The following is a 237232-nucleotide window of genomic DNA, read 5'->3' on the forward strand; positions in this document are numbered from 1 at the left end:
CATGAGAGACTATGTAACATCCAGCTTCTCTGCCAATGGACTTAAGGGCCAACCCTCTTCCTTTACCTTTGGGGGAAGATGTACTTACCAAGAGTAATCCCACCAGAGTGACTTCCAACATATGGAGGACTCAGAACCTGACTGCCCAAGTCTCTAGGACACACTGGTATCTGCCTGGTATAAATCAGTTTGTTTTCCAACTTCAGCAAAAGTTTTCCTGAAATAAAGTAACTCCACTGAGACACTGGAGGCTTGTGCCACTTTTGGTTGATACCCTAATTCAGAAAGAAGAAAAGGCTAATGTCAACAGCTCTTCAGGCTGATGAATAGTGTTTTGGGTTTTCTTCTCCCTTTTCTACATGTACTAAAGACATTTATTGTGTTTCCAGTAAGATACCCTTGTATGAAAAGGTACCCTTTTTCATACCCTTGTATGAAACACACTTTTTGTAGGTAATTCACCCAAATTCCCCAGGGGAAATATGCAAGTCAGGTAGAAGTATGAAACCAGTAAGGGTACTGAAATAAGCATCTCAAACAAGAACCTGTGGAAGGGGGGATAAAGTACCACTGCCCATACACTTAGCTCACTGATGGGTTAATAACTTCATGCTTAGAGATTCTTCACTGAGAACAATGGGCAACAGCTGCTAATGGGGTCTGACACCAGTGCCCTAGGGATGAAGAGGAAGGTTAATTGAATTCTAGTGAGGCTCCCTTTGTGTTTCAGAGCAATTGAACAAACCAGGGCAGCCAACTTCTCAGCAACAGCCTATGCATTGTAGCAAGTTCATCTGTGGTGTGACTAAGTTGCCTTCAATAGCAGGAATGAATTCAGCCTCTGAAAGCTAGATCCAGGGAGACTGAGATAATCCTATTGGAAATTTTGATTGACAACTCAGGCCAGTGTTTGTTTTTGCTTGTGGAAATATTGCAGAAGGGAATGGACATTTCGGATGGGGGGTTGATTACTGGGCCTCTAAATCTGCTCTTACAACAGTGCAAAGTCTTCTACTTCAGTTATTCATAGACACTCTAATCTGCATGGCCATGTTGTGAATAAAAGAAGAGAATAAAATAGACTACTCTCACAAAGTTATTCACTTGCTCTTGGCATTTAATCTACTTTGGCTTCTCAGAAGCTGTGATACTGGTCTTTGAATGCAGAGAATAGTGAATGTAATGTTATTTTGAAGATGTTTAAGCCTGATTGCTCCAAATTAGTTAAAATAAAGATAGTATTTTCAGGTTGCAAAAGCACACTTTATGTTTTCAGTTTTTAACTCAGTTGGATGTCTTCCAAAAGTAAGTGGTTTCAGGTTATTAGTTTCTTCATTAAAAAAGTGATTGTCTGAAATCTGACATGACTTTGGAATGATATTTGGGAGTATATTGACATATATCTTTACTGTGTGTTCTCAGACTTCCCACAAGCAGGTTTTTATTTGAGCACTGACAATATGAACTACACTTTTTGTTCAACAAAGCCATGAACACTTTTACAACTTGCTTCCTATGAAACAGATCTTTCTTAGTGGATGAAAAGAAGCCTAAACAACTTCCTTTTTCATTTTTATAGGATAACCCTGCAGGTAGTAATATTCTCCTAGCAATTTTTTGTTTACCTTTGCTTAGGATCTATTCCTGTTTCAACTTTTCTCTAAGGCTGTCTGGACTGACTCTGACTTCTTGACACACTGTTTCCTCTTTGTGTCTCTCCATTGTTGGTGCAAGCTCTTTGAACTCCAGTCATTGTTCAATTCTCTTCTCTGCTTCCTCACCTTCATGTGCAAATGTGCATTGGTTTCTCTGCTGCAGAGTAGGACCTTCTTTAGTTAAGTTGGCAGTGCTGTGCTAGGGAGATTTTTACCTTAAACTGGCTGCCTGTGTGCCTGTGTATATATTATTTTCATATCTTTGTAACTTCATTCCGCTTCCTATATCTGCAAAAGTAAAATTGCACACCCCCCCCCCCCCCCCCCCCCCTCCAGGCTCCGATGCAAATAAAGAAAAAACAAATAATGAACAGTCCTATTTAGTACCATCTTTTGACTGAGACCCCTTGTGGCAGTACTGATGAGGTCAGTTGCTGGAGTAAAAAAACCAAAGACCCCAATTGCAAGAGTTTGAAAGGACCTCTACATTATCCTATACAAACCACAGAGACTGTCACTATGCAGCATTATCATGGATGAGTCTCATATAGCCAATGTAGTTACAATGAAAACCAGAGGGAAGAATATTGCTTAAAGCAACTCACTTTTATTGACAGTGTACTGTAAGGCAAGGAAAAAATGTTTGCCAATTTTTTTAAAAAGAAGGCTTGCAGCAAGAGTGATCTGCAGTTCAATGTATTATTGAACTGTCAAAGATACTCTCTTTTATAAACCCAATATTTATCTTCTTGTTATATATACAAAAGCTCAACTTAAACAAGCACAAAACAGAACAAAGTAATGGATTTGCATATGAAGTTTTGTTGATGGTTCCTGATCTAGTAAACAAGAGAATGCACATATTCCTATACTATAGAGTTACAGTTGACTAGATTTAAACTTAAATATACCCCCCACAAAATACAGATATGTTCAATATGATTCTTTTAGAAAAAAAATCTAAACCATGTTCAACCATACACTGGGAAAAAACTGACAGATGCCAAGAAAGCTGTATTTCATGGCCAAAACTAATTTTGCAATTTTGGTGAAGGCATCTGTGTGTTTTCACTGTTGTATTCTGACCACTTGGCCAGAAAAAACTGCAAAACACTGGCTTTTGTCTGCTTTTGAAAGGATATCTTTTTGAAGTGGTGATGTAAATAAACTGTGAGCCTCTTACAAGATCTCACATCAGGCCATGTTAGAGTGAACTATCATTTCCATAGGAAACAATGGTAACAGAAAGGTCCCAGCTATGCTATAAAACCTAGTCAGGGGCCAAGCAACAAAATCTGCAACCGCTTAGTTCTTCCCTGAGGGAAGGGCACAATTTTACCCCACGTTTTTTGACAGCCTTAGATTCTGAAACTAGCAAACACAGTTGTGTTTTGTAGCTTTCCTCCTCCATATCCGTATACCATTGGCCTTTCACTGGAAAAGCTTTTATGAAAGGAATAGCTGCTTTTTCACCAGTGATAATGTAGCGCTCATGAAACAAGTGAAGGCTAACATGTCAAATATGATGTGTTGGGATAAAAGGGACAAAGGTATTTAGCCACAGCACAGTGCCATGCCTTACCTTTGCAGGCCTGTAGCATGAGCAGCAACAAGGGTAAGTAAAATTCTACCTATATAGGCAAAACTGAATGCATTTTTAAAGACATACAATATTATTTTGTAATTAGACTCCTCAACATGCTAATTGTTATCACAGACAAGAAGAAAATCTTATGACTACACAAGAAAAATGGGACCCAATAAAAAGAAGAATGACACCACACATATATGTAACCAGTATATGCTGAAAATGAAGCATAAATCCATGTTTTTCATGTGAAAATCTTCTGCTGAATGCTTAAATGCACAGTTTTTAATGCATTTTTTCTCCCCACCCCTCATTTTCTCTATGAAAATCAAGTTCTTTGCATAATTAACAAAACCTCAAAGATATTTACATTTTGAAAGCCAATCCTTCACCTTCTGATTTTAAAATTAGTAATCCTGTATCTTGCATATTTTAAAAAAAGGTCCAGAGAAAGCTTAGAATTGTAATTCAGTATCTGTACTTAGTAAAAATACTTCCATTGAACATGAAGTCAGTGCTGACCTCTTCAGGTCATTTGTGAATAATAAAATTTTTCTAAAGAAATGTTATTAAGTACAAACTAAAGGAAAACACAACAAGAAGAAATACCTTACTCCTGTATTGCAAAGTGTTGTTAAAGTATAGTAAAAGTTGAAAGAAAACACAGAGGTGTGTATATCAAATTTTCACTATGATTCTACAGAACACATGAAATCTTTCAATGCTCTGTCTGCTAAAGGCAATATAGTCTTTCTGGCTTTTTTAGTACTGCTATAGTATACAGGTTTCTTAGAGTACAGTTAGTACCTACAGAAGTCAATTCTAACACAGAAGTGAGTGCTACACTTCATATGGCAGGAATGGATAAGCATAAGATAAAATTTATGACATTGATTTTAAAGAAATCATACAGCATCCTTAATTCTAAATATAGAAAATTAGATTGTGGTATGACTTAAGTGTCTCTCAGATATCAAGAAGGTCCTCTCCACTCTCATCACTCTCCACAGTTAATTGTCTTGTCCACCATTTCTTGACTTCTGATCCACAGGAAGCAACATCGGACATAGGATTCATTTTGCATGCAACAGATTTCACAGTTGAACGTCCACCAAAACGGAGGTTGACTGAAGACACTGAATGGCTTATTGGTTTGGGGGCTAGGAAATTAAACAGAAAGTTCTGTATTAGATTAGATCTGCTTCTTGGACATTTTTTGCTTAGAATTCAGGTATAGAGAACTAGCTAGACTAGAGCACCTTTAAACTGATTTAGTTCAGAAAGAGTAAGGCTCTATTCTAATTTGTTGGTTTGTTTGTTTTTTCCAGATGTTCACACTGCTCCCACTAATCTGCTGGTAGAGCAGTTTAACTGAGCAGTGCCTCACTTCCTTCTGCTGTGATAACTGATGCAACAGATCTTTATTTTATCCAGCTAACTGCAACCTAAATGATTTAGTCCATACTTACATGAGCTAACCGGCTGGCACAAAGGTGAAAGTACTAAACGTGAGGAATGAGGGTGGGGATGAGGAGGTGCTTTTAGGAGTGGCATCTTCATCTAGAAAGTGATACTTTACAATGGCCTAGGGGTTGACGATAGTACAAGTTGCTGGTATGGCACTAAACCACATGTCTAAGTATATAATCCCCACCATTGATCTTAATTATGATATTCATGATCTCAAATACCTGTCTTTGCAGGACTGGTGGCAGACTACTTACCTGTCAGCTGTATTGTGCATGGAAATGACCCTCCTTTTTACGACCATCCACTGAGGAATGTTCAAAACTGACATGGACCAGATCGGTCTGTGATCTTTCAGGTAAGAAAGGAAACCTTGGGCTATTCATTCTTTCAAGATTTCTCACTTGAAAAATGTATGCAGTTGACTACAGTAGTATGACTTCTCCTTAGCATGCTTCCTTTTTCACTCTTTCTCTCTTTTCCAACAAAATGTTGATCTTTGCTGCTCAGTGATACTTAAATGGAAATCATTGATTGAAAGCTTTCTATTAAACTATCCTGGTTCTTGGACAAGTACACTGGCAACAAAAGTAGGGTCAATGGTGGTCAACGGAACAGCATGACTGTCTCTTCTGCTTCCACTTAGATATGATTAGGGTCAGAACAATGGCAGCCTTTGGGGGCAGCACTCTGATTCAGAATAGGACTGACTGATGTAAATGAGTAAATGCATGAAAAAGTAAAAAATATAACCACTTGCACAGGACAATGCTTGAGCCCATCTTCCAAACTTTCTGAATTGTGAAGAAAGGTAGAAACTGCTTTATTCCAACAGGCATGAGGACAGGAAAGCCCTGCTGTAGGTGTAAGCAGCAGGCAGGAGGAAGAATTGTGAATCATGAAGACTCTCTTGGCCTTGTTATTGCACAATGGCAATTTTGCATGTGGGGACTTTACTGATAAACTTTTTCACTTACCTGATGGCAAGCGCCATTGTCCAATTTTCCGCTGAGGACAGTGTCTCCCAACATCTCCAGTGTCTTGTCTATAGCCACCTCTGTCAGAAAGTGTCGGGCTAAGGAGCTGCTGTTGACTACTTGTCTGAACAGAGGAAAAAGAATCTCAGTCATAGCTCTAGGTAACCCTATGTATCCCTAGGAAGGTACACCTTTCTATTCTGTTTCAAGCTTTATCCATGAATACAAACATAACATAATTGCCATTGGTTAGGGCAGTCTGCTTTCTGCTCTTTAATACCCCAGAAAACTACTACTAACAGACAAAAGCAAAAAGGTCATGTTGGCTCTCAATACCATTCATCCCACTGAAGGTTATTAAATTATTCTCAGCCTACTACAACCATTGTAGAAAGTAGCCCTTACATTGTACCTTCTATATTCCTTATCTTGGAAGAGCCCAGGACTCCTGCTCAGAGGTCCCAGCATGCCCAGTGTTCTCACTCTCAGTGGAAACACCACTTCAGAATGCCTGAACTGGAAAGCTCCACATCCCCAAGCCTGCACACAGCTCATGCAAGAGCTGAGAGCTGGGGCTGCCACAGCCATACAGCGGAGTTTGCCCTTTATGGTGATAGCAAGACAGCTAAATATGTTGGGGAATTTCTGCCTCAGAACATCTTGCCTTTACATCTGATGGCAAAGACTGAAGCAAAATAAGGTATTATTTTTAATGTTTGGGTTTTTTTTCCCAGTTAAAATTATATTTTTAAAAGAACAAATAAGAAACATGGAAGTTTTCTGAATTTGTTATGAGTAGGTAATAGTTTTCTGATAACATACCTCTGGCTGTGCACTGTTATCTTGATTAATAGCATTCATATCTTCACTTGGCTGTGTTGTCTCAATGCTGGGAGGATTCAGAAATCGGCTCAACTCCTGCTGTTGGCTCTCTCGTAGGCTGTGGATAATGCTGCATGACTGCTGCTGTTTCTATCAAGGTACAATATGTGATAAAAAATGTTCTCATTGCTGTGTCACACCAATGTGTTTGATTTGTTTTTTAAAGCATTCCAAATATTTAACTGAACAGTGAGCACCAGCTGTGGATCCCAGGTGCATTGTAAAGATCCATGTATTAGATGTTGCTACTTAAATAAAGCAAATTCCATATTTCTAACCTTTAGGGAACAGACAATGAAATTTATGAACTACGTTAAGTGGAAGGCACGTTGCTCAATTATTGGTTTAAATCTAAACACACGTTAAAACTTTTAACAAAGTTTTGAATTTATCAGTTAAAAGTTCTTGCAAAGAAAAATAAAGCAGGAAATTGGCAGAGATTCACAGGGAATTACAAGAAGGCAATGAAAAAATTCAGATTTCTTTCATGGAATTTGGAGCGGGTTGTTAATAAGACTGAATAAAATAGTAGTGAAAACCTTGAAACTAAGTTTAGATTTACAGTATAAATAGAAAAACAAACCTACTACCATTATGATTTTACAATCTAATTTGCTTCTAAATAAAAATAAACAGCCCTTAGGAAGGGTTTCATTTTCCTGGGTAGTTTTTACATGATCCCTCTAGGGAGATTTAGAGAATAACAAGAGAATTTGAATATATATCTTAACTTCCATAATTGCATTCAGTTTATAAAAGGTTCATAGAATGTGAAATGATCTGAACCATATTAGAGTGAAATGAATGGCATATTTACTTTAACACAGTGTAGTTCGATATCATAATTAAATGAACAACAAGAGTTGAACAAACCTAGAACTGAGAGCTGAGATTAAATTTACTGCCATTATTATTACAGAGATGAAATCAAAATGAAACTATGTATCATTGAACACGGATGTTTCAGCTGGAATGTACATTATATTCAAAATGTCCAGCTAAGTATTTTTATAAATTTAAAAAGAGAAGACAGACGCCAAGATCACAGATCACTATGGAAAATCTCCTATCACAAGAAGTAATTTTTTATTAAAAAAAAAATACATGTCAAAACCTGGAGTCTTATAGTAACTGAAAGAGTGGTCATCAATGTAACCAGGTTGTGGCTTGGTCCACACACCTGCTTTCCATGTAGACACTGCTCATTTGCACACATTTGCACAGTAATTGTAATGGCTCACTCAAATGATTTATCTTAATACAGCCTCCATCTGGAGAGTCATCTACAGGTTTCTCATCTGCCAGCAGAAGCAAGGAAATTACACAATTACATTCTGAGAGGAAGGATTAGGCTAAGAAGTTCCATCGAATTACATTATTTTTTTCTTTATTCCTTTGACTTTGCATATGCATCTTCCTGCTGTATTGAAAAGACAGATAAAGTTTGGGCAGGAAGACAGTTTTTGCTTTCAAAATATGCTCAATTTTGTAGCACTGTAGAGCTGTAACAAACAGCTCCATTTTTGTAGAGCTGTAACAAACTTTTTGTTCAGTTAACAACTGCTACATGCTTCAAATAAGTACTACTATGACTCCAATGTAAATGAAGCATAGGGACAGCAGATTCCAGCATTGTTGAGCAGTTCAATTTATGCAACCATTTAGATACTGCTTTAGCCTGACTTACTGCTCTGATCCGTTTTAAGCACTTTTTCAGCCACATTCGTATGGTCTGTTTGGCCACCTCCTCTTCTATGGTATATTCCAGTTGTTCCCTAGCAAGCAGCTCTTCCAGTTGAAGACTTTTTCTGATATCAACAGACCTATATGAAAGCATGCTGGAAGAAACATAATTTATTTATTTTTAAATGTTGGTGTCTTTGCATTTTTTAGAGAATCAATGCTTGTACTTAAGACCTTAGTGTGAGAATACATAATTCAGGTGTGCACAGTAAATTCACATTTGAAGCTAAAAAATTGCTGAGATGATTCTAGGAGAGACTTATTGTGCTCAGAACAAAGACCTTATCACCTACATCCAGCTATCCAACACAGGTGAACTGCTGAACTGTAAGCAATTAGGGCATTTGTGGTGGTTTGGCTTTTTTCCCCCAAAGTGTTTACACTTGGATAATGTTCCCATTTCTATTTTATTTCTAGTCAGGCTAACGGACATATTGCTACACTTGAAGACACATTTCATTAGTTGGGTTACAAGAAGAACATGTGACTGTAGTTTGGGACAAACCTCCTGCAACTAAAATGTTAAAATTACTTACAGATGATGCCCTAGGACCTGTGTTTGCCATCACTAATATTTTTGCGTGAAAAGAAATGGAAATCTAAGTTTTGTAAAACATTTAAAATTGCAGTGCCTCTGTAACTACCAGGCTTGCCTTCTCGTGAGCCTAATGGCTACCTGTTAGCCTGGAAAGAAACAAAGGCTTTTATACCTGCTCTAAAAATGTGGAGAAAATCTCAGGGTACCTGAGCACGTCATGAAAAGTGACATCACCACCATTGTGGAGTCGCTCCATTTCATAGCACATGTGCTTAAACAGCAGCTTGTCCTTGTCAAGATCCACCTCCAGCCTGCCTCGCAGAAGCCTCAGCAGGAATTTCACCCGGAAGGTAGGGATTACACCCTGTGTTAAATTGCATAATTGATGGTAAATTATCATGGAGATCTAACAACCAACTCAGACATTCAACCTGATCACTGAGAGAAAAACCATTACTCCTAGCATATTTAAGTCACTGTAAACACACTGCTGAAGAATGTGCACATTCAGCCAGTTCTTCAGCAAATTCACAGAAGTCTTTGTGGTTATTTGACTCATATACAATGAGAATCTATTAACCTATTGTTAATTTTGCCAGAATTTTTCAAAATTGTTTGGGGATTTAGTTTCCCCATTTGTATTCATCTGTAATTAGAATCATATTCCCAAAGAGCTGCCTTTGTATAATGGAAATTAAACTATAGTTTAAACACTCATAGCCATGTCTATAATTTGTTGTAAATCTATGCCCTTCTCTGTGCACCTCTCAATGAATAGGAGAATGTTGAGAGTTTATTGGCTTTTTAAAGGTCATCTGCTCTAAGAGGCAGCACATCCTGCACTTTTGATGACAAAAATTTCTATCTGTTAGTACAAAATTAAGACTGAAACTACTTACTTCCCATCTGAAACTGTGGTATTCACAATCTTCAAATATTTTTTGTTCCGCTAAACAAGCCTCATCAGAATTATTTTTGCTGTAAGGTGCTCCACATCAGAGAGATTCTGTCAGTGCTGGGCACTATGGATTCAGAGCTCTCTACCCCCATGAGAACAGACTGCAGCTTCCCACTCCAACATAGACAACCAACTACTTTCATCACAATGTTGTTCGCATCAAAACCTCAGTGATGTCATTAATCATTCAGATGATGATTTAATTTGTGTGGGGATCTGAGCAGCTCAGTCTCCCAGATGTTATTCTCATTTCAGAATCACAAAATGGTTGAAGTTAGAAGGAAACTCTAAAGCTCACTTTGTCACACCCCTCTGATTAAGCAGGGTCTCCTAAAGCCAGTTTTCCAGGATCAGGATCAGATGGCTTTTGAATATCTCCAAGCATGACCTGTGCCAGTGCTCAATCATCATCGCAGTGACAAACAGTACCCTGATGTTCAGAAGGATCCTCCTGTGGTTCAGGTTGTACCTGCTGCCTACAGCCCTGTCACTGGGCATCACTGAGCAGAGCCTGGCTTTGTCTTCTTTGCACTCTTCCTGCAGGTATTTACATACAATGATGGGAGCCCCTTGAGCCTCCTCCAGGCTGAACAGTGCCAGTTTTCTCAGCCTTTCCCTCTCAGGAGACACGCTCCAGTCTCTTTATCATCTTTGTGTCCCTTTGCTGAACTCTCTCCAGTATGTCCATATCTCTGTGTACAGAAGAGCCCAGAACCAAACCAGGATTCCAGCTATGGTCTCATCAGTGCTAAGCAGAGGAGAAGGACCCTCTCTGCCTTGGCCTGCTGGCAATACTTAGTCTAATGCAGCCCAGGATACCATCAGCCTTTTCTACAAGGGCAATGGTGGCTCATGCTCAACTTGGTGTCCACTGGGGCCCCCAGGTCTTTTACTGCCAAGCTACTTTCCAGCTGGGTGGCCTCAGTATGTACTGTGCCTTTGTTTATTCTTCTCCAGGTGCAAGACTTTGCAGCTCTCCTTGCTGAACTTCATGAAACTTCTTCTATGAGCCCATTTCTCCAGCCTGTGAGGACCTCTCTGGATGGCAGCATAACTGTGTGGCATATCAGCCACTTTGCCCAGCTTGGTGTCACCAGCAAATGTCCCGAGGTGCCCTCTGCCACTCTATTGTGTCATTAATGAGGATGTTGAACAGGACTGGATCCATTACTGACCCCATACAATGAGCCATACAATGGGCTATACAGTGAGTTACTGGCTTCCAGCTAGAACCTGTCCTGCCAATCATCACCCCCTGGGCCTGCCTATGCAGACAGTTTTCAGTTTGTTTCAGTGCACTTACTGGCTTCTCACCCAGCCCATACTTGATTAGTCATTCTATAAGAATTTTATAGGAGACAGTGCTGAAGTTTCAGCAAAGATCTTCTGAAGATCAGACACAAAAAATGGATATGAATCTGTAGACTTCCAAGGGAACAACTCTTAGGGAGCCAAGAGGAAAGATGTTATTATATTGATCCTATAAGTAGGTACATATGTTTGTAAATCTGCTATTATAAGCACTTCATAGAATACAGATTAGTATTTGAAGGGCCATGAACAACATTAGATCATGCTCACTTCTCAAATTTGGACAGTAACTGCTCAGAGAATTTTGTCAACATGCTTTTTTGTCCCCATATTCCTTTTCCAGAACTGAAAATTTACTGTATCTCTGGGCTTATTATCAAGAAATTATTATTTCTTACCTCTCTTTTGTCATCAACCATGTTCCATATAATTTGAAAATGTCTTAGGTCATTATAACTTAAAAGCTGATCTTCTTCAGTTGAGTAAAACAATGAGAAATTCTCCACAATGATAGCTGAAAAGCACAAAAACAAAATGCACCCTAAAGAAAGCCTGTAGTTACATTGTAACATCTAATTCTGTTGTGCAAACTCCACACTAAAAATGCCTGTATGCTCAGACAAGGATTTTGAATGCATAATATACTGTCCTGCCACATCAATATTCACCATGCTTTTTAAGAGCTGTATCTTAAACACTGGTGAGATGTCTAATCTAACATCTAAGATTAATTAAGTGAATTCCAATGATGTTTGAACAAAGGTTAACTGAAGAAATAAAAGCTTAGCAAACAGTGTTCTGTAGGGCAACTCTACTCTACTAATAGAAAATCTCTCTTCACTCCAAGAGCTTTAATTCCCAAACTTCCTGAGATGTAGCATTCTTGTGCCAAAGAAGTATCAAAATCATTATATGCATGCAATGTAACACTGAAGGTACAAGTAGCCTCATGCCTGAACAGCACAACAGACTCACATCTAGCACAGTACATGCCAAGATGTACCTTGTGGTTATTAATGTCTATTTTCACTTACCTACAAGCAAATTTAGCATGATGTATGCAATGATGACATAGAAAGAACAGAAATACATAAGAGCACCAGCATAATTTCCACAGTCTGTTTTCCAGTAGGTGCTGTTATCTGGTGTACAAAATGGGGGCTGAACCTTCAAAACAAAAGAAAACAAAGTAAAATAATGATAATAAAAAGAGATTATTAATTTATCTGGAATCAATATAATATTTAAAACTATTTTTTATTTAAGGCTTCCCAATTAGGGAATAATACTGTGGGCATTACTATGGGCAGGCTGTTTAAATTCCTTCAGTAGACATAAACCAGGAAAGAGAGAGAGGGGTATGACAAAAAAAGCTGAGGCATAGATCTTACTACCACACAGAGGGCACATTGTGCATTATGCCCCTGTACAGGAACAACCTGGTGCTTTGAAGCATAGTGGTTTTCAAAACATTTCTTCCCTGCTCATTAATTTCAAAAAGGAGAGGCACATGATCTTCCTTGCAATGGAAAACACATATAAACATTTACTTAGGCAAAATATAATGATTCAAGGAGGAGTTTTGAGGTCATCAAGACTACCATTCACATGGAATGAGCCAAAGTGCAGGAATCAAAGACAAGGTTAATCTGAAAAGGCTCCTTGCCCCAGTCAAAGCAGAGATAATAGTAAAAAGTGAGTTACTGCATCTGATTTTCAAACCATCTGAAACCGTATTTTTGTTTTTAAATCATCTAGCCTAGCTTCATGAAATACTATACTGTGAGTATGTGACTGGAACTGCAATTTATGCATCATATTCTTTGAGGTTTAGTGAACATCATTTTCTTGAAGAGATAAAGGCAAGCCCAAGATTCTTTGTACAAAGCTAAGATACTGAAAACAGTTTGAGATGGAAGGGTATCACTCATTTCTTGTCTACTTATCTCTATCAGCATTGTAATTACCATGCAGTCATGCATAATTTTGTTCCAGTCTTCTCCAGTAACTATTCTGAAGAGTACAGTAATAGCCTTGCCAGCTGATGAAAAATTTGCATGTCTGTTTTAAAGAAAGAGAGAGAGAGATTGAGATAGTTTCACTTCCCTGTATTAAAACACCGGCAGAAGAAAAGTTTGCATTTTCTACTGTTCCACTATTTTAAACTAAAAATAGTTACATTATTATTTGAATTATTCCATTTAATTATTTAATGACTTAAGATACAATAACTGAACTCTAGCTCAGAGACAGATCTGAGTATTTTAGTTCATTTTATTAGAGAGCTAAAGAAAACTCAAGGTCAGATCTCATTTTCTGTCTCCATTTTCTTTTGTAAGCATGATGATGACTGGGAAATCTCCAGCTAACAGCCAGTCTCCTTTCTGTATCAGCCTGGAATATGGATCCTGCTCCCGGGTGATGCCAGTAAGATGCAGTAGGTACACTGTGTTTCAACATCTTGTGGTCTAGCACAGTACTGCTTTGAAGCATATTTCAGCTGCCATAATGAAGAACAGCTCTCAGTCTCCTCTGGGTTGGATCAGGTGTCATTTGGTCCAGTGTACAAGGACTGGAAATATGGCTCAGTGTATCCTACCAGGAATCCTGTTTAGAGTCTTCAGCTAGACCTGCAGTTTTGTCTGTTTTTTACCACAGATAAATGTCTCTAGCAGAATGTGATTTCTTTAGGATATTTAAAGAACATCCCTGTGAGGTGGGAACTCTATACTGTACCTGTTAATGTTCTCTCCATATTTCACTGTACCAAATAATACCACTCCAGCAAAAGCATAACAAAGAAGCAGTAAGAACATGCCCACTATGATGAAGAAACTCTTGTACATGCTGACAACCACAGTCAGGAGAAGCATTTTTAGTGTTACCTGGAAAGACAGGGAAAAAGCAATCCATGACAGCATTTAGCAAAGCAAAGATAAAAGAAAGAGTTCTTGCACTTGCCATTTTGACAACAAATTCTTTAGACACACTCAATAGTAGATGAGCTCAGTAAAATGGTACATTATGAACGTGATTTGAACTGTGTGTGCTTTTTACTTGTTATAGACATCAGCGTATCTTCCTCATTTACAAGGTCAAGATTTTGCTCCCCAAAAAGTTAGAATAGGACAATACAGTGTAGGATATCACAGTGATGGTACAGCATAAGTTTATTTCTAGGATCAGTATTCTCCTGAAGTATCAGCATTGGCATTGTATGAACAGTGGTGCAGTAAACTACTTTGGGCTTATCTGAAAGTGATCCTCACTGTTAGAAACCACAGATACTGCAGCCCACCTAAAGGAATACTTTCATCAATAGAGGAGGAGATTTCCTTAAGATCAGTACAGCTTCTTTAAGCCAGTAATTTCTCATGGAAGTTTGTGAAAGACCAGGGACCCCTTCCAGAAGCCTTCCAGTACCTAAGTGGGGGTGACAAGAGCTGGAGAGGGAATTTACAAGAGCATGATAAGGGCAAATGACTTTAAGCTGAAAGATGTTAGGCTTAGATTTGATACTGGGAAGAAATTCTTGACTGTGAGGGTGGTGAGGCACTGGACAAGTTGCCCAGACAAGCTGTGAATGCCCCATCCCTGGAAGTGTTCAAGGACAGCTTGAATGGGGCTTTGAGTAACTTGGTGTAGTAGCAGGCATCTCTGCCCATGACAGAGGGTTTGGAATGAGATGGTCTTTAGGGTCCTTCCAACTCAACCATCTTGTGAGTCTAGGATTCTGCAAAGTTGGCCAAAGAACACAAAATGAGAGCATAATTTTGAAAATTTAATAGGTTGTGAGCCTTGGTAATAGATATTACTTTCCAGTGCATGTATATTTTACATTTTACTCTTGATAAATTCTTTGCCATAGATTGTCCTAACACTCTTAAATACTTTGAATATGATAAAAAAATTCTCTTTAATGGGACCGAGGGTGTAATTTTTCTTAATAATCATGCCAAATTCCTGCTGACCTTTAGTCACCACATTGCATCAGGATGGGTAAATTAGTGAAACTGATACAGCTGGTAACATGAAAGTACAAATGACTAGATTAAAACTTTGAAAAAAACTTCAGAATCAATCAGAAGGCTTTGAAGGCAATCACTTGGTCTGGCTACATGGGAGAAGCAAGGATTTTTCATTTGACTTCCAAGGCTCTACAGGCACCGTGTAGTCTGATTAAAAGAAAACTATTTCTTTAATAAAAAAACCCTTTAACTTACTGTTCTTAACCCTAGCAAGCTATTACAGCAGTTTTTTCAACACAGTTACTTTAATATGTCAGACTTCACAGAAAATATTTGGATAGTCTCAAAAGTTCTACAGTAAGGGAATGCAGTGTCACCACTTGTTAAATAAATGTGTTTGTTCTCTGCTTATGCTTATTCTGCCAGTCTATTCTCAATTATATCAGAGGAAATCCAAACACAAAAGAAATGCAAACTCAAGAAGTGACTTGCTTTGTCACCATTCCTGTGTTTCCAGAAGAACATCTTGGCCCAAAATTGTTTTTAAATTGAATAAAAATCCTTAACTATGACAAGGCATACACTGTAGAGACAAAAGACACAGACTGCATTTTGGGAAAAGAAACTTTATAAAGAGAGCACTATCACACCAAGATGAGTGCATTAACCACAAATAAAGAGCATGCCCACCACACCTCACTGAAATGGAAAGGGCTGAAAGTATATATTAAGAAAGTATAAGAAAGTATATGTTAAGTGTAAGTATATGCATAGTATATGTTAAGAGTTGTAGAAACTATTTTTAAAAGCTGTGTTATTGCAGCTACACTTTGTTTTCTGAAAAAGTTCAGCTTTTCTAGTAACCATAACACTATTATACAATCTACTTAAAATCCTGACATTTTAAAGACAACATGTAAAGTTGCAGACTGCTGTTCTGCTGTTTGGTTGTTTGAAATATTTATTATTATTATTATTATTATTATTATTATTTATTTATTTATTTATTTATTTTTTATTTTTTTTACCAGAAAACAGAGCCTTACAGAATTTGCATGAAAGATGCACAGCACCTAGTCCTTTAATCTGTACATGAGCACTGCAATAATTGTAGTTCCTAATTTATACTTACATGCTTCCCACAAATGGAAAAAAACCTGAAGACAATCACACATGCCCCCATCATGTATGTGTATGCATTCTGGAACAGAAATACAAAAGACTTAATACATGGTTCTCCAGGAATCTCTTGAACAGATCACGATAATTGATTTTTTTAGGTCAGTCCCCATTTGAGATAAGAGATATCATAAACTATTAGTTACAATATAAAGAACACAAACCCAATCTCCCCACACATCAAACCAAAAACCCTTCAGTCCTCTATTAATTATGTCCATCAGGCCCAGTGTACTTGTTTAGGAAGCTGCTGGATTACAGAAACTCCTCAGGCCTTCCAAGCTACTTAGTAGCAAGAAGAAACTGTGAATGTCAGGGCAAAATGACTAGTCACACAAAACAGGTTTTCCTTCAAATAGAACTTGGGGCAGACAAGAGAGAATCCTGCAGACATAGGGTTGTGACTTTGACAACTTGTGACTGATGACAAGTCATCCCTTCTCCTTCCCCTGTAAATAAAGAAACCAGGAGTGTAGTTAAATTTTAAAAATTGTCGTGAAATGAAGGGAGAGCTGATTTCCTCCCCTCTCTCTTTCATGTCTCCTTGAATTAAACACTGCCCCTTAACCAAAACCAATGCTGCAGAATCACTGTTGGGTTTGGGAGGGTTTGTATTTTTCAGCAGTTTTGAACCTGTGCCTTCTTCCTGTTCTCTCCTCCTGTTTACATTCTGTGCCTTGTCTCTTTCTTCCTTCATGCTCTTAAGACCTTTGTTGGCAGGAGCTCTCACTAATCAGTCTCCTTACTTTTCTCACTTATATCCCTCCTAAAGACTTGTTTCCTACCTCTAACTTGCATCAGGAAGACAATTTTTGCACTACGTGATTGTCCAAGACAATGATTCACTCTTTGTAGCATCAAGCTTAGTTTATTTCAGACATATTTGAGCCTTATTAAACTCTCAAAGATTTATCTGGATATATAGCAGCAATCCTTCTGCTGGTGCTTAAAGATAAAATAATTTTAATCACTGGAATTGCATTTTGTATATCTTACCAGTAAGGCAAAGTGAAGTATGACCCATATAACTCCAAGAGAAGTCACCAAGAGGTCATAGCGATTTCTTCTGCTTTGCCAGAAGCCAGAAGGTGACATGGCAATAATCTTCATGGTGACCTAAGGACAAAAGTATTTCTCACTTGTAATGAAGAAATGATCATTCCTTGCCATGACATCCCCTTCTATTCTCCAAAATGTTTGGTTGGGTTCATTTTATGAATTAATTTCAAACAACAAGGGGCAGATTTCACCTCAGCTAAATATTCCCATGTGGACTAACTGGATAGGATTAGCTTCCCTTAGGTGGAGGAAAACTGATACTTGTGTAATACCACAGATGATCACGACTAAGGGATGAACAGCATTCTGAATTGTCTCTCTGTCTCCATCAAGTATCAAAGACAGGACTACAGCTAAACACCTCAGACTGAATGCTTAATGTATAGATTGCTGAGGTGAATGTGGGCCTAAAACAGTCATGTCAATAACATGTAGCTAAAAAAAGGTAACAGTATCCTAGCTGTCTGTCTGTCTGTAAGCAAGCTAAAATCACATAAGCACATCTGAACTCAGGAAGATAATTGTGTTCTGTAGCACCTACAGTTCAAATTTATTAAAATAGCTTTCTTATATTGCAAATATTTATTACTTTAAGGAATACTCTGTACTCAGTGTCATCTGTAGTCAGCCGTACGTAAGAGACAAAAGCTAAGAACAGTAATGTTCTTGACAATGCATCTGGTAAAAGACAGCTTCTAAAGTGATGGATATTTCCAATTAACAGGAATGCAGATGGGAAGCTCAAGAATAGATACTAATAGCTACAGAAATAGTCACATCAGGTAACAGATACCAAAGTAGAGCAATGCATGTAGAGGTAATGCCTAAGAGTTTCTCATACACAAGTCATATTAAATCTCAGAGCAGGTTAGGAGTTACTACATAAAGGCTATAAATATCAGGCATTCACTACATTATTTTTTCTATCCCACCTTGCAACCCTGCCATTTAACATTTCTGAAAATAAAAACAGATATAGGAGGACACTAGCTTGAGGTAAAAGGCTGATTTTCCAGTTAATTTTTTGCCTTATAATGTTTTCTAAAGCCTAACTACAAAGTGAACAACATGCTCTCTGAATCTCTAATTAACATTTGAGTTACCTAAGGTTATCTTGCCTTCAGTTACCTGGGATGCCCTAGAGAATTGAAGATGAATGGATGGAACTGGCAGGGATGACATAAGACCTGTAAACATCCCTGGCCTTCTGGAGTGGCTAGTGGAGATAACTGAATCCCATCCTTCATCTCCCTTGATCACAGTAACAGCTTAAACACCTACCTCACATGTAGAATATAAACACCTAGCTTCAGATGTCCATAATCTTGAACTGAATACTATACCATACAAATAAAAAAAAATCACATCTCCCTTTCCTCTGTCATCATCTGTGTGGCAGCAAAAGGGAGATCTTCAAATTCTTCCTATTTTCTATACCACACATATATGATGTGAGCAGTAGAGGTTTAAGGCTGACTCAGGAGTTAAGACTGGCTACAGCCATCAGCTATGCAGAAAGCAGACTCTGTGACCGGACTGTGCTGCGTTAAAGGAAGATCCTGAGCAGGAAGCTGCTCTCTCTCTCCATAAATTGTGTGCATTCACAGTTGAGACAGTCAACAAATTTTTCTTGGCTCTGACGAAGTTCCTTTGAAATTCTAGAGTTGTATTTGTCTCCCCTGGCAGTATAAGAGAGAAAAGTATTTCCAAAGACATAGCTACTAGGTAAATTAAAACCTGCCCATGTATGACACAAATAAAACTTCTCTGTGTTTGCTCAGTCTCTCCAGAGATACTGATTTCTCCTGGGTAGGGAAAAAAGAAGCAACAACATGGACATACTCTAGCTACAGCGGCTACAGGGTTTTCACTTCATTGTTTATTCATCACTACTGGCAAAACCTATCAATGGAACGTAGGAACTGTCAGATTGGATTAGAGCAGTGGGAAACATAGTCTACTATCCTGTTTCTAATAGTGGTCAGTATCAGCTATTCAGAGGGGACCGACAAGAAAAGTAGTCAACCAAAAACTTATAAAGAATTATGTACTACCCTAACCACAGAGGAAGCATCTTCTTTAATGTTAAATGGATATCCTTATACAATAAAAAAAATATGTTTTTCAAAATGTGTTTAAATTAGATTCCAGTCTTATGGAAACAGGCTAAATACACCTTGCAGAGTTTGTAATAACAATATTCTCATAGATAGAGAACAGCTACCACACCGGAGCAAGACCTGTGCAGTAAAAGATAGAGAATACTGGAGCTGGGGCTTAGCTTATTAAAAGATATTAAAATGAGGTTTGATATTTAAAACAAAACAAAATGAAGCTGAGAAAGGTTTGATTTTGTCACAGGTACAAAACAGTGGGGATTAACACACCAGGCAAAACATAAATGGATGAAGCAGAACTTCTGTGAGACGACACAGACCTTTTGTTGTACAGAGGGAATGTGAGATGTGCAAGAAAAGAGTTCACTGGGTTCACCAAAGCACACTTTTAAAAGTTTCTTAGAATATATGTTTAAAGGCAAGAGACTTGGAGAATGTTCACATTGAGAAATAAATACCCTAGTGAAGAACGAGAAACATTACTAAAGACGAAATATATACATACAAGTCTTAATCTCAAGAAGTCATAAAATACATTACCTCAAGGACAAAAATGAAGGTGAAAACAACAGACATTGTTGCTAAAGGCACAGTCACTGGATCTGCAGCATCCCACTGAAAAGCAAGCATAATCCATTTACAGAATAGCTGTTAAACAGAATAAATGCCTCTTCATTGCCTTAACTTTTCTTGAGGGTTTTGTTAATGAATAAATTTCACTTTAAAATATACTGAGACAGGAATGGCATCTTGGCGTACTCTCAGATTTACACCTTAACTAGAAATTAGAAATAGAGGACCGAAGTATAGAAAGGCAGAAATTGACTGAGCTCCACAAGTTACAATTAATCTACAGTGATCTGTGCCAACTGAGAATGCTGTATCTAGAAGTCACATTTCCTTGCATTCATCACACTAATGGCTCAATTGATCATTAACTGGTGTTAGGAAATGTACAAACACATGCTGTACTACTGTAATGAAGCACTTAAATGAAACACAATTACCTTAACTGATAACAACACGGACTGGGCCAGAACAAGTACAGCAATAGTTCTCTTAAAAAATGGATGCTGAGTTATATCATACATCTTCGCTCTAAAACCATCATTATCTGAAAGAGTTTGAGGAGGAGAGTTAAAATACACAATAACATTTTCCCCCTATTTCTTGACACATTTTCTATGTTCATTAGAGGCAAAATAATCCTTCCCAATTTCAATATACATTTCTAATTTTCTGCTACAATTTTCCATATCAAATAGGGTTTCTGAACATATAATTTCAAATACTGAACACCACTGTTGCATGAAAGCTTTGGTACTTTTAGGGCAAGTGCATCATTCAACTGCTGTCAGGTTAATGCATTCCATTCATATCATTACAGCCAACTGAAAATATTTTTCACTTAGAAATTAATTTTTTCATTAAGGCTTATCCTAAAACCATCAAACCTTTTTTGGGTTGATTTTAATAGCCTTTTGGAAAGATCTGTAGTTGGAGCCTGTTTCCACATTAACTTATGCACAACCTCCTAGTGGCCTCACAATTACAGTTTTAATTTGAATCGCTGACTCCTGGGGAATTACGAACACTAGGGCTCAACATGAATAAAATCAAAATATCTTTGATACCCGGACGAGGTGGGAGATGAAGAGGTTGTGCTATCTTCAGTCTGCTTTTCAGATCTTCCCATCGTCTCTGATCTACAGTCAGTAAAGCTGTCCCCTTAATAAACAAAGAGAAGCATATAAAGCTTTTGTCATTTAAGAGCACTACAACATGAAAACAACATTCTCTTTGGTGCCTGAAATAAAGTTGCGTACACAACTTCCCTTAAATAATACACTGCTTGGGGAAAGGAGTCTGAAGTATCAGCTGTTAGTCAAGAGGATTTCTGGACACATTTGCTGTGAGTTTCTGGGACTCAACTCAGCAGGCACAGTTACTGCTCTTTGTAGCAGCAGCCCAGTGTGGGCAATGAAACACTGCAGGAGGTCTTCCATTTGACTGAATATAATTTTCCAGGAAGCAGAGTGGTGGATGTTGTGTAGACTTTGCAGCAGAAAATCCTGTGGCTTGCTAGTGCCACTAGTTTATTCAAGGAAGGAGCCCTCCAGGAGACCACTGCTGCTCTCTACAGCTCTTTTGCTTGGGGTGTAATTGAAATAAAATAATAATATGCTATGAATCTACAAGAGCTCTCCACAGAGGAAGCACAAAGAGAGATGAAGACACACCTTTAGGGTAGATGGTGGTAGCTAGTAATGTGTATAAATGTTCATATAACATAGCAAACTTCAAACAGAATTCAATGTTATCTAAAATGACCTTGAAAACAAAATGAGTTCCCTGTCGTGTTAGAGAACTGTAAAATCTCACAGAAGGATTCTAGAGTTACAAAAGCAAAGGAGACCTTTTCAAGGTAAATGTCAAAAGGCTGTCTCACAGACACTTGGCTCCTGTCCCTGTCAGAAAGGAGCCGCACTGAGCTGGGTGAGGGCTGGCATGATCTTTGCCCTTACCTGGGCATTGTCCGCTGTAGATGCTGGAACCGTGGCTGGCTGTGCTACTGATAAGGTCAGGATTTCTCCCTCTTAGTGAACATAATCTTTTTAAGGAGCCATGTCCCTAGATGGTGCCCTGGGAAGAGGTGCTTTCCAACACAATGCAGACAAAGTGACAGATGTAAAGATGCTGACTACTCCTGTTAGGCCCAAAAGGCACCATTTAGAAACACTTAGATTAAAAGGCAACATTCACCCTCTGAAGGAGAGTGTCTGGTTTATATTCTTGGAGAGCCTTCACTGCAAACAAAAGTCAGAAGACACAAGGTAGCAAAAAAGTGGACTTTTGTAAAATCCATTGGTGCCAAATTGCCTTGTTGCTCAGAAACTGCCAGCTCCATAAGCAGGATCATCATAAGGGAACCACTGAGCAGAGCACTGCGAGCAGGTCTAGGGCAGGAGGAGTGATGCTTGCATTTGGACTTCAGCTCAAAGTGCCAGCTAATATTTGAGTCATTCACATCTTCACTGCTGACTGAACTCCTGGCACCTGGGAGCTGTGACAAGTGATAGCTGCTATTGCCTTGTCACTGGGACAACCAAGGACAGAGCCCAGAGCTTGATGTGGTATTTCCCAGTCCAATGATTCCACATTTGCAGTTACAACAACTCGTATGAAAAACTATAGCATATCTGAAATGTTCATACTCTTTTTATTTTTTAGAATATTGTTCTCATGTAAAATAGTTGGTCCAGTAATTTTCCTACTCTGATCCTCATCAACAACTCCTGTAACTGTTCAAACCATATATCAGCCATGAATTTTCTAAAGAAAATATTTACTTTAAGCACTAACACATTGGTCAAGTAACTAGTGTTAAGAAAATGTGACTGAACCTTACACTGTGCATTGTTTTGCCCTCTACTTTCTGGCTAATTGCCAGCCATCTCTACCTATTTTCTTTTAGTTTCTGGACATTTCTTCACTCTCCTTGAATATTAATTGGGCTGAAACTCTTGCTCACTTAAATAACATTAATCTTTTCAACTCAAATCTAAAAAAAATTTGTTTTCTCTGTAGTAAACACATAAAAAGTAACAAATAACTCAAGAAAAAAGAAAGAAAGAAAAACAAATATTATATGCCACTGCAGGTTACTAAGAAACAACTAAAGAAGCTGAACCAGAAGTTATAAAAGATTTATACTTTAAGTATCATGTGAATTCTATAGAAATATTCGCTGATGTACCTGTTCAGGGTAGTTTACAGGGAACTGTTACTAGTGAGCAATGACAAAAAGCATAAAGCTCTTTGCATTCATCCATGTATTGAAAAATTTGAAGGAAAAGTTATATTGGACAGCTAAAGAAAAAGTGACAAAAGCATCTATAAAAGTCCAGTGGAGTTCTCATACTGTAGAAATTTCAGCTTTTTTAATTCACAGTCAAAATTTAGTGAATAAGAAAAGAAATTATTAGCACATTGCTCCTTGTTCTCTAGAACAGATATAGTTTAACAGGAATGACTGCACTTCATCTTGCCAAAATTACACCAATGTTATGCAAACATAAAAATACCTTCAGAAAGTAGAGGTTTAGGCTATTTATTTGGCTCACAGTCTGCTTGACCCCACTTCATGATGCCTTGCTTGCCCACATTAATGCAGAGTAGCGTGCTGCTTGGCTCCCTTCCAGAAGGAGTCAAGGGGTTTCCCTGATGGTCAAACGCAGTGGTTGTGTTTGCTACTGGGCTTGGGTCAGGGCCATAGCCAGCATCCAGCTCCAGCACAAGCACACTGGGCTGTGACACATCTCCACGCTCCACAGCCTGTAATCATCCTTTCCCTTCAGAGCCACGAGAGGTGAAAAATGTCTTATCTCATTATTCTTGTGACTTTTAACTGAAAGATGAAAAAAAATAATAATGATTTTGTCTTGATGCCTCAGAGGCACCACAAGAGGCTCAGAAAAAACCCTCAGATTAAATGCTGTGCAGTGTGGGTGCAGCAGTCCCATCCAGAGGATTCTACCTTTTAATAAGTGTGGACATGAGCTGTTCTGAAACAATTCTCCTGAGGGCAGGTTTTTCTACTTTTCAGGGTAATCCAAAAAGCCCATGTGAACTAGCCTAGAAAACTAGCTACCCTTTTAGTTGAGTGGTGGACAGTTATTTTTACAATGTACTCTGTGGTTTGTAAGGGGAAAACCACACAGCTTTACTTTGGATCTCAAATACTGCAATGGCAGGGTTCTAAAGAGACCCCTTAGTTGCAACACAGGCAAGCATAACACATCTTTTTATCTGCCACCACATGTATACCTACATGAAACTGAGCAGCATCTGTAAATACATAGTCCTTTATGTTCAATCTGCATCCAGCAGCACACACACCTACACTAGAAATAAACTCTAAGAGCTCTGATAGAGTGAGTGATGGACTGCTGCCAGCACAGGCTTCACTTTTCTAGCAAGTATGGATCAGGTGTACCTGAAGCTGTATTTGCAGTTTTGCAAAATATAAGATTTTTAAGCCAGTACTAAAGGCAGCCTTACCAGGTAACATAGGCAGCGTAATATCAGCTTCACTTTCAGGTTTCTCACAGAGCCAGTTCTACACTCATTAAACCCTCTCATGCAGAATAAATCACCTTACTTAGTACCTTGTTTTCATTAAAGTTAGCGATGACAACTCCAACAAAAAGGGTCAGTCCAATCATGCAGCCAAGGAATACAAAAACATGGATGTAGATTCCATGGATCTGAATAGACAAAAATAAGATCAATAGTTAAAACCCCCCCACATAGTTACTTGTTGTAGAATTCAAAGAATCTGATGTGTTTCCTTACCGGCCCAACACGATGAATGATAACATCTCTGACTTCCACCCAGCCTTTTAATGACAGAACTTCAAACAGTGCCAGCATTGCATTGCCCACATTGTCAAAATTAAAATTCCGAGGATTTGCCCTGAAATGCAGTTCACATATAGGTGTAACCAGCAGTAAAGTTGTTCTACTTGTTACCTTGATTCTTCATAGTCTAACATTTATATAATTTGCAAAGTTGGGGGGAAAGCCTCTTAAACATATCAAAGTTCCATATCAGGAATAAGAAAACAGCAGCAACAGCAATAAATATGTAAACATAATTTTTTAGATCCCTATGTATGCTTTATTTTCTTACTCAGAATCTGACTCACAGCACTAAAGCTTATAACATGTTCAAGGCCAGGCTGGATGGGGCTTTGAGCAACCTGGTGTAGTGCAAGATGTCTCTGCTCATGGCAGGGGGAGGGTGTTGAAACTAGAGACTCTTTAAAAGATTCCTTCCAACCCAGACCATTCTATGACTCTATGTTGCTGCATTTTAAAGCTTTTGCCAATGAAATAAGAAAAATACATGATTTTTGGAAAAAATTGATCTGATGGCATTGGCCAGATTCTGAAATAAATTTACCTGCAGGAAATAATTCTCTAACCCACATAAAAGATTTGGACTCCATGGTCAGTGAGATTGTTTAGAAAATACTGTTCCCTACTCCATTATCATGAAGAACTGATAGCATAAAGCAAAAGTTACTAAGAGTTGCTTTCCAATACCATTTGCTCTGACCTTTTTTATCAGCTGAGATTCAAGAGAAAGCTTCCATCTGAACACTGAAAGTGCTCTCTTTGGGCTAGGTTAGCACCTTGCTTGGTCTCTACAATCCAAGCCAGATAATCCAAGAAGCCCAATGACTTTTCAACAGTTTATAAGGTAAATAGTTGTGTACCAGAAGAGTTATTAAGTGTTTGGTGCTTCTTGAATCCAACCATTCAGTGGAAAGAGAGCTTTCAGATGTAGATAGTTCTTATTAATGCAGTCCTTATACTGACATCTGGCTCTTGAAAATCTGGCCTGACAGCCAACAGTGGTATAAATGTCTTTGAGGTAAAACATTTTTCTGCAAAAACAAAACATTCCCCAAAGTTTACAGTTATGCTGATGAAGACAGTTTTTGCTTATTTCTGGATCAAGCTGAACAGGATTGAATTTGCTTACTCGATGAAGAATTTCTCTGAAGCATACAGAAACAAAGAGTTCTGCAGATGTCAGAGTTTCACTGACTATTCAAATCACAGCATACTATTTCATTAGTGTAGGGTGGCTCTGAATCTACCACTGCTGGTACATTCTTTATCCACACACATGGCCAATTAAAATAATTGTGGCTGTTAAGCTGATTTTGCAAAATGCCAACCAAGTGAAAAATCTAAACAATTAAAAAGAGTGAGTTTTGCCTGTTCAGGTATTGGGAAACATTAAATGGACTTTATTAGAACACTAATAAAAAACATATATTAGCTTTTAAATAAGTTTTATTGCACTTCTGCACCAGATAGACCACAAGGATTCCCTGCACTGGAAAAAGAAAGAACATGGTAGCTGGCATGGCTGATGGCCATAAAAGAGAAAGTCTGTTTTTAGACACCATATGATTGTTTTTATGGGTAGCTGTAGGCAGGTTGATTTCCATTTCTTTTCCTTTGCATCTTTTCCTATTTATTCTTAGGTTCTATTATTACTTTATAGCTCTCAGGTTACCTTCATAATAGTACTAAAGAATAACTAAGTGACGGCACTTTTCAAGAAAATAACTCCCACCGTAATAATACCCAAATCAAATCTAATTCCTATACAGGTTCAGTACCTAGAGGATTTTTTCCTTCCTTTCTGGTTTATGAAGTGGAGGTTAAGTCTGGAAAAATTCATGTATCTGGCTTTTTGCTAAGTATGCCAGAATTTTTACTCGTAGTATCATTTGAATTACAATCACATTTGAGCCATTTTTTTTCTACACCAACAGTTGCATTTTTGAAGAAATATGGGCCAAAGTATAGCAACTCACCAGACTCGTGGCACCCAAAATCCAGGCTTTTTCTCTCCAGGTCTTAACTTTAAATTGAGATTTTTGGAAACACTTACATTTATTCTGAAGATGCCATGACAATCTTCCTATAGTGAAATAAACCACAGCCTGAGATTAAACAGAAGTCTGAGAGAGATGCCAACATGCCATCATAAACAGTACATATGTTATGATGGGAAAGCAATATACACAGAAATGAAAGGTTATTTATAAGTCTATGATTAATAGTAATGGACCTTTACCCAAATGAAAAATGCATCTTAGTAAGTGTTCCACATACCCTTTTCCTTTAGTAAAACAGTACTTTTCAATTTGCAAGACTATGTAGCCTTTCACCTCTTTCCTAAAAATAAGTGCTCTCTTCAGGTCTCGATGATATTTCTCCAAATGGAGTAAGAAACACAGATAACATTCTTCATGTAACCCTCATGGTATCCCCAGTATTTGGACCTCTAGCAGTCTAACCTGTTTTTCAATTGTGGATGTAGGAATGCAAAAGTTTTATTTTCCATGGTTAATTCCATGTGCCATCCAGTCCTTTGCAGAGAGCATGGCTTTCATTTGACCACCTTTTTTTTATAACAGTCCCTAATATTTGGACGTATTTTACTTTTTATATGGAAACCCATCCTTGCCCTCATTTGCTGACCTCTTAATCACCTTTCCCTCCATCATCCTGCTTCTGAACAAGAAAGTGCACAAGATCTCTGTTTCTCATACAACAGCTCTGATTGCCCCTCTTGCTTTCCCCAGCAGGCAAAAATGGCACAACATATCATTATTTTGAAGAAGAAAAGCAGTTCTTACCCTAGAGATGATGTGAGGGTCATTGCATTTAGCCAGTTTTCCAGCAAACAGCTGCACTCCAAAGCTTGCGAAAACAAGCATTAATGTCAGCAAAAGAATGGAAACCTGTAAAGATGAAGTTGGGCTTGTCAAACTCTTCTTCTGCAGACTTGAAAAAGAGGGTCATTGCCCTTGGTGAACTGCTGGGAGGATCATTTTGTGTATAAACCCGGAAATATGGCTTTTGTGACAGACATGTTTCTTCAGGTTCTGGTCCAGTTACCAGGTGCTGTGTTACATCAGTCTGATTTTTAACATAGGATCTAAGAACTGCAGATAAGGATAAAAGCTTTCTCGCACTTAGTGTACCACCTTGCTAAATTCTGTATGCATAGGAATTGCCACTGACTTTAAAGAAATTGCTTGAGTACTTGCATATATGCTGCTTCTGTTTTGCTGATTCAGGCTAATTAATCTGATTAAGCCATTGCTAGGTATTTAATTTCAGGATATCTCCAATAAAGATAAGCATGAGAAATTTAATATGTAAATATCTCTAATATAATATAGTATTTATGAAATGCCAACATGATTTGTACTTTTTGTCCTTGCTGTATTACTGTGTGCAAATATTTTGTAGCTTAGCATTTTATAACAACCTGACCTAATAAAGCCTTCTGTTAAGGAATAAGATGGCTGTTGCTTGGGCTGACCAGTATAACATGGGGTCCCAAGACAACAGATTATGTCTGATCAAGCAATCTGAGACTCCATTGTTGTTCTTACTACTGTAAGCATGTCTATGATCATAATAGTAACAACAATGACATAAGAATGAGATCCAGATCTGTGATGAACAGCTGCATTGCTTTTGGCTGCCTCTCAAAAAGCTTGAAGGTAGAGACCTGCAGCTCAGAAACCTGGTTTACTTTTGTTCTTGCAGAGCTGCCATACACTACTTCTCATCTTCCTTGACCAACCAGAACTGTGAAAAAGGGGTAGATTTTTTTCAGTAGTCCTCCTATGTAATTGTGACAAAAAGTATGCTAAACAAGTAATATAATTTCTAAAAGAATTATTATAACATCTTTACTCAGTATGAGTTAGTTGTATTCTAATTTTTAGCCTGTTGTGAGGTGATACCACACCTGCAGTGATACCATAATGAAAAGTAAATAGACAATGATGGTGAGAAGAATAGAAAACATGAATTATATATCAAAAGGTTATCTTATTACTCCTTCATACATTTTCACATATAATAATTGGCACATACCAAAAAAATTTCCTTAAAGCCACTAAACAGCTCTCGCACCACTTTCCTCATCTGAGGGACCAGTTTGAAAATTCGAAGGGGTCGGAGGCAGCGGAGCACCATCAAGAGCTGAGCTCCGGATTTGGCAGGGACGTTCTGAGGCATCCAGCACAGGAATATCAAACTCACCTGGAGGTGACAGGACAGGAAGAGGCAAAGAAAGGTCAGGCTTACAATGCCTTACTTGGCATAGACACAGCACAGAAGGTCAATGAACACTTCTCTACCTTAATATTAAAAGAACAGATTAAGGCAAAAGAGCAACTAATTTAGAAAAAGGGCTTAGATCTCTTATGTCCTGGCTTATTGTCCTAAATAATGGGCATCAGCTTGTCTTTGTCTCCCTCTTTGACTCAAAATCTACTTTCTATGCTTAATTAGATGAAATAGGTTCAAAAGGAGAAATCAATTTGGCTGATTCAAAACTGAGACAAAAACTATATTCTTGGAGTAGGCAGCATTATTTCTCTCCCTCCTTCTCATTTCAGAGATTCTACTCTGAAACTGAGAAATCCTCACCTGGAAAGTCTTTTAACGGTTTTCCTGACAGTTTTTCCTACCATTTTGTTACAGGCAAAAGTTGTTTCATCACCATGCAGTTTCATTACACAAATGTTATGTTTTTGGAAGTGTTTTTAAACAGCATAGTTGTGTTGTGTAGACTGAACAATCTTTGACAAATGATTATTGATTTAATGTCTCTTAAGTGCTCCTTACTTTTTAAAAGCCGATGTTATCATAGGGGGACAGAGGTGAGAATACTACAAAGAAGCAAGTGCACAAGTAATGGAGGAGCAAGATGATATCAACCAATTATTTAAAACTTGATATAATTTGTTGCAAAAAAAAAGCAGTGATAAAAAGCAGCCACCCCACCAAAATAAACAGATTCGACAGTCCTTCTGATTTTCTTCCAGTCTTTTAAGATCACCACAGTCACATTTGGAATATTCAAACTACAACACCAAAATTTTTCCTTCAGACAAGCAGAGGGATTCAGAGAGATTTCAGTAAACTAAAGCACATAGGAATTATGCATACTACAGTAGCAGTTTTGTACAAGTATGCATATTTTTATTTATGCTAACAGTAAAATCTTTGATACAAATTGATCATGACAAATTTTATGCAGCACATCTGCCTGGTGGATTAATCTCTGAAAGATTTAATCTAAATCCATCAAAGCCATTTTTCTCACTAATTTCTTCAGTTAGAAAATATTTTGTACTCTATTATACTGAGCACTGGTTTTGACACATTCTGTGGTGCTTACTGTCATATGTGAAGGGGAAATGGACACTCTCCTCTTGTATTTTAATGGAATGCAAGAAATTTCCCAGAAACTGTTGAGAACTGTTAAGAAACATTTTTTCTTGAGAGCCACTACTGATAGATATGGGATATAGGTTTCTTTGTTTTCTTTTATAGCAACATCAGCAACAAAGATGTGCCCTCTGTCAAATGGTAAAGGCCTTTGAAACTCCTTCAACAAAGCAGGAATATGGTTGAGAGAAGAAGAAGCAATTAATATCGATGGAACAGGTAAAATTAAGATTCTCTTGCTTAAAAATGCTGAAACAAGGTCAGAATTATCGAGTTTACTCTGAAGGAAAATCAGATCTGATGCTTAAAAATGTAACAACAAATGAAGAATTAAAAGGGGCCATAAAATGACCCCACAGTAAATTGCCAGGTGTTCATCACATTCATTCATCATTACCACATTTACATCAGGGTACAGGGCCAAACTTTTTCACACTACTAAACATTTATATAACCAAATATATGAGAATTAAGAATGCCACAAAAAACCTTCCATAAATATAAAAACTTACAAGATATATAAATATGTCCATAACTCCTCCAAAGTCCCTAATGACAGCTGTTGGTGTAAAGAACAAGCCATCTGCCATAATCTTCAGATTAAGCTCAATGCTCATGAATATTACAAAAACATATTCAGCAATCTGAAAACAAAAGCAGAGTACAACCATAATTTAGGAATAGGAAGTGGGGAAAAGCAAGGTGACTATGATTCAATAATTGTAAAGTGATTCAGTGGCAGTACCTGGAGTGTTGGAGCATGCATAACTCTTCTGAAAGGGGATTCAAACATCATGGAAATGCAGGAGCATATTGTAACGATGATCATGACCCAGTCCAGGTAAGTAACCAAACCCAGCAAGTCACTGTGGAGGATACATAAGGAAATGCCATTACAGAAATGCCCTTAGCTCTGTGTACTTGCTTTGTGCCTACACTACAATTAAGTGCTTTCCTATGAAAAATAAATTGAGCCAAGAAGTGCCAAAGATTTCAGTATTTCAGAAATGTGTAGTAAAACTAGAGAAGTTGCATGCAGATGAAGAAGGAAAGTCTAATTAAAAAACTCTCTTCCTGTTCATCCTTCTCAACAAATAACTCCATGGTAAGAAAAACACTTCAAAAAAAAAAAAAAGAAAAAAGAAAAAAAAAAAAAAGACATACACATGTGCATGCACATTTACACACATCCATGCACGAGTGTGCATACACACTTATACTCCAGGCTTATGAGACCAAGCAAAGTTACTTTTGCAGCGCTTACTAAAGCTGATGGTATTTGGTATTTTTCACAGCTCCAGTAACAGGATCTGTTTTAGAACTATAAAAAGAAGAAAAGATACAGTAATTTACATTTTATTTTAGTCAGCATTGTAATTATACCATGCATCCATCAACTCAAAGTAATTTCTATCCAAAATCAAGGCTCCATTTTATCCTGTCTTTATTTTAAATGTCTGTATAAGTTCCATTTATATGGAGTTCTATGTAATTTCAGTCATATTATCAACACAGCTAGGATCACTTTAACTCTTCATACCTATAATTCCTCTAAGATTCTTTGAACTGACAGGTTTTTGGGCCTTGATTTTGTAAACAAGGACTTAATCTTGTAATTTTCTTGGGAATAAGGGGGATAACCTGCTACTGAATTTTAGGTATCAAAATGCTCTTTACAATTCAAAACTTCTTGGATCATGACTGGATGAGGCTCTGAGCAACCAGGCCTAGTGAAAGGTGTCCCTGTCTAAGGCAGATGGGTTGGAACTAGATGATTCTTAAGGCTCCTTGCAACTCAAACCACTATAATTCTATGATCATATGATATCCTCAGTTAACATAAACACACACACACACACAAACACACGCGCGCACACACACACACACACACACACCCTTCCGCAAGCTCTATGTCTTTTATTAGTTGTATTAGTACTTTAATATTTTCCTGAATAATATTTTTAGATTCTCTGTATCTGAATTTTCCCATGTAATTGCTGTGCTCCACCTGCCATATCCAAACACCCACTAGGCAGTCAAAGAGTGAGAACCACTGTGTAAGTAATATGCACATATCTAGGTGACATGAGTTAAGTTCCTGCTGCAGAAATTATTTATCAATTTCGTACAAAGCAGAATGACTGCTGTGGGAGAGGCTACAAGAACACTTTCCAAGAAGCCTCCCTGACCCACTGGTTATAGGCACTTTTACTTATCTTCCGACTCCCGCAGGAAATCATGCCAAGACAGGATCTGCACTGATATATCCTATATTTCATTGGAGGGCTCTAGGCATTGGGATGTGAAATTGCCATTACTTCCTTGCTGAGCTTAAAGTGAAAAATGGACTGAACAGATTTGAGGAATTGCCACCAGATACATTTCATGGTTATGAATTACAGGAATGCACAAGACACAAGAAGAACCAGAAACATCTTCCACAGGCCAGGTTCATCCACTCACACAAGTAAGCACACAGAACATACTGGATTAGGTTACTTCTCACTGAATCCACTGACTTTTGCTTCTTAAACTCATGCCTCTCCCTACCTTGCACATACCAGCATTCCTCAGCTTTTTTTATTAGAAAAATATTTTTTTATTAGGAAAAAAATTGTATCCTATCAGTTTGAAAAAGATATCAAGAATATCTTACTTGGTAAGCTAGATGGGACAACAAATAAAGCAGGGAGGATTTAAGTAAATAAATATAAAAAAAGATGACCATTTAAGAAAATCAGTGTATTATTATTATAATTGCAAACATTTTATTTAAACTGTTTTAGTATAAATATCCTGTTACCACTGGGCACTTAGAAATGCTAAGAGGCACAGACAAATACATGCTAAGTGGATTTGACTGACTGTGTGTTTCGTTTTTCTGTTTTAATTTGCAACTGCTTCATGGACCAATGCACCACAATCAAGTTAGTAGTTGCATAGAAAAGTAGGGACACAGCTCAAGGACATGTCTCTACAAATGTGGCAGAAGCTTAAATGTAGGTATTGTTAAAACTGAGTATCTGACCATCCTGTCATGTTAATTAGAAGTAATTTGTTGAAGGGCACAGAAAAAAATCAATGGTAAAACAGCTGCTGAAACCAGTTGTTCTAAGTGCCAAGCCTATGGTCTTGACCTACCTTCTGTCTTACACTGCTCTGTGCAAGGTGACACGTATTAACCTTTTAAAATCAGGGTGCCAGCAAGAGACAGAGGTTTAAAAGAAGAGTTGTGAGATGTTTTTACAGAAAGCTGCTTGTACATGCATCTCTGTCTGCCACACTCACGTATACCTACAGCTTAGTTGCTGAGTCTTTCTGGTTTTCATTCAGTTTCAGCTTTTCTCCTTTTATCTCCCACAGCTGAACACCTTCCACGCCCATCCTGGGTGCCTTGTTATAGGCTACAGAGTATTTGGGTGAGCATAGGTGCAATTTATTTCTCTTCCCCTTTTTCTGTTCTACAAGTAAGTGCTGGTGTATAAAACCTTCCTGACTTATGATGAGAACTAAGAGGGGAATAGCAAGCTGATTCCCAAGCATCTAGAAGTGGGAAACATTAGCTTTTCCTGTGAGCTCATGCCTGCAGTTTCCCCAAGGTCTTGTCCATCTCAGCATCACAGACTGCTCGAACATGTCTGCCCTAACACAGCATTTTGTTGCTTCCTTTCCTCCAGCAGCAAGACTGCACCACAGACACCTGCCTGCCAGCTAGTGTGGTGACCGCACTATATGCAGTTTTCCTTGTAAAAGGGAAGTTAGAGCTTGATTTCTGAGGACATGGAGGTAAGCACCCTTTGGAACCAATGCTGATATGAAATAAACTTACGCATTAAAGCGAGCCCGTACCACCACTCGGCAGAAGTTCCTGAATCTGTGCTCACGACCAACTATGAAAAGGGGTTTATCGAAATACGGGTGATTCTCTCTCAGCTCCTCCTCCTGAACTTTCCTTTTGAAAAAAACGTAAATTATTAAGTGTTACACATTATCCCTGGCAAAAATATCCCTTACACTTTGTTCTTTTTTTCATGTTGACTCTTAATACTTCATACAGAGAATATTTAATACAGAAAATGTGCACTCAGACTTTTGATTTTTAAATACCTTTTCATTTCAGCTTGTTCCTTTTTTTCTTGGATCATCTTTATCTCACTGTCTTCTCTCTGTGCATTTCTGTATCTCACTGTGTTGGAGTGCTAGAAGCAAAATGATTCCTTTTAATCGAGGTCTAAGGGTTGTTATTTTTTAATCTTTCAAGATGAAAGCAAGATATGGTATTTTATATAGAAATATTCAAATGAAAGATCTTTATTTCTAAATGTACTGCACATCAACTCAGTCAAGCATATTGCACAGTATTTTCTATCTACAGTATAAGGCTCCTTATTTTCATCAAGGTTAATTTCAGTTCTAATTTCATGCTTGAGGCTCCATCCAATCTAACTTTTAACTTTAAAAACAGAGATCCTGTAAGACTAGCTAACCTCTTTGAACTGGAATGAATACAATCAAACTTACTAAGGGCAAAGACTGGGAAAGAAAAGGCTTTAGACACCATTTCAGCTTCTCAAGCCTGCTGCATGGTTGCCATACTGTGGGGTATGCAGATCATATAGGTAGTGACTGCTGAGTGCCGGGATGAGGGAGAGGGAGGAAGGGAAGGATGGAGGCAGGATGCTGTCTGAGCTCATGCAGTGGAGGGAACAATCAGCATTATTATTCTGAGTTATGTGAGTCTTTGAAGTACTCCTGGTGGGGTAATGCCAACACTAAGGTAATGTTATCCTTACTGTTAGACACTAGCAAAGCCACATCTGCCTTAGTTGCCTTTAATGGCTGAAATAGTTTGGAAATGGGGTGACTAATACTGCATCTTGAAATTTCATTGCCACAGAGATCCACAAAATATCATATGAATTTGCAGAAATGAAAATGCACTTAACTGCATGAAATTACATGACAGTGAAATCCATGATTACTATCCTCCCTTTTAGTCTTTGTCCCTTTGTCTGACAGTTCTGCTGCTTGGAAAATATTACTAAACTTCCATCAGAAATTTTGAAGTTATGTTTTGCCAGCCTGAGTGATTTGTATAATTCCAGAGTAAAGCTTTTTAAGGTGCCCTGGGTAGCAACTGTTGTGGTCCTCATGCAGTGTCTACAGATTCAGTGAAAGTATCTCAGCAAGTGTTCCAGGACCAGTTAGTCTATCAGTGAAATAACCATGTCAATTATTTTGAGGATAATTCCAATGCAGTTACAGCATTTGTCTTATGAATTCCTTTCAAGATTACAAAAGACAAATTGCAAGCAAGTTCATAAATAGAATAAGTCTTACACAAGCATTTATTTAATACTACATATTCTAATTTCTTATATTCTCAAACCAAAACCAGCATTTCTATGAGGACTTACATCTTGAGTCAATGTTTCAAGAGATTTTCCTCTGCTGATTCGTTGGCTGTTGGAACCATGTCTCAGTGACCTGAAACAAATCATAATCAATTTAACAATACATCTCAAGATGAAATTTTGACCTTTATAAGATGACCATTATAAAGCATTTCTCTCCAGACACCCAATACCTCAAATTCTTATCATTTTTCTCTTGCTAACATCAGAAGCTTATGTGCTTTTCAATTGTTTTCAATCTGGTCTAACATAAGCCAATTTCTGTCCTTCTGATCTTTAAATTGATAGCTTTATAGTCGGCAAAGGAAATGACATTTGAAATAAAAAGGCATTTTTTCCATTTATAAAGTACAATGAATTTCATTATGGTTACAATGAAGAATGTAGAATTCAGTTCTTTGTACAAGTAAGTAGTTTTGTCTTTTCGCATGTTAGGGATTGCTCAAATTTAATTTCTTTTGTCACCTTTATTTTCCAAATATTTTAAAACCATCCCTTCTGTCCATTTTTACCTGCGTTCTTGTCGTATATGATGCTGGACACTAAGTATTGACCGTTCCTTGGCTGGCTGCCCCTCAAATGATCCACTCAGCATGCGCTGTCTAGTGCAGGCCCTATGAAGAAATGTAAAGATGACACAGAGTTTTCAGTATGAATGATCATTCCAGAGGTAGCACATTCAGAGAAATCAGCTTGGCTTTGTGGGGAACAAGTACTTCAAGAACAATAGTGAATAACAATAGTGAATAACAATACCAGAGCAATGGACTTGCCATGAAAATATTTCCAAAGCAATGGAGCCCCACTCTGCAACACAACGGGCCATCCAATGATCCTCCTCCATGCCTTAGCAAGGACCATTTGTGACTTTTTTTCAGCTTGCTGTAGAATATTTGGTCCCTCAAGACTTCACTAAGTGTGAAAGGGGTCAAGCAACACACTAAACATCAGTAAAACCAGTTTCTCAGCTATAAAGAAGGGAGTAGAACAAGTACAACAGCAATTGTAGTGCCTTTCAGGTCTATACATACACACTTAGGACCTAGAACATAACTTGGAGTTTTCAAAACAACTGGAATCCTATCCAGTATGAAATGAAAAGCTGCGCATTGCTGACATGCTGTAATATGAAATGTCTTCTCTCTGGGAATGCAGTCAACTTGCAGCATTTGATTGTGTGGGTTTTCTCACTTGTTTGCTCATGGTTCATGTTGTTTTTTGCTTAATAATGGCAAAAAAATTGCACATTTTGGCAGAAATGAGTATTTGGCCAGTAAGTGTGCCACAGGCAAACCAAGCATGGGTATCTTCATCTTGATAGCTACAATGAAATTGATTTGCTTAAGAAAAAGAGAGGTTTCTACTAAAAGAGCTCACACAGATCCCTCTGATGGCTGAGAAATGGAATTTCAACATTGGAAACTTTTAACTTTTCAGAATGGTTTATTTTAAAACTTACACTGTGCACTCCTTATTCCTCATTTTGTGTTATGAGACCGTTTACAGAAACACAAGACTCAGCTGGTAATATTCCACACTTTTTATTGAACTGAATCTTCATTTTTTTCCCCAGAAAAGCTGAAAAAAATCTATACACCCTTTGTGTAACCACTCTATTTGCCAGTCTGTAAGACTTAGACAAATGCCTTGACAACATGGGATGATCATGCTTGATGGCAAAAGGTGTCCATGGCATGCTCTTTCCCCACTGTGTCATTATTTTTCACTCTTCTTCACTTTTTATCCTTCTTCTGGATTTAAACATATAAATGATACAAGTAGGAATCCAAAGTGATATCTGGAACAAAAATGAGAAGCTTAGAATGCTTGTCAGTGCCACCACTGCCAATCAGATTAGCATGCTAGAAAAATACATTGTGCTACACTTGTTATAGAAAACATTAGGTTACACTATACTGAACTAAAGCATCAGGACATATGAGAAAATTACTGCATACCTTATAAAACACAGACACTTAGACAAATCATTAACATTTTAATACCAAAGGATTTTAAGGATTATGTTGTGGAGGATGATACCACATAACACTGTCAGAAAACAACGAAAATATTTGAATACCTTCGCAATTTTTGATTGAATAAGAGGAAAAAAAAGAAAATAATAATTTCCTAAAAATAGATCCTATCTCATTCCATTAAAATGACAATTCACTTTTTCCCAGCAGAGAGAATGAAAAGTTCTGGGGTCTGACTTCTCCATAGAGGTTTCTTGGTGTGACAAAAAGGGTACCTTATCTCTTTTTTCCCTTGTAGATATAAATTATAATGCTCTGCTTCTAATAAGTAAAAGTTATTTTGACGTCAAAATGTAACTTGCACATAAATTTTTCGTGCTCTTGTACACAGCAACTTGAATGCCAAGTTACATAAACACTTAAGTCTTCATAATAAAAGACAGCTTTAAAGCTTAAGCAATAAATTCCTTACCTGAATAATGAACAAGGTGGAATATTTAATTGTTAATAATATTGTGAAATAGCCATATATTATGGGCATACTATGGCAGAAGGGACACGCAGAAAGACTTAGAACTGTTTATGATCTCTAATTTAGATTGCTAAAACTGTATTTAGCATTTACATCCATTGCCTCATTTTCAATACCACTGGAAGCCTGGCAGCTCTTGTGAAGTCAACAGAGAAATAACATAATAACAGTTGTTTAGCACAGAGATCAGAAATTTTATCAAGTAATTGCAAATAAACATTTTTGTATATCCGGAGAAAAAGAAGTGCTGAAAGGGCCTTGTCTGCTTTTGACAGCCTCTCTCCTGGCATTCTCCACTTAACAGGAACTAGTACCTTGGGAATTAATCTTCCTTGTATGAACTCTTAGTAAAAGCCATACTTAGTTATCTTTTTGACTCAGAATCTGTACATTTTTCAGCTGCTTAGACACCTAGAGCTCTTTGGAGACATTTTTAAAAGGTGGGAGGTGCCATTAATTTTTCAGAATTGCAGAGTTGCCAGTTTTAAAGTCTGCAGTAGGGTTTGTGTTCTCATTGTAGACACACACATGTTTCCTCTCAGTGTCTGCCTGTGAGCCACATGTCCAGCCTTTTAGTCAGCTCATGGCCAATGGAGGTGTAGGACCCAATTAAATTGGCTGAACATAGGTGGCCAGCAGCACTTGCCATGCCTTGGAGTATTTTGCTTTGCTTCCAGCTGCTGCTCCAGCAGGGTACAATACCCCTAGAAATCGGTATATTACCTGCCATCTTTCAGGGGATGTTTTGGACATCCTCTGACATCTCACACATTACTGTATGTCCATATGTGAACAACTGCATTGAATGTTTGATCCATTAATTTAATTAATGATGTTTGGAAGGTATTAAAGTAACCATAAAGTGGTCATCTAAAGACAAAGCAGTCAGCTAAAGATCTCTCAGGGTTCTATTATCCTTATTGATTAGACCTCTGTCAACTAGATGGTAGAGTTCATCCCTTAGCTCACAGGCAGATTTGGCTACCTGGAGAGGAATTCCACACCAGGCACAATCAACATCCCACAGTGTTAAAAATTCAGTCCTATGTGGTTTGAAAACTGGAGTTTTAAAAAAACACGTTTCTTGCCTTCATACATTTTTATGTAACTGTAGCTGGTCAGAATCTTTTTACCTTTCCTTAAAAAACAGAGGCAAAATCACCCTTTTTAGCTAAAATTGCCCTTTTCATCTTCCCATACCTCCTTTCTGAAATATTAGGTTTATTTCCACTTGTGCAGGAATAATGAAGGTATGAAACAAAGGAGAAGAGACAAGAAATATGTCAAGCTTCTGGACTTTGTACTCACTTTGCAGAACTCTGAACACAGTTCAGCAGCTGCAAACCACATGCTCCAAATTTACCTTGAAAAGTGCAAATGTAACAAAATATCCTGAAAGTGAAAATTAAATTTCTTAGGTAACCAGAAAGTCATATGAAGATCACACAGAACAAGACAATACTAGGATATAATTTAGTTTGTACCACCTAGTTTGCATTACCTGCAACCAATTAGGAGGTCCACATTTTTGAAGTCCTTCAAACTATTTCATGCTTTGGAATTCCTGAAAAATAAGTCGTGAACAGAGTGTTCAAGTAACGTTCTTCGGCCAAATATAAAATGTTAAAGGTTTTGATGAATAATTCAAAATACTATACCTTTCATGAATATTCTGAGGTCTCTTGCAGAGGGTAAGCATGTGGCTCATGTTTGGATTTTTTAGTCAGGCATCCTTTCCACAACAAGTGTTCACCCATCTTGCATTCCAGTATAACATCGCTTTGGGTTTTTTTCTGTATTTTAATGAGTATTTTTGTAGTATTTGTAGCAACTGCAAATATTGCTATGTACTTTTGTTGTTCTCCTTGAAATGTGCTCGCACTTAAGCCTTAGTAGTGTGGTGCACTTCAGTGCAGTTATCAGCATCATTCACCACTCTTTCCACTCTCTAGGACTCTCTATCCTTACTAAATCTTTCTATGCTCTCATTATAACTCCCTGTAACTTGGAATATATGGTAAAACGTGACAGCCTAAGATTCATGGGGAATCCATCTGAGAGGTGTTGTAGCGATTCTTTCTTTCGTTTGTAAATTTAATTTAGTAAGGGACTTTTTGAGTATCAAGCAAAATGCACATTTTCACCACATCTACACTACCTTTTTTTTTTTGGTGGGAAAAATATATTCCTTTTTTAAAGACATCTGAATCTCTCTGGTGAAATAAAATGGATTATTAATGCAACTTGGATAAGTCAGGTTGTTTTCTTTTTCATGTGTTTTCTTGTTTCCTTCCTTATGTCTCTAAAGCAAAAAACCATAGTCACTTATTTTCTTTAGTGGCTGCTCAGGCAGTTGAGCTGTGGTAGGAGACCTTCTTTCCTTTAGCAATTTTTATTGTGATTATCATTCTTGCCTTGCTGTTTTAGCTTCTCTTCTCACAGATGTTTATATAATACCAATTTTTATTGGACTGAAGAAGAATCAATAAAAGCAATGCAGGAGAAGAAACCTCAAGTGTCTACCCAGTCTACCACCTCTCTCAAAATGGGATCAATTCCATACCTGCAGTGTTGGAGATTCCATAGCCCAAAACCTCTGCTTCACAGCTGCGCTTTGCAGTAATCCATAACATGGTGTTCATTTGGCACAAACCCCATGAAACAGATTAACTTCTTTCCAATGGATATGTGCGTTTCATTATTTATTTTTGTTTGTGTTTGCATCAGGCAGGTGAAGTCCAGATGCTGTACACTTGTAGAGATTTAGGAAAGTGGTGACTAAGTCTGGATTTTGCACAGGATGACAACAATCATCAACAGAACTTACCTTGAACATTTGTTCTGAGAAATGCATGGGGTCAAACCCTCAAAATTATGAAGAAAGAAATCATACTCTTAAGAGAGAAAAAATAAAATATATGCCAATAAATTTGTTGCAAGTCAGAACCAAAAAGTCAGTTATTTAACAAAGGCAAATTTCTAATACAGGATACCAAAGGTATATCTTCTAGGATCACAGAATCATAGAATCCTTTAGGTTGGGAAAGATGTCTAGTCATTCCTTGTACTAGTGTACAGGGAGATTTTATTTAGAGATAAACTTTACAGCTTTCCTAGAAATCACTGTATTTTTCAGAAATACTTGTATGAACAAAGTCTGAATTATCTTCTAGCATATTAACAAACTAAAATAGGATACTTAATTCAAGCAATTATTTCCCCCTCTTTCCCTTCCCCCACAGCGTTCTCAGTTTCAAACAAAAGATAAATGCAGTTAGTTGTTTATGAAACTGAGTGCTCCACTTAAGCATGAGTTATGTTACTCCCTCAGGACCAGGAAACATATGAGACAAATCTTATCTAGAACAGTGAAAATCCTATTGCACACCCCTAGCATCAGTTTATGATTTGACTACAGCATCAGCTCTAATGAAAAGTAAATAAAAAGCCGCCCATTTGAAAAAAACAAAAGTTTCCCAAAATGTCACAATATATATTTTATATATATATTGTAGAGTCTCTTTCCCTGGAGATATTCAAAAGGTGGCTGGATGTGGCTCTGGGCAACTTGTTCTGGGTGGTCCTGCTTGAGCAGGAAGGTTGGACCAGATGACCTCCAGAGGCCCCTTCCAATCTCAACCATTCTCTGATCCTGTGATGCACAGTTTAATGCACACCAGAATCAGGTTTTGCACTACTGACACTTTTGATTATATTTTGGGCTATATGAGATTACTTTTAATTTGCTCATTTCCCCCACCATTCGGTGCTGTTTACAACTCATCCTCAGCACTGGAGATAATTGATTTATACACAACCATTTTGGCTGGACCTGCTCTACTTTCTCTACTTCAGAAAGCCAGTGGGACTAATAAAGGACTAGACCTAATTTTTAGGTAATGACCGAGCTAGGAATGAGGGTCAGAACCACAGGCACAAAACTTGCCTTTAAGAGGAAAAGCGGTGCTTGCAGCAACACAGAGTGAGAGAAAAGTGTGAAGCACTGAAGATATGCAGGAGAAAGTAAATTTGCTAGAAGCGGTTATTGCTGCTGAGGGAAATGCATTCTAATTTTAGAAAGGAATGGAGATGTTTTCAATTCAGAGGCACTATTAAGATGGATCTTATTTTGAAAAAGTTGTTCTAAATGTCTCTAACTCACTTGTACCTCATTTCATTTTTCAAGGTTGAAGTCCCCACCTCAAAATGGATTTATGTGAAGAGTTAAGGCCTTTGTACTCTGCCACTGGCAATGGTGATGCAAAGCACTGATCAAAGTACCAGGACCGTAGTTGCTAGCTACATCCTTGACTTGGTTCCCATGTCTAATTGCACAAAGACTTCACGGAGGCAAGGTGAAGGTTGGCTTCTAAACAAGGATGCTCAGAAATGAGACATTTCCCTAGGGGTGGAGCAAGAAAGCTGCAGGAAAACAAAGATACCCAAGACATGAGTTTTTCTGCATAATGTAACAGCAAATGAGCAGGTGAGACACCTAGGACTGAGTGCATGAACCATCTTTCTTAGTGGTCGAGGGCTATTAATGTCCTTCTTCCTCATCTTGGGGAAGAATATGTCAAGCTGTTCAGCATATAAAAGGGAAAAATGAAGTTTGGATAGAGAAGGATGCACAAGAGAGACATGATGGCACCCTATGTGTAATGCATGGTCCTTCTATATGGTTGGTTATATTGAACCATTCACAATTTGGTTAAAAATAATTTAGCAAGGTTTAAAAAGTGGGAGCGGGGGTGGCGGGAGAGAAGATCAGAGGTGGACTCAGGCTGGAACAGACTTAAAATTCCCTTTCAGCACACCAATTTCATCAAGTTGAATTTGCCCATGGGCAGCTTTGCTACACAGAGGTCTTGCTTTAGAAAAATGCTTCTTCATTCAGGTAGAAAAAAATTAAAATTATGCTAGAAGCAATCTTTTCAGAAGAGATATTCTGAGTTACCTCTTATTTTTCTTGGCATAAATGCCATTTCTTCTTTTGTCAGATACTCTGAATAGCTGAGAGTCACCTAATTTTATGAAGAGGTTTACAGCATTTACATCTAAAGTAAAAGTAAGAACTAGAATCTCTCATGTGTTCAGAGTTTGAATTTTCCTGTGTTATTATTTAAACTGAATCTAAAGTTTTAGCTGTAAATCTTATCACTTCTTTTTCTGTTTGTAAAATTCCCCTGCATGGGGAACAGGGGACAGCTTCACTGTCATTAACATGGAAACACTGTCAGGGCTCAGGACCAGTCAGCTCATCACTGGCAATCTCCATCAGTTTGCCCACCAGATATGCCATGAACATAATCTTCTTATGCTGGAGCAGATGCATTGCAAGTGTCATTAGATCAGAGCTTATTTAAAATTTTTGAGTCAATAACAAGGAAAAATAAACAGTGTTTGTTCTTTTTCTCAGGAGAGAGAAGACTCTTAGCCAGACTCTTTGTAAATGACTTAAAAGCAGCCCAAGAAAGCATTAGAGGACATGTGATCCATGTTTTTCTTATTTGATGAACGTTCTCTCCTGTTCTCTGTTCCTCAAAGTTTATTGCTGATGACCCAGGAAATAGACTGAAAAACTCAGTAAATGTAGATTAAATTAGCAGAGTAAATAGATAATTAAAAATAAAATAGCGTATTAGTAAATGAAAACTTTATTCTTCTGCCTCACAAACTTCAGAGGAATTCAGGTGATTTGATAAGAAGTCCTTTTACATACAAGACTTTGGCAGAAGCCATGATCTGAAGGACCAAGTGGAATTCAGCAGGATTGAAACTGGGCGGGCTGATTTCTGGTTCTGTCCTTGTATTTCTGAGAACTTCGTGAAGTCCAAATAATGGTTTGTTCAGATTCTTCTCCCACTATTTCAGATTTCTCCTGAAAGGCTGAAAGTTCTGTGCTGATGGGAGAATTCTGAATTTTAATTTCCAGAATTTAATTTTTTCCCCTATCTAAGAAAGAATGGAGCTTCTATTATAGAAGAGTTTTTGTTTTTGTTTTTTTTTTTAATATTTGAATACATAAAAGTGGGGTTTTTCTTTTATTTACATTTTTCCTCTGCAGTATAGTGTTTGAAATACACCAAACAAACTGACATCTGTGGAACCCTGGAGGTGTCAATAACATTTCACAGCTCTCATATAACACAGAATTTAATTACAAATGCTGTACTGAAATACTGCCAGGATGCCTGTATCTAAACCTGCCTTTTTAGAAGTATTTTGCTTAATCTATCTGTAACAGTAATTCCCGTAAAATCAAGGCACAGAACTGAAAGAAATGCTTACAAATCACGCACTAAACTTTGTTAAGATTGAATACTTATGGTATTGCACTTAAATTTATCAATAATATTTTTATAATTAGTATTCCTTTGAATTAATAATTGTTTATGTTGTCATTAGATGGGTTTAAAGACATAAAGTTTGACATTAATTTCCACAGTTCTCCCTGTGCTGCATTCTTATAGAGCATTGAAAAGAACGAGAACTCAAACGGTATTCAAGACACTTCATAATCCAGAAATCACACAGAACCCCTAGTTCACTGCTCCTCAAAAAATATTCCCTTACTTAATTTGTACTTTTCAGAACAGTATTCCTATTAATACTGTGTATTTACCTGGGACTTCTCACTGACAAATCGCAAACATAAATATAAAACCAGTGACCTATACATTGTTTGCATTATTAACACTCCTTATACTGAGAACAGTCATTCTAATGTAAAACCAACAGTGGCATGAAAATCTGCAGCACAGAGTTACCTAAATGATAACTTCAGAAATGGGTCTTGGAGACTTAGGCTTGCTGAGTAGTTACGGAATACCAAAAGGAGTGATCATTATTATAATATTCAGGAAATCTTTCTACAGAAGTCATGGTTCTGAAATCTTCTTCACTGACCATTTGGTACGTGGAATATGACTAACTGTAGTCTATGCTTCCTAGCACACAATCCCTGTAGACACTTAGGTACAGATATTTGCAAGAACCAGGCTAGAATTTTTTAGGAAAAATAATACCCCTTATGAACAGACACATTTTGGTTAATTTAGAAGGAAGAAATGAAAAGAGCTGAAACATGATCTTACTGCACGATAAAACTGAAATATATACTGAAGTACAGTCCCTCTCTTTTTGCTGTTTAAGCACATAAAATAGCCAAAGAGCAATTTATCTTTGATAATGAAGGCAACAGATGTATTACAAAGGGATAAACTATTATGAATATTATACATCCAGTAACATTTGTGATAAACAAAGTTGTAAGAAATCAGATGACAGTCAAAACTATATCAAATCACATCTGACTCTTACCTTAGAATTTTATTGATTGCTGTCTCTTTTTCCAGAAGGTTTCTTGCTCTGATGCTGAAAACAGATTTACGGAGCTAGAAAATTAAGAAGACAGGATACTTTTTAATTGTCTTAAAATATAATGTGTATGTGACAGACCAATTAATGCTGAGCGCATAAAAAGGATGGTGGAAAACAACTTATGAACATCTTTTGGCCATCCAATCTCAACCCTTAGGTAGTTCTGTGCAGAACGAAGCAGATAGTTTTGCTGGCTAGCACAAATTTGCTTTATGACACATTTATTACACATTTCTTCTCCAATTGGCCAAATCACACTGTTTTGCTAGTCCTTCTCCACTTTGGATTTTGACTAGGCTGGATCATACTCTGGAGATGACTTGATTTGTACTAAAGAGCCAGCAAACAAAGCTCAGATGTATCATTTCAGTGCCTTTCCCCCCCACAAATGCAGAGAAAAAAATGTGTTGAGCTTAATATGCTTTTGCTTGCTTCTGGTCATGAACAGTGTTTCAGGAATCTTCTTGTGAACAGGACTTCCTGAATGTGAAATGAAAGGACTGAGATACATGAAAAAACAAGCAAGTGATTAACAAACATGGCAAATCAAGGAGCAAACCACAGCTGAAGAATTTAGCTCAGGAATTGCACCTGTGATGAACAGAAAGCCTCTGGCACATTTTAAGACTTAAATCTGTCAACTGTTTGGAGATCATTACCTTGAAGAAAATGGTTGAGAGAGATTTGGAAACTCTTAGCAATCTGTGTCCTGGTTTTGATCAATCTGAAATGGAATCTTTAAGCACATTTCTTTATATGTTCTTTAAAATTTCTAAAACACTAGCTCAAATCCAGAGTAATTTGACAAATAATTTTGCCAGAACTTCTCTGAAGGCTCATATTGTCTCTGAGTCACAATAAGATCTTATTTGTAGAGAAACAGAAGCCTAGAAAATACCTTAAAAAACTTGTTAATTATACTGGCTGTACTTAATAAAATAGATGCTGCTTTTTAAACCACAACTTTAACAGCAAGCTGCAATCTCTTTCCTACCCCTTCCCTTTACAAGTGAGGACCCTTTAACCTCTCTCATGTCCTAGCTCTTCTCTCTACAGCCTGTAGATGTAGTAAGTCAGATGATTTGAAAACACCCCTCATTTGAGAATCTGTGGGTTCCTTAACTAACTGGCAACTTGAAAACAGAAATGAGGTATGAAACACTTCAGAATGTAGTTTGGAAAATAAGGTATTAGAATTTCAGTTAAGATCACAGAAAGAGTAATAAACTTCTTGAATATTTGAACATAAACAAGAAAAAATTCCATTGCTTGGATATGGTTAACACAAAAATAAACTGAAAGTCCTAGTATGAGATTATACTTGTTGAGGAATACATCCAGTGCAGGCATCTGGGTGTGCAGCTGCAGTGTGAGCTGCAGGTTCAGTTCTGGGGATGCAAGAGGCTGTGAATTGATGACTTTTTGCCTAAGAAAGACCACGGGGAACTGTGGCACTCAAAGATACAGCAGGAGCTGATGAACCCAGACTTTTGCTTGCTTAGACTGTGAGGGTATAAATGCTCAGGGTGCCTTTGCCTGGGGTCTCTCCTTGTAGGCACCCAGCTCAAGCTGCTATTCTGTTATTCAGCTATTGTACTGATATGAAATAATTTTAACGATCTGGATGTCTGGGACCCTACTTTGGGAAACATGGGGTCGAGCTGGTGAAGAAACCTGGTGGGACTGTGTGAGTGTGGGGTGTGTAGCTGGGGGGGGAACTTGGCACCAGCTTAGGTGATGCAAGAGTGACTGCCAAAGGGGATCCTGGATGGTCAGACAGGGAAGAAATATACCATTATAATAAATATTCTGTAGGCATAGATATGTCATATATTGAAAGACGTTTGTATAGGTTTTAACTAATTTGCAGTATCTTGACACAGGTTTAGTGAATTTATCAGCAATATACTTTATTATGGATTTAGATATATCAGATATAATGCTGAAAGCATTGGCAACTCTTTCACATATTTAGTTTTTCTAATGTCAGTGAAATTAATGTCAGTGGAGTCCCGCGTAACCTTTTTTTCCCTTATCAGAATTGCAGAAAAAGCCTCTAAATCACAGGAGCACCTATTTCACAAGATGTTAGTTAACAAATTTTTAGGGCTCAAACTTATGGGAATAATGAGGTAGAAAACCAGAAGTTTTGCCACAGTTCTTTTTTTTCCCTGTTTTAAATAAATGTTTTAGAATAATTGCAACTACATGAAACATCAAAGAAAAAAAATGTGCTACCTAGTAATGTGTTATATTTATTTCTAATAACAATTCCTGTTAACATTTTAGAAACTGAAAAGATTTCAAAACATAGGAAGCATTAATTTTCTACCAATATTCCAGTTTTTGCCCATCCGATTTCAATAAAAAAAGCTGAGCCATATAAATTTTTCTTGAAATTTTCAACAGCTCCTTATCTGTCATAGACCACTACTTACCATTGTTTAAATTAGGTGATGGAACACCTTGGCCTTAAAGGTTGCGGCCCAAACAAAGAAATTCACCCAGGTCATCAACAAGGAAACATGCCCTGGGAAAGCAGGAATGAAGAGTCTATGTATTTCGAAAGACTCCACAAGGATATTGAGTGGTCACTTAGTGCTTCCACAAACCAAATGTTAAACTGCTCAGTGCCAGCAAGAATAAGAACATGTAAAGAAAAGGTGCTGGCAGGTTTAGGACAAGGGCTACTTGCATACTACCAAGGACTGCTGAAGCCTTGCTCCAGGCAGCAAGACTAGTGTATGTTTTGCATAAAAACACTTCTAAATCTCTGCCACCCCAGCTGGAAATGGTTTGACACCCTATGCTTGCTGCCTTCAATGAACACCGTAGTTGTCTGCTGGGGATGTGCAAGAGCAGTGCTGTACTATGATATTTGGCTGTCACACAGCCAAAGGTGCATCAGCCAGAGGGGTGAAGGGAAGCTGTAGGAAGGAGAGCATGTCTAGAGCCACTGAGATGGGAGATCAAAGACTGGGTTCTGTTTGCATTTTCAAACCTGTTCTTGAATTTTATTTAGTGATGCTTGAACAAATAACAGAATTATAGAATCGCTGAATATACTGGATTGGAAGGGACCCAGACAATCATGCAGTCCAAATCCTGCCCCTGCACAGGACACCTGAAGAGTCACACCATATACCTGAGAGAATTGTCCTAACACTTGAACTCAGGCTGGTGCTGTGGCCTTCCCTGGGGAGCCTGTTCCAGAGCCTAACCACCCTGTGGGAGAAGAACCTTTTTTCTAATATCCAACCTAAACCTCTCCTGACACAACTTAAGGCCATTCTCTTGGATCCTGTCACTGGTCACCACAGAGAAGAGATCAGCACCTGCCCCTCCTTTTCCCCTCATGAGAAGATGTAGATTGTGATGAGACTTCCCCCCACTCTCCTCTTCTCCAGGCAGAAGAGACCAAGTGACCCTTGCTCCTCCTCATATGGCTTTTCTTCCATGCCCAAGTAGTTATAGGAATGGAAAAAGGTATGAGAACAGGGTGTTGCATCACATTATTTGTGCAGAGTGCATTTACTTTTCCTTCACTTTTTTTCAGGACTAGCTATGAAACTTCCAGCTGGGGGAGGACATTCTTGGGCACTGACCTTGGCCTAAGCACAACTAATGGACTGCAGTTTAGGTGAAGTTTTGAAGGTTTTGTTACAATCCTGTCTGTGTTGGTCTGATGGCTTAGACTAGAGTCAGGTATCCATTTTTTCATCCAGGAATACATAGGCATATACAAGATTCTAGAGTTTGGTGCCTAGAGATCTCAGTGGTCCAATATGGAATTCACAAAACAACCTAGGCACTTCCAAGGATTATGAAGACAATGATTTTGAAGACAACAGTCTTCATTTCTCTTTAGGAATCAGAAGCCCTTCCTTCAGCAGAACACTGGTGAATTTATCTTGAGTTAAAAATACTCAGAAGAAGCAATACAAGAAAATATTTTTAGATAAGCACAACTGATCTATTTCTCATATTTAAAGGAGTCAGTAGTCAGTCAAATAGCAACACACAAATGTCAATATGCATGCTGAAGAAAATCAAACATTACTATAGATTTTTAAAATATGCATCCTTATTTCTATATTAGATAAATGACCTAAACTACTTCCCATTTAATTTTCCAAATTTGCACAGCACACCAGGCAAATGCAATGGGACTGTACAAACAGAAAATGGGGTGATGATCAGTATTTCGTTTAATAATGTCTAGATGCCTCATGCTGGTGTAGAATGAGGCTGGCAATTAAAACTTGTGACACCTGCAGAGTTCTGGAATGTTGTAGAGGAAATACATACAGTGTTAACACACAAAAGACATTACTCAGTCAGACAATGTGAAATTAAATAAGTACAGTACACTCCACTGAGGTTATTTTAGGGTATATCTGTTTAGCCTGCTGGGTTTTTTTATTACAGATTGTGCTGTACTGTGAGGACACCCTCAGTGTATCGTTATTAGCCTTTATTTATTTATTAACTTCTTTATACCGCCTATAAGTACACTTCATGCAGAAACCACAGTGTCATATAGCTTTCTGCTAAAGGATATTATTTTTTAGCATATGACACTGTTTTGAAATCACCTAACAGCATCCAATTACTCTAAAATATGTTTTCAGCAACACGCTTTAAAGAACTCTTGCACGTTACTTTAAACTTCAAGACCCTGCTGTGGCAGGTCAGCAAATTCCCAATAGTATTTCCTGGATGAAAAGGTTTTAGATGGATATAGTGTGCTGCTACTAAACCATGAATAAAGCTTGTGTCTTGTTCTCACATTTATTTGAATTTATTTACACAGACATGACCACAGAATTAGGAAATCTGCAGGTACTGCTTCTCTTCCATAAATGTTGACACCCTTCTGTGCTGCTGTTGGCAGGACAGACTTTAGGCAGATAAAATAATTCAGTTCAGTCAGTGTGAACTTGGTCTAAATGCTACAACCCATGAAATCCCATTTGTCGACAAGGACAAAGCAATCATTGTAAAACAAGAGAAATCACAGAACACTGTTGCTCTGCAAGTGCCACCCGCTGCTTTGAAAAGGTACTGCAGGCATTATCAATAATAATGTTTATTTTAGGTATTTCAAAAATCTTTCTACCTTGGAAGAAGAAAATCTTTGGCATAAGATCAAAAGCAAAGCAACATAGGAAAATACCTTTGTACAGTGTCGGGAAACAACTGTGGACCAGTCCTACATATGAGATGTACTGGCACAGCCCTGCTGACTTCAGGAAGATCTATGCCAATTTATACCAGCCAAGACACGGCTGAATGGTTTTATGGTTTGAGAAATGCTGTATACTTTTGTTTACTAAGGTTTGATATATTTCTCTAGCAACATATTTGCAGTGCCCCTTCCTCAGCAAATGCTACATAATGCAATTATTTTCAACTTGAATTTGATAAAGAATTGTATGCTATCAACAGGTAAAATCTGTGGTGTTGTAGTGTATGATCTTTTGTATCAGACTGCTTCAAAGCTGGCAGGAGAGACAAGGGTTGGTGGGTGTTTGGGAACACAAGGTGAGACAAGTTCATAAATAATTAATGAAATATGAATATCTAAAATGTTTTCTTGACAGTAGAACAACAACAACAAAAAAAACAGGGCATGCAGTACATTTTTCTAAGGTAATTCCTTAAGTGTTATATGAAAATAAGGAATTTTGGCCTAGTGTTGTTTATAATTTTCTTACAGGCAACTGCATGACCATATGGGAATAGTCTGCTGTGCTGTGCCAGAAATTCCAAGGAAGGAAATAAAATCATCCAAAGCTTCTGTTTCAGTTTGGAATTTGTTGTATGCCAATGGATGGTTTATGTAGACTTGCAGAACGAACAGATTGTTCGGTATTATATTGTTATTTAAACATGTACATCTTCTAAGGAAAATATGAAGAGTCAATACAATAAGCAATGCATCAGAATTTTTATGAAAGAGCAAGGAAATATTTGGGAGGAATCTGTTCAAAGCTTGAGCTATCCATACAACATAGGATATTCCTGGCCCACAGGAGTTTGCTGTGTAGCCTCTCAAATGCAAATATTTGTTCAATAACACTCTTTGGTTTGAAGAGACTGGACTTTTCCAAATTGGGTGTGACAAAAGTCACATGAAGAGTGATGGAAGCCAAACTGCAAGTTTTTGGTAGATACCTAACAAAATGTTCACAAAAATTTAAGGAAGTGACTAAGTCCCATAGGTAGCAGGGAATTTCTTAAGCTCTTTTGAAAATTTTGCATAAAGCCTGCAACTCTGAGGGAGCTCTAGAGATCACTAATCCATTTCCCTCTTCAAAGTAGAACCAAGTATTTTCATCTGGACTTTGAAAATCTGGCCCTTTGTGAGGTTGTCCTATGTAAGAAACAGGCTCACTACACAGTCAAGAAAGTGGTCTAGCATTAGGTAAGTGCCACAAGGACTCAAAGGCTGTGCCTTTGGATCAGATGTCTAGAATGAGAAGTGGACATAATCTCCTTAACTTTTGGGAGTCATTGACCTGAAATAACCTTGATTCATTTTGCAGCCCTTGATTGCTGCCTCTCTCTTAAGGAAGGTAAGGTTCTTATAATTAGCTGACTACTGATCTGGAAAATCTACATGTCTTTTTATAACCAAGAACCTTTTTCAATTAAGTCTGACAATGTGGACAAGGCTAATATTAGCACTCATAAAATCTCCAAAGACCTAAAGGGAGGATAACCCATCTCAGGCACATGGAGGAGCAGCTCCAGGGAAGAATAAGAACCCCTCTCTTTTATGCCTTATAATAACATGGTTTTCTTCCCCTTTGGTATACCTAAGTTTTAAACTTCCATAGGTTTAATGGGTAGATGTTTTGTAAAAATATAGAATGGTGTGGGTTGGAAGGGATCTTGAAAGACCATCTAGTCCAGTCCCCCTGCAATGTGCACGAACATCTTCAACTAGATCAGGATGCTTAAAGCCCCATCCAATCTGAAAGTGAATGTTTTCAGGAATAGGGGACTCACTCTCTTGCTGGGCAACTTGTTTCACTGTTTTACCACTGTCATAATAATTTTTTTTCCCTTCTATCTAGCCTGACTCTACCCTCATTTAGTTTAAAACCATTACCCCTTGTCCTAATGCTACAGGCCCTTGTAAAATAAGTCTGTCCCCATACTATAAGCCCCCTTCAACTACTGAAAGGCTGCTATAAGGTTTCCCCAGAAGTTTCTTCAGGCTGAAAAACCCTCTTTCAGCTTGTTCTCATAGGAAAGGCAATTCATGACTCTGATCATTTTGTCAAATATAGCCTTGGATAGGTTTGCTTCCTTTTGCTTTCTACCTACTCAGTGCAGGAGTCAGGGAGACCCTGTGAAAAGTTGATAGAGCACAGGGTAGGTTACTCATTGCAGCCAACAGCAGGTGGAACTGAAGACTCCTGGCCAAACTGAAGTGGGGATTTTATACATTCAGATGGATTTACAGCATTGGAGGAGAAGGTTCCCTTCCACACTTTGAGCTGGGGATCTTGAAGCTCTAGGGAAGAAGGGACTGTCAGGCTGGGCTGGACTGGGAATGGAAGATATGGACAGGGCATTTCAAGGGAGAGGTAAGGAAAACTTTTACTTCTGGTTGTACAAGCACATGCACTTGCCTTCACTAGAAAGCAGTGATCATTACTATTGTTAATCAGCTCTTATGAATTAGTCCTGTGAGTGGATGGAGGACACTGAAGGGCCTGGAGGCAGAGATAGATTCTTTGGTCGAAGCAGGAAAAGTAATGTAGAAGGTTCAAAGAGAAGGGTTTTCCTGTAATTCAATCCTTCATTGCCTTTCCTCCAAACCAAACTAATGTGTGCTCTTTGTTAAAGTACAATTGCAGTAAAACTTTTGTCATGTTTGTATTTTGTCTGATTGAAGAAAAAAGAGTATGATTGCATCCTTGTATTTTAATACATCTTCACAGTCTTTGTGTCAAATACTCGAAATATTTTAGTGTAAAACTGATGAAGTAGAAAGCAAATGCCAGAAGTAAGTCCTGAATTATGGCTCTTTTTGAAAATGGCAAAGCATCCAGCTCCTCACCTCCTTTTAACTCAAAATGTAATTGAAATCTGGCATTTTTTTTCAGGCAGACTTTTGGAAATACTATAAAGAGCCAAAAGTGACAAAGCAATTAAAAATCATCAGAAGTCAGAGACAGACCACAACAGAACAGACTTGCTACTATTGCAGTTGTATCTTCTCCAACCTGAAGGCAAATACGGTCAGAGAAGTAAAACTTTACCAGCTCAAATGTGTATTTTGTAAAATGCTTATCAAGAAAGAAACCTATAAATTGGTTATTTAGACACAGGGAAATTTTTAAATATCCATTTTATATGAAAACAAGAACATCTTTAAAATGCAAAAAAGACAAAGAGATCAGCTGATTTTCAGTAAACCTGAAATACATCACTGTATTTACATATATTAACTTCATTAGAAAGAACTGATGAGAACAGACATGGGAAAAAAACATTTTCGAAAATCATGACTAATGAGCAAGAAAATTCTGGATCCATAAGCCATTATCATTCCATCAGGTACACTGTTCTAATGACTTTTCTGAATGTCATAAAAAGATAAATTTTGGCATTATCCTGTGAATGACATAAATAGGTAAGACTGAAGCACTTGGCTGTGTTTAATTAACAAGTGGTATATGAAAACCAAAATTGTAGGAACAAATTAAATTCAGACAAATGTAGAAAATGAAGAAAAAGTTAGAATTATTTTTGTTGATATGCCCGAAATTCTGCAATAATTACTTCAGAAAACAATCTAGTATTTAGTAGTATTTAAAAATAAACAATTTTTTCTACTTGTAATATATGTGCCATTGCACTATTAGTTTCTGCTGTATACAAAATTAATGTAATAAAATTATTCTTTCAAATTACTTGCAGGAAAGAATAATCAGGAACACAACACTATTGTGTATCTTTTGTGCCAAAATTCTGTTTTGCACAATTAAATGCCCAAAATAAAGTTCAGAGAGGTTGATTAACTTGGGATTTAAGTTTATTACAATAAGAAAAAGAAATTCTGGAAACTGTAATTTATGAATAAATATTCTATCCTTAGTTTTAAGTAAAAAAGTGCAAATAAAATATATGGGCATGTCTTCATGCCTGATGGTTTTCTGAAAGATATCTTGGGATACTCTGTCTTCCATACTAAAACATATGCCTTGGGAAACCTGAGAGACTATTTCAGCTTTTGCAATTACAAATACTTTCTGCAAGGAAAAGTCCTTTTGGAATGCTTTCAGATGATTGGGATTTATTTTTTTTTTTCTCAAGAAACAGAATAGTTAAAGAAGCTGAGAACAAATGAGAAAAAAACCCAAACCCAAAACACCCAACATAGAACATATACCCAGATTAAACAAAAACTTTGTATCAAGATTATGTGGCATGTCTCAGCAGCTCATTGAAGCAGTATCTATGATATTAACAAAATATGTTAAACACAGATTCCAGCATAAGGTCTGCTGCTGAATATTCACAGTCCTCCATGATAATGGCTCTGGCTACTTCTGAGATTGGCTTTCACTTCCTGACCACAACCTCCCTTCACAAAGGTACATTCTGCTGTAAGCAGGAAATCAATGGAGAGCCATATGGTGTGGGAGGTCAAGCCTTCCCAGGAGCTAGACCTTAATGCTGCATCTGGCTCCCACTGGACAAAGGAATGGCTACTAACTGCACTGCTTGCAGAACCTAAAAAACCAAAAGTGATTCATATGAAAGGAATCAGAAAAGAAACACCATGACAGAAAGGAGAAAAAAAGGAGAAAATACATTTTTTACTATCCATTTAATCTTACAAATGGAGAAATAAGGGAGCTGACTTGATTATATTCCTTCAATTAAGTGGGTTATGCTCCAAGTCTGAACTATAAAATAAATATATTAAATGCTCTTGTGCCTTCTTTTGTAATTCACTCCTGCTTACCACTGCTGTAAACATGCACATGGGTTATCTGTATTATCTGTACATATTGGACCATAAGCATTTTCAAAGTTCATCTCATGAGTCTGTCAGTTTTGACCTTTAATCTAACAGCCATATGCTATGTTGTAGGGCCAAGGATAAGCAACCAGTTCAGAAGTGTCCATCTCACAATAATTTTCTGCATGATTTGCTAAAAGTTGAATGTCTCTTAGCAAAGCACTTTGAAGTGTTTCTGTGCCCTTCTGATTCCAGTCTTGAAGTTAAGAAGGCAAAGTCAATGCTCTACAACCAACTCAGATGTATTTCACTGTACACATGATTTGTTGTAAATCTCACGTTAATTTAATTTAATTCTTTGTCCCCCTGAAACTTGCTGCAACTATACCTTGGGCTATGTGAAAGCCACTGAAATGTCCTTATTTTCTGCCAACTTCCTTTCTTCTCACCCACCCACTCGCACTAAGATTATGTTTCTATACTTCATCCAGTTCTTCTGGCTAAGAATTTACTGAAACATTGGTTATCTAAGGAAATTCCCAGCATACTGTATAATTTTTATCCAAGTGTAGAAGTACAAAAGAATACTTCCCTTTCTGTCCCTAAAACTCCCCTTTTCCCTCATCAACAATGTACATTTAGTACCCTAAATCCTTCTTATAATCTCGTGCTTTTCCCAAGAAGTCTTGCTTGTTTCACCAGAAAATACCTTCACAGTGGTTTCTACTACAGAAGGGGAATGCTCACCAACCTGAACAGCTCTGGTTTCTCTCATTTGACCTGATGGTCTTCAACTGATGGCCTGCAGACCACATCAGGACAGACTAGAACTGCACACAGGGTGGTACATGGCAAGATCACTAAGTTTGAGCAAATTTGGTCTGCAAGACCTCAAGCATTTCCAGCAGTGTAAAGTTCAGAGAACCCCAGAGAACCCCAGTTTTACACACAAAATGTTACAGATGATAATAAACAACTCAAACAAAGCACAGTGCTTATCAAGCATCTGCATGTGGGAGAGCCCAGGTGCTGCTGGCATTGGATGTAGAAGGAAGGACATGGTACAATTTGTATCCATATACCTACTCAGACTCCACACACTGACAGAGAACTCTTAGGGGATGTATAAAACGTAAAGGGCATTTAGGTATCTAAAAGTGTTTTTTTTTATAGTAGTGTTTGGTTAGTTTGTAACTTCCATAAAAGTTTAAAAATTTTGAATAGTTAGAAGAAAGAATGGAACTCACAGGCTTGACTAGAAGAAAGGAGAATATAGCAGAGAAAACTGTTTTCCAAAGCTGTTATTTTGATTTGGCATAGTTGAAAATAATATCAAATGGATTGTAGTCATGGTTATGGTGATTTACACCAAAAATAATTCTTTCTAATTTTTTCAAGAAGGTAGAATACCTTAAAAAATTCCCCCCAAAAACAAAAGGAAGAATGCGCTGAAAATTTACTCCCCCTTTACACCTTAAAAAATTTTTAAAGGAAGTGGGTAATTATAATAATTACAATACTGAAAACACTAACTAAATTCATTCTGTATGAGAACATATATAAAATCTGCTTTATTGATCATCACAAATTATGGCGCAGATTGATTCTGAACACAAAACCATATAGTGCAGATTTTTAGAGAAAGAAAAAAAGAATACTGTAGAAGTGGAAATAAGGGAACAAGAGGGGAATGTGAAGGCTTCCTATCAATTCAGCAGGTGTGGAACACAGAGATACTGACTTAAGTCCAGGAGTAACTTGAGGGACTAGCAACAGTTCAGCTACCACAAAGGAAGGACAGAGTCAGATCTGCCAGCAGGACCTCACCTTTTGATTCTACCTTTTAATTCCACTTTTTTTTTTTTCATCAACTACAATGCAAAAGCATGTGCAAAGGTTTTGAAGCCATCCCACTGCTTACAGTGGAGCAGTGAGAAGGCACCCTGCCAGGCACTGAGATCAGTAAAATGTTTTGTCATGTTTCTTTTTTACAAAGAAATGTAAAATATGGATGTAAGGTTAATACTTAAGCACAACCAGTCATTCCAAACTTGTTTTAAGGATATTTTTAAGAAGATTTGTTCATACAAAAGTGAGGTTGCCTTGGCAACTGTAACTATAGAAAGCTATAGTAATTACTTTCAAGAATCCTTCTTAGTACTTTCTCCTCTTAATAGGAATGTGAAAATGCCTTGTTTTAAGCTGCATTTATCAGAAATATTACTCATCAGTGTTTCTACCCTTGAGGCATTGGGATCCTAAAGTATGTGCTTAAAGCAGGTTGAATAGCACAAAACCAATTTGCAAATGCTTATTTAAATTAAAAAACTGAAGTCAGATAATGGATATTTGCTTTTGAAGGGAAGCAAAATTTTGAAAAGAGTGCAGCATTCTCTTTAATTATTACAAGATCTCATTGAAGAAACTGTGCCATGTATTCATCTGTCTTCAAACACAGTAACAATTCACTTTTGTAAACAGCAAGCAAAAGGACTTAAGATGGAATTTAATATACCTAAATTATAATAATGTAAACAGATCTACTGAGCCACTGCACAGCTCTGCATTGCATACTGTGGACTTACCTGTGTGGCTGAGACAGCTTTAAGGTCTTTGTTCATCTCTTCATTACATGGTAGAAATGTACTCTGATTACCCTGGCACAGTGTTTGAGATCCATTATTAGTGATATTTGGCATAGTTCTGCTAGCCCCTAGGCTCTTCATTTAATAACTTAACTAGTTTCCCTGCTGTGCTTGTTAAAGCAGATGATGTCCATTTAGGCTTGACTCCTTCCTACAGCCTTCTTGGCCTGATATGCCATGTTTTGCCACAGTCCTCCCTCCCAGGTCTTCCTGCTCAGCTTTGGCTTACTGATGCCATATAATACATCAGCCACAATAATGGGTTGTTGCACATAACTAGGGATGGCAACTAACACCAGTTTACAAATTGTCTATTTTCATTCATTCATTATCAGAAGAGTAATGTTCTTCCCAACTCTCCTTTCCCAGTTCTGCCTCCCAGCTCTGCAACTCTGCCTGTACGAATGCTGCCCTGGATTATGGTTGCAAACGCACGCTAGGAAAGCCAGTTATACTACATAACAGAAATGCAGAGATTCTTTTTGATTCTTGCCTGTGATTCTGTAACTTAAAATGTACTTTAAAAATGCAGATGTCAATATTCAAAGAGGATTCAACAAGGAACAATACTGAAACAATATGGAAACAATACTGGAACAGAAAAATACTGAAATTACTTTACTTTTGTCTATAAAAATCTAACTAAACTATGCAATATTGCAAGTGATCAAGGACTGATATCGATGTAGATGCCACTAGAAATCTGGGAAACCACTACCTTCCATGATGCACATGAACATTCTTTTCTGCCCCTTTAGTTTTAGAAGGTGTCAGAAGTCACAAACATTTACTTATGCTGCTGCATCATCATCATGGTTGTCATTTCAAGCAGAACCAGTATTTTTCAAATCCAACCATCCATGGGAGACTAGCAGCTTTTAGCACAATGGGTATTAAATATATCGGTTCAGGGTCTGTTTTCTAGTGATTCACAAGCTTACAGATAGGGTAATATCCCCTAAATAATTAGAACAATTTTTAAATTTTTACTTCAGTTATTTCATGGAGATCTTAATAACTCATCCAATTTTTCTGTTCTTCTTGTTAAAGAAGATGACATACATTTAGGCTCAATTCCTTCCTTCACACTTCCTTCACATGCCCTTCAGTGAAGTATGTTTTCAAGGTTGCAGTAGTACCACGGCACTCAAAACTCCAGTGTGATATTCAGAAACTTTGATTTTCCACTAGCTTCTCAGTTATTAACAGCAAAACTAGTTTTAAAAAATGGCTTCAATAAAAAAGATTATGCATGCATTAAACAAATAATGTATCTAATCTTGAATTTTGAATCCAAAGGAGATGGGAAAATTTAAACCAGAGAGGATCTCCTATGATGGCTGTTTTAGGCTGAATTAAACATAGCCTTTTAGCCTATGTTCAATCATCCTAGCTTTATTCACTTTTTATGTAGTTTGTGAAATTGAATAATCTGATGCCTTTTCTCACAATACTCTAGGCAAGATATGCACTACCCTATACTCTTGATTTACCTTTTGATCAATATATCTGTTTTCTTCAATTGCTGATCTTTTAGAGTGGTCACAGGAGGAAGAAGATGCTGAAGGAAGCCTTCGCAGCAAACAGCTGGTATCTTGTTGCTGGCGATCAATAAACTGTTTCATAAAACTTTCCCTTGTGAACAAATAGAGGATATTGACACATTAAAACCCCAAAGAGTTAATATTTGGTTTTCCTTACGACATATCATAATCCATTAATGCTGAGATGGATAAACTCCTGAGAAGAAGTTGTACTGGGTGCCAGAACAACTGATAACACTTGAACTCTTTTATTAAAAAGATCCATAACTACATAGAGAGTTGGATCTCTTGCATGTAGATAAAAAAAATGCCTTTATTTATTTATTTATTTATTTATTTGCCAATTAAAGTGCTAAATATTGCAAGCGCCTTTTGCAGTTTTCAGCTCTTCTGAGCTCATTAAACAGCAAGTTGTTATTTCAACGTAAATCAATTGCTGATATAATCCAAAGGAAACATACTCTCTGCATGAAATTCTTCCTTGAAGATTTCAAACAACATCTGTTCATATAACTGCTTTGAATGTCAGTATTAAGGCGCTTCAGCAATTCTGTGCCTCACATATGCCCTGTTTAAAAAGCAGAAGCATTTCTGTTTACAACAACTATACATTCGTCTTGCCATGTTTTAAGTTTAGTAGAGTTGCCTCTTTCCAGTGTAAACTATGTCAAAACTAAGTTTCTCTGGAGAGATATTTCTACATGGTACAATAGCTTCAGATTTAAAGACATAATTTGCTAGTGCTAGTCTGAAGTCTGTTTCAGTAGTTAATAGAATCACAAGTGAGTACAGAATATGCTACAAAAAACAGAACTAGAAAGAAATACCAAAAAATACTAAGAACGCCTCCATATATAACCAATCAGTACTTTGATACTAGAAGTAAAACATCTGTGATTGTTTCCTTGAGATTTGGAAGGCTGCTTTTCCTGACCCTTCTGACCAGCATTATTCCTTTCATTCAGCTAAGGCACTGCAAACAGGTCAAACCAGTTGACTTAGCTTCCTCGTGAATTTAATCAAAAGAAATGTAACCTCAGGAGACTCAGAACAATGGCAGCAATCTTTCACATCATCCTCTCTTCTGGCATGTGCTTTCTGAGGATATTGAAATGGAGATGGAGAGGATCTGTTCAGCCAGCTTGTGCTGTTTCAGCAGTGTTTGCAGCCTGTATATACTAGAACAGCCCTTGGATTTCTGTCAGATTTTTTTGACACCAAAGAAAAATAATTGTACTCTAACTGATGATCATGGATTCATAGAATGGCTTGGGTTGGAAGGAACCTCAGAGATCATCTTGTTCTACTCTGACTGCCATGAGCAGGGACCACCTTTCACTAGACCAGGTTGTTCAGAGCTCCAACCAGTCTTGAACATTTCCAGGGATGGAGCATCTATAACTTCACTGGGCAACCTGTCTCAGTGCTTCACCACCTTCACAGTAAGGAATGATGAGTGAGCATCTGATCTTTAGTTAAGGTGAGTTTCACAGGTAGTAACTATGAAAATACAAATATGGGACGAGATCATCACAGGCTAACTGGTATTAAATGGTCTGTTTTAGCCTCTCTAATGGTTTGCTGCCAGTGCACCCTAGCTTTAAAAACCTATGTGAGGATCCATTAGACTGCTAGTTGTCTTTGTGAGCAAAGAAACTAAAATCCAAATAAAAGAGAAGAATCAACACACTTTTCAATTCTATTGTACTTGTGTCAGTTCTGATCAATCTAGCTGCTTTCATGAATAAAATATAAGGAATACTAGGATTGCTCTTCCCCAAAGGAGAGAAATGAGGTATACCCAAAATGCCACATCTTTTCAATGCTTACGTTAATTCTGTTTAATTTCTTATTCTGAACTATCTGCCTAACACAGAAGAAAAAAGTAAGTTAAATATTTCGGGTGTTACATGGCCCCAGAAAAGTTCACAGCATGCTAGCAAAGGAAATATTTCAATACCTTATTTTTGGAACTGTGAAATCTGAAGGAAGCTTTGAGATTTTCACCATTTGTGGCCTGTTTGGAAATTTTTCAAAAATGCGTAGACGCAAGGGAAGCTTCTCCTTTGTATCTGCATTAGCTTCACTTTGCTTTAGCTGAAAAGAAAGAAATAAAAAAATAACAGAAAAGGAAATTCTGCTCTGAAATACCCCACTCATTTATCAGAATTCAAATAACAACAGTGGCAATCATCTAAAGAAACAGAAGATGGCAGCAAAGACCTACAGAAGGTAAATTTGTTACGCATTAATGGCTTGTGCTAGAAGATTACAAATGCCTAACAATACCATGCCTTTAACTGAAAGACATAAAATGAGAGGATTGCTAATAATTTTTTATTTTGAAATACAAAGCATATTTGTGTCCTATTCAATATGCTTATTTCTATGTATTCTTCATGGACTCTAACAATTTCATCAAATAAACACCCATGGTCTTTTCTTATTAGGCACATCTTCCTATATATGCTTCCAGCTCTTTGATTTTCAAAGACAACACAGATGTTAAAAGGCAGGAATTTTAAGAGAATCCATCTCCTAGAACACAAAATAACTGGACAATTACATTTAGATGACTATTTTAAGTAATGACAAAGGACTCAAAAGAATCCATCTACATCAGCAATACTTAGCTATACATTTATAATAATCCACAAATAGTTATTAAAAGGAATACCACCCATCCAAATACAGAAAAGGCAGATACATCTATCTATGTGTACAGGTGATGGCTAAACAAATGATATAAGATAAATAGATATGATATAGAGATATGATTCCTGAATACTGGTTACCTTATGTAGCAATCCAGGCATGTTATTGCAACAAAATTCCAAGTCAAAAAGAAACAGTGAAATAAATTTTCACATTTATTTTAAACTGTATGTGTATTGTATACTATTTCAGCAAGCATCCAACTGAAATTTCAATTCTTCTTCTCACCCCTGCTTGTAGGCAGAGGATTAGAAGCTTAATTTTTAAAAGACATTTTCACCATTTGCACCTGAAGGGAATACTGCTGATATACATCAGCTACAGATTTTTAGCAGGGTCAATTAGCCAGGAATTCAAACAGAGCTTTAACTCTTATTTGCCCTGCCTAGTGAAAGACATGCTTCCACAGCATGCTATAGAAGAAAAACTACTCTGCTGCAATGTCATGCTATCAGCAACATCACCACTTCCAGCCACAGGAGAGCTTAAAGTGAAAATCAATTCATATTTGGCTGGATCGAAGTTGTCATGTGCACAAAACTGAAGAAAACTGAACAGCTACAAACAAAAACTCATGATTAATGGTAAAGCTGATTCAGAATAAAGGGAAATGTTGCACAAATCTGTATTGTGCCCAGTCCTGTTTCATTGCTTTATTAATGATCCTTATAAGGAAGAAGTTATTAGTGCACATGATATTAAAATGTAAGGAGTTGCAAATACCACATTGGACAAGGAAAAGGACACATTTAGAAACAGTGGCAGGGAATAGGAGACTGAAAAAATACTAGATAAAGAACAGGAACTAAGCAAGAACTTGAGCCTCAATATAGCAATTGGCAAAAGGCCAATTTGGGCACCAATTGCATTACCAGCCAAAGCTTATGTGCACAACCAAGCTCTGTTGGTTAGATATTGCAGAAGTATGAAAAATGATACAGAAGTTCCCAGCTCCTCTCTGTGCTGCTTTAAAGAGAAAATATCTGGGTATGCATTGATTTCTAAATGCCATTTTACCATTTTCTCACTGACAAGACAAAATAGTGCTGAAGAGAGCCATGAAACCAGGGGAGGGCTTTGTAAACCAACTGGGACAAGGGATAAAAAACAAGAGAAAGACTAAAGGGTCCAAATATTTATTCCCCATTTACCATAACTGATAATAAAGTAAGAACAGGGGTGATGAAGTAAATTTATGTAAGAAATATTTGAAAACAAATTGCTTCAAGGATACAATAGTGTACACCAAATAAAGGAGTGAGAGAACAAAACTCAGAAAATTCTGTGATGAAAATAAAGATTACTAGCTTTATGGAGAAATCTCTGAGTGTTCAGAGAGCTCTCCAGAGGGAAGTGCCTCATCATTTCAAAATCAGACTAGTCAGAACCCCTGAAATGTCAGTATTGCCAAAAGAAATCATTCACAGAAAAGGAAATTAATTGGATAATCTAATGGCTTTTCTTCAACATTGTACTGTTGAAAGCTTTGGGAAGGGATTATTTTTAGAGGAAAAAAAAGATTTCCGGTTTCTGACACTTGTTTTTCAATAAGAAAACATTGCACAAATATGCATATTTTTGGCACAAACAATGTCACTTACAGCTATGAACTTCTGTTTTCATAAGTCAGTGTATAACAATAGAGAGCACTGCAATGCTGTCTGAAGTCTTAGTGCAGAACAGAGCAGGGAGAACTTGAAAGCAGAACACTGTATAGTTCAAAAGGTAAAGAAGGGGGTAGGAGAATGATTTAAGATAGGCTTTAAAACAACCTGAAGTCAAGGCAGTTCTATAGAATATCTCCAGTTAATCACACTGTGATAATATTACATATTGGGGAGTGTGAGGCATTTAGCTTCCTTGAGTTCTTCTCTGTGCACTTAGGGTGTAATTGTTGCTCCACATGACACATATCCTGTTTGTATTGCTGCTTAGAACCTTTATATTTCAGCTTTCTCTAACACTTGACAAACATATATTTTTAAAGGTACAGGATTATTTGAAATGGGGATATGATGGTGCAGAATGTTTCTAGCAACAGCCAGACCCAAATAAACTCAAATAAAATATCTGGATGTTTTTCTCTATGATTTTAAGGTTTTATTTATTACTCATATTATTGACAGAGAAATGCATACTGGCCCGGCCCAAGAGCTTACTGGGAAAGTTCAACAATATTTTGTCAGCCTGGCCTGGCTATATTCTCTTGTGGATGGTAAAACCATTAAAATCTGCAAAGACTTTGAAGAAATTTTTATCTATCTCACCACTTATATGCTGCTTGAGTTTACAGGAGCAGATTTAATGGTGCAACACATACAGTACAACTGCCTACTCTGAACATCTATCTGATGCACTTTTCCAAACAGCACCTAAATGGTGAGGAATGTCAGAGAGGATATTTTAATTTGGGATTCCTGTGGTTGTTTGAATAATAGTTACAGGTCCCTGAACACCAAGCTCTCCCTGATCTGTTCTCCTAATTGTCTTAGATCAATCCAAAAGGCAGCTGCAAGAAAGGCAGACTTAAAGGTGAAGAGAATGTTTGTGTGATCCTTTTCTCACAGAAAGGCATTATGGCCAAGTCTCCATTTTGTTTGGAGCAGTTGGAAGTCTGAATCATCAGCACTTGTCTTCTGGTTCAGTTTAAGTGCTGTGTTGGTAAGCAAACCAGATTCTTCTTGGAGGAAACAAAACCGCAGACTCCACCTTGGTTACACAAAAATAAAGTCCAGGCTTAAGGATCACAAGCAATGGCTGGTCCTCAGTGTAGCTTTGAATTCCATGTGTGATGGGATGGGTAGGCCAGTGAGAGACTGAATCTGTTCTGAAGAAAACTCTTCTGACCTGCACACTCTGTGAATGGGGTGGCAGCAGACACTGTTTTATTGTACCAATTGTCTCCAATGGCACAGGTGTTACATGGTATAGTCTCACCCATACTACTTAGAGCTTCAGCTGTAAACTTATTTTTGAATTCAAGACTTCCTCACAAAAATATGATTGCCAAAATCTAGTATAATTAAGATCTGGGCCCTTAGAAATGATGAAAACCTGTAAGTGGTTGTCCTAAATACTCACAGTAGCATGAATGGTGGAAAGTGGAAGACTGGGAAAGGCAAGGCACAATAAAGAAGACAGCAGGTAATGACTGTGCATGAGAAAAAGGGTCACCAAAATAGTAATCACTGCAAATGAGGTCAGACTGAAAGTAGTGAATTATTTTAAAGTGCATACCGTGGGTGCTTTAATAGCAGAGTTGCTGAAAAATCACTAGAGAATTGGAATGAGACAATCATCAGGAGCTGATTAGGAGAGCTGCATTTCCATAATCTCTCCCTGTGTTTGGCAGAAGAGACATGCCACAGTGCATTTCAGATATTCGGGTGAATGCAAGGCAGTGCCACACCTGCCCTCCAGCTGACATCCTCTCCTGCGGAAGCAGGATTTGAGAAGTGTCTGCACACAAAGAACTCTTACGATTTTCTCAGGTGGAAGCTGACAGGCTGAAAGGTGGAAGTGCTCCAGGGTCTGGTAATATGACCAAGATCACTTTAACTGTTCAAAGGGCAAACTAACATGAGTATTTCTTAATATCACCAATTTGCATCTGGGGAGAGAAATAACCTCAAAAGTACTGATCTTGCCAAAACAAACCAAAAGCTCAAATTTAACCAGTCGATGAGTTTCTAAGACATTGACACTTTGGTGGAACACGCTAAAGGAGATACAGAATTAACCATACCCTAACCATCATGGGTAGGGTAAGACCTACCCATTTTAACTTTTTGTTTTGTTCTCTATTCATTTAGTTCTGATCATGGAAGAGGAGCCAGTAATGTGCAAAACTGAAAGAGTGAAAGATGCAGTTTTCATATGGTGTATGAGGCAAGTGTATGTGGAATTCACTTAAACACTCTGTAAGCATTTAAATGAAATCAAATGATTAAAAAAATATACAGCAATACTCTAACTCTTTCAATTTAGTTGACAGGCTGAAATGAATCATTCCAAATTAAAAGCTTTGCCACTGATGTCCACACAACCTATTTAGGAACTGGCCAGCTGCCCAGAATAATTTCATGGTGACTGAAAAGTTCAAGCCTTTTGCCAAAGTTCAGGAGGTCTCACTAGAGGATAATTTTAAATTAATATTGTTTGCTACACTGTAGTGCACCACTAAATATCAACATTTTTCACCGCAAATCTTCAGGAGTTCTATTTGAAGAATAAAATGACAATGCAGTATCTGCATTGTATGCTTAACAGGGTATCATGTGCTCCAAAACCAAATACTTTGAGTAAAATAGTGCACATGGATGAAAGACATTACAAACTGATACTAGCAACCAACCAACAGTTTTGCAGAATTTTTTATTTATCCAAGTTGTCAGATTTACTATCACCTTTGTCTTGCCAAAAGGAGCTTTGAATAAAACACAAGTAATTAGCATTAAAAGACATTTATTAAAAAACTGAAAAGCAGAAAAGCAGATGAAATGAGCTTCTTTTTTCCTTTCTGTTATTCTGAAATCCTATGGACCTGGCAGATTTTTTGCACATGAATGAGCTATATTATATAAAGGAAGATATGCATATGGGTAAGCTGTCACACCACACACTCAGATTTAGCATCAAATTGTAACACAGTTTTTGTACCCGCATTTGATATAAAATTCAACACTAATCAGATGTTCAGTTACTACTATTTACACCTGAAATTTCATTTACAATGAAGAAAAATGTTGATTTAGTTTGAGCACCCTACGCCATGAAATAAAAGGAAGGTAAAACCAACCTGGAAATTAGTGTAAAAAACTGGATAAATAGAATTTGGGTAAAACTAACACTTGCAGTCTTAAAAAGAAGTATTTATGAAGTGTAGATCTTAGTATTTTTACAGTGCTATATAAAAGACTAAACGAAGTCTAACCCCTTGCCTAAAGTCACATGGCACATGGTGACTTCAAGCCATAATATTTCCCTCTTGGTTCTTCTAGGCCCTATGTGGTGGCTGTGAGACATAATTACTCCAGCTATTTTTCTCCAGGTTCTTCCAGTTCTTCAAGGCATATGAAACAACATGTGAGCTTTTGTTCACAATTCTCCTTCACAAAGCTTTTGTAGGATGACATTTGGGCTGTGCATTGTCGAATTTAGAGGCAGTTTGGTGGCAGGTGGGAGAGCAATACGGAACTGTGTGTCTTAGAGTCTAACCTGGTGGAGCCTTGTCTCTTCTTTCTTTGAAAGCAGTCTCTCAAAATACTGCTTGAACTATGTCAAAAGATTATTTGGAATAAAGTACCAGGAGCTCATGGAGAGAGCCAGCAGTGAGGGAAGAGTTTTGCAGCGTGCACAGACAAGGGTTCAATGTTTAAGCTTGCTCTCTTGTCCTCTTTTACAGCTTAGATGCACCAGTAGTGAATTTTGCTCTTTGGGTTCACCTAAACAAAGGGGATGTTGCAAGCAATAAAAAATTCTCTCATGTAGGTAGGGTTAAACAGAACCTAAATTGATTTTAACCATGTTCAGCCATGAGGAATTTCCAGTGAAATATACCAGAAGCCTTGATCACAGTGGTGCTGACATTCAGAGTAGAGACTGCACTGTTGATAATGTAAGAGTAAAATAAACTGAAGAAGTTCCTGACAGATGGAGGAACCAGACTACATGCATTTCTTATAGGCACAAGATCTGGTTTTTTTTTAATAAACAACTTCTCTCTGTAACAGGGTTTATATGCTGTGTATATACTGTTTATACGGTTTGATAATGTGACTGCTATGCCCTAGTTGTTCATTTAGATAAGTTTTTCTTCAGTTTTGCATTAAGTCTTCCAAGTTTAACAGATATTGAGTAAGATTTCACAAATGTGGGATTTTTAATTAACTTCCTTCCAATAATTGTAGTTCCTATCAATTCTTCAGGACCAAATGCTGCTGACAAGATATGATTCCAATTCAAAGAGTGGAAAACTTATCTAGCAAAATTGTCTAAGATACAGTCTGTTTATCTAAAAGAAGATAGGACTCCAAAGTTTCATAGTTTTTCTGTGATGAACTGAGATAAATATGAATTTTTCAGAGCTATTACTTCATACCAACTACAGACTGGCAAACATTGCTACGTGGTTTACACTTCAGCCTTATTTCCAAATATTTTTGCCTCTGTGGGGGCAAGTATTATACAATTAAGAGAAAATGGGCAATCCAAGATTCTGTGCAGTCAGAGTTTGTAATCAGGCCCCAGGAATGTGCTTACCAGAAGAGATTCAACCTTCTTGCCTTTAGAATGGAGTAGCCACCTAAATTATTTTAGTTACGTCTTTTTATAGCCAAAAGTGATGAAGAGACACTTGTAGAGGTCAGTTCAGATGTTGGGCTGGTATTTATTCCACACGTTTACTTCTTTTTCCATTGACTAAATAGGGAACTTGAATCCAGTATGTTCTTTAAATCAGATGCCTGACTCCCAGTGGTAGGTAGGATGAATCCAGGTCACAGCATCTATGACAGCATTCATCTCAGCTAAAGACAGTCCTCCAGATGGGAAGTAAACTGTACAATCATTTAGGAACTTCTTATATTCAACTAGAAAAGGTATCTCCAGATATTGGCTCATCCTGTGCTAACACATAAGCCAGGCAAGCAAGATGGACTGTCACCTCAGGGTAACTCCTCCACTGATACAGGGGCAGTGTGAGGCTACACCTGTACCAGTATGGGGTATGGACCTGAGAACTGGCATAAGATTGCCCATTGTGCTATACTGTTAGCAAGACCGACTGCACACTTTTTGCCTTGTCCAGCTAGCACTCTCCCTGATCATGCCTGAGCACAGTTTGGCACTTATCCCAACTGGATGTGTTGCCTGTAGGCAGTATGGGCACTTCCTTTTAAATGGTAGGTAGCTTTGGGAGAGGAAGATCACTTTGCTGTATGTACAAGCCAGGCTGTGCCAGCCGGCCAGCTTTAAGGACAGAGAGAATGTCCTGGACAACTTTCTCTCTTGACACAGATTGGCTCAATTACTATCTTTGAGAAGATGCTCCAGTGTAAGGAAGATAAAATAGTTTATAGATTCCTAGAATCATTTAGGTTGGAAAAGGCCTCTAAGAGCATAGACTCAAACCCTAGACCTAACACTGTCAATATTTATCCTAGATAAGATAAACCAAACCTTTATTTTAAAATAGTTCAGGGGTAGGTACATATTGTGATGGATAGTTTAAAATAGATAATGAAAATTAAACACAAATTTAATGCTAACATGCCTAACTCTTCTTTTAATAGCCATTTCACATACAAATGCCATAATTAATATGAAAAATACCATTTTCATATTCATTATTTTTCTTTTGGGATAAGTAGCAGATATATTTTTGTTTCCATACAAAGGTTAGTGAGTTACAAAAAAAATATCCATCATAATAGAAAATGCATTTCATGCTCCATTTCACTAGGGGAAACTTCTTGAGACTTCATGTAAATTAGGTATTATTATTTGTTATGAACTATATACATGATGAACAACAAGCAACTAAAATATTTTCAAGTGAACAAAAGCACAAGATGTATGAATTCTGCTCTTGCACAAATGTAACCATTCAATATTGGCTAGTTACAATGTGTTAAGCTTCAAGATTCAGGGCAAAATTCATTACAACTGAAAGGGTGCTTCTGCATGGGAAGCAAACAAATTGCAAGGCAATACAGTGACTCAATATTTGCTTTCCTATTCTAGTTTCTACACAAAGGAAGATTCCTGGAGGTAGCTTTGCAAATAGTCCTTATCTAAATGTAGCTGAGATACACATCTTCATCTGCCCCGCCAGGTTCACATGAAAACAGAGACAATCTGGGAAATTGTAATTGTGGGCAGACTTTCAAAGGTTCTCACCACAGGCAGCTCCCATTTATGTAAAAAAGAGCTGAAGACAGTGAACCAGGTCATGATTGACTGAGGAAGTCATAATCTTGACTTTCTATCAGGATACAGATAGCAAGAAGTATTTAAAATACTGAAGAGCAGAGAGGTCATAGGGATAAATGACTCAATCTGCAGAGAATGTGTACGTCCATAGTTTAACAAAGGAAGATAACTTTAACCTAGGTCCTCTTAGTACCTAAATACAGAAAGCCTTAAATGTTTCCCATACATGCAAAACTGATTCCGTGTGATTTGTATAGGCTGTTCTATGCACTGTATAGGGTATTACATAAGATAAATCACCACTAAACTGGAAGGGACAGAAGGCATATCCAACTTGACTCACTTAATTTCATCCGCGTGGTAGGAAAGGCACTGGTTTTGTGCTGGTTTTGGCTGGGGTAGAGATAATTTCCTTCACAGTGGCTGACATGGGGCTGTTTTGCATTCTTGCTGGAAGCAGTGCTCCCAACATTGGTATGTTTTCTTTATTGTTCTACAGCACTTCAACAGATTCAAGGCCTCTTCTGCCTCTCACCCCACTCCACCAGTGAGGAGGCTGTGGATGCACAAGAAGTTGGGGGCTGACCCCAGCTGCCCAAAGAGATATTGCAGACCATATGGCTCAGTATATAAAGCTGGGTAAAGAGAAGGATGGGGGGATGTTTGGAATGATGGTATCTCTCTTCCCAAGTCACCATTATACATGATGGAAGATGGCTTCCCTAAGGAAAACAGTACACCTGCCTGCCCATGGGAAATAGTGAATGAATCCTTATTTTGCTTTGCTTGCATGTATGGGTTTTGCTTTATCTATTAAACTGCCTGTATCTCAGTCCATGAGTTTTCTCACTTTTAGTCCTCTAATACTTAGAGTGAGAGAGCAATGGTGTGGCTGGGGTTAAACTTTGACGCACACCTTTGCTACATGAACCTAATTCCAAATTTCAATCCAACCTATATGATCCATATGAATTTGTGAGTACTGCTTGAGGTGGAAGCAGTTTTGTGTAGATGCTGAAAAATACTTGTCACAGATTGTGATGTAGGTGCTAGTGCAGCAGATGGCATTTTGTTTCTGTTGGCTTGAAAATGCAAACCTGTGCTCCCTTCTTTTTAGGTGTGCTATAGCTTGTCTGGACACTTACAAATGTTCACTTTGCTGGCACAGGCCAATATTACACTATCTTCTAACATACAAATGATCTCTACAAAGACCAAAATATGACTTACTGTAGTTAGGACAAGAATGTTTAATTTGAAACATGGAACACAATTCCGATGAGACACCAGATAAATATTCCTAAAGATCAATTTACATAAGTACCAAATGTGATAATGAATTAATTATTCTTGCTCTTATTCAGAGGAGTATGCAAGCATCAACCACCATGCACAGTACTTTTTCTGTACTTTTTTTTCCAAGTGCTTTTGCTATAAACACTATTATCATGTGCATTTGTTTCCTTAAATGTATTTGGCTAAATACACATGTGGCTGTACACTTGATCTGATCTCCATGTAATTGAATTTGTTTGGGATTGCCACACTGGAGAGGGTCCGTGGAGGGGCCACAGAATTTTTTTTGTAATGTAGTTCTAGAGAATAGAAAGGAACATTCTTCACAAAGAGACTTGGAAGACAAGAAGCAAAGAATAAGCCATTTGCTTAATGATAAAGAGTCTCTCTAGATAGAACAAAGCAATTCTTCATTATGAAGACAACCACTGGAATAAGTTGACTAGACAAGCCAAGGAAATTTTATCACTGGAGATGTCCAGGAGCTGACCTGACAGGACTCAGGGTAACCTCATCTAATGGCCAGCTTTCAGTACAGGTTGGACCAGGTGTTCTTCAGAAGTCCCTTCCAGCATAGACTCTTCTATGATTCTATGATTTGCTCATAGCTATAAAGTGTAGGACAACAGATAATTATGCTCTTCAGTTTTACTTTTGTGCCTAGGCATACATCATCTCTTAATAACTTTTTTTTTTCACATCATTACTGGGGTCTATCAGATTCTCTGAGAAGGTAATTAATACAACTTAGATTTGAGTATTTGCCATCCATATAGTGAAGTAAATTTTACAATCAAATATCTTTACTTAGAAAATATAACTGGAGAAAAAATTCACAGATGCAGCTGAGGCCAGAATCCAGGACATTTCTTTCAACAGGAGAGACTTTGTCTTTGCACAAATTAGATGACCCTTGCCTTTTTGTGGATGGTTGTTCATTTTGTTCATTTTGAACTAGAGGCAGAACATTTAATTTTACATAAGTGGCCTGAGTTTTAGATTCATTACAGTTTACTCAGTATTTTTACAGAAATTTTTTACAGTACAGAAATTCAGATAGAAGATTTATTTTACTAAAGGACACTCAGAGACAAACCTATACAAGTGGTAATTGGGAGGTCACAAAGTCTATTCCAAATTATTTCTGAAGCCTTCTTGGTTGGGCTAGATGAAAACAAAAATAATTTGATGCTCCTGGCTGGTCTTTCTCCCACAATGGTTTGCTGATTAAATTTTAGCCAGGGCTAGATTCCTGAGTGCTGTTATTCCCTTTCAAAAGAGATGGAGATTGTTTTCTTTGTGTCCTTGCAGTTATGGACTGTTTCTTTAAAGAGAAAGTTATGTGTAAGAATTCTCCATTCTGAAATAGTGCTCCCACTCATTGGATACTATGCAGGAAAACCCTGCAGGCTTCCTCTTCTGTCACATTTTTAAAAGAGTGCCCAGATCATTCTTGAGAAACTATAAAAGGAGAAATCCTCTGAATTCTAAGTGGAAAAGAAGTGACTGTCTTAGGTTCCAAAAAATTGCAGCAAAAATAAAATTAATCAGTTCTTCAAAGCTGCTAGCTCTTTTTAATGAAGCAGAAATTAAATTTCATGCAAAGGCCAGGCCTCTACTTTTTCTCAAGAATGCAGAAGTTAATTACAATGTGTACACAAGTGCATAGATTCAAAGGCTCCTATGGGTCTAAAACTCAGTTCAGAAGAGGCAATACAGGCCTCTGTGGCACTGAAGGGCACAAAGGCAAAGTCAGCATGGATTTTCAAGAGTCCAACTGCTATCAAAATAACTAGCAATGCTACATAAGCCCATCATTCCAAACTACTGCAGTACTGTCCCTTAATTTGGAGGACACAGCATCTAGAATCACTTATGTGCCCTGACAAGCACTTGCATTTTCCTTTGCTATCAACTAAATAAAACAAAAAATAAAGATTAAATGAGCTTCTGGGGATATAAAACCTAGGTAAGCTTTTTGGTGATGTACAAGAAGCAGCAGAAACTTAAATTTACATTTTTGTTACTGCTATTCCCACATTCATAGCAAATGCAACTCCTATCCCTCCTCCTTGAAAAATGTGTGCTTTGAATATGATCCTTGGCTAGAATATTTAAAGGTCTCCATTTTATACCATAAAACCTTCCTCCAGGAGAAACCCTCTTGAATTTTTTGAGGTTTTTTGGCAGATTCCATATACCAGAAATTGGCAACTTCTGAATTAATACTTAGGTGTTTATTTCACCATTATGAATAAAACGTATCACCCAGAATTTGTGATCCATTGATGCTGTTTTTTAAAAAGGGGACAGATGAGGTAAGAGGTAGGAAAAAATTTCAAACAACACTGGTGGCTCGAAGTTACAGCCATCAAGGGACTTTCAAAACTTTCTCAGTTATTAAAAAAGTCTAGCATGAGTAGTTTTCCAGACCTTATTTTGCAGTCTTGAAAGGTTGCTTTATCTTCTAGAAATTGACACAGTCTCTGTAAAGCTTACTACTTTGGAAATAGTGCCTACTTAAATGTTCTGCATATGTCCCAGGAATGGGGTGACCAACTTGAATTTTGTGAATTTTATATTCCCTCTACGATGAAAAGAAGGATTTTATGCATTTTATGTAGTACGTAAATTTCAGTGTAGAACCATTACTGTACTTTTCATTGGTTAATGAAATGTGCTTGACACTTATCTTCCCTGCTGCTTGTTAAAAATCCATTCACATGGAATCAGATATAATGAAAAGGCAATTGTTCATTTTTATTCTATTTTATAGTTATTTCCCATTTAGAATTACCTCAAGCACTGTTCTCAGAATAAAAATACTCTGGAGGCAAGTAACTCTAACTAGGCTTAAAAAAGCTCCTTGGTTTTCCACACACAAATTCACATATATAAAATTTTATGCCAAATGTGTTTAAAGTAGATATACCAATTATAACACCTTGTTCACACAATATGTTCATGAAAAATCCCTATGCTGAAAATCCCACTTTAATACTGAAGCCTCAGCACACAAAATTTGGAAGTGATGCAACGGCTGAAATTGCCATTTGAGTCTTCCTGGATCTTCTGAATGCCTGGAGGTGCTGGGTGAAAGTCACAGGGCTCCAGCAATGTATTCTGACCAAACGTGTTCAGCATCCCAAATCCTGTCTTTTACTCCTCTACTGACAGACAAAATGTCACTTCTGAGGTATCACTCAACACAGCTTTTGAAGCCATGTACTTGAAAAGCCACTTAACAGTGTTTGACCTGTCATTGTTCATGGTATCAATTAAAAGCAGTACTGAAGTATGTGCTCTGGTTCTATTTAGTAAGAACTGGGGGAGAAAGGAGCAGAGGGGAAGAAAAGCTCCTTCACACTGAAAAGCAAAACTGAGTCATAAAGTGTGAGTACAGTTTTACTCCTCACTGAATAAAGGAGTTGTTAATAGGTTTGTCAAAATGATATTTGCATTACGAGGATAGTGAGACTCATTGGTATTAACACGAATAACATCAGAACTGTCCTCTGAATGAACAAGGGCTGTATCTGCATGGTCTGGACTTCCCCTGTAAACACCTTGCTTTCAAATACTAAGCTGCTTCACCAGAAAAAGAGATCTGAGGAGACCAAGTGAAGACAAAGGGAAAGCAAATAATTAAATCCACTAAAAACAGGACCAGTAAAACATCAACAAGCTAGCTGCAGGGAGACAAGACTTCCTAGTACTTTTTCTGTTATGGACTAGCTATATTGAATTCTTGTTAAAAACAAAACAAAAAAAATTTCAAGAAAGGATGTTACAGAAATTCTATCCTAGTAATTTCACATGCTAACTTATTTACTTTGAAAGAAACAACAATAAAATAAGGAGTTTGTAAAAAATATTAAACACGACTTTTTTTTCTAATATGTGTTAGTTTAACTGCCAAATTTTCTTGCAAAAGGAGATCACTTAAATTAGAGTTATCCAGTGAAAAGAAACTTTGGTCTAATTCTAAAGCTAAATGTACAGGTGCACAAAGACAGAAAACACAGGAAGCAATAACAGGCAATGTAGGAAAGACAGAGCAGTGAGAAAACATTTGACTGGAATGACATCACAGGCTAGAGGGCACCAAAGGAAAAAAAAACAAGTGGAAGGCTCATTAGTTGAAAAATAAATATCTTTTCACAAGGTGCATTTTTAAATTTATCTTTGCTACTGAAGGCAGTAAATGCTAGAATATATACAGATTTGAAAATAGATTTAACAGACAAGCAAGAAAAAAAATCCATCAAGAACTAATAGATAAAATACACCATGTTGGACACCAGAAGTTCCTGTGTCCCTGGAAAGTGACTATCACTCAAGTATGAAATATCACCAGAGGAAGAAATACTTTTTTTCCCTTTTCTTGTGTTAGTTCCTAAACATATTTTTCTGGCCACTGTCAGGAGCTAGACATTGATCTAGGAAGATCTTTACATTCATCCAGCAGACCTGTTGGTTTATCCCAAGCTTTCAAGTAAGCTTCATAAAAAAAATTTTTGTATTGGTATTTGTCAATTTATTTACTTTTTTTTTTTTAAACCAGAAACGTATATGGTGAAATTCTACCAATCATTGGTCAGAAGGAACTGCCAAGCAATTGTAAATGCCTTGGTTCTACTTTCAGGTGACACTGATTGTGATAGAATATAGTGCCAGTAATGCCAAGGTTCCAGGTTCAATCCCAGTATGGGCTATTTGCTGAAAGAGTTGGACTCCAGGATCCTAGTGAGTCCCTTCCAGCTCAGAATAGCCTATGATTTAGTGAAAAAATTAGAGCTATTAGAGAGGTGTGATGCTATGGGTTACTAGGATGTGAGAGGCTTTCCTCTGATGTGAGTGACCATCACGTTTAATACCAAGCAACACCATACACTTAAGGAGACCTAATTTTAGGGTAGAGGTCTGAAAGGATTTACATTTAAATGCAACACAGCTGGGTTACCAAAATAAAAGTATTTAGTAGGACAATCCACTGCCATTACAAACAAGATATGTAGTTGCTCCATATAATTTCATTACTAAAATTGATAAAATAATATTGTGGAATTAAGACATACTCAATGGGGGGGAAAAGTGCTAAACAGAAGGAAGCTCATTAAAGCCACTATTGGAGATGTTAAGGATTTAAGGATTTTGTTTTAAAGAAGAATATAAAGCACACACATACATTTTCAAGATTTGGGAATATATTCAGCACTTTCATAAAATTGGCATGATTTTAAAAGGGATCTGTTGTTCAGCAAACTGTAAAAATTGGTCACTTTGAAAAAATGTCTATTTGACAAGTCTGTTGTGTGTGGGCGTGTGTGTGCACACCTGCATTGACATATGTATGTGTACCAAAGGTATTTGCAGGACCTGAAATGGAGAAAAACTTTAATGATTATGTGTACGTCTGTGTAGTTCCAAAATCACAGGCTTCTTGTATTAGAGACCAAAAATATACACTATGTTTTCATTGTAAACAGATCCAAAACATACATTTAGGATATGACTATCAGATGCATAGAACAGAAAAACAAGAATCTGCAAGTACACTCAGGAGGTCTAAAATTTATTAGACTATTTTCAAAGAACATGGAAACAACTGAAGAAAGAAGAGTTGTGCTTTTTTTGCCCTGAACATAATTGCTTATACTACTGCCTAGAGGGTACCTCATCATCCCTGAATTCAGGTTATTTTTAGTGCTGAATGGAATGTAGCACATTGCAAGCTTTTTAACTACCCCAAAGCACTGACTATATAACCAAAATATATTGGATTCAGGGGTTTTTTTGCATGTTTTAGAAAACAAATATTAAGACTCTCTATTTTTTTACCCTGGCCAGGGGGTTGGACTAGATAATCTTCCAACCCTAATGATTCCCTAATCTCATTGTGAATGATCATATGACTTTCTCCTGCCCCTGCTCACGCTTAGTCCAAATTGTCACATTACTGTGAACCTAGGGAGACCCAGGGAAATTCTCACACATATGCACAAAAATATGCATTCTCAGTGACACCTAAAAAATAAAAAGGTATTTGTACTGCTTCTAGCATCCTGTGATGCCAGAATTATCAATTCAACTAGCCTCTATACCACACAAGCTTTCTTCTCCTACCAGAACCAAGGTTAAGTAGAACTTGGCCCCACTCATGGCATTGGAGAACATGGACTTCAGTTTGCCTGACAGTCAGATTTTAACTCATCTTCTTTCTACGACCAGTTCTGCTGAATACACATTTCTGTTAGCCCTCACCATTGCAAGGCTCTTACAGGGGCTTAATTATGAAGTCTTCTTGACAAAAACTAATGGATGAATGCAGAAATATTTATTCTTAGAAGCTCACAGTTAAAAGTTAAAGAAAAATAAGCAGTGTACTTAGCTCAGGTTGCCCCCTTTATTTGTTCTACAGACAATAATATAAAAAGGCAGCAGCAGGAGCACCTAGCTGATGCTATAAAAAGAGCATGTATTTTTACTAGAGAAGTGAGCTGTTTCAGTTGTTAGAAGTGCTTTACATGAAGATGTAAGGATATATATGAAGGGCACGAATGTATAGAAACCAAATTTCACAGCTTCGTATCCAGAAATAGTGAAAAAAGCAAATAAAAAATGACAATGCATAAGCATACAGATTGATTGCTTCACCAGTCATCATGAATGTATACTCAAGAGTAGTAAAAACCTTAGCCTTTTCTTCCTAGTATCTGATTCCAACAGAATAACAACGAAAAAATCCCAAACCTAAAAATCAGTTAAAATCTGCAACCATCCTAAGCACTGAAAGCAGAAAGATACTATGCATGCAAGAGACAAAATAGTTAATAGAAGATTAGGTTGCATACCTGACTTCTGTATTTCATTCTGGAAAACTTTATTAAAACATTTTTATGTCTTATGCAATGTGACTTTTTCTAAGTTGGAAACCTATCTTGTGTAGAAGCTTTCTCTCACATCATGAATTTCAGCAATAGATATATTCCTGGGACACAGAAACAATTATAAAAGATTATTAGAAGGATGTTTTAGTCCAAAAAAGAGAGGAGTGAACATCCTGTGACCAAGAGCTAACTTGTAAAACAAGAGATACCCTTAAAAACGAGAGATTCAAGGAAACCAGTGCTGTATCCATGGATTTATGAAAGCTCTCATAATAAAAATATTATTGTTTTTCAGATTTCCAAAACTGAATGGATGAGTAAACCCCTTTGACAATGATCATGGAGAAGTGATCATGAGCACTAAGAAATGCATGGTCTAACATAAACAAAAGATGGCACTGTTTCTGGAAAAGAAAAAGAGCAGTAGCTGAGAAAACGGGAACCATAATGGTGGTGGTGAGTGGAAAAAGGTGATAAGCACAGTGGCAAGAATAAAACTAGAACAACATAGTAAATACAAAAGGAATTCCAGGATCTTGGTATTGATGCAACAATACTTGTTAACATATCATTGCAAAGAATATAAGTTGGATATCCTCAACATCACTGGCACAGCAGCGAGAGCCTCATTCTCTTGGGAAGCAATTATTTGTATCTTTGTCTTTTAAGACCAAACATAACTACAAAGTCTTAGTAGGATACATTAAAATGTGCGACAGCAACATTTCTGACATATTCAAATGGTGAACATCTTGCTTCACACTGCTTTTGCCTCTCAGCAAACCTTTTGTTCCACAACTGAAACAGGGGCTGTACTGCCTTCTGAACCAGCCCATGTAGAGGTCAGGAACCTCTACAAAGATCCTGTCAAGTTTGTGCCACATACCCTTAAAAAACTAACTGAAGTGCCCGTGCCAAGGGTCTGCTATTTTATGAACCTAAACTCACAAATGCAGGCTTTGCTTTTTGCTGTGAGTGAAGAGAGATGACCAGCTTTGAATGTTAACTTTTATCCTTTGTTGTCATTATCATCTAAGTCCCTAATCTAAATTAGGATCCCAGCCTAGGCACTTCAGTAAGGTGCCTGCTGTTGCACACTATGATTTTTTGGCTTCATTAACGTGAAAGCACCCATATGATTAAATGTCAATGAAATACAGGTTCCTAAATCATTAAACTTAGATATTTATGTCATTTAATGTTATCTACTGAAAATCAGGCATTTTGCCTAATTAACTGCCTAGACTTCCCCTGTAACAGAAAAAGAGAGCACCCTACTTGGATGGGATGAATCATTCCCTGGAGGGTAACTATGACTACAGGCAAGTGCAGATGACTAGCTTAGACTACATGCCTAACTTGTTGCAAAGCTAACAAAGTGACGCGAATCCTGTCCCTTGACACTTTAGAAAATTCCAACCTTTATCTAAACGAATGAGAATTTTTTTCCTTGAATATAAGTGTTCAAAAACTTGAAGACAGTTGTTTTTAAACTCCTGAGAGTTGGATTAAATGCAAGAACATTAAAATTTCTGTTATTCTGCTTTCTGCATAAGCATACAGTATTATAATGGTTTAATTTTTTGTTACTGTATGTAAGAAGATAATCTTACTTCTTTCTAAAAAATAATTTCATTTAATAGCATTAAATTTTTTATTCTTGGGAGGTTTCTTTTACATGGAGAAAAAATGTGAATCCAATTGCTGTGAGTGTGCAACGAAAAGCACAGGCACTGAAATTGAAGTAATAAATGAAAAATCAACAAATGATTGCACATGAATTTAGGATCAAAAGGAAAAATTGTGCTTCTCTCCAGCTTAGAGATAAACAAATCTGAATACTATAATCACAGTAAGAATCACAGCAAGAAAATTCTCTGTTTGCTCTGGAGATGTAAGTTTGGATTGTTAGGCACATAAATACTGCTTTAGTTAGTGAAAATTCCAACTCTATAAGCAACCAAGTATCTGCGAGTTTTCCAAAATCAACAGACACTGTGGTGATCAGTCATGCAACAACAACAAAAAAATTTACTCTACTTAATACAAATATGTGATTTGAAAATTTTATTCAAATGGTCTTTAGAGAAAAATGTAGAAGGACTCAGCACTATCTCTTTAGAGACTGACTTGCTTTGTCTTGAGCAAAATAACCAAAATTCCACTTATGTATTCTTGCATAAAAGGGAGGCAGTGTCAAATTCATATTTAGAATATATGTGCCAGAATCATCTTTATCAATATTCAGAAATCAGATACTCTCCGTTTAGATAATAGGCCACCAAAAGACTTATTATAAATCAGGGATTTTCTAATTTGAGTAGCGAAGAAGGAAAAGTATCTGTGTCATAATAACAAGAAAGGATTAATTGCATGTTTCCTTGACAACAAGAACAGAAAAAATAGAGTAGATTTTGAGATAAGAGGGATTAAAACATAAATATTTATTAGGTTTTAAAAATTGTTGTCAAAGGTGTCTGTCCTCTGCTGCTGTATTCTGGACAATTAGATGACATTAGATTCCAGTATAGACTTCCACATTTCCTCCATCACCACCACCATCACCACCACCAAAAACCCCCAAGCATAACAGATTGAGATTCCATCATAGCTCTGCCATTTTTGATGACACTCATATCCTAATGTACTTTATTCTACTGCAATTTCTCCTTATGAGACAGAATGCCCAATGGACCCTTTTTATTTCTTTTATACTTTTGCTGTAAAAGCTCTGCAAAGACCACTAAAGTTTGCTTAACTGTCTCTTTTTTTCCAAAGCTTCTGAGCATTTCAAAATGAGACCCACTGGCATCAAATTGAAGTGTTCAGACATTAAACATTGTTGAGAACAAGAATCTCAACAGGCAAAACCAGCAAAGAATCTATCATTACCTTCTAGCTTCTTTATGAAAATTTCTGTTTTCAACATCAAAGAGTTAAAAGTGAGATTTAAGAAAGAAAATGAACATGGTTAAAGTCTGTTACTTTCCAAATACAATTTTAAGGGCAGCTCATTTTAAAAAATAGATATGTATGCTATAGGTAGAAATAGATATATACCAGGATATATAGGTATATATATACACACACTTCTGTAGCACTTGCTGCTTTGATATGGATTTAGGAGAAAAAAAATATTATATATATTTCATGGTGTGGAGCAGAACTGGAGGGAAAGCATGCACATCTGACAAGTACCTTCACTGGTGAGTGTGTAAATTTAATCAAATTAGAAGAAAAATGCGCCTATTGCATACTGCTGTTTACTACTCCAAGAATTTCTGTTGCCAGGTATTAAGGCATGGGAAAATATTTTTAGTAATGGATGACATCTGTACTGATGCTGTGAGTGTGCACTAGTGAGCACAGACAGCACATGCGTGATATGACAGAAATTTGATCTTTCTTAAGGGATTTTCTCTTTGAAGCAGAGAACTATACTTATGTGAGATTTCAACAATTTAAAAGAGGATGTATGGTCCTGATTGACTCAAGGGGACTAAGCCTTAAACCAGACTTTTTTGATTCTTCATCATGCTGGGAATTTGTATATGAACCTAGGGATGTCACTTCAACTTTGATTCTTCAGTAGTAAAATAGGGACACAATAATCTTGTCTGATATAAACTCTAAGATAAACCCTCCAAAGTTAGTAAGGTAATCTGGGTTTGTTATCACAAGCATAAGGTAAACAAAGAAAATGTTTTATTTCAATACTGTTGAAATTACACATAGATATAAAAAATATACATTTTATGGTGGAATTCCAGGAAACAGGATTGCAGAGGCAAGACTACAAGGCCAAGGAAATTCGACAATGGCTCATGATCAGGGATGCTTTCCCTTGTGGAATTATAAAACAGTAAAGTGACCATGCACATGGTTTTAGCCAATGGGTTCACACTTATGACATTTTCAAATTGCTTCTGAAATACAGTTCAGATTATGAAACACCAGGGGTGTAAGAATGAGTGCATCAGGTTAGATCAAAACTCCTGACAAGGACCAGCCAAAGGGTTCTGAGATATAAGAACAGATCAAAGACAGAGTAATCTTATTGCCCATCTGCTTTCCCAGGAAAGCTGGGATATGCACTTGAGAAGCAATGCCACAAAGGTTTCAGTGCTGTAAGCCACAGACTAGGCTGCAGATGAAGGAAAGATAGTTCATATAGTGAGGGTGGCTTGGGGATAATCACATGGCAGGCTTCAAATTTTCTTGTAGCTGCCCTATTAAAAAAATGAATGTCTCTGAAAATTGCCCTCCAAAAGTGCCTGCTACTCTTCAGTGACTAGTGAAAGAAATCCACATGAATATTTCAAACTGCATAAACAACTTTAAATATTGGTGAAGTGAGATGAATTCTCCCCAGGTGTTTAAACCTTCACAGAATTTTTAAGGAACTTCACTGGCTGCAAAAGCTGTTAAAGGAGCAGGTACTAAAACAGTAGAGTAAGCCCAGAATGGAGTAGTCAACAAGGCAAACAGGAGTTTCTCTAAATAGAATGAACCTATGGGAATCCTAAAAGTTTATAAAATTCTGATAGGAAACAAAAAACCATAAAAAATAAAGGCATATTAATGAGAGGACATATAACTAGATGAGAATAGTACCTATACAGGCCTTTATATTAATAACAAAACTTTAAAAATCCCCATGGTTGCATTAGAATTTCTGTTATTAAAAATTCCATAATGTTGACACAAAACACGTCTCAGAAACTTGGTGGAAGTAACAGGCAGTAGGATCCTACAGAATCATACTGTGCAGAAAAGACAATGTATTATCCACACGGAGAGTACCTGGCACCACTGAAAGACTGGTGCTGTATGTTACAGAAACTCTTCAATCAATGCACTGAATAAGGTAAATACAGATAAAAACAGCACAGGATCCATGTGCACTGAAAACGTGTCTTGAACTGGAAGAAATATTCCACACATATAAACGAGGATTTTAAAGTAATTTCAAAATGCAAAATAGTATTCAAAGTTGAAAGACAAGCAGTAATAATACTGGGAAGCCTTTGTTTATCCTCATGTATGTTTAGGAAAGGGCAGAAGAAATATATTAATTTTTACTCATAAGTGAATCCTTGCTGTCTTACATAGCCAGAGAACACCTAAGTGAGGAAGTATTTAATGGTTTAGTACTGAGCAAGATCTGTTCCATGGCATAAATATAAGAACGCTCTTCTGTAACAGTGATAAAAATGGTCTTAATTTCAGATTTTACTTTACAAGTAGGAGTTCAAATTTATATAGTACATGGAATTTAAATTTAAAAATAAATTACTTAAAATCATAAAGCTTTTGAAAAAAAAATAAAGAAATAGACAAATGACAGAGACTGGAAAGGGCGGGGGGGGGGTGTATGGAGTAGCTTTAAATATCTTGTTTTATTAGCAGAATACATCTACCAGCTACAGAAAACTCTGAGAAGGTCAACAAGACCAGCAATGTCAAATGGAATGCAAAGACTTAAAAGTAAATGGATATGTTTCAGAAAAGAAAGCCATATGCTAAGTAAAGAATAGAGAAAAAAAAAACCAAAACAACATAAATTTTCGCTTTTTTTTACAAAAATAATGGCAGATCATGAAAGATTTTGAGGCACTAGCTTCTAAAGAAATAAACTCTAGTAAGAAGGCTTTTAAGTACATAAGGAAAGCAGGAAGTCTAAAAGAGCAACAGAGTATTAATTGAGTGTGTTCTGAAAAATAAAACCAAAGAAAGAAATTAAAATAAGCAGTTTTGCCAACAGTGTTGGCCACAGACAGGGACAAAAAAGGCCTTAAACTGTGCCAAAGACTGATCTACAAAAACATCAGGAGAAAAGCTTCTGGAAGACAACTGACACAAGGTCAGTTTGTTACTCCCTAACACCTGGTAACACTCTCTCAAGACTTCTAAAGGATTTCAGATACAGCAAGGCTGACATATAGCAGTGGTAGATAATTTTCAGCTAAATAAACTCTGGAGTGTGACAAAAGGAAAATGGCAAATTTAAAAAGAGGAATTTAAAAGAGGGATCCTGGATAGAGAAATGAGAACCTAATCAGTCTGACTTCATATCTAGGAAAATTGATATAATATGTAACAATTGAATCCGTAAATATGTGAAAAATGTAATGGGAAAAGCAAGAACAGCTGCTACAAGAGAAAGTCATGCTTCAAAATCTGTTAAGGGTGATGAATTTCTAAAAAGAAAGTCAACACTTTATCACAAAAGGCAAAAGACATCGAAGAAATCCTCTCAGTTTCTTTTTAACTTTGGGACAATAGTTTTGGGAGAGTGTGGAGAAGACAAATATAAATGAGAAGGAAGTCAGGATTGTAGTTGATAGATTTCTTGTGCCTAAGTTCAATATCATCTGTATAACTGATGCACTGAATGCCAGAGAAAAGGGTCTCATGAGAAGACAAGCAGGATCAATGTCATATTCAGTATGAGACTCACGAGTACTGAGACTCAGTAGTAGTTAGGGTTAGTCTGGATCACTGGAGAGGGCCAAGTTAATGCACAGATAGATGGTGACTATGAGCTATAATACAAACCCTTTTCACCTGAGCTATGATGGCAGACACAGGCAAGAGGTTGGAGATGCATTGCAAATAAATAGAGCTGTAAGGATACAGAGAGTGGTTCTGTTCTTAAACCAGCTGAATGGTCTCTTGGAAAAGCAGATTCTATTCTGTGTGTACCTTTGCTGCTGTGATTTACTTAATCACTTAAATTAATCTTTCACAAGTTTTATGTTTGTTCTACACACTTGGCAGGGGTACCACAAAAAAAACCCAAAAACCAGAAGGGAGAATAATAGTTTTGTCTTTGTAGCAAAGCCTGAATACTGTGAAATAAATAATGCACAGGATCACACACTGTACAATAAATGGACTAGTGGCTTATTAAAATGAGCTGTATCTACTCTTTGCACTGAGGCCAGACTTTTGGAATTATGTAATGAGGTAATTAAAAACTGGATCATGATGTACATCCTTAACTAAATTTGCACTGGCATATTTAACTCTAAAAGTTTACTTTCTTTTAAATAAATTTTATTATAATCTTACTTAGAATCTCCTCAATCTCATTTAATGCATTTTTGCTTTTATTTATTCATTCATATTTAAATACACTAAATCTATACTTAAATAAACTAAATAACACTTGGTGTTCATGAAACAACATGAATACCAAGTGTTTACATATCATTTTACACTCTAGAGTATGTTGCAAATATTAACTAATTAGTCCTTTCCCAATAATCTGAAAGTTAAGTAATAAAATCTTTCTTATCAAGTTCCAGAGAAGAAATTGAGTCATGATTAAGAAGAACACAGCTCAAATGGATTATTAGGTAGGTGTGATTTCTGGCACAAATAAGTCTTCCATCCTGGAAAATCATTCAGTATTTCATCATCTGAAAATGCCCTGGGACTTCAGCTTTACAGCCTGTAAAGGCAGGGAAAAACATACATCCCCAAGGATGGAGAGCATTACAATTCCATAATTTTCAACCAATCATTGACTTTTACATTGACAGTGTGAATTATTTGACTCCTCTCTTGGAACGTCATTCATCTTTTAATTATAGATGTCAAAAAACTTTTGTATGCAGCAATGCGGATTTTTTTTTTTTAATAGAAATGGTCTAGATTAAAACATGACAATTACCTTGCAATTATTCTTCTTCTTAAAGTCCATTTTTAAATTGAAAATTCAATATATCATTCAATTAACAAAACTCTTTTTGCTTTATCTTCTGAGATAAGACAACCAGTATTTCAGCAAGTAGAGCACGGTCATTGTCAGCACTGAACCTGTGATACCATTGTATTCACTCCTAAGGAAATTTTTTCTGTTCCGGACACTGAAGCAGTTGTACATTCATTCCAGTAATCTCATATCATTGAGCTCCAGGAACTGAACCCTTGTCTCCTTTCACCTTAGGCATTTTTAAAATATGAAACACTTTGTATAACTTTTCTTTGTTGGCTTAAAACACCAGAAGGGAATACATTCAATAGAACTGAGTAATACTCTATGAGAAGACACTACTGTTCAAGAAAACATTTCAAAAACATAAGCACAAATGAACCAGCATCAGTCACCTTGGACATTTTTATGCATCAGGATGGTATACAAAGTGCATTACAATGCATATAGAATCCATATACCATTTTTCCAGTCACCCCAGTTGGTATTTCCAATGGCAAAGTGCTATGCTGTGGTTAAATGCCCTCTTGGGTCATGGAGACAGCCTGACAGTGGCACTGTAGCTAGAAGGTCTAGTGCCTGGGGCAGCAGTTTTGTTCTGGCCCAGCACCATTCTCATGTAGTTATGCTGCTTCAGTCTCAAAACTATGAAGTTGAGATTTTTTTTAAAAAATTATGTCTTTCATTCAAGTATTCTCTACTGCTATCAGAGAGACAGAATTTGAGACAGAATACCAAGCCAATAAAATTTCAGACTGAAATGTGGCAAACATTGCTAGTGGTGGCCTCTGTTGCTTTTTGTTCACCACTTCCAAAGCAGTGGCTAAAGCACAAAGCCATGCTGCTGCCATTTAATAAGCAAAAGTGTGGACTTTTAAAGTGGTTTATGAATCAAAGATGCTACATTTCACACAAAAGCCACTGGATTTCACATCTCAAGCTATTCACTTTGGAAAACTGATTTGTGCTCCTAACTCATGCAGACACTATGAAAAATTTCCTGTAAATTATCAGTATGGTAAGACATTGCTTACCATACATCTGAGCCATTTTCATTTCAGATCATTTTACCTCTTGAGACTGGTAGACAGAAAAATAAATGCCTTTGATTTGGCCTACACAGTTGGCATACTCAGGACTGTCTCGCCATCCCAAAACCATCTGTAAGATCTCTCATTTATGCAAACTGATCAACTCGTATCCAGTATTTGTGTCTCACTGCTGCAGAAAATAGTTGTCCTTTTAACTTTTTTCAAGTTTGCACTACATATGGATATTTAATACTGCAACAGCAAAAGCAGCATTGATTTCTGCATTGAATTCTAGAAAGAAAAATTAAAAGTATATAATATTGTTGTGTAGAACTTCAGTGACAATATCTCATTTGTCTGGGATGATTATTTTTTAAGAATTGAAGGAACACAATTCTATGGCAATTGCTAATGTACATGAAAGATGAACAAAAGCAGCAAATGATGGCTATAAGCAAAATATGACAGAAGTTCCCACGTGTTAGCTCATGCTATTTCACGCATGACACAGGGAAATGTTGGTGACTTTGCTTCTCTTTGTACAGATTAAAGCACAGCTATACATTTATTTAAAAGCTATGGATACCTTCCTCTCTGGTGATTTGTGCACAAGGTCAGAAAGGCCAATGTGAATTCTCTATTTACATTTGTTTTATGTGATTGACATTTGGGGTTTCAGACATGAGAGAATGACTTCTTGGTCCCCAAATGAGAAGAATCAATGAAGTTAATTCTTCCAAGCGTCTTTAGCCCTCCCCTAACACATTGACCAAAGTGTGATCTACTGCTTCCTAACTTTCGACCCTCTCCCATTACCCTCTCCTGCAGTGGATCTGTATTGTGCTCATAAAGCATGGGCAGGGATATCTTTCACTAGTTTCTAAGCAAAAAGATGGCATAGCTGTGATATGATTTTTTTTTTTAATTACAAGAGTATCTAAATTGAATTTGATTGAATACTAAACCAAATTTCCAAATCTCTTTTATGGTATCTTAATTTTTCCTTAAGGTTGTGTGATAGCAAACTATTTAACAAAATACTGCTATTCACTTCTACGTGTACTGTTTTGTTAATTATGATGATGTTTCCCATCTTTTGCCACACAAAATACCAGTAAAGTAAAATGCCTTACTGGAACTACTTTCAAGCACAATAAAAACATGTTCTTACTTGTTTAAGTTTCTTTAAATCTTCATCAAGTTCCAAGTTGTCCAAAATAACAGCAACAAACAAGCTGAGTAGAATCTACAAAACAATTGTGATTTGTTAATGTTATTTTCTTAAGAAGTATAATTAAAAAACATGGAATAATGACACCCAGCTTATAGAAATGGGATTCTTGCCTTTGACATCTATTGAACTATTATCACCTGCTAGTATATATCTGCTAGCCATTTTGCAAGTAGAAAATTATTTTTTATCTTACCATACAATTAATATGAGTTGAAAAATACTGAATTCTAGGTTTTATGACCAATGCATTATATATGTTTAACAATATACTCATTAAAAAGTACTTTGTATGAAGAGAAAATCAAATTAATCAGAAATAATAACACCAAAAACAACCATAATAATAATGATAACAATGATAATAATGATGATTATGATGATGATGATAATAATAATAATAATAATAACAACAATAATAATGAAAGAAATGCAAAGCAAAATCATAAAACATCCTGTAAAGCAAAGGTGGTTTCCAATTAAGGCGTGACTTTTAGACACTTGATATTCATTTACTTTATGGACTTCCTTTGTGCTCAGAGTGCCTCTGTGAAAAGTAGCTAACTCCACTTTGGAAGAAAAGTAAGCTGCTTCATTATTTGCATGCATCACATGTATAGGAAACTTATGTCACAGAAGAGGAAAATCAAGTGCCTCCGTGTACTCTACATTAAATACTGTTTAGGTATGTGTCTAAGAGGCAGAATCCCAGGGAGAAAAAAAGGTGTGTATCAGTATCAGATTATTACATTTCTTTTGTGTAGAGATGCTGACCAGAGGCCAAAGAAGCTGAGAATGTGACTGATATAGCTGAGAAGCAGACAGAAGTAGGAGTATGGTAGGTAAGGGAGAGGAATTAGGAGTGGTAGGTGAACCACTGTTCAGCATATATTATCAGACAACTTCCATCTAAGGCAGTAAGTATGTACATATACATATGTCAACAGCTGCTAGCAACTGCCCAGGTTGGTTTTTGGTCTCTGAGGTTAGATGCAAACATCCTCAAACACACTGAGCTTCTACAGGCAAGCACCAAATTCTGATATAGAAGGTATCCTAACTCTGTTTTTAAAAGGAGATACAGGCCCAGAATTTTTCTGTGGTCTTGGACCACTGAGTGACAACCACAGCAAACATATTCTTCCACCAGTACTTGTAAATGAAGTGTAAGTTTCACACTGGAAATTTATTTACCACATATACAGAAGATGAAATTTAAGTGGCTCAGTATACCAGACAGGGAGTTTGGAACTCAAATGGCATCTGAGTTGAGTGTGTAGACCTTATTCCAAAGCAGGATTTTCTTTCCCTCCATGTTCTATAAAGGTACAGAAGACATAGGAAGGACTCTGGCCCATAAATTTTAAATATATCTGTGTTCAGAAAAAACAATGTTCTTTTAACAAAAAGCTGGCTTTAGAAATATGCAGAATTTCTTACTGCACTTATTTGAAGTGACATGTTGTATGTGCCACATAAACAATACATAATATAATTGTCAGTGATGCAACTACCGTGAACAGTGGAAGTAAAGATGGCATTCAGAACAGCAATGCAAGACAGAATTCTGATAAAATACGTAATACCTAACACAATGTAGAGGCCTGGAGAAGATGACTTTAGTTTCAGGATAGCCTGTGGTGGTGCAACTCCTCATCCCACTCAGGCCACACTATGACCTGAGAAATGCTCATTAGGCCTCAATCTGGGTGAACTGGACTTGGACTAAAGCCCCTCTTGTCAGCTTATCAGAAATACTGCCACTTCCCAGGAATTGACAGATATCTAATGAGCACCTGATTTTAAGTGAAAAGCCTGGAAAACATATTTTTCTTGCCTACAAAACAGCCAAGAGGAAGAATATTTCTGTTGTTGAACCTTCAAAGAAAGTTACTGACTCAAATTGTGGCCAGGATGGAAAATTACTAGGACTAAAGCCCACTCTCTAATGATCCTATTAACAGTGGTCCAAATTGAGATCCATTTGAGTTCTCGTTACCCAGAAGAAGGGGTGAATCTGTATGTATCACACACCTATAACTGAATGGCTGTGGAGCCAGCCAAGGACTATTAGTATGACAGGCAAATATCATTAGTAACAATCAAGAATTATAAGTATTAAAATGCCATTTGAAAGAACAAGGTTTTGATGGAGAATGAGTGTGAGGCAGAGATAAGGCAGCACTTTTCTATCATCTGAAACACAACACAGTACAGTGCAAGTGCAAGAATGACTTGACATGGATGTGGGCATGGCATAGGCACGGACTGTAGGGAGGGACTGACACCACCAAAGACCCCCAAAACCCTCTAACCCATTTCCAGAAAGGCCTGAAAGAACACAATGTGCATGGTAATTAATTAGCATAGAGAGAAAGCTATCCATAAAAAGGGTCCTCCCCAAGCCCAAGGCTGCACCCTCCTATACCCTGAACATCCCACTGGCCATACTGACACAGATGGATCAACACTTACTAGCTGGATAATCACCCGCAGGATCCTGGACATTTCATGATCTAGACTGATGCTGCTGGATTGGAAACCAAGCTCAGCATCCCCCCAGCTGGATGAATGCTGGAAGCAGCACAAGTGATCTCTTTTACTCTCTCTTTTTCTGTCTATCTTTCTTTCTTTAATTCATCTATACCTCTTTAATGCCTCTCTTCCCTTCCACCTTACTCCATTATCCAAAACCCACTGCCATGTTCTTACATAGTAGGTGAGGGACTAACATACTAATTTCCATGCCAAGTGGAACATTCTGATTGCTTGTAGACCCTCTGAATTTTGTGATTCCTTTTGACCAACAAGCATTTATGAAAACTACTTTAGTCCCCAGCTGCTAATGAAGAATTTTTCTATAATTCTGTTACAGAATGGTGGCTTGCTTCTTCAGATATTCTGTTTATTCTGTGATACTCAGTAGGTGCTGCTCAAAGAATATCAGTTAAGGAAGTTCAGTTCCATGTGAAAAAGAAGTACAGTACTCATTAAATATATCACCCCTTACAGTCTTGCTGATTCATGCACTGATATGTATCAAGGTATGACTTTCATTAATTCCCTTTTTTCTTTTTTCCAACAAGAATCAAAGAAAATGTACCACAAAAGAAAACTTAAATGCAAACTTGTTATTTGTTTGACTTCCCCTGCTACCATCTCAACTAACAGTCCTTGTTTCCAAGAGAGTGAGTCTTTTGAGCTTCAGTTTTTCTTTGCCTTCTTACGTGATACCCATTAATTTCTTTCCAAGTCTGTGCAGTTTTCTATGCCAAATGCCTGCAATTATCATTCTCAATTCTAATTGTCTCCCCTTTTCTGGTTGGTGAAAGTAATTTCTTCATTTGACTTTACTCTTGTTATTCACTGATGGCTGTTTATTCTTAGATTACTTCTTATTGGTTTTAAGTAGCAGCCCAACCATTTTCATGTTCCCTTACCAGTTCCATTTATTTTCTTTTAAATTTCTTTTGCCTACAGACATCTCTGTCAACTCTGTCCTACAAAGTTGTCCCTTCCAAGGTCTGACACAGATCTTAGCATTGAAATAAAAATTTCATAAGCTCAGATAATTCCGCAAAGTTTTCTTTGGAGCGTTTCTTCATTCATGTAGAATTTGCATAGGTGAATGAGAAAAGAAGTGTACCCTTATGGAGCAAAGCAAGGACTGTGTATTTAAATGCAAATTCCCTGCAAAAGGACTGAGGATCTGGTGTACTGAAAAGTGACTTCACTCCTAGCAAAATCAGTGCTTTCAGTAAACAAATAGAGAAGTCCCAGATGACTTTTTCAAAACAGGAGACAAAACCGAATACAAATATTGCTCTTACAGCTAAATTATTTCTCAATTAAGATGAGAATTTTTAGCAAAGGTCACTTGACACTATTTTACTTTATGGATTTGCTTAATATTCATCTAAGAAGTAAAAATGGATTCCCAATTAGAAAATGTTCTTGATCAAGAATCAAAAAAACATCAATAAGATTCTCTTACCAGTAACTGCTTTCAAATATATGACCAAAAACTCACTTCCCTTTTTCCTTTATAACCTCAATTCCCAAGGAGTTTAAAAAATCAATCCAGCATGAAAAGTTGTATTTTCTGACCCTTGTGAGCAAATTACATGTCCTAGATATCTTCTGATATATACATTTGTTTGGCTTCTACTTTGGTGTGATTAAGCAGCTCTAAGAGCATGAAATGCACTTTATTGCCATTTATAAAGTAGTCAAGTTTTCAATCCATATGAAGAAATCCACTGCACCCACAACTGTAGGCCAATTCTTCAGTCTTTAGAAGTGAAATAGGATATACTGTGAAGTAAAACAAGTAGATAGAAGTGGGTGGAGATTGTATTAATACATTAAGTACCTTATGTAAGTAGACATCTGAGCAAAGAAAGAAAATGGAATGAAAAAAGTGGAAGAAAGACTGAGTGTATCAAAACCCACAGTGAATGGAAAATACAAAATGAGCAAGGGTAGGAGTGAATTAAGTGTGCTTACAAGGTTATTTTCCTGATTGTGGTATTTTCTCTGTGTTGGTACTCAAGTAAAGTAACGAGCCCTTACAGGATAATCAAAGAAATTTTTTCCTTTTCATTTTCTCTACAAAAGAATGTAATAATCCCATTTGAAATACATACTGAAAAAAGTTTGGTTTTGGTTTTTTTTTAATATAATCCATATTTTTGTTTACATACAGGAACTGCTGTATTAGTTCTCATCATTTATTGTTTGATATACTATATAATTTATTTTCCATGCATTGATTTTGTATCAGGCAATAGGACAGTAGGGATGGCTAGTTAAGGGTTTGTATCTTAAGGTTTTACACTTTTCATTTTAATTGCTATTGCAAAGAGAATGCAATGAAAGCTGAGGAGACTAGTACTACATGATAAATAAAATCACTTAACTCTAAAATCATTAGAGCTGTGAAGGTACAAGCCAGATAACAATTTTATTGTTATTCTGGCAGTGTGTCTTTGATCTAAGAAGAATAACACCTCACACCAGAACAAAGGCCACCACCTCACATGGCAGAAGGGTAAATTTATTCTACCCCATCTCCAAACTAAATGAGCATGACAATTAGTTTTAACTAGCTGAGAATAGTAAGTAATACAAGAGCTATGAGAGCAATTCAAAATTTAATGAAGCACAGAACATATGCAAGTGAAAACTTACCAGAGTAGCAAAAAGATGATATAGTATAAAATAAATAGCAACTACAGGTGCCCACATATGTCCTACAGCATTCAGTGTCTGATCCATGACATCCACCCATCCTTCCTGTGTGAGAATCTGAAACATTGACATGAATGCCTGCAGGAAATAGAATTGCAAACATATTAACAAATTATACTAATATTGATTATATATATTGATATTATATTATACTAATATTGATACATTCCTGAAACTGATTTAATAGAGCTGCACACCTGTTTTGGTTTGCTTTTTAAAATCTTGAATGTGTTGAACTTTTAAAGCCAAGTAAAAGGCTAGTCATGAGCTAAAGGAGAAATAAATAGCTTGATCTTTGACAGAACTATATTTTTGCAATGCAGTCCTAGCTTCATTAGCCCATAAAAAGAGCCTTTTGGTTTCCTTCATGGCTGAAAAAATAGAATAAATATCATGAGCATCAGAGATTACTGTTTTGAATAGTACAGTGTATTGTGATTTTTTGATTATGCTTTTTCTTCCATGTTTTGTCGCTCTAAATATACCTACAATAAAGCATTATAATTGTGACCATAAATTTTGTTATTTTAATATCAAAAATGTTTGACGCTTTCCACAGATGAGACTAACCAGCACATGTTAAGGTTTCTGTACCTGCACTTGATTCAGCCAGTCAGACTTTTCCTCTATATTTTGTAAATAGCATTTTTTTGTGGAACTACTCCTGCAATATTTTCAAATTCCTTAAGACCAGGTATACATTTCAAAAATAGAGGAAATAATGGAAAGGTTTCAAAAAAATTATTTATTTAGTGATAGGAACATGTGAAATTGGATAAGCCTAGAACCCAGACACCTTTGAAACCCCATCTGGAGCCTACAGCACCAACCAGAATTGAACTCAACATGAGCAATGTGTACATCTTATACAGACATTGAGGAATGCATGCTGCCGAGGAAACAGAAGTTTGAGTATGGTATCACCATATATATAAGTGACAGACCTTGACAGTCTCAACTACTTCAGTGAGGCCAAACTATTGCACGAGTTTCTTTTGCTTTTGCCTGACATTGAAAGTATTCTCTTTCCAGTCAGTAAGTATCAAAGCTGGTATCTTACTGAAATTTGTGCGTAACAAAAAAGTGTTAGAAACTGAAAACAACAAAGCAGCTTACAGCTAACAGGATTCCTAGAATTCAAAATGTTAACACAGTTACAAGTATGTAATAGATTTGTGCTCAGTGTGCCCAGCAGCAGCAGATTAACACATTAATGCAATGGTACAAAATAAAAAGGATTCTTCTCATCAAACCTGTGAGAAAATAGTATCCACACAGCCCTTCACCTCAACTTACCCTAAGCCTAAACCTGTGCTGGAAAAGCTGAAAACATGTAGCTATACAAACTTAGGTGCTTGGGAGACAATGAAATTCTAATTAATTTTTCTAATTAATTTTTAAAGCTGCTGGCAAAAATAACTGTGTGGAAAACTTCAAGTTCATATTATCATTATGAAGTACAGGAAAATACTTTGCTTGGGATCTTTATCAAGTCTATAGAGCTTTTCAAACAAAATGATGATTTCTCTAAGACATTTCTTCCAATGCCAACAGAACCATTAAGGTTATATCCCCACCCTAAGGGGACTCCACTCCAGGCTGTGACTTCTCACCTGAAGTAAAAGCAGATTTACTCTAGAGAAGACTGTCCATGTGCATGCACACAGCACTTGGTTTTGGTCCTATGTGAGATCCCTATGGCTAACAATCATTAATATTTGGTGACAAGAAGCCAGTTAAAATTATCTGAAATAACAAGGAGGATGTGGCATGTCTTGCTACATGCTGTTTCTGCATCATGAAATCAAGTGTCCATCAGGGGCTATCTGCTTAAAATTTGAAAGGGGGGCCTGCAATTACAAAGCGTGCTGAGATGGTGTAACAGGGCTGGCTAAGTATCCCGGTTTAGGGCAAATTTGAGAGGAAACCTCTGCATTGGGTCCCTTTAGGAAATAGATTTAAGCAGTCCCTCCCCCAACTGGTTTGGGGAAAAATATTTCCTCAGAGAGAAGTGGAAAAAAACCTGTTTATTTAACAGGTTCAAAAATGAACAATACTAAGCAGCAAAACCTCTCGCCCCTCTGAAGAGATGATAAATCCAGCAGAGTCCCTTCCGTGGGTTGCAGCCCGGCTCACTCAGTCTGTTCTCAGTCCCTCCAGAACTGGGAAATGTCACAGCCCAGGCCAGGCCTGATGGGACACAGGTGTGAGCTCCTGATGCTCCTCTGGGTTTTCAGTCCAGATTAGGTTCAAACAATTTCAAGAAAAAGGAAAAATACCCCAGTCCAGGGAATTTCTTTGCCTCAGCTAGTAAAAAAACTAATCAAAAGCAAAGGAGAGCTCTCTCCTGCTGTCCACTGCAGACAGCACAGTCTGTGTGAAGGATGTGGGGGAGCAAGTGCAGTGTTTGATAACAAACTCTGCACCTCTTCTCTCCCCCTTCACTCCTGGAACCAGCCTTAAAGCTGCAGAACTCAATACTTAACACCAACAGAACAGAAGGCTGGGGATACAATCAGTATAAAGTCACCCCATGACAGTAAGGCAGGGACAATCTAATCCAGTGCATCTTGTTACACAGGCACTGCACAAGACACTGTCTTTCTGGAGTGCCCACCATGAGAGGACAATTTCCATGTCTGTACCCAGGGATTACCTTGGAGGAAGTTTGCTTGGAGAAAAGAAGTTGACAACTAAGCAGTATCAGAAGACCACTGATACTGCTTGTCCACTCTTTCACTGATCCCAAATAAGGACCCTAGCACTAAAGCTTTTTCTCTGTTGATTTAAATAATACATATTTTAAAGTGCAAAACCATGTTGCCTCTAGGTCACATTTGGAGGAAGAACTATGAATTTTTACTCTGCTACAGGGTTCACAAATATTTAGATGCCGAGGGTTTTATAAGTAATTTGCCTGCTGACTCACACAAAAAGCCTCTTGTCAAAGTTCAGCTTGGTTTCCTATTGCTGCTGTGTTCTGTGGCACTCTGAAACAGACAGAAGCACAAACACCCTGCTAGGTTAAGACCAAAAAGTTTGAGAATTATTTTTACAGTTGCTTTTCAGAATTAACTCACACTAATCAAATTTTCAGAGATGCTTAAACCTGCAGATCCAAATTACAAGAAGTGAAGCTGAAATGAACGTGGAGCAGATCAAGGCATCCAAATGAGCAATCACACATGTTCAGAGAGAACTTAAACATCAGACTTTAATTTCTATACCAGAAACATAAAGTCCCACATTTTCTTTCTTTTGAATGAGGAAATCCCACAGAGGACAAAGGCTGGATGAACTAGAAACAACAGAGAAAATTTCTGGCAACTACTTTTCTGCAAGTTCTTTGGGGTTGTTAAAGTCTTTGGTATGTCATGTATTTCAAGAGGCCAAGCACGACAGCTGAAATTTGCACAGTGCCCTCTGCTTTATTTTTCTGCCAGTAATCTTGATCTTAACCAGCACACTGTTAAGATGCAGCCACATCCTCCCTTCAAATGAGTGCCCTCTCCCAGCCATATGCACAGACTCTACACGGTGCAACATTACTCTTATTATTAATTATTTTCCTTATAAAAAATGAATTTGCTTCCCATGCAAGACATGCCGAGAAAGAAACATTTGGGATCTTTATCCCTTTAAAGGCCTTTTGTAGCCAACTGAGCATACATGAAACAAGCAGAAAATTCAGGCCCCTTCAGATCTGCCAGGGTGCTTCAGGGTGAAGAAGACAAGGACCCCGGGGGTGCTCAGCACTGCTTCTTGGGGCTCAGGTTCCCTTTTTAATGGGGAGCTGATTCTAAACCAGGCAGTTGCTGTTTGCCTGCACTCAGAGCCAGGGGCCATCATACCTGGTTAGTGTGGCACTCCTTGCTGAAGCATAATGGGCACTATATTAAGTAATACACCCAACTGCTGGCTTCAAAAACACCTGAGAGACTGGATAACTGAAGTAGTGCAGTATCCTTTCTTCTGAATCACTGAATCAATTAATTATTAGAGTTTACTGCTTTAAAAAAAAATATCAATTCTTCAAGGTATAAAAATGCCTTTAGTACTATGTTGAGGACTCCTCATTAATACAATTAATAATAATGTGGAGAAGATATTCTTTTAATATCAAAAAAATCTAATCTTCCATTCAAACCAGTTGTCCATAAAGCATATAGTTTTAAAAAAATGGCCTTTCAATATAATTTAAGCATTTTATTGTGACATTAAATTCCAGTATAATGCAAAACATTAGTTTTAAGTAAATAAGGCAGTGCACAATGAATATGTGTTTTGCACAAAGCAATCTTCTTTGGAGCAAGTTATTTTTAGCTGAAAGGTGTACCTCCCACTGTTTATTTTAAAACTAATTTGAAATGCAAGTAGCTGACAGAATCAACATCTGTGAAGACGAGACTTAGAAATTTATGCAAATGGTGATTTTCTGAATTAATCTGTGTTATAGAAAAGACTGTCAATTTCTTTGAGTATTTATGCCCTATTACTTAATGAGCTGTTTTGATGATGGAAGTCAAACTACCTTTTTATTTATAGTGTCAGATTGGCAATGGCTTGGTAGAATATGTGAGCCAAATTGCCAGTTCTGACATCTTGTCCAACTGTTACGGGGTGGTGCCACACAAATTACAACTTACAGTTATAATGTGCTCATCCACAAAATTTTAGGGACCAAATTCCTAGAATTCCACTGATTTTCTATATTCCCCAAAATTTAGGGGCCTAATTCATAGAAGCAGTTCTACAATCATAGGAATTGCTTCTGCAAATGAAGTTAACAGGATTTAGGACATTGCTGTAATTGTTCTACAGTTTCTAGCAGAAATGTATGTTTTACTCCTGACACAGTCACAAGGGCTCAGTAACACCCTGAAAGAAGAGTACCATCCTTTAAAAATGTGGCAATCACAGAGATTTTAACTGCATCAGAGAATTAAGACTGCATTGTTCATCCTTTGTTTCATGGGGGTTGCTTAGGTTGAACTAATATTTCACATCATGAACTTTTTCCAAGATCAAGGCTGGGAGCAGAAACTTGGTTTTGTGAAAACTGGGGAATTGCTGTTGCAATCAATTGGGCCTGGCTTTCATCTTGTGCTGACCCATTTAAAAGAAGGGCAGCATTCCCAACTTTGTAAATTGAGACAGAAGTGGTCAGCACATGGCTGCAAACTCCAAAGAAAACCAGAGCATGTAAGTCAGAGACAACTAACAATGTGGGTTTTGCTCCATACGGTGAATTTTCTTAGCAGCCACCTTACACCTATGCCTTCTTCAGGGGGCCCAGCCACTCCTGTCCTTCCTCATGGCTCAATATGTGCAGCCCATGAAGACATGCAAAAATAAGAGGTAGAAGATGGTTAAAAACAGTACAGCAAACATCTATATTTTTGTACTTAGTATTAGAGAGGAAGCCAGTCCATTTGGCAAGTTGTAATGGCCAAAAGAAGGGTGAAATTAGTAGCTATGGCAACAGTGAGCTTGTGCCTATTGATTTTCATCAGGAAACCATGTGAAAACATGCAATTTAGAGGCATTAGCAAAAGGAGGAGGTCTATTTGTTCCAAAACCCATACTGTGCCTTCTTATAAAGCACTTAGTTTCAAAATGATTTTAGGTTTTGTCTGTTTCAGTGTAGAAAGCACTTTAATGTAAAAGCTCAAAATTAAACCTCTACTGTCACCATTTTTGTTATCATGCCTCTCTGTATTTGTAACTGAAAAAACTCACAGCAACAGTCCTGGCTATTTAAAGTTTGCTCTTCTTTGAAGCTCCTAATAATTTATCTTAGTAAATTCTGGCATTGCAGACTTCATATCATCTTTTATGTTATGTAGCTCATCTTCAGTCCTGTTTTGAAAATAATTATAATTGTTTTATTGCAAACTGACTCAGTGATCTTTCTTCAGGGAAGAAAATCTGAGAACACCCACATGTTGCTAGGAAGACACACTCCTTCAGAGGGATGTTGCTATTTCACACCATCAATCACAATTTTGAGTACAACATTTTCACTGATTTTTAGCCTAATAAGAGATGCTTCACTATAAAACTACAAAAATAAACCACTTACTGTAAATTTTTCACTTCTGAAACAAATATAACAAGGTGAATACGAATACATTAAAAAATAATGAGGGATTCATGCTTCTGGCTATCATACAAAAAATATTGAAAACATTTCAGTTCAGTATTGCTGGAACACTCTTCTATTGTTGCTAACAGCTCTTCCTCTTTTCCCAGTACTTAAGTCATAAAATAGAAGACCATTAAGGACATTTTCTGTTTGTAAAAACGCTGTATAAAATTGTTGGAAAAAAATACAATAAATTGTATTTTCTCACTCTTCAGACATATATTTAGTATGTACAAATACCTGTCAAAATTCAATATGCTAGAAGCTCTTATTGAAGCTTAAATGGCAGCAGATTAAAATGTTCAAAATAATAAAGAAACTTACTAATGTATTGATATAAATTTTCATCGTAAGTGGATCTTCCTCAGGTACTTCTGTCAATTTATCTAGTTAAAATGTGAAGATGATTGCAATCCTATCTTATTTTGATCATATTGCAATTATTCTTTCAGGACTTTCATTGACATTTTGGACAAATAATAAAATAATTCTAAAACAAAATTCCATGTTTATTTGAAGCCTGCATGTTTTCCAGAAGTTCTACATAGGAATTGAGAATATAATATGGTGGTAATATCACCTGATTTAGAGACCTGACTTAATTAGGAAAGCTTAAGTTTTATTTATTTATTTTTTCTTCAGCATCTAATGAATGATACTGAATATCTAGTTCTGGTGGCTGCTTTTCTAAAAAAGCATGTTTTCCAAAATAGAAAGCATGGTGTTACACAATTCCCTGTGGGTAGGCATTTTATGTCTCACATCAGATGGCCAGCTTCCCATACATCAAGTTCAGCTTGATAATTACAAATTGTTGTTTGGCCATTTTGTTCGCTAAACACATGACCCTTGAGGCTGCCTTATTCATTGTTATTCAATTGTTCCAACCAATGCACTTTCACTAAAATAGATACATTGGATAACCAAACTGGAATGACAGAAACAAATAAATTGTCACTGGAACCAATCCATGTACACTCAGTCTAATCCTCTATTAAAGAAACTGCACTATTTTCATTCAGAACAGCTGCCTCAATAAATACATTAGTTCCAATTTCCACTGATTTTCCATGTTCTGTTCTGAATTAACGCAATGCCCATAAATATCCATTATTTATACCCAAAAGACAAACACTTATTTTGTCAATGCTGACAGGTTTTATAATCCTATGTAAAACAAGCATTCCTGTACAAATCAAGAACAACCACTTTCATAATATGAAGATATAAATCATGTGCAGACATGTTTCATATAAATTCTTGGGCTAATATTTATTCCTGTGGACATTAATCCTCTTCCTGTAACATGGTAGATAGAGTACTGTTAAGCCATATGCTGTGCTGTCTCATCATCACAGTGAATGGGTAAAATTTCTCTGTGGTCCCTTGACAGCAGAAATAGAAAACCTAACACAAGGAAATATAGTTTTCACTACAGAAGGACTATAGGAAGACTATTACACTGCGTAAAAATGTAAAAAAATACAAATTTTTAAATCTATACATATGGAGATAAACTGCTTCATGTCTCCCAGAAGGAAAGGAAAATTGCTAATGTAATAACAAATATGACAGAATCTGTCCTGGTTTGGGCTGAGGTAGAACTAATTTTCTTCCTAGTAGCAGGCACATTGCTATATTTTGGATTTAAGATGAGAATGATGTTGATAATACCCTGATGTTTTTGTTGGTGCTGAGCAGTGCTTGCAGATTCAGAGCCTTTCCTGTCTCTCATTCCACCAGTGAACAAGCTGAGGGTGCACAAGAGGTTGTGAGGGGAAACAGCCAGGACAAGTGACCCCAAATGATGAAAGGGATATCCCATCCCATATGACATCATGGTCACTACATAAACTAGGGGAAAACTGGTTATGGGCTGCACACTGGAAGCTGGCTGAGCTTCCAGTCAACATATACAGAGCAATGCCATTGTCAGCCACTGATTTTCTATATCCAAATTCTTTTATCGTTATTGTCTCCTGTTCCAATTCTGTCCTACTAAAATTTCTTTGTCTCAGCCCACAAATTTTACTTTTTCTCCCCCCAATTCTCTCCTCTATCCCACTGTAGGGAGAATATTGAACAAGTGTCTGTGTAATGTTTAGCTCTACTGGCCAGGTTAAACCCCAACAGAATCACAGAATCATTAGGATGGAAAGGACCTTTAAGATGACTGAGTTCAATCATTTACCAAACACTGCCAAGTCTGTCATCAATTGTAAGAAAATATACATGATAAGAAAATAGTGACAAGCCATGAGTAATCAGTGCTTTTTATACTTACCCTTGGAAAGGTTGTAAATCTATCCAGTTCTTCCACAAAGCAAAACATCTGTAAACTGATTGCTGACATTACAATCAACAGGCTGGCAGTAAATACTACCAAACTCCCAAGTTTTTTTCCTGGTCCAAATATCTTATACACAAAATCCTCCAAAGCAGGAGAAATCTTTATAAGCCGAACTACTCTAAGAACCTGCAAAGAAAGAGAAAAATGCAACCGTATCAATTATGTGAATTAATACATTAATCAAAAATTTTCAAAATTTTCAAAATCAGACATTCATAGTCAAAAAGGGACCTGCAGCCTTGTAGACCAAAAAATATCAAGTTGCCACCACTTGTAATAGATGACAAGTTTTGTATTAGGTTAAAACCACAAAACCAGGAACATATGCAGCGTTGAGGCATATAGGCATGGGATGATAGTACAGGCATGGGAGGACCCAAGGTCTCCAAGGCTGTAGTCAACTTACTGATCATGAAAAGTCATTGCAGAAATGCAATTGGGTGAAACCAGTTTTGGGGTAACAAAGTGAACAAAGACATAGAAAAAAAATACCACAGAAATTAAATGTGAATGTAATGTGGAATTAGAGACCAAAAAAAGCTTATAGTGTGCTATCAAACATAAGAATGCCTCCAGGCAGAAATCAAGGCACATCAGTCTAGATTTAGCAACTGAGAATCTCTTGAAGCACTAGGTAAATGGCTCCAGTTTGATTATCATCACTGATAAAATTTCATTCTTACACTAAATGGAGAAGATACTGAACAATCTTTGATGAAAGCTCTGCTTTGAGCAGTGGGCTCAATGAGATGGCTTTGAAACACCACTCCCAACTTAGATTTCTCTGATATTATGATGTTTGTTTTATCAAATTACAAATTCACACAAAGAACTGCCAAGTCTTCTTCCACAGATCATCTTTCCATTTCAGTGATCTGAAGCAAAATTGTTTGGCATTATGGACTATGTAACCTAGCAAACTTGGTAATGAACATATTTTGCTATTTCATACTATATGCAACATGGGAAATTTTGGCCATGTTTCTCAGTACTGGCAGCAAAACTTTGATCCTGTGTGGAACTCCTGACCCATTCACTTCTGGGTCTACTTTGAAAGAGCTTCTGAGAGCTCTGATTCTCCTATTTCTGCCAGTGATGTTGACACAGTGACATGAACATCAGTATCAAAAAGAAGCAGTGGCAGCAACAGTGGTTGCTGAAGATAACGGACTGGAGTATATGGGGCAACTGAGATTCTGCAGTTCTTAGGAAGAAAAAGGCTGTCTATTCCAAGGTATCACCTGGATTTCCACAAGAAACATACTGAAACTGAAAGGTAGGAATTACATTGCAATCATTGTCTGACCTTATTTACAAGTCAAATACAATTACTATGCTGTTTTTGGAAAGAAAATAAGTATGGCAGAAGTCATTCATACAAGGAGTTTGCTGTGCCCTGTAGCTTGCTAATAATGTACACCTTTGGATTTCACATGAAGCTCATCACCCTACCCATTTTTAAGGTATGAAGAATATGCTTGTCATATTAGATGACATACTGGATTTAACTATCAAAGAGGGGAGAGAGAGTCAACTCAAGAGAGCAACTTATTCCAAACATGCCAGAGCCCTTATGTGAGATGGGATAAGCATTCACTGTCTTCAGTGGCAAACAAGGGTCCTTGATTCAGAGGTTACACTAGACAGATTAATTTTCACAACATTAGAACAAGGTGAGATAAAAGTCCTTTCTTTCCTGTTGGTATCATAACTACATTACATATAATCTGAGCACATGAAACTGGCTACCAAGATAGACAGTGAGATAAGTGAGATTTCCAAGTACTATTAAAAAGTAAACACAGTGCCTTCTTACAAGATTTACTCATGGTGTAAATGTCAGCTCTGTTCCCATCAATAATAGTTTCAACACAGACCCCAGTGGGGAGAAAATTTCATGCTAGTTGGTATTCCGAGTGGTGTTTTAGATAAACTCAATTATCTGCCTTACTTTTTTCCCCTTTCTTTGGGGAACTTTAATTGACCTTTAAGCAACACACTAATCTTATTGATACTATTTGGTTTCTTCATTTGTTTTCATTAGGTAACAAATTGAATCTAGTAAAAGTACATTCTAATGAATTTATGCATTTTGTGTAATTGGATTGAAAATTGTACTAAATTTAGGAGCTGTAGAAGATGCACTATTTGGATTAAATATAAAAAAATATTAAAAACAAAAATGAATAATACAAAAAAGGAACCACAGCTTTGTTACAAATAATGGGAGCTGCATCTCCTGCAAGGGATTATAGTTACTCAGAAAATGACTCAGAAGCATTTTCCCCAAGCACAAACACAATCCAGTCCAGTATAGGTTAAATTCTGTTTAAATCTCTCCCTTTTATGCTGGTTCATTACAGATCTCTGCAATAATATGCAAAATCTGTCATTTTTCCACTAGTTTTATGTCCTAAATAGATATAGCTGTGTAACAGTCCTTTGCAGAGGCCTTTGCAAGGTGTCTTGAATGAATGCACAGTGAATGCAAGGAAGAGAGGTGGGAGGGTGGACAGTAGCCAATGTAGTAAAGACTGAGTGATATGTTGGCAAAAGGTAATGATATAGACCAATGAATAATGCAAACTGAAACCTATGCAAGGAAGACTAGACAAGCTAAACAGTAATTCTTGCTTGCTATCCTGGAATGTGTCAAGAAGGACTTCTGCTTTCAGTAATCTGTTTTGTTGGCTGACAAGGAACACATTTACCTTGTCTTCATGAATACCTAAACACCTTGAAATCTGCCTAACATTAAGATGTATTCATGTGAAAAAGACTTTTGACCTTGGTTGATTTGAAAACATGTTATCTAGCTTGCCCAGAACTTAACTGTGGAGGAATATGGTGTGTACCTTACATGCTGACATCAAAGGTATTCTGCAATCTTCCAATCATTTGCCTCCTAGGGGTTTTGGATTGCAAAATACAACCCAAATCTTTCAGTGTAGCAGGTGTTTCAGCTTGTATAATGTATTTCTTTCATATATTTTGGGAAAAAAAAATCACATCTTGAAATTTTCTGTCATAAAAGCTAGCATCGTGTAATTAAAAAAACACCACCACCACCACTCCACTAAACTAATTAAATCCATTAAAAAGAAAAGACTTATTATTTTATTATCAGCATCTGCCTACTATTGTTCTACTTTCAATCCTAGGAGTTAGTGATGATGCCATGCATTTAGTCCAACATTCACAATTTATGCTGAAAATTCTTACAAAGAAACCACCATTCATAGGTGGACTATGTCCTAATAAATATGAACCAATTATTTACTAAGTTGCTGACTGCTTTAACTGAGAGCTCCAGCTATGCTCCCTATGTGCTTTTGACACAAGAGTGCAATTGCATACTCCTGACAGATCATTCTTCCTTGCATCTTGGATGTATCATGCTGCATTGAGTAACAACATTCTACCTATTTGGACAGCAAAATCAAAGCTATAATGACTTAGAAGTCTTCAAATGGTATCAGGTGAAAACTAAATAGATTTTTTTCATCCTGAAAGCTTTCTTGAGGAGGTTTGCAGAACCATTTAGAAAAAAATACAGGCTGACATTTGCAGAAATGTGAAAAGGCCATTATATTTCAACCTGGGGAGACTGCTTCCCCCATGCTGTACTCATGTTCACAACATGTGCCACTGTAACTAATCACATTTATTGACAGGACTCTGTCTGATGATTTATTATTTTTCCTTACTGAGTATTTTTTACCATGCCAATCCATTGCTGAATAATGGGCAGATATGAATCCTTTAATATATATATATATATTCTTAAAACAACCCTTTCTTTAGTGCTGGGGAACATAACACATAATGAATCTCAGTGCTTTTTCCCAAAACTGGATCAACCCTAAGCACTTGAAGGAGGATGAATGGGGAATTGGTTGGGCTGGCTGACAAGAAGAATCATAAGTCAGAATTAATCAGTCTTTTTTTGTCTCTCTTTCCTGCTCTTCCCCCAATTGAAAATGCAGGAAGAGCCTCAATAAACACACTTTCCCCTCTAGATAAGGAAGGGCTGCAGAGCTATAAAACCCAAGTCTAGGATGATTCTGGAGAAATTACCTAAGAAGACCCATAGGAACTTAGCTTAGCATATGACAACCACAGAGATGAAGATTTGGAGAAGCAACAGCAAGTGAATTGAGGCCTCAGGGAGAACAGCCAGGAAAGTAGTGGTGGACACTACAGGAAGGTGATGTTGTAAACAGCTATGCAAAAGGTCAAGGCTCAGTGAAGAACAATGAAGAAACAAACCAGAACTTACTGAACAGTGCAGCTCAGATAAGAAATGGGAGTTACTGATAACAGAAAGGATTTCTCAGCAAAATTAGGAAGAATCCTATTTTTGTAAATCGACACAATAAACATAGTTAAAAACAGAGAATTTTTTTTTAATTTTAAAATTATTCTCAAAATGAGTCAATATTGTGAGAAAATTGAAATTTGTGTGAAATGTGGATGGGTAACATTTTAATTTGTATATAGCGTGAAAAGTACAAGTAGCTGATCATACCTGAAAATATGTAAATTGAGAGTGATAGAGGTCTGGATAAATATGGAGAGTGGTTCCAATTACAAGCAGCAACTCAAACTTGTGAAGAGATGAGCTGATGTATCCTGTGAAACCCAAACACCAGATCTTCAGAAGAGCTTCTAAATCAAACAGAACTGTAAAAGCAACCTAGACGGATATATAAAATAAGAAAGATGCATTCAAAACACTGATTTAAATTAGTAGTTTCTCTGTTATGATGCCTATCAGGGCTTTGTATGGCAAAAAGAAATATCTTCATAATATTTAGCAAAATTAATCATATTCTAAACAGAATAAACAATAATAGATTTCACTTCACAAAATTTTTTAGACTCAAAATTTTCTAGACTTTTCTAGGCAGACAGGTAGATTTCATGATTTGGAAATCATGAAGTAATAAATCCATCCAGATATCTTTCACTTTAAATACATATATATAAAAAAAGAATTTGATGACATATGACTTTTTCAAAATATGAAGCAACATGTATGAGATTTCTGAAGAATTTTAAGAGATCTAAGAAAGACACCAAAGTTTGAAAATTGCTACTTCAATTTTCTAAAACATCCAGAGTAATACAACAACCAAAACAGGTAGAAAAGAGGTAATGGTTTTAAACACCTAAAACAAGTTTTAAAAGGAGAGGAAATTCAAAGTCAGTCCAGAATTAGTTAATTTTCACAATGATGTTAAAGAACTTGGCCATGGTGGGAAGTTAACAAGTGGAGAAATCTATTTGTAGGGAATGACTTTGGGATTCTTCCAGAGACCCTTTTTGAAATTTATTTGCACAGTAAAATTCAAAATGTTTAGTTTGAACAAACGCATAGCTGTACATCTTCAGGATTCATTTTCTCTTACTTCTCTCCCTACCAAAAAATTCTTCTGGCTAGGCAAACTTCCTCACGCCTCACGTGCCTTCTTATTTTACCACTGTATACACTCTGAGGTGCTCTCTTCCACACTTTTCAACAACCAGGATATGCAATAGAAATGCTTTTCTGTGACTCAGAAATGTTCCCCTCTGCCCCTTTACACATACTGAGGCTTAAAAGAGACCTTAAAATAACATTAGGTCATATCTAAATACAACTAATACTTTCAAAGTGCAGTACAAATAAAGAAAATGAAGCTTAAATCTCCTTTGAGGGCAACCATTAAGATGGAGAGACTAATTGACTGTGGCCCATGCGGTCTAGTGAATTTGGCAGGGGATAAAATGTTAAGAGACTAGGATTTTAATCCTGACCCTGACAATGAAAATCTCTAGGAAACTGCCTTAAGTATTTACGTTATTTAAAAATTCAACTCTACAGTCCATCAAAAATATATTTATTAACATGAAAGAGAGAGGTTGTGAGACAGCTAAATAAAATTTAACGTATTTTATTTGTACAGGATTGTCACAAGCGGGAGTGAAGATGGAAATTAAACACTGAAGTTTATGCCATTTATTTATTCCTCTAGTCCACACAGCTATTTACAAGCAGTGCTACCAGCTATATTATATGGCTTCCTCAAGGCATGTAAAATAGTTATCAGGCTTCAAATATCCACAGAATGATTAAATCAAGGCTAAATGCTTCATAGCACACCCAAACTCTCTTCGGAAGATTATATTTTTCTTAAGGGAAGACTACTAAGAAACATTTGTGTGCTTTCAGTCACAGACTCTGTAGGGACACATTTAAGCCCTTATCCTCAAATGCATCTGGCCAGTTTCTCAGCCTGTGTTCTGGGATCTCAAATAGTTCTAGAACAGTGAACCAGGTGTGAAGATACTATTCCTTAACATGAAAATCTCTAAAACATAAGGAAAATGTTTTAGCAAAAAAACCTTAAAAGAAAGCTCACTTTTAATGACACAACATCTTATCCGAGTCCTAAAAGAAGAAGGGCAATGAATTAGGCAAAATGGAAGAGTGGTTAGAAAGCAGCTGGGATTCAACTCGGAGCAGGTGGAATAACAATGCCATTTAAATACACACATACACACTTCAGAGCACATAGGCTTCGTATTAGAACAAGACTAACAAATATGTTGTTAAGTGTATTTTAATTTATTCTAAAAATGTGTGGGCAGGATCATTTGCATTTCACATACTTGTCAAATGAATTCAAACCACTGGCACTTAAAAATGTATCAAATGGTTTGCATAACATCTGATTACATTTATACACCTGTCTTCCTGCTGACAGAGCTTGTATTTTTTTCCTTCCTTGTAATTAATTACAGGAGAAGATTCAGAATATATGACTAGAACTTTTTGTCAGGTGTGAAATGCAACACAATTTTATAGTTTTGTGAGGCTTTTTCCTTAAGATGCAATAATTAATTTCATTCCTGTAGAGACAAGGCAAAAGCAAACTCACATAAGAAGCCAGAGCTGAAAAAGCAGGTGTAACACATAAACACTTGCAAAGCAGCCATGCTCCATTATGTTGCCAATTCTGCTTTGGGGAAGCCAAAGAGGACCTAACAGGAATGGGCCATTTTCCTGACAGTCATGTCCCTTTTGGTCTCCTGTGTGGTCTCCTGGGAGCTTTATGGTATTAATCCTACCTTCGTCAATATTACCTTTTGCTAGTAGCTACTCAATTTTTTTTTTTTTTTTTTTGGCAGAGGCAGAGCTCACTATCAGTCAGCACCAACAGTGACAGACTCCTTTTTTTTTTTTTTTTTTTGTAACTGTGTCTTACTTGAGAGATTACCAAGCTGTTAGGAAAGATAAGAATTCCTCCAAGAAGGATCAGTGGGATTGAGGGCATGGACCTCTAGCACTTCCCTCACTACCAGATTTGACACAGTATTCAATCCTTCCTTCATCCAGGACAGGGCAAAGGCTACCCAAAGGCAGCAGTGCAAGGGGACAGGTTACAAAAAGAATCTAGGAGAAACTATTTAGGAAAACTGGTTTTGAACGTTGGTATTCAGATAGTATTTGTAGGAATTGTATGCAACTCAAATAAGACATCTAGTCTGTAACATGTTATAATGGAAGACCCATATAAAAACCAACATCCATCACTACTGTGTCGAGCTATTGAGCACTAGAAGTTGGCATCCTCATTAAAAATTACCAAAGTGCGTTTGAAGCTCTACTGTTTCCAGGATACTCCACTGGGGTTTTGAGTAATCCTGTTAAAATTCTGGCTTTGCTTAATCTGCAGGACTGATGCCTGCTAGTTGAAATGCCTGTCATTACCTCTTATTTACTACTGGGTATACAAAATTACGTGAACAATGGCATCTGGGTATAGATTAATTTTTTTATCTGCTTATTTAACCTTTGCCTTCTTGAGTTTGTCTTTTCAACAATGAAAACATGTTTCTCTTCTTGGTAAGGGGCATCCCAATAAATTCATCTAGATTTGCCCACTGAGTTTAAGCAGATGTATTTCTACAATTCCAGGCCTTTACAATGTGTGACCCACAGAATGGACCAAGTGAGATATTTTATTAGACATGTCTTCTCCTAAAGCCAGCAACTTAAAAGGTAACTTCTGGAAAACATGTCAGAAAGGCAGATATGCTTGCTGTAGTCTCTCTGGCCATTTCCTTTAGCAAAGTGATTCCTCAGCGCTGTTGGCTCCTCAAGTCAGCTCCCTCTGAAAGGAAAGCTTTCTGTACCCTACTCTAATGGAAAAGACAGAGCAACAGCAGTGAATCCTGCTCCAACTAGTCTTCACCAAACAAACAAACATTGTGGAATAACCCGTATTGTTTGAGTATTCCGCTTCTTCAAGGCTCTTAAAAATATTTCCTTTTTACGCCCTTTGTGCTACAAAGAACAAGTTTCACAAGAGCCAAATAAGAAATGACACCAGCTTATCGATTTTTTTTTTCTCTCTCAGGACTTTTTATTCTTCTACTCTTCTATACTTTGTTCCTCCTATAACATACTAGGTTTTTGTTAGTTTGATTTTTATAGCGCCTCTAGTAAAAGCATCACAAGATTAAAAAAAAAAAAGGAAAAGCAAATCCTGGTAATCCAATAAATGGATATATGAAATGCTTTAGAAATAAAAAAATCCCACCTTTCTCTATCCCAGAATACTTTACCTCATGTACTTGGAAATGTAAAAAGGTAAACAAATGAGCTTTTGACAACCTCTCCACTAAGAAATCAATTATCTAAGATATGCAGAAAGAGAAAAATGAATTATTAAAGAAAACTGGACATTTCTTATAGGACAGAATTATAATACACTAGTCTTCATTATATACTCACCTTGAATAAACCCTGGCAAGTATTTCTACCGGAAAAAAAAACAAAACCCTGCAAACTTTGTACTTGAAATAAATGTTGAAGAGATTGTTTTTAGCACTGATTAATAAAAGCATAATTATACTATATATTCAGAGCCAAAATAGAAATAGGACATGCAATGTTCCCTATTTTGAATATAAATAGAATTAATGTTATTTTGTTAAAAATCCAGCCTCCACTTGCTGTATCACAGGCACAAAGCAAAAATGCCTGCTGTGAAGAGTTCATGGCCTCAGGCTTTAATGCCGACTTAATTATTTGTTTCCAGCCAATGATATTGTACTGGATTTGCCTGTGACAGAGTTAATTTTCTCCATCATAGTTTGTATGGTGCTATTTTGGATTTGTGCTGGAAACAGTGTTGGTAGCACAGGGATGTTTCAGCTGTTGCTGAGCAGCACTCTCACAGAGTCAAGGCTTTTTCTGCTCTCAGCCCACCAGTGAGCAGGTTGGGGGTGCACAAGGAGTGGGGAGGGGAAACAGCCAGGACAGATGATCCCAGCTGAACACAAGGATATCCTATGCCACAGGGCATTGTGCCCAGCATATAAAGCTAGAAGAAGAAGAAGGAAGGGGGGGTGGGGGGGGGAAGATATTTAAAGTGATGCTGTTTGTCTTCCCAAGTTGCTGTTATGGCTGATGGAGCCTGGCTTTCCTGGATATGGCTTTCCTGCCCATGGGAAGGAGTGAATGAATCCCTTGCTTTGCTTTGCTTGTATGCATCACTTTTGCTTTACCTATTAAACCATTTTTATCTCAACCCATGAGTTGCCTCACTTTTACTCTGAGAGTGAACAAGGGGATGCATGGGGTTGAGCTGCTGGCTGGGGTTAAACCATGATGGAGATTAAAATGAGTTTCCCTGTCCTCAATTCTACTCTAAGATCTGTGGAGCATTTTATAAGACAGCCAGAAGTTGCTGGTTTTATTCCAATGTCTTATTTTCAGGATAGTAATTTTCATGTTTATGTTGTTTTTTCAAATAGTCTTAGAATTTGAGATAAAGACAACACATTTCACAATTATTTGCGTAATAGTTGTCCACACCAAGATTCCTACAAAATTCAATATTCATACAAATTACAGAAATCCCCAGCAGCATGAGAGACAATGAAGAATGAGGCAGCACTGCTGTTTTTGTAATCTGTGCTTTTTTAAAGGTTTGGACTCCGGTGATTTTTTAACAGGTTTTTTTCTCTCATTTCTGTCCTAGAACTGGTGAACTCTCACCTTCATATGATTTTAAGAGATCAGATAAAAATGCTAAAACTAAGATAAAAAATATGTATCAACTCAACCTTCCTTAAAAAAGGAGATTCATGAAGCATTGTACTGTTATGGAGTAAAGGGTTTAAAGTTGGGCATATGAGTCTGAATATCAAATATATTTAGATATAGAAAACCACACAGCAACCAAAACCAGAGAAACAACCAGGAACATTCTGCTATCACTCACTCTAGTCCAAGAATGACTCCTCTGGCTCCAAAGGACTGTATAACTATTGAAGCCAGGGAAACCACAGTAAGCATAAAGCACATTTGTACTTTATCCAGGCAAGGTTCTAGGATCTCTAGTGCATGCTCTACAGTAATATCTTTGACCAGATAATGACTCAAGCAAGCTCCCTGTCAGAATGTCACTTGTACCTCCACTTAACTGGTTCAGGAGCACAGACTCCTCCTTTACAAAATTCATGACTGCATAAATGTTTGGGTTTTTTTGTGTTGTGCTCTTGCAATTGCTGAAGCCGACTATTATAACACTATTTTGGTTATGCTTAAGGACCTTCTGGCAGCTAAGTGTCTATATCAAATAGAAATTATGTACGAAGAAGTTCTGCAGTATATTTTTAAATACAGTGTTTTGTCATTTTTTGAAGTTAAATTCTTCTGAATGTTACACTCCTGCTAGAGAAAGATAGCAGGACATGACAGCAGAGACAGCAGCCATGCATTGCCTGCAGATGTTATACTTAAGCTTCAGCTCACTACCACTAACATTTTGTTTGAGGAAATTACCTTTCAAAAGATTGTAAGATAGGGCTGTCAGCCATTGTCAGACAGAGGAAGTTGAGCAAATTAGCAAAGTATTCTTGGAATGCTTAAGGGAATAAAAAATTACCCACTACAGTGTTCTTGACAGTCACATCTTTAGCTTATCTTGAAAATTATGGAGATATTAGTTTCAGCATACTCACCTCAGCAAGGTAAAATTCATCATATTGTCTCTTGAAATTTTCTCCTTTATAGTAGTTGCTAGCAGCAACAATCACATCAACAGCAACCATACTTAGTATGAACATATGAAACACAGATGACCTCATCATTTTCTACAAAAGAAAAAGTAAATTTTATCATCAAAAGGAGTCAAACCACATGCAAGATCTATTACATTGTCAAAACATAATCAGCTATAATAAAAGATATAATAAAAGACTTTTCTTGTACTTTTTAGTTTTTATTTGCCAGTTGACTTCTTACTGAAAGTTTATAATTAATGTGATATCCATTACTTTAGTATGTTTTAAAGCATAAAGTGTACATCCAGTGAGTTGGTCTTGTTTAATACTCTTGTATTATGATTTATTCATGCAAATCTCAAAGGCTTATTGTTCAGGAAAAAATTAAATCCATTCTATCTTGTGCACTGCTTATGCTCAACAAACACATGTTTAGGGGATTCACCTGATGTCAAACTATTGCCTAAATGAATAAAACACATCTACATATAGTAGGAATATACATCTAGGCCTAAGAGCTATGAAGTGCTCACAGATAATTCACATATCTGTGTACTTAACACTTTGCGTCCCTGCTGCTGCAGCCACACAGGATAGAAGAGAAACAGAGGCACACAGCAGTATCCAAAGTTTACATCTGTGAGATACCAAAACATTGCTGATAAGATACATAAGATGTATGCAGAAGTTCAAAGAAGCAACTTTTAAGCTCCCACCACAAAGACCATGGACTTATGATTTACCCTGAAAACTTAACCCCTTCCCTCACTGGATCAGCCACAGCAGAAGCTGGAGTCAAATACATAGAACATACTGTTATTTTACATTACAAAACTCTTTGGATAAATGGTCACTTATATTGATATTATTTTACAAATTTCCACAAGTAATACAGTTTTGGTCTTTCATATGAGTAAGTTATGTACCATTATGGTTCCTTGTGTTTTTGTGTAAGTTGCACTTACAGTGGAAAAGGCCATTTTTATTTGTTCCTGAGTTCATACATAAAAGTGCCTAACAAAATTTCAGGAAAAATAGAACTCAAAATTTAGAAGAACTCTACCTTCTTTCATCTTTTCCCTAAATATTCTGTGTACCTGTACTGGTTTATGTTCATATAATCACATAATTATTTATGTTGGAAAGGAGTTCTTGAGATGATCTAGTCTGGTGCTGCCCACCTAAGCAGACTGAGCTAGAGCAGCTATTCCAGAACTTTGTTCGGTCAGAGTTTGAGTATCTTCACAGATGAAGGCTCTGCAACCTGTTCCACTGTTTGAACACCTTCACAGTGCAAGAGTCTTCTGTTTTGTTCAGCTGTTCATCACGGCTCCAGACTTTCTCCCAAAACTCAAGGGCTGGAGATTCCTGAAGGTCAGTCTTACCTATCAAGATGGGTGAAAAAGGCCTCAAACCATTTCTCAGCCATTGCTTTGCCTTGCAAGGTCTCCTAATCCTTTCAAGGGCAGGCCCACATTTTTCTAGTCCTCCTTTTGCTTCTCTTACATACGTAGAGGCCCTTCTTGTTGCCTTCCATGTCATGGCAGATTCAGTCCTATACCTCCACTCTCAGTCAGGGTACTGGTACTCCTCCTGGACCACTTGGCCCTGATTCCATCTCTTGTATGCTTCCTTTTCAATTCCAAGTCTTGTCCAGAGCTACTGGCTCAATTATGTGCCATGTTTGGTTTCCTGCACTTGGAGGGAGACCATTTTTTAATTTGAAGGAGGAAGATGCTTGAAAATCAACCAGTTCTTCTGGAACCTCTAATCTCTAGGACTGTATACTATGGGATTCTTTCAAGCAGACACCTGAACATGAAAAAGTCTGAACACCAAGGCTGTGGTCGTATCTTTTGGCTTTATTCCTTCTTTGAAGGTTCCTGAACTCCACATTCTCATGGTCGTCGCAAAAAAGACTGCTCCTGAATCTCACAACTTGACCAATTTCTCCTTCCTGGCAAGTAAGAGGTCCCTCCAGAACACCTGATCTCATCAATACATGTTTTAGGAAGTTACCACCACTGCAGTGCAAAAACCTGGACTGTTTTCTGCTGTATTGTCCTTCTAGCAGAGTAGTTACACTGTCCCAGGAGAACTGAGGCTTGTGAATGTGAAACTCATACAATCATGGAACGGTTTAGGTTGAAAGGAATCTCAAAGATCACCCACTTCAGAAGTATGCAAAACTTAACACACATTTTTGCATTTTAAGATATATTAACATGTTAGAAAATTCATATATATAGTTGTAAAATACTGTCTGATTCTTTAATGAGCTGAGATTATTATATCCATGAAGAATTGTCAGCATTAACATTTTATGTTTAATCCTGCCTGAAGCTCAGAGTCTTAACCAAGCTACTCCTCATACAGGGTTGTTGCGTGTTTCTTTTTTGATGAAATTAGAATATAATATGGGGACGTATGGGAGGTTGCAATGACTAGCACTTGTTCAGCTTTCAGCAAACCCTTGTGCCTGCCTACTGAAGAATTCATCCCCACTTGAATTCCACTGGAGTTTAAGATAGTTTGCTTAAATTGAATCTGAATGGAGACTAACCACATATTTACAAGCATGCAAGCTGATAGAATTGCCTCTTGTCTCTTAGTATCTGGACTTTTTATGTGAATTACAGGCAGCATTGTAGACAGAAGACCGCTCAAATCCTTTTCATGAAAGCTGGCTTCCTGTTGACCCTAGTGAAATAAAATGGTTGTATATTCTATTCTAGAAAGGGAGGTTCAGGAAATAAGCCTTACATTCAGAAATTTACAGAACAAGTAGGGGTTAGTAAAACCTAAAGCACAGGCAAGTCACCAAAGTAGTGGCTAAATAAGGTCTTGCTTTTATTTTTAATCCACATGGCAAGCTATAAGAATACAATAACTAAAGGTAGGGCTACTGGCATCAGTCATGCATTTTTTTCAGTGGTGTGATTAAAAACAGGTGTCATTCTATCCTTTACATTTCCATTTCACACAAATTCTAACCATATAATTAGTCTCTCTGCATATTTTACACTGTATTTTTAATGGTGTCAAATTTCCCATCATAATAATGAAGTATTTTCAGTATCTCAATTGTGAAAGTACTTGCTAAAAGAAACTACTAAGTGAGGTTCAAAAGGCAATTTTAGCTCCTTTCACAGGGAAATAAAATGGTAATACAGGAAAAATAAAAATGCATAATCTGTCGTGATATACATGTGAATATGTGCACAATTTGTCATCTAGTCTTCACCTTCGGACAGTGGTGATTTAGGAATGCTACTCCTCAATTTATTGCTGCCACTGATACGCTCCAAACCACACTGCCACTTACTCACTCTCCCGTCCCCTTCCCCTGCTGGTGTCTGGAGAATTGGAGGTACAAAAGGTAAAGTTCATGGGCTAAGAACAATTTACTGGAGATGGCAATGACATAAAAAAAATGAACAGTTACAGCAACATCATCAATAACAAGAGTACAAGAGAGATGAGTGAATCACACACAAAATATTCAGAATCAGCACTACCTGAGCACTGCCTCTGCATCTCCCTCCAGAAGGAAAGACTCCTTGTTGCAAGAGCCTCCTTTCCCCCGACCCCAGCAATGACATGAGGTGGTATAGAATAACCTCCAGGTTCTAGCCATGCCCCATTCTGGCCACTGCAAAGACTAATCTTGTCCTGGCCAGAACCAAGCAGTCATAAAAAGATTTTGCAGTGGCATATTTAATCCTGGAAAATAAAGAGCAATAACAGAAATAATATCCCAATTATCCTATAATATCCATAGTTTGGTTCACAGAATCACAGAATGCTTAAAGTTGGGAAAGACTTTCAAAACCACCAAGTCTGACCTAGAACCACTACCATGTTCACCATTAAACCGCGTCCCCAAGTGACATAGCCACATGTTTGTTTTTTTTTTAAATTCTAGAGATGGTGACTCCACCACTTCCCTGGGTAGTCTATTCCAATATTTGACAACCCTTTCCATTAAGAAATTTCTTGTAATATCTAATTTACACCTCCCATGGTGCAACTTGAAGCCATTTCCTCTCATCCTGTCACTTGTAACTGGGAGAAGAGGCTGACCCCCACCTTACTGAAATCTCCTTACATGTAGTTATAGAGAGGAATAAGGTCCTCCCTGAGCTTCCTGTTCTCCAGGCAGAACATCCCCAGCTCCCTCAGTCACTCCCCATAAGACCTATGCTTCAGCCCAGTCACCAGGGTCCTTGCCCTTCTCTGGACTCTCTGCAGTACCTTTTATTTTTCAGTAAGATTCAATAAAGCTTGTTGTCAAGGTAGTCTTCCCAATTAAACTGAAAGGACACTGTTTAGCTAAAAGAAAGTATTACACTGGCATAACATGACTCAACACCAAGATAATAAAGAAAGAGGCTCAGACAGGATACAAGTCAGGCACAGGCAATGTAAAGGCAGGAACAGATGGCTAAGGCAACAAGTGAAGAGATAGCAGTGGTGAGGAACAATAAAAGCACCTAGGTGCTGGCAGAGTGACACAGAGCACACAGGTCCAGCAAGATGGAGGTATCCACAAATATGCAAATACCTCCACCACACACACAGCAAAAAATACTGTGATGAGGAGATAAAAAAAAAAAAAATCATTATTTTTAAATCCCAGGACTGGCCAGTACATGGGGCCAGATTGGTATCTACGTTTCCTGTTTTTTTTCTACATCATGTCAGAATCTAGCTGCTCGCTTGCCATGAATGCTGCGCATGATAAGGAGATTTGCCATTGGCCTCTCAGACAGACTGCTGTGTCTTAAGGAGATCAACCACAGCACTCTAACCCACACACCTACTGTGCTCAGCTTCCCCTCTACTCTAATCTGCCTTAATTTGTTCTTTCTGCATCACAGAACTTTAATTTGTATTTGCACCCTTAAAACAGTTCAGACACACCTCTGCTGCTATGTTTGACCATGAGAATCCACTGTCTACGTACTTCTGTACTTGGAATGAGGTCTAAATGAAAGCTGAATTTAGTCCACAGCTCTTGCCCAAGCTTTGAAAGTAATTTTGGATCATTGGTTCAGCAGTGTATCATTTAGATTACAGCCTTTTTCAGAGCACATAGGCATGGAAAATTCTCCATGAAAACTTGAAAGAGGAGAAATAATGCAAATTTTTGTTCTTGTTTAATTTACTAACCTTTTTTAAACCCTTGGATATGTGTTTCTTAAGCTGTGTAGGAATGAGATGAAAGAAATGTTCTGATGTTGCTGTCAGCCAGATACATGGTAAATTGTATCTAATATTAAACTGGACTTAAGACTAGCTGTGTCGAAGAAGTCTGAAGTGAAATGCCCTGCTGCTGCCATAAATCATCTACAACAGTGATGAATTTCTTACATTTCTTACATTTACTATGAATTACCTATAATGCTGGCATCTGACTTCATGCAAGATGTTAATTCTCAGTGTTCAGGACACCAAAGAACCTGTATGGCACAGTGCATTAGAGATGCAGTGGCCATAAAAAACAGTACATGAAAAACTGTTAATCATCCAGATTCCTTCATTGTTTGGAAATACACAATGGAGCCAAGGATTTGTTTTGTGCTCAGATGGGAATGCAAAAAGACTTCTAAAATACTACTCATTTATTTAATGCTAGAGACATGCTTGTTGCAGCTGAGGAAGTCTGAATGAAAAACTGTATTAAATATCCCAGATTTGCCCAAAAAAATCAAGTAATGACACTGCAACTCGTGACAGGTAGAGACTACCTGGCTCACTTAGTCTTACAGAGCACTACAATGCATGGCCTAAAGCAGTCTTTTGTCACACCACTAGTATCAGAATGGGCTACATTGCTTTAATACTCCTCCCACGTTCCTGCATGGCAGAGGAAGGATGAGTGACATAAATTTGACTTTGCCAGCTCACTGCCCTGGAGAACATCCACAGCAGCTGCCACTTTGCACAGCCAGAGCCACAGACACTGGCTCAGGAAAGCAGTGGTCTATGAGAAATTAAGTCACTAAGCACACTGGAATTACTGAATATGAAAGTATCTTTTCCTAAAGCTAGATTTTTTGGGGGGGGCTTGGGGGGGGGGGGGTGATATGTACATCAGGTCACTCTTTGTATCAGCATCCTTCATATAGGATTTTTATTTCAAGTCCAAAAAAGGTCTTACCTACTGAACAAGATGGTAAATGCTGCAAACTTGCAGGGTCTGACAGACTTAATAATGAAAGAAGCCATAGGCCATGTTATCCTGATATTACTAACTCAAAACTGACCCAGCTGATAATGTTTAATATTATCAATATTATCATGTGAAACCTTGAAAGAGGTGTCCTCAAAGGGCTCAGTGGTTTCAGTTTAGACCTACAGAAATTTAGATAATACTAACAGTCTTGGTGGTAGTCTACGAAAACAACAAAAAAAGAGAACAAATAGTCTTGAAGAATTAAAAAAAAAAACACCTAAAAAGCCATCAAACTTATTAGTACTGAGCAAGACATGGTGAGGATCTGATTGTAGAAAAGCTTTGCTTATTTTGGCTATTTAGTGTGTGAAAAGCTTAGAGTGCATAATTGTAAAACTGGCAGGGTAGATCATGAATAGTACCAAAGCAATTAATGAACTGTGTAAACATCATTTAACTAAAAGACTTTGATAATCAGTATATGGGTAAGCAGCTTTTTTTCAGATTTTGATATTCTTGAATTGTGCATTCATCAATGGTAAAAACACAGTCATATTTGTATTTCTTTATATTTTAGATACACTTTAATTCTTCATAAACCAATAGTATCTCCTCCTCTGTGTTATAATGGAATGGCTCTGGCAAGGTTCTTACTCCCTTTTTGTCTTCATTGCCTTTTGCTATTTGCACAGGGAAGCTAGATCCTGCTAAAAGATTCCAGCCAAGCTTCCAGCTATGCTTGTTTAAAGAACTTACACTGGCTACATGATCATTGTGGTTAAGTTTACACCTATCATTATAATAATGCTGTATGTTATTTGTATTCCTGTCCATACATGTCTACTGGAAGATCACCCTTTCTGACAGTTAGAATAGACTTTGATTTGTTAAAGTTGTTTAGATGTGCACAAAAAGTTGGGTGATATTACTGAACAGCAACTGAAAAGCTTACATTTGTGCTAATCCAGCCTTTTTTACTTATGGGCTTATCGGAGCCTAGATGCTACCACTGCAGTGACATGAAGGCAAATGCAAGTCCCAGCTTATTTCCATGCACAGAATCACCACAATGTGTGGAAATGCATTCTGTAACAGATCTGCAAATCTTATGATACCCATTCACTTCGTAAAGCCCAATTAGCTGGAGTTACGTGGGCACCACAGAATACAGAAAGTTTGTTCAGAAGAGCTAACAAAGCATGACTCAGGTTCATTATAGCAGCTTGGAAAACACTAGGTCAAATAATAATAAAATTAAAGTATTGCAAGTAAATTATCATTCTTTCTGGACATTTCAGAGGTCGGCCCATGACTCTTAAATACATATAAAAGGATTATGGGTTTTATAGAGCAGGGCCAGTTTAAGGTGAATGCGTAGCATTTATACCACTTAGAAAGAATACTGATTGCCAGTCATTCTTGATTCAGTGTTGAAAGCAGGACACATCAAATGCCTCAAATAGTATTATAATATATAAGACTAGAAATAGCAAAATCCCCTTGACTTTAGGATTCTATGACACAAGATTTCTAATAGTCATTAACCAAAGATTCAATCCTGGCCTTAAGAAAAGGGTAAGTTTTTTTTATCCTATACATGTTTAGTATACTTACGGTGTTTATTTAATTTCTTTTTTATTTTTTTTGCAAAGTGCTTGAAGATACCTTGAATATGAAAGAAGCTTTAGAAAATCACATTCTATACACTGCTAATCACAGATAATTCACAGTGTGAATAGGATAAATTTGATTTTCATCTTGTTGGTTAATGGCCATCTGAGCAAGTACAAAACTGTGAAATTGCAGAAAATTTTCCCTTTTGTTTGCAGGACATTGTAGAGCATTTTACAAGCTATGTAACTAATTTTCTATAAACCATTTTCCTTTCAACTTACTTTATGACTGCCTGACAAAGATATGCTTGTGAGGAGAATTTAGCAATTCTTCCCATGCTGTGCAATCTGAACATTTCTGAAAATTATTAAGCATTAACCAGAAATTTTATGGGAACAAGCTTTTTAAAACCTTTTATTGATGCGCTTGTGCATCAGTATGGGACATTAAGAAACATTACAAATCTAAGGTACCATCTACTGTACTTGAGAGGAACTTCAGTGCTAGATGAATTCTATTAATGCAACTTCATCAAGTAAACAAGGTGAAGGATGAGCTTTAAAGATGCTGGGAGAGATGGCTTTTAGATACTGCAAAGGAAATAAATCAGAAGCCACAACTCAGGTATTTGGTGATGTCAAGGGGGCAGTCTTGGCTTTACAGTACAGGCCAATTGTCCCAGTGCAATGAGAGCAGGGTGGTTCTTCAGCAGTTTTGTCTACAGAGACTTGCTTTAACATTTTTATGATGGTAGAAAGGAAGTTCCTAGGGTAGTGATGTAATAGAGATGAATGTAAAGACTCTTGAAGATTCACAGTCCAATGAAAAATCTCCTTAGAAACTCTATGTTATTTTCAGATCACCTTACACAGAGAACCTTTGTAATCAGCTGCAGGAGATAATTTAGGTGGTATGGTGATAGTCAAGGGAGGAAAACAGTCCCCAAAACACAAACATCATAACTCTTGCAAGTTTTAGAATATGCACTTGGAAACTTTTCTATAAATGTCTTCTGGCTGCAGTACAGGTGACACTGGCTAAGCAAAAAATGCACTATAGACAGCAAAGTGTCCTGGCTAATAAAATATTCTACAACTTTCACTTTACTGTGCTTCTCTTTCCACCCTCTACCACATCTGATTAGGATGCAAAACTCAAGGCATCCACTGTATCTGTGTTTTCACAGGATCTCCTACCATGCAGCCCCAAAACAAGCTGGAAATAGGACTATTACTGAATAATGGTAACATTTCAGGACATGCAAATATGTTCTCCAATCAGTAAGCATAGGTTTCTGTGCTACCACAAAATGGTTTTAAGGCAACAAATATGATTTTCAGATGACATGGCATAGCTAAAATCAGAAAGAAATCAGAAGTAGTTAAGATCTTCTAATAGTCTAAATGGCTCTACAATATTTGAAAATACAAACAAGTCATTAATCTGTCGTATTTACACAGTCTCTCCTGCCTTTTAGCATATCTAATTTTGATTTTAAAATTAAAAGCTACATTAAAAAAGCAGAATAAATTCTATCAAACGAACAAAGTAAAGTCAATAACAGCAAGAATGAGAAAATACACACTTTGGAAGTAAACAAATGGAAATAATGATAGAAGGCCTAATGAAGAGAAATGAAAAACTCTTAAGAGTTTTTGAGTAACCAAGCCTTTAAGGGTAAAATTTCTGTCAGAAATTAGATACATTTTTTCCCCTTACATCCTAAATTTTAAAGCTAAATTTCTATTTCTGCTACGGGGCTAAAGAATGTGTTGCATATGCCTCTTTCAGACTAGCTGCATCCTGTTAATTCACATCCTGCAACAACAGAATAAAGCAGTAGCATAGATACACTTCTGTATGCCTCTTACAGCAGCCACTTTTCCCCTCCCACAAACTTCTAACAGAACAGTCAAAAAGAAAATGGTGACTCTTCTGCCCTAAAAATACATGAAATAATGGCTTCTTTGAAACTAAACGAACCTCCTCCCCACCAGCTCCTCCCAATCAGCTAACACAGTATGTCATTTTCTTTGCAACAGAGAGGAAGTAAGCAGCCTTTCAGCAACTTCAATCTGACTTAGAGGAATTGAGAGCAGCTGCTGCAACATAAAAGAAATCTAAAAATACTACTTAAATTGTTCATGGTAACAACAAAAATGCATAGAAATTGTTACCTGTCAGATTTTTAAAGCTGCTAATAAGTATATCATCACCTCAGCAGTAATTTTCTCTAAACCTACATAGCATGAAATGCAAAACAGAACCCAAATAATATAAAGTTTTATTCTTTTTCCTAAATACAGAAATACAGATCAATTCAGAAAATATGAGTAAAAATAATGACTAAAATGTGAAGTTAAATAGGCCAAATTAATTGTTGTTTTATATCCTGTGGCTTCATCAAAGCTATAGGGTGGACATTCACTCTACTTTACTAAGGTGTGATTAATCACCTACCTGTTCTATGGGGATTATTAATATGCTTCCTTGTCCCAGAGTATTTGCAAAGAGCAAGTGTCAAATTTCTTTACCTCTCACAAAGGAAATACCAAACCAGCTTAAAATCACAATGCTAAATGCATTTGAATTTAGTTCATTTTATATATGTTAAAAGGCATTTAACCTTAATGCATTTTGTATGTGTTAACCTTAATGCATTTAACCTATGTGGGTGGCTACACACTGAAACAGATTGCCCAGGGAGGTTGTGGAGTCTCCCTCACTGGAGATAGTCAAGAACCCTCTGGACTCAATCCTGTGCAACATGCACTAGCATGATCTTGCTTAAGCAGGGAGGTTGGACCAGAAGTCTCATTGTGGTGCCTTCCAACCTTAGCCAGTCTGTGAACCTCAGGAACAGGAAGAAGTATAGACACACACCCACCTGCTCACATTATATATAAACACAAAAATACATAATTATATAAACAATATATGTACGCATATATACACATTTATGTAAATAGACACTTACAGGAGAAGCCAAATTTATGGCCAACTGCTGATGCCGTCCTCAGCCAGTTACCTTTTAATGGATGCACTTGACATTTTCAACCTGTATTTTCTAATTTATTCTCTGAAAACTCCAGATGATTCACTATCTGCATTATAGCATTATCTGTGTTTACATATTGTTGCCAAATCCTCTAGATACCATCTTCTATTTTTTGTGTATCAACAGTGTTAAAATTTCCTATGTTTTCATATTTATATTTTGAAAATATGTTGACCACAAAAGTAGAAAAGTAAAAATGTTGGGCTTACTCTGCAGCAAGATAGCTCCATCTATAATACTAAATCTATTTGCTACTATTTAGAAGCAGTGCCATTTATGAGCTCTGATACATAACATATTGCTCACTCCTTCAGATACACACCAAACATAATATTGACAAGTAATTTACTATTACAGGTGCTTCAACTTTTCCCCAGATTTCAGGGAAGGTGAATGACAATGGAAAGAATCTGGACCCTATCTGTGCTCTGTAATTTTTTCCAATGCTTTCAAAATATCTGAAACTTTTACATTTTAGAACTCAAGGAACTTCACTTCCAACAGTTTTCAACTAATGCTTGTTCCTTGAATTATATGCTTTTGAAGATCTTACCTGGAAGATCTCTCTGAAATAGCTTCAATAGACTACTTACTCATCCACTTACATTTTAATTCAAGAATATGAAATGTCATTTATTAACCAGGTGTGAATCAGCCATTTTCACTGCCTCTATTTTCTTTGGCCTTTTATTTCTTAATTGATTAGAATAATTTTTATTTTTATGTTATTGCAATACTGTAGGTTTACTAGATGTTTTATAAATATGAAGGGAAAGGTTGTGGTTATTACAATGATTAACTGATGAGCTGAAAGAGCAGTAGACTGTAATGTTAAGCATTGCACCTCATTCTGCAATTAGTACTTAGGATCATCATGAAATCCTTCAGAATTCTTTATATAATTTTTAGGACATTACCCACGTACCAAGACAGGTGTGGCCATGCTAGAGAGCAGTGAAATGCACTGCCTGCCCTTCCCTTTTTTGCCCCCTCACAGTTTAAAAACATTTGCTCAAGAATTCAGCGCAGGTTCTGTTTCAGCGTGGCCTCGTGGCTGTGTCAACTCCAATGAGTGAGCTGCTCATATCAAAGTTGGTATCTGCTCCCTCTGCAGACACTCTGTAGGGGACAAGGCTCAGTGCTGGCCACGTGTGCTGTAGCCCAGCTCTCCTCACAATAGTGTTCATGTCTCATGAATGACTTACGTGGGTGTTCTGCTGATAGTACAAAGTGACAGGAGGCAGGAGAGAGCTTACAGTACTCAGAATGAGTTGGAGGACTGAAAATGTAAATCATGCTGTTAGAAAGAATTCAGGGCATATATTTTCTTTTTGGCTCATGAAAAAACAACATAAAGAGCAATTCACGATAAGCAGAGATTGAATTTCTATTTGCCTGTAACCTCTTGTTCAATGATGAAACATTATTTTAAATTCCCAGCTACTGAGAAAGCACTAACAATCCAACAGTTTAGCAGAAAAGAAGGACAAGAAAAGAAAAAGAGAGATGGGGAACAATTTTCTTCATTTTGATGAAGTGATGGCAAAACAAAATTAAACCCAAATGCGTCAAGGAAGCTTTTGCTTTTCTGACATGCAAACAGCAAAAAATATGGCCATCTAAATTTCTTTCCTAACATCAAAATATATACGTGGAAGCATCTAGCTCTGTCTTTGGAACCAGCTGTCAGTATTTCCAAACAGCATGAGAACCTGGAAAATGAGATTCGAAAAAAGCAATTATTTATGGAAGGAAACATTGTTTTTAGTGGGTTTTCTTACTATCATTGTATTCCCTGGAAAACTCACTAAGATAAAACCTTCCTTCATGGAAAAGTTTTATATATGGCTAGAGCTCTTTATATTCTCTTGATTATACTTATTGAAGCTTTTTATCTTAGTACAATGATTATCATGATGTGTGCTTTGAAATTCTTTAGATGGCTGAGCTAAATTTCAGTGATTTTCACAGCTTCGGTATTGTTAAGCTGTTTAAAATTTAGAGAAGTACTTGATCAGTATTAGAAAAATTAGAATACTTTAGTTCTTTGATAACTTTCCTTCTGAGCTAAAAACTGCCAAATGTTTTCTTTAGGCAATTAAGACAACTCTACCCAGAATTAATGAAAATATTTTCCTGGGCCAGACTGGCCATTTGTATCTACTACTGGTTTCTGCAATGAAGAAACTAAGACAATTCCAATTAACCTGGAATTAATGAAAACATATTCCTGGGTCATACTGGTTATTTGTATCAATTATTGGTTTCTGATTGAAATGCCTTGCCTCACAGAGTACATTAATCTTTTTAGTTACTGTATGTACTGCATTTGTCTTGGGAACATGGTATACAGTGTAGTTCAGACTGTCAATTGCCACCTCCTTTGGAAGCCTATATAAATAAATATCAACCATTTTAATAGAATTTCCACCTTTTGATTAGAACAATTTTTCCTTGCATTTTCCTTGCATAATTTAATTAGCACACTCTCAAACTCGTGATTTACATATAAAAAGCAGAGATTACTTGGAAATAAATCAAATGCTCCATTAAAGAAGTGATCAGATAAATAATTAGAAGCAAAAAAATATTTTTTGCACTTAGGCTCAAAACCTACTTTGTAGTAAAGTGGCTTCCAATCAAAGAAAATTTAACACACAGAGAACCACAGAAATATTTCTCCCTATCTGAAACAGCACTGGAAACTGCTGACAATTTAGGCTCTATTGCCTTGGGCAGGGAGATAGCAGAGCTAACAGAGATTTTGATTGCCATTAATTCAGAGGGCAAGGGGCAGTGATTGGCTTTCTACTTCTCTTTTTCTTGCAAAGCATCTGGTCTCCAGCTTCAACTGCCAGATTACCTTCACTGCAGCAAAGCTGTGATATCCCTTTTTCCTTCAGTAAGATAAAACCTGTGGTCAGACCTGTCTAACCAAAAGTATATTGAAAGACTACTCAGTTTAATGCGGCTTGGATGAAACACAGTAGCACCCCAGAATGAAAATACATACATTGATTGTTTTTAATTGCTTCCATCTCACAGGAAGTAGCAGAAGAAATTATTTCCCCACTTTCTAAAGAAGTCATGGTGTTAAGGTTGAGTTTGGACTGGACTACACAGGAATCATGTCTCATGAATCTCCTAGAGATGCTGGAGTCATAGGACAAAGGAGACTGCAACCTTCTGGTTATATTCTAGAAACATCCACACAATTTCCAGTGGTTTTTTGGAATGCTTTTCCAAATAAGATTGAGTTCAAAATTTAGATGTCATATAAAAAGAAATAAGCATGATGTGTAGTGTTCATAACTACGGTCATACTTAGAGCATAAAAGCAAGCAGGTCCTACAAAAGACAAACCAATAGATGCACCAGATGCAGGTATTATATCAAGTCTTCTTTCAGAGGCTGGGAGATTGTGTACAGAGGGGAACAAGGCAAGTTTTGGACTCCTTTCACCATTTCAACTTCACAGAGCTGTTTTAACTTCTGCTCATCTATAGCCAGCAAACTAAAAGAACAGCATGTAGAGCTGATTTGTAATACCGACAGCTTTAATGTTATCTAAACAAGAGCTGATTCACTGACTCCTGCTAGAGATGGATGGGAATACACAAAATAAATAGGATTGACCAAGCAGTAAAGACAGCAGAGACACATAATATAATGTGTGATTTTGGATGAAAATTATAAATTCTGGAGCATGTCCTCAATACCGAGAAGAGACATTGATAGAAAGAAGTTGATCAAGTAAGGGACAGTAAAGAAAATACATAATTTTCCTTTCCTATAAATTCATGAACTCTTAAAAAAACCCAAAACAACTTCTCCCTATAACCCATCCTTTCAAAAATTATTCCCATATGTCCTTTTATGAATTTTGCCTTCCGAAATACTTGATGTGAAAGCATATGGGGAGGGATTTAGAAATATTCACACCAGGGAAGGACAGAAAAGCAGAATAAGAGCAAAGGAGGAAAAATGGGTTTAGTACCATGGTGAACTTTGTAAGAGTGTTTGACAGAATTGTGGGGGAATCCTATAGGGAGCATATAGGAATCCAATAGGGATGCTGTTCATGGGCCATGAAACTCATTCTACAAAAAGGATTTATTCACTTCTAGCTCCCGCTCTACAGCTGGTGAGTGCATTGTCTGCCTGAAAACAAAGGACATTAAATCAGGCTGGGAATTCATAAAAAAAGAAAATTAAATAAAAGTAGAAGGCAGGTTAAAAGTTTGCCATCAGCACATACACAGCTGTTTTTAAAAGTTTAATTAATAAAAAATCTATAATTGCTATTTGAATTTGTTATGTGCTAAATCAAAATGAAGCAGCTAATTAGTAAACTAAATCTTGTCTGGTCTGTATGGCAAGAGTTTCTATTGAAGTGAACTTCAAAGGATTTCTTTAAAAATATGAGCATCAAACATTTTTTTGAACAACAAAAGAATATCCTTTGATAGAAAAAATGCTGTTGTCCTATATTTGTAATATATAATTATTATTTGATAATTCTCAATAGAATTCTAAGGTATCTCATAAGACTTTAGAAAAGTAGAAGTATACTAGTATAATGTAATTAAATGATACAACAAAGTAATAACATGTCTGCCAATATTGGTGCAAGTTCTGCAAATTTAGATGTTTTCTTATTTGAAAATCATTAATCTTATTTTATTTTTCCAATGAAGATCTATAGCACTTTTTAATGTGACTTTAAAAAATTGTCACATTAATATATATCACTGGGTAACATTTTCATTTATAGTCATTCCTGAAAAATGGGATAATACAGAAATTCCAGATTTTTTTTTAAAGTGATACATTTATATAATTATTTGTATAATTTTTGACTATATCAAGCATGAAGAAATTTGTCCTTTATGAAAACCATCTCTTTAATTATGGAACTGCAATGCATCCAAAACGGAATGCTTCTCATTATGACCATGATGGCAATTTAGACCTACAGGAAAAGTAAGGCTCACTGAAAATTCATTGCCACAATATGTTATTCAGTATTTCCACTGTGAATTTGGCTGGAATCGTAACATTTAAATGACCAAGGTTTTGAGTTATCATCAAAGACTGTCTCAAAATTACATGAATTGCCTCTTGTTGATGCCTTTTTCTTTTGATTATAAAGTGCCTAAGGTGATCAACTCCTATCAGTACATTTAATTGACTCATAAGACTCATAAGGCTTCCATTCCTTCTATATCTATATCTGTACAACCATACCTATGCATAGCTATCTATTCTTGCCCTCATTCCCACCCCTAAGGCTTTTAAGTATTTTTAAAATTAATTTCTAGTTAATACTGCTATCACACTAGTGCAAAGAATAAAATCATTAAAATTAAAATGGTATCTATCTCTGCCATACATCCTCCTCTAAGATGAAGTTTTATTCCATTACTCACCCTTTGCACACTGTATCTTATTCTTTTAAACAACCAGCAGGATTAACCTTACTGGTTGTATATATAATGATTAATACTGAACTGAAACAGTGTGTACAGGTTAAACTATATATTAATTTACTCTGTGTGTGTGTGTGTGTGTGTGTGGCTTTATCTCAAAAAGGAACTTCAGTGCCAGCACTACTACAAGCAGTTTTCCAAGTGATCCGCAAAAGTAACTACACTGGTTTACCATCCTGTCATTTCAGTGATGATGTAAGTCCAAAATGTTTTTTGTTGGATACACTTGCATAATCACAATCCACAAAAATAAATAAGCTCGTGGCATACAACATGAGTCATCCATACACTTACCTGTCTTAATATATAAACTCCTTACTGGTTTATGAAAACACAGCACACTCACATGCTGAAGAGTTTTCTTAGACGTTGAGTTTCAAAGCAGTCAAGTGGACTCAGGCATGTAAGTTCCACTTAAGTAATGAAATAATCCAAAAGCAATTGTTGGAATTGCTGAAGCATAGTACATCATTAATTCTGAGAACTAGGCTGTATTCTAGAAATGTGTTCAATGTTAGAAACAGGTAGTAGAGTAAATTTAAGGAACTTCCTTTTTTCATTATATTTATAGATGGAATAAATAAACTTATTTATATTTTAAATATAAATATTTTTATTTATAAATAAATTTATTTATAAATAAATAAATAAAGCTAGTTTCTCCCATACATCCCTAAATCTTCATGCTTTTAAGGAGGAACATTTAGCAAGTGCATGACCCTTTCGTATCATGGGGTTTTGGTATTTTTATTTGTTTTGAGAGTGTTTGATATGTAGCTTTCTTTCAATCTGCCATTTTTAAGGACTACAAACCCATTGTTCGATATTTAAAACACCAGAAATTAAATCCTTCTGCAGAGCAGTCAGTGGCAAAACTCTCACTGAGTTTGATGGTGCAAGTGTTCTATTCATTCTCTTCAGCACTTCCCCTAAACAGAAAGGGAAAAAATCTGGAGGAAAAGTAGAAAAAAACCTGTGCTAGTCTCATCTCATGCCCTTCCCTCCTCACCTCTTCTCTGAGGAACAAGTAGAGGAAGATCAAGGATTAATGTTTGACTCTACATAGCTCTGCAGTACACTGAGAATCCCCCATCAATTTCTTCTCAGAAACCCAGTAAATGAGCAGTGAATCATCCTCTTTTGCAGCTCAGTAAGTGAATAACAACCTGTCTCAGTATACTCAGCTCTAAGACTGACAAGCCAAAGCTGGTATTTCTGTATCATACACAGCTCTTTGCCCAAGAATCATTGCAGGCAGATCTTTATTGCAGGTTTGGTTTTAGTTTACTCAATCGCAGTCTCAGCTAAAATAAATTCCACTCAATTTGCTCTATCCTCTAGCAAATATTCCTATCATTATCTTGAAGAATGCTACTCACTAAGTCTCCTGATAGAAACTGGAAAATGCCAATGCTGCAACATAGCTATACCTTGCCTGACTTCATCCACATCCTGTGCATCCACATCCTTTGCAATCTTCATGTGAAGCATGTTCAGTAGTATCCTTGAAAAAGAAACAGTGCCACCTCTTCCTATGGAAATCCTTCTGGACTGGTAGCAGCACAGGAGCCACTGAGGATCCACAAAGCATACAACAGGCATGAATTCAGCAGAAAAGCAGGACCCCCCACCAGAAAAAATGGTTCATATTATCTTCTAGAGACAGAACATGAGATTGTTCACCAATAATAAACTTGCTCAGAGAGCTCTTACAGTTGTTTGAATTGCTTCTGTCCTGTTTCAGTGACTGATATGCATAAAGCTGTACAAATGTGTATGCATCTGAGTGAAGGAGCATGTTTATATGTTCTGATTAAGTGACAGCAACTAAAGGGATGAGGGAGAGGAGTTCTAAGCAGTGGAAGTTATCAGCCTTGGCTCAAGACAGACAGCATAGACCAAAGGTTGCTGAAAAGCCTGGCTAAAGAAGAAAGAAAGAAGAATTTAAGGGTGAATAGATCTATTGGTAGTGGCTTATGTGCTATGAAGCATTAGGAAATCTTACTTTGGGCATGAGGATGAAATGGACTGGCTGAGTGCAAAAAATAGTAAAAATATTCATGGTTCTCTTGCAAACAACCATGAATAGTCAGTGGGAGGGAGTTTCTCAGTAAAAGAGAAATGGCTTACAGGATACTGAAGAAAACCGAGATATTCAGGATGATAGTTCTGAGCCAACAAAATAACATACTGGATGGCAAAGGTTTATGCAGCTAAAGAGAGGATGAGGGAGGGAATTGGATGTACAGTGTGCTTTCACTAATTAGTGTTTCAGTTCCTCCTCTCAGTTATCTAGGATCAGGGAAGCGAAGGCCAGAAATAAAGAAGCACGGCACATGTACTGCCAACTCTGCTATATTAGCAGTGTCTGTAGTAAAACACCTTCTGAAATCAAGCCCACTAGTGCATGTATCTGCTTTCCTCAGCCAAACCATCTGAAAAGTTTATGACATAGTAAAGAAAATTATTTATATACACTCTTGGTAATGGGCAATTAATAAAATGTCACCACATATAATATATGCACCAGGTGGCATTAATGGCAAAATAATATATTGCGCTTAAAGTATGATGTTTCAGGCTACTATTCAAAGGATGAGGTGAAGATTCAATGAAAATGACTGATTATGGAAATCAATTATGAATGTTCCTGAAACACAGCAATTTAAATATGTTGTGGGTCTAGGCCTATAAAAACGGAAAAAATCTCTCACAACTGTTAAGACTGTGTGATCATTAAGAGGTGCCTCTGCCTGAACTAAAGTGCAAGCAAGACCTTATGTCAGAGTCAATAGTACTGGTCTTATTTAACAATAAAATTTGAGGTAGAGATATAGAAAGAAATAAAGGGGAAAGGAGGGTGGGGAGAGGAGAAAGAGAGAGAGAGAGAGAGAGAGAGAGAGAGAGAGAGAGAGAGAGAGAGAAAGATCAAGAAGACAGTTACCACTCATGGATCCAGCAGCATCTCATTGATCCTTTTTCACCCTGGGCTTCTTGGAGATAGGGGGTCCTGAGGTCTTTCAAAACTCATCACTATTTATACATTTTACCACACAAAGGAATTAATGCTTTTGGCTAAATTATTCCTTTGCCTCTAGTGGTAATCAGTCTGCATTCTCAGTGTTTCATGTCTTTTGGGTTGGTGAGTTTCTGGGGTAGATGGCCCATGAATTGGTCATTGTGATCTCCCCATTCTGGAATTACTCTTTACCCAGTCAGAACTGATTTCAGCACACTTGCTCAGTTGGCTTTCCCTGTGGTTTTATGTACATTATCAGAGATGCATTCTTCTCCCCCAGATTTGTTTATATCCCCCAAGGTCTGAGACAGCACTTGAAGAGTAGTATCACCTTTCTCTTATCTCAATCAGCTTGAAGATCTGAATCTACTCTATTGCACTGCAGCCTTCAGCTTGTTAAAATGCATAGGGCAGGTAAAGATGCTGCTCTTTAGCTATTACTTTAAAAATTCGCAAAGGATAAAGGATGTAGTCTTTGACATAATTGCGCAAATACTCTCTGCAAAACAGCTGCATTTATGTGAATGAAATCACTCATAGGAAAACATGATTCTGAAAACTCTAGGTACCTTCTACTGATTTCAGAAGGATTTAATAAATGCAAAATATTTGTGAAAATCCAGTATGCATGTTTGTTGAAGCAGGACTTAATTTTTCTTTGAATCTTCACATCAGAAATATATTAGTAAGGCCTACTGAAGACAAAGGAGGTACAGACTTTGGCTTTAGTGACTCACATGAAAAACACTGGCATGCCTAAAATAGGAAGGTAAACACCTGCAGTCCAATGCAGTCTGTACAGTGATGGACACCACTGGATTCAGATCCTCCACTGCCCTCTGCCAGTGTTCACTGCTTTCTATTGGCTCTGTGCCACTATGGTCCTACCACTGGCATCTGCTTGGGGCTGAAGGACACATGAGGTAAGTCAGGACCACACTAATTCTCAAGAGCCACCTAAGAGACCCCAAGAGTAACAAAAAGATATTACAGAGTGATTTGCTTTAAAAGGTTTCAAAAATCTAATAATTACTGTAAAAAGAACAAACTACTAACCTACAGAGCTATAGTCCAGGATATTCTTTGCAGTCCTAGTGAAAAGAGACTTTTCTTTGTGAAATATTAGAAACATGGAAAATATTGCGGGGTAAAACAACCCACATGAAGCAAACAAACCAAAACCAAAACCCTACTAAGTTTTATTCTAAGAACCTGCGGTCCCCCACTTTGCTCAGATTTTTGTCCAAGTTACAGCTCCAAAAGAAGTCATGCTGCTCCTGCTGCTGCTCCCAACACTTTGATTGCTCTAATTGTGCTAAGCACAGAAAAGCCACATGACAATTTAAATACCTGTTTTCAACTTGATAGGATTTGAAACGCTGGACATATTTAACCCCAGAAGTAGAGTTTTCTAAAGGAAACTCAGCTGAACTTCAATTTTAGTGTCATTACTGAATAGCTCCTATAATACACTGACACTTATGTGCCCCAAAATTTCTAAGTACAAATTATGAGTACAATCTGTACTGAAGTCCATTGCTAACAAGAATGCTGGAAAAAATTGCATACTCGCCTATTATGGTCAAAGCAAAAAGACTGAAGTTAAAAAAAAAAAACAAGGAAAACACTTAACTGAAGTGGTCTTTAAAAATATTAAAACAATTTGTATATTTTTATTGTAGAAGATTTTTGGTTTATTAATTTGACCATGATGTTGTAAGAACTTAAATGTCACTACCTAATGGGTGAACTCTTGTGGTGGATTGACCCTGCCTGGTATGACAGGTTCCTACTTCACTTCCCTCCTCAGCTGGAAGTAGCGGGGAGAGAAAAAGCTTGTTGGTCAAGATAAAGGCAATTTAATAAAGTACAAGCAAAGGCTGCATGTGAAGGCAAAGGAAAAACAAAGGATTTATTCTCTATGTCCCATCTGCAGGTGAAGTCCAGATACTTCCTGGAAAGCAGGGTTTCAGCATGCCTAGCTATTTCTCTAGAAAACACATTTTGTAATAACAAATATGTGTGTGTCCTCCTCTTTCTCTTAGTTTTTATAGCTAGGCAGATATCCTGTGGTATAGAACATCCCTTTGGTCATCTGGGGTCAGATGTCCTGGCTGTGTATCCTCTTCAGATCTTGCCCAGCCCCAGCCTACTGGTGAAGGGGGAAATGTTGGAGACAGCCTTTATGCTGTGCAAGCACAGCTCAGCAACAGAACACCTTTCTAACAAAGAACAGCACTACGAGACCTTCTGTGGGGAAAACTACCTCCATCTCAGCCAGACTCAACATGTCTGTACAGACCTGTACAAAAGAAGGGCAAGATTTATAAAAATTCCGTATGCAAAATTTATTTCTTCTGGAGCAGGTTTTCTGCAGACCCATTTGAAAATCAGGGGCTACACAAAAGCTTCTACTTTAAGCTTGCCAAAACCCAAGAAATTCAGAGACTTTGACTAACTGTGTCAGCCAATCCTTGTGGCTGGATGGCCACACCCAGAAAAGGGGGGTGAAGGAGGCACATCCAGCTGGCAGCTGGTCACCAGTGGCCTTTCCCAGGGCTCAGTGCTGGGGCCAGTCCTGTGTAATATCTTTATCAATTAACTAGACAAGGGGATTGAGCGCACCCACAGTCAGCTCACAGAGGACACCAAGTATGAAAGTGTTGATCTGCTGTAGGGCAGGAAGGCTCTGCAGAGGGATCTGAACAGGATGGATCAGTGGTCCAAGGCCAGGTTCAACAAGGCCAAGTGCTGGGTCCTGCACTTGGGTCACAGCAAACCCGTGTAGCGCTACAGGGCTGGGGGCAAGTGGCTGGAAAACTGTCCAGCAGAAAAGGACACTGGGGTGCTGGTCCAGAGCTGTTGAACATGAGCTGGCAGTGAGCCCAGGTGGCCAAGAAGGCCAGTGGCATCCTGGCCTGTATCAGCAATAGTGTGGCCAGCAGGACCAGGGCAGGGATTGTCCCCCTGTACTCAGCACTGGAGAGGCTACACCTCAAGTCCTGTGCTCAGTTTTGGGCCTCTCACTACAAAAACAACACTAAGGCGCTGGAACATGTCCAGAGAAGGGTGACAGAACTGGGGAAGGTTGTTATAAGGAATGGCTGAGGGAGCTCAGGTTGTTTAATCTACCTGAAACAAGGTTGTAGTGAGGTGGGGACCAGTCTCTTCCCCAAAGTGACAAGCGATAAGATGGGAAGAAATGGCCTCAAGTTTCACCAGGGGAGGTTTAGATTGGATATGAGGGAAAATTTCTTCACATAAAGGGTTCTTGGGCATTGGAACAGGCTGCTCAAGAAAGTGATCGAATCACCATCCCTGAAAGTGTTCAAAAAAACCTGAAGGATTGAGGGAAATGGTTTAGAGGTGAACATGGCAGTGTTGAGTTAATGGTCAGACTCAATGATCTTAGATGTCTTTTCCCACACTAAAAACTCAACAATTATATGATATAACTCTGACATACAAAGGTTTCTGAAAACCTACTGCCTGAGATAAATTCAAAATACTTGATCCTAAATCTCCCTAGAAGATGCCAAGGGCCTGATGTGACCAAGTTTTCTGCTGCAGCAGGCTCTCCTCTAAAAAGAACTATTGCTGAGGAAAACCACTACCCTTTTATAAGCTTAATCTAGTTAAACACCTATCATTTTGTCTTTTTTATGTGATTCCAATCTTTTAGGTCTGCAGGAAAATTCCATGTTCAAACTGAGTAAGTCATGCTTTATTTTTTCGAGTGCAAAACAGTGAGAACAATAGCATGTTTTCTTTCTTTTCTTGTTTAGTTTCAGGAAGTATACTGCTACAAACTGTGGCTAGTAATTTACTTTGGTTGCAATGAACAAGAACAGACAGTTCAGCAAGTAAATGGAAAACTATGGAGAAGAAACTATGAACATAAAAGAACTGTGTCTAACTCTTTGTTAACGTATGTGGTTTGGTATAATAGTTACGAAGAAAAAAGACAGGAAGGCAAGAAAGAGAGGAAGGAGGGAGATTGGGAGGGAGGCTGTACACCTTGCAAACTGGTAATATGCAATATGCAGTTCTATATCCCCTTATTTGCAAAATTTCTTTTCTTTTTGATGCATGTATGCAATAGTAGAGAAATAAAAGCATGGACAAAGTTACAGTATGGATCTAATAACTTATAAAGTTAATTAATATTTATTAATGTCTGAATGTTGCCTATGGGAATATTTAAAAGTTGTCTTAAAATTATAGCTCTGTCACCAAATACACAAATGTCTTTTTGTAACACTCCTTACTGATATTAAAAGTCTATTTCCCTCTCTGATATTTCCTCAGCTTTGGGAGTTTTATCTGTGTACACAGGCACAAACAAAAAGCAACCATATCCCATGGCTGGTATTTATAGTCCTCAGACACTCTTGTCTGCTCTCCTCTTATTAGTGATTGCATGCTACAACAGCCTGTGTTTCTGACTGTCAAGTTTTGTTGTTTCAATTCTTTGTTTTATTGAAACCGAGCATCCAGCTCAAAATTGCAACTAATAATCTTTGCACTGTTTAATTTCTGCATAATTTCAGGAAAAAAATTTCATTAATCTGCAACTGTAATCAATTCAAATGTTGCATTGTTACTTTATGTAACTTCTTCCTAAGAACAAGTTCTGGGGGCCAAAATGATAAATGGGTTAAAAAAAGTCTAGACAAGGAGATAGGTGATAAATCCATCAATAGACACTAAATATAATGGCCTTAATTTAACATCCACTTCAGAAAGTCCCCAAATGACTTACTGCTGGAGTGCAAGACAGTGAATGAGGGCATAAATGAGTATCCAGAAGTTCAGAGAACAATGATCTATATATGCCTATTTCTGTGACTGGCCAAATTTTAAGACATGGCAAATGCATTGTTTATCTGCTAGTTTTATGAGCACTGCAGGATTTCCAGTAATCTATGACATTCCTGGATATCTATCCAAAAAAAGGAATCAAAAGGAAAGCAATGTGTTAAAATATTATTTTTCTGGGATAGCACCCCAAATAGACTTTAATATTATTAAATAGGAATTACTGACCAAAATACTGTGAAAAGAAAGCAAAATCTTAAAATCTGGATAAACTCAAACATCTTTACTAATCTCACCATGCACTGTTGTTTCAGTTCTATCAAACCAAACTAAAATGCATGTAGACTTCCTAAAAAAAATATAATGCATTTAAAGGTTTTGCAATATATTGAAGGCATTATTTATGTATTAAGACTAGTGAAAGATATGCTAGCTATTTTCAAAGGGTATGGGTGAGTTTTGTTGCTCAGGAACATGGTGCATAAATTTGAATCTATGAAAGAGTTAATCAGATTGGAAAATATATATCCTGCCTTTAGGACACATTCAATTAATATGCATTCTTCTGACCTTTCTTAGTTAAGTATATAGTCACTCAATATTCTGTGAAAGATGGAGTTCTTAATAAAAGATAGTCAAGATTCTCTACTACCCTGAATAATTTTAATTAAAATGTTCAGTAAGTTTGGTTTTATTAATTCTTCTCTGGGCTTTGCAAACATTACTGCTCCAAAAATGAAAAGTTGTGTTTCAGTAGTTGCATGAGTCTGGGCCTGTCCTTTAGTGAAACTCTATTTATTTATTGTATTGAGATAGTTAGAATTTAGTTCCTTAACATACTATATTGTGCATTGGGAGAGGAAATATCCTAATGGCTAAGGGAATGGAAAGGGACTCTGGAGAGATGTGTGTTCAATTTATTGTCTAAGCACAAATTTTCTATAGACATTGAGAAAACTACTTAATAGGTTTCTTGCTGTAGTTCACGTTCCTGATTGTGGAAAAATATATCCCTGCAAGAATTGGCTACTGTGGTATTTAAACATACCAACTAACTACTTGAGAGGCACTTCAATAAGATAGGACTGTGTTGAGTTGGGAAATAGATATAACCAGCTCTCTAAAGCAGGGAGTGATGGAGGAAAGAATAACTTGATTTATCTGTGGTGTGTTTACAAAAAAACCCTCCCTAGCACACGCTTTGGAAGACACATAGAATCATAGAATATCCTGAGCTGGAACGGACCTGTAAGGATCATCAAGTCTGACTACTTCCAGCTATAACCACTTCTCATGGACCAGCTAGATCTGTTGGGCTTTACTAGTCTGATCTCTGTATAATGATGCTTACTCCCACAGACCAGGGCAGGGTTTTGCTCTGTCAGGCCTGGCTAGCCGAGGTAGAACCTTGCAATGGTGCTTGGAGCAATGCAGGTTTGGTTTTATGTCTTAGCAAGCAATAATTCAGACAGAGATACCCTACAGGCTCTGTGCAGAGCCTTCGTAATTCACTTTGTCTCACACAGATGAGTGGTGGTGGCACCAAAATGCTCAATCAGGTAAAACAAATGAGGAGGTTAACCATGTCTTTTTGCTTCCATGGTAGCTGATCTACAGAGGTTTTACAAAGGACTTCCAAAATCCCACCTGGTGAGTAGTGAGCCTTGCTATGTCTAACCTGCTGGGAAAGTGAGTGACATTGGGCTTGCTAAGACAACCCTCCTGGGAGCCTGCCTGCCTATCCTCAGGGTGCATGGCATATGGGCAGAGCAGAACTAACATGCAGGGACAGATAAGGGATCTGCAAGGGACTCTTTCATACAGCAGCATAGTAGCTAAAACTAAAAGAGACTAAACTGTGTCTTGAAGAACTTAAACTCAGTTAACTAAGTTTTCCCTAATTTTACAGAAGTGGGTGGAAGTGGCAACATGAAAAAAATTAGTATGGCTTCTGATTATGACACATCCTAATGCAGGCAAAACAGGCTTTTATTTTGGTATAATGGTTTTATATTTATTGCATTTTTTTAAGTGTTCCCAAAGGTGCTTTGTGGTCTTTTGTTACTTGTTCTCACTGTTCCCTATGACTGGCATTGATTTAAAATATTGATTTTGTTTTCTTACTGAAAAAAAAAAAATTGTGTTTTTCATTTCAACATGAACTATTTGGCACGAATGCATGCTGAGGCTCCCATGTTGCCACATTATTTTGCTGTTGTTGATATTACCTTAACATATTGCAGTGTGTTAGAACTTCTTGCCGACCATGAATTACTCCTACAAGCTCAGTAGGAAGCTCTCAGTTCACAAATAAAGAAAAACTGAGGACCAGTTTTCAGAAAAAAAGCCTTTAAATTTTTTTGAGCATGTATTTACCCTTTAAAGGCACATTGCGTCTCTTATTTTTCTTTTCCTATTAATTTTAAAGGCTGATTTTGTCACTCTTTTTTTCTCTTTCTGTCTGCAAAGATTTGTAAAGTACACATGCTCATTTAAAGCTGAACTGGAAAGATTCAACTCGTACCTTCCATGAAACTGTGGTTGGTATTACTAATACCAAGTAAAGACATCTTCAGCTTTCTCAATACATACTTTTGTAATGAACAGAAAAATCATGAACAGTTTCCCACTGTGGCTCCTGTGGGAAACAATGAGCCAGACAGCAATTCCCTGTTCATGTTAACAGTTTGGGCAAAACTGAAATGCACAGCTGAAGATGGAACGATATTTAAAAAAAGCTTGATGACACTGTCTGGTGTGTCAGCATGAATGGAAGTGGTCACTTACAAACTCTATGGTCACTTGCACTCTGACAGTAAAATATTCAACAGATTAAAGATGCTATATTCATTTTTAATCATATGTGCTTCACCTAGGAAAGAAATAGAAGGTCACAAAGCTATCATCTGAGAAAGCAAGTGACATTATTATTATTACAGCACTTTTGAGCATATGATTAGTGTCAGAAATTTAAGCATACCTTTTGCATCAAAAAGGTCAGCCCTTCTTGCTACGTATTATCTCAATTTGTTAAAGAATTTAGTAAAATTACAGAACTCTAGAGAAACTTGAAGGAGACAAAAAGATGAAAAGCAATATCCAAAGGCATAAAAAAACCAAAAACCATAGAGGGTGGAGGAGACATGGCCAGAGAAAAAGGAATTCAGTTTTTTAGCAGTTTTATGATGGATATATTGAATATGAGAGAGAGAAACAAGAAACAAAGCAGTACTTAGGGATTTTCACCACAGGAATGACAGAAAAGAACACAAGTGGGTTTTCTCTTCTTCTCTTTCATGGAAAGTAATTGTTGGTGAACAAGAAGAGTTGGTAGTCTGTTTATATACTAATTTGACCTTTAGTGTAACTCAGTAATCAACAGCAGAACACGTGCCTACCCTGTCCTATTCCCTTATTGCCTACAGTGGCTTTCATTAAATTATATATGTGCATTTCTTCCAATTAACTGGGGTCTTCTCTTGCAGTGGAAGAAAAATCTTCTCTTTTAGTTTGTTAAAATTAAGTTTTGATTTGAATGAGTTTATTATTTGAGATTATGAGTTTATTCAGAAGAATATTAACTGATTCCAAATGCTGAACTTCTGAGGCTGCAATTTATTTTATTTAGAAACTAACTAACTAACTGATATAGAAAGCCTAGAAATTACATCAGATAACAGAAGCTTGGACACTTCCTTCACTTAGCACTGAAACTGTACTGAAAACCAACCACATTAGTTTTACTGAGGAGACTCAGGAGCAGAGTATGCCAAGAATAATGTAAAAGCAAACTGTTCGTTTTGGTGAGGTTAAAAAATGAGGAGGAATGTAAGGCTCTGCAGAGAAACTAAACATGTTGGCAACAGAAAAGCGCGTACACAATATAGTCCAGCCTCAACCCATCTTGCTATCCTCAGCTGTATATGGGAAGGTAGTAAATACTGGGCATTATGAAAAAAAACACCAAAGAGACTTCCATTGTTTTCTGCTTGTACACAGAGTATGGGAAGAAATGGTGAAAGTGTGGTGAATAGTGCAAAGGGATGGATACTCCTGTATCTGGCTAATTCTTAGAAACTGGCTGGGCAATCACAAATGAGCTGCTGTTAAATGTGTGCTCAGTTTTAGCTTTATGCTACTTCAGATGAGGAAGGCAGAGCTGCTGCCATCCTCTGCTGTTTTCTTGCCTCCTTTTTGAAGAGGCCTTAACCATAGTAGCAGCTGCAACTGAAGGGACAACAAGTTTACTCCTGGGACACCTCAGTTCCTTGTCTTGTCTGATAATATAAACTGGCATCCACTTCAGTTTATGTTAATAAAAGAAGTTATGAATTCAGATGGCTGAAATGATTGCAGTTCATTCAACTGGAGGAAGGAGGGGACAGGACAAATAAAATGTAAATGTAAGCGGTAAGAACCACTATCCTCATCTGTTATGAATTAAAAAGATAATCTCTTAACACTAAAGAACTAAACATATTTTGCCCATATTATTTTTTTTTCTGTGTGCTGTAATTCACCATTTTTTATTGAAAGAGACCAGAAAAACAGTAAGCTTCTCAAAAACCTTGGAGCCCCTCTGTTGAATTTGAGTTGGTTTGTCAATACTCATATTGTACTGGGGGCCCAAAATCAGACACAGTATCTGGATTCAGACTTACCCATGCTGAGCAAAAGGAGATCATTCCTTCCACACAATAACCCAGAATCCTGTCGACCTCCTCTGTTGCCAGGGAAGGCTGCTGGCTCCTGTTCAGCATGCTGTCTACTGAGACTCCCAGGGCCTTTTCAGCAGAGCCCAGCCTCAGCTTCTCTTGCCACAGCTGGCTACTCCTGAAGTGCAGCCTGTCCTCAGTGAATTTAAGCTAATGTCCCTGCTAGTCTTTTCCCAAGGCCTGCTTACTTCCCCCTGAATACCAGCTCTGCCCTTAACTGTTTCCTTCCCAATCCTGCATTATTGACAAATATGCCGTGTGTGCTCTAACATACATTAATCTACCATTTAAAGATGTAAATTTGTGAAGGATTTTAAAATTTTGAATAGATTTGAGGCTGTTCATTTAATACATATGAAGTAAAGTGCGACCAGAGGTCAGGCAGTGTTTTTCTATCCCAATTGAAGTAGGTTCATTCTTACAGACAGTGGGGTTTTGCATTACTCCAAGCTGGGAGGAAAGAGAATGAGACTACCAGAACCTGCCCTTCAGTACTTCAGATTCCCTGTCACAAAATAAAAAAAAAAATGTCAACATGAAACATTTGGGATAGACAGGCTGTTGCATGGGAAAGAGTCTGAACACAGTCCTGGACTTACATGAGCACCAGGAAAATAAAGATATGCATTATTTTCCCCACAAAAATTATTATTGAGTATTCACAGATGTCATCTCTAGGAAGGCACTAGCATGTTCTCATAAAATCAGTGAATCACAAAATATTTATAGTTGGAAGGGACCTCTGGAGATCATCCAGTCCAACCCCCCTGTCAAGTCAGGGTCACCTAGAACAGTGACACAGGAATGTGTCCCTTGGGTTTTGAATGTCTCCAGAGATGGAGTCTCCATGACCTTCCTGGCAGCCTGTAAAAAATGCGTTTTGAAAGTTACCTGTTTTGTCTGTGACTTTGGTTCTCAGTCAGGAATGCTACATAACTTATATTAGTGGTCCTGTGGACTTAAATTTCAAACTGGTCTTAATGCCTTTTAGGAGAAAAGAGGATGAGTCTGCTTGGGATGCAACACAGACTTTAAACAATTACTTTAAAAATTTACTGGCAGAATCAGATGTAGGGCAGAACTCTGGGGCCATATCCTGCAGCAGACAAGTGTAGCCATTAAGACTCTGCAATATCAACATGTTTAAGAAAGGCTAAGGTTTTATTAAACAAACAAAAAAATCCATTCTCTGCTGAATTCAGTGTTATGCTTCTTTATCTTCATTTGTTTATGTACTGGACAGTTGCCTACTGAAACAGTACTGCAGTTTTTTTGTAGCTTGTCAGGATATATACCCTGAAACAATTGAAGAATTAGGGACCCAGGGTTTAGCTGAGTTCTTTCACTCCAAAATTTATTAATAATATGTACTTTCTGCCAGAGTTAGGTTTCAAAGCTAATATCCTGCCAAAATAATTGTCACCTTACAAGTCTCATAGCTATCTCTTTTATTTTGCAGATGCTCTTTGCATATGTTGCCTGGAAGAAGGTAAGAAGCCATCTCAAATTTGCTTATAATACAGCAAATTTGACAGCCAAAAATCAAGCACATCAAGCTTTGTCAGCTTTGTTTTTGAATCAGCAACTGTTTGGGTTTTTTTTCCCAAATAAAATCAGGGTCAGTCCCTAAGATCCAAACACACTGAAGTATCTAGTTGTGGGAATTCCTAACTAAGAGAAATGGAACACTCATGGCACAGCTGATCACCTGAAACACACAAGTTAATATTAGCCATGGCATTTGCAAGTTCTCATTTACAATTTCTCTTAGAATTTGTTCTTATTTTCTTTTGCTAAGCAAGAAATGCTTGTTTTCTGATCAGCAATCTCACCATCATAATTTTTTATGTGTAAAGCTTAAAGGCAAGCAGTTACTCACCATAGTTAAGGCAGTGGAGGAGGGAAAGGTGATTGTAGTCAGCCACAGCCTGTACATATGGCTGTAGGAACTGTACTTAAGTAGAAGGCTCCCTACATAACGGCCTTTGTCAACCCACTGGGGATATATTTACACTGCGAGTTTGTCTTGCCCTGTTTTGTTCCCAAATCACAATTCCTCAGTGTGCCACAACACCTCCCTAACTCTCAGCATCTTCTGCTGAGGAGCCCGCAAGAATAGAGGAAGACGGGTTGAACAAACATACTAGGTTAAGTCTTCATCTATTCTGCCCCTCTGAGGTGAAGTGTGGAAGAGTTTTATTCCATGCAATCAATCCTCCCACACTGCCTCCAATAGCCCCATATCTTCCCCATGAAACACACGACCCATGTACACTGGGCTCAAGTCCTCATGCTACCAAAACCACACAAGCAGGGACAATGAAAGCCAGTTTCCCAAGACAGCTACAAAGTATTGCCAAAGACGGAAACTCCACCATTTCCCTGGGAGACCTTGCCAGCACTGAGTCACCCTCAGAGTAAAAAACTGTTTCTTGGTGTTCAGAGAGAACCTCCCATTGTTTCATTGTGCCCATTGCTTCTGGTCCTGTCTGTGAAAGAGGATGTTAATGGTTTTGCAGGGCATCAAAGCAATGGAAGTTAGTTTATGTATTACATCCCAGTGTCTAACTAAATGGGTAGCACAGGACAGCCCCTGCAAAATCTCTGGCCCATGTCAGGGAAATACATGAGTATGAACTGCAGGAACTGCAGAGATGTCCCCAGTGCCATCAGCAACTCATGGTTGCAGTGCTTGACACTAGACAGGTCTTTAATCTCCAGAATGTGAAATACTTCCTCCAGTTAACTTGACAAGCATTTTTCTACCAGAATTTACCCTGCAAATCCACAAATCTCAGAAGTACAAGTAATTGAAATAGGGCAGTACATAGGGCCTGCTGCTTTCATTTACAACTCTGCTGAACTGTTGTTTAAATTGTTGCTACACCTATTTAGTTTCTCTCCACAATATTATCAGCTGGTATTGCTATACCACAACCATCACACACCACCTCTGAATCCCACTAGGTTCCACAGGTAGATGAACCTATCCATGGCCGTGGAGAAATGCATCTCTCCACAACCTATGACCCCTATATTCCACACCTCTGCACCTCACCTTTGTCCTATAAGTAGTTAGAATGAATCTTCAAATGTGTGTATGAGACATGCAGACATATAAAAATATACATAAATAAAGTGTATCTAAGAATAAATCTGAGAGCTGCACAGAGGAACCTGGGTGGTGGGAAGCCACCAGAGCTGAGTATTTTAGGGGTTCCTAGGATCTGGCTGCACAGGCTAGCAGACCAGCTACTTCTCTGATATTGGACCAATACAAAACAAGAAACACAAAAAAATGATGTAACTGATTTTAATAGTCATTTCCATACATCTTTCAAAAGAAACTGAACTGAAATTTACTGTAGTCATGCTTTATCACTCACTGCTGCTGAAGGAAGCAGCTTTTACATTCCTAGACAGCTCCCACTAATGTTCTGGCCTCTTTCTTGTGTCAGGAAAAACATTTATGCAGCTGCAGGGAGTCTGATCAATAACAAATTCACTCCTTTCCCCCCGCCAACTTTGATTCCATTCCCTGAACAAGTGCAGAAATACTGTGGCAGCTCAAGCAAGTAGCAAGGGGGAAGTATAGAAATGAGAATGGGTAAGACTATTTTCTTTCTGTAATTTTCACATTATGATCTGATACAGAACAAAATATCAATTTCTCAAAACATTTTAGAATCATCAGACCACCCTAATATGTAGACCAGCAGTTAAAAAAACCACAAAAAATATTATGTCACACAGAATACTTTTGTTTATTAATGCAGAGGTGTCTAATGCATGGAACTTCCAAATTATACGAAGGAAGTCTTAATGCCCAACTGTTATTTCTGATATTTAAAAGTTAGAGTGTGCATAAGACACATAAAATGTAGAACAGCAATCCTGTTTTACCTCCTCCATGACAACACCACCAACTCAATACAGCTTATTTGTCAACAGAGACAATAATGCCATGAAGTATAAACTTCCTAATGAAAATTGTGAAATGGACTTCATGGACTATTGGACTAATGTACACCTAATGGAGTTCGTGTAGTTTAATGTCTTAAAGGGGCACTAAAGCACTGTTTCAGAGATTCCTCTATTTCACAAAAGAATGAAGAACAAGAAGAAAACTACTAGTTGAGTGGCAAATATAAAATGTTGAATACATGAGGCTTATGTCCACCGGAACACAATTTACTGTGTTCACATAATTCCTAAACAGTAGAGCAGGTTAATTCAGACGGTATCTTAATTTTCATCTGAAGTTGGTTTCACTTTGAGTTCAGCTACATTTTATCCACGTACCTGAGACTGCTACTAGAGAACACCACAAATGATATTCCTGTTGCTGTCAAAATCAAGAATTTTAAATTTGGGAAGACAACTTATCTGTTAAGACATATGCTATAATAAAATATATGGCTGTGGTTTGGCAAAGCAGAGATATTTGAGAATGAACAGTTTGTGGAGGGGATTGAAGGTGCTTTCCAGCTTGGGGTTCAAGAATGTGCATGCTGCCAACAAGAAGGTGTATTTTATCTTATACATTAAACCAAACACAACCAAAATTGCCAGAAAATGCTATAGTAGGTTTGGCTTTCTATTCTGAAGTTAGTTTGTTTGATCCAGAAATGACATTATTTTGCTTGCAAATAATAATTTTATCTGCTTTTCAGTGCTCTGTTCTAAAAATGTATTTATTAAAAAATTACTTATCTTAGTTTGGATTTATTTAAACAATAAGGATAGAGTTTTACATATTAACTTATATCCAAGTAGGAATATAAAATCTGGAAGTTTCAAACATTGCATGGCTTGCTCCCTACATGCTTCTCTCCCTCTTTTTATGAGCCTATTTTCACAAGCGAACAAGAGAAATTAGGTGCTTCTGTGTTTATGATGATTAGTCATGCTTCTTGGCATATGTTATTGTATTTTGCACTTAATAAACAAGCATTTATGTTGCAAATATTCTAGGAATGGAATATATTTATTTATGTATTTGTATATAAATTCTGAGAGAGAACATGATTAACTATTTTATTTTATATTTTATTTAAGATTTATATATAGATTTTAAATCTTTCTCTCATAAGCACACAAAACAACCTTTTCAGGAAAGATTTTTCTAATCTTCTCCCTTTGGGTGTGGTATGCCTTTATTTGTTGATATGTGGTCTGTGATTTTCAAGAACAAGTCTATACTGCAGAAAGCAATGGATTAAAAAAAAACATGACTAAATATGCCTAAAACTATGATAGCTATTTCTCAGCATAATTTCCTTATGGCAACATTTGACTGATGCTGGTTACACACACTGATTTATTAAAAAGCAATGTCATACCTGTAGACATGCAGGAGCTCTGCCTTGGGGTTTATTCACATCAACAGCTACAAGCTGCCAACCTCCAGCAGCATCTTCATGAAACATCTTGAAAGGGAAGACTGTTGTCAGAAATGTTTTATGTGGCAATAAATAAAAGTGAGATCTAATACATTCCCCTTAAGGACCAGCATAAATTTTCATGATAGCTAGTTTAAAATAACAGAGGAAGACACTTTCTGCGACAGAAAAAGAAGAAACATGCTTTTTCCAACATTAATTGTCTGAATTTTACTCAGGTAGCACTGAACACAGTCTCTCTCTATTAGTCCAAATATAGAAAACAATTTAGTTAATCTTTGACCAGCATAATTAGATGGTGGTACCTGTTCAGAATAATTTCTTTACTAAGGCAAGCTTATCCTAAGAAAACACGAACACATTGTGACCACATAAATTTGCTTCACAGTGCTTTTGGCAATAGCAGATGACCTTATCTTTTTTTACTGGCAAAATTATTTTACCGCAAGGACCACTTTATTTTTGTTGCCCTGATGCATATCATGAGTAGCTGGACAGTCCTTATGTATTGTTTCACAGAGCTTATAACTACTGTAAATAGCTGAATATTTCCAGGCTCTAATGATGGCAATGAAAAAGGCTCCCTTGACCACAGTGGTATTCGCATTTTATCAATAGCCTCTGGAAGAGTAGTCATAGGCATTCAGTTTTGTTGGGTTTTGCCACAGAAATTAGGACACAAAATGATGCAGACTGCTGGACATAAGGAACAGTGAGACACCACGCCTGAAAGTGATTAACACTGTCCTTGAAAATGTCCTTGAAAGAAAATGAATGGTTCCAGCATTTTGAGTCGCCACCTGCATACACTATGTAATGAAGTGTGGCAAAGTTCCCACCTCACTCCCACCTTTTCCTTGACACCCAGCATTCAAATGAGTCACCTCAAGAACACAGCCACAGGAGTGTGGTTGAAGCTTAAAAGTCATCCTAAGAGAAGTGCTCATTAGACTAGGGACAGTGTCACCCAAATATGGCTGCAATTCTTCCAAGTCTTTATTTAGCATCTCTGCACTGGGAAGAGTTGCCAGTTAAGATCAGCACAGTTACTCCTTTTTTCACCATGCTTTAAAGTACAGTGCTAAAATGCATTAGAAGAACCTCCTTTTATTCTTTTCTAGAGACCCTTTCCTAGACTTCGAGTCCTGGACACTCATTTACTTTTCTATAGGAATAACTTCGGGGAACAGCTCTGTAATGTAGGAAGTGGGAAAACTAAGGCATATATCTAAAGGCTACTTCATGCACAAAACAAACACGGATTTTAATTTTTGTCTGGTGCTTTAAACAAGAAATCCTGCAAGATATTTTCTGTCCTTCTTAATACAGAAAAAGAGAAATAATTTTTGCAGTTTGGTAACCTGGACTCTCTTGATATCCCATTATGTTACTGACTCAAGGAACGAAGCAGCCATTTAAAGCATTTGCTTGTCTGCAGCTAGCAAGCTATTTTTAATTAGTGTGATGCAGATCATATGCGACACATTCATGTTCTTTGGCATGATGACATTATTTTGGATGTTTAAAATTTCTTAATGTTGGCTGTTTCTTGTGTTTCCCTATATTGAACTCTCTGCTCCATCTTCAAGTTCAGAGTTTGTTGGATAAGCCTATATGGCTCTCAGGATTTGTCCTATGAACATAAAGTTCCACAGACTAAGCGTATGTCATGTAGAAAAGTCCTTTTTTTAGATTTTAAATTGATACCGCAAAGTCTGCTTTGACAAAGACACATACAGAGTAGAAATTATTGCCACAAAGTCTATTTGAGGCAAAAAATGTAGCAGCTGGCAGAAAAGGACTAGATTTATGTATGGATTACAGGAATATCAAAAAGAATATAAAAATATTCTATAATTAATTTTGAAAACTTAAAATCTTTGTCTTAGGAAAATAAATAATCACCAGCTACATGGATAGAAAAAATTCCCTCATGAGTATGTTTCTCATATCTGTCTTTCTAAGAGCTGTTTGCAGGCAGTTGGTACTGGTTCTTCTCAGAGATGGCAAACTGCGCTAGTTTGGAAAAGCCTGCCTATTTAGGACACATAATCTGATTGTTAAAATAATGAGTGAGAGAATTTAAATCTCAACCCAGTAGCTCTTCTTCTTCATACTGGGTTCTTTCCCACTACCCAGCCCACCCTTCCTATACCAGCTTCTGCTTACTTGTTATTTCTATTCAGGGTCTCACTTTGTGTGGCTGCCCCAGCTATGGGCATGGTTCTTTCCCTGCCCCTACAACCTATTCTTCCTTGGTCTCAACATGCCCTTCTCAGTTCCAAGATCACCTACTCCAAACACTTCAGCTACACTAAGACCCCTCTTCTTCCAGCTACAACTTTGGGATTTCAGCTTTTATTTCTTAGCACAGGAAGTGATAGCAACTCTGACTTCAAACCCACCAATGACATGATCAAAAAGCACTATTATATTTTGCTAAAAATAACACAAACACAGCAACAACATATCTAGCCATAGAGATAACTGTATTATGGTCTTCTCTATTATTCGTTTCTAAAAAAGACTAGTTAGATAATATAACCAAGAATTTAATTGTTTATGAAAATTCATATATCAGGTTTAGAATACAGGTAGTAGCATGCAAAGTCAAATATATCATATATGACAGGAATTTTTCGCTTATTATTAATTCATAAACTAGACCAAATCAAATCCCCAAAGAACCTCAGCATCTCAAGTGCTTCACCTGGGTGGTGGCAGTTGAAGTAGTACTGCTCCTGGACCCCCACATCTGCTGGAACTGCACTCTAATTTCTGCAAATGTTTCAATGATGACTGCAATAAAAACATTCTGGAAAAAGAAAAAGAAAGAATGGCTGACACAAAGCTCAGCAAGCAGAAAAGAGAAGAAATTAATTCTAATGTGATCTATGATTCATACCAATTAAAAAAGACATACTTTTCAGTACCTTAACAAGCCAGGCCAGAAAGAAAATTAAGGTGATGAAATAGAAATATGAACGCCATCGGGGAAAACTGTCAATTGCTCGGTACATGAGGAACACCCAGCCTTCCTGAGAAGCAGCTTCGTAAACAGTAAATATGCTTGTGCCTGTCAGAGGAAAAAACCGAAAATGTTTGGCATTAAACCTCCCTGAAAATTTTCAGTATCAGCAAACAAGAAACTTTTATCTATCCTATTTTTGTTTTTTCTACAGGGTGTCAGCTCTCCTCCTTCAAAGAGAAGATTTTTAGGTGCATTTCCACATTTCTTCCTTTTGCAATTGAATATACATTGGTTTTGTATCAGATCAGACTGATTCCCTTCCCTCCCGGGACAGACACATATAATCCCTTAGAAGGGTTCACTGGCAGTATGTAAATGCTTCCAAAGGCAGAATTTCTCCCATCATTCGCATTTAGCAGCATCCCTGAGAAAAGACAGATTTAACAAGGATCAACACTCAGTATGTTAAAGAAATCACTTTTAATATCAGCAACAGTGAGCAAGCAGCAATACACCAAGAAGATGCCTAGCAAGCACAGGTAAGCATCTACAGCATTTACTAGAAATTCAGATAGCAGCTGCATTAACATACATATATTGCCTTAAAAAAGCATTTTTAAGTTGGACTTGCTATATCACTCTGAGGAGGTGAAGAGAAGATGGAAGGAGAGTTGTGAGAGACCTTTTTGTGAAGAAACCAATTTTGAATAAGAGCTATAACACTACTCTAATGTCTGAGTGATAACGTGCTTTAGCCAGTTTGGCCTTCCTCCTTATCTCTGCAATGAAAGCTTCAACATATAGACTGCTTATGGCTTGTAAATCATTCTTGTTTAAAGCAATTTTTTTGTTCCAAGAAGAAACAGAATTAAACTGTGAAATTAAACTGTGAAATCTCACAAACTGCTGTGAAATCACAGAATTGTCCTACAGCCACCCGCTAGCTCTGCTCCACTACTGCAGCATTTCATGGAATGTCTTCAATAAAAGAGAGGGAGCATGAGGAGCACTGCCCTTAGCAAAACACAGCAGCTGCTAGCAACATAAAGATAGAAAGCTATCTGATCATTTTCACAGAGAAGTAAGTGGTTCTGGGCAGAAGTTCCCGAGTCCAGGAGTTTCCAAAAAATTCACACCAGCCTATAAGGAGCTCTGCACTGCTTTTTTTCCCCGTTGAATTTGCAAAAAAAATGCCCTTTTGTCTGCTAACAGGGATGGGATGAACCTGCAACCAGTTTTGTCTCAGGGTGTCCCTTCTGCAAATAAAACTTCACTGATGAGAGGAGATAGGAAAAAATTTCTTTTTTCTCTATATTACCTACTTTTGATAGGTAGGTGTCAAAGGGTTAAGATGGGTATGGTGGGTAGGCAAAACTGTTAGTTTTCTGTTATTGGATTCCTTTCTTTATACTGCATATGGTTCTCAGGACCAAGGGAAATAAATGAAAATAAAAGGAAGGGAAAAGAATTCAAGCATAGAAAGCAAAATCCTTTCTATTTCTTTAGAAGAAAAAGTGGTCTCTATCAATACTGAAATATTCATCAGTGATTACTTCATAGGTATTTTACATTTCAAGATTCAATTGTCTAATAATATACTGTTGCTGAACTGATTAAATTATTGAACAAAACAGTGCTGTTGAGGACAGGCAGAGATTAAGGAAAAAAAAGGAATCTATTAAAAGTTGCTGGCTAGGAAACTGTCATTAGTCATTACCAATGGGAAAATCACAGTGAAGATAAGTAAAATAGAGGGGATGTCATGCAAAGTATTTATAACACATCACTGGGCCATCTGCCACAGTAAAGCAATACTGTGAATGGACAAAAATGCACAGTGACTCTAAAGTAAAAAATGTCTCTATAGTGTATAACTGCTAGAGGTATTCTTAAGGCTATTAGAAAGCAATCCCTCTTAATATTATTATTAATATACATTATTATTATTATTAATATACATTCTTGCTTAATATATGTGACTACAAAGTAATAAAACTTTCATTACTGATGTCAGGAACCATGCTGTTTACTATCTCTGGAAATCCTCTTCTATACAGAATAAGGGATGCAGAATAAGGGATGCAACACCATGAAACATTTTGCCTTCAAAAAGAAAATTCTTAGTTAACATCTACCTTACTGCGTGTGTTTTTGCTCTTCTGTTTTTTTATGATTATTTCTTTAATTTCAGACTACATCTTCCTAAAGCCAATGAGTAAGTTATTAAAAGACTCTCCTCTCACAGCAACATACTCTGTTTTTCTCACCATGTTCAAAGCCATATGGAGGGTGAGAAAGTATCAAAATTTTAAGTGATGGTAGGATAAGTCCCAAAAAAACAGACATGGGAATGCTGCCATAAATGAAACCTAACATATGCCCCTCAGATCAAATGGCAAATCTATTGTTTTTCACAGATGCCTATATTCTATCAGTGATATAGTGTCTTTTCCTACTAGTTCAAAGGGCTTAGGTAATGACAGCTAGTGCTAAGAGTCTCGTGGTTAGGGCATATGAGAACATGGATCCCTTGGCAGCAGGAATGTGGGTGTCACAGGGAACAAGGATTTGAACCTGCAGGGTCTGGCTATTTGATACACAACAGGCCCTTCTACTTCAGAACACAGACACCTCTTGTCAAAGTCCTGAATCATTATTAGGATCATGATTTATGCAATATAACTGCAGGCATCAGAGAGACTTTTCAGGCATGAAAAAGCTCTGAATCATGAAGAGAGTTAAATATGGTTGTTCTGACACTGCTCATCAGCTTAAGCATGTTAGCATGGGTAATTTGCTGAATTTGAGATATAAAAATTTCTAGAAAATATTTATGATAATTTTCCTATTTATGTCAGTAAATGGCTAAACCTTGATGGCATTCAATATCAGTTTGGGAGGAACTTCCTGACAACAAAAGAGGTAAAATAAAGGAACATGCTTTGAAGTTTTTTGTGTTTTGTTTGAACTTGTCTAATAAATTTCATTTTAATGTTATGATAAAATAATTCCTTTAAATACAATAAGTTTAACAAAAAAAAAAAGAAGGAAAACACTTCTCAGTAGATATTAAAACTCAATAAATCAACATCATTACCTGTATCAACCTCAAATGACTAGTTTTATCTAAGCAAAAAACACTTCTACCTTTGGAAATGCTTTACAGCTGTAACATGGTTAATATCAAAAAGAAAATAGAAACAATTCAGAAAATGAAATATTTAGTGAAATAGTGTGAGAGACATTGAATCTTGCTCAATTTATGTGACATTTTCACTTGCTCCACACTGTTTAGAAGAAAAGACAGCAATCAGAGACAAACTGTATCCTTACTGATAGTGTATGTTTAGTATATGGGGATTCAGCACCAAAGTGCAGGGGGCTTATTTCTTCTTCAATACATGTGCCTTTCAGATGTAGAAGATGAGAACAATAGTCTGAAGAGGCTTGGAGGAAATAATAAAATTGCTTTAACACCTAAAGAATTGCAATAAAAGAAAATTCTAATGGTATCCATGCCTAATCAGGAAGCAAGGTAACTTGGCTCTTCCATGCTCTACAGATGAATAGAACATGAATGAATGAATACCAGAGAACCAAAAAGAATTAGAAGAGCCAGGGAAAAAGGTGATTTTTTTTTTTAGGGGAGTAAAATCACCTATCCTGCCAACATATCCTGCCAAAACCCTATTTTTTCAGTCACTAAGGAATATAGAAGGTGTGTATTTTTTTAAAAAAGGGACTCAAAGTTAACAGAAAAATAGCATTACTATGCAGGGATGGTCTTTAATATACTGTATTTTACATTTATGCACATTTTGTAAATACACAGGATTTTCTGCTTGTTCCTGTGACTCTGACACCACCATGCTCTGTGACATCATCTCTTTCTATAACCAGTTCATTCTACAAATGGACATCATGAGAAAGAGAGTGCGTTGAATAACACCGTAATTTTTTAATAGCAGAATTAAAGGAGCAGAGCTAAAAGGTCACACACAAGATTCACTGAGCCTGGAAACAGAACCCTTTCCTCCTAACTCAATAATGCTTTCTTGCTTCTTTTGATTCAAAATCCCGTATTATCTGAGGAAGAGAATGTAAGCTGCTGAGGAGTTGTCTTTCATTAATTAATTTCATTAATCTTTGTGCTATGTGTAGCTATTACAAGTGAGATGCAAAAACTAAACACTAAGTTTAGCTATGCATTAACATCAGCAATTTCTGCATGTGTAATTTATGTTTATTGACAACCTTGGCTTACCATGTTAGGATTTTCTCAATTTTCTTGTGGCTGCTGTGAAGCTGCTAAGAAAGAAAATCTACAGAAGGGCCACTTAATCTAAAACAAACCCAAAAAGTTTGCTTTTTTAATTTCTAGCTTTTCTTTTTAATCAGGAATTATTCAGGCAAGTGGAAAAATCCATGCGTTGTTCTTAAAAGCTTAAAGCACTACCCATTGCGACTCACGAAACGCGCCAGATGCCCGGCAGCGGTCCGCTCCCTTCCCTTGCTTTACAGCAGCCGCTAGATGGGGGTCGCGCTCCTCGGGCACATCTGGAACATCAGGCGGCGGCGGAGCGCCCACCCGGAGAGCACAGACTGTGTCAACCTCCCGGTGCGCCGGCAAAAGGAATGATTCTCCTATTTGGCGGCAAAACTAAGCCGCCTTCCGGCAGGTGCTGCTGTCTAATTTCACTCTGTTGTGCTGCAGCCTTCCTTAACACGGCTCTGTGAGTGATTGTCCATAAAGTAATGACCTCTTTCTTAGCTGTGGAAATGTTATCATGCCTGTTTCCGTCCCTGCTTACCTTCACTCATAAAATCACAAAGCTGCATGTTTCTGCAGGGCATGGGTATTTCAATTGACCAGTCAGCTTTTAATTGATCTTATCTTTCAGTAGTAAGGTATTTGTAAAACACTGCATACAATCAGGGTTTTTCAAGTGTTTTATACTATTGCTTCAGTGAAACTAGAAAGGACTAAAAAATTGTCCAGAAATGCAAGGACAAAGTTGTTAACACCTTGGGGAAGCAGCTGGCAGAAAGGACTGAAATCAACTAAAAGATCAAATCCTGAATGGCTTCATGGGGTTTCTTGCTTGTCCCTGAGTGAACAACCTATTTTACTTTCTCAAACCAACTCTCACCAGCCAGTTTGCCAGCCAGCAGAAATTATGAGGAAAAGGAAAAAAAAACAAAACATGCCAATGCTCTCCTCCTCTGCTGAAACCTCAAACCCCAGTGCCATTTTCCTGTTACTGAGCTGCTGATAAACTGATTTACAACAGAAAAATCCCACACTGCCAGTCTGAACAGTCTTTTCATCCTTGCTAAGCGTAGTGACTTAAAATATACAGTAATGATGTGTCATTGATTCTTCATCTTGAAAATGTTTGCTTATAAGAAGATGAAGCTTTTATGCATGAGAAAATACTATGAAGACACTATACAGACAAAAAAACACCAAAATGAAGATAAAGAAACATTGCAAATGATCAGTGCAATCTGATCTACAGACTTAGTAATGAAAAGACAGAAAGTCAGCCAACTTTGGAAAAAAAAAAATGGACTTGTTTGCACTGTTTGCAAGTATTTTAGAAACACATTCAATACTCAGAAGAGTCAGCTTGCCAACATGAATGTAGCAATGCTGGCCACATGTATTAACTACACAGGGTTAAACAGGAGCATGCTCTGGGTAAAGAAGTCCATGCTTGGTTGTACCATTAATGTCTTACATGTGATAGTACTTAAGCTCCCTGATGTACTATTTTATGCTTTGAAAAGAGAAATCTGCATCACATTTTTAACCAGTCTGAAGGTGTGAAGAAAGATGAACATTCTTCAGAACTACTTTATGTGTGCTTTGTTTATGGACATTTATCCACAACAGCATTTATATCTGCTTTTCTTTAATAATGTTTTTTATTACAATAGCTATAGATTCACAGATAACTTAACAAATAGGAATCCAAAATGTCAACAGAGCTCATAAGATAACTTTATGTGCAGAAATACTGTCTGTTTTTTCCTTTTGGCAATTACACAGCTGTAGGGCTAATATACTGTCTGTCTTATAATCACTTTTTGAGTGTAGGGAGGCAACTTTACAAATTTAATGGCAGCTGATGAGAATCAAGTAAATGTTGAACTGCAGCACACATGTCTAGCTGGAAGCTTGGCAGCACAGTCAAGCCTCCCACCTCTCTTTCACTCTAAAGAGTATTTTTAAGGACACAACTTTTCTCAGATCTCTGGGGTCTCATTCTCAACAGAATGGGCAGAGCTTCAGGCTGAAGCCTAGAAATAGGACACTGCCATAGCTGTGCTTTTCCTTATTAAACCGTAAAAATCCTCTTCAGATCTAGAAACCAAGAATACAGAAATCCCTAGTCCTTGACTTTAAGAGTGATGAATATTGAAGATGGGCCTGTCACCACCTTAGTCTTTACAATGAAACGCCTCTGATTTAAAGTACAGTCATAGTGGAGTCAATGTCTGTTACAGTAAATGTTATGACAAAACTGTATAACATAAAAAAGTTCAATGGTGGAATCTCTATAATTTAATAATTTATGCCTTTGAAAATGAACCATCTTTTTAGAGGACTGTTACTTCTTTTAAAATGCATTACATATGTAGACGCATTTATACAGTCAAAGTGGAAGCCCAGAAATCAATTTTTAGAAAATCCCCAAAATTGTTGTATTTCATATTTAATGAACACTTTAAGGGTTATCATATTAAAGAGAAAAGTTTAAGGCAGAATTCTTAGTACAGATATTATGTATTGGGATTGTCATTCAGTCAAATGCTGGGAATGACTGTTGAAAACAAGGTAGTGATGGATTACTTTGTTAGAAAAAAAACAAAGTATGCAAATCTTCCTTGACATAAAGCATATAAATTCAACACTGAATTTTATACACTGTTAATCAAAACTATTCACTTGTTGCATTAGCTTTCCCAGTAGTGACAGACAGAGCAATCTAATTAATTTTAAGTGCAATCATGAAACAGAAAAGCTGCTTGGTCCTAAAGCTCTTTTTAAGTTTCCTTTGGTTCCTCTGGGCATCACCTGTGAATTGTAGGTGCTTCTCTGAGGATGTACTTACTCTCTTAAAATGAAGAGGTCAGCCCCTTTTTCTGGAATGGATAACATTTTTAAAAGCAGTTGCATGAGATTTTACCATTATCAGTGGTAAAACTGCTGTCATCTTAAATAGATGCTTTTAAAAATCCCCCCCAAAGAATTCTAATTCGATTTGCTTCAGCTATACTTCATGTCTGAACAAGATTTTATTCTTGTATAAAAGTTTCACCAAAGGGCAGCAGCAGAAAATACCAACTATCAAGACCTGCTGAGAATTCAGTGAACAGAAATAAGACAGTAACAGCAGTCAGATCAATGCATTTATCTAAGAAAAAAAAAACAGACAGTAAGCTGGTTAAGTAGACATTATAAAAACCTATACATGTTAGAAATCTCATTAGCCTCCACATATCTGAATAACAGCAGCAAATATGAAGTGTCAAATGCATCTTAAGAGACTAATCCAACTGAAGAGACAGTAACTTCACTTCCTAAATGGAAGGAAGGAGCTCTATGATTGACTGTTTCAAGAAAACTCAAATGACACTCACTCAATGACTTGTTTATCTATTAGTAAGTACTCCCTGGTGCCTTTTACATGCCACTAGAAGGAAAATAATTCACTTTGTTGATGTGAGGGAGTGGTTTGCCCACTATCCTAATATGTGCAGTTAGAGAGAGTGTTGAGACACAGAGAAGTGGTTTAGTGAGTTGATAGTTCACTGAATCCCACAGCACCTTTATGATATAAGCATATTGTCCTGGTTCAGAGATGGCTGTATTAAGTTAGGGACTCTGAGACTCTCATCAAGCAGTGACACAATCAATGGCTAAGAAGAAACTATCTTAAAGATTTCTGATTTCAAAAGAACTCAGTGTCAAAAGAGAAAGAACCTGATTTTTTTTAAAATAAAAAAGCTCACACATGGATGTCAGCAAAAAGCCATCAACTTTTTTTCCTTTCCTTAAGAAAACAAAATACTAAATTGAAAAGAAAATAAATTCTTGTAACATCTCACTTCTTTTATTCTGGACTGTCTTAAAGAAAGTGTTTGCATGACCAGAGATCTACTGATTATCAAAAGAATTCTTGGAAGACTAGCACTAATAGACTAAAGCAGCTGGCAGGTTTATTAGGAGATCAAAAATCAAAACTTTTGGCAAGAAAAGCTGTATAAAACTGCCAAGTACTTATTGGGAAAAAGAACTTCCAAAGTTTTAATACACTCTATTAAAACCTTGTTTTCAGTATTATCTGCTTCTGCAGAACTCCTTCGTGATCTTTATGCACTACTGAAAATAATCCCATGCACCCATAACAGAAAGTCAAATCATTGTGCTTTTTTTTCCTCAGATAGGCCTTTTCTTTTTTTCTCAGTATCAAGTTTACCTGCAAAGATGTTTATTCTTTGAGTAGGTGTGTGTCAACTCTGTGTTTTGATTCAAAGCTGCATTAATTTCCTGTAGACCAATGATATTTAATGTATTTTTTTCTTCAAAGCTTTTTTTCTAAAGTGGAAAATGCAGCATTTTGTACTGAGACACACAAACACGTGATTTGGAAAAAAAAGAACTGTGCATGAAAAAATAAGTTTTGGCATTGCTCAGTGAAGCAGTTTCACAAGAAATACACAGCAGACCTACTCTGGGAAATTTTTTATCAAAGGATGAGCTAAAGAGACCTCATTTTCCATATGAAAATAATTTTCAGTGGGTGAAATAAAATCAGAGCTTTTAGATCTGAACATGCAAACAAGTGCTATGCATAAGTTCAAGGGCTGGTTTTCTGCATGCCATTTACTTCACAGTGACTATCTCTTTTTCTACTCTTAAATTAAAAAAACAAAAACAAAAACAAAAACAACCTTAGAAGGAACCTCTATCCACTTCCTTCACTGAAGTCAAAGGCATCTCTAAAAGCATACATAAGGATATTTACTGCTGGACATTATAAATATGTTATTATTCTCACTCCTGTGTCTGCAAATCCTACCATGGCTTGGGTAGAGATTTTGTGTTGTTACATTAGGGCCCCATATTTTTCAGAACAAGAAACAAGTCCTGATCCTAGTTTGTAAGTTCTGCCAGTACATTTCTGTAATATTTTGGAGAAGAAAATTATGCTCCCAATTCTTAAATCGCACCAGACAAACTCAGGCATGTAAGCTGATGTTCAGATAGCTGCATATAGTCAGATCCTTTGAGACATGGAAGGACACAAATTAAAAATTTTCCACCCTGGCCTAAATGCTAGTGCTTAAAGAGGAATTTATCATTCCTTTAGCAGAAACAGAGTTAAATTTATGGTTCTGAGATTCTACCATTTAAGTCCCCACAAAACATAAAAAATCCTGGGAAAACAGTGTATTTGATCAACACGTGTTTTTCAAAACACTTATTAAATTGCCTGCCATATAAAAAATAAAACCAGAGATTAATACTATGAGATGCTGTCATGAGAAAAAAGCACAGCTGTTTCCAGACCCATTAATTCTACAATCTCTAGGAAATGGGCTTCCTAAATGAAGACAAATGCAACAGGAGAACCTCAAAGAAATATCTCATTCCAAAACTGACCATCAGGCAGATCTCTGGTACCCTGGTACTAAAACCCCTTCAAGTAACTTTGATAAGAAGCTTGTAAAAGTATCAACTAAATGCTGTTAGTAGGATTCATGTGCTCAAGTCAGAGATAACTGTAATAAAGGAGAAACAACTTCTAGCAGACAATAGCCAGCACTGAAATAACCGAGAGTTTGTCTCATTGGAGCTCTTTAAGAACACATCAAATAAGCATCTATAAGGAATGAGATAGGAGCAGGTGACTCAGTCCTGGAGTGGCCTGGCAATGAGCCTGACCTTCAAATATGTATATTTTTTAGATTCATACTATTTTTGTCCAATTTCACAATAAACAATTCTCTAAAGCCAGTGTATCATCTTATCTTTACTAGTTATTAAAACAAAAAAAATATATTAACATGGATAAAGTAATCTGTATTTGTTTATGCTGCACATAGACACTACAAAGGAATGAAGATCAAAGTTCAGAAAGCACCTTGATTAGGAATTTGCCTGGAAAGTGTTGTAGAAGTGGTGGGGGAGAGCCAAGTTCCATTGCTTCTGAACCAGTTAAATCATATTTTTCAGCAAATAAAACATTTTTATTTTTCTTCCATAAGGAAGGCATTCAGTTAGGTTGTGGTTCTAACTTCTGTAAAGTAAGAGATGCAAAAAACATCTGTTAATAAATAAAATGTCACGCAGGACATGATTTGATGATAAATTAACTCTGTAACACTCTGACTACTGTGTTAAAAGCACCACAGCCATGCAACACAAAGGATTGATTTGCTATAAGCTGACTCTGCCCCATAAAATCACCCTTTTTTTGAGGGCTTCATTCTGTAATAAAAAGTTGAACACTTCAACTGGCATTGTCTGCACCTCGTACCAGAGCAGGTCTGCTCTTCTAATTCCAGCATAAAGTTGTCCTAAAGGCATTAAGCTGGTATAATTTCAGCATTCAGTGCCACCCTCAGTGACACTAACACATTCATGTACCCTGCCTCATCCTAAGCAATTCCTACTTGGGTCTCATCACACGTCAAACCAGAGCCTGAGGCTGCTGCAAAGTCGCTTTCCTGCAGGCACTTACAGAGTGAAACACGGTAGCTCCAGCTCCCTGATCTTATCTTTGGATGGATGCGCCTGTGCTAAGTCTGGCTCCTTCCAACCCCAGCACACACCTTCAGTACTATTCCAAACAGGCTCACATCCTCAACATCTTCCACTGGCTGACATTCCCACATGCCATACATTCCTTATATACTAGGTTATGAATTTACATCCCTGGCAGGCTGCAACAGTGGGATGTGACACAATGCTTACTGAAACTTTGGACTGGAAAGTCTCACAATTTTGATTTATGTTTTAGGGTCACGGGGGTGATTCATAGGGTCAGTGGAGATTTAAACCAACTCCAGTACATATGGATATCAACCACTCAGCTCGAGAATGTTCAGGCTTGAATATTGCAAACACCTGTCAGTCCACATCACATTGTTCACAGACCAAAGACCAATGCCAAGTAGATGATTTAATTAATGGAAATCCTGCCCCTGACACAGTTCCACAGTTCATGTTTCCACAGTATAGGCTCAGCAGCACTATGCATCCAAAAGATTCATGGCCAAATATCTAACTGCGAATACAACCAATAGCAGTATGAAGTTCCCAAGTTCAGCCTGCCAAAAAATAGAACATACAGAGGGCAAAACAGCACTAAGTACTTGTCTCTGGCCATAAAGAAGGACAAAGGATAATACAGGCACTGAAACAAGTAGGCATGAAATTGAGGTAGGCTGAATTTAGGTATTTTCTAATCACCAGAGAAATGAAGTCCTGAAAGAGTTTTTAATCCTGTTTTGCCTCTTATTTCTAAGTTGCGACTTCACACTTTCAAGAATGGATATGACACAGTACCTTATGGTCACAAGAAGGAGTAGACAAAAGCATCACCAAGGTTCTTACCAGATGAAAAACAAGGTTTCATCTGTAAATGTGATGATTTATGCCACGAACAAACCAAACCCTTCTAAGTTCAATAGAGCCCAATTGTTCTAAATAACACAGACTGAATCCTCAAGTAGAAAACAGTGCAAAAATAAAATTTCATCTTTCATTGGCTTCCCGACAGAGAAGATTTCTACGAATGTTTCTAATGAAGTTATGCAGGACAGATTAACACTGTAGTCTGTGCAGGAAGAACTCAGCAATGTTGCAGATTTTAAAAGTACTAAACAACAGCTAGGGAGAGTAATTCTTAGGTACAGTGTCTGGTTTTGTTACAAAGTATGTGTTTACTCTGAACTGCACTGAAATTCTTCAGTGAAAACTCAGTTCCTGAGTTGCACCTTTCCCCTTGTGCCTGAGGACATAATGTGGACACAGGTGTATTTGTGCATCTGTCTGTGGAAAATGAATGGTATATGAAACTAACAATATCTCAATACTTTGGTCAAAAATGTTCATCACAAAAGCCCTAACAATCTAAACACTCTAAAAGCTGCTGTCAGCATAGTAGTCAAATCTATAATTCTAATATTTAACTGAAATAAAAGACTACTTAAGGAATGAAAGAACCAAGTATGCATTTAGAAGGAAGGGAGGGGAAAAAAAGAGGTCACAGCTCTTGGAGATTTATTAAGAGTCCATAGGTCCATGAATGCATGTGTGTTATGTATTTCATAGCATTTCTAAGGAAAGAATGAAATCAGAAAGCATCTGGAGCAAGAAATACTGATAGAGACTTGCTTGTCCAGTATAACATAAAGCATCATATCTGACAAATTCAGTAAAGTATTTGAAAAGAGAATAGAAACAGACAGATATGAAGTAACTAAAAGAATTTCCTTCACTTAGGCTTGAGACACCTGTGAAACTGCTGTAGAAAACAGGTTAACCAGTTTGAATAAGCACACAGCAGAAGAAGCATTCTTCAGTGGACAAAATGACCAGGTAAAACCCTGTAAAGACTAATCTGATTTTGAAATAACCATACAGAAATCCATTAAATTAATCCTACAACCTTCCCAGAGCAACTATTCAAAACCAATATTCTCCTGTGACACTCCAGTATCTCTTGAGAGTTTCTCTTAATGCTCAAATGACAGCAGTCAATACTCTCAGCTATTTCCAGGGTCTTTACCGTCTTGCTTTGTAAATGTCAGTGAAATACATATTCATGGCTATGGTATAATAATGGTGGAGTGCTGAATTTTTAAATGTTTTTTGAAATATGCAATTTCCATTCATTGCTACTACCCCTCCATGAGTCCTCATTATTGCTCCATAGTTTTGTATTTGATAACAAGTACAAAAAGAAAACATCCAGGTAATGACTGAATTGTGACTCCATATGAAAAAAAAAATAGAAGAAAGAAAATGCATATGGATTTTGCTCTAGAGAAGAAGATTAAACAGTAATTCGATGGAAGCTTTTTACTTCAAAGAGAGATGGTGGCAGACATTTAATTAACTGTCACTTAACCTCAGAATTCTAGTTAAAATGCCTAAAAGTACTAGATGTAAAACAAATGGAAGAAAAATGTTAACATGTACAATATAGCAATGGCTAATACAGAAGGACATGTAAGCAGTACACATACCATAAAAACCATGCAAGACCTGCCACAGGCAGGTAATTAGAAGAAAATAATACCACAGTTTATCAGAAGAGTCATACAGAAGTCCTGTTGTGACTAATCTGTCTTATTTGAATGTGTCAGCCCCTGGGTAACTTCTGTCAAGATGAATCATCTATGTGTAGAGTCAGCTCCTCGAGATATAAAACAGGTTTCTGAAGTTTTTGTTTTATACATATTACCATAAAGCACCTATGCTCTGTGAACAATTAGATGCCCTTGTCTCAGTGATGACTGACAAAGTCTTCTAACAGTAGTTTTGCTGTTTTTACTTTTTTTAATCTTATGAAAGAAATAGTTTTCATTCTTTCAGTATTATTAATTTAAAATATGTGCAGCATAGCTGGAAATTAGCTCAAAGTCATCCAAGTTCACTGCAGCTGTTTAAATTGTCAAAATTTGGAGCTTAGTTACTGCAATATTTTTCATTTTAAAAAAGAAAAAGAGAAAAAGAAAAGGTAATTCTGCCGTATGGTTCACTCATTTTTGGATGTGAACTGAGATACCTGAGGGTTGATACAACAATGACTGAAACAAAGTAGTGATCATTATGGTACTCTCCACAGCAGAGTGGCAATAGCACAGATTTGTTGGAAAAGTAGAGGATAACCTTCTAAAAGACTTTTTGGATAAGAGTGGAAAAGGCTGACTGTAGTATGGGAGATGTATGTTGACATCTCCCAAGATGGGCAGTCACTCCTTCTCTGGAGATGGAATTGCATATCTTCAAAAAGTCTTAAAATCTGCTCAGTTTTAAGGAGTACCTCCAAAGCAGCTTGAACAATGAAGTAGTCTGTTCACTGAAAACATCTGTAGATATTTTAGGAAAAATAGCAATTATCTGCATATTGAAACAATTCATAGAACAAAAATGCCCCTTTAGCAAAGAGATGATGTATTTCCCAACTTTGTGTCCTAAATATAAAGTAATACAGAAGTGGTAACTACTTGTAAGATATGTTAAAGATGTATTCAAAAGATTTAGTCAGATCATCTGCTAGATACTGCAAGATGTAGTGCTCAGTTTTCTTACAACCAAAACTTATGATCAGATTAAAGAATACGCAAGGTATTTATTTAATGTTCTCAGATAAGATTTTGGTCTTTCAAGTAATTTCTATTCTTTCTCAGTTGCTATGAGAAAGGCAGTAACTGGAAGTAAATGGTCTTGCAATTTTTAAGGAAGCATTTCAGTATTTCACAGCAAATCTAAAATATTACACTGTTCTTTTAGCTTGTACCCTAGATAATTTCCAATACACTCAATGCATACTAGATATTGCGTAAGAATTTCTTCACAGGGCAACACCGTGACACTGACAATGGACTAGAATACAGTAGCTACTGAAAGTCTCTTAAGAGCAATAGAGGAAAGGCACTTGAGAAAATAAACATTCAATGTTTAAATATTTGCGTAACAGAATAATACAGTGAGACTGTGCACTATTTAATGAAGGAGCATGGCATGACACATTTGCCGCAGGGTAGCAGCATGTATGAAGCCAGTTACCAAAGATGAGCCGATGTGCTGGAGAGTCACACCTAAGGTCTGTATGTGCTCCCCCCTCTAGAGTGGCCATCTGTGAATTAGATTTTCTGGAATAGCTTCCCCCTCATTCCTCAGCAGAAGTGGGAAATCCAAGCTGGTAGCTAGCCCTGTGTCATAAAATCAAGGGTCTTAAATAAAAAATTATTTGGTAAACTGCTCTAATTACAGTAATAGAGGGCATGTTGCATGAGTACTGCACATTGTGTTTCTGGTGGGTGGTTTTGCTCATTTTCACTAACTTTATGAAAATGATGTCTAGGATAAAATAATCAAAGCTCAGGAGACAAGGTAAAAACCACGTGTCCCACACATTATGCAAGTGCTGAAGGTCAAAGCCTGTAAACTGGTCACATCCTGCAACTCTTGTCTGAAAGTGGAAATCTTCCACTGTGAAAACAATTACCTCTATTACCCAGTAACTGCAGCGTTCATTATGCAGTGCTATATTGTCTTAATGGCACTGACTGATAATTAAACCAATAGGATCTAATTTTCTTGGTATGGAATGACAGGTTTCTAATGGCTGGAGCTCATTCTCTGTCTATTGATGTCTATTCTGCTCCTTAGCATGGCTGAAAGTAGTCACACTTTGTGTTTCTAGGCAGTTCACACACCTGTCACACCTTTAACTCCTCTTTCTATTTTTTTGCATTTTTTTTCATTCCTTGTGAGATTGTGAGTTGTTGAGTAGCTATCCGCACAAATAGTTATTGTCTTTGACACAAACCTTTCTTCATGCAGAGTGAAAACAGTGGGCTGGGAGGTTTGTTTTGCTTGAAGCAGCTCTTTTATTTGTTTTCTTAGTAAATCCTCATTAAGGAAACAATCTTAGTGTGCATTTATTTCCCTTTGACCATGGTATTCCCAGCACACATGTGTCCCTTGGTTGCTTTGCTTAGCCTCTCAAAGTTATCTGACTCCTTGGTTAGCATTCTGCACTGGGGAAAAAGAAAGTCACTGTAGATAATAGACTTGAGTGGTTTATCTTATGCTTTCCATAGGAATTGCAAATCAAGTGTAGCAGCACTACAAAAGCAAATTCCCCCGTCTGCCTTCACAGAACATGTATCATAAAATTATGCTGGGAGGCCTTGCTGTGCTAGAGAAGGGGCAGTAGAAAGTAAGCATGACCAGGTCACTGTGGAAATAGTATTTACACTGCATGTAACTCATACACAGCAGCAGCGGTCACTGGCAGCCTGAAGGGTTTCCATGGGATGCAGTGCAAAGGCTGTCCCCAGCTAGGGGTGCCCTCTGGGAGCTTGGATCCTGCAGAGCCAGCTGCAATGTCTTCAGCACCACATTTCCCAGTAAGTTCCACTCCAGGCTCCTCAAACCCTTATGCTGTAGCACATATGTCTGTCCTCTCGAGATGCAGCGCAGTAGCAGGAGCAAGGGGTGGGGATATTTAAGTGGTTCACTAAGAACCCAACTGATGTGCTGGTGCCAGTGAGCTCTCTAAGGCTCTACTGCACTGAGTTGTTTTTTTTATGGTGTTCTTGTTTGTTAGTTTTTGGTTTGTTTGTTGTTTTTTTTTTTTTTAATTACACTTTGATCTCCTACCAGTCTCAGAAGAAGACTTGCTTCTATAGAATTTAAGACTATGCTACTTCAGATAAATTAAGAAACAGTACATGAAGTTTTATGTCAACAAGTCATCAATTCATCTGAAGTGATATAGCTTACAGTTCAATAAGACCTAACAAGATGCAAAACTTGCATTTGACCTGCCTCAACTTTCATTTTCTTATACCTTTCTAATAAGTCTGGCTTTCTGCCACATTTTGCTCTTTCACCTTTTCAGCTTATGTTCAGTGACAGTTTATGAAGTATTTTTTAACATTGTCATCTCTGTCATCAATGTAACACAAGTACTTATTAGATGACAGACTAGAAGGTAAACTTCAGAAATAATTACTTTGAAAATGACATCTAACCAAAATATATTGGTTCAGTGTGCAAAAAACTTTCTGCATCCTCAGGAGCAGATGGGAATGAAAGAGAGATACAAGAAAGTGCACAGCATGGACACTGGACAGATGATCATATTCTGTGCAGCATACCATAACAACATGATATATCAGAATATAAATAGTAGCAAAAATGCCTGCCAGGAAAAGTTTACAATTACAAATAAAATAGAGAACAAAAGAAAAAGTAAAATTTTCTTAAAATTTGTTTTATTCCATTATAGATCCACCTATTCAGCTACCAACACTAACACAGAACACACCGAAATGGCAGGGGAGAAGAAGAATCCACTGAAGACTCTCAGCAGCTGTAGTTTTCTGTGACTGTCAGTACAGCTATACTAATCTATTCACATTAGTGCCACTTGATTGCCTGGTTTAATGCAAGACTCAATTATTTTGGGATTAACACGACAATAAATTAAAATTCTGGAGGGCTTCTCAAATTCCTCTAAGCTTCCAAAACTCTAAACTTCCTATATACCATTTGTTAGTGTAAGAGCTCACTCAATACACATTATTTGTGCAATTTTTTTCCTAATTCACTGCTTAAAAATACTTAATTAACTAGGAAACTAGAGTGGGTTAACTGAGAAGATTGAAGCCTCTAGGAACATCAAATACTTTGGTGGAGTTTGTTTATTTGTTTGGGTGTGAATTTTTGTTTGTTTTCTTTGTTTGTTTTGGGTTTTGTTCAGGTTTTTGTTTGGTTTTGTTTCTTTGTGGGTTTTTTTTGTTTTGTTTTTTTAATTCAGGCCACTAATTCAGTTGTCCAAAATCAGGTGCATTTGGGTATCCCTAACACAGAAATATAAAGTGCTCATTGTTACCATGAGTAACATCCAATATTTACATCCCAGTCATGTCTGTGGACCCACACAGTAGAAGCAGTTTAATCAGTCAGTGGGTACTGTAGAGTGGCAAGACAGTGGTACTTCAGCTGCAGGGAAGTGGGACAGTTACTGCCTTCTTGTCCACATTTCATGGTTCTTTCACAAAAATTAAGCAGGAATACTGGTATAGGGTTACAAGAGAAGATGGAAACAGACACAGTATACAGAACCAAGACTTCAGACATGCAAGCTCACCAGCTGAGATATAACCTTTAGTTAAAGCCTATTGGTTTTCCACTGAACAGTCAGGATTTAAAGGCCTGTTCAGTCATATAGCAATAATAATTTTGCCATGGGCCACAGAATTTTTGCTAAGCAGAGCTAATTGCCACTGACTTTAAAATGTCTATTCAGTGTCACATCATTTGGTAACTATCATATCTCATCTTTAGCTGGAAGAAACAGTGAATCAAATGCATTGGGCCTGCTTTTTGTAAACCTTTTCCTTAACTATTAAGTATGAAAAACTGCATTTTGAAAGTATCTGTAGGGATAGTCACTGGCATATATAATTAATAGAGGGTTGTGATCCCTGTCCTGTCAGGCTACAGGAGCAAGTGATTTACAAAAGATAAACACCATATATATATATATATATACACACACACACATATATATACACATATGTATATATATGACCAAATCCCTCAGTGTCTGCTCTGATATCCATACTGAGGATATCAACATTTCTAAAATCAGTCTCCTGCTAGCCAGTCGTCCTGGGAAACACCCTTAGGCTCATTAATGTGATTATAAGGTTAATAAAACCTCAAATAAACTTAAATCTAAATGGAGAATACAGGTCAGGGTCATCACCAAATAAAGAAAAACTTTTGCAGAGTCAACAACCCATTATGAGTGTCTTTGGGCCTTGCCAGGTTTGCAGCACAAATGTTCTCACAGCATTATATCTGAATAAAACACAAACACCTCTATTTGGAGCTGATCTAAAGTTCATAAATAAATGAACCATAAGCATTCATTTAAGGGGGTCAAGGGACAAACATAAGGTGAGACATCCTTGCCACGGAAGCAGTGGACCACCACCATCCCACCCTACAACAGCACAGCTGTGGAAACAGCAGAACCGATGACCCACTTAGAAAATTATGTGGCTAATTATAGAGTTCCTGCTAGTATTTCTAATTCAAAAGGTGCAGAAATAGGATTAAAACATAATGTCTACTTTGCAGAATGTGGGGATAGGCCAAGGGAAAAAAATATTCCTGTCTACTGTCTGCCAGGTGTTGGATTACCAGACTCTGCTTTACCATGCAATACAAGACAGGCATATGCCACAGACACTGCCAGGGCTGGGAATATTTGTGTTTTCTAAGCAGAATTTGATAAATTAGGTTTGCTTAGTCTTCATTTCTGTTTCTGCTCATAAGCATTAGTCCTTTCTTGGTGCACAAATTTGAGAATGAAATCATATTATTTTGCTTAGACAAGCCTGAATATTCTGTAGTAGCAAAATGAGTTTTCTATACACTGCATTGCAAAATCTCTTTGTTCTGTCAGTTCAAGATTGTATCAGTTTTATTTTTTAGTTCAAGGTTATGTAATCAACTAAAATATTTGGCATGTCAGCACTGGGGAAAGGATGGACCAGAATGCCTGAAACTGTTCTAATTATTCAGTTAGTAAGTTAATGGTATTAAATGCATAAGGAGGATAAGGCACTCAAAAAAGAAGGCTTCTAGAGGAAAGGAAAAAGTGGTAACTCAGTAACCTAGGTGACATAAAATCATAAGAGACAGCATACTAATAAGGCATCAAAAATGTCATGACTTGGCAAACAGAAAAAAAATCTTGAATTTCTAAGAAAAAAAAAATCAAGGATAATATACCTTTGTTGCTTTGGTTCGCAACAAGTGTATCCTAAATGTTTCTTCTTGATGTACCAAGAAGATTTCAGTGAGAGGAAAATTTGATCTAAAATATATTATCCTGTAACCTATACAAGATTTAATGCTAATAAAAACACAATCAAGAATAATGTAAGACAGAGCTTCCAGTGCTTTCTGACTCACCTGATGGAAAAAAATACACATTGTACAGAAGAGCATAATAGAAAAGGATGTTTGTGGGTAAAACCCTTATAGAAAGATGGTCATGATTGCTTTCTGAAACTAAGCTTCTACACAAACTAGCATTTGGAGCCTCAGAGGAAAGAATGGCTAAACAGTGTGGAGTCAAAGGTAAGCATCAAGATAAATGAAAATTATGTCCAAAAACACAGCTTTTTATTTTATTTTTTTTATTATGTGAAAACTGGATATAGTGTATATCTGCATTTTTTCACTACAGGGAGGAAGAACGGGTTTAGAATTATTAACTGTTTGGGGAACAGGAAAATATCAAACCCGGAGTAAAGTCAATACCCCCGGTCCTTTTCCGCTGTGTCATCTTGTCATACAAGGAGATGAAGCTGGTCAAGCAGAACCTTCCCTGAATGTTTATCTTTTCCTAAATGGCCATCTACATTCAACTTCCTACCACAGAATTTCATTTGCACCTTTTCTGCTAAATAAAACAAATTCACAAAGGGGAAAAAAAAACCAATAAAAAAAAACCCTCAAAAACCAAAAAAACCCCTCACACAACCTTCTGTTATTACAATTGTTCTGAAGAGAAACTAAACATGGCCTCATAACAAGGTCCTCAAGGAGGAGAAATCAGTGAAAAAGTATAGTACTTTAAGCCCAAACAGGGATTTGTTATTTGACTCACTTTCAATTTGTTCATTATCGCCAAGAAACAAAGTGAACTGATTTACCTTATTTACATAGGCATGTTTCACTCCTCATAGCATTCGCAGCCCTCATAACTAGAATTATTTCCCAAGACGAACAACACAATGAGGACTGCAAACTGTTCTCACCTGCACAGGGCATACAGACTGTTTTCTTTGCTCCTCTGTGCTCACCAAACCCTATATACCCTTCTGAAGGTGCCTACGTAAAGGTGGTTTATTTAGGTGTCTTCAGTGGGCACAAGTGGTAGGCTTTGGTAGTAGGGGAAACTCCAGAGCAGGGACAGCTGTTAAGGAACTGCAGCCCATGTCTAAGTGCATTCTGGAGCAAAAGAAATATTTAATAAGGAAGGAGCAGCAGCTGAAAGGAAAAAAGGATGGGGTTGCAAAAAAAATTAAGTATTATGGATCTACTCCTGATTCCTGCATCATTCCCCACCTCAGTTGCTGCAAGAGCAGAGGAGCGGAGGCTAGGACATTGAGAGGAGACAACTGAAGATGAGACAGGCGAAGGAGGAAAGGCATTTTCCCTAAGTGTCTCTTAAGTGCTTGCCTTCCTTAGTTCTTAATACCTGAATGAATGATTATATTATGTTAATTGGCAGTAAAACAAGTAAGTGAAATTCCCTGAGTGGAGACTTATCCACAACAGTACCTTAGCTGATGTCAGGGCTCTATTGCTCTCTGTCTGCAATGCCTAGGAAGGAACTCCAGTGGAAAAAAAATATCTATCGCCATTTTTGAAATAATGATTTCTAGTGGTTTCTCAATCAGTGGACTAATGGGGCATGCTTTAAGTCATTTTGGCTCACATTTAGAAAATATGTGTTTTAGTACTAGACAGTCTGAATGGCTTCCCTAATTACATTCTGACACCTTCACACATTAACATCACTATCACTTGTCATGTTACCACATGATAACTCCACAGGTCGAAGTCATGGATGAAGGGTTTTTTACTAGACATTGTGCATGAAAGTGCCTGAATCAAAGAGCTGCATTACTGGAATAAATTAGACCCTTTTATCAAAGTATTTAATACCATGATATACTTGCTAAGATAAACAGAGCATGAAGACTGAATACATGTATCAAGCACATGTATCACCCATAGATTAAAAGAGTCTGGCTGAAAGTTTTGATGAAATCATTATTGAACCAATGCTTATTTCATAAGAGCTCAACCTTTCAGCCTTTAATGAGTACAACTAAATGGAGGCTCTGACTAAACAATTACATCTCCTCACTGCTTTCTATTATCCCAGATAATACTGGGACATTACTGAGAGCCCAGGGATTCAGGCTGTAGTGGTGATGCTGATCTGCATTTCTGGCCATCTTTGTGCAAAATGACACCAGCTTTATTCAGGAGACGTGACTGTGTGAAAGGGAAGTGGAGGGAGGAAGGACTCATGTTGGGTGTCTGATAAAAACCCTCACAATCCTTTTCACTATCAGCTGTATCTCCTACTTTAAGCAAATAACCTGCTAGTGTAAATTTATTCTGTTCATCAATCCATAATGAACTGCTTTCCATGGACGCTGAAGTCTCAGAGCTGGTAAAGTAGTCAGTCGCTTAGGACAACTAATCAATCATAATGCACCCGCCCCTCTTGTCTATGCCAGGGACCTGGAAAGACCAAGTGGCTGCTAATACTGCCACCAAGAGCCAAGCTGCCTGGGTCAGGTGGGTGGGTGCAAGAGAGTAACTAAAAAGTCAGCTTCTGCCATCAGTGAAGGACACTTTGCTCATCCAGCAGCAGCTGGAATGTCAAGTCAGATTCTCAAGAATTCTCTTTCACCTCGATACACCTTGTTAACATTCGGTCTACTAAATGTTAAAGGTGGTTTTATCCATCTTGGGGTGAGGTGGTCCATGGAGAAAAATTAAAAATAATTTCATAGAAGAACAATGAGGAGCAAGTCTTTATAGAAATCCCTTTAGAACCAGTCTCCAGTTGCTTGCTTTCCTAAGGTGTCTGCAGCAGGAATTCCTGCTGCTCCAGACTCAGAGGGAAAAGGAAGGAACCATGATCTGCTAAGCCCATGCACAGGGGTTAGTTAGTAGGGCATCCTTCCAGAATGGAGGTCTCTCACTTTGAGCACTGCACTATATAAAAATACGGGTCACTTTAACCTTAGCTTTAAGAATTTGTATCAAATTAATGATATAGATGTCCATATAAACAAAAGGACTTCTGCTCTGAATTCTTGCATTTTCTAGAAGTACCTAATTTTGGCATCACTTTTCAGCTTTTATTTTATTTTATTATAGACGAGCATGAGCATCCTTCTTCCTTCTCCATATTTTTGTTGTGTTTATGACATCACACCACTCATCAAACTCTGTGGCCATTCTGAATTCTAATCCAAGAGATAGGTACCCAATCTCTTGGAAACTTTAATATCTATCATGTAAAATGTACTTTATGGATTGTGGCAGATTCAGATTGACAGCATACTAACTTAATCTTAATTCCTTTCTTCTGAACAATGGATCTAATGCCACCCCGTCTACCAGTCTAAGAGCAATGTCTTTGCAATTCCAAAAGGTTGCATACGCAGAAGTATTCTCCCCATCAAAAGAAAACTTGTAAGAGAACCAAAGTAATTTCCATGTTTGGTAGATAAATTTTAAATTATGCATAAACAAAGGGGTTATTTTGATCGTTGCACGAGTATTTTATTAAAATAATACCTATAAGTGAATTGAGGAAATTTGGCCACATTGTGAAGTTTCCTTTCGCAAACATTAATGAGGTTCACTATTAATCTTGCCCTGGCAGACATTTTTCATACAGTTACCAATTTTAAAAAAGCTCTCATATGCAATTTCTGGCTCCCACATTATAAGGAAGAAGCCATTTTAATAAAAGCAGGAAATATCTGAGACCTAAAGCTCTGTTGCTGTTTTACAGGCCATAAATCAGATGATTTTGCCAGCTTGCTGTGCCAATGAACAGTGTTCACTTCTCCTGTAAGGTAAAGTTTAATACAGATGTAGTCTTCGTATATGGGCTTTGAAGCACTCCTTACCATAAAAAATTTGTTTTATTTGAGATAGAATATGTATGTTTATATCCTATATGTAAAATGACCATTAATATGGTGGTCTTTGTCAAACACTCTTTGCATGTACAAGAAGTAATTAGTCTCATTTAATAAGGTACTGGTCCTAGCAATTGGCAGATGGGTTGATAATAAGAATAGAATTAGATCTCCTTCTCCTTTCAGAATGATCTCTCACGGCCTAAAACTTCTCTTGCTTACTTTGTAAAATATTTTTAAACCTTTAGGTATCTTTATTCGGGATTTCCTTTTCCGTTTGAGACTATTTGAAGCAATATGTAGAACTGCAAAGCATGAAAAAAAACTTCTCCAGAATTATGTGAAGAGTAAAATCAGTGATGTGCTGCAAGTCTACATCTGTAGATGATTGCAGATGATTGCACCCATGAGGCACGGGGAATGATTACTAGCTGATATTACAAAAACCTGAATGAAAAAGACTGTACTGTGTGGAAAGTGGTAAGGAGGAAATCTGTACAGGATCCAACAACAGGGGGAATTCTGGCACATTTGCATCTAGGAGGCACCCTTTTCAAAAGCACCCCATAGACAGCTCTGCCAGCATCCTTAGTGTGGCCCTGATAGCAGTTACTATTGTATTAAATATTGATTAAAAATAGATGCACACTCAGATAAACACATGTAAGGTAGAAGTACTTCTCACAGCCCTCCAATTCCCAAGACTTTTATGCTCTTATTTAATTCAACAAATATATTTATTGTTTTTAGGTATATCAGATGCTAATACTTAAACAAATATAATCATATGACTAATAATTTTTATAATTAGCAGTGTCCACAAAAAAAAAAGTAGTATTTCTCACTATTTAGCTTAACTTTCTTTACACACTTCATAATACTGTCACTCTCTCAGCTACACCTTATGCAATTAAACACAACTAGGAAAAATACAGAGAAGAAGAGAATAAAATCAGAAAGAAGAAACAGGCTAGCTGTGAATGTACCTGATGCTCTCAGTGGCAGACAAAGCTGAAGGCTGTTCCAAGATGAAGAAAACATCAACCTTTTTATAGAAGCCCAAATCAAAACCAGATAAGAAGTCTGAGAAAGACAAGAAAGTACCATACAGGTCTAGAAAATAGTAAGGAATTTTGCTACCCACATCCACACAGCCAGCCAAGCCTTTCATTCTTATCCTTTCTCTTACTTCCACTCAGCTCCACAGGTAGCAATTAAAAAATCTTTCAGGCATCCCGAAGAATAAAAGATTCAATTTTATATTAAGGCTCACACTGTGTAAGAACAACACCTACATCAGAAGTCAAGTTCTGTGTCTAACTGTTGGAAAGAGTACTTGGGTTTCTAGTGAGTTCAGGAGCAACTCACTATGGGAAAGTAGGAACTTCCTGTAGCCTCCCATCAGACGGAACCTGAAACAGCTGAAGTCAGTTCACCAAGAGAGGCTATCTTATTCTTTCCTTACTATTCCTTCCTCTCATTTCAGAACTTCACAAACAAAAGGATTTGAGGTACTGGGAATTTAGCTAATTAGTTCATATTTTATTAATTCTCCAGTTTCACAAACAGCTATGAGATAGACCTCTATGACTTTTGCTTATAACTTTTTCAGAGGTAGTGCCAGACAGAACTCCCTTGGATTTTAATAACTTCACTCTTAGAGTGAAGTTGCAAAGTTGGCAATACTAATTGGTGTTTATTTCATTCTACATGCAATTTACAAATATGTACATTTAAGGACAGAGGCATTAGCTGTAGATACACGCTGATGTTGCCCATGTTGGAAAAATGGTCTTCACAAGCAGAAAAGAAGACTGTCAAACAAAGTTCCAGAGTCGAATTTTGGTCAGGGTCTACTTATTTTTTTCACTCTTAAACAGGTTGATAGAAAATAAATTATACTTATATAATTTCACATAAAAGTAAACTAAATGGCAAGACAAGTAATCAGGAGGGGAGAATTAAAAGTCCTGAAGATCTTGCAAATTAAAGAAATAGTCTGGAAAAACAAAACAAAGTAAGTAGGCTATTCAACAGAGACATATGCAAGCATTTACATTTTAAAATAAATATATAAATAAACAAAGGATGGGAAACAGTGATGGCAGCTCTTTCAGTAGGACACAAGGGCTGTAATAAATTAGAAAAACATGAGTCATCCCCAACATGCTCTTCTGAAAATGGAAAACATTTCACTGGGATGCAGAAACTGTAACAGAGCTTAAAACCACACCAAATAATGGCTCTGCTGGGGTATTCTGACAGTACTGCATTTCAGCTAAGTGGTGGATCAGCCAGAGAAGGTCTGGAGATGGAGAGTAAGAACAATTTACAGTATAAAATACAAGTCTTCTAGCAAAAGACTGAAACATTTAGAACCATATGGAAAGCATAATGAAAGATGAAAACAAGCTTTTTCTTAAGGTTTTGTCTATGCCAATAGTAAACAAGGTGAGAAATTATGACCTTAAATTCCATAAAGAAGAAAGATACAGGTTATACTTTAGAAAAAATTTCCTAAGGGGACAGACAATGAAGAAACACAATAAATGGCCTGGAAAGATTATGAAATATGCTTCTCATCATGAGGAGATGGCCTAAATTATCTTGACAAGATAACTTCACATTTATCAGTAGTCTATAAGTATGTTCTTCCTTAAACAATACATACACAATTCCATGGAAACATACATAAAACAGATAAATAGAAAACCTCAAAACTAAAAATAAAAAAGTTTGGAAATAAATGTATTTTATTTATTTAAATAAGTACCAAAACTTAAACTACCATCTTTACAATCTTCATCCTTTAAAGTCAAAGCCATGTATAAAAATGGGACCAGGGCATGGCCAAAATCAAGGTATCTTCCAAATATGAAGCTACCTAATTGGCATAATCACAATATTAAAAACTCTATTAACTTTTATCTGATTAGAACAGTTTGGTATTCATTCAGTAATAAAACTGTAAAAAACCCTCCTTTTTCTTTCAAGAGAAGAATAATAACAGAAATTATAAAATTCAGATATTCATAGCTTGTACTTATATGCCACAAGTTAAGAGTTACTAATTATACAGTAGCTGCCAAACTGCTATGCTCTTGTGATTTTTGTAATGATAGATTTGAGGATCCAACAGGACAGGCTGCATCATAATATCTGCAAATAAAATATCAATGAATGTACAAAAATTAGTATAATTGCACTGAAAATATTTATGTCATTACTTACCTGTTAACTACACACAAAGGTGCTTCATAAAATGGATATTTATAAAATATTAACTTGCTGGTTATAATCTTGTTGATAACAATCCTAATTTGAGGAAGCTTATTTAACATTTTTTGGGAAAGCTTCTGTGTCGTACCCAGTATTTTAAAGTTTAGTTATCAGCCTTCAGTTGATATTCAGTTTAACTTCTGGCTACTGTTTTGTTCTGAGAGTTCTTCTTTACTGTTCTGGCTACTGTTCTACCTGGCTACCTATTTCTAGACAAAAAAATAATTTATCAGTTACAGGTCTCCTAGATCTATTAGCAATCTCTGACCTTTATATCAATCGTATATTGAAATACACATTGATAAGGCATGGCACTGTGACTCAGGAGACCAGAGTTTTGGTCCTGTTTTTTTTAAACTGTTTTGAAGGCATCTATGGACAATCTATTTCACATGTTTTGCCAACCTGCCCCCATCATTAAAACAAGCTGGCCTCCTTCATCAAGCACTCTCAGTCTCATTCAGCTCTCCTATCCACTGAAGGGTTGTCTAAGACATTGCAACTACTTTTCTCTGGTGACCAGGTAGGCAGCTGGAACAACAGCCTTCAATGTTACAATTTTTTTTTCACATAACAAGATAAGGGTGATTTCAATCTGAGGCTCAGTTATTCTGGAAGTACCCCTAATCTCATGCTTTCCAACTTGAAACTACAGAACTTGAATGTGGATGGTTTTAGGTTCTAGTGTGAACTCAGCCCATGTTCATCCAGGCATGACAAAATCTGAAGGCTGACTGAGTGATCAAACAATATTATCCTTTGAGATCTACTGAAGAAAGAAATTATAGAAAATTTGGTACTATCTATGGCGTTATCCATCTAACAGTACTGAACAAACAGTACGCTTCTAACTCCCAGAGGGACCAGAATGGTGCTGGGCTGAAACAGGTTTTTCTCCCTTTCTCCCAAGAAAAAAGAAAGGACATAAATGGCAGTTTTTGTTCATTAATTATTTGGTATCACAGAGTACTTGTAGCAGGACTCTGAGACTTCCTTGTACCTCCCTGGCTCATTATGTATATCCAGACACCTGAATAGTCAGGAACCAACTGAAGCAACTTCAGCTGCAAAGGCTTTCAGTACTCAAAAAACCCTTTTTGGTTTCAGTCATTAAACCTTTTCATTAACTTCAAATTCAGCTGAGGCCAGGACAGCAGTCTGAAGCTCAAGCCAGAAAAATGAAAAAAAACAAAAAACAAAACAAAACAAAAAAAACTTTAGCAAAGCGATGCATCAGAAAGAATTCAGCCTGTGGGTATACTCTGTCATTTGAAGGTACTTTCCTACCTGTCCTGAAATTAAAATTTACAGCTGCAGGCTCCTGTTGGACCTTTGTCTGCTCAATAAATGTGAAATTACCACAAGGTTCTGACAGAGTAACTGCATATTTTTCGTTTGGATGTGGATCTTACCACAGCTGCCCATGTTCTTGCCACCTTTCCTGCTTTTGTGTTTTACATGGGGATGGCACAACACATTGCAGCTGTCAGAGAACATATTCTCCTGGTAACTGCAGTGTTCTGCGCTGAACACAAATTGCACATATATGGCAAAATCTGCCTGACTCTCAAGCATTCTCCTGGTTGATGTTCTGACTTATACAGTTTGGATCAAGATTGCCACAGATACATGATATCACTTTTTTCTCCCATCTTCTCCTTAGTAACAAGATGATTATCAATGTAATTCTGGATGAAAAAAATTTCATGGGAATTACTACTAAAATTAGACAAACAGAAGGGATTTTATGCTCTAAAATGAATCAAAAATAAAACAGAAATGAGTCATAACATTTGCATATTGGTGATAATCAACAGTTGACTCCATATAAAGACACTGTTTTAATGGTATTTAAATCCTGGGATCCCAGGCAATGTAAAAATGTATCATAACTGCAAAGCACTTGACGTTTTTTCAGCACAGACATGAACTATCTGTTCCACTCATTTCATAAACATTTTTAAATGGATACTGAAATGGATTTTACCAGTAGGACAGACCTATCTCATTAAAGCCACTGTAGCCCAGCTCTTGCCTGCTTAGTCCCAGATCTTCAAGGTCCATGCATTTAAATCCAGGTGGGCACTGGTAACCTTCTTCTAGCTCTCTGGAACAGTGGGTGTCTGGGATAGCTAAATTATTCCAGGTTACATTTCTGTGAAAAATACAAAATTTAGTTGTTATATAAACTCAGTCCATAGCAAAACTAAATATTTGAAAGTGAGAGGACTAAAGTGAAAAGTTCATCAGCTGTTATTTTTACTATCTGATATTCTTTGGTATACACTATTTTCATTAATTAAGCACTTATCGTAAAGGGCAAGCTAACACACTTCTAGAACTTCATCCTTATGTAATGCCAGTACAAATACTACCAGCAGAAATTTCATACTATTGACTAGAGACCCCATAAAAATGGAAACGCTCCAAGAAATGGAAGAGTTATTCAGGTGCTCCAACTGCTCTTTAATGCAATTTAAAGACAATGTTTCAGGCTCTTTTGCAGATCCTGAGAGTGTGTTCAACTGCAGTCAATCCTACAACTTTGACTTACAAAGGCATTACCTGTGCTTGCTTTGACACTCCTTAAAAGCATCCTTATGGATAACTTGTCAGTCACTACAATATGTATTCAGCTTCTTGTAACTTGATCAGGACAGGTTTCCACCACAGACCAAGAGTCACAGGAAAGAAATCAAACCACTACATGTGTAGTGCAATTAGTATCTAGGCATTGTTGTGACTGAAACAGATCTGACTTACTTTTAAGTAAGACTTACTTTTAAGACTTACTTTTAGGTCAGTCTAGTAATGATTGGGTAGAAGAGGTGAAAAAATTTGAACTGGTTTGAATTGGTTCAAGCTGATTTATATAACTGAAAGTAACATTTTAAAATAGAAAGATCATGGGACAAGGGCCAGTGCCCCAACACAATGGCACAGTGTTGGCCTTTTTTTTTTTTTACTGTTGTCAGAGGCTGAGCATCTTGAAAACTTGTTTTCCCAGTTTCTCTGGCAGCTGTGGTTGAGCTGCTGGAGGCTTTGTCACACAGGATCACAATGGGAATTTAGGTAGGCCCAGCACTAAGGTCCATAGAAGCTAAAAGGAGAGGGAGGACAAGTTTGTTGCTCTCTGTTCTATTAAATATATGCCTGTGACATGGACACATAAATATGGGTTATCTGAGTACTCCCAAACTTTGGGAAGGAGAAGCTGAGGCAGTTGATTCCCCCTCATCACTTAACAGTGCCCAGTTAATAATCACAATACACAGTCCTTTGTCACAGACTGACCACCCCAATTTCCCAGAAGTCACTTAGTTAAGAGGTAACCTTAGCAAACCACCCCCTCCACCCTGAGCAGGTCCCTGCCATGGTCTGCAAAGGAACACAGCACAGAGGTGGGGATTCATGTTACTTGTGCTATGGGGCTGCTAGGCAAGCCAAGGAGAGAAAAGGTCCAAATAAGTAAGGTTCCAACTCTGCTGAATAAGCACACAGCTAAGCAAAAACTGCTTTTCTCCCAGCTTGTATTCTCTCATCCAGCATATGAAAATCTTGATTTTTGGTTCAGTTCGAGGGGAACTTCAAATCAGATGTGAAAAGCTAATCACAGTGACCTCTGGTCTGAGAAAAGAAAAGAAAACCAGTCAATGGAATTTTCCACTCATGTTCAGGTCGATTCTGACTTCCTGGTTACAGCACAGACTTTTGATATAAAAACACCCAAATTAAGTGCTGAAAGTTACAAAAAAATGTTGTAGTATTCACTCTGTTATTCTGAGGCATCAGTCAGTGTCTTAAAATACATAATTTTAAATTATCTTGCTTGTCCACAGAAATAGTGAAACTTTTCAGCCTGCCCTTTAATATAATTAGTATCTTACTGTTCTTCTGAAAGCCCTTTTCCTTTAATCTAAGTCACAGATGCATTTTGACAACTAAACTGGGTGAATAGAAGCTTTAATTACTTTATTTTTATTGCTTTATGGACTGCATGGAATAGCATTACATTATTTGAAATCTGTCAGTGTGAAACCAAAACATCCTACAAAATTTTTCATAAGCAATTCTAAATGCAGATAAATAACAAGTGTGGCATCTATCCTGTAGTAATTTCTTTATGATACCAGAGAGACATGTATATCTGCATGGATGCACATACAGACATCTAGAGTTCCAGATGGAGTTTTAAGGAACACCCTGAAATTTAGCAATGTGCATAACTAAAAAGACAGACAGATACACAAGCATATGTGTATTTGTTCCATGTTTGCAAACATGCTCAGCACAAGTCATTCAAGTATTTTAAAATTAGTCTGTTCGCCCTAATGCCTTCAAACTAGAAGATGTTAATTCATACCCAGTTGCATGCTTTATGTTAGATTTATGATACTGCCATCCAAAAGCCATTATCATATACAGGATTAACGTAAAGCAATATTTTACATATATTTTTAGAAATTAAAATTAATTCATTGGCTCAGGCAGATTCAGAACCCCAGCTACTGGTAGCTAATGAATTACACATTATGGCTTGCATTAGAAAATCCCTCAAATCCCAAGAGGCCAGCAGCGTGACGGCATATTATTAAAAGCATTGCTGGCTCTCAATCACTGCAATGAAAAACCTTCATTTAAGTGCTTCATTTAAACTTAGATTATTTTTTTTTAATTTAAGCTCCTTTTGAAGGAAAAAAAAAAAACAAAACAACCTGTCTCCACGCACGGAGTATTATTTAGGCTAAAAATAAAGAATCTCTGCTTATAGTGCCAGTACAGATACAGGCCTTTTTTTGATCACTGTCACTTGGCAAGCTGTGTTCTGCCTCAAGACAGTAAATAAGCACAGACTAATACACATGGACTAGAGAAAATCAGCTATCTAGAAGTGGGTAGAATATATATCACTAGATGTTTTCAATATAAGATGATTAAAATTTTATTCCTTCATAGGCCATACTCAATATCAATTAAGTACTGAAATACTGATTCAGCACATAACTAGTGTTAAGCATCTCAAAAGTTCAGTTAGTGCCTGGATAAATTTATGAACAAGAAATAATTCATCCCAACAGACCAACAGAACTTAAATGCAGAGTATTCAAAGTCTGTGGAGTGCAGCATCAACCCAACAGGCAAGCTGAGGAATTAGTTCTCCCCAGGAATGCCAAGGGTGCAGAAGCAGATAATTGACTCCACTTCACTTGAAAGGTATCTTTCATAACAAGATTGTTGCAAAAGACTTAGGACTGTTACTCTGACATGTTTTAAGTGCCTGGAGAATGTTATGATTACATACATATGTACACCACAGGAAGAACCTGAATTGATGTCTCTTGTGAGTACAGTGCCTGTTTTCCATGACATCTGTTACAAAACTGGTCTTTCAACCACCATGTGCTCATGTGAGAACAATCCATCTTTTAGCACCTTCTCCTTATTAGGGCAGCTCTTCAAAGAGGGGTTTTCACACCTTAAGAGACAAATTACTGTTGCAGCTTCTAGCTTCCAGCTTCCTGTTTTCCACTAGCCTGACTTTCTCTGCTGAAAATAGAGATTGGGGGGACAAAAGGGGATTTTTTTAAAATTCTGGTATTCTATTCATTTTCTAAGATATCACCAGAAAGTCATGCAGAATTAGAAAGCTTCTTGTGTAGTTTCCAGATCCAGAAAACTTTTATAAAAACCTAAAACAAAACCTAAGTAGCACACTTATTGATAAGGTAATAACAAAAACGCTTCAAATGGTTGATTAGGTAAATAAGTTATTAAGTAAAAATGACTTAAGTGGAGCTGAAGGATTTTCTGTATGTGTTAAAAGGAACCTTATGTATGTCTCTGAAAAAAAGCCAGACACTGCCCAGCTGCTGACTGGAGAGCTACTGCATGTTTAAAATACCATAGCAGACATAAAAAATGGCTGGTAGATCATGAAGCAAATAAGTAGGAACTGTGCAGCTTCCAAAGAGGGAGCAATACATTAAGTGGGGCTCAGAGGAATTGGCACTGTGTTCTGTGCTATCCATTTTCATTAGAGACCTGGGGGACCCTATGAAGCCAGCTTCCTCAAAATCATACCAAGCAGATGATGAAGGATAACAAAAACTTTGACAACAGAGAAAGATTATGCAGTTTTGAAAACTTTAAAGGTACTCCCGACAACTATGATTTAATGTCAAGCAACAAATTCAGAAAGTGATAGAACCTAAACAGAAAATGGACACTGCTGCATAGAAAGTACCAATACAGAATAAGGATTTTTCTTTTAGATATCAAGAATTATAGTTTTTTCTTCTGCTAGACATCTAACTCTGAGCATGCAATTATGGAAAAAAAATCCATTCCTATATGTTTCAGAAGAGATGGCTCTGCTTTGCCATATTGCTAGAACACAAGGGAAAAACACCAAGCTAGTGAGACTCTAGCAATAAACTTTAAATCAATCCAGAGTACTGCATGGTACACAGAAGTTGTTCCTGAAGCTCAAATTAAATAGATGCTGGGTGGGCTAGAATGTCTCAATAAATGCTTTCTGATAAAGTAATACTGTGTTTCTACACTGACTTTAGACAAGTTATCTGATTAATATTAATACACTGCTCTCTTACATATATAGGTCAATGACATCTAATTAATTTGTCTTTATTCTGAAAATCAGGGTGATCTACTACCATGAAACAACTTCCCTGCACCATTCAACACAATTATTATAGTCCATGAACCCATTTTTTAAAGCATTACATTTTATCTTCTACCAGTATTTTACGAAATGAGATGTAATTTACAAGCTGACTTCATAGTGGGAAAGCAAGGTCAGCTGTGTCATGAGCATTCTGTTTTTAACAATGTTTTGGAGCCCTTTTTGAAACAACAAAATATAAAAGCAAAGTATGAATAGATGTATGTTAATGGTAGTGGAACCTCTCAGGTCACAAATCTGAAATAGGAAATGCTAATTGCCAGGGTAGCAAATAAAAACTTACTTTTTACAAATATATTTCTAATTCATTGAATCATACAAAATAACAGATTTTCACATCAAATGCAGAATAAGTTGTTTAGTCACCAATACTTTACATTCTAGATTTAAAGCTCCATCCCACAACTGAGTCCATGCAAATAGCCAAAACTTGTAACTCAATTTTATTTTCTCACACTGATTACAGGCACCTTGGGGATGCCTCATGGTAGCCCTCAACACTTATTATCTAGGAGGTTGTAGGTCTCTGAGAGCCCTGTGTCCTACTTGAGCATCTTGGATGCATCAGTAACACCAAATGCCTGCGCATGGTTAAGTAGGCATGGCATCGAGTTAAAAACCCTTCAAGTTTAAAAAAAAAAAATTACACTTCCTATGATCAGCCAAGTCATCAGCCTTAGTTTGTTTTCCCCCTGTATCTTGAGCCAGTTATAGAGCATATAACCTTACTCTCCAACCAAAAGACTTTCCTTAAGGAAGAGAATTTACAGAGATAAAAAGAAAAAAAATACTCATGGTATAATTAATGGCTATAATTTTGTACCAATAAAAATGAGAAAATCTGTGATTAAGATTCTCATGACAATATTATACAGAAACATTGTGCAGAAGAGAAGTTATAAATTACTTTTCTAATTAGAACTTACCCCTTTAAAAGCTCAGATAGTTAATGGCAATTACTCTACACCTGATGATACCATTAGGTAGTAAAATATATGAGAATTTTTATTTAATATTCCACGTTACATTTGTTTTCAGCAACTCTGGTAACTTGAAAGATATGAAGCCTAGAGGGAAAATTGTTTGCTTTTTAGCTGATTCCTTGCAAAAAGTAAAATAGTGAAAGGTTAAAGTTTATTTGTTGCATAGTGACCATGAAAACAACCTAAGCATCTAGGCAAATTCCTTTGCTTTTTCCTTTTATATGTGTCTCTTATTCCCAAAGCCATATCTTAATTCTTAGTGTGCTCATCCAATCAAGTCCTTTTCTCCTTCTCCTTTTCCTTCTCTAAGTGGGAAACTCTGAACATACAACTGCTGTTAAAAGATGACTACTAGACTACTTCCTTACACTGGTGATCTCTTTACAGGCCTAACAATATTAACAGCTGCTCTTGCACAGTTTTTACAATAATAATAATAACATTGTGCTATAATAATTTTAACAGCTTTGTTTCTATTATGAAGTTCTATGTTTACCATTTTCATAATTATTACCCCCATTATGACCTCACCTTAACAAGGAAAATATTAAACAAATCACTGATATTGATATTTCTAACGTTTGCAGTAGTAGTTTATCATTATGATTGGGCATAATTTTTTCAACTTGCAGTCAGTGTGAGCGAACTTTCCTGTCAACTGTAGTCAGACACAGATAATTGTTAACTTCAGTGAAATGGCACCATACTTGCAATTGAGTTCTACTGACATACCTTCTAACATGTGCAGAAAGAGATGGCAACTCAGAACCATGCTGCTGCTGGAGTCATTCATTACAGGTTCTAAAGAATCCAGTAACTGTCATTCAAAAACAATGATGAAAGTGGAAGAAATTTCAGAGCATACCTCTCTGGTTTAAGGACTACAGATTTGTTCAGGCATAATTCCTCCTCTGATATTTTATAATAATTTTTCATTTTTCAGGGTAATTTTTAAATGTTATCTTTTACTTTTGGTCAACTTTAAATCTAATGTCTTATGTACCATACTTTCAGAGCCAGTTTCCTGTTTTTAATCCAAGAAAAAAAATCAGTGTTATCTTTTAAACTGCAAGTGTGAAAACTTCATCCATATTTAATATTTCTCATAATTATATCTGTAATTATAACTATAAAGGTTTCAACTCTTTCTGGTAAAAGATTGTCTCATATCCATTAATTACTTTTATCACATTAAAAGATAACATAGGGCATGCTTAAGGACTCATGGCTTTATAAACACCATAAACACAAACCTTAAGCTTTGGCAACATTCCATATTTCACATTTTAGCTTGGCAAACACAGATTCTACTAATCGAGAATATCAGACAGCATCTGCTAGGGATAATTATATTCAAATCAACAAGCTCAAATAACTGAGGGCATCTCTTCCATTAATTTTTAATAAATCTGGAAATAGCAGGGTAATTCCAGAAGAATGCTAATGTGCCATTAATTTTTAAAGAATAAGCAGTCCAACTGCTTAGGCTGACTTCAAGCAAGACAAAAGAAAGAGCAAGCTGATAAAAATTCTAATTGGTAAAGAGTAAAGAACATTAATGGTAGCCAGAATGGATTTAGAGAAAATAATTCTCATTATAGTAACCTGATTTTTGTAAGATTAGAGATTTGTCAAACAAAATTGCCTAGACTTTGTAAAGCAATTTATTCAGTAACACATGACTGCTTAAAAAGTTGGCACTATATAATATCAATAAAGCACCAGCTAAATGGGCTGAAAACTGATTAACTGACATGTCAAAAAAATACTTGCCAGTGAAATGATCACCATGATCTATCAGAATCAATGAAGGAAAACATATAAAATTAAGAATAAGGATGGAAACATAAATAACAATAAGAACAAGGCATTATGACAAGTTATCAGAATTACTTGGTTAGCTTGATCAAACAACCCAAAATGTGCTTTAATATAGCCAGATGCAAAGTTTTAATGGCAGGATCACTGAAAGCAAATCTTATGGCCTACGGCCTATGGATTAAAAGGGATAAGAGGGTGGAAATGCTGTGTTATAGAAGGTGCCACACAAAATTTTGAGATGAGGGGATATAACAAGGCATCCTCTCATATTGGTCCCCATAACATCACAGCAAGGAAAAAACTGCTTCCCCAAACTGTACACACAAAAGCAATACTGAATTAATGTTCCTCTCTGTATGAAATTCATACAAATCATAATCAATATTACATAGATATTTTTGATCACAGTTTAATATTTTAAAAACTGAGGAAGTCATAGAAAAAAATGATTATGACAACACTGAAGAAGGTGGTTTGCAGTAAAAGACCTAAAGAGCTAAATAATATTAGTTTATTAAAAAGCACATTTAAAGGTGCTTTAATTGTTGTAAGTGGATTCACACAGAGAACATACTAGGAATTAAGGCTCTGTGTAATCTGGCATAAAAAAGTATAATAAGAATAGAAAGTTAGCAATTGAAGCCAGACAAATTAAAATGATGAATTAGGAACATTTTTTAACAGTGAAATGTTTTTGTAAAAAACAGAAAGTTCCCTTGGTTATGACTGTTCTTCTGCGAACCAGCCAAGAATAGATACACACCTAGGAGATGCACTGGAGCCAGACACAAGCTATAAGGTGTCATAGAAGGGAAACAAATTGAAGACTAGATGATCCAAGTGTTACTTTTAATTTTAAATTAAATCTATAAATACTGTAATATTTTACTACTGCTAATATATTTTCTTTCAGTAATTTTTCCCAAAGAAAGAGAAAAAAAAAAAAGAGCAAAAAACAACACTCTTCTTGTTTAAATTGCAAAGTCATAAACTGAAATGTATGAAACAATCTAAGCTGAAGATTGTATTCAAGTTGATTTTTGAGTATGTTCAGGACCACTTCAAAAAACCGGAAGGTTACATATCAGATTTCTCTGGATGAAATACACAAAAATATCATCTAAGGTGCTGCCTAACCACTATAGGGAAAACATAGGGCAAATAATCTGCACTATAGGATTTGAAAATCCCAAGACTGAAGTTCTTTTGGGAATTACTTCCACCAAAGCCTGCAAGCAGTTTTGGATGCCTCACCCACAAAGCACAGTAAGCTACAACCAATGAGTAGGGAAGGTTTTCCTGTCTCTTTCTTTGGACCACTGCACCACGCAGTTTTATCTCATTAGACCTTTTCCTTAGGCACCAGACATGGTGATCTTCAGCATGATAAAAAAATACTGCCTTAAATCCAAATCTGAACTACATGCAGAACTGATTCCTTCCTAAAGGTTTTGTTGCAAAGTGTCAAGACCATATACAGGATGCCTTCCTAAAACATATTTACACACACCAGTCACAAACATCTGAAGTGGCAGATGTGACTTAGCCCAGCAGAAGGGGCTGCTACCACCAAGCACCTAAGGAAAAAAATTCATCATCATCCAGCTAGCTCAAAAAGGAAACTGTTGAGCATCTGTTGACTGGCCATCTGACAGGGCCCATCTGCTAAACCTCTCACTTTATCTGGGAGAAAGCAGCTTGATATACCCATTTGATAGAATGACTGGTAGTAAAGTAGGCAGGAAGACTTACTGCCGAAACTGAATTGCTGTTCTATCTGGTGAAAGGGCTTCTCTGTTAGGGCATTACAGACAGAAGTATCATTAAAGTACGTAACTGCAGACCTATAGTAAGGTCAAATAATTTTTTCAGGAATCTAAAACATTGCTGGTTTCCATGAGACCCAAATGTAAAATCTCATATTGGTCTAGCCTTCAAGTCTACAGCCTACCTCCTGCTCTGAAGAAAAATTAAATGAGGCATTGACAGTCTGTAACCAAAGCTTTGGCCTGAAATAGCAGCTGAAAAGCCCTTCCTATTAACCGGCCAGGTAGAAGACATACAATAAGTTGGTTTGGATTGCAGTTTTAATACTGCTGCTGGGCAGTGCTGTTATAATACTTTCTTAATACTGGGCATGACAATCAAGAAAAGAGGCAGACAGCACAAAAGGCAAAATTGTAACAGGTAATGATTCTTGTTCCTGCAGCCTTGGCAGGCACCCTTAATAAGGAGAAGGCATAAGGATGCTAAGCATTTTTTTCAGGCAAACTGGAGATGAAGACAAGGAGCTGAAAAGAAGAAGGTGGCAGTGATGTACGAATTAGTGAAGAAAACTGGTCGAATCACACATAAGTGACCTCAGCAAAGCCTCCTATAGCAGGGACAAAAGGGTGGCAAGTATTTTAGGCACTGGAAAAGAGCAAATGTGGTATGTGTTTGTGTCAAGTACAAACAATGTAGTTCACTGAGTATAAAGGCAGGTCTTCTATGATAAGGAATGACATTGGATTTGGGGACTTTTCTTGAAATTTATTAAAAACTCTTCTGCCTTGCATGAGAGAGAGAGAGCAGGGGAGTGAGGGACCAACTACATTAAGTGGCTGAAAAAAACAGTGGTAGAGACAGGAGATGCATGTAAAGATTGAGTAGAAACATACTCTACATAACTGGAACACCAAAATTAATAATAGCACCTCCATAGTAAAAAGCATGTTTGGTGGGAGTTTTAGACATTCCATGTGGGGTAGGATGAAAAATGAAGTTGGAACATTCATGAATAGGCTCTCATCTAAGCTGGTACACAAAGGGAGAGAAAACAATGAAAAGTACAGGAAGCCACTCTCTCACTTCTGTGCATCCAATCTTCCTCACTTCCAATGCATCTCCCTTTAAAAGAGATGTAGCAAAGACAACTAGCTCTTCAGATACCCAGAATAACAATACCTGACCTTTCGTTATGTCAAGAAGGACCACATAAAATCACAGGAAAATAAGGTTTGATATGAACACTTAGCAGGATATTAAATATAGTTCTCTCCCCCAGTCTATTTATACTTTTCCCAAGTTCCCACAGCCTGTTTTAAAGCGCCTCAGGAGTGAAACTGGGAGCCTCTCTAAGAAATAGACAGGTGCAACTTTATCCTTACCACTGCAAACTTTTTTCCTAATATCCTATCTAACATGAAATTTTCACCCTGAAATTCCATACATGTATTTCTTATTCCAGTGTATTACAGAAAGAAAGATCAGATTCCTTTACTCTGTACAAAAGTGCTTATCCACACAAAACCTGTGGTATGTCCACTACATTTTTAAGTTAAAAAACTATTCAACATTCTTTATCAGCTCTTGTCTATTTCTATATGTATTTGTCTCCATTAGACTCTCTGCAGACAATGCCTATATGTTGTAAGATACTACAATTTTACATTTTTACAAAAGCAGAGTACTGTTGATCTCTGTTCTTCCATTATGCTTCTAAATCACTTTATGAAGAACTACCTTTTCCACATAACTCACTAGGCTGTATTTGTACAGCTGGATTTTCCTAACTGCAATATATTGTTCTTGCTGCCTTTCATCCAACTTTTCAGATCATGTCTTCAATTTTTCAAGACCATTTTCATTCTAATCTTGCCTTCTGAAACATGTGCAGTTCTTTCCAACCTCACATCACCCTCAGTGCAATAAGTGTATTCTATGTGCCATCATGCAGGATATTAATGAAACTCCAAAAGCACATGGCAGACTTATATGGATCCCCATTCTTTCTGTTCTGACATTAATAACATCTCACTGAGCATGCTTTTTAAGCAGTTTTGGACCTATTCTATAATTATTTTCACCTTAACCACGTTTCTCCTGCCAGCTTACAAAAATGTCCTGTGAGACTGCTACAAAGCCTTTCTCAACTAAAGAAATAAGACATCCACTCCTCTCCAATTCACATGCCTGTTATATTGCCATAGGCAATTACACTTATTTGACATCATTTATCCTTTAGATATCCATATTAGCTCCTACTCACTTCCATGTTATGTTCCAACTGCTTACAAAATTTTTGTTTATTCACCACAGAATTCTTTCAGGGAAAGAAGTTAAGCTTACAGTATTCCAGACATATTTCCCTAGTATTTCTTGTCCTGCCTCCTTCCTCCTTTTTTAAACTCCTACTGTTTTCCTGCTTCTCACCCACCCTCCACAAGTTCTCAGAACCAATAAAATAGCTGAGATGATAGCTTCAGTCTGCTCACAAACATCTCAGGACGGATGAATATTCCAGCATTTCCCAGGCCTTATTGAATTGCATTAATCCAAAGGATTTGGGAGAGGAATCAAATTTAGGCATCACATTTAGCTTCCAGAAAACAATATGAAACTGAAAGCAGTAACCTGGCTTTCAAAACTGTATGAAATAGATCATCCATGGAAAGGGATCAGAAACATCATGGAAACAGATCTCTTTAAAATCCTTTCTCAGTACTCCTTATAAATGCTTGCACATCTAGAAGTGACTCTTGCACAGCATTTCAAGGTTAAATTAGATGTACTGCTCAGTGATAACTGGTATTTAACGTATGAATGTCAGGACATCCACAGCCTTCTGTATTAGCTGCCTGGCTTCCTCTTGCAATATAAAGAACATAACTTTCTAGCTTTCTTTATATTTAAGAAATCAAGCACTACCCAGTAACCCATCAGGCATATTCAGTGGAGATCACTCTTGGGATTCTGTTTTTCTGGCGATGTCTGGTCTTTCCCTCAATTTTGTGATACACTGGAGGATATTCTGACTTCTGGCATCCTGGACTCCTGCAGGTTTCCATGGAAAGCTCAGTACTCACCAAGCCTTATTTCTGTACAGCAATTATCAGATAAAAATCTTGTGGCTCAATATAAAGCTTATGTTATGTTATGTCATTCAAATTCTTGTATTTATAGTAAGCCAATTTCTCAATAATCTTTAAAATCTACTCTGGTTTACTCAAAAGGGCTTATTCTCAAAAAAAAAGCCCAATCATATTGACAGGCTGAGAAGAATTTCAATCATCTTTGATGTCTGCATTGAGACAGAGAATTGTGTAAACTTAAATGGCTCCAAATCTTAATACAGACAAGTACATATCATTACTGAGCCACAAGGAGCTGAGGTAATTGGGTTCTCATCATTCTATCCTAGATCATCACTAAAAGGTCACCTTTTTGTTTAAAACTGAACTGGAAAAACAAAAACAGTGCAAAATCTGTGTTAAATGTATCAATAGTGTAATTACTTTGGGTAACTATCTGTATAACAATTCTAATAAAAAATAGGATTTCTGCTGAGAAAACATATGCACCCTGAAACTGATGAGAGACCAGCTCCTGGAGGCTCTTTCCCCTGGACACCAATACTGGTCACTACATCAGCACTCTCATCCATTCTTTTGACATGATTCCATTTAAACTGAATTACTTCCCTTTTTGACTGATGCTGTATTTTAATTGATTTTGGTTGGGGTTTAAACAACATCAGACCTGGAAAAGTAAAAGTTTTTTCCATTACTCTTGTCCCTCAGGAGTTTATACTGGAAACATGCTACCAGTAAGAGAGATTGTGAATAAATCCCAAAGACAATATTACAGCAGTTCTGGTTGTTCACTAAATCAATAAATTAATGTGCTCTGTTAAAGAAGTCCTGTAACATTGATTTTTCTATCTTGGGCTTTGATTTCTTCCCTTTCTCAGAAACTGATTACTCATTCTTACTTTCCCACTGCTGATGTAAGACAGTATCTCAAATTCCTTTTGTTCTTTTTAATCCTATTTATTTTCTCTATTAGATATTGTGGTGAACTTTTCAGCTTCAGAGTCTTTGAAGCTGTTTTCTGACATTTTCATGGCCTATCCATAGACAGATGGAAAGATGGCCAGGAGCCTCTTAGATCTTTCCATTACTCGTAATTATCTTTCTTATCTGTTTTCCTGGGCATCTCCTGCTTTAAACAAGACACTTTGCAAAGAAGAATTTTAAATTGACTGCCATGGTGACAAGACAGATGAGTCTATAGAAATATTCAGCCTATACCTTATCAAAAGTGTCAAAAAAACAACAATGCCTTAAAGAATGACTTTGAGAAAATAAACAGAATAAATATGTAAGTGCTACAATTTATAGCAGTTAGCCATATCAGCTCTTTCTCTTTTGATGAGGCTTCCTTTCCTTTAGCTCCAGTGCAGACTGAGATTTACAAAAGGAAAATTTACTGATGTGGAATACATATAAACCAATCATGCACTTTGGAACTATTCTTGTGTAGTCAAACGTACCTTGGGAGTAAAAATAAAAGAAAGCACTAAGTAGCTACAGCAGTGATTTGGAAAAAAATTCTCTCTCCTATACTGCATGAAAGTACCTTTTGTATACTGCAGGTTACCCAGAGTCAATTACAGTAGATCTGGGAAAGAAACCATTTTCACCTTATATTGTATATTTCTGAAATTAATCTAACAAAAAAACATATAAACAAAATGCATAACAAAATATATAACAAAAAAAAGTTAGAAACCCTGTCAAATTGTTTATAATATATAGATTTATCAAGAGAATTGGATTATATATAGATTACATTTCAAACATACCATCTTTTAAGCAACTGAAGAAGATCTACACTATGGAAATTCACGTAAACACCAGTTCTTGACAGAAAAGGATACTGGTTGGAGATATCACTAGGAAAAAGTTCTTACACCATAGCTGAAAAAAAGTAAATCTTAATCACGAGGAAATAGAGTAATAAAATTGTCTAAGACAATGCTCCCTATAGGGAAGACATTTGTAAGAATAAAGGAAAAAAGGACTTATCAAACAACAATAAACTTTTCAGCTTTTGTAAGCAAGTTAGATTCTGCTGATTTCTCAGACAGAATGAAAACTCAGAATGTGGTTAGCTCACTTCAGTACTTTTGTTTGTCAGAGTTAACATCAGAAAATGACTGAGGAGGTGGAGAGACAGGAGGTCAGGCAGTGTGGGCATTGAGAAGATTGGAAACATAAAGAACTTGCAGCAGTCAGAGGCAGTAAGTGTCTGATGAGGATATCCTGTCCTTTAAAAAAAAATAATAGGAAGATTTTAAGACACCATTTTCAAAAGAAACTTGACTCCCTCATAATAATAATTCATAAGGCAGTAGACTTAAGAGTGATTTCTACAACATCAGAAATAGATGAAGTCTTGACCACAAAAATAAGATTTTACCCTTCCTGCTTGTCATGGAGTTCTGCATAATAAGAGGAAAATCACCTAAAATTAAAATTCTCACAGGTGATCGCTAATTGAATGCTTTTCATTTTTCTAATCTTGACTTGGGAGTCCAGGATCTGGTTCAAAAACATATTGAAAATTTACAGCTGTGGCTCATTAAAGACTGAAGTTATTTAAGGACAAGTACAGCCAACTTTGGCCACTCTCCATTACCTGGAACTGAGCCACCTGAAAGAGACAGACAGACAGACTCAACCTCTGAAAGGAACGTTGAACCCTCACTACAAAACTGAGAAACTGAACCTCAAAGACAAAAGGAAAATTTGGCGAGGCAATTTTCATACTTTTTGTTCTATTACATTCCAGCTAATAAACTTCCTGTATTCAGAAGTGGCATGTCCCCTCCTTTTTAAGTATATTTTGGACAAATATCTGTCCATATCTGTCCTCTTTTTGCACCAGAACTGTTATTTCTTTATCTGTATTTATTTTCCTAGCCCATGGTGGGAATTATAAATTCTGGAGCTATCTCCAGGAAGGTCAGCCCTGACCTACATGAAGAAGGCACACCCTAACTCCAACCTAAGCTTCTGCACTACGTTCCTCAAAATTTAAAAAAGGAACAAATAGGTGTATTACAGACAAGAAGGGGAAAATGGTATTTTCAGAGTAAGAATGAGCAATATGCCAAAACAGAGGTATATAAGAAAGAAAAAGTATATTGTTCTTTGGAGGAGCACCATTCATCAGAATAATTGGAGGAACACTTTCAGGGCAAAAAGTGGTATCCAATGTAACTGTGCTCATCATACACAATCACAGGAGCCATTTAAAATTGTAAGTCTGGTCTGGCGATGGAAAAAGTGATTAACTGCTTGCTGAGGGTGCCTATCCCAGGTACCTTAAAAGTAACTTAAACTAGATTTCTAATATTTATACAGTTAAAAACATACACTCGATGATATTGAAAGACAAAGGAATTAAGGCTAGATATTCAACCTCAGGTCTAAAATTCCCTTAGTTCTGCGTACTTGGCTCTTCCAACTTTAACCCTATTTATGCAGGTTTTAAATTTTATTTAATTTAGGTTATTTTATTTAGGTTTTAAATTTAAATTTAGGTTTTAAATTTTATTTTATACACTGGATATTTGTTCATTTTAAGGTTTTCCTGTAATCCAGCCTTTCAAAAACCTAAAATTGAAGGGTTTCTGTATACCATTTGAAAAAATAATAATGCCTTATTCAGACAGCAACCCAACACATGTAGAAAAAATTAGCCAAAATTTTTATGGGCAGCCCCAAAGTTACAAACTTAAATTTCCATATGGCAAACTTTATTATGTCACATTTCATCTTTTTATGCTGATTTCAAGGAAAAGTTATATCCAGTGACACAAGCAATTACATCATGCCAAATCTTTCCTGTGTTGTGTATTCCACTCATTTTTTCAAACAACATTCTCTAACTCACAGAATCACAGACTTTCTCATTACCACAAGCAAATTTTTTACAAAGTACTGTTTTCCCTACGTTTACAAGAAACTGTCAAAAAATCTGTACTATAAGGATATTCTCTTAAAAAAGAAAGGAACAGTTAGAATGAAAGAACTTATATGCATGAAGTATACAAAGATCAATTCCATATCTTACTATACTATTGATTAAATAATTAGAAAAATGTCCCAAAGTAATTTTTTAAATTTAACAAAATACCATATTTTGGTATTGGGTCTAGCATATTCTCAAATAGTTCTATAACCTTTTTTGTATCTGCTGCTTCTAATTTTATATTTGATAGTTTTTAGGTTCCAGTTTAGAAAAAGCTTTAATATAGAGTTTTGAAATCATCAGACATTTTATTCAGCTCACTAGCAGATTAAGTGGTGTTTTGCTTTCTTACAAAGCTTACTCTATTAATTTTATGTTCTGACAAATTCAATATAGGAATAAAAGGATCCAATTTTGACTAAAACAAAGGCCACAACTCCAGAGCCAACATCTCCCTATCCAAAGGAGGAGGATCTAAAGGAACAGGGATCAAACAAAGAAACAGAAGTAATAAAGTCTCACAGTGTAATGGTACTCAAGGACACAGTCAAGTCCTCAATTCAACAGGACAGGTAAAACCATTATTATCTCCGATTTTATGAGCCATCTCAGTGACTCAAGAGCCTACACTGTACTTCGAGGTAATTTTGTGTTTAAGTACATGTTGAATCCAGAACATGGTAACATGCTCAATTACCAGCATCAAATATTTATCATCAGTATTTTGCAAAGGCTGGGAAAAAACGGGTCTTTGAATATGAGCATCAGGTCCCAGAGAATTCTTAATTCAGAGAGGGCCTGAGATACTGGAAGAGGTTGCCAAGAGAGGTGGTGGAGGTTGCCAAAAGAGGTTCCATCCCTGGAAACGTGCAAGGTCATGTTGAACAGCGGTTCTGAGCAACCTATGTAGTTGAAGAAGTCCCTGCTCATTGCAGGAAGGCTGTACTAGATGACTGTTAAACGTCCCTTCCAGCCCAAACTATTCTATGATTCTAGGGCCTCTTCAGGTCTGGCCCCAGAAAAAGACATTCTAGAAGACAGAAGAGTCCAAAGGCTGAAGAATCATCAGTGACCCAGGTCAGCCACAAGTGGCAACGCTCTTCTTAAAAGTCCCCTCTGCTTTCCCCCTCTGTCACTTCCCTGCCCCACCCAACATACACAGTCACTCAGCCCCCTAAGTCAGACTGTAACCAAATGCCACAAATTGTAATCTCTCTGTCACAGCTAAAATTTGTATTTTTTGTAATTCTTACTAATTTTGATTCCTCAACTTGCCTCAGTGTATTTTGCTGGACTGCTTTTAATCTATTAAGTCCATTTTACATCCATTGATGCCAATTAATATAAAACATATGCAATGAAAGAACAGGCTCACGTCATGCCTGCACAGGCGAACTTACCCTGGTTGCGTGTCATCGGTCACACAATGGTACGTAAAAGTTCCAAACATCTGCACTCCCAGGATCCCATACAGGAGAAGAAAGAACAGAAGGAAAATTGAAACGCTCCATATCTGCTCTCCAGAACGCCTGGCAAAAAGATAAACAGGTCACTGAAAGCATAGGCAATGTGACGCCTCCTCTGAAGAGCTCTAGAATAGAAAGTAATTAATGCCAAGAGAGCAGTAGCTCATCCTGCAGAAAATTTGTCCTTAAAACTGTTCTCTCACTCTGTGCACAAATAGAAGAGGGGTTGTGATTTTTTTTCTAAACCCCTAAGTTAGGGTAATTAAAGCAGCTGAAAACTGCAAAGGGTGGAACAAAAATATCCAAATAAAATGCGTAACATCTGACTTTTGTAAAATAGTATTTAATACTCATTATTAATGACTCATACAGACAAGATATGGTGATGAAATAAACTTGAAGCCAAATAAAGACCAAAAAACTCTTTCACATTACCAAGACATTTTTTTGCCATTACATGCTGTACCAAGCACGCTTACATGTGTTTGTTTGCATCTCTGTATATGCAGCAATACATAGATGCTCATAACTGTAATGGTCATTGCATGTGTTCATGTGCTCTTATTTACAAATATAACCCTACTAAGGGTATTCACCTTGATTATTAAATCATTAAATTATTAGTGGAACAGAATTTACTGCCATTGGTTGAAAATTGCTGGCTACAGTTATTAGTAAAATACAATTTATTTCAACTGACAACTGATTTTTCTGATAATTTTCTATAAAACTTGATGATTCCTTAAATATGGAAAATAGCAAGAATTTTTTGGCTAGAACTAAAACTCGGGAGGAAAATGCCCATTGAGCATGAAGGGTCATTGATTGACTACGCAGTCAAAGTCAAAGCTGAAATAAGTCTGTTATTTTTCAGACAACAGCCTTACTTACTTCAAGATATTTGTTATCCTCGTTCTTGGCAGCTCAAAACGAAAATATATTCGGAATGCTCGAATCATAATGAGTGGTCGTGGAATCCGTAACATGCCCCAAGGTGACATTTGGTCAACTATTTCAGCTATTTCAAACACCTAAAAAGAAAAGGATCGGTAGTTTGTCTTGATGGCCTTGTTCTGCACTTGTGTTCACTTCCACAGCTTTTCAAAGTATTAATACCACATGTTTTTTGTTTTCATTTTCAATCTTGGCTTATTTTACAGTTTATTTCTACCACACTTTTAAAAAAGTATTTGTAAATACTTTAATTCACTTCTAAATTACCCTAATGAAATTCACAAAATATACTCTGCCCTTGTTCATAATGTTTGAGTCATAAACAACTCAAGATTGTGCAAGCTTGTGCCAGCTGCCAATTTCTGTGCTAGTCCTACTCAACACATTTCCCACAACATTGTTAGAAGTGATTAATGTATTTCCAAGATGAAAATCAGTATTTGTTATCATTGCACAGCACTAAGGTTTTTACTCTGATGTAAAAGTACATGTACGCAGACTGCCTAATGAGTTGCAACATGATTATAAATTATCCATTTAATTCCAAGTGCATGTCAAAAGTGCATGTCATTGTCTTCTCCTAGACTCCACTTACAATATATATTTCAGCTAAGGAATAGAACAGGGAACCATTTCCTCAATACACTGACAGGTTACGGACTCAATAAAGGGTATTTAGCTGAAGGATTGGGTGCAAATGTCTTGTTTTAATTCTTGTCTCTCACTCTTGGAGAGTAACCGCTTGATTTAATGCTTGCTCAAAGTACTAAGAAAATGGGGGAACCTGGCAGTGCACACACTGGGTAATGTACAGTTCTTTTCTGTAATGATCAACCTTCATTGTGCATGTGTACAAGGTGTACCAAAGTCTCCTCTGTGTAAAAAGCAGAAAATTACAATGTCTCTTGAATTTGTCAGAAATTTTGTAAGTGCCTAACAACAACCACTACAGAACTTTTGCAATCCATATGCTATTGTAAGCTCAATGTCAGAGTTTTCAACCTGTTCTTACCCAGAAAACTTTACAGTTTTCTACAGTTAAGGACTGATTGATGTGCAGGACAAAATTTCACCTATACCTTAATGCTGTAATTTTTTGCAATATATTCAAGATCCCCTCTTTAATAAAAATCAAATGTTTGTTTTATTTTTGTTTTTTTTCATTATGCTTTAACATGAACTCTGGAAAATGTTTTGTTAGGTATGAGTGATAGTGCATGAAACCACTCCACTCCACTGTATCATTACAACTACAGAATGGCAGACATCTACCATTGAAATAATTCTCCCTTTAGGTGCTTGAGCTAGTCACCCATGGCACCCTACTAGACTCACTGGAAGGAAATGAGCGCAACTGTCATGTGGAGTAAGAAAGAAATGTCTCTCTTAAAATCCTCTTTCTCCTTCTGACTGCACAGGGTTTATGTTAACAAACTTCAGCTCAAATAAGAAAAAATAATCAAGATAAATTCTACTACTAGTGTAGATATGCTCCAATGTACAATTATAAATCTGTTAAATCCAGTGTGCTTTTTGAAAACAATCTGATCCATGTACAACTCTATTTCCACAACTCACATTTATTTGATTATGTCATGTATTTTTCATAATTAAGGAACTATTCATTGTAAAAGGAAGTGAAATGATTACCTGCAAAACCAGTGACACCCAAAGACAAAAGACCATGAATCCATCAAACACACACCAACGATCCTTTACATAGGAGCTATCACCCTACAAAAAAAGGAAATCTAAGTGGTTAATTTTTGTTTATTGTCAGAATTTACAAATATCATAAGGAAGAGCTCTTGGAAGGAGAAGAGGAAGTCTTTCCTGTGCACTTTTTAAAGGTCAGTTTTGAAAGACTCCAAAAGCCTAGCACCTGGATTAGAAGATGCTCGAAACATATATACACATTGTGTGGGTGAATAAATACTATCTTCATTCTTCTGCAGTATTTCTAAGTTTGCATCAAAAAGAATTTTCAAAGACTTTGCTGTAAATCAAAAAAACACACAAAAAAATGAACACTGGACTTTTCCATTGTATTTCCCTTTACAAAATACTTGCACAGGAAGATCAGTAAAAAATGGTAGCAATCCAGTATTGTATCATTCAATTATTTCAGTACTGTTGAATAGCTTCAAGCAAATCAGTATCATTTTACATTCATTTCTTCGTAAGTTTTCAATCATTTTCCATGCTATGGAGAAGCCTTGCTATTTCAAAAACACTTGATAGTAACCAACTGTAACAACATCAGAGCATGGTTTTGGTGACAGTCCAATCCAAAGACCAGTCCTAAAAGGCAGCATGGAGAATTCTGCATCCAAGCTCAGTTTCCTTTACACTGCACTAGTCTCAACCTCTGTTTCAGTTTGCATGTTTTAGTATCTTCATGTTTCACACCACTCCTGACAACACACGACACAGGCCCTCTACTGCAAGCTTTAGAAACACTTCTTTGTTGGGCTGCTAATGCCTGACACTTCACTTTAAACACTCAACTGAAAAATATCTACATTACTTAGATAGATTATGGCTGAGTGTTAGATAGCTTTGTGTACCTTGTGGAGCACAGAGGAAGTTGGCTAACAAATGCATGTAGAAAGATGAAGCTTGTTGAAAGGGAGACTAGCCAAAAATGCACCTAAGGAATGAGGATATCCCATTCATGCAGAAACATATGCAGAGACAATGACACATCTCAGAGCATGAAATCACACCTTTTCAAACGAAGTTTCCCACAACAGATTTAATACAGCCTTCCTTGCCTTATACACTCTTTGGGTCCTCTGAAGTGATCTTCCAGGTGCAAATGACATTGTTTGACACACACTTTTCACAGCTACAATTGGAGAAAAATTATTGTCATGTCTCAAGAATCTTGTAGTCATTGCTGGACTTTGGCTTCATGTGAGTCCTGGCTTTATAAACATTCTTCTTTATCTCAGTTACAGCTATTTCAATATTTTATTTTTTTTTAAGTCTCAGCATTGTAATTGATTCTAAAAGCACAGACAAGATATTTTGTTTTAAACTAATATTTTCAATAACATACACTATCCTAAAAATGATTTATAACTCCTTGCAGTAGGTGACCGCATGACATATTGTGTAAATAGAGACAAAATATGTTTTAAAAATTTATTTCAGTTGTGAAAATTCTTCAGGGTGGAAGTGAACTGTTAGAGAATTAGAAAAATACAGTAAGTGATTTTCAAATCAGAAACAGAGAACTTTGGCACTATTTTCAGATAAGGATTTTCTAACGTGTAAGGATGTTAAAGTTCTCACTTCAAAAACTATGAGGAGGAAGACTGCAAATCAGGGAAGCAACAGAGCAGGAATTTTTGCATCATATTTTCAGCCTGCCCTTCCTGAAGAAAGTAGACTTAGTTCCCCAAGTAAACTCTGAGCTAATCAGTAACTCTTCACTCAGGGCCGAGAGAACTCAGCTATTTAGTGGTTATGCTCGATAGCTGTGAAGCAGAAACATGCTATTTCTCCACAGAGATCAGCTACTCACACTTCAAATCTCTTACTCTGGAACAAATCTCCAATGAGATTTGTATCAACATGCGACTTGAGTCCTTCAATTGTGACTCTGAACAAAAATGATGATTGGTCTTTCTCTTTCTGAAGAACTCCTTGAAAATTGCTTTTCTTCTCTTAAGCACCCTTTGTCTAAACAGAAAGTCTTCCCTGAGTTATGCTGTGCAGATCTGAGCATGAACTTGGGCAGGTGCTTCCTGTATTCACCCTCCTCTGAATAACCCACCAAGTTCTCACTGAAAGACAAATCTTTTTTTAGAAGCTGATTTTTCTCTCCACAATAGGTGCAGTATGACTGAAGCAGCTTTGCTGTTTTCTCCTTACAAAGGAAGATGTCATGACCCTTTCCAGTCTTCTCACCAGTTAGGCTGCTGCACCACCTCATTGCTTTCACTGTCACACCAGGACTGCTTCCACCGCTACACCCTCCCAGTAAGGGCAGCTTCCAATGGATCACCCACAGAAACTCTGCGCACCTGAATTACTCCTTTCAGGGGAGCTCCTGGCCCTTTCCATTTTACATGTAGAGAGGCTTTGGCTCAATCCTATTAATCTTTGCCATTTGTCTGGCAGTGGATATGGTGGGGAATCATTAATGCTTTTATACTATGTATTGACATGTGAATGTTAGTTGCTGTTGAAAGCATTTTTAAAGTAGGACCACATTCTGCTTAATGCAAAAATCAGAATATATGTGCTACATCCCTGAAATATCTAATTCTGGCTAAACACAGGCTAGGACTCATACATTAATAGCAATGAACAGTGAGTTTCATTCACATTTGACAAAAATCTTTGGGCTGAAATACCACACTCACGATCAATGGCAGCTCTTTGACTTGGAAAGGAATACAGATAAATGACATTTAAATACCTCTGGTGACATCATACCTAAAATAGCTGAAGTATTGCAATGTGCTAACCCCACAACCTTTTTTCATTGTGTCTGCTGAAATCTGAGAATTATTGATGAAGTTTCATTTAGTATTCTTTTCTGAATGCAGAACATGAAGGATTAGTACTGTAGACAAGAAGCCTTGTGCACAGACTAATCAAAACCTCTTAAGGTCATTAAAGTGGCTGATTTCCTACTGCCTACAGTGGATAGTGGAATCTTGATTTGCACAGCAAGTCCTGAAAGCTTCTCCAGCAACATAATTTACAGCCTATCTAAACAACAACATAATTTGCCACTCCTCCAAAATAAAGCCCCACAAGGTGCTGGAAGATCCACTTTTTCAATTGTGCTGAACACATTAAAGATAAAATGCCCATAGCCAATATTAGGTGCCCTGAATAATCATTATACAAGTTCACAGGGAAAGAAAATAAATTAAGATCTAATGTGCTGAAAATGTGAGTCAGTACAAAACACAGAGAGAACCACAGACAGAACTAATAACACTTGGGGCAGTCACTCCATGAGAGCCATTACAGTTTAACTCATATGAGAAGGGAAGACTAGACAGACTGCAATTCTTTAATAAATGCTTATTTCATTATCAACCTTGCTGAAAACAAAATACTCTATGAAATTAACACCCAAATTGCATAAAGCAATCTGCTTGAAGATTGATTGTCTGCTAATTTTCTCAAGCAATTTGTATCTCAGTGGTAAGGTAGACAGCTTAGATGATAGCACAGACATCCCTGAGGTCATTTCTGCTCTGCTTGTCTCTTAACACCTCAGGAACACCTTGGGATGAACAGCAAATCCCTGTAAATCAACAGCCTCCTCTGCCTCCCTGTTTGACTTAAGGAATTTTTTTTTCCTTTCATCCCTGACTACAACACTTGCCTCCTGCCTCTTTCCAGCTGACTCTGTCTGAAAGCTAAATAAAAGAAATAATATGATATTTGCCCTGAATAATCAGATTTACCATCATTTGGAAAGGAGTCCTGCCGTGGTGGATCTCTCATCAGAACCTTAGTCTCCCACTTTTCCCCACAGTCTTGGACAAATAGGATAGCTGAAAGAATGCAGAGAGACCAGCAAGCTCAGTAACAACAAGCTACTGTGCCATTCTGTCGTGATCACTGGGTCCTGCATGTGATGGTAATGGTAAACAAAGCACATCATCAACACTGGTACACCCTTCAGAACATCCTGTGGGCTACTTTGTAAAGCACTACAAACAAGCATTAAGGTGTAGAGGCTGGCATTTGTGGAGATTTTAGGAGCAGCAAAAAAAGCACAAGATGAAATGGAAAGAATAGAGGGAATAATAATTTGGGAGAGTATTATTTTTTTCCTCCAGACACAGTGCTCAGACACAGAAAAAGCAAGCTAGAATAGAGAGCACAGCCAGGTTAGGGCTAGGGAAACCAACCTTCTTTACCCCACTCTCTGACTCCACACAAATACTACTGGGCACAGAGGTAGAAGTGGGACACAAAATTAAATCAGAGTCCAAGGGAGCACCTTGCCTAACCTCTCTCTCTCCTTGCATATGCAGATACATATACACACACAGATGGTACGTATCTCCAACCTGGACACAGACTATGCATACATTCCTTGCATTTTTGGCTCAGCTTCAAACTTACCTTATTTACTTAAAAATCTGCAGTTTATAGTCTACTTAGCAGCAGAATGATATGGACAATCTAGTCCAGCCCCTAACCTGACAAGCCCTTTCAGTGTTTTATTCACAGTAAAAACAGTGAAGAAATATGGCCTAATCAAGAAGGAAAACTGCATCTGACTTCTGTTATCAATTTGCCATTTCCACCCCTCTAATTAAAACTACTTCACTAATGTCGTCATGTGTCAAACAAAGGTTGGGAACAAAGGGCAGAAAACAAAGGAAATTGTGAATTGCTTAGTTAGGACCATGCTAATAACTAAAGAAAAACTGACATATTTTAAAATGGACGGTTCACTTCTAAATTAGTTCTCTACAACAGTGGTAAGATCACTTGAAAATAAGCCAAAATATATTTACCTTAAAAGTCTGTATTAGGGGCAAAAAAAAGAAACAGCATATATGTGTGGGAATGACACAGTTTCTCATTTTCTGCATGTCTTCTTTATGATAAAATGTCTTCATACATGATGCACTTATTTAAAACATACTCACATAACAGCAACTGATTTGAAACAACCAATGGAATTACAATTTCTGTGTAAAACTTATGGCTACAATGAATATAATATCACTTTATCATCACTGAATTAAACAAGTTCAATTTGTAACTACTCATGCATTGTACTGAGCTGCTCCACCATCAGATACTTTAAGTAAAACATCACATAGTACATAATTTATCTTTTTTTGACCAATAATGCAATATTGAGAGTATTCTTGTATTCTAGGGAAGAAAAAAAATGAAAAAATCAGTAGATCGTACAGCACAAAACCAAAAATTACTCTATTTTTAATTAATAAAATGAAACACAGCTCTTGCTGGTCCTTTGGGTAAGAGAGTGATGCCACACATACTACAGACATACAACAACACAGTTTCAATAGATCCTTACCAAAAACCCCCTATAATTACTACTTTATCCTTTGCACTCATTACAAAAATTAAACTGAATTTGTTGAGATTTTGAGATTGTTTTAGGAAACACCAAGATACAAGGCTAAAGAACTATTCACTAAACAACAGTTTCAGACCTATTTTTAAGGCAAACTAGATTTTTGTTAATATATGTAATTAACTACACTGAATTTAGTATTTCATGTTCCATGGTGGATATTAAACTATAGTGTTCACATTTCATATGCTGCTTTTAACAGAAAAAACAAAACAATCAAACACCAAGAAGACCGTAAAGGAAGAAACGATTCTGGATTTGAAGCAAAACTCAAGACTTTCAGACAGACAAACAAGGGCCATTTTACTTGCTAATAATCCTATAACAGTGCTTTCTGTAATAAAATGGGGTGGGGGAACCAGTAAGAGTAAAAAACAAAGCTGTTAAGTTAAACAAACAAACAACCCCCACAAAACAAAGAAAACCACACAAAAAATACCCGAAGCAGAAACAAGCATCAAAGTGTTGCACAATACACTTCATCACGTACAAAAGTATCAAAGGGAAAAAGCATTTCCACAAAACAATGGAAAGGAATGCCACAACACACCACCTGTGTCACCCACAGCACTGTAGAGCATCTCAATTCAACCGAGTGTCACATACTTTGGATTGACCACTATCCAGAGCCTCCAAGCACACTCTTCACATCTAGCTCATAGAGAAGAGATGCTAATGCTCAACAGAAATATGGCTCCTAAACCCCTGGGGAAGGGAGTTTTGCTGGTGCATTATATTGCTGCTCTCTTAATACACCTTACCATTTCAGCTGGGTGCCAACATGTCCTGCAGAGATTTTATGGGTTACTGCACTGAAAGCCTGAATTTCATTTTCCTCTCCATCTGCTCATTAGCTATCTGTATTCAGTGCTCCAGGTATTGCCTTACTAGCTGACTCAGCTTCCCTGGATGTCTTAAGGGTTTAGCAAATCTAAAGGCGGCTGATCAGAAGGATTAATAGGATTCCCCTACATGGAGCAGCACTCAATGTTTCCAGGAAGTGCACAGAAAAAAATCTCAAATGTGAGAACAGTTAAACATCTGGTCATATTGCCCAGAGAAATGTTAGCATGTCTTTTCCTAGAAATATTTAAGATGCAATTTCCTAGGACTCTGACTAACCAACTCTGAGCCCTGCTTTGAGTAAGAGGTTGGTCCAGACCATCTCTTCAGGTTCTTCCAAAACAAACTGTTCCTCAGCTGCGAGCATCTAAGCCAATCTCCTCCAAATGCCAGGTTTTTTGGGTTAACTCCAGTTCTACATCTAGTTCCACATGCAGAGACATCTACTCATGCTTGGAAGTACTCTGCAGTCTCACAGAGGTGATGTGAAATAAACACTGCTGCGTTTCATTCAGCAGTATTCTGCCCTCCCCTAGCTACAGTGTTTATGATGGAGTTTATGATGGATGCAACGGGAAGATCGGGATCCAAATGTTTCAAGGTGAAAGGTTTTACTTTTAAGTATCAAATATTGCCTGGAGGCTGAACAGGAAGATTTTATAGGCAAACAGTCTCATCTAACATGACAAAACTCAGATTTATGATTGACATTCAAAGCTCTCACTCAACAGAAAAAAAACCCACAATGATGACAGTTGGAATACATAAGAAGAAGGCACTTTCCAAAAAAGAGGACTGTATTATTTAGTGATTGTCATTATACAAAGCTGAAGAGAACATTTTTTTTACTACAGAGACCAGAAAATTTTATCAAAAACAAAAATCCTAGTATAGCTGTAAGAAAGCCATATTTATATTGATGGTGGAGAACACAATACTATGAAATCAAATTTTACATTCAGCTTACTCCCTTAAAAATCCCACACAAATTTCATCATTTTCATGAAAATAAAGCTGCACACAAATGTTCTTATTCCCTTCAAAAGGGATTTGGATGTCATTAAGATTTATCTTCATGTCTTGTTTGATCCTCTCAAATTAAGAGAGCAGACAACATCAAGAGAGAAGAAAAAATAAGACAGAATTTTTAGTTGTAGCAGACTTCCTTGAAAATGCAAATTTCAACACAGAAAGGCATATTAGGAATTAATTTATCTTTCTTGCTACGTGAAAGCATGTTATCCAGTATGGTGGTTTCACTGCTTTCCCAATATGTGTATCATTTTACTCTGACATGAAGTAATAGATTAAAAATATCCCTCAATAATAGATGTTTTCATAAGAATAAAAAGAAAGTAATCCTTTAAAGTGCTAATAGAGAGGAAAAAAAAACATTACCAAAAAATAAAGTTTTGTTCATCTAATTGGTCTGTATACTGAAAAAGCAATTCCTAACTACATTATGAAAGTCAGTGTGCAATGTAGTTTTTCTTAGTAACTTTTAGGTTAAATTTTGATCACCATGGTGAGTCACTAAGTATTTTATTATATGGACACATGCCCCAGAATAATTTCTCACTAAAAACTTCCATGACCTCTTGACCAGTAAGAATAAATGCCATTTTTATTTTAGAAACACTGGTTATGTGCTTTCAGCAAGTAATTTAAATGCATTTGATTTTCTAATGTGTTAATACAAAAATGGTGCAAAAAGCCCCACTGTGTAATATGAGTCATTACTTTCCTGTAATAAACACTCCAATAAAACCAGACACAAGTAACCATAGAAACAGGTGCGTGTATTCCAGTGCCATGGTCTCTAACCTTCCCTGGCCCACAGGCAGTAACACCCAACCAGCAGCATGCTGCAGGCAACTTCAAATTTCTTTTCCTCATAATAATCAGTTTTAATTTCTTTAATTTCCTGTGACTGGAAACAGCATCAGAGCATTTTACGAGCAACACAATCCCAGTAGCCTGGGAACAGATGTCCTTACAATGGCCGTAGACACTTAGGAAAGCAGCAACAAACACAGCAAAAAGGTGAGACAGAAGAATCAACTTTGTAGACTCCCATTTTCAAATAATGGATATAAATACTTTTTATATCAAATAATACATGAAACTAACAATCACAGCTCCAACACCAAAATATTCCAGTACTGAGAATAGCAGAATAGCCAACACAGAATAGCCTAGGACCTGCATGACACATCTAAGTTTCCAACAACATTATACACATATATATGCATTTTAATATATATATGTTTGTAAAATAATTTGTCACAAGGATAAGTAGTTTTGATCTTATAACTGCAGGCATAGGGTAAAACAGAAACTCAAATCTTATGACAAATGGTCTTTTTTATGTTTGCTCTGTGAGCTTTTTACAACCACAAGTAAATAGGGCTTTTTCTACATTTTCCCCTTCACTCTGTTTAGTCAAAGCATCCCAAAATTTTCTTATCCTTGTCACTGATTTCACTGGTTATGTCAGTGCCCTCAAAGTCAAGGTTCTCACTTTTTTTGTGACTTGCACATCCCTAGACTGAGCTTTCAGAAGAGATTTCACAAGCACATCAGAGCATGCTATTGCTGGATGACAGGAGCCATACATTCTGTTTTACTATCCAACCTTTGAAAAGAACACAACTTCCTGATCCTTAACTAATTTATAAACTATGGGTATACAGCACTTCTAAAGTCATGGAATAAAATTAATTCATTTAGTAAGAATTAAGTTCAAAATTTCAATCTTCTATTTTCAGTCTGTAATGGAATAGAAACACCCTTGATGAAGTTACCAAAAGCTGGTAAGCCAGTTGACAGTGTTTCACCAAAATTCTATTAATATTTCCAACAATTATCAGAAAGATTAAACTAATTTTGTCATTTCTCCATTCTTGTTTGATGAAAATGGCATGTTAATATTAAAACTACTGAAAAGAACACAAAACAGAAACTTGTAATAAAGTGCAGTAAACATCAGTTCTGCAATTGATAACTCAAGACAAACTTATTAATTAGGATGATTATGGAAGAAATTGATTTAAGCATAAATGAGTTAATGCCATAAGTGTTAAAAAAGAATTTAGCATCACATTGTATGCATACTTTCTGTAGTCACCACCTGTCCACTGACAATAAACATATGAGTTAGAGAAATTGTTGACTCTGAGATATCTACAGGTGAGGTGTTAGCCTGTGTACTTTAAGCTTCCCTTTCTATCAATGGAAAAACAGACCAGATAAATTATCCTTTAAAAGAGCCTACTTCAGACACAAACTAATTAGACACAACTAATTGTAGACCACTGCAGTCCCTCAAATTAGTGCTGATGAATATTATTTTTCTTTTCCTATTTTAAGTCCAAAAAGTTTTTGCAAGCTCCATCCTCAATTCTCTCCTCTAAAGCAGACAGACAGCAACTACAGCAACCAAAGAACCTAAGAGAAAAATGATCAGGAGATAAGGAAAATGTTCTTTCTGATCAGGACAAATGCTGCCTGGAAACATCCAACATGCTGGAAGCCACTCATTTCAGTTAACTAAGTACTTTGCTGTCTTTAGTACTAGACAGAAGCAAGCAAAACTGCTCCCATCTATTTGTGACTGTTTTGGTAGCAGATGAATCTTTGTTTTAGTTGCTGCCTGAATTCACCAAGAATGTGGAAAACTAATGATGCAACCATTCACTTCTTGCAGGAACTCCTTGCAGGAGTTCTGAAGTCAGTGAAGAGCATACAGTGCTACTGAAATAAGACTGACAAATCCATTCACAACTACTTCAGTTAGTACAAAAGCTTTGCTGTAAATGTAATTGATTTAACAATGGGGAAAATGTTAAGGACCATTACTTATGACTTTTTGCAACCTCTTTGTTAGCTGATGTGTCACAACTAAACAGTTAAAAAGAAAAGAAAAAGATATTCCTATTAAATTTAGTGCAATGCTTGTGTTGTATAAAAAACATTCTCATTTTCAGTATTAACTGTCAAAGAGGCTTTTTTAACAGACAGAAGGAATTTCTTTTTTCCCCCCAGTATAACTCTTAATGGAGGTGTAGGATAAACCATGCTTCGTTTTCACAACATTTTAGTGTAGGTTCTCTTACATCATCATGACAGTGATTAGGAGTCGCAAGGAAGATGCAGTCTAATGAAGAAAATTCCAAATACTCTAGCAGAGTCTATGGAATGAAATTGTATCCACTCATCTTTCATTCCCTAAAGGCTGAATTATCATCTGAGATAACTTTTACTTGGTTCCTTTTTGTTACAGTTTTTTTGGCATATTTTCCTCTTTGGTTATTTTATTATATATAATGCCACCAGTGCATTATATATATCTATAAGGATACTAGCAATTTACCTGGAATATTTCTGTTTTCCCATACACAAACTGAAAGCAAACACTTTTAATAAAGGTAACAGATACTTTAAAGTAAAGTATTCTTACCTTGGTCATACTCATGTGAGATGACCTTCAGAAGGTGCATTACTAGAAAGCATACAGCAATTTTTTCATTACACTGATTCAAAGAAATAAAGACCTGCTGTCAGGTTAGGAACCCCTCTTTCTTTGAGAAGACTGATGCTCATCTAATAACACATCTGTTTTAGGCTTAAGAGTTATCCTTCATTTCTTCAATTCCACCCCAGCTCCTTTTTCAAGGAGGGGATAATTTTGGAAACTTTCCTTGAATCAGAGAACAGACTTGTGTCAAGCACACAGTCATGCTCTTAAGTGACATATGAGTGGGCACATCAATGTGAGCTTTGATTCTGAGGGACCATAAGACTTGTCAGTTAAGTTCCAGGTTGATTCATGAACTATTTTGACAGACCCAAAGAGTAGTTCCTTCATGGTGCTTTCAAAAGCCTGCCAATCCATCAGTAAGTTATGCAGTAGATATAAACTGCATGTAATTTGCAAAACACTTTAAATTTTATTGATGATAAAGTGAAGGAGATTAATCTGCTTTCATTTGACAGACAATACTTCCTTAATGCAACTGATGCTTGCAAAGCACTTTCTGACAAGGAGCATGAAACATGACAGGAATCAGAACCAAAGAGTCAGTGAACCCTGTTTACATTCTAGGAACTAAAGAGCATGAGAACAAATCAAGGATCAATTGAAGGAAGTGGAATTCTGAACTGAAAAGATCATGAAAATACCGATGTCAAATTGAATTCAGTAAGCTTTAACTATGCACTATTACATTTCTTATTATATCTACTATCCCAAGCCATCATTCTTCAATAAAGAATGCTTTTTAATTTCATGTAGAAGATTATTGTCTAGAATGCAAGCATAAGAGTATGTCCTGACTTGCTCTAATTCTGTCTCTGTCTCATATAAAACTTCACAAACCACGGCAAATTCTTACTGCTTGTACATATACACAACATTAGGCAGACCATCCTAGAATGCTGTTTAAAATAATATTTCAATCAGTAAGAAACTACAGCCTGAATTAAATTTTTCAGATACAAGTTTCAAAGTAAAGAGAGTTGTATTAATAGCATTAGTTCACTTGGTCATGACGTGTGACAAAAGCTGCATGGGCAGCCCAAAGTTTGGACAGATTTTACTAGCACAGCAACAATAACCCAGAACGAATCATGAGTAATAAAAGACACAATACCACTGCAACATTTCACTTCAACTTTCCTCCTGGAATAACAAAACTCTTGGATGGAGCCATTGGTTTCTTTTGTTACTTAGTTTACACAGGGAAAAGGGAAACATTTTACAGATAAAAGTCTAGCAGCTCAGAAACTACTTTTCTTTTCTGAAACACCCGAGAAACCAAAGAAAGTGTATTTTTTATTTGTCCTCAGAAGGTGTTAATTAGACATTTTCAAAATGTTCCTAGCTCAGCTATATTTACATTGTTATTAACTAGGACTTAAGTGGATGATGCCTAACTTCTCTATAAATTAGGTTTCTTCCTGGACCATAATTTTGCATTAATCATGGTTCAAAGGTTTTTTTAGCATTTAAATTCCTAAAGCATTTACAGAAATACTGATTCATGGTAAAGTTCAGTAGAAACATATGGCAATGCATTTATTGATACTACACTCACTAAAAGACTTGAATGCATTTAAATTAGGACATTGCAGTAACAAATTGCCTTATATAAAGATGTTTCATATGCAAACATCTTTAATAAATTCTAATAGGTTTCTAAACAGTGCCTTATTTACTTAATTTGCCACTATCTTTGGCAGTCCATGGATCAATGTGGTTTTGGCAAAATTATAATATTTAACTAATATTTTCCCTAGAAACAATAATCCAAAGAATAAGTCAAATACTTCACTAAAAAGGACTACTCACTGAACATTATTGAAAGAAAAATGGAACATTTTGATTAAGCTTTACCAGAAATATTTTTTGCACAAGGTTAGTCAAGCATTAGTGTAGGTTGTTTGAAGACCTTGTGGAATCTTCATCCTTGGAGGAGTCTTGAGATTCATCTGGACAACCCAGGCCACAGGCAACGTTATCTAACTGGATTGCTTTGGGCAGCAGGTCAGACCAGATGACCCCTGGAGGTCCCTTACATCTGAGTTATTTTACCCCCAAATGGCACCAGAGAAGGCACTTAATTTCAGTGTAATTATATTCACTATGAATGCTACAAGACATTAAGTTTTAAGCAAATCCTCAATTATTAAAATAACATTAAATGCAGCCATTTTCTACTTAAACTATCCTTGCATAACAGTGGTTATATCTAATATATTTTACTGTATTTTTATCTAATAAACGAAGAGCAAAATGTCAGCACACAAAATAAATAATCTGTGTAGTTATCTATAAATTTATAGCATGAATTGAGGCAATGGTATCAACTGCAGACAGCTATTAATTCTGTGTGCCCAGACTCATCAGACATGCTTCAAAGACAAGCTCCTCATAAGACAATCAAAGACAAGTTCATCCTAAGCAGGAGCAGCTGAAGACTCTAGGTCTGCCCAGTTCAGCGAACACAAGGCTGAGGTATAACCCTGTTGCTCTCTACAGCTTCCTGATGAGGGCAAGTGGAGAATGAGGGGCTGACTTCCCTGGTACCTTGTGACAGGATGAGTGGGAATGGTTCAAAGCTGTGTCACAGAAGGTTCAAACTGGTAATTAGGAATCATTTTATAAAGAGGGTGGTTAAACACTGGAACAGACTTCCTAGAGAAATGGTTGATGCTCAAACCCTGTGTTTAAGAGGCATTTGGACAATGCACTTAGTGAAATACTTTAAGTTTTGGTCAGCCCTGATTTGGTTCGGCAGTTGGACTAGGTTATGATTGTAGTTCCCTTCCAGTGGTCCCTTCAAACCTATTCTATTCTATTCTATTCTATTCTATTCTATTCTATTCTATTCTATTCTATTCTATTCTATTCTATTCTATTCATCACAGATTAGGCTGAGTTAGAAGGCAACCAGAAGGTCATTGAGTCCAATTCCCAGCCCTGTACAGGACAGCTCCCAGTCACACCGTGTGCCTGAGCACATTGTCCACACTCCTTTTAAACTCTGTCAGGCTGGTGCTGGTGACCACTTCCCTGGGGAGCCTGTTCCAGTGCCCAAACACCTGTGATAATATCCAACCTAAGACACCCCTGACACAACTTCAGGCCATTCCCTCGGGTCCTGTCACTGGTCACCAGAGAGAAGAGATCACTGTCTGCCTCTCCTCTCCCTCATGAAGAAGTTGTAGACCACAATGAGGTCTCCCTTCAGTCCCATCTTCTCCAGGCTAAACAGACCCAGTTCCCTCAGCCACTCCTCATAAGTCTTCCCCTCAAGGCCCTTCACCATCTTTGTTGACCTCCTTTGGACACTCTCTGATAGTTTAATATCTTTCTTATATTGTGGCACTCAAAACTGTTGACTCATATTAAGCTTTCCGTAGACCAGGACCCCCAGGTCCCTTTCCATGGCACTGTTTTCCAGCATCTCATTCCCCACTGTGTACCATACACCCAGGGCTGCACCATCTCAGATGCAGAACCCTGCACTTTCCCTTGGTGAACTTCACAGTGGTTGTGATTGCCCAGTCCCCTGCTTTGTCAAGGTCTCTCTGCAGGGCCTCCCTGCCCTCAAGGGAGATGACAGTTCCTCCCAGTTTTGTAGTGTCTGTGAACCTCCTCAGTATCCCTTCCAGTCCTGTGTCCAAGTCAATAATGAAGATGATGAAGAGCACAGGGCTGAGGATGGAGCCCTGGGGAACCTCACTAGTCACAGGTCACCTGTCCGATGTCATCCCATTCACTTTAACCCTTTGTGCCTGACTCATGAGCCAGATTGCTCACCCATCGCATGATCTGTTTGTCCAGTTGTGTGCTGGACATGTTTTCCAGAAGGATTGTGCGAGAGACAGCATTGAAATCTTTACTGAAATCCAGAAAGATTACATCCACTGGCTTCCCTTGATCAGCTAGGTGGGTTACCTTCTCAAAAAACGAAATCATATTTGATAAGCAGGACGTTCCCCTCATGAAGCTGTGCTAGCATTGTCTTCCAGGTGTTTTTTAATACCTCCCAGAATAATCTTCTCCATAACTTTACCAGTCAGTCAGGTGAGCCTGAAAGGCCTGTAGTTTCTGGGATGCTCCTTCTTGCCCTTGCTGAAAATCAGGACAACGTTCACCAGCTTCCAGTCAGCTGGGACATCTCCAGATTCCCAAGAGCACTGAAAAATCACCGTGAGAGGTTTTGTGTGACATCAGTTGCTCTTTGAGGATTCTTTGATATATCCCACCAGGCTCCATAGATTTGTAGGGATCCAGCTGGAGCAGCTGATCCTGAACATTTTCAGGGACAACTTGGAGCTAATAATTCTCACAGCCATGGTCCTCCAGTTCAGATGCTGAGATGCCCTTGGTCCATCATCCGTGTTGAAAACAGAGGCAAAGAATGTGCTAAATACCTCTGCCTTGTCCACGTCCCTGTTTCTGAGGTGACCATTCTCATCCTGTTAAGGGCTAATGTTATTCTTACACTTCCTATTGCCATTAATATATTTGAAAAAAACTATTTTTATTGTCCTCCACATTTCTGGCAAGTTTAACTCCAGCTGATCTTTGACCCATGAATTTTCTCCCTACAGTGACAAGCAGCATCTTCCTGTCTTCCCATGTCACCTGACCTTGTTTCCACTGGTCATACATCATTTTTTTCTGCCTTATTTCCAAGAGAAGACTTTGTTCAGCCAAGCTGGCCTTCTGCCTTGTCTGCTTGACTTCTGACATTTGGGAATTGCCTGGTTCTGTGTCATCGGGAGACAATGTTTAATAAGTGACCAGAACTGATGGACCCCAGCATCTGTAAAAACATTTTCTCAGGGGATCTCACTAATTCCCTGAACAGCCTGAAGTCTGCTCTTCTCATGTCCAGAGCTGAGGTTTGGCTGTCATTTTTCCTCCCATCAACAGAGATTTTAAACTCTTGCCAAGACAGCTGCCGATCTCCACTTGACTCATGAGATCAATTCTGTTGACAAGAAGTAGATCAAGGAGGGCATCCTTCCTGAGTCACCTCCCTTAGGACCTATTCCATAAAAGTTGTCATCCATTTTTTTTAAGAATCTTCTAGCCCAAGTTGTACCCACATTATGATGCTCCCAGGTAATTTCTGGCAAATTGAAGTCCCCCATAAGAACAACGGCACTGCTTAATATTCTTTCCTCACAAATTTAAACAACCCAGTAAAGACAATAGGCTATGCAGTGGCCTATCTTTCATATCCCCTAGGTGCTGACTGTGAGTGAATTCGCATACTCAAAAGCTCAGAAAACAAGCCTTGTACAAAAAGTTGGCCACACCTCCCTCCCTCTCTGCATTAATAGCTACATTTCCTTTTCTCTGCAAAGGCTCTCTACTCTGTAATAGTAACTTTTTATTCCCACATTGTTCAAATGTTCACGATGGTCACTAATCCCCCATGTCTACATCCACTACTTCTCTGTCCACATCTTCACTTTCTTCATGGATATCTGAACAAGAGAGCTCGGGTAGAAGCCAGAAACAGCACTTCACAAAGAATTACTCTGGCTTTACACAACCCATGAAGATTTCCTCAGAATAATCTTATTTCAGTAACTTTCTAAATATTAATATTAATGCAAATTAAACTTTTACTATTAATATTCATTAAGTATGATGACACAATAGCTTAGTCTTAAATTAAAATCTTAAGTACAACAGCAGATGTCTCTGGAGTCACCAGACCTTTAAGGAGTTAAAAGCAAGGATAACATAACACACATTATCTATTATGTGCAGTAGTGCCAGAATTGCATTGTCAGCAAGGTCTGCAAATGGATTTTATACATGGAAGCCAAATTTGTATCTTTGTGCAGAAGACTAGAAACAATCAGTAACATAACAGCACAAAATAATGACTACTAAAATATTCTGCAGTTTTGCAGTCTCAAATCCACTTATACAAATTAGCCCAGCAACAATAGCAGACATATAAGAGAAGCATTTTATTTACCAATATGGACTATATCAAGGTAAAAGATTCAAAGCAAGATCACTTTCTCTACTAGCTCACAGTAAAACTCATGTTCTTTTTGAAGTAACCATACAACAACACATCCAGCCACATAAAACGAAAATCAAAATTCTAAGTTCATATATGGACCAAAAGAAAAGTTACAAAATATTCTTGCTAATGTGTCTGTAGCTTATATTTCCTTTCATTTTCTATGCTAATAAAATGAAACTATCTGTTTTCTTAATAGGAAAGCTTTATTATGAATGCTTGTGTTATATTTTGGGGAGATTAAATATGCCGTAAAGCTACATCTTTATCCATCTGTCTTTTCAGTTTATACACCATGGTGTTGCGTGCAGTTAAAAACAATCATAGCAAGAAGAGCTGGCAAGTTAAAAAACAAACATCAAATGTCATTAGTACACATTCAGATCACTGGAAGCACACTGAGTATACTGTTTAAATGCTTACCTTAACTATCCCACGGATATGCATTTTTGCTATCATCTCTGCAGTGTAAAGAAACATCAACAGAGTATCAAGAGCAAATGTCACATACTGGAGAGGCGGATAATGCTCAAAGGTTTTTGGAGTGTTCATACACACAGAAATAACACTGATGATGGCACAAATTCGTAGTAAAGAGTGTACCCACTGAAAAGAAAAGAAAAGAAAACAAAACAAAACCCAAACATGAGATATTGCAAGAGTGCTTTGGTGTTCAAAAAAACCTCAAATATTGAGCTTCCATAACTTATCCTGGCCGTCTTTCGTAAATGCACGTCTGTGTCCTTTTTACATAACTACCCCCATATAAAAGGCCTTCAACCAAAAATAAGCACTCCTAAATTAATTATACATATATAGACTTGTATATACTTTTATTAGTTAATTTCTGAGGTTGTATAATTCAGAAAACGTGAATTAAGATCAATGAAACTGAGAACTAGGATTCCATTATTTCTACTTTGTGGCACTTGCAAATCAATTTCTTTTCAAATGACAACTCATTACATTTATGGGTAAATAATAAGCAGAATTAGTTGAAGTTACAAATTGGAGAGATTAAATAAGAAGAAGAAATTCTTTTTAAATCAGTACACAAAATATTAAGCGAGAGTCACAGGATTAAAACCATCCTTCCAGTTATAAAAATAATAAATATAGGAAGAATAAATATGAAAGAGACTATGTCACAGACAGCTACTTCTTTCAAGATTCACTTTTGCTCCAATAAAGTTTTGTGGCTATAGGAGAACAGTTCATTTCTATTACTAATTAGGACTCAGACCCAATCCTCAATGAGAGTCAGAGAGGGAGTTGTAAAAAAAAAGCAGAATGTATCAATACAGAGGTTTAGGGTTGGATTTTTTTCTTTTAAATCAAAACATGATTGAAATATCTTGAAGTCAGGCAAGTATAATGAATCATGGTAAGGCTGTACCTATGGTAACAAAAAGGAAAAGATACTTGAGCAAGAAAGAAATCTTTGAACAAAAAACACCTATGGATATTTATTAAATTTATTTATTCATCGAGGGAAAAATTCTACACTCATTTACAGTGTACCTCAGACCTTCTGATATCCAAAAGACTCAAGAACAGCCACCTAATATAATACACACTGTTCACCCACTCAAATGTAATGATATCTGACCTTAATTGAATAGGTCTATCATTTGCATACTCTGAGCCCAGATTAATAATTTGGAAGCAGAAGGCATCTGATGAATGATCTCCAACATCCCTTTAACATCCACTTTGTTTTAAACCTTGCTTCAACTGAAACAATTAACATAAGTATTAAAGTGTGGCTGATAAAAAACTTTTTCTCTGCCACAGTAAAGCGTAAGTACAACAAATACTTAACAATGTAAAATTAGTCCATCACCATGACAAGAAAAAATTATTCCATGAAAACCTTGTGTATTGTGGGATGAAAAATGTAGGTGAACACCCATCATATATTTCTGCAATGACATTTTGAGTTTATTACAGTAGCCAATATAAACATTCTACTTAAATAAGTGACAAGACAAAACCCATTTATTAATTCATGCTACACAGCTTTAGATGTTAAAACAAGAGCAAAGCTGAGGGGATCTGGCATCCTTATTACAAATGAGAAGATGGTTTCCTCAAATGAATGCAATGTTAACGTGTTATTTCAGAATATTTTGCTTCCTGCATTTAAAAAGTAAAAAATGTATATACTAAGAGAAATGCAAAAATGCCTTCTCCGCAAAAGCAGAAATCATTCACAATACCGGAATCCCCAATCCATGCTCATTGCTGAATAAATAATTCAATCATAATAACTATATTTACATGCTAAAGACATTTTCTTAATACAGTACAATCTATTCATAACTCCACTCCTAATGAAATATTCCCCAGTTTCAAGCTGCCAGACATTTTTAGACCTCTCTTTTTCTCAAGGCAGGTTTTAGCTTAAATGGTACCAGAAATAAAACAACCAAAATAACAACACTTTTATATTCATAAATGTTTTAAAAGGAGAGATTTGAAAGTCAAAAGTGCTTATTGCTGGCTACCACTTGAGCAACAAAATCCTCCTTTTAACATCCTTTTCAAAAGCTTTTTTTATGAACTTCCAATTTCTACAAATATGTTAGGAACCAGAGACCTTAAAAAGGTGGCTGTTTTAAAAGAATCAATTAGATGAACAGGTTGGAAAATACTGGTTGATTATCCCATAATTTTGCAACAGCCAAAAGAAACAATTTTATTTAGTCTGATGTATTTCAAAAAATTGACTGGTACACTAGCAACTATAGTTCCAAGCTTGTTTCTGACTAATATATAATTCAGAATTTTTTGTGGAAGTCATATTTCAACAACTCAAGTTACATTTAAACTAAAATTAGTAATTACATAAAGAGATACCTACTGGTTTGTTAATCCATAGAATATCTGCATTGTCTGACAAAGATTCATCGGGACCAAAATCTGTAACTGGCTGGGCTTCCACCCTTGAACTCTGTTTCCTTTTTAGCATCCTGAAGTTAACTTCTCTTATCTATAATCATGAAATCTCCTTGGTGAGAAAAAAAAAAAAAAAGAAAATATTAATTCACTTAAGCAATTATGCATTTTGAACTGTTTTATAAATGACCTAAAGTATTTTGTTTTCATGCACACTTCTTTTGTACTTAGTGATTAATAGGATATTGATTTTATTAAATATAAATCCCTGACATGACTCTCATTAGTTTACAAAAAAATACACAAAGGTATGCAACACAAACAATTACAAGAAACTTAGCAATGATGACAGAAAATTTGTTCTAATATGCAAATAATGCTATTGCTGTGAACTTCAACACAAAGTAATCATTGGATGGATTTGACCTGGAGCCATTTAATTAAATGCTGACATTTCCATTTATTACACTAGGCTAAGATAAATCCAAACATGCCAAAGGCAAACAGGCAACATTAAGCAGCCAATAGATGTTAATATTACTTACTGAAATCAGAAGAGCTTTTTTGCTATATACTACTATTAACATGTATTTTTCTAATACTTTTTTTGATGCTAACAATTATCTATCCAACAGCCAGACAGCTGTCTGTCTGTGGGCCATGTGTCAGCACATAGAAGGACTTGAGAAAAACATGTTGTTTCCACAAGGTCGGGACATGCCTGCATGTGTGGCACTGACTGAGCCTTCTGTATGCTCAGCCATGTGAGCCACAAGTAGGGGACATGCCATGAGAGCAGTAAGGTTAGTTAGATCTTAGTATTGACTTTCCCACAAACATAGTTCATGGATCCCAGAGTCTAAGCAAATCCAAACAGATGAGGAAGATACACTCTCCTGAGAAGTAACTGTCTCCCATGAAATACAATTCTATTGTTCATGAAATACAACCCCTTAGAGATTTCTTTCTTCTTTTTTTTTTATTTTTTTTTTTCCAGCAGAGTGAGGCAGGGAAGAAAGCAAGATCTTGTAACCTTGTTCTGGACCTTTACTCTGGACCAAGGGTTTGCAGGTGACACCGCCCCGTGACAACTAAAAGTTTGTCAAAAACTAGTATAAGATAGAATCATAGAATGTTTTGAGTTCGAAGAAACCTTTAAAGATAATCTAACCCAACTCCCCTGCCATGGGCAGGCACATTTTTCACTCGATCAGGTTGCTGAAAGCCTTGTCCACTTTTTAATGATACAGCTACCACAACTTCTCTGAACAGCCTGTTTGTATGTCTCACCACTTTCATCGTAAAGAATTTCTTCCTTATTCAAACCTAAATCTTCCCTTTTCCAGTTTAACTCTGTTGCTCTCTTGGCCCGTCACTACAGGCGCTGGTAATTACAGTCCCAGTATCACAACGACAACTGTGAAATGAATGCAGGAAACACTGTCCTTGATTAGTCCAGTGGGCCAGGACTGCAGTAGTGCCCATGTGCTTGGTCTCAGCTGGCCTTTTCAATCCCATGGGCTGCTGCTTCATGTCCAAACACTATGCTTGCATCCTTGTTTGCCTCTTCTTTTTACTTGCTATGGCAAATGTAAACCCTTAATCTTATTCCAAGTCCCTCAAAGTCTACCCCTGCTCTGTTTTCTCTTTCAGATTCAGGAGATCGGTTCCTGTCTCTGTAAAACCAAGTCTAAACCACTGGTCTTTCTACAAACAACATAGTGACAGGGCTGAAGTCTTGTACTAATGTCCCCAGCTGGAGAAGCTGACATTATGCAATAACTGATTTTTTGAAAACAAACAGAAATAATATAAAGGCACAAAATAAGGGACAACTTCTAACATCTATATTAATTTCAAATGGTCATTCACAGACACCTTAGCACAACTGAAACTGGTAAACTGCCACTAAAAACATACAAATACTCTAAAATTAATGTTATGTATTAATAACCTTTCTCCAACAAAGGAAGAATGAAATAATATTCACAGAGGTTGCATGCTCTCTCCATGTTCATGCTCAAGATTCATACTCCCACTTCTGTTTTCTCCTCTTCAGAATTTTTTTTCCATTTTCTCCATTTTCTATTTATTTCCCAGTTAAATGGATTGACCTTTTTTTTCTACTTAGACCAAAGTACAACCAGAAATGCTTCAAGTCTCAGAGCTGCTGGTGTGCATTCTGAGGTTATGAAACCTTAAAATGGCTTCATTTAGCACAGTAATAAGAAGTTACTGCAATGCTTTGGGAGATGCATTTCCCAAAACCTTAGGGGGAAAATGCCTAAAATGTTTCTTACAAGTATGTTCTTTTGAGAAATTGTTACTCAAAAGTTAATCAGTGAGATAAAAAATACTAATTTTATGTTTACTATTTCTGGTAATGGCTATTACTGTGCTCTAGCTAGCTTTTAAGAAAAGATGCAGCAATAAACAGATAATTATTAAGATAAGTGCAATCAGTAATTATGAGAAAAAGTTCAGGATATGAAAAACTGATTTTTGTTTAGCCACTTACTGATTTTTTATTTATTTTTTTAATAAAATATAGTCTAAATAACAAGCTATGTCCATTTGGGTAAGAAAGCAAATAATTATCAACAGTCTATCAGAAAGTCTATGTTGTTTTTATGCTTTTCTCAGTATTGTTTATTTATATATTAGATGTGTAGGAAGATTAGCCATACCCTTCTAATAAAATTCCCACTTATCCTTTTACCCAGTGTCTCTTTGTTTGTTCAAGGAATTTTTAATTGTTCCAGGCACAGAAAATAGCATGAACTTTAGATGTTCATAATAAATGCCTATTATGGATTCGGTTCACATATTTAAGTCACAGAAATCACAGAATAGTCTGAGTTGGAATGGACCCAGGAGGACCATCAAGTCCAGCTCTTAAGTGAATAACTCATATGGATATCAAACCCACAGCCTTGGCATTACTAGCACCACACTCTAACCAACTCAGCTAAACAGCTTTGTGACTAAAGAGGTTAGAATTATTATTTTTAAAAGGCAGCCTTGAATAAACAAATCTCCATGTATATAAAAACAAATGGAGGGGGGGAAATGTTATGGAATATAAGAAACAGCTTGTTTATTCCTCTACTTGAAATGACCAGAAATCAACACAAAAAATCAGAATAAATGTGACAAACCAGTAATATTTTGTAAATAAATGGTCTTTAGCAAGATTATTCAAAATGTAGCATAGCTGCTTTCATGCTTTTATGCAACTTTTTTTGCTGTTCTCACTACTTTTAGTTTACCAGGGAACACATCTTCGATGTGCTGCAGTTTTGGACTATGCCATGTATGTAAAGAATTTTAACTCTCAGGCTACTAATCCCTTTTCCACTTGTTTCTTCAAGGAGGAACCAGCTGAAGGATGAAGAGAAGGGGAGCTGTGCATGAACTCCTTCCAGCATGTGACACGCAGCAAGCAGCGCACCAAGCTGTGCTAATGGGGAGGATGTAGTCCTCCCTAACCCTGATACAAATCCACCCCTGCAGTTCCTGCATTGATTCCGACATACGTCATTAGGTCTTTCTTTGATCGCAACCTGTCATTAGTGTGAAAGGCTTGATAAGTTCCCTAGGATGTATTTCTAGCTGCAGTGTTTTTAAGACATACTGGGTGCAGGGCAAAGACAGGCTTTAAGACAGGAAAATACCATGGAGTTTTGGGGCTGCAACCATTTCACATTTATTTGGAGTACTTTCTTTATAGTAGCAATGGAAATTCACATTGCAGGTGTCAAGCTTTTCAGGGAGCAATATAGTGTCTTTTAAATTTCTCCTCTATTTTTTGAGACAAAAGGCAAATTAAAAGTAGTAAAACTAAACAGAAGATTGCACTGAGCCCCTTCAGATCCATTAGCGTAGCCTTGTTCTCTTCCTTTCTATCTCTGAACTTGCAAGCATGTTCTGCAACCTCTACACTTTCTAAACCACCCCCACCCACTAAATTTGCAGCTTCTGCTGAAACTGAAATATGCCAGGACAAGGGTTGGAATGAACCTAAGACCCACTGTACACTTCAGAAAAAAAAAAAAGAGTCAGAAGAAGGTATAACCCGGTTTGCAATATTCCCACTGAGTACAAGAAACTCCTTCTGATGCAAATATGCAGTTCCTAAAAAATCAAAAGACAAATTTTAAAAAGTAGCTGATCCTCCATGACATCAAAAGCTGAGAAATCTGAGTCTTGTTTATAAAGCAAGCTCACTGTATACAGCATAATCTACTCAAAAGATCTCTATCACAAAGTCAGGGAAATATGCTTATAATGGCTCTAGCTGACAAAGAAGATGGCTGAAAAATTACTTCACTAAACATAAACAGGAAAACAAAGCAGATATTCCTACCTACAACTTATGGAGAGAGAGTTCAAAAATCAGACATATCCTTGGAATCAGCAATATCTGGCTTCCAACATACTTTTTTCTCACTGCCTATTGACTTTGTCAACTGAGTTCACGTGAACACTGCCGGAAGGTCCTCCCAAGGCCGGTCACCTACAAGCACTCTCCTCAATTCCCTCATCTTTGAAAATGTCAAGTCCACTTCCAACTTCTCCCACAGCAGGGACACAGAAAGTGGCACACAAACTTCAACACAATAATTACAAATGTGAGAGCTAAAATGGGTGACAGGAAGATGATGTGAACACCCATTCACATAGCATGATGACAAAACCCCATTTCCGTACTATACATTTTAAAAGCCCCAAAGTACAGGTGATCTTAAAGAAATTTGATTGCCCTTAACTTCAGCATGCATTACACGATCATAGGAAAAGTACAAGTTCCCATTCTTTCATCAGTAACCTTCTCCTTTCCTTCTTTGCAAATTGACACCGTTTCTCTACTGCATGCTCCCTGCACCCACAGGTTCTTCCATCCCTGATTTTGGGTATGGGTACAGTTAAATGGTATTTCAGTATTTGTTTTCACATAGCAAAAATCTGAAGTGAGCAAGTTGCATACACAACAGTACAGATGTATTTATCTTAGAAGGGTAAAGACAGAATTCCAGTGGATACAATCACATGGCACATGCCACCATGGATGCTATTAACTCATAACCAATTTCGAGAGCCTTATTTCAGTACTTTCGAGAGCTTATTTCAGTACTTTTTCTCTGTGTGGTATCATTACTGTATCTGATTAAATGTCCTGAAAGATCTCTTTGTTCTTTAAGCATGATATACTGCTAATAACTGACCAAACTTCAGTATTTATTAAAAACAAAGCTGTTTCCTCACAAAGAAGGTACACTGAAGGACATATTCTAAAAATCAGTTACATTCACATTTTCAAATCATTTGGATACAGGTAGGAAAGAATGACTAATGATATCTTGTACTTACTAACAGGATCCCAGACCAGAAATACCAGAACTGGGGCTCACAACTGAGAAAGGTTTAAAAAATTGCTTGAGGCTACAAACGTAAGAACATCTAGTCTGTAAACAGACAGGTGTTCAGACTTTGCTCTCAACACATTTCCTGTTTTCTGCCTTATTATTGACTAAGGACAATGCTCTTACAATATTTATTTCTTACATATATATTCTTCCTCTCAGATGTTGCCAAAATAATACTCAGCAAGCAGAATCAAATATCTCATTGCATACAAAGGCAGATCTCTTTTGAGTCAGATACACAGTCTACTGCTATAGTCACATGTTGTTCTTTTTACTTTAACCCTTCTAACATCTGAAATATACAAGTCTGAAGAAACATATACATGGTGCAGTGATGCAGCCACAGGTCCCCATGTATCCCAAAGGTGGAACATATGCAAGCATGAAGCAGCTACCTCCCTGTACAAGTAGCCAGTTTTTGCACAAGACTGGTGAGCACCCTCCACATCCCCCTAACAGGCTGGTTGTTGACATGACTGATCACCATGATAGCTTTCCAAGTCCTACAATTACACTGTCAGAATGGCTGATAAAATGCTAAAATGTAATGATGGCCACTGAATGCACAGTAATTATATGTAGAAAAAATACCAATGGCAATGTGTTTACTTCACAAATACATTTGCACAGTTTACCAGCTGGTTTACTTTGAAAGTTCACTTTGACTGTGGGCCACCTACCCACCATTTGCTGACCTAGGATAGGCCAGCTGCAGTGTAGTCTATATAAATATATGTCAGAGCCCATTGATGACAAAAAGACATGTAGCAACTTCCTTAGTAAGAATCATGCTGGAACAAAAAACAGAGCAGTGTTCTGGAATTTGCTTTTGCGGCATAACCCACGTCCAGGTGGAAATTGTCTTTAGCTTTTTGTGAACATAAGGGGGTAGGCAGTACCAGGTCATTTTTTCAGAGGATTTGAGGAGCAACCCATCCTCTCTCCATAATACCCCATATTCAGTAACATGTTTTGAGTACTGTGGATCAATTTTTCAGGGTTTTAAAGGAAGGAATGAGGGCATCCTTCCCAGAATGATACAAGGGTGGAAAGGAGCTTCTCTGTAGGCAGACAGCTGGCAGCATGCCTGCTTAAGTGATTATTTTAATGTTTCTGGTATTTTGTTGTATCATTAATTACATGGTAGTGTGCCTAGAATCTTGTCTATCCATCGTCTCACTATTTAAATACATAAAGATTGAAATAAATTGTGGTTATATTATTTTAGATTTGTTACAACTTTTGCTAATTAATAAACTGAAATATTATTTCCTTCCCAAATTCTTCCTTTTCTATCCTTTAAGAAATTGCCAGAAAAAAAAAAGTTAATGCCTATATATTTCAAACTTGAAATCCTGAAACAGAATTTGGACTTTTTTTATCCTCTTATCTTCCCTTTGAAAAAAAAAAAAAAATTGACATGCCCTTGCTGGAGGGCAGTTTGTAAAAGTTGCACCATAACCTCTGGTACTTTAGATACTGTATACAAAAAGGGAAGAAAAAAAAAAAAAAAGGAAAACTGAGTTGATAGAATCATAAGCCAGTTCAAGTTGGAAGGACCTCAACTCTGCTCTTGTGAGACCCCACCTAGGTTCTCCAAGGGCCCAGCTCCAGGTCCTGCAACACAAGACATTGATCCATTGGAATGAGTCCACAGGAAGCCACAAAGATGGGGTGGAGCACCTCTTCTATGAAGATAGGCTGAGAAAGTTGGAGCTGTTCAGCCTGGAGAAAGCTCCAGGGAAACCTTAGAGCACTTTTCCAGTGCCTAAAGAGAGTTACAGTCACTGGAGAGGGACTTTTCACAAGATTATATAGTGATACAACAAGGGCAAATGACCTTAAGATGAAGAAGGGTAAGCTTAGGTTAGATATTAGAAAGAAATTCTTTACTGTGAGAGTGGTGGAGCACAGGAACAGGTTTCCCAGAGTTGTGAGTGTCCCATCCCTGTCAGTATTCAAAGTAAGGCCGGACAGGGCTTTGAGCAATCTTGTCTAGTGGAAAGCTGACCCTGCTCAGAGCAGTGGGGCTGGAACTAGATGATTTTTAAGGTCCCTTACAACACAAACCACTATTTGGTTCTATGACCTCAGAAGGTCTCCAGTCATACCTCCTGCTCAAGCAGTATCAACTCTGGTGGCAGCCCAGGCTATTACAGGTTATGCAGGTTACTCTGGTCCAGTCTTGAAAACCAACAACAAATGAGGTTTTTTGGAGAAACTTCTTTCACTACTTGATTGTCTTCATCACGAAGGGGAAGAAAAGACAGAGACCAAAGATGAAAATATCACAGAAAATAAAGAAAGGAAAAATAAATTATCTAGTAGAACCAAGGCAATTTGCAACTGTAGTTTAGGACTGGTATTTTGCAAAGCAAGATGTTTATCAGTATTTAACCAATCCAGCAGTTGAACTAAAAGATGCTATGAAGGTAATGAAAGGGACAACAGAGAAAGGTTGAAAGGGAAAGAAAATATGATTCAATCTGTAGCACCCACATTAGGCTGACTTTGCTTTAACCCCAAAAGATTCTGTGCTCAAAATCTCAGGAGCTCCAACCATGGAAGCATTCTATTAGTAACACAGTAAAAAATTATTTTTGAATGCAACACCTCTAGTTTACTCATAAGCATATCAGAGATCTTATTTGTAACAGACTGAACTCCTAAATACCTAGGCAGGTGGGGAAGCAACCCAACTCCACAGAAGCCAGTACCAGTTCTACCTCATCATGAGCTACTCATGCCTCAAGAAGACATTCTCATCTGTAGAAGTCTTCTAGGGCCAGGTCTAGCAGCCCAATGCTCCCTACAACATAGTGTGATAGTATTCATCTTCTACTGTGGTGGTTTAAGACACAAAATGTCTTTAACTCAATACTTAGGTTCAGATGAATGCCATACAGATCTAAATAGTGTTCATGGAGCAGTGTCCTGGAGCTGGAAGTAAGCCAAATCAGAGTAAATTATATTTCCAGGTGGGATAGCCTAAATGACAATAAATTGCGATGGACCATGTTTCAGATTAAAATAAAACAAAAGCACCAAACAAGAAGACTAAAGCACAAATGACATGCCAATTGTTACAGTTTTTAAAGTTAACCAAGCTCAAACGGCAAAGCAAAAAAAAAAAAAAACCAACCAAACAAAACCAAACAAAAACACAAAAAAAACAAACCAAACCGAAACAACCCCAACCCACCAAACGAAAACAAAACTAACTACTCCTAAAAGTCTCCAAAGGTATATGTATATACTTGAGGAGAGCTGGAGATGCGTAGCATGTAGTGAGACCAACTCAAAGAAAAGGTGATTTCGCACCCCCTACACGAAGTTGAGGAACTTCAGCTTTTGTCATTCATGCAGCAGAGCATAGTTCACTGTTAATATGTATCATTTCTCTGTTGATCACTCAGAGGGAAGGTGAAGTGGGGAAGGAAATGAAAACAAACAGGAATAACGAAATTAACCAGGAAATTGATGACGCTTAAAACAAGCACAAAAAACTAAAACAGCATTTAGTTAGTGTTTTCTCCGTGTAAGTATTTGCCTGGCTGTAACAGCACTTAACCTACAAAATCATAGCTGACTTAAAAGCCACGTTTGCACGTTAAGGCCGTCCGAAACCTAGATCCTTTCTAGAAATATGTCTCCGGTTTTACTGAGAGTACTAAAATAAATAAAAAAAAAGATGCCAATACCAAAAAAATATTAAGCATCTCTCTCTCTATTCGATGGACGAGCCCCTGACACAGCACGTTAAACAGATTTAGCCCAGGCCTGGGTACATCGCACCCTCCACCCACGCCAAGCCCGCAGTCCCTGCGAACCAGCCGAACGCTCCCCTGGTGGAGGGGGCTCTCCGCGGCCACCGCCGACCCCATCCACAGCCACCCCATTTACTGCGTGCCCCCCGAACAGGCCTGTTGGCCGCACGGCCCCGCTCTGCCTCGCTGACGAGGGCTGCGGCGGGCCCGGGGCGCGGGGCAAGGCCGGCGGCGGCCGGCCCGGAGCGCCCCCTCCCACCGCGGGGGAAGGACGGCCGGGGCGGGCGATGCGGAGGGCGCCGCCGCCCCTTCCCCCCGCCGCGGAGCCGGCGGGCCTCTGGCCGCGCCCGTCCCTTGCCTGGGAGCCGCCAGCCTTCCCGGCACAGCCGCGGCGGCCGCCGGCACCGAGAGGCTGGGGAGAGGGGCGGGGAGGCGCGGAGCCCCACCGCGCTCCGAGAGCGAGCCGCGCCCGCCGCCTCCGACCTACCGCCAGCATCTCCCTTCATGGCGCGGTCGGGAGCGGCCCCCGCGGGTGTGCGGGTGTTGCGGTGCCGTGCCAGCCTCGCACGCCGCCCTCCCCGCGATGGATCGGGGCGGCGGGGCCCGCCCGGCGGCGGCCGCGCTCAGTCTCTCGGCAACGGCGGCGGGGGCGGGCGGGGAGGGAGCAGGTGCGGAGGAGACGGTGCCGACCGCGCACGGGCGCCTCGGAACAGACCCCCGCCTTGCTCAAGAATACGGCTGGGAAGAGAGGCGGCTTGGCGGCCCCGCCGCCGGGGGCGATCCCCACGGCGGCTCGGACCTGCGCCCGTAACACAGGCGCGGTGCCCGGCGCGGGACGGAGCCCGCCGGGCGGTCCCTCAGCAGCGCCGGCCGAGGAGCCGCTCGCTGCGGCACTTTTGTGGGGCTTTGGTTTGGGCTTCAGCTGTTTTGTTTCTTGGTTGGTTTGCGGTTTGCTTTTGTTTTTTGTTATGCACTTCAAGTGCTAGGATAGGTTATTTATTTTGGTAATAAACCCTGTTTGTACACCTTGGGGTTTTTTTCTAGTACTGGTGTGCTTCTTTGCCCCTGGGAGGTCTGGCTAATTTTCAAATTACTGAAAAAACCATGTAAAAGTCCAGTCTTGAGGTCCACAGTGAAATAAATTCATAAAAATATCTTCACTTGTTGGGGTAGATGGTTTTAGGGGTCTTTTCCAGGCTAAGTGATTCTATGAAGGAGATACAACAAATAAACAGATGAAGAAATACTTGGAAAATTGTTTCTGTAAATCAGGTTGATGTGTTCCAATCTGTATTTTATCTTCTTGAACAAATTTTTTAAAAGTAGATTTGTGTAAAGTTTATGTTTAAATGAAAGTGGATTATGGGGAATAATGTGAGTCTGTAACTTTTTGAAGATAATAAAATTGTGGAATAGGACTCAAAAGACAAAGCCCTTAGCAAAATACCCCAGAAAGCTGAAGCAAAGTGTATGGCATATATTGATTAGGTTCCTTTAAATTATATCTATTTGATGCTGGCAACCAAAACTAATAAGCCAGTTAGGGAGCTGGTCTCAGGATTACAGATGCAGTCCTGCCAGCGCTACTTACATGTATTTACCAGCATTAGCAGCTCCAGTAAATTTAAGCACCTAATTTTAGTGTTTGCAGTTTTTGATAGCAGTCAGCTGATGTTTCATGAGGAAAAATTTGTAAAGCAAAACAATTCAAGAATAAATGTGCTGACAAATAATACTCTTCCCATTTTGTCTCTTCCTCCCCACTTAACGTTTCATTACTTGGAATAAGTTGCTAGGCAGCATTATGCTGTTGGTGATAGCATCTCATAAATGAAAACTGACAATTGCAAACAGTGAAATGTTGCAGCTATATCTAAACAAAAGAAATCAACATTTGCCAGCAGACGTGACTTTGTGTAACATTTTTCTATGGGTATACTGGCCTCTGAAAAATAATTCTCAACAGTTTTCCAGTTGGAAGGGACCTTAGGAGGCCATCTGGTCTGACTGATCTGCTTAAACTAGGCTCAGAGATGAGATCACACCAGTTTGCTCAAGGCTTTATCCAGTTGGGTTTTGAAAACCTCCCAAGACAGAGACTGCACAGCCTCCCTGGTAAGCCTCTTTCAGTACTGGAGTGTCCTCGTGCTGAAATATTTTTCCTGACATGCACTTGGACCCTCCCTTATCAGCTGTCTTTCCTCCTTCAGTGCACCCTTGGGAATATCCTACCTTTGTCCTCTTGACAGCTTCCTCATAGAATCTGGCAGGCTGTTCCTAGGTGCCCCCAAACCCATCCTTCCTTCAGGCTGAAAAAGCCAAGCTCCTTCAGCCTGTCCTCATGGAGCAAGTGCTCCAGTTCCAACCACCTTGGTGGCCTGCCACTGAATTCACCTATTAGCCATGTGATGGAGGGGGGTTCAAAATGTGCTGCAGTCATTTAGATACTGTTTAATGAGGTCCCAAAAAGAAAGGATTAATTTACTTACATTTGATTTATATATATATATATATATATATATAATATATATTTATGTAATATATATATTTATATTTTGTGTATTATATAGAATATGTATTTCCTTATGTATTTGGCGTGTCTCCTTTTGCCTGGTGTCGTATTTGGTAACATATTGTTACTACTTGCCCTTAGTCTGTGAAGCACGAGGTGCTAATGGGGACCCACACTTTTAGCACAAGGCTAGATTCTCTTCGACAGCATATCTGAGAGCACAACTTGCATCAGGTGATGCTAATGCTGGAAGAAGGGTTTAGCCCTTGATACCTTCATGTAGCTGCCTGTGTGCAAAGAGTAGTCTTCCATTCATAGAATTGTGCAGATGGTGAAGGTTTCCTGTTTGCAAGAAAAAGCCCTTTCTTGCTTTGCTATTTGACCACAATTTTACTTTCAGATCTGGCACATGAAAAGCAATTATGAACATTTTAGAACTTGCGTGGTGTATAGCAGGCATGTGAGGATAAATTGGAAAACTTAGGTGTCTATAAAATTGCTGATATAATTTTGCAAAGAATCTATTAGTCCTTTAAAGTCTGTAACAATGTTTAATATTTAGAGCTGAAGTCTGTTTTAATTCCAATTTAGAAAATTCACACTGACCTATAAAGCAAGCCACAAACATATAGATAAAGACAGAATTCCTTTATGGTAATGTTAAATAGGTCAAAAGAAAAGATATTTCTTAGTAAGGATTTACCTCTCATCTCTACAAATCAAGACCAGACAAAGGAATTTCCTTATTCATCCTTCAAACTTCAACACGTTTGAAATTGGCCATGGCAAAATGTCCATCTAAAAGAAAATTTTGGAAAATTCCATAAGATTTGTACTGAGAATTCAAGGGGAGAATTCTCAACCTTACCTATAACTTTTATTTCTGTAACATAATCTGCAAATACAGTAAAATCTTCCTGGATTAAAAGTAATTAGCAAATCAAAGTTTCCTAGACCTGCTCACTCCTAAAAAAAAATTGGGGAAATTCAAAGCATTTATTTATTCTACATGTTTCCTTACAGCATTTGGATAGCCCAAAAGCCCTGGTTTTACTTCTGAATTTATTTGAACTTTATTTGCTTTATTGTCCTTACTTTCCCTAAGTATCTGTTAAGTAGTTGAAGAGAAATGTAAACAAACTTTTTAAACTGCCCAAGGAGCTGATCTTATTTGGATTGCCATTGTTGGAATTTGATTTACCACTTAAGAAAGAACACAGTGCTTGATCAGATTTCAGACTGTCTATAATGACTAAAAGAATTCATGAAATATTAATTTTGAAATTATGTTTGAGCTTTTAAAAAAGGTCACAAAATATCATTTAGCAATTCAGAATTAAACTTTAGACACAAAGTAGGATTTAATCATTTCAGCATAGGCTAGAAGTCAAAAACTGCTAAATTCCTGCCTGTTGCTCTTTAGCCTCAGGGTGTCCAAGTCCTCAGTCATCTTAATGATGGATACCACATAGTTCTTGCATAGTCTGAAGTCCTGTTCTGCACATGCTAAGCAGCACCCAGGTATTACTGGGCCCCCACGTGAATCAGATGAGCTGAGCAGCCCGGTTTGCTTCCACCTATCTGCCCTTTGTGGCTCTGGCTAGTGATGGTTTCTCTCAGAAGTGTGTAACCATAACAGAAATGGTCACAGAGCAACATCAAATGGCAGCAAGAGAAACTCAGTTAACGTTCATGAGTAACTTTGATTGGGATGGGTTAAAAACTGTCATTCTTGAGTGTCTGTGGTCTGTGCAAACATTGATGACCCAGAAAAAAGGACATGCAGTATGCTTTTCTTAATTTCAACACCTTAAGGAGAGTCCCAAGTCTGCTACTAACTGTGTGTAGAATTAGTTTGTTTTCAGTAGGTATGGAGTTCTCAGAAGAAGGGCAATAGTGTTTTTTTCCCCACACTTCCTTTTTCTTAATTTCTGTCTGTCCTTCATTTTTGGTTTAATAGCAAGCAGTGCAAGACAGAGCACTGAAACCATACAAGATGGTTGCTGGTGCCCTGAAAAATCTGGTGTACATATGTTCAATTTAGGCACCCAACCTGAGTTACTGCAGCTCTGCCCTGAAGATGCCAGCAGCATCTATTTTTTTTATTTTGCTATCCTTAGAAACAGCTATTTGCTCAAAATGTTAAGAATGAGCCTTCATTGTAATTTACTTGGGTAACTAGTTAAAAATATCACAAATAAAATAATATTTCCCACTATTTTTGATTTTTTCAAGATTCCCAGCATCAGGAAACCTTGTCCCTTTGAGAAATAAGACACAACATGACCATAAAGTAGTAATTTATGGTGAAAAATTATATGCCTGTTATTTCCTTTCTTGGGCTCTTAATTACACTGTTAACTTGGCTTATAACAGAGCTTTACTTGCTTTCTGAAATAAATACTAAACAGTTAAGAGCACAGTGGACCGGGTTTTAAAATGCACTATGGTTGCTGGCATATTGACCTGTCTTGCAAGATCATGCTTAAATATCTTCTGCTTCCTTAAAGCCTCTGTAAAAGCAGGGTATTATTGCTGTGTAGGGGAATTCACTAGCAAACACTGAACAAACAAAAGACCCACTAGCTATTTAAAGTTTCAACTGAGGCATGAAGGAGTAAGCTAAGGTTTTACTCTAGAGTATAACAAAAAAATCTTGATTAATGTTGTCCTATGAGTTGTTTGGGTAGCTTATATTCTGTACCATTCAGGCCAGCTACATTCAGACAAGCTCAGCTTTTATCTTGTTCTAACCTTGATCCTGCAACTCCAAAAACTATTTGTATTCCCTGTGTGATACCATCAGCTGTCCCAGATTCCATGTCATGTCAGCAAAATTAACACAAGGTTTTCAGTTCTGTTCAGCTCTGGCGTACTCTGTCTCCTGGTCCCTTCCAGGGATGACATTGACCAGCACAGTGATGACTCTCAACGGTTGCATGCATTTCTGAACTGTTCAATTAAGACAGATTTTGGCTAACTCCATCAAGTATTTTGCTTCATGGCTGCTAAAGTGGTTTGTCACAGATCTTTACAGACATCTAGTTTAGTGAATGTGTATCCTTGATGAAGAATCACTGGACACTTAACAATTCTTGTTTCATGTTTTATGGAGGAACAATTACTTGTTTGATATGTGAAATTTTCAACTTCTGGTTAATTTTAGAAGATTTTCATGTAACTGAATGCCTCTGCATTTGAATACCTCAGTCTCAACTCTTACATACCTATGCTGTTACTAAAATGGTTGGAGTGGAAACTCAGGAGGAGTATTTGACGGATTTTGATGGTTTACATTTTTTTTAAGCTTAGACTGTTCACTTTATGTGCATTTTGATTTATTTTATTCAGAAGAATATCCTTAAGAATGGCATGGAATGTATTTTGCAAAGCTACAGCTTTATTAAAGTGACAACAAAATGAAAATGTTCACTAGGAGTCTGTAATAAAGGAGTAGGCAGAGTTCATCTGCCTCTCCAAACAGAATCAAACCTTGTTCAGTAGCACATTATTCCATCAGAGCCACAGAATTATGGAATATTTGAGGTTGGAAAGGATCTCTGGAGATGGTCTAGTCAAGCCTGCCTGCCCAGAGCAGGACAGCCTAAAGCATTTTTCCCAAACCCTGTCCAGATAGCTTTTGATTATGGCCAAGAGTGAAGATTCCACAACATTGCTGGGCATTCTGTTCCAGCTGAGACCACTCTAACAGTAACAAAGCTTTTTTCTTATGTTTCCACCCCCTTTTTAAAAAAAAAATATTATTATTTTTTTATTTCTTATAAAATAAAATTCTGGCAGAGTTGAAGTTAAGATATTGTTTGCCTTTAAAAAAAAAAACCAAAACACTGCCTATGAATTATCTTTTCTACCACCAGGCTTGCAGCTTAGTTTTCACACAGTTCAGAAGACTATGAAATCACAAAAATAACCTTCACCAGTTTGGATAGGAAATTACCCTTCTGGTTCCTCTACCGGTCAATAAAATTGCAGGGAAAAAGGAAAAGGTTTCTCCCAATCTCTCTACCTAATCCTATAAACTTTTATCAAGAACAGTAACAGAGATACACTTTAAAATGAGGTTCAAGTGTAAGTGTGCTTAACAGCGCCTATTTCTTTTTATTGCACATCTTTATTTGAAGTAATTTTGAGTCTGACAAGTATTATTTAAACCTACTGCCCATTTTGAAAAGGCTGTTTAGTATTAGCAGTTGTGTTTCAGCTTCTCCTCCTCATAAGCAATATCCTGACTTTCTCTTTTCTACCTTTACTCTGCAAGCAGTGGCATTACTGCTTGTAAAGTATACATTTACCAACCACCTACAGGTCTAAAGCCTTAGTCTGAAACTCCAATACAAAGGAAAAGTAGCATTTTACAAACGCTGTGCTTCATGTAGGTGTATGTTATCCAATAGAGAACAAAGTTCCTTAGGGTTGTGTACAGAAGTGGCTGAATGGAAGTGAGCAGTTCTCAAGGCAGCAGGTCAGGTTCCCATTTAGAAAGAAACTGACTCATTTTAAATTGAATTTACAGTCTGTTTGGAAGCCAATTAGTTCCTGTGTACACATACACATAATATGTGCTCATATACATATTCATATATATATATATATATATATATATATATATTTTTAATGCATGCATGCACACAAGCATTCCATTAAGGGAGTATTGAGATATTGTATTAGAGACAGGTATACATGAAAGCATTTAATAAATTTAAGCTCTGGGTGCACATTTCAAATGGTGCACCCTTCAACTCTCTAAGTATGCCTTCTTCAAATTCAGAAGATCCACAGCCAAAAGATGTGTATTTCTTCAAAACACGACAGATGTAAATAAATAAAAAATAAGTCAGTGATAAGTTCATCATGTCATGGTGAATGTCTTCTCGCACATTTAAAGTTATAGTTTGTAGTCTGCTTGAAAGTCTTCTGAATACCTGTCAGCAACAGTCTTCTCAGGGAAAAAGGAGGAAGATGAACAGATGGCAGCCTTTAAAGTTGTGGATTAAAGATAAATTTAGTGCTAAAAGGGAAATACTACTGTGTAAAATGCAAAGCTTTCTATTTATTCTTCTCTAAACTGAGACTTCAAGCAGTACAATTTCTGACAATCACATTGTTCGTAAAAGTGCTCCTTTCTGTAATCTAAAGGGATTTAATTTATAAATATTTTTTATTGCAGCATTATATATGCATTTTAAAAACTATCACACAGATAGAACACATAGTGCTACAGTAAGCATGGACTTCAAAGTTCAAGGACTGTCAGAAATAAATATTTATTGATTTACCTGCTGATATTACTTCCCTTTTCACTAGATCCATCCAAGTAAGTCAGACACTTGGGGTTCACAGGACTGTAAACATTCACAGGACTGAACCCAACAGATCACTCAACACAGGATTTTTATGATCTGTGTTGCTCTAGAAAATATTTTAACACACAATATGAAATATACTGTAAAGGGCAACAAAACTGGTAAAAAACATACTTGGCGTGCAACAACTGTATATGGAGGCTTTCGATTTTTTGCATCCTACTTGTATTTTAGGGTAAAATTATGTCATAAAGAATGTAGTACACTATCAGTAGACAGTGCAGTTTTGCACTTCACAGCTTCAAGATAACTTACTAAAATATGACAGAGGTCTTGTGTTTTAATAGTCCATTGGAATAAAATTTGGGTTTAACTTGTATGTCTTCAGGGACTAATGTATGTTTAGAAATTAAAAAAATCTGTCTAGTCTGTCCAGTCTCTTCTTCTGATCTTCGATTGAGTTTTATCCTGCAATGAAGTGGGTATTTGACTAGAAACAGGCCCCAAACTAGACTTTAAAGGTTCTTTTATCATATATAAGGCCAGCAGAATAAAGTCAAATTCTTGATGCTTTTTTTTTTTTTTTTTTTTTTTTGCAGGAATATAACTAGCAGGACTAGTTATGTTAGCAGGAATG

The 237232-nt window shown here is 37.1% G+C and overlaps 1 protein-coding gene across 2 annotated transcripts; it reads right to left on the reverse strand.

Moving 5' to 3' along the window:
• Positions 1–4209: 4209 nt before the first annotated feature.
• On the reverse strand, positions 4210–219860 carry NALCN (sodium leak channel, non-selective). 2 transcript variants are annotated; one of them, XM_062514910.1, is made up of 43 exons: positions 219532–219860; positions 217092–217274; positions 199821–199904; positions 198108–198247; positions 197151–197279; positions 179445–179599; positions 150611–150753; positions 150388–150492; positions 147618–147704; positions 113343–113474; positions 106852–107019; positions 102258–102449; positions 93769–93906; positions 88519–88593; positions 61724–61860; positions 59713–59854; positions 45530–45603; positions 36211–36312; positions 35702–35771; positions 34392–34483; positions 34114–34236; positions 31549–31605; positions 31030–31150; positions 30797–30928; positions 28923–29090; positions 27668–27772; positions 26840–26946; positions 24798–24918; positions 24611–24709; positions 21077–21170; positions 20450–20556; positions 19983–20057; positions 17263–17382; positions 16220–16288; positions 13856–14004; positions 13087–13180; positions 12154–12286; positions 11518–11633; positions 9057–9214; positions 8257–8407; positions 6510–6659; positions 5688–5811; positions 4210–4403 (listed from the first exon to the last, which is right to left on the reverse strand). In XM_062514910.1, the coding sequence occupies exons 1-43, from the start codon at positions 219637–219639 to the stop codon at positions 4210–4212; spliced, it is 5223 nt and encodes a 1740-aa protein (XP_062370894.1). In that variant the 5' UTR covers positions 219640–219860. The 2 variants fall into 2 exon arrangements, with proteins under 2 accessions (XP_062370894.1, XP_062370895.1); XM_062514911.1 differs by lacking the exon at positions 147618–147704.
• Between the last annotated feature and the right edge of the window lie 17372 nt (positions 219861–237232).

Source organism: Cinclus cinclus, chromosome 2 (genome assembly GCF_963662255.1).
Source record: "Cinclus cinclus chromosome 2, bCinCin1.1, whole genome shotgun sequence".
Classification (NCBI taxonomy): Eukaryota; Metazoa; Chordata; class Aves; order Passeriformes; family Cinclidae; genus Cinclus; species Cinclus cinclus.

Coding starts and splice junctions, on each gene's coding strand:
- NALCN (XM_062514910.1), bottom strand. CDS start 219,639: ATGCTAAAAAGGAAACAGAGTTCAAGGGTGGAAGCCCAGCCAGTTACA. Junction 197,280..198,107: donor AGGATAACAAATATCTTGAA/GTAAGTAAGGCT, acceptor TCTTTTTGCCAG/GCGTTCTGGAGAGCAGATAT. Junction 30,929..31,029: donor TGCATGCTCCAACACTCCAG/GTACTGCCACTG, acceptor TTTTGTTTTCAG/ATTGCTGAATATGTTTTTGT.